We start from the raw sequence: 288358 nt of genomic DNA, 5'->3' as shown, positions 1-288358 counted from the left end.
TTGATGGCATGCTATGCCTCTCAACTCTTGTTCAATTTTAGTTAATATTACTTATTTTGTCTTATTTTATTTGTCTTATCATATTATTGTGTAATTATGAAAAAAATACTTGAAAAAAAACCCATATCATGTCCTTTCACCATAAACAATCTTTGTTTAAAGGAATTTTGAACAAAATTCCCAACCCGCCTCTACTAATTAACCTCAGGGAGTTGTTAGTAGTGTACAAGTAACTCGAATCAAATAGGCTTGGGGACAAGTCAACCATAAAAATTATATTGTTGCGAAATCTCTAAAAATTCTAAGTATGCCCTATGGCTGCGGTTTTAACTTATCTTCCACATCAGAAAATTGTTTGCTTGAGATTATTTTTGTTACCTTGTTTATGAATATTATATGCATCAATGGGAATGTAACTCTAAAAATAGTTTGGTAAAAATACATTTATCTTTGTTTGGAATTGAAAGTGTTAGTAAAACTTTAAGCATCATGGAACCAATGGCTAATGATAATAAAAATCCTGTTGTTGAAAATGTTGTGCAAGAAAAACTTTACTTGAATACTTTTCTCCTATTTCATCTAATGCTCCTTCATCTATTGTTTTTCCTGCCACTAATGCTACCCATTTTGAGCTTAACCCAACAAACATTCAATTTTCCATCTTTTTTATGGGTTAGATAGAGAAGATCCTTGCATGTATGTAAAAAATTTCCAATGAGTCGGTCAAACTTAGATTATTCCCTTTTTCATTAAAAGACAAATCTAAAGCTTGGTTAAACTCCCTTCCTATAGGGACTATAACCACATGGGATTAACTTTATAATAAATTTTTGTTAAGTTTTTTTCCTATTTTAAAAACTGATAATCTATCTAAGGAAAGGAAATCTCTCAGTTTTTTCAAAAAGCAAATGAAGAGTATATGAATGTTGGGAAATGTTTAAAGACTTATTATTAAAATTTCCTCATTATGCATTTGAAAAATGGAGACTTGTAAAATATTTTTATGATGGTTTGACTCCCTCTAATCGTCAAATGATTCAATCTATGCATACCAAAATTTTTTTGCAATTTAAAGGACAAGAGGCTAAGGACACCCTTGACAAAGGAAACCTTCCTTAGAAGATACTTTACATCAGTTCATGCAAGCCACTCAACAAAATCATACAAAATCAGTCTTAATCCTTTACCAAACTCAAGACACACGTAGGTCAACTTGCAACTGCTTTAGCTAATAGAGAAAAATGAACGTTTCCTAGTCAACCCATCTTAAATCCAAAAAGTCAATATGAAATAGGTAATTCTAGCCATAATGAAGAGGACAAATCCATTTCTACTCTTAGGTCCGGAAAGAACATAGTTAAACCAGATTACCTACCTCAAATTGAAAAAGAAAAGGAGAAAGAAAAGAGTCAACCTAAAAATTGTAGTGTTAATGACTTGACAAAAGAAGAAACGCCAATCCTTCCTTTCATCCCCAAAGCTCCATTTCCACAAAGATTAATTCCAACCAAAAGAGGAAGCCAATAGGGTGACATCTTAGAAGTTTTTCAAACAAGTGAGTATCAACATCCCATTCCTAGATTCCATTAAACAAATTCATTGTAACGCCCTACTTCCTTAGAGCCGTTACTAAGTGAGTTTAAAATGTGCTTTTAACTCACTAATCGAGGTTTTAAGGTAAATGTGTAATTAAATCATAAACAGAGACATAAACTATGAAAATAATTCCATTTACTGAACATTGTAAACATTAAACATTTGGGATCCCAAAATACTATTTATAAATATTTACAGCTCAAAATATACTCAAGATCGGCTAAACGACAAAATAGGGTTCTTTACAAACAACTTTCAAAAATACCCCTGGCCATGGCAGCCAGGAAGACCAGACATGTACGCGTCGGATCACGCTCTCCATACTCATGGTCGGTTCAGTTTCTCCTTGCCCTTACCTGCACCACAGAGAACCCGTGAGCCGAAGGCAAGAAAACTCCACATAAACATATAACATATGCATATGAACCACTTAGCATACAACCAATTTATTAACAAGCTAAACACATACGACCATGCCGTCTCAGGCGCTTTACCAGGCCCTGAGTAGGGGTCGACACCGTAAGGATATCCCAGGTATCCTTTAGGGTCTTACCCAGGCAACTCGCACTCCGCGTGCTAAACGTTGCTCCCGGCCCCTTGCCGTTCTCGGCCTTCGCCGTTCCTGGCCTTTGCCGTTCCCGGCCCTAGCCGATCACTCACATATATGCATACACAGCATAATTTAAACATATACTAACATATTCAATGGGCTACACCCAACATATAATCATATAGGGTCGTGCCCTGCAACACAACTATGGGACCTCGCCCTGCTTTATGGGTACAACAGTTTTCTTACCTGTGTCCCGAGCTTCTTGAGCACTGAACCCTCGAGCACGGTCCTCTAATTTGAGCCTCTCCGAGAACCTAGTCACAACACACAAATAGCATCCCCATTACTAACCAATTCAAAAGCGTCTCCCAGAACCAAACCTGAGCCCTCGGGACCTCCCGAAACCCCACACAAAGTGGCGGAAGCTCTCCCGAGCCCCCTAGGAAAAAGCCTAAATAACCACAATTCTCCCCTGCCCAGAAATGGCCTAGCACCGCGGCGCCACCCTATGAGGGCTGCGGTGCCCAGAAAGGCCCCCGTCCACTAATGCAGCCTAGCGCCGCGAAGCAGAAGAACAAGGTCGTGGTGCCGCTTCGCAAACCCAGAAATCTGGATTTCTCCAAATGTTTTCCCCAAGCCAAAACACTCCCAAATCACTACCAAGACTTACCTAAGTCCCAAATTCAATTCAAAACCATACATAGACCATCTAACAACTCAAAAACATCAACGATAAGCTCAATCACACAATCAAACCTACAATTCACAATTTAGTTTAAAACTTCAGAAACTTAAACCAAGCCTTTCAAAACTTAAACCAGAACTTGTAAAACTTAAACCATCCCTTAGAATTCTTAAACCACACCAGCAACTGACCAAACAGAGATGCATGAAACCCTTACCTCAAGTGGAGATTCGACCCTGGGCTGCTTTCCCAATCAAATTCCAAGCTTAATTCAACAAAATGCAAGCTGAACCTAACCACAATTCATCCCAAGAATTCACCAAAAAAAATACACAATTCAATTCTCAAACCATGATATTCTTAGCTGAAATCTACACATAATTTCATAGAACTCGCTTACCTCAATATGTAGAGCAATCCTCTAAGTTTTCTGGCCTCAATTCCCTTCTTGATCCCACAACAATTTAGAGATTCCTCTCCTTCCCTTCTGTTTTTTCCTAGTTTCCTCTAGAACTCCCCAAGCCAAGCTCTTGCATAAACACAAGGATGAGTATGTTCCAGCCTTTCTCCTCAGCCAAGTTTATCTATAACCAAGCTAAAAGACCCATTTACCCTTCCATCTAACTCTCTTTCTAACTAAACCTCAAAGGCAGCCTAGACCTTTCCTATTCTTTTACATAGATACCACTTCCTCACTTAAAGTAACTATCCTCAATGGTTACCTATAGTTACCCAAGTTACTAAAATACCATTAGCCTTTAATTAAAAGTCCCCAACTAAATTTATAGTATTCCCGAAATACCCCTAAGCTCCTCCCGAGCCGAGTATTTAATCCCATTGTGACTTTTAGCGAAATAGCTCTCTAGGACCGTCTTGAAATGTGCATCACAAATATATTACTATCATATCAAGAATATCACATATATTACATTTATTCCCTCAACGGGCTATAATTACCAATTTGCCCCTAACAACCAAATGGGGCCCACATGCATATTTATTTCACCCAAACATGCATTATAACTACATATTCATTAAATTCACATAAATTAATACAGTATAACAATTATTGCCCTCCAAGCACTCTAATCAAGGCTCCAAGCCTTATTAGCAAATTTGGGTCGCTACAACTATCCCCTCCTTACAGAGATTTCGTCCTCGAAATTACCTGAACAACTCGGGATACCGCTCCCGCATGTCTGATTTAAGTTCCCACATCGGCTCTTCAACCTTGCTGTTTCTCCACAGCACTTTCACCAAGGCGATGGTCTTATTCCGCAAAACTTTATCTTTCTGGTCAAGAATCTGAACCGGCTTCTCCTCATAGGACAAATCCTAGTCCAGCTCCAAACTCTCATAACTCAGTACGTGGGACGAATCTGATACATACTTTCGGAGCATGGACACATGAAAAACATTATGAACCCCTGATAAGGCTGGAGGCATCGCTAATTTTTAGGCTACCTCCCCAATCCGCTCTAGAATCTCGAAGGGTCCAACAAACCTTGGGTTCAGCTTGCCCCAAACACCGAACCGTTTCACTCCTCTCAGAGGTGAAACCCTAAGGAACACATGATCACCAACCTGAAATTCCACACTCCTGCGTTTCAGGTCTGAATAACTCTTCTGGCGACTCTGGGAGGCGAGCATTCGCACTCTAATCTTTGCAATCGCCTCATTGATCATCTAAACCATCTCAGGACCCATATAACTTCTCTCACCCATCTCATCCCAATGAATAGGTGATCTGCACTTTCTCCCGTATAGCATCTCATACGAAGCCACTCCGATAGTCGCTTGATAGCTATTGTTATACGAGAACTCAATCAAAGGAAGATATTTAGTCCAAGATCCCCAAAGTCTAATACACAGGCTCGCAACATGTCCTCCAATATCTGAATCATTCTCTCAGACTGTCCATCGGTCTAAGGATGATAAGCGGTACTAAACCGTAACTGCTTTCCCATAGCCTTCTGCAGGCTCTCCCAAAACTTGGAGGTGAAGGTGGGGTCTCTATCAGACACTATCGACCTCGGAGCTCCATGAAGTCGAACAATTTCCTTAACATATAATTCAGCATACTGCTCCATAGTATAAGTCATCCTGACAGGCAAAAAGTGGGCTGACTTGGTATACCTATCCACAATCACCCACACCGAGTCATGTTGTCCCACAGTTCCCGGCAAACCAACCACAAAATCCATGGTAATATCCTCCCACTTCCACTTTGAAATCCCTAGAGGCTGCAGCAATCCTGTTGGTCTCTGATGTTCAGCCTTGACCTGCTGACACATTAAAAACTTGGCCACATAATCCACCACATCCCTTTTCATGCCCGACCACCAATATAGCACTCTCAAATCCTGGTACATCTTTGTCGTACCTGGATGCAAAGAGTAGGGAGTGGTATGCGATTCATCCAGAATCTCCCGTTGGATAACAGAATCCATTGGAACATAAATCCGACCCTTATACTTCAGTAACCCCATCTCTGAAAGAGAAAAGTCCTTGGCCACTCCAACTAAGACGTTCTCTCTGAAACCTCTCAACTGGGAATCTTTCTCCTGTGCCTCCTTGATCCTCTCAAGAAGTGTAGAATGAAGAGTGATGCTAACCGGCCAACCACCAACTCTATTCCCGCTGTAGTCATCTCCTCAGCCAGCTTATCAGATATCTGTCTTGAACTGAACAACTGTCCTGGGCCTCTCCGACTCAATGCATCAGCCACTACATTAGCCTTCCCAGGATGGTATAGAATATCATAGTCATAATCCTTAACCAATTCCAACCACCGCCTCTGGCGCATATTCAGGCCCTTCTGAGTAAAGAAATACTTCAGGCTCTTATGGTCGGTGTATATCTCGCACTTCTCACCATAGAGTTAATGTCTCCAAATCTTAAGTGCGAATACCACCGCTGCCAACTCCAAGTTATGCGTGGGATATCTCTGCTCATACTCCTTTAACTGTCTCGATGCATAGGCTATCACTTTACCCGCTTGCATCAGCACACACCCTAAACCCTGTTGGGAAGCATCACAATAAACCACAAACTTCTCATTATCTATTAGCAGACTCAACACTGGCGCAGTGATCAGTCATCGCTTCAACACTTTGAAACTGTTCTCACATCTGTCCATCCAGACATACTTTGTCTTCTTCTTTGTCAGTTCTGTTAAAGGCGTAGCTATTTTGGAGAACCCCTCAACAAACCGCCGATAATATCCTGCCAATCCCAAAAAACTCCTCACTTCTGGTACGTTGCTCGGTCTAGGCCAATCTCTTACTGCCTCAATCTTACTTGGATCAACCAGAATCCCCTCCTTACTGACGATGTGACCCAGAAACATGACTTGCGGTAGCCAAAATTCACACTTGCTGAACTTAGAATATAACTTATGCTCCCTTAACCGTTGTAAAACCAACCGCAGATGCTGCTCGTGCTCTGTCTCTGACTAAGAGTACACCAAGATATCATCGATGAATACAATTACGAACTTATCCAAGTAATCCTTGAAAATCCTATTCATCATATCCGTAAAAGCTGCTGAAGCATTGGTTAATCCAAAGGACATAACTAGAAATTCATAATGTCCATACCTCGTTTGGAAAGCGGTCTTTGGTATGTCCTCCTCTTTAATGCTTAACTGATGGTAACCTGACCGGAGATCAATCTTAGAAAACACCGTACTCCCCTGTAACTGATCAAATAAATCATTGATCCTAGGCAGTGGATACTTGTTCTTAATGGTTAACTTATTCAGCTCCCTGTAGTCAATGCACATCCTAAGAGATCCATCCTTCTTCTTAACAAACAACACTGGAGCACCCCATGGTGAGAAACTCAGTCTGATGAACCCCAAATCAAGTCATTCTTGCAACTGAATCTTCAACTCCTTTAACTCTGCTGGAGCCATTCTGTAAGGCATCCTAGACACTGGCTCCACCCCTGGTGCTAACTCAATAACAAAGTCAATCTCCCGCTGCAGTGGCAAGCCTGGCAGATCTGCTGGAAATAAGTCTGGAAATTCACACACGAATTTAGTCTCACCTAGTCCAACTGACTCAACCTTAGAGGTGTACACAACATTTGCTAGGAATCCTATGCAACCTTCCTGCATCAGGTCTCTAGCCTTCAATGCTGAAATAATAGGCATTCGCGGTCCACTAGACATCCCCACGAATACGAAGGGTACCTCCCCTTCTAGTTCAAAAGTCACCATCTTGCACTTGCATTCAATCATTGCCCCATATTTTGCTAACCGATCCATTCCTAAGATCATATTAAAATCATCCATCGTAAGCTCAATCAGATCAACAGGCAATTACCTACCATCTACCTCTACTGGTAAAGCTCTAATCCATCTCCTAGAGACTACCAGTTCCCCAGTTGGCAACAAAGTCTGGAAACCCCTAGCATACACAACACTAGGTCTACACAGCAGATCTATCACCCCTAGCAAACACAAACGAGTGGGTAGCTCCCGAATCAAACAATGCAGAATACAAGGACCCAACACTAGAAATATGACCTGTCACAATTGAGGGGCTATCCTCCGCCTCAGTCTGGGTTAAGGTAAACACTCTGGCAAGAGCGAGACTGTCTCCATGCTTCAGCTCCTCCTTCCTGACTTATGGGCAGTCCTTCTTCAAATGATTGGCACTCCCACAGACAAAGCAGGCCCTCATCCTGCACTCACCCTGATGTCGTCGTCTGCACCGAGGACACATTGGGAAACTCCTCCAGTTGTCACTTCCGCCCTGACAGCCACTAAAAGCACCCCGTGCCCTCCTATCAAAACTGGAGGAACAAAGGAATCTGGGGCCTTCCTCTTCTGCTCACTAGGGCCACTACCCCGACTGGATCCAACAAAAGGAGGCACTGTCCTCCTAGCATCGCGCCTAATAGCTCTCTCTCCAGATCTGGTCCTCGGCCCCCTCAGCTGTAAGGGCCTTGTCCACAACCTGAGCATAGGTAGTAGTCCCTGGATCCAAGGTGATCTTCACATCATGGGCAATCATAACATTCTACCCCCGTACAAATCCGACTCCCCTAGCCGCATCAGTCGGCACTAAATCTGGCGCAAACTTTGCCAACCAATCAAATTTCAGAGCATATTCTGTCACGGTCAACCGGTTCTGAGTCAGGTTGATGAACTCGTCAACCTTTGCAGCTCGGACTGCCACACTGTAATATTTCTCGTAAAAAATATTCTTGAATTCTTCCCAGGTCATGACTGTCACATTCCTTCTCTGAACCACAACATCCCTCCAGATGTGGGCATCCTCTCTGAACATATAACTGGCATAGGCAACCCTCTCGTTTCCCTCAACCCTCATGAAATCCAGGATAGAGGAAACCATATTCATCCACTGCTCTGCCCGCAGTGGGTCTGGTCGACCCTCAAAGGTGGGAGGATGCTGCTTTCTGAATCTTTCATACAGAGGTTCCCACCTGTTCTCAACCACAGGCTGAACCGGCATTGACACCGCACCCTACTGAATTGGCAGCCCAGTGACCTGTGGAGGAGTCTGCTGCCTCAACTGACGTAGTTCTTCTTCAGTTTTCTGCAACCTCGCTTCCATTTCAGCAAACATCTCTTGCCAATTCTGTGGGGCAGGTGTATGTAATATTTGTATCCTATCGGTATAATATTATGTATGATTTATTTGATTGCCATATATGTGTTAGACAATATTATGGTGGTTTGATTATATTGTCCAAGTGGGAGAATGTTAGAATTATTGTTATGGACTAATATAATCATAGACATTATTCCATAATCACAACTATTAACTAAAGTGCCACTACTAGAAATATAGGCTTTTACTTCGGTTTTTATAGTGAGCATACAAAAAAACTGAAGTAAAAACCTTTTCAAACTCTTTTACTTCGCTTTTGAAATTGGCGCTCTGAAAAAAATTACATACTACTTCGCTTTTTAAAAAAAACAAAGTGAAAAATTCATAGTGAAGAGGGCTGTGTTTGGTTGCACAAGCCCGTGTATTATGTTTAGAGATAATAAAAATGCAAAAAAATGGTCGAGGCAAACGCGGCCCTTGTGCACCTTTAACTTCGATTTTTAGGTAAAAACCGAAGTGGAAAGTCTACTTTCTACTTCGGTTTTTACCTAAAAACCGAAGTAAAAGGGTTTTATAACCCTTTTCATCTCCCCGAATGGTCATCTCTCTCAAACCCTCCTCTCTCCTCTGTGCAAAAAACCCCCAAAAACCTCCATTAACAACCGTGAGCCAACACCCATTTTCATTCTCTAAACCCTTTTTTCTTTTGTTTTTTCTTTATTTCTTGCTACATTTCTACACTATAAACCGAAATATAGTCCAAAAATCTTTTTTTTTTGTTTTTTAGAGAAAAAAAAGGCATTTGGCCGTGGGTATTTTCTCCATTGTTTCTTGGTGTTTCTTGCCGGATTTTGACCGGATTTTTGTCATTGCAAGGGGATTTTGAGCTTCAAAACATGTATAGATTACTATAATGTGGTTTTGATGATAATTTTTTATTTTTCTATGTTTTTTTAATTTTTTTTATTATTCTGAATTTTATAATTAATATAATTAATATTTTGTTAATTTTTATAATTATTTGTTTATTTTGTTAGTTTAAATAATGTGATAAAAATTAGGTTTATTAAAAAAATATATATGTATATTAGTGAATTTTAGAAATTGTGACAATAGATAAAATTTTTTTTTAAATATTTGAAAAATAAATAAATAGCTTGAAGATGATCAAAGTGTTGTTCATTAGTTTCATTAACTAGTTTGATTTTTTTTATTTATTGGTTTGATAATTAATTATGTAGTTTACTAATTATGTAATGTTTTAGTAGGGTCGTTGATTGAGTGGTGAACTTTTTTGTTCATTTCGGGTGCATTGAAGATTAATATTGAAGGTTAGTTATTTTTTTTATTTATATTACTACAAGATTTATGTATAAAGATAAGACTAATGTAATCATGCATATTAGATGTAGTGAAAGTTATGTTTGAAAATTAGTGAAGTAGGCTCTGGGAAATTTGCGTGCTGTGGTGATATAAGGATGGATTGATTTATGCTTGATTATTGTGTTTGTTTGTGTTGTTGTTATAGGAAATTTTGAAATTGCGGTATGCTATAGAAACAGAGGATAATCTGCCGAATTTTTTAAAAATTTTATAAGACTAGAACCTAATAATGATGGATTCATCTATGCTTGATTATTATGTGTTGTTTTAAATGGTTTTATAGGTAATTATGAAATTACGGTATGCTATAGAAACAAAGGATACTCTGCCGAATTTTTTAAAAAATTTATAAGACTAGAACCTAATAATGATGGATTCATCTATGCTTGATTATTGTGTTTTTTTGTATTGGTTTTATAGGTAATTATGAAATTACGGTATGCTATAGAAACAGAGGATACTCTGTCGAATTTTTTAAAAAATTTATAAGACTAGAACCTAATATAAGTTTTTTTCTAACTTATTAGGAATTTAATATTGTTATTAGTATGGATAAATCATGGATGCTTGAGAGGAGAGAAACATCACAATTTCAATATGGATTCAACAAATTTTTAGAGTTTTGCCTAAAGAATTGTAGTGATCTACAAAAAATTCGTTGTCCTTGTATCGATTGTGGTAATGGAGTAAAGGGGAATATTAGCATGATAAAGGATCATGTATTTTGTCGGGGATTTGATATGAGTTATAGTAAATGGTATTGGCATGGAGAATTATTAAATGATGACCCATATCCATTAGGTAGGCGAGGTGTAGATGATTTTGAGAGTAATGATTTTGATGATCATCCTATAGAATTGTTTGATGAAGCACAAGAAGAGTTTTTTCATAATCCAAAAAAATTTGATAGTATAGTTAGAGATGCAGACAGACAATTGTTCAGTGGTTGCAATAAACTAAGATTGCCCACAATGGTTAAATTTTATAACATAAAAGCAGAAAACGGAGTTAGTGATAAGTGTTTCAGTAAATTTTTAGCTGCTTTTAAGGAGATTTTGCCGTTAGAAAATTGTTTTCCGGAGTCTACATATGAAGTAAAGAAAACATTAAGTTTGACAGGGTTGAAGTATGAGAAGATTCATGCATGTCCGAATGATTGTATTTTATATCGTAAGGAGTATGCAGACATGGACGCTTGCCCAGAATGTGGTTTATCACGGTACAAACCTAACAAAAGTAAGGAGATTAGGAAACTTATTCCTCAGAAACTGCTATGGTACTTACCTTTGATTTCGCGGCTGAAGCGATTATATCGAAGTGCAGAACACTCTAAGAACTTAATATGGCACGAGACTGGACGAGTGAAAGATGGTAAACTCTGGCATCCTGCAGATTCACAGGCCTGGAAGAAGGTAGATTATATCAATCCAGAATTCAAAAATGAACCAAGACATCTTCGTATCGGTTTAGCTGCTGATGGAGTAAACCCGCATAGATCTCTTAGTAGTAGGCATAGTTCATGGCCTGTCTTCCTGGTTATGTACAATCTTCCTCCTTGGTTGGTCATGAAAAGGAAGTTCATGATGCTTTCATTAATGATTTCTGGCCCAAAACAACCAGGACAGGATATCAATGTTTATTTGTCACCATTAATTGATGATTTGAAAGAGTTGTATGAAAATGGTGTTGAGGCATATGATGGTTTTAAAAAAGAAGTGTTTAATTTGAAAGCGGAGTTGTTATGGATTATTAATGATTTTCCAGCATATGGTAACCTATCAAGTTTAAGCACAAAAGGTTACCAAGCTTGTCCAATTTGTTGCACCAACACAAGGGCCTGTTGCTTGTCAAATGGACGCAAAATGTGTTATATGGGTCATAGACGATATTTGCATTTAAGTCATCCTGGCAGAAATAAAGAAAAAGCATTTGACGGTACTGTGGAACGAGACATTGCTCCTTTGCCATTGTCAGGTGAGCAAATTCTTAAGGAAGTAGAAAAAGTTGACTTTAGGTATGGGAAGAAGAATAAAAACAAAAAAGTCAATGGATGTTTTCAAAGAAAATCAATTTTCTTTCAACTTCCTTACTAGAAAGATTTACTCGTTAGACATTGCTTGGATGTCATGCACATAGAAAAAAATGTATGTGAAAGTATAATCGGTACATTACTTGATATCCCAGGTAAAACCAAAGATGGTTTGTCTAGTCGTTTAGATCTTGTTGAGATGGGTATAAGACACCGCTTAGCACCTGAAGAAAAAGGGGCTCGCACATATTTGCCTCCTGCTTGTTTTACATTGTCTAAAGAAGAGAAGCAAGCCGTATGTCAATCATTGGCAGGGATGAAAGTGCCTGATGGTTATTCATCGAATGTTCGAAACTTGGTGTCTATGGAAGATTTGAAGTTAATTGGAATGAAATCACATGATTGTCATATATTAATGCAACAATTACTTCCAATTGCCATTCGGTCAGTTTTACCAAAAAGAGTTCGAGATAGTGTGACAAGTGTGTGCATCTTCTTCAATAAACTATGGTTGAGTGTTATTTAGCAGAAGAAGCTGTGGAATTTTGTTCATAGTACATGGTTGGAATCGACACAATCGAAATTAGCAAACCACGGAATAACTCGGATGGAGTTGATAGAGGATTACGAGGGAAAGGAACAGTAGTGACCATATCTCGTGCAGAATTAGATCAAGCTCATTTAGTTGTGTTGGAAAACAATCCTGAGGTTCAACCATATATAACGTAAGTTATAAATTTAATAAACATTATGCTCATTTTTGTGTATAATTGAAGTTTTAATGTTGTACTTTGTATTTGCAGTGAGCACATGGAGTTATTACAATCAATGATTCCCAACAAGGTTAAAAATAAACAGAAATGGATTATATATGAGCATAATAAAACATTTAGTCGATGGTTGAAAAATACTATTCTAGCAAGGTTGGGAGAAGAAAACCATGGAGTGTCGACAGAGTTAAAACGCATATCATTTTGACCAAGTGTTCATGTAATAAAGCACCATGCTTACATTGTTGGAGGAAAAAGATTTCACACAAAGTCAAGAGATGATACTCGAATGGTTCAAAATAGTGGAGTAAGTATTGTGGCAGAAGTAATGCATTTCGCTAGTGCAAAAGACAATAATCCAGTTGCTGGTACTATGACATATTATGGGGTTGTTGAAGAAATATGGGAGCTTGATTATTCCTTATTTCAAATTCCTCTGCTCAAGTGTTCTTGGGTGGACAACAATGTTGGGGTTAGAATTGATGAACTTGGATTCACTTTGGTTGATTTAAGTAAGAAAGCTCACAAGAATGATCCTTTCATCATGGCTACCCAAGCAAAACAAGTGTTTTACATAACTGATCCTGCTGATGATAAATGGTCAGTTGTTTTACGAACCCCGGAAAGGCAGTTTATAAAAGATGAAAATGACGAAGAAAATGATGATTTGTTTCATGACAATTTTATTGTTGGACAACCAATACATGAGCAAGTTGAGCAAATCCATGATTTCAATGAAGATGATGATGATGGGGAATACATTAGAAATGATATTAGAGACGGAATATGGTTAGATTGTGGATCAACCAAGAAAAGAAAAAGGAAAAGAAAATGTGTCCAGTGAGTAATGTATTCATTTTTATGTTAAATATGTATTTATTTCTGTCATAATTGTAACGTTAATTCTTGTTTATGTGCAGATGACAATTTCTGAAGGGGAGAACACACCAAATAGGCGAGGCCCAACAAAGAAGAACAATATCAATAATCAAAAAGCAAAGGGAATAAAGAGAAATATTCAGTTTAATGATAAAGGTCAACCTATAGGGAAAGCATATAGTGAGATGCAATCGTACCTTGGAGTTAAAACTAGGAGAACGGTCTCTCTCAATTATAAGGATTGGAGACAAGTCCCATAAGAATTGAAGAATAGAATATGGGAGGATGTATATGTAAGAAAATATTTTAATTACTTAAATATATTGATCATTTTCATGAATTACTTTGCATTTCATTAATCATTTTCTTTCTATTTCAGGGTGCCTTTAACATTCCAGAAAATTGGAAACCAGAATTAATTAAAAGTCCGCGAAGAATGATGAGAGATTTTAAGACCAACATCACTAATGACTACATCTACCCTTTGGCAGAAGACGGTCTGATAGATGAACTCCAAATCCTTCCTAAGAAATATCCAGAACTTGACCTAGAAGATTGGAGGACATTTGTTAGCCACCATTTATCTCCTGAGTTTATGGTACTATTATGTATATCTATTATGTATATGATTTATTAGTTTTGAAATACTAATAATTGCTTAAAAACTTATTGTTACTTATTTTATGTAGGTTTTGCGGGAAGCACAACGGGAAAGAGCTCTCAAATATACTTCGAGGCATCGTACATCTCGTAGAGGGCTTGCCAATGTTAGAGAGGACTTGGTAAGTAATTCACATCACTATTTTATAACTGTCAACCTGTTATGAAGAATATTGCACTCACCAACTTTAATTAATTGTTGTATGTTGTAGAAAACTGAACTAGGTGTGGCAGATGTAGAACGGTACCAAGTTTGGATAAGAGCACGAGAAAAGAAGAAGGTTCTTGTCACAGATTTGGACAAACAAATTGAAGCAAGAATTGTAAGTGGTTTCAAGCAAGTATTTTAAAGTAATGTAGGAATGATAAAGTTCTTATAAGTCACTAATATAAGTGATCACTGGTTTGTTCCACAGAATGAGCTGAAAGAAAAAGTTAGTAGTGGAGAAATCATTGCAAAGGGTTGGAATGACATATTAACGCAAGCTTTAGGGACACCTGAGCATCCAGGGTGTGTTAGAGCACTTGGGTATGATATTATTTTTTATTTGTTGCATTTAACTTAATTCTATAATATTTTAGTTTTTAAATAAATTTGGTTGATTATTGTAGGTCGTTTGTGAAGATTTCGTCCGTCTTTGGAAGAAAACCAAAAATAGCAACAGAAATGGCTGGTGTTGTTAGTAAGAAAGATGCAGAAATTGCGAGGCTCAGAGCAGAACTTAAAGCTTTTGAGGAGGAAAAAGCTAAACAAGCAGGTGGGATAGATGATATGGATGAACACGACAACGATGACGAGCAGAACGACGAAGAATATCACACACCATACATGCAGGATGACACACCGTACATGCAGGATTATGTGTTACTTTGTTCGGATAATATTCATAATGTGGTGGCAGAGGGTGTTATCATTGATGGGATGGGTCCACTGACTATTCATGGTGTTCAACTGACAGACGAATACGCGAGGGTGCGAGTCACCAAAATGTTACAAGAGGATGCTGAAATCCCATGTTCTGTTGGGGAGATACGCTATGTTCGAGATATTTATGATGTATTCATTCCTTGGCCAAAAGAATTAATTATGACTGACCAGGTATAAACGAATTCTTTAATTTTTTCCTATTAAAATATTTGTTGGTCCATTATTTTAATATTATTTTTACTTGATGTTGCGTAGGGTCCTCTAAAAAAGAAACCTCCTATGTCAAAAAGTCCATCCAAGGATAAGACGAACCGTAATTCTTTGACTAGCCCACATCTGTCATCAGCTGGGTCTCACGTCAATCCAGAAAATACTCTGACCGAAGGCCAACCATTTGCCGATCACATCATGAATCGCATCCACGTTAGCCTTCAGTTTATGGTGAGAGAATTTTGCAGAGTTAAGGGAATGAACACAGTCGTTTCAATTCCAGTGGACCCATCATTCATGAATCGCGAGTCAATATTTATAACCTCAGAGGATGTGGAACAAGTTGCTACTTTGCATATGATTGGAGGCTCAGCAATGATATTCGGATTAAGGTATCCCTTCAACTAATTCTTTGGAATGATATGAATTTAGAATCAGTTATGAGTACTGCTCTGTGATCTGTTGCAAATTTTCATAGCAAATTGAATGTTCACAGATTTGGGTAGTCCTATTTATAGGGGAAACTCTGCCGAAAATTTTCAAAAATATTTAACACTAAAGAAAATTTTGCAGATGCATTTGGGAGTCCCTATTTCCAAACCAGCGTGTATTTTACAAGTTTTTTGACATTGAACGTCTTAGCATTAATAATCTTAACGATGTAGAACGATCAACCATTGACTTGGCAAATTGGTTGATGACCATGGATAGAGTTGGTCAACTATACTTTATACCTTGGAACATACGGTAAGAAATAGTGTAAACTTTTCTTATTTGATTATTCATATATTAAAAATTTAATTATTTTACTTAACACGCTTATTATTTTAGGGAACATTGGATGTTGGTGATTGCTATGCCAAAAGGAAAAATCGTGTTCTTAGATCCACTGAAATCACACAAACGTCCTAAAGAAATTGATTCAATGATAATGAGGTAAGTTTAAATTTTTTTTAAATATTTCTTAATATGCAACAACTATTACATGTTACTACATTTTAATAACTTTTGTTAATTTTCTTTTTAAATAGTGCATATTATAAGGCTTCTTCCAATGAATTACTCGCCCATCCTACAAAGATATTCAATGTTGAATGTCCAAGACAACCACAAAGTCATGAATGTGGTTTTTATGTGTTGAAGTACATTAGAAATCTTGTACGGGCATCAAATGCAATAGTAACCCTAAAAGAAAAAGTAAGTTCATTTTTTATAACTTATTTTGGTATCGATAATCTATAAAATTAATTTATATTTATTAATTTTACAGTTTGGTGGGAAGACGCAATATTGTGAGATTGCAGACCTCTTGCCAATCCAACACGAATGGTTAGGTCAATTGATGACATACATTTATCAGTAAGCCTATTTTGTTTATAAGTTCGTTTAGTTTTTTGTAAATGTATTAATGTTAAGGGCTAGTTATCTTACTTAAGTACTTTTGTTTTATATGCTTATGTATAACAATTTTAATTAATAAAAGTTATCATATTTTTATTCAATATTGTAAATTCATATAATTAAATCGTTGAAAAAGAATTAAGCCAAATATATATATATATATATATTAATTAGACCATTTAAATATATATATAAATAAAATTAGGCCAAAAATATATATATATATAAATAGAAATCGTCCATTTAAAAATAATCAGAAATATATATTAATTAAAAAGCTGGGCACTTTCTACTTCGGTTTTACCTAAGAACTGAAGTAGAATATCCCCTTTCTACTTCGGTTCTTAGGTAAAACCGAAGTGGAAAGTGGCCCTTTTACTTCGGTTTTACTTAAAAACCGAAGTAAAAAGTGCCCAGGATGGTCGCGTATATTCACTTTCTACTTCGGTTATTATGTAAAACCGAAGAAGAAAGTGGGGATTCTACTTCAGTTTTTAACTAGTTTTTACTTCGCTCCGAATTACTGCGGTTGCGAATTTTAGCGAAAACCGAAGTAAATCAAGCTTAAAAACCGAAGTAAAAGTCACTTTTCCTTGTTGTGTGCCTACTAATTACCAATAACCATAATGGGATGGTTTACACTTACTAATTGCATTAGAGACACATGATGGCACCCTAATGACTATGTGTTGGCCCATTAAACTATAATTCACCACTTCATAATATAATGAACCCCAATTAGCCCACTAATACCTCTTAAGGTATAAGAGCATAATATATATATATGTTATATGGGTGGAAGTTGAGGGTAGTGGGGTATTGTGGTAAGAGTTTGCTATCCATTAGGTCCCTCTTGCATTTTGCACTTGTTTTTGTAGGTGAATTGGAAGATTGCTAAGGGAGGAAATGGCTCAAGAAGGGATTGGCAATATGAAAAGTATGCTCTCTAGACTCTAAATCAATGCTCTAAATAAAATGTTTTATTGGATTGATTGTAAACAATCTGTTTTGAATGTTAAATGATGTTTACATTATGTTTACAATCTAACAAATTCTGCTCAGGCAACACGAGACAAACCACGGACAACCGAATTCACCTGCTCATGTTAGAATTATGCCAAGATCAAGATAAGATAGTAGTATGTAAGACAAAGTAAATGAAATCAATCGAGTTAATACAAGGAAGCATTTCCCACCAACGGTAAAATTCATGAAAGTTAGATATATTAAACGGGTGGAATGGTTTGTGAAAAGATGGGTCACGGCAAGAGAAAACTAAGAATAACACTGAGCAGATTAGTAACAATTTCGTTAGAACAAAAACAAAATGTTCATAGCATTGATGTGCAGAAATACAGTAAGATTCATGAAATGGCATAATAAAAGAAAAAGAGTAGGGATAATGTCCTATATCCTTTACTAGAACAACACAGTTGTATTCACAAAGTTTAACAAAAAAGAAAGAAAGATGTAAGACTCTATCATGAAGAAGAACAACTAATGGTTTCCAATACCAACACTCCTTCGGAAGAAGGAAAAGCGGGAGGAGCAGTTTCTCTGTACTTAGCAGTAGCTACAGGAATTATGGGAGCAGATTGCTCAGCAGTTGATTCGTCGAATTGGGCACTTAATAGTGCGATGGCACCAGGGATTTCAAGATAGTCATTGATGTTCATATCTTTTGTAGTAGGAGTGGGTTCTCTAGATGCCAGATAGATTGATCCTAGAACATCATCTTCATGCTTTAGTCGCTCCAAATGCTCTACAAGATAGGTGATGAAAATGTCACCTAAATTGTTCTCATACTGCTCATATTCGTACACACCAATTTCAATATTGTGTGTTTTACAGAACGACTCTAACAGGCTAAGTTTACTCTCTTTACTCTCATCATTCTGATTAATGATGTCCTCTAAATAGAAACCATTATCAATTTCGTTCATTGAGAAAGTGCCTTTTCTGCTTTATGACGATCACGGATGAGCGCTTTCCTCGACTCAAAGAATAGATCATCAATTTTCTATGGAATGGAAAACAAAAGAAATACTATGTTCCTGAACTTTGTGCATGCAAGAAAGTAGGTATATGTGAAACAAATAATAAACATATTCATTTTTATCTATCGCAGCGCACTCACTTCTTGGTCCGCCGTCGATACTCGATTTTTTGTTTCTGCAGGAGACAATTCCAATTTGGAAATGGAAACGGAATGCTCATTTGTTGTTGTTTTAAGTTCATATTTGGAGATCGTTAATGCTTCTTGCAAAGCCTTAATTTTATCATCTTTTCCTTTTAATTGTTCTTCAAGGAGCAACTTGGCAGCACTTTTATCAATTAGTGATATTTTCCCATCCTCAAGTTTGGCAATAGATTCATTTTTCCCAACAAGCTCAATTCCAGTTCATTCGCTCGACTATTAGCTAAGTTCAGATGGCCACGAAGATTGGAAATGGCTTTTTTTCCGTGTCTCATTGATCACATGTTCTGCTCAATCTCGTTCATCTGTTTTTTTTTTTTTTTTGTTATTTCCAATGTCCGATGAGAATTTGTCAGTCGCAACATTAGAGTATTCTACATAGTTTGATAAAGAGTGTCCATTTATTGGAATGCAGTGTAAAGCGTGTCGCTAAGTACCAATTGAGGAAGTTAAGTGGTCTGCATAAAATACATAAGCAGTAAGTTCATTTATGATGCTCAAAATGAGCATAATCTATAACAAATTCAAGTTTGCACTTACAAATGATAGACATCCTTACAAGAGTAATTTGCTCTTCCATGAATCAGTGCAAGCACAATTTACTCAAAAAAAAAAAATCAGCTCTATGCAGCATGCACTGGAAATTGTGCTCGTTCATGGTTTAGCACAATTGAGCAGTTAAATGTTAATCTTGACCGAGGATCAGTGATTCCATAACCCTCAGAAGAAGTGGGAATAGATGTAATAGCAGTACTTGTCCCAGCGTCTGTAGTACTTATATCTGCATTTGATAAAAAGTATTTTTTTCATATGCAAATGGGGGCAATAAGTGAAGGAAGTAGCTGCTGGGATAATTAAGATGGGCATTAAGATTATGTTCCTTGTTAGGAATAGTCACATCTAAATTCGTTGTTGCAGTTGAGGGCTGGAAAGCTGAAAACCCGGAAGAGTTAAGAGCAGCAGTTTCAGTTGGTATAACATTAGGGGCAGCAACGAATGTTGAGTTTTTAGACATCAGAAAAATCCTGTGACAAATGTAGATCACAAATATTTTCAAAAAGAGGATAAAAGGGATTGACGCTAGAATTTAGTAGAAGAAAAATGGGAGTGCTCATTAAAGCAGCAGTGAGATGTTGTTCTGGCACTACTGTGGTAGAAGACGTTTGACGTAAAGGTAAGGAAGTGGAAAAATTAGTACTTACATTAAGTTTTTTCGTTAAGGTCAGGGCATCTTCAATGGGTTAAACATTCACTATAGTGGAATGAGAAGCAAGGACAGCCTAGGAAAAAGGTAGGAGACGAGGGTAAAGAAAGAGCATCCGAGCAAGATTTCAAATAGTTGCTCAAATGGGAATCAACTATGCTCTTAATGTTTGCTAAAAGTTTGGGAAATGCAACATTCCTTCTTCTCATTTCCCTTGATAGAATCGGTGCTTTTGATGTAAAAGATTTAGTATGGGCAGATGTCAATGAAAATGATAAGATATGAGCTTGGGGAAGAATGAGCCCCGAGGATGAACTTGTATCAATTAGAGGAGCAGAAACAATATGTGGCAAAACTAGTTATAGAATTATGTTATGCACCAGAATCAGTTCCAGATGATTGATCAGTTTGAGCATTAATGTTTGATTCAGCTTGTTGAGATAAACGAGTAGTGCTCTCAGTAGTATAAGCTTTTAAGATTTTAGAAGTGGTGGCGGTGGTAGTGCCAGACTTTTCTCTTTTTCGCGTCAAATTGGGAGATGGAGCCACGACAAAATCCTCTGAAATGTTGTCATGATGCTCCGAGAAATAAATCTCAGTAGCATGGTTTGGTGCGATGGAAGTGACTTCAGTTGAAGTAAGGGCAACACCTCGGTCATCTATGTCAGAAGTACCAACAGAGTTTGTAGATAAAGAGGTAGAATCTTCCTCGATTTCATTCAAATCTCTGGGGATTTTCCTTGAAGAAGAGCGAGGCAGAGTTAATTTCTCTTTAGCCATTGTAATGATCTTTAGACCATCTAAAAGCATCTTCAAAACGTCAGGAGTGAGTGGAACATGATGAACAGAAGAGGGATTCTTATGATACTCTTCTATACGACCCTTGTAAATTTCGAAACACTCATGACGAGACATGTGTCCCAGCATATGATTGTTATAAATTTAGTTAATATTAATGGCACTGTCCTGAGTACGATGAATGATATTGTTGTTTTAAATCCCTTATAAGCTACACATTTATATATACTTTACATCTCAGCAAACTTTTTTTTTTTAAATAATCCAACTAACCTTAACAGTTTACGGTTACAACTAATCCAACTAACCCTAACAGTTTACGGTTACAACTACCCTTAGCCTCTATCAGAACATAAAACAATATATATATGTAAAAGGCAGAGAAGAGAAGAGATTATCACATCAGTCAAAGTCCTCCAAGATCATTGAGCAATCTTCAAGAAGTTCCAGAGAGAAAGAAAGAGTGATCTCATGAGGGTTTCATGCAAGAAAGAAAAGAGTGATAGTTAGAGAAGTATAAAAGTAAGAAAAACAGAGAGAAAACAAAAGGAGATCAGAGTTCAGAGGTTACCAGTCGATTGTGTGGCTTGGATCCTCATTGCTGTATCGAAAACCTTGTGATTATAGTGCTAATGACTGAGTTGCACCGCTGAGGCGAGCTCGACGAGGAAGTAGTCCATTGATTGGGGCGAACCTCGATAAACTACTGTGTTTGGTTTTCCTTTTCTTGTTTTTCTTCTCATTCTCACTTGAATTTTCTGGGTTGTTTTTCATTTCTGTGTGTATGAACTTTTACCCTAAGTCTTCTTTGGTTTTGAGAAAAGGGGTACCCGAAGAAGACACCTTGGTTTTGTTTTTCTGAATAAGTGAATTGACTAGTTTTGTTTTGATAGGTTTTGCTATTGATTCACAATAAAGGAGTATCGTGGCACATCTTGAGCCATTTGTTTTTCTGAGTTAAAAGGACAATACTAACCCATGTGTGTTTATTGTCTAAGTGAACTGGTGTAGGGCATTTCAGTAAAAGAAACCTACAGTGGTATCAGACCCAGGTTTGGCAAGGAGTTTTAGTTCACCGGAGTAATCAAGAAATCAAGCAAGACTGGTGGAAGTTAACCCTCCAGAGGAGATACTCGATACAGAAGATTTTATGGATGCTCCTTTGAATGATCTAGCTGAAAATCCTATTACTCTACCTATCTTTGATTCGGATTTTAATAACATGAGCAATATAAAGATTGACATTGATAAGTTTGATGGTTCTGGTGATTACAGGATTTGGAGAAAAATAAGATCTCTATTGGCACAACAGAAACTACTGAGAGTTCTTGAAGATCCAATAGAGTGGCCTGAAAATACCTCTGTTGACGGTGAAATCTCGTCAACGAAATTAGGTCGAAAAAATCAAAGGTAAATGCGGCGATGTTTAGATAAGAACTTATAATTAACTTATGAAAGGATAAACACAGATGAACAATGAAGTGAAAAATGTATATTGCTTAATAGCCTCTGCATACAATGAATTTTCCAACCCCCTTCTCTGTGGAAGTGGGGTTCATTTTATAGTAGGCTCTAATGGCCCTGGGTACATGGTGGTCCAGGGGACCAGATGGTACATGAGTACACTAACAGGAGAGTGGTTCCAGGGGTAGTGGTGTCGGCTCTGGTACAAGATCTGAGATCATTGGAGCACCTCACCTTCTGTACCTGGTCATGCCTCCACTACCTGCCTGGTACGGGTGTCAGAGGAGTGGCTGGTGAGGACAACAGATGGTACTTTGTTCGTACCTCCACTACTTATCTGACGTGGGTACTATGTCTGCACTCTAACTCCTTTCACTTCGTCAGTGGGCTCCGTACCTCATGAGATCAATGCCATGTGACCCTCATTTGCAAGGCATAGATGCGAGGCGGTAATGACCCATGCACTGACCGTGCCTTGCAAGGCTCCTAGTGGCGAGGGGCCTAGCTATACTTGTCTCCTTGCGGCATGGATCCAGACTAGTGACGTGATGGTGCAACGGCCTCCCGAGAAGATGGTGGCCCACGGGCCTCGCGGGGGCGCGCGAGCATGATGGCCTCGCTGGGGGTGCGCGCATGAGGGCCTTGCTGGGGTGCGCGCTTGATGGCCTCGCTGGGGGCTCACGGCATGAGGGCCTCGCTGGGGGCGCATGCCTGATGGCCTCGCTAGGGGGCGCGCGCACAGGAGGGCCTCGCTGGGGGCGCGCGCGCATGAGGGCCTCGCTGGGGGCGCGTGCCTGATGGCCTCGCTAGGGGGCGCGTGCCTGATGGCCTCGCTAGGGGGCGCGTGCGCAGGAGGGCCTCGCTGGGGGCGCGCGCGCATGAGGGCCTCGTTGGGGGCGTGTGCCTGATGGCCTCGCTAGGGGGCGCGTGCCTGATGGCCTTGCTAGGGGGTGCGTGCCTAATGGCCCGAGGACCCAATGAGAGTGTAGGCATATGGGGGTCTAAGTGCGTTCTTTGGGTCTTTTATAAATGTGGAATATTGAGCATCCACAAGTGTATGTCCCAGGTGTCTTTGGCAGCGTTTATGCGTATGAGTGCATCTTGACCCATGAGCATGTCAGCCTTGCGCGGGCACGTCGGACCTCACTATGTGAGGGCCTTATGCACCTATCCTCTTGCAGTATTCATTGTGGCCCCTTAGCTTAGCAGGGCCAAACCTTGTGGCTCATAATGTGTTGTTTCTCATGAGATGATCTCCTATATTCAACAAGGCCTACAAGCTCGAGCCCAATAGCATGAATAAGTGACCTTTATCCCTATGTTCCAACCAGGGACTATAGAGTTTTTATTTGGTGGATTTTTGGCATCCACAACCTCCAAGATTCAACAAGAGGAATTCTTGGAGATAGCTACTGGGATTATTATCTTTAATCTATTAGATGCAATTATTAGATTAGTAGATAAAGAAGAAACCCCTGCCAAGATTTGGAAGAAGCTTGAAGAGCAGTTTCAACAGAAGTCACTTACTAACAAGATATTCTTGAAGGAAATGTTTTTTGGATATAAAATGAGCCACACAAAGACTCTAGAACAGAACCTAGATGAGTTTCTAAGAATGCACATTCAGTTGGCTAACTTAGGAGAGAATGAATCCTTAAGTGATGAAAATCAGGCTATTATCATACTTAATTCATTGCCAGATTCTTACAGGGAAGTAAAATCTGCAATCAAATATGGGAGGACAGAAATTACACTTGAAGAAGTCATCTCAGCTCTTAAATCTAAAGACCTAGAAATGAAGAATGAAAAGATGGGTTCATCACATGGGGAAATAAATTTTAGTCAACGAAAGCCTCAGCATAAGAAGTCAAATCATAATCACAATCGAGGCAGAAGTTAACACAGAGGACACTTTAAAGGGCCAAGCAATAACAGAGGCAATTCTAGTTCAAGAGGGCTATCTAATCCTAAAGGGTGTTTCCATTGTGGAAAGCTAGGACATATGAAAAGGGACTGCTACATTTGGCAAAGAAATAACAAGTTCAGATTAGATGGAGAAGATTATGAATCAAACAAGTCAGATTACCATTCATCTAAACACAAGACAGAACACCAATCTGCAAATTTAAGTGAGGGATATGACAGTGGTGAAGTCTATGTAGCCGCTACAACATTCAGAGATGATTGGATCCTAGACTAAGGTTGTACTTTCCATATGACTAATTCTAAACAATTTTTAAATGATTACAGGGACTCATCAGGTGGAAAATTCATTCTAGGCAACAAGCAACACATGTCAAATTGAAGGATCAGGAACAGTAAGTTTCAGGATGTTTGATGGGGTCACTAGATCACTAACATGTGTAAGGTACGTTCCCAATCTTGTTAGAAACCTAATTTCAATAAGTGTTCTAGATGACATGGGTATTGTAAGCAAAATTGAGGCAGGAACCATGAGGCTAAGTAAAGGAGCCATGACCATCATAAAGGGACACAAACATGAAGGTTTGTACTACTTACAGGGGGAACCAGTAACTCAGTGCAATAGCATAATAGCTCAAGCAAATGAAGATCAAAAAGCTATACTGTGGCATAGGCGACTTAGGAATATCAGTGAAAAAGGGCTACAAATTCTGAGTAAGCAAAACTTATTTGGTAAGGATAAAGTGAGTAGTGTTGACTTCTGTGAATCATGTATTCCTGGTAAGCATCATAGGCTTAAATTTAGCATTGGCACACACAAAACAAAAGAAGTTTTAGAATGTGTGCATTCAGATTTATGGGGTCCAGAAAAGATTTCTACACACGGGGGTTGTTCTTACTTTATGTTTATAATAGATGACTATTCTAGAAAAGTATGAGTCTTTCTACTCAAACATAAGATTGAAGCTTTTCAAAAGTTTATTCAGTGGAAAACACTCATAGAAAATCTCACAAATCACAAAGTCAAAACCTTAAGAACAGATAATGGCCTAGAATACTGCAATGATCAATTTGATTCATATTGTAGAGAAGTGGGTATCCAAAGGCATAGAACTGTTAGGTTAACCCCTCAGCAAAATGGTGTTGCTGAGAGGATGAACAGAACCCTAATGAACAAAGTAAGATGTTTATTACAACAATCAGGGTTAGCCAAAATTTTTTTGGGGGAAGCTGTTATAACACCTGCATATTTAGTAAACAGGTGTCCATCAAGTGCAATAGAGTGTAAGATCCCAGAGGAAATGTAGTCGGGAAAGCCACCAAATCTGTCTAACCTTAAAGTATTTGGTTGTGCAGCCTATGCACACCAAAGTGTGGGCAAGTTAGAGCCTAGGGCTTTAAAGTGTGTCTTCCTAGGGTATCTTGAGGGCACTAAAGGGTATCGGTTATGGGTTAAAGAAAATTATGGTTTTAAAACTATTAATAGCAGAGATGTTATTTTCAAAGAAGACAGTTTTCCATGTGTTACTAACTATGATTCTAGTGCAGATGTTTCTATAAACACTAACCATGCAGGAACTACCATAAACTACCAAACAGAAGCTGCTCACTCAAGGACAACACAACCTGAACCCGACTTGGTTCAGGTGGAACAAGAACAAGAAGAAAATGTGCAAGAGGAACCTGCCCAACTAGACCAGAATTTAGAGGAACATACAGGTCAGGTGGAGCATACTGTAGAAGTACAACAAGAGCCAGGAACCCTATCAGACTATCAGCTAACTAGAGACAGAACTAAAAGGGTTCCTAAACCCAACCAGAAGTTCAGCTTTAATGCATGGGAAGAGGTACTAGCTTATTCCTTTGTGAGTGCCATGGGTCTAGACAGAACAAAACCTGCTACATATGAAGATGCTATAAAAGACAAAGACTCAAAATACTGCATTAAAGTTATGAAGGAGGAAATGGACTCTCTGATGAAGAACAGAACCTGGAGACTAGTAGACAGACCTAAAGGCAAGAATGTGGTTACATGTAAATGGTTATACAAGCTAAAGGAAGGAAGAAACAAACGGGAACCAGTAAAGTACAAAGCTAGGCTAGTTGCTAAGGGCTTCACACAAAACGAAAGGATTGATTTCACAGAAAATTTTTCACCAGTTGTTAAGTACAAAACTATTCGGATTATGCTATCTATTGCTACTCAATATGACCTGGAAGTGGATCAGATGGATGCTACTACAACTTTTCTTGATGGTGAACTATGTTGATGCTCATAATCTCATCAAGAGAAAATATGAGGCCGAGGCAAGGCCCTTGGGCCACTGTCGTCTCGGGAAGCCATCGCACCATCACGACACGAGTCTGGGTTCGTTCCTCGTGGAGTCGATGCCAGGTGGCCCACATTGGCAAGGCATAGGTGCCAAGGTTCAGTAGCCTCGTGAGGCCCATCTCGCCCATGCACCTCACCTCGGCCATACGCGAGGCCCCTCACGCACTTGCACCTCAGCCATACGCGAGGCGCATCTCGCCCATGCACCTCGCCTGTGGCCCCGCCTCACCATCTTGGCTCAAGTGGCCTCGCCCGTGGCCCCGCCTCGCCATCTTGGCTCAAGTGGCCTCGCTCCGGAGTGGCCTCGCCCATGGCCCTGCCACGCCATCTTGGCTCAAGTGGCCTCGCCCCGGAGTGGCCTCGCCCGTGGCCCCGCCTCGCCATCTTGGCTCAAGTGGCCTCGCCCGTGGCCCCGCCTCGCCACCTTGGCTCAAGTGGCCTCACCCCGGAGTGGCCTCGCCCGTGGGCCCGTCTCGCCACCTTGGCTCAAGTGGCATCGCCCGTGGCCCCGCATCGCCACCTTGGTTCAAGTGGCCTTGCTCCGGAGTGGCCTTGCCCGTGGCCCCGCCTCGCCATCTTGGCTCAAGTGGCCTCGCCCTGGAGTGGCCTCACCCGTGGCCCCGCCTCGCCAATTAGGCCTGAGCCTCGGAGTGGCCTCGCCCGTGGCCCCGCCTCGCCATCTCGCCCCTGGCCACGCGTGAGGAGGTGGGCCTCGTGAACATCCAGAGAGCCGTGCCACCTAGGGAGCCGCACCACCAAGGGGGTCGCTAGGAGGGCGTCTCCCTACGCATCCTTAGACATCCATCAAGGCCACATGCCTATCAACCAGACCCGTGCGTGATCTCGGAAGGCTTCAGGCATCTCGTGCCAAGGATCCAAGATCTCCACCTCACGCCGGGACCATAACACATACCCAGGGTCCCATTCCTTACACCTTGAGACCCCTATACTTAGAGGCTCCAGTACGAGTCGAATGGGACATACTTGTACGACCTGGTACTGAGTACGGATACCAGTGCCAGTGAGACTGCTGGGGTAAGAGTCATGGTCCGTACGTCTACGGCCAAAGGTCAAAACCGACACCACTACCTCCTGCACCACTACGCCTGCCACCACTCATTAGATATGGGTACAGACAAGTAGTGGAGGCATTCTCCTGACATCTGCTCCTGTGCTGGATGTACGACCACAACCTCTGAAGCCACTCCCCTGACATAGTACTTATGTACCCCTTGGTCTCCTAGACCACTATGTATCTAAGGCCATTAGAGCCTACTATAAAATGAACTCTAAGACCACCTGAAAGGGGGTTGGAAATTTTACTGTAGCAAAGGCTTGAAAGTTAATGAAAGATTGATCGATTTCTCCATTGTTATTCTGTCATAATTCTTTATTTATTGCTTTGATTTCTATTGCTTTTTTATTGACGATCCTGACTTGATAATTTCTTCCAACTCAACTTAGTTGACGAGTTCTCACCGTCAACAGTTTGGCGCCATCTGTGGGAACGTTAGTTTCAAGCTACTGTTCCACCATTGTTTCCGGCAAGAAGAAGATGCCAAGACGCTCAAAGCGACTGAGGGAGCCACAGGAGGTAGAGGTTCACCTGAACGGAGTCCAGCTAAAGGCCTCCATGAAGGACGCTCCTCCACCCAGAGACGTGGAGCCCCCGAAAGACCCTGAGGTTCACGGAGGTGATAGGGTGGCCTCGTCACCAGCCGCTCCACCTGGAGGGAGTCCTCCAAGAGCACCACCGGTAAACGCTGATGAGTTCCCTCCTCCAAAACCACCGCAGGCACCGAACTCCGGCCGGCAAGACCCGGGCCCTTCTGCCCGTAGTCATGATAAGCACCCCCGGGTCCACTCCGTGAGCTCGAGTTCGAAATCCCGGTTTTACGAAGAGGAAATACGTAACCTCCACCGTAAGAACCAAAGGTTGGAAACCACCTTGGAAACACATGCAAGAGGTCCTGAACGGCCTACTGCAGGGTAAGTCGAGCGTAACCTTGCCTAAGAGGAAGGAGAAGGGCAAGGATGGGGTGGAGACCACTATACCGGTAGATGATGGGAGAACCCGACATTCAACCAGTAACACCCCCCGAACGAAGCAACGTGGTCACCCTGAACCGCCTAAGCAGGCCCAGAAGCCAGCGCTGAGGACCAACATTGCCCCTCGCAATGAGGACGAGGTCACCTCTAAAAGAGCACCCTCAGACTTGCGGGAGGAGCTCAATAAGAAGAGGGCGGGCAAAGGGACCACGCCCCCTGTGGCGCCTCGAGAAGGCAAGGGAAAGGCGGATCTTAGCCCGTCCGCTTTGAGGGACACCCTCAGCAAGAGGAGGCAAGACCTAGACACGGAGATGAGGAGCCTGCGGAGCAAGATCGTCACCGCGTCAGGCGGCCAGGCCTTTGAGGAGGACTTCGACTATGAGTCACCCTTTGTGAGAGAAATTCAGGCAATCCGACTCCCTGCCAATTTTAAGGAGCCCAATATGACCCCGTACGAAGGGAACACGGATCCGAAATACCACCTGGATGCGTTTAATGATCTGATGAAACTGAGGGGGATCGGAAGTCGTGCCAGGTGCCATTGCTTCGCTGTTACTCTGAAAGGACCCGCCTACAAGTGGTTCAAAAGATTAAGGCCGGGGTCCATCAGATCCTGGCAGCAGTTTTCTGACGAATTCCTCCAACAGCACCATGCCGTGCGGGACTACACGATGCCAGGTACCAGCCTGGCCAACGTGAAGCAAGGGGAGAATGAGAGCCTGAAGAGCTACATTCACTGGTTCAATATGGAGGCCGCAAAAGTGGGAAGCCTAACGCGCCGAGAGTTAAAAATGGACATTACCGCTGGAGTTCTCCCAGGAAGCAAGTTGTGGGACAACATGTTGAAGAGGGAAGTCACCGACTTAGATAACTTCTATGAGAGAGCGCAGAAGTACATCCGCATGGAGGATTGCCACGCAAACTTGAAGGCAGGAAAGGAGGAGCCCCACGCGAAGCCCCCAGCTAGCGACGGGTCGAATGTAGCAAAGAAGAAAAGGGAATACGATGGATCAAGAGATGACCACCAAAGGAAAACCAAACATGGGAATGATCACAGGCAAGCGGCTTACACTTACTACACAGACCTCACAGATACCAGGGAGCACATTTACCTCACCAATGAAGATCGAGTTCCTTTCAAAAGGCCCCCACCAATGAGAAAGGACCGGTCCAAAAGGGACCCTAGTAGATACTGTCAGTACCACAAGGATACCGGTCATACCACGGCAGAGTGTATCCATTTGAAGGAAGAAATTGAGGAACTCATCTGCAGGGGACATTTGGGCAAGTATGTGTGCAAGGATAACCAGAGGCCAGAAGGAGGAGTGTCCCCGCCGCGGGCACGTGAGGTGGCCCCGGAAGTGCAAGGAGAGGTCAGGACCATCTTTGGAGGACCAGGATTCGGAGGCGATTCTAGGAAAGGGCGAGACAGGTATGCCAAGGAGGCCCGACGAAGTCCACCACATTGCGTTTTAAGTTTGGAACAACGCCCCCCGAAGAGCTTCAAGGGCGAGAATGACTCGATAACTTTCACTGAAGAAGATGCGCAGGGGGTGCACTTTCCTCATAATGACCCCCTGGTGCTAACTGCCCAACTAGCTAACATGAGGGTACATCGGGTCATGGTGGATAACGGGAGCTCCGTGGACATCTTGTATCGACAGGCGCTGGAAAAAATGGGGTTGAGCCTCCGTCACCTAAAGCCTTGCACTACGACTTTGTATGGGTTCACGGGAGATGCGACGCAACCCCTGGGGACAATCGAATTGGCCCTCACCGTGGGGGAGCAACCCAGGAAAACCACCGTAATGGCTAACTTTGTCGTGGTAGATTGCACCTCAGCCTTCAATGCGGTATTAGGGAGACCCTCCCTGAGAGAATTGAAGGCGATAACTTCTGTGTATCACCTAGCCACGAAATTCCCTACCCCTGGGGGAGTAGCATGTGTGAAAGGGGAGCAGAAGGAAGTGAGAGAATGCTATAACATGTCCCTCCGCGCAGCCACCAAACCATCCATGTCAATGACGATGGCTGTGCATGAAGGAGCGACTCACACAAGTTAGATCCGCACAAGATGGGACAGGCTACGGAGCCTTTCGAGAAGTGCTACCAACAAGGCTTCGGCTCTTAATGCCAAAAGAACCTATGTTTAGCTTGTTCTTCGTTATTTTAGCTTAAGTAAGAATCAAAGAGGCTGCCCTAGGTAGCCTCCTAGTTAGATGTACCCCCCCCCCCCCTTTTTATTTATAAAGTTAGATGTAAACCGCGTTCTATGAATGAAACCGTTTGCTACTTCCTGTGTTTATTTTCTTCGCTGCACGAGCATCAGCCAAAGTGCCTGCCGAAATAAATTTCACCAAGCACTTGGGGGGCAGGACAGGGGGCAAGAACATGCAGCTAGCAAAAGGGCTCCTAAAAAGGGACCCTCTAACGGAGGATCCTAAAAAGGACCCCTTGCCCTCCTAACTCCTAAAAAGGGACCCTCTAACGGAGGATTGCATTCCTAACTCCTAAGGGAGACCCTCTACCAAGAGGATCCTGAAAACAACCCTCCATCAGGAGGACCCCAAAAAAGGACCCTTCAACGGGGATCCCAGAGGGACCCCCTATATCAGGGCCTTAAGCGAAGTCCTTACAAGGCATCTCCTGGGATCACAAGGATTAGCTACCCGTGTGAATATCAAGGAGGCCTTAGGGACTCACAAAAAAAATATGGTAACGATGATAATAAGTCTAGAGCGGCCACCAAGCCGTCTAGCCAATAATAAGTCTAGCCGTTATATGGTGACGACAATAATAAGTCTAGAGCGGCCGCCAAGCCGCCTAGCCAAAAAGGATCCCAAAAGAGACCCTTGTAAAAATAGTACTATGCATAATGACGAGAAGGATGCTTCTCGCAACATATAATAAGCGCGCGCAAAAATATATAAAAGGATAGCTAACACCCAAGGGGTCAAAATATCCTTATAAAAGTAATCAAGAGGCACCAAAAGAGGTCTCAGTGAACCCTCTCGCATGGGCTCCAAAGGACCTCCAGCTTGGTAAATAAAAGAGGGGAACCAACCAAACCCCATCATGCAGGCTTAAAAGGGCCTCAAATGCAGTAGAACAAGAAATAAACAGCAACACATGTATTTATACATTAGAAAAAAGAGTTCTTAAGATAGTACAAGAGTTACCAAAAGAAAAGTAGTAGTGATAATGATATTACAAAGTTAAAAGTAAAAAAGGCAAGACTACTTCAAGGCCTCCTATAGTGGGCACTCCACAAGGCCGCTCGAGCAACGGCCTGTTCACCAAAAGATGAGAAGTCAAAGTTAGGGTCCTGCCTCCACACATTGTAAAGAGCACGATCTATAGACCTGCGCTCGATGATGACCCTCTCCGCCTCCAAGGAAGCGTTCTTCTCCTACGCCGACTGTAGTTCGGCCCTATGGGCCTCGGCTTCGATCTCCAATTGGGAAAACCTCTCCTGCGACGCAGCCGCAGTAGTTTTGACCCCCTGGAGCTCGCGCTCCAAGCGTCTAGCCTTGCCCTTTAGCTCCTTGATCTTGGCCTTCGCTTTCTCCCTCTTTGAGAGCAAGTTGGCAGACTTAGTCCGGGCCTTTGACAACTTGACCTTGGTTTCGTTAAGCTCATTTTCAAGCTCCTGGACCCGAGCTGTAAGACAGTCCCTCTCAGCAGTAGATGCGGAGAGGGTGCTGGACGTGTCGGAATACCGAAGAGACAAAGTGTAGATCTGCACAAAAAAGTCAATGGCATCAGCAATAAGTAACAGAAAGGAAAACACATGTACATCTATACATAATACTAATCGACGCAAGGTGCAAGAACTCACCCAGGCCGCGGTGCGCCTTAGGGTGTCCCTAAGGTCTGGTTGAGTCACATTCCCTAGACCCCTCCAGTCGGAGACAGGGAGGCCCGAGGCAATATGAATGTAACATTGCGCATAAGACGAGGCCATCCTAGTCACCCAAGGCTCCGCCTCCGTACTGGGAGCATCTTGTTGGACAGGGACGGACGACCCGCTCGCCGAAGCAGGAGGGGGTGCAGGGAAGGAGAAAAACTGAGACCCTGATAGATTAGAGGGGGGCTCCGCGAGGTCGATGAAATCAGTCCCCGGTAAGCCAATATCATGGGGAACCTGAGGGAAGGCGTCACAACCATCTAGGCCAGGGGGAGCGTAACATCCCGCTGCGGCCTGCGGGTCCAGAGATTGAAAGGCCATGTCCTGGTCATAGGAGCCATAGGGGGGGCATCCCCCGGGGGACAGGGGGCGCTGATGAGATCCCCCACATTCAAGGAGGGCATCCCCTGGCTCCCCCTCGGCCTCACCATCGTGTGGGAACGGCCCAGCCGGCGCAACCGTAGTCTTCTTAGACCCAGTAACTGACCACAGGAGCTTGGGGTCAGAGACCGGGGACAGCTGGTGGCGGTTGAGGTTCACCACAGTAAATAGGAATGCCGCCTTCTTCAGGGCAGAGTCTGCATCAATGAGGTTGTTTATAGCCACCGCCTCTGGCCCAATGACCGAAGGATCAGCAAATTTCTCTACATGATCCACGCCAATGTCAGTACAAGCAAGAGTACGAAATAGTAAGTTCTAATTAGAAGAAAAGAAAGACCAGGGCACTTACTAGGACCGGCGCGAAAGTCTTCACAAACAGAGAGAGGGCCCTCTACCCAGAAAAAGTCTTGTTTCCAAGACCCTGTGTTGGACACTGAGCCCTCTATCAAGGGGAGCTCGTTGTTGGCCTTCTGCAGGTAGTAGAATCGTTTGGACTTGTGCACTGCCATGAGGTTATACAGGGAATGCACCTCTTGTGCCGTCGGGGCGCGTTCGACCTTTTCCTTGAACCAAATGAAAAGGCATGTAACGACCCAAATTCGCTATTAAGGCTTAAGGGCCTTGATTAGTGTGCCAGGAGGGCATGTTGGGATTTATGTGTGATTTTATGAATTAAATGCATGATTATGATTTAAAGCATGGTATTTGGCTATTTTTTTAACTGAGATGCATGGCTATGTTTACTAGTATGCATGTAGGCCCGGATCGTGTTAGAAGGGCGTAATTGTAATTTTGGCCATGTTGGGCATAACTGTATTGATAGGTGATAATTGTAATCCGTGATTTGTACCACGCGAGTGTGGTGTTATTGTTGTGATGCACGTGCCGAGACGGTCCTAGAGAGCTAGTTTAACTTAGATGTCACAACGGGATTTTATGCCCGGCTTGGGGGGAGCCTAGGGGTAATTCGGGGATTTTGTAACTTAGTTCTTGAGAGATTTTGGTGACTGGTAATTTGGTAACTTGTGTGACTGTTAGTAACCATAGAGAGTAACAGGTTTTGATGGTAAGATGGTAGAATTGTAATGGATAGGAAATGACAAGTAAGCCCTTGAGGTTTAGTTATGAAAGGATAAGCAAGGAGGGTTAAAGTGGTCATTTGGCAAGGTTAATATACAAATTTGAGCTGTGTTATAGGGGTACACGGTTTGGTCTTGGTCACTTGAGGCTTTGATAGAATTTGAAGAGAAGAAAGAGAAGGAGAAAGAAGGTTAGGGCAAGAAGAAGAAGAGAAGGAGAAGTGGGAGTCTAGGAGAAGATCAAGGAAGCTTTGTGTGGATTCTCCATTTGAGGTAAGAGTTTTATACACATTTAAGTTTGGGTTCTGTTTTGAATTGATGAATTTTAAGCCTAAGCTAAGCATTGTTAAGTTTTGGGATAGTTGCTGAAATTTGAGATCAATTGGGTGGATTTTGAGTATGTTTGTGTTTTGAGCTTGAATCTTGAGTTTATGGGTTGTGGAATGGTTTATTTGGAGTCTTGAGTTGGTTTTGGGGCTTGGGTGTGAGTTTGGGTTGATTTGGGAGTGTTTTGGCTCGAGGAAATGCAGGGGAAAAACCCAGTTTTTCTGGGTTCGCGTTGGGGCGCCGCGGCCCTGTTCTTGGGCGCCGCGGCACAAGGCTGAAGGCAGGAGGGGATGGGGCCTCTGACTTGATTAGCGCCGCGGCCCTGTAGGGCTGAGCCGCGGCGCTAGGCCATTTTCAGGACACCAAAATTTGCATTTTTCAGCTTTTGCTCCGGGGGTTCGGGGGATGTTTCCGATGAACTGTTTTAGGAATTTGGGAGTCCCGAGAGTGTGGGATTGGTCCCGGGAAGTGGTTTTGGGTTGATTAGTAATGAGGGATGTTTCTTGTGTGTTGTGACTAGGTTCTTTGAGAGGCTCGTGCTAGAGGACCGTGCTCGCGGCTTTGGTGCATCAGGAGGCTCGGAATGCAGGTAAGAAAACTATAACACCCGAGGTTAGGGCATGGCCCCAGATTGTATTATGTGCAAATGTTTAAACCTTAAACGAATCATGATGTGTGTGAATGATTATTTCGAATGTACTATATGTGTGATTATGATGAAATGAGCGGCAAGGGCCGAGTACGGCGTAAGCTGGGGCGGCCGTGGGCCGAAAGTAACACCTAGCACATGGGATGCTATAATCAGGGCGGGGCCCGGTGAATAACATTATTATTGCTATATTCAGGGTGGGACCCAAGGGATACATGAGTTATCCTCGCGGTGAGAACCGATACCCCAGGGCTCTGGTAAGGCCTCTGGGGCGGCATGGCCGTGTTTGCTTAGTCTAATGGTTGACTTGTTTATATGTGGGTTATCTGTTATGATAAATTGTATAAATGCATATGTTATGTTCTGCATGAGTTTTCTTGCTGGGCTTCGGCTCACGGGTGCTCTGTGTTGCAGGTAAGGGCAATGACTGAGTCAACCAACCATGAGTACGGAGAGCGTGAAGCGACGCGTACATGTTTGGCCTGCCCGACTGCTTTGGTTGGGGGTTTATTCGTAAATGGCTGTAATAATCTATGATTTTATGATTTCTCAAAATGTAACCTTATTTCAAGACGTGATTAGTTTTCAAACCTTATTTTGGGATCCCAAATGTTTAATAATAGAAGTTTTAATGAAACGACGCATTTTCTAAGATTACAGCCTTAACTTTTAATTAGTCACACTTTTGTTTCAAAACCTCGGTTAGCGAGTTCTTTGCACACTGTTTTGTCTTAAAAACTCACTCAGTAACGGCTCTAAGGAAGTAGGGCGTTACAAGGCAACTCAGAGTGAACCAACTGTTGGGTGACAGTTGAAGAGGGGCCAAGTTGAAGTAGTTGAGAACCGCCACGAAAAATGGGTGCAAAGGAATGGTACCACCCGCCTTCAAAGTATGCTCACTCAAAGCCACATGACCCTTCCTAGGATGGTCAGCCCGGCATGCCTCCTGAGGAGCATATAGGGTGTATTCTGGAGCAACGTGGTAGTGCTTCACGATCTCCTTCAATTTGTTCAGAGACACATGTGACACCAGACTGGACGCCAGTAGAGGGGCGTCGTCCTCTTCTTGGATGGACACCTGTCTGCGTGCTTTCGGCATATCTACAAAATCAAAAGAAAGATGTGAGGAAGAGGCAGAACACTTAACCCTCCATTTTTTCTTCCTAGCAAGAGTTTTCCATCGAGGGAGCGATGGCGGAAGCACTAAGCTAGGATAAACTGAGACTAGGAGCTAGGGAAAGGAGCTAGCATCCCCATGACCGTCATCAGGCGAGGAGGGAGTGGGAGGTTCTGGCGGAATGTGTCCCTCCATAAATTCTAACTCCCACCGCAATTAAAAAAGGGTCGTCCTAAGACGCGCTATATGGTCACTAGGTTCCAGGGGTGAAGGTCCTCCATCTCCTTTCGATACCGAGTCAATTTCGCTCTCCACCACCCAAATTTTACGCCTAAGTTCAGCCATGCACTCAAGGTGGCGGATGCAGGCTTGCCTTAAGGAGTCATAGTCCTGGTGAGGGTTGCCCTCAGGGGACTCTGAGTCTGAGGACAGGTCAATAAACTCGGCCCTTGGGGGTATGTCGGACGGGCCGTCACTGGCCATGAAACCACGTCCCAACAGCAAAAAGGGGTTCACGTGTAAATGAGGGAAAGGCTACAAAACACAAAGGAATGGGCTTAATATCTCTAGATGCAAATGCCCTAAATGGCCCACTACAGGATATATATATAAAAAAAAAAAAAGGAGGAGGAGGAGGGGCGTGCATATGGTCAAACTCACTACAAGCTCAGGCTAAGGTACCCCATCCCAAGTACTGCTAGTTTGGACCCGATAAAAAAAATAAAAGGGAGAAGGAAAGAAAATATACCTCAAGCGATTAAGAGAGCGAAGTTGGGGTCCAAAGGAGGTCGGGGAGCGAAAAGCACCAAAGAGTCGAAAATGCGCGTCTGCAAGAATGGACCAGAAAGATGTGTTAGTCATAAAATAGACACACCAAGAAATTAGCTCATACAAAAAAAAAAAAGATATATATATATATAAAACAAATAAAAGGAACTATGGTGAAAATGAGGTTGTGAGGGATTGAACCCCTCACCTCTTGAATAAAGAAGGGCTCTCCAAACCAATAAGCCAAAGGAGTAAGATGAAAATATTAGGCCATGCATGAGGGCCTATTTATAGGAGTCAAAGTGAATAGTCTACAAGAGCACCTAAAGGTACTCTCCTAGACTGGGGGGCAAGTGTTGATGCTCATAATCTCATCAAGAGAAAATATGAGGCCGAGGCAAGGCCCTTGGGCCACCGTCGTCTCGGGAAGCCATCGCACCATCACCACACGAGTTTGGGTTCGTTCCCCGTGCAGTCGATGCCAGGTGGCCCACATTGGCAAGGCATAGGTGCCAAGGTTCAGTAGCCTCGCGAGGCCCATCTCGCCCATGCCCCTCACCTCGGCCATACGCGAGGCCCCTCACGCACCTGCACCTAGGCCATACGCGAGGCCCATCTCGCCCATGCACCTCGCCCGTGGCCCCGCCTTGCCATCTTGGCTCAAGTGGCCTCGCTCCGGAGTGGCCTCGCCCGTGGCCCCGCCTCGCCATCTTGGCTCAAGTGGCCTCGCTCCGGAGTGGCCTCGCCCGTGGCCCCGCCTCGCCATCTTGGCTCAAGTGGCCTCACCCCGGAGTGGCCTCGCCTCGCCATCTTGGCTCAAGTGGCCTCGCTCTGGAGTGGCCTCACCCGTGGCCCCGCTTCGCCACCTTGGCTCAAGTGGCCTCGCCCCAGAGTGGCCTCGCCCGTGGCCCCGCCTTGCCACCTTGGCTCAAGTGGCCTCGCCTCGGAGTGGCCTCGCCCGTGGCCCTGCCTCGCCACCTTGGCTCAAGTGGCCTCACCCCGGAGTGGCCTCGCCCGTGGCCCCGCCTCGCCACCTTGGCTCAAGTGGCCTCACCCCGGAGTGGCCTCGCCCGTGGCCCCGCCTCGCCGCCTTGGCTCAAGTGGCCTCGCCCCGGAGTGGCCTCACTCGTGGCCCCGCCTCGCCACCTTGGCTCAAGTGGCCTCGCTCCGGAGTGGCCTCGCCCGTGGCCCTGCCTCTCCATCTTGGCTCAAGTGGCCTCGCCCGAGGCCCCACCTCGCCATCTCGCCCCTGGCCACGCGTGAGGAGGAGGGCCTCGTGAACTGCCAGAGAGCCGCGCCACCCAGGGAGTCGCACCACCAAGGGGGTCGCTAGGAGGGCGTCTCACTATGCATCCTTAGACATCCGTCAAGGCCACATACTTATCAACCAGACCCGTGCGTGATCTCGGAAGGCTTCAGGCATCTCGTGCCAAGGATCCAAGATCTCCACCTCACGTCGGGACCATAACACATACCCAGGGTCTCATTCCTTACACCTTGAGACCCCTATGCTTAGAGGCTCCAGTACGAGTCGAATGGGACATACTTGTACGACTTGGTACTGAGTACGAATACCAGTGCCAGTGAGACTGCTGGGGTAAGAGTCATGGTCCGTACGTCTACGGCCAAAGGTTAGAACCGACACCACTACCTCCTGCACCACTACGCCTGCCACCACTCATCAGATATGGGTACAGACAAGTAGTGGAGGCATTCTCCTGACATCTGCTCATGTGCTGGATGTACGACCACAACCTCTGAAGCCACTCCCCTGACATAGTACTTATGTACCCCATGGTCTCCTGGACCACTATGTATCTAAGGTCATTAGAGCCTACTATAAAATGAACTCTAAGACCACCTGAAAGGGGGTTGGAAGTTTTACTGTAGCAAAGGCTTGAAAGTTAATGAAAGATTGATCGATTTCTCCATTGTTATTCTGTCATAATTCTTGAGTTATTGCTTTGATTTCTATAGCTTTTTTATTGACGATCCTGACTTGATAATTTCTTCCAACTCAACTTAGTTGACGAGTTCTCACCGTCAACAAACTAGAAGAAGATATTTACATGGAACAACCTAAGGGATTTAAAGTTGCAGGAAAGGAGAACATGGTGTGCAAATTGATCAAATCACTATATGGACTAAAGTAGTCCCCTAGACAGTGGAATAAGAGATTCAATGCATTCATGAACAAAAGGGGTTTTGTAAGAAGCTACTATGATACATGTCTCTAATTTAAAGGGTCTAAAATTGAAGAAGTCATCTACCTACTGCTATATGTAGATGACATGCTTATAATGAGCAAAGAAAGAGGTAAGATAGATCTTATGAAGAGTTGGCTTAAGTCAGAGTTCGAGATGAAGGATTTAGGAGTTGCAACTAAGATCCTAGGAATTGGTATACAAAGAGATAGAGACAAAGGGGTTCTAATTCTATCCCAAGATGACTACATAAGGAAAATTCTCAGCAAGTTCTCAATGAAGGAAGCAAAGACTACTAAACAGCCTATGACTAATCAATTCTACCTAAGTAAGGAACAGTGCCTTAAAACACAAGCTGAAATAGAAGCCATGAGTAAGGTGCCTTATTCTAATGTAGTAGGGTCAATTATGTATCTAATGGTATGTAATCGACCAGATCTAGCCTATGCTATAAGTATACTAAGTAAATACATGTCAAATCCAGGAAGGGAACATTGGGAGGCTATGAAGTGGGTATTCAGGTACTTACTTGGGACTACTGAGATTGGTCTTAAGTTTTCTAAGCAACAAAATTATACACTAGTTGAAGGATACAGTGATGCAGACTATGCAAGTGACAGAGATAACAGGAAATATACTTCTGCCTATTTCTTCCTAGTTGGAGGAAACTGTGTAAGTTGGAGAGTACAATTACAGCCAGTAGTGTCCATATCCACTACAGAATCAGAGTATGTTGCAGTAACTGAAACTATAAAAGAGGCTATCTGGATAAAAGGGCTTATGGAGGAGTTAAAGCTACTACAGGAGAAACCTATTGTATACTCAAACAGTCAAAGTTGTATACACTTATGCAAGAATCCTGTGTTTCATGACAGAAATAAAAATGTAGCTATCAAATATCACTTTATACGAGATCAGGTAACACAAGAGATAGTCAAAATCGAAAAAGTTCCTACAAAAGACAATCCAGTAGATATGGGCACTAAAATAGTAAACCTAACTAAGTTCAAACACTGCTTGAACTTATTAGGGATCAGTAATGGAGGATAACAATATCTCTATTCGAGTTAGGACCCTCAGGGAAACTTAGCACTATGATCAGGTAGACTCATAAGGGGATTTAGGTGGAATTTTTTGTTTTAAATCCCCTTATAAGCTACATATTTATATATACTTTACATCTCAACAAACTTACAACAGAAAAATAATCCAACTAACCTTAACAGTTTACAGTTACAAACTACTCTTAGCCTCTATCAGAACATAAAACAATATATATATGTAAAAGGCAGAGAAGGGAAGAGATTATCACATTAGTCTTTGAGCAATCTTCAAGAAGTTCTAGAGAGAAAGAAAGAGTGATCTCATGAGGGTTTCATGCAACAAAGAAAAGAGTGATAGTTAGAGAAGTGTAAAAGTAAGAAAAACAGAGAGAAAACAAAAGGAGATCAGAGTTCAGAGGTTGCCAATCGATTGTGTGGCTTGGATCCTCATTGCTGTACCAGAAACCTTGTGATTATAGTGCTAATGACTGAGTCGCACCCCTGAGGCGAGCTCGACGAGGAAGTAGTCCATTGATTGGGACGAACCTCGATAAACTACTGTGTTTGGTTTTCCTTTTCTTGTTTTTCTTCTCATTCTCACTTGAATTTTCTGGGTTGTTTTTCATTTATGTGTGTATGAACTTTTGCCCTAAGTCTTCTCTGGTTTTGAGAAAAAGGGTACTCGAAGAAGACACCTTGGTTTTGTTTTTCTGAATAAGTGAATTGACTAGTTTTGTTTTGATAGGTTTTGTTATTGATTCACAATAAAGGAGTATCGTGGCACATCTTGAGCCATTTGTTTTTCTGAGTTAAAAGGACAATACTAACCCCTGTGTGTTAATTGTCTAAGTGAACTGGTGTAGGGCATTTCAGTAAAAGAAACCTACAGATATCTTGAGAAAGGAAAGATCCCTCACGCTTAGGATCCCAACGACAATTTAAAGGCCAAGCCATTTCTTTATGCAATTTGGAAAGAAAAAAATCATGAAGGGCATATAGAGATAAAACTTATGTGCAAAGAATGAAGCAATGAAAAATAAAAACTAACCTTTAGTGAAGATTCTGGGGATAAAAAATAATTCATTGGGAACATACGAGGGGTACCGATCGCCTCCAATACTAAAAGGAAATTCTTCCCAACCCTTATTCGTAGAAGGGAGACCAGAAAAGAACCATCGACTCCTTTTACGTGTAAGGTAAATGTAACGCCCTGGATAACCATGACCGTTACACTGTGTGCTCAAAATAGTGCAGGACTTGCTAATCAAGTCTTTCAAAAGAAAATGTGATCCTATAGTCATAAACAGGTTAAGTTTAAAATATTTTGGTCATAAATAGATAATTTTCATTAAAATAATTGTTTAGTACATGGGATCCCAAAACAAGGTTTAAAGGACATATTTACAAAAAGTTCCAAAAGTTATAAATGAACAAGGCCACTCTAATGGAAAAATATACATTTTAGGTTTCCGTCCCTGTACAATCCCTCGACCGTGGCGGTCGAGCAACTGATAATGTACACCTCACCCCTAGAGCTCTCTAACTCATGGTTGAACCATCAAACCCTTCCCTTTACCTGCACCACGTAGCACCCGTGAGCCGAGGCCCAGCAAGAAAAATATATAACATAGCATAGACAATTCAGACAATAAAATGATTCATAAGATACCAACTCGACATTAACAGGCCACAACATTCACATAATCAGCGATAGTAATTGATGAATCAACATTCTCTTAACTAAGTATTTAACGTGCCATAATCATCAGATTCACACAGTAAAAATATCATACAACAACTAGGGTCAACTCCCATAAGCCACACCCTCTATTTAAGTCACTGTCTTCGGCTCACTTAGGTCGAGCCCAGTGTTCAACCCACTGACTTTGGCTCGCTTAGGCCAAGCTTGGTGATTATTTAATTAACCTCAGCTATGAGTGGTCGAGCCGCGTTCTGTGCGCAAATATAGATTCTGGCACTCTTAGGTTGTTTTTCTCATGTCCCCCAAGGCATAACACCATCATATGACATCACATACAAGTATAGGGAACTCTTAGTCCCAACATAACCACATAACCGTGTGCAGTTCTCTTACCTTTGATTCCGAGCACTTTGGCTAACTGAAGTTACACTTGAGCACGATCCCGATCCAAGCCCTAGCGAACACCTAGTAACAACCATAAAAAAGACCATCATTAAATCTCAATTCCGTAACCCAACTTTAGGACTAATCCCAAGCCCTCGGGAAGCCCAATTCCACCAAATGTGGTGGTGGAATCGACCCCCGAGCCCCAAGCGAAAACCCTAAGAAAAATACCCAAAACCCACAGGGTAGCGCTACAGCACCACAAGGTGGGCACTACAGCGCTACAAGCAGAGACAAACGCCCCCCAGGAAACCAGGCATAGCGATGTAGCGCTCCAATGCTAGCGCTACAGCGCTACAACCAGCAGCATGCAACTTCTGAGTTTTTCCTTTAAACTTTCCCAAGCCAAAGCTCTACCAAATCACTCCAAACCTTATCCAACCTCAAAATTGACCTTATAACTCACTATAACTCAACCAAATCAACCCATCAACATCAAAAACCTAGCTAAAGGCATCATCAAATTCAGAAACCCAACTTGAGCTCAAAAGCTCAAGAACATCATCAGAAAACCAGAAACCCAGAACTTCAAAGTTAGAATTGGTTACCTTAACTCAGAGAATTCGACCTTAGGTTGTCTTTATGCTCTTCCAAACTTTAGCTCCTCCAATTCCCAGGCTTATGTCCTTGAATTCCCATCCAAAACCCAAGTTCAGTGATCAACCTCAACACAACCCAGAAATCTAAAATCAATATTTAAACCTTACCTTAACTTGAGCTAAATCCAGTTGAATTTCTAGCCACTTCGAGGATCAAAGTCCCAAGACCTTGCCTAGAGTTTCCCTGAGTTTCCAGCTCCAAAATTCACAAAGAGAGAGAGAGAGAGAGAGAGAAGCAGCAATTCGTGAGAGAGAGAGAGAGAGAGAGATAGGTTTGATGCTCTGTTTTTCCTTCTTTCTTTCTCTCCTTCAGTTTCTCATTCTTTCTACAACTTCCATTAAGTCCAAAAGGGCATAATAACACTTATCCCCTCTTAAACACCAAAAGACCATCTTTCCCTCCCAAATATAACCAATTCTTTAATCACTCTAAGGGCATTTTGGTCATTTTTCTCAATTCCCACTAATTCCTCGAGTGTCCCTATTATTACAACTTAGTTCCCGTCATCTAATTAATCACCAATTATTTTCCCCAATGCCTAATAATCTCCAATATATTTCCCAAGTTCCCAGAAATACCCCCAGGCTCCCCCGAACCAGGTATAAATCCCCACCGTGACTATTTCGCTAAACCGCTCACTAGGATCGCCTCGAGCCACATGCTGCAAATATATCCATATAATAATGTGGTCTAAACAATTTATCACATATAATTACTTTTATGCCCTCAACAGGTCAAAATTACAAATATGCCCTTACAAGCTAAACAGGGCCCACATGCATATTTAATACTCATAAACATGCATTTCACATATCCATATAATCATAGGATCATGCATGTCACATAATCATGCATTCAATCATTATTCACATAAATACCAATTATGCCCTCCTGACACACTAATCAAGGCCCTTAAGCCTTATTAGTGATTTTGGGTCGTTACAGTAAAAATTAGAAAAAGACTATTCTGAATTGGCGGATAGAGCATTCTTGGAACAACATTTGGAACAAGGTGCATTAAATGAACATCAATAAGATGCAGAAAATGAATGGGCAAGGGTGGATGGGGAAATAGGAGTAATTCCAAGTGTTTGGCCCTAATGATTATCTCTCCAGGTTGACAGTTCTGAAGGGATGAGTCTTTTGTGTTGAATTTCTTCAAAGGTATCCAAATACCTGGTATGGAAGGGTTTAGGAGTTTTTTCTTTGCCAAGTTTTTCCAATCATTTGACACCCATGGTGATATTTTTAGCAATGATAAAGGAAAGAGATGATGATTAATTGAATTTGCAAATAACGAGAGACAGATTTTCCGTTATTGATGAGTCTTTTTGAAAATGAAATGGGAAGGAAGAAAATGAAGAGATGGTTAAGTAATGAGAAATTTTCCCGCCGAATTGATGGGTGTCATATTGTAATGATGGATAATAAATGTGAGTGTTAGCGAAATAAAAAGGAAAGTAAAGAGTGGGAAGAGTGGAAGGGTTAGCGAAGTTAATCATCTTCATACAAATAAGCTTTGTGCATAATTTCTAAAGACGAAGGGAAATTGTAGGGGAATATTTTTCCCTGATGATGTGGCAAATGAACAATGAGCTCATTAGTTCTGATTGAATTTGCAAAGAGCTCATTAGGCTGATTGAGTGAGTGAAGAGCTTAGAGGCTCTGATTTTACGGATGTAGAAATCATTCCAAAAGAGGAAATGTGAAATCGAAAGAAGGAATAATAGAGGTGAACACAGGAGCCCAACAAAGGGAGCCTTCTTGATTCATTTATTTATTTCCTTTTTCTATAAATAATGGACAAGGGACTCATTTGAGGCACCTTGGATTGATTGATCATTGCTAGATTGCAAATTGAGAATGAGAACCATTGACTGACTTAAGCATCGAAGTATTTTTTTATAGGTACTCCCCTTTTGGTTTTATCTTTTGTTTCCCAAAAATTTAGCATGATGACGTGGCACAAACATAAGGCACATGAAGGAGACACGATGAGACATTTATAGAGGACTAGCCGACTCATGACCAGACATGAGAAGAAAACATGTTATCAGATGAACTCAAAACTTATACGGAGTAGCAGGAAAATAAGTTGACAAGCGACATGTGATCAGAGCTGATCAGATAAAATTAGTTAAAGTTCAGAGTTAGTTTAATATGCAGATATTTGTATTTAGTGTATTATTCACCTATTATCTTATATTTACTTGTTGCACAAGTTACGCAAGGCCCATGGCCCATATATGTACATTCTTGAGTTTATAAATAGAGGACTCAAGAATTCATTTGTTTTTTATGCTATAATTCTTTACTTTCAGAGAAGTCAAATGATCAAAAGCTATTTTGTTTCCTCTCTCTCAGCTTGTGAAACTCAGTTGGCTCCAACTCATCTGATCGCAGGTTTTGGGAATTGACATAAATAAGAGTACTGATTAGCAGGGTCAAACTGTAATTCCCTACTACCTTAGAGGCATTATCATGTGATGTATAAATGTTGCATTATCTCGCTAATCGAGGCTTTAGGTTGAAAAATGTGATTAAATTGAAATAAAGACACATTTGACAACATCAATTATAAAAGATTTGGACATTCATTAAAATTCATAAAATTTATACATCTGGGATCCCAAAAAACAATTTCAAAAATGTGTTACAAGTCAAAAGTGTAGAAATTGTCAACCTAAGTGACAAAACCAGCTATTTACAGCATATCCCGCGAAACAACCCTGATCGTAGCAACTATGTAGGTCGAACATGTACAGACTGCTCCACGCTCTCCAAATCGTGGTTGATCAACCTTTCCCTTGCCCTCACCTACACCATAGAGCACCCGTGAGCAGAATCCCAGCAAGAAAAATCAACACATAATATTTCACAATTCAATCCAATAATATACACCATAAACATACAACAGATTAAACATATAGCGGCCTATGCCGACCCAGGTGCTTTACTAGGAACTGGGTTTGTGATCTTCACCGAGCGAGTGGATACAGTACCCTTAGAGGGTCTCACCCTAGTGGCCTGCATTCAACATGCCTTCATCGTCCCCGGCCTTTGCCGTTATCAGCCTTCGCCATTCTCAACCTTTGTCATTCCTAGCCTCTGCCGTTCATTCACAATCATAAAAACATTACACAACAATTCGTAAACATTCATGTAAAGAATTCAACACAGATAATCCAGCCATGCCATGCTCTACGGGCACAAACAGTTTTCTTACCTGCATCCCAAGCTAACTGATTGTTGTGATCTCGAGCACGATCCCCTAAACCGAGCCTTGACTTAAAACCTAGTCACAATGCAATAATAATAAACGTCCATCAAGCCCTTTATCAATTAAGAACTTCGAATCAATATTCTAGCCTCCGAGACCTCGAATTCTACTAAACCAGATAGTAGAATCATTCCCGGACCCTGAAATTTGGGTTCCCGAGCTTAAAACCCTAAATCGGCCATAATCCTTTATTTGCGCTGCGTCGCCCCGAAAATTAGGGTCGCGACCCTCTCAAAGTCAGAGAGCCTTGCCTGAATTCTCCTGGACACGCGTCGTGGCACACCCTACCCAGGGTTGCGGTGCTAAGCCAATTAAGCGAACCCCCAAAACCTCGTGAGTTCATGCAGGTAGCAGCACTCAAGAACAGCGTCAGGGCGCGACCCCGCAAACCCAGAATTTCCCCAACATTTCATATTTCTAAACTCCCAAAAATTGTTCCAAACATGCTCCAAATCAATAATTGAGCCCCCAAAACACTTTCACTATACTCAGAGAAGAACATTAACTCGAAACTGAACCAAAACCTCATTACAACTTAAATTTAATCACTTTATTTCAAAAACCCCAAAACACTAAAACCCAGAGAAATTCATAAAAAAAATTTAAAAAAACCTTTCTTTAAACCTTACCTCTATGTTGATTCTAACCCTGAGCTAGTTTCCCAACACTTTTAGCTGGATTTCCCCAAGTCCCCAGCCTCAAATCCTCAACTTTTGGGCAAATTTCTTCAAAGCCGTCAAAACTCCTCCGAAGATCAAGAGAAAAAGAGAGTGAACGTGGGAGAGAGAGAAAGAAAGGTTGAGAGTGTGTTTTTTTTGTGTTTCTAGTTGTTTCTAGGTTACCTAAGTCTAGCCTAAACACCAAAAGACCAACATGCCCCTAGATAAATGTTGAGCCTGTTAATACCACCAACGACAACCCCGTCATTTGTCACATCCCACTAATTCCTCGAGTATTCCTATAAATCCCCATAAATTCCCGACATACTCAAATGATCGCTAAATCACTACCTGTTACCCGGTAAATCCCAAACACGTGCTATGTTCCCAAAATACCCCTAGGTTCCCCGGAGCCGGGTATTCGACCCCGTTGTGACAACTTTGCTATTCCGCTTCCTAGGACCATCTCAGATTGCACATCACAAATATATCACCACAATCTTGTGGTATGAAGCACAACACGCATATAATTCACATTTATGCCCTCAATGGACCAAAATTTCCATTATACTCCTATTACCCAGAATGGCCCCATATGCATGTTTAATTCCCCTAAACATGCATTTCTAATCACATAATCATTTAATCCATGTAATAACATAATTAAATCAATTATTGCCCTCCTGGCATGCTAATCAAGGCACTAAGCCTTATTTGCAAATTTGGGACGTTACACGAACCATTATAATTCTTTGTGTCGTTTCATATTCTTAAGTTCCGTTCTTATTCTATTTCGTAAATTTGACTCAGTGTCGTTGACCAAATCAGGGGTCAACATTTTGGTTCTTTCATTGAGAGTTGAAATCAAGAAGAAAAGAAAATGGCTAAACCTACTAGGAAAATGTAGGGTCAGCAGGCAGGTCAGACATATGAGAATCCTCAGAACCCACCCCCTTCGCCGGGGGTAGCTGAAGGAGAGCCTCGAGTGGAATTTGAGGAAGAAATTCAGGAGTTGGATGCTGAAACCCTGTGATTAGTCATGGTGATGTTGCAGGATGAGTTGGCCACATTGAAGGCTAACCAAGAGAATGTTGTTGAAACTATAATCATGCAACAAATGGAAATTGATAGACAAAGGCGAGAACTCAATGATGGGCAAGCCGAGATGAATCAATGTCATAGGGATGCGACTGTGGCATTGGAGGCGGCTATATAGTTAGCACAAGGAGTTCAATCTACACAAAACCCTCAACCATAACTATCACGAAGTCCTCAACAGCCAAAATGGCATTGGGCTACTCAACCTAACAAGTAGCCCCATAATTTTGGTAGATATACTGAGCCACGACAGCCTCCTCGGTTCGGTCGAGTTAGCGAATAGCCATCTCGATAGAATAGGGATCAGCAACATCCCTGGAGGCCACATCCTGTAACTGACGAGTATGTCTTACCTGAGAGAGGACGAGGGAATGTTCCCTTAGGAAACAGGAGGCAACCAGACGTAGGTTCTGCAGTCAAGGATCCCCCACGACAAAATAATGTCCTGGGACCTAGCAACCAACGCAGACCACATAGGCCTCCTTCGGTCTATCAAGAAGGTTTTGGACGGAGAGATGGTGATAGTGCTACAGCAGTTCGCGCACTCACAAGTCGCAGTTTAGAAATGGGCATGATTACAACGAGGGGGATTCAAGATATAACAGAAATCCATGAAGGAACGTTGGTCGACATGATGAGCAAAGGTTTGAGCAGCAAGACCCTCCACCTCCTCCACCAATGAATCATTGACCAGCAAGTCAAAACGTAGGGGGTAGCCAAGGAAGCCTAATGTGTTTGATCAACTGGGATCATCAGAACAAAGACGAAGTGAAGATATGAGGGATGTACTAATAAACTGAAGAGAAAAACATTGTGAACATATCCCTACTGCGACTACTCTTGCCCCCGTAGTACCAACTATTGTCCAAGCCCAAATAGATGTTTTGAACCAGGTCGTTCAATAGCTAGTCGGTGATAAAACTTCCCATATAGACTATGATCAGAGGAAAGGCACTCGTTTCATTAATAGAATTGTTGTGGCCAAAATCCCTATAAATTCAAAATGTATATGGTACCCAGCTATACTGGAAGAGAAGAACCAGTATCTCACATGAATAAGTTTGAGATACAAATGGATATTCAGAAGGAGTTCGAAGATGCTTAGTGCAGGATTTTTCTTGCCACTCTGTCTGATGCTGCTCAGGAATGGTATTGTAAATTTACATCAGCCAGCATAACTTCATGGGAATGTTCGTCAAGGAATTTTATGGACAATTTTTTGCTGGCCGCATACATCCAACTGAAGCAAATCAGCTGGTAGATATAAGGAAAAATGAAGGAGAACCTCTCAAAGAGTATATTTAAAAGTTCATGAGAGCGGTTGCTCATGCCAAAACGGTGGGAGATGAAGGGAAGATGATGGCCATTATAGCTAGAGTACAACGTCGATCCCCGTTATGGAGTAGTTTGCGAAAAAATGGCGTTAAGAGTACCCAAGAATTTTTGGACCAACCAGATAAAAACATTAAGTTGGAGGAAGCTATCACTAATGAAGGAAAAGCCCCAAACGCTGATCAGGAGAAAAAAGAAGAGTCGGCGAAAGCTATTGGCAGCCCTAGTAAGCCCAACAATGGTGGTAAGAACAACAAAAATGGTGGAAAAAGGGCAAGCATTGAGTCTTCTGCGTTCGACAATAAATACCCTAGACAAAATAGATATGAACCAAGGTTCACCAATTATACGACTTTGGTTGATAGCTGAGCTGAAGTTTACCAGGCCAGCCACACCACTGTACCATTTAGGCGACCAGCACCCATCAGGAAGGACATTTCAAAAATAGATACAACGAAGTTTTGTCGCTTCCATAATGATTATGGCCATGATACAAATGAATGCAACCAGCTGAATGACGAGATTGAGTTTCTGATACAACAAGGACATTTGAGAAGATATATACAAGCAGGGAACAATCCCGAACAAGGAGCTAATGGATGCAACGAATAGGCACATACACGCCAACGCTCGCCTCCTCTACAGCCAGCCCCGGTCGCGGGCACTCTGCTCACTATTTGTGGTGGACCGCACTTAGGCGGTGATAGTGCTAAGGTAAGAGAGATATATGCCAGGACCCTATGTCACGAGCAAGACATTGAAATTTTAACCATCGAGGAGCGGACTCCCATAAAAGCTCGAATAGAGGAATATTGTATAACTTTCTTTGAGCTTGACGCACATCATGTCAGGTACACCCACACAAATCCCATGGTCGTAGATGTCCAGATCACCAACATGATAGTGAAGGGAGTGTTGGTGGACACAGAAAGCTCAGTAAATATACTTTATGAATTCTCATTAGAGAGAAAGAAATTATAAGTACAAGATTTGGAACCATGCAACCAAACCATCTATGGTTTTTCTAGCAAAGGGCTTACTCTAACAGGGTCGATCAGACTCCCGGTCACAGCAGGAGCTGCCCCTGCAAACAAGACATTATTCACTACTTTTATAGTAGTTGATTGTCCTTCCACATATAATGCAGTGATCGGAAGACCCGTCCTGGTAGAGTTGCGAGTTGTGACCTCTATGTGGCACCTAGCCATGAAATTCCCAACACATGTAGGAATTGGGTGTGTGCTTGGAAATCAAAGGGAGGCAAGGGAATGCTACAACTCATCCATCACAAAGGCAAGAAATTATAGTGAGGGGAGTGAGCTCACTGCCTCGAGTAGCACTAATGGGTCAGAGAAAAGATTGCAAAGAATCAGAGGACAAAATGTCAAATCTGGTGAAAAGTCACCAAATAGGGTGTTGCCCAAAGTGAGGACGAAGGTATAGATCCTCGCTTTGGGGATTTTGAGGTGGAAGTTGTACCTGTGGAGGATCTCGAGGAGATTCAATTAGAAACATAACGACCAACTAGAATGGTGAAAGTCGGTATAAACTTAGAAAAACGATCATAAAAGAACTGGTGAAATTTTTAAGGGAGAATCAAGAGTATTTGCCTGGTTGCATAGTGATATGGTGGGAATAGACCTAGGAGTTATTAGTCATGTCTTAAACATCGACTAAAGCCACCCACCAGTTCAGTAAAAAAGAAGATTACTCGACAAAGATCGATCCAAAGTGCTAAGAGAGGAAGTCAAAAAGCTTACGAAAAATGGATTCATCGGGGTAGCATTTTATCCATCTTGGGTCTCTAATCCTGTTTTAGTCCCGAAGCCAAATTAGCAAGTGGAGGACTTGTGTGGATTTTATAGATCTCAATAAAGCTTGGCCGAAGGATTGTTTTCCACTTCCAATGATCGACTAGTTGGTCGATGCAACATTAGGACATGAAATGTTGTCATTTATGGATGCATACTCTGGCTACAATCAAATAAGTATGTACCCACTTGATGAAGAACACATTATCTTTCGAACATATACTGGGCTATATTGCTACAAAGTAATGCCTTTCGATTTGAAAAATGCCAGTGCAACTTACCAACGGCTAGTAAATGATATGTTTAAAGACCAGATCAGCAACAACATGGAATTATACATTGATGATATGTTGGTCAAATCGAAAAAGGCTGGTGGGCACGTCAAGGACTTACGAGAATGTTTCAACATCTTGAATAAATACCAGATGAAGCTTAACTCTGTCAAGTGATATTTTGGAGTCGGATCAGGGAAGTTTTTGGGTTCATAGTGAACTCACGAGGAATAGAAGCTAACCCCGAGATTAAAGTGTTGATCGACATGAAATCATCCACCAAGATTAAAGATGTACAAAGTCTAATGGAAGAATTGCTGCCCTAAATAGATTTATTTGAAAATCCACCGACAAGTGTGTTCCATTTTTCAATCTGCTCAGGGGAAACAAGAAGTTTGAATGGACAGAAGAGTGCGAGCAGACTTTTCAGGCACTCAAGAAACATATGGCTCAACCTCTTGTTCTATCCAAACCTCTCAAGGGAAAAACTTTGTGCATCTATCTAGCGATAACAGAATATGTTGCAAGTGTTGTTTTGATTAGATAAGAAAGTAGTGTCCAAAAAGCAATATATTATATAAGTAAAAGGCTAGTAGGAGCAGAATCACGATATCCATTTATTGAGAAATTAGCTTTCTGCTTGGTACTAGCATCATGAAAGGTACGACCATATTTTCAAGCTCACCCCATAATAGTATTCAACGACCAGCTATTACGGTAAGTCTTGCAAAAACCTGAAGTTGTTGGTCGACTATTAAAATGAGTTGTGGAGTTAGGACAATTTCAAATTACTTACTCACCGCGAACAACAATGAAGGGCCAAGAATTAGCAGATTTTGTAGCCGAGTTCACTAATCTCCACATATGTGTGCAGACACTAGGAACACAAGTGGAAGCAAAAATTCCAGCTTGGAAGCTATTTGTCGATGGGTCTTCCAACAAGCACAATTCTGGGGCAGGATTGATCCTTATAACACTAGAAGGGCATCAGTTTCATTGTGCAATTAGATTTGGATTTGTTGCGTCCAATAATGAAGCTAAATATGAAGCCCTACTTGCAGGATTAAAACTAGCCAAGGAGTTAAACATAAAATCACTAGAGGTATACAATGATTCACAATTGGTTGTTAATCAGATTCTGGGAGAATATCAGGCCAAATGATTGAAAATGGTCGCATATCTATGTTGGAAAAACTCATTGTAGGATCTTTATTTATTTTCATGCAATTTACATATTATCAAACAAACATGCAAATTCCTAGAACATGCTCCTATGAAATTGATACAAATACAGAGTAAAGTCAAAACTTACATTACACAGTGGAACTGGAACAACTCCATCCTTCAATCTCTCTAACCCTTGATTCCTTTCTGTAGCAGAATATTATCAAGAGATTGAACAAGATCAGCAACACAGTCTTCCTCACCAAGCCTTTGATCAACCTAGAACTAGTGTGGGCTGGTTCTCAACACATGCGATAGAGATCTTGAAGAGAAGAAGAAGAGAGAGTGGCCAAGAAAGGTTAGACTGTCTAGGTTTTCACTTACCAATCAACTGAAATGCACTTCCTTATGAAAACCCTAGATATCATATTCCTTATATAGGCAACTTAATGAGATTTATTTAAATTTAAATTAATTAAAAATAATAAACAAAAATAAAAGCCTTGGGCTGCCATAAATGGACTTGGACCCAATCTCTTTGTTTTGAATTTAAATCCCAATTAGGCCTTAATTCAAAACCTTTTATTTATTTATTTATTTATTTATTTTAACTAATTAATTAAATCTTTATTCAAATTAACTAATTATAATTTGAAACTTGATTTAATATTATTTATATATATTAATACCAATTTATCAATATTAATACATTTACCCAAAGATTCTCTTTTATTCTTTAAATCTCATAGCTATGTAAATTTTCCAAAATTGACTCAGTCAACTTTAAAAATCCTAATTGATAATTAAATCAATTAATTGAGACATTCTAGATGATTTACCCAAAGGTGATGCGGGGACCATGGATCCATGAAATCAAGCTCCAACAAGTTACCGTGAATTTATTTACGAATAATTTCACTACCTTATTAATTCCTCGTGACTCCACTATAGACTTGGAATTGAACTCTTGAATTCATTGAACGTATTTTCCAAACCATAAATACGTTATCCATTGTTATAACAATTACAGTTAGTCAATCCTCTATCGATGACTTACTAACAAGTTGGGTGAAAATTACCGTTTTACCCCTCATCAATATTTTATCCATAACTCCCACTAAGTTCCTTATAAATGATATTTCCATGAACTTAATCACAGAAATGAGATCTCAATCATTTAACCTTTTGAACAAAGCAATTAAGGAAATCATCTTTTCACTTCTCATACAGAAGTTATAGATTTCATATCTATGAATAATACTCCCACTTAATTATATTACTAAATCTCCAAGATGTAAGTATGGGCTAGACCGTAGGGTAAGCTGGTAACGAACAAGTCAAAAGATTTAAATAATATAATTAGCATAATATTATCACTCAGAATTAAGATCGACTTAACCTATGGTCAACGATGTTACATTGATTAGATTTGATAACAACGATACTTATTTATCAATCAATAATCAATATCGGTCCTAGTCTGATGTAACTAAATACATCCGATCTTATCTACTTGGTCGATGCCTTGGACAAGACATCACACCCTGAATGTGTAACTAGATCATATCGTAGATTGCCTAATCAGTGCAAATCCAATGCACTGATCTAATCTTAGGACTCGTTCTTTTGAACATATAATTACAACTATAATCCACTGTGACCTAGTCACTATAATTGTAACTATCCATATTTTCAGGATTTTATAAATGTTTGTATTATTTCAATAATCATGTAATAAAACAAGCAAGCAACATGGTTTTCAAACTAAATGATTTCTACTACTTTTATTGATAATATGAAATCGTGCTACATGTCCGACATGGTTTTATAAGGGCATAAAACCCAACAATCTAAACAAATCAAAAGACTTGTTAGCACAATTTAAAAAATATACATTGCAGAAAATCCTCGGCGACCAGAATGTCAATGCTTACGCATTGACCAAGCTTGCAAGTTCCAAAGATGCAGATATGCTAAGCATAGTACCAGTCGAATATCTATCAAACCTCAGTATAAAAGAAGTTGATTCCACCCTGGTTATACGTACAACTAATACCTGGATGACCCTATTATCCAATTCCTCGACCAGGGAATATTGCCAACAAATAGGAATGAATCAAAAAAACTACAAACACAATCCACCCGTTTTATTCTAATGGATGGAAATTTGTATCGACAAGGATATTCTATGCCACTTGTACGATGTATTCCCAAAGAAAAGGCTAAGGAGCTATTACAAGAAGTACATGAAGGGTTTTGCAGAGACCACGCTAGGGGGTAGAGCTTATCAAAAAAGATTCTACGTCAGGGCTACCTTTGGCCTACAATGAACAAGGATGCAACAGAATTTGTGAGAAAATGCGACAAACGCCAACGCTTTTCCAAAATACCTCGAGCAGCCCCAAATGAACTGAAGCATATGCAAAGTCCTTGGCCATTTGCGATTTGCGGAATAGACCTGATAGGATCATTACCAACAGGAAAAAGGGGTGTGAAATATGCAGTCGTAGTTGTCGACTACTTCACCAAATGGGTAGAAGCTGAGCCGCTCACAACAATCACGACCAAGAAAGTGTTAGGATTTGTCGTCAAAAATATAATGTGAGATATGGACTGCCAAATAAAATAATATCAGACAATGGCACACAATTCGATAGCAACCTATTCACCGATTTCTGTGAACAACATGGTATAACTAAAAGCTTCTCATCAATCGCCCATCCGCAAGAAAATGGACAAGTCGAAGATGTGAATAAGACGATAAAGGACACCGTATAAAAATGAATCAAACAAGAAAAGGGAGCTTCATCAGAAGAATTACCATAAGTATTATGGTCGTACAGAATAACACACCGAACAGCAACAAGTCATACACCATTTTCCTTAGCAAATGGGAAAGAAGTCATCCTACCAGTTGAGTTAGATCCACCCTCACATAGAAGGCTAACATATTGCTAACCACAAGTTGCTAATGGAATCATTAGATTTGATAGAAGAATGAAGAGAGAAGGCCCAGCTATGAGTAGCAGCTCATAACCAAAAGTCGCTCAATATTTTAACACTAAAGTACGCGAGAGAAAGTCTGCGTTAGGAGACTTGGTACTTAGAAGGGTTTTCCTCAATATTCGCGACCAGGATGCTGGAGTCCTTGGGCCAAACTGGGAAGGTCCATATCAAATTGACGAAATTCTTTAACCGAGAACGTATAAACTTGCTCACTTAAACCGAGATCTCGTTCCTCACTATTGGAATGGAGAACAAATGCACAAGTATTATCAATAAAATTTCTTTTTAAAAAATTTCTTGTATTGATTTTTATTTTTGCAATTTTGAACAATGACCAGTCAGTTATTTGGCTGGTCGCATATAGATGTAAGATCAATTGATCACTCGTACAGACACGAATTTGGCCATTTTTTATGAGAAATAAAAGGAACTATGTGCATCCAATTATTCTTGCCAATTATTGTATTTTTTACAAGTAATTGCTCGTTACCTATGTTGTTTTGCTATATTTTCATAAGTTAAATATAAGTATGCGAGCCATAAGATTCGAACAAGTATTGGTCTACGGCAAGTGATCGAGCACCTTAAGCTACTCAATCACTTGGGGGCATATAAGACATTAAGAAGCAGAGCATATGATAGTATATAAACACACGAGCAAAATAAGGGAGTGAACTAAGAAAATAATAATAATAATATTAAACAATTAGAATTTAGAGCAAATTTGGGAAGGAAAATTACCTCCCCAAGTAAAGGATAAGTTGCTTGCTACAAAATCAGTTGTGAGGAAATACTCTTGGAAGTTTTTGCCCACATTGGACTTGTAGGTTCTATCGGCCAGGAATGTGTGGGAAGACTCATGATGGAGGAAATGGATAAACCCCGTGTTATTTTGGTTAAGGTTGGGTTTTAGATCGAACAGGTAATTAATTTCATGGGAAGTGGGTACAAGCCATTTTTGTGGTGGTAAAGAAAATAGAGTATCGATAACACTCAATACCCATTCAGTGTGCTTTGGAATGGAGAAATGTCAAAATAATTTTCCACTGTTCAGAAAAAATTGTGCAGAGGCAAGGTAGCCCCTGCCTCGATCTGATACCTCGACTAGACACTGTAAGTGCCTCCAGGCATGTTTGCCCTCTAGTCAAGGGTTGGCTTGAATAAGGTAATCCCAAGGAGGCCATATTTCTTGGGATATTTGGCCACCATCCTGCTCGACATAACGCAAGGAGGGGCGATGAACAAAGGCATCTCCTATTTTATGACCTCTCTTATAAGAGCGCGAGAAATGAGGATCTCGGAAGGCTGCTCGGTTACTGCAGGTCGATTGGTAGTTGAATGACCCTCAGCATTGGCCACATGCTGGCCAATGTGACTTGTTGCGTAAATTTAAGCAATTAAAATGTGCAAGTATACAAGTCGGCAACGAGTAATATAGTAGTAAGTGAGTATCGTCTCCACAGGGATTTCAAATTAAGCAAATGCAAAACCAACTAAATAACAATTTAAAAGTAAAAGAAAAAGGAATTATGAGAATGAATGTAATATGGATCTGAAATTAAATGGTTGCAATTAATTCTAATTAAAATATAGCTAAGATATCAGCAAAATTTAATTCGAGAAAAGTGTCTATGGACTAATGGATCTGAATGGCTATTTCCCCCTATGTTGATCTGCCCAGTTGTTATAGCAATCTTTCAGCAATTATGCACAGAGTTAACAGATTTCTAAATAAGCCAGTGAGATTTTTCCGAAACCCACGGAGGTAATTCCACAACGTAATTCAATACATTCCTATATTAAACTAGGTTGTAAAACAAGCAATTACACACCAAATCTCAGGTTATACAAGGTAGCAAAATATTCTTATTTCACTCACTAAGAACTACCTAAACATGGTATTCCTCTTGTATCATTCAAGTTAACTCCACTAGATAGATTCTTCCCAAAATCAGATCTAGCTAATTAAATTATTAGTCATGGCCAGTAATTAACAATCATTTAACATTCGTCTCACTTGAATGAACAAAGGCAAATTACTAAACTCGTGCATTTCATTAATAAGTCATAACATAGGGCTCATAGCCATCCAAATCTCAAAATGATTAGTTCATGTCTAAACAGAAAATTACAATCCCATGTAAAAATAGTTCATCCATGGTAACAACAGTTCACAGATTAATCTAAATAAGAGTATACACTACAAAAGAGGGAATGTAGAAGAAAGAGAGAGTAGTAAAGTCTTGTGCTAAAACCCTCTTCCTTCCTAGCCGTGAGCTTCTTTGATCTTTCCCTTCTGTGTATCTCTCTGTTTTTCTCTCTTTTTCTCTGTACTCTTCTTGCTGAAAATGATAGTCCTCCACGTACTGTGTCCTCCCCCCTTCTATTTCGGCTGTCCTCTCTTCTTGGGGTACTTTCCTTTTCACCTTACCCTAATTAGAAAGCCCATTTCCATCTTTGGTCCATTACTCCTTGCCACCTCAGCCAGCTGACTTAATTCTTTAAATGGGTGCCACATAGGCGCTGAAATCAGTAAATAACTGCAGCTGACTTTTGTCCACGTCAGTCTTCATTTTCCAGATTTGCTAATATTTTGGCCTACAGCATTCGAGCAGCAATTCCAACTTTCTGTCCCCTTTTTCTTTTGATTCCCTTGGCGAGTTTAAGGTTCCTTTCCTAGATAACAAAACACACATATTTACATAAATATTTACAATTACTACTAACAAATCACAAGACTCTTGATTTGACACACTAATTAGAAAATAAAGGTAAAAACTAAATAAACTTACAATTAACAACACCCTCATTACTCTTTTCACCCAAAATTCAAGTTCAAAGTTAATAAAAATAACTCTAAATCATAGAGTTATCAGGATCATATATCTTTTTCCTTCTCTGAGCAACGCGTTTTACTCGTGCCATAGAGGGGTTTGAAATGGGATGGCTAGTTGATGGTATTGGTTGTGTTGTATTTGGTGGAATGGGTAAAGTAGGCGGTTCAGAGTCTTCATTCAGCAAGTTTAGAAGGTCTTCGTCTATTGGCTTCTCACCTCCCCAAGGATCGTGCATGAATATCTAAGAAGTAGAAGGGGAAGTGAGAATCTACGACCAATAAGGGGAGAATTAAGAAAATAACTACTGTTCATGGAAATTAATTCAGCATTTAGCTAACTAGCAAGTATTTAGCAACAAACAGATTTTGATATACAAGCTGGTGAGTGTAACAGATCAAAAAGTAAAAGTAAAAAGATCTTGCAAGAAAACTTTTTGAGTTCGTCATAAGAGGGAAAAACCCAGATTTTTTCGGAGCCCAAAAGTTGAATTTTTACTTCGATTTTGGACCCAAAATCAGTAATTAAATAATGATAAAATTATCCTAGACATCTTTACACTCCTAAGTATTACCTAATCCCTCATTTATACCTAGAATCGCATGCATTTCTACCTATAACCAATTATCCTCTAGAAACACATCAAGAACATCAATTAATGTTAAGAAAATAATTATTTTCCTAGTTGGGAGGCAAGAAAAATAGCAAAAAATGGAAGGAAGTTTGACGAAAACTTACTTGAAGTGAAGATTGCTCAAGAAATTGCGTTGAAACCGTGTAGAAATTCCTTAAGATCGTCTCGGGTTGCTTGGGAGAATGCTTGAAACTTTGAAGTTCTTGATGAAAGAGAAAGTTTAGGTAAAAAATGATGGAAACATAATAAGCCTATTTATATTGCTCAGGGTAATTGAAAGGTTAAAAATGAAAAGGTGATTTTTGGAACATTGGGAAACGTAAAGCCATCAAATCTTTCCTTGAAAACTGTGAACTCATGAGTATTTACCTTTTTGAGGAAGTAAGAGTATAGTTGGACGTGACAGGTCAATGCATGCTAATCGAATAAGTTTATTTAATGCTGATCGAATAAGTTTATTTTGATGTTGATCTCATCATAATAAACTTGGGGGACAAATGTTTCCCAAAAATTTAGCATGATGATGTGGCACAAACATAAGACACATGAATGACACATGACGAGATATTTATAGAGGACTGATCGACTCACGACCAGACATGAGAATAAAACATGTTATCAGATGAACTCAAAACTTATACGAATTAGCAGGAAAAGAAGTTGACAAACGACATGCAACTAAAGTTGCTCGGCTAAAATTAGTTAAAGTTCAGAGTTAGTTTAATATACAAATATTTGTGAGATATTTGTATTTAGTGTATTATTCACCTATTATTTTATATTTTCTTATTGCACAAGTTACACAAGGCCCATGGCCCATATATGTACATTCTTGAGTCTATAAATAGATGATTCAAGAATTCATTTGTTTTTTAGGTTGTAATTCTTTACTTTCAGAGAATTCAAAAGATCAAAAGCTATTTTTGTATCATCTCTCTCAGCATGTGAAACTCAGTTGGCTCCAACTCATCTCATCGCAGGTTTTGGGAATTTACATAAATAAGAGTACTAAGTGAACGTAGGTCATTATTGATCAGCAGAGCCGAACCACTATAATTATTTGTGTCGTTTCTTATTCTTAAGTTCTGTTCTTATTCTGTATCGTAAATTTGACTTAGTGTCGTTGACCAAATTAGGGGTCAACATCTTTCAATTCAATGAAGAACACATTTATGTTATTGGTTTAACTAGTAGAATATCTATAGATCGTGGGAACTATGTCAACTAATAAGTTGGGATGAAGAACTTTCTAATCGGTGAAATTTATAGTGTGGGAAAGATTTTGACTCAAACAATATGCATTAGTTTGCATAAATCTGAAAAATATGATGCAATAGTTCATTGCCAACTTTTTCAATTTCAGAGTGCTAACTGAGTAGTAGTATGCTAAAAATTGATAAACAAAACACAATTACCAATTACTACTTTTCTAAATTTTATTTTATTTGGAAGTTATATATTTGTTGCTTATTGATTGTAATTATTTTAAGGTTAGTTTTGTAATACATATTTAATATTTTAACTTGTTAATACCCTAAAATACTGAAGAAAAAAAATCTAATAATTAGTTACTATATTGTTATGGCTAAACCAAACAATTAAATTTATGGGTAGCAACCTGATTAAGAGACCAAACCATGTATTAAGAACTAGGTTAATTACGCTAAAAGAGAATTATCTTGTATTCGTAAAGTCTTTGTGTTTTACTTAGTATATTCGACCCTTTGAGGGGAAGGGGGTGTGTGCTTCTTATGATTCCTATAAATAAATAAATATACATTTATTCATTGATTATCAGCTAGTAGGAGTAGGTTTGTAGGATGGGACTGGCTGAAGAAGTACCTAGCCTAGTCTTCTCCTGACACTTCTCTGAACATGCTCCATCGCTATTTAGAATAGCTTGCCCTCCAAGCTCAATTTAGACCGCCTCCAGTTGCTCGAAAATGTCACTGAGTCAGTTTTTTCTTTGAGGAAATTACATGATTTATGTGCTTTTTTTTTAAACTTTGATAAATATGGCATTTTTTTTCCCTTAAGTTTTGTAAGGCATAATTTATTTATTTACATTTTTATGAGATTTTTTTCCATATTTTTGTAATTTTATTAAAATATACCATATAATTTCAATATTGATTTTTTTTAATTACAAAATATTTTTATTACTATATTTTTTTTAATCATATTTAAGTTAATAATATATATAAAATTAATCATCACATTAAACCATATAATTTTTTCCATTATATATACATATATTATTGCTATTATTATTGTTATATGTATATACATATATATAAGATTATAAAATAGTACACATTTATATATATATATATATATGGATGTATTATTATTGTTATTATATTAATTTTATATATACATTCAAATATGAGGTTATGAGAATGACTTTCACTAATTGTGGTGATGATGATGATGATGTCTGGGTTATGTCATTATACATATGTATGTTTTGGATTATTCTTGGAGATGTATATATGTCATTTAAAATAATAACTGATTACCACTATAAAAATAAATTTAGATTTTTTAGTAATGTGGCAGTAATAGGTTACTACTATCAATTTCAACTGTCATGACAAGTACTCAAGTGAATTGTAACTGGTTACTGACAGATTTGGAAGAAAAAAAAACAGATCAGAATACATCCAGTAAAGAAGAAGAAGAAGAAGAAGAAGGTAACTGGCTACCCCTATTAAAATAACTGATTGGTAACTAGTTACTGAGCCAAACCTAAAAAAAAATAAAAAACTCAGAAAATAAAAAATTAATATGAGAAGTAGTAGTAGAAGAAGAAGGTGGTAACTGGTTACCCCTATCAAAATAACAATTAATTAGTAACTAGTTACTTAGCCAAATCTTTAAAAAAAAAAAAAACAACTACATCTGAAAAACAAAATTAGATATAAAAATAACCAAGAAGAAGAAGATCGAAGAAGGTAACTGGTTACTTAGGTAGTTTTATAAAGAAAATCAAATCTGAAAAATAAAATCATATTTAAAAAGAACACATGAGGAAGGAGATTAAATAAGGTAATGGTTACAACTAGGACCACAAAAAAACTCAAATCTGAAAAATAAAATAAAATCGTGACAGTAACTGGTTACTTAAACCAGATCTAAAAAACAAAATCAGATTTAAAAACAACCATGAAGAAGGAAATTAAATAAGGTAACTGGTTACAGCTAAGTCTACAAAAAACTCAGATCTGAAAACAAAACAGAATCATGACAGTAACTGGTTACTTAGACAGATTTAGAAAAAAAAACCAGATTTGTAACAGAAAACCAGATTTGAAAAGAAAAGAAAAAACAGATCTAAAACAACAAAGAAGACGTAGAAGAACGTAAAGAAGAAGAAGAACACGAAAACGAAGAAGAATGCGAAGAGGAATACGAATCGGAGACGACGTCAGGGGTAACCGGAGATACGTCGTCCATTTGCCGGTGTGAGATAGCTCCTATTGTTGTGATAGAAAATGGTTGGCTGCCATTGTTGTGAGAAAAATGGAGAGAGTAAATGAGGAATACGTGAGGGATGGAGAGAAAGAGGAAAGTAAGAGAGAGAGTGTGTATTTTTTTTATGGTATTTTGTTCATAGTATTTTGTGGGATTCCCATATTTAATTTTTTTTTTTGTTGGAATTACCATATTTTGTGGCATAACTTTAATGCCCATAAATATAGAAAGTAGTTTATTTTTTCCCATATTTTTGTAAAGTTCTCTTTTTCTTTCCCGAGATCTGACCGAAGTTGGGCATTAGGCCATCTTGACGAACTCTTTGGGTTGAAATCTACTAGGCGGCCCAAAGAAGAAGAAAACACTATTTTATGTCATTTAATCTCTAATCCTTTAGCTTTTTACCACATCATTCATTCTTTACAATTTATATCCCCAAACTATAATTTATTTTCATACAGTAGTAACTAGTTACCCCTCTAAAATTTTAAAAAATGATAACTAGTTACAGTATAGTACTTTTCAGAGTTTGGCATTCTATTAACTAGTTACTACTTCTAAAAACTGTACCCAGTTACTCTGTCATGCTTTAAGACACTATAACTAGTTACTACTTCAAAACTAAAGAAAATGAAAACTAGCTAGTATATCATGTTTTAAAATTTTAGTAGAATAGTAACCGTTAATATTATAAATTGAAAAAAAAAAAAAAACTAGTTATCAGTTAGCATATTAGTAATCATTTTACACTATAGAATTGAAAGAAATGGCAATTAGTTATTGTTTAGCATTTGTATATTTTAACAAGATAGTAACCAATTACTACTAGAAAAACTTAAATAAATAAAAATCTGGTAACTAGTTATTATATAATATCTTTAAATTACAAAATGAATAAAAAGAAGCAAATATAAAATGATCAAAAAATCACACACATATATATAAACCAAAACCTCAAGATTATCATAAACTGGCCAGATTCACTCATTTAATGGCTTGATTAGGCGACTTACTACCAACAATATGATTATGGTCTTCCACTTTCGTCTTAGCATATATGGTCCTTTGAATTATATAGATATTTAAAAAAATGAAAAAAAGAGCATAAAGGAGATTGAGTTAGGGATGTCAAAATACCTAGTGGAGTGGGGTCAGAGACCCACCCTGGCGCCCTGCCCCACTCATGACCTGCACTAGTTATGTTTTTTTTTCCAAGAAAAAAAAACGTAGTTCGGTCTGACCCACTCTACCATATTCAGGGCGAGTCAGACTCGCCCTGTGTCAGAACCCCTCGCAAGGCAAGGCAGGTGGGACTTTGGCGGGGCGAGACGAGGCCGACACACCACATTCACATCCCTAGTTTTAGTTACATTTAGAGATAGCTTTTGTAGACTTTGTGTCAAAACCTAATACGAGAGTAGGTGTAGGAACAAAGATTTCAAGACCTTTATTTTGTCGACATGTACACTTTCGGGGTAGTATCATTATAGAGGTAGATTATGCTACACAAACTGCACCTCCTTCTCAAATTATACTTCGTCTTCAACTAATATGAACTTAAAAAGAAGGCATACGAACAATTAACTTAAAAATTCAGTTTGGTTTTTTTTAATTATGCTTTTGATATGAGAATGTGGGAATTAATTCTCATACCAATGCTTAAATATGTGATTTATTTATAAAAAAGCTAAAGATGTTACTTTCCGCATATTGGTTGGGGAAGGTTGAAATGATCATAAAATAATCCTTAAAAATGCTATAAATGTAAAGAAGAAAAGAATTCCTTTTCCTTTGAAATTCCATTGCCATAAAAGTAAGACTCAAGCAAAGGCCCAATTGAAGCCAACGTCATCGCCAACATCAAGCAGAGGCCCAATAAGTCTCTAAAGAGATATATCATATGCTTCAACATAGAATCTGCTCGTGCCAAGCGAGTGAACTACAAGAAGAAACTAAAGGCTTTCTAGTCAGATTTCATGCCCGACAGTCCTTTTTAGCCTAAAATGCAACACCGAGAGTTACAAGCTTGATGATGTCTTTGTGGAAGACCAACAATTCATCAACCTTAAGAAATCCTGAAAAAGTGCTTCTGGATGTCGACCACAACCTATGGGGCGAATTCGTTGTTCATGAGTAGTATACCATCTTACAGCGAGAATCCTAGGACAAGTCGATTGCAGCTGACACCTTCATCCAAGCCAACGCTTGGAGTGCTCCAACCCTTGGATTTTGCACTAATATCCTAGCCCAATCTCTAAACATTACCTTCATTAACAACGAAGAAGGCGGTGAGAAAAGGGGAGGAGGCAGCCAGTGCTAAGGAGGAATAAGAAAAAAAGAACTAGATGACTGATACTTGTTGCAGTACGCGACTTATACTGATTAGGAAGAGTTTAGGGAGAACATTTTCCTGGTTACCGAGAACATGATACTTTATTAGCTACCTCAACCAATAAGAAATGGAAGAGAATACATGACATAACCAAGTTCTATCGATTCCAAAATGACATCAACCACAACACTAATGAATGCCGATAACTCAAAGACGAGATCAAAACCTCCTTGACCAAACTAGGAGACTTTCGGCAATATATGAGGAACCAACAACAGCAACAACCTTAAAGGGAAGACTCCCGCATAGCTATAGGTTGCACCTGTATAGATTCTGCCACCCCCAAGGTTAGTAACCCCAAGCCCAGGTCACAAACCAAGAATAAGCTCTTATCTCAATGAAAGGTGTCATCAGAACCATTGCTGGAGGACCATACATAGTTGGGCTAAGCGTGGCAGTAAAAATCAAATATTCCCAAGAGCTAAGATACGAAGGTGACATATTCACTCCCGAGAAAAAACCACAAAGGACTCCACGAATGACCAACCAGGAAATCACCATTACAAAAGAGAATGCAGGATGAATTCATTTCCCTCACAATGATCCCTTGGTCATCACAACTTAGGTGGTTAACATGATGTTCCATAGGATTTTGGTTGGCAATTGTAGTTCCATTAACATCCTCTACTAGAATAGTTTCAAAAGGATTGGTTTTCCATGAAGGACTTGCAACCGTGCTTCCCACATTATTTAGCTTCATATGATGGGGTCTCGCAATCAGATTTAGTAATATCATAATTATGGATTGTACTTTTCTGTAGAACATCATATTGGAGAGACCAACCATGTTGGAGTTTTGGCAATCACCTATATTCGAGACTTAGCAATGAATTTCCTTGCTGAAGATGGGGTCATATTAGTGTGAGGAGCCCAAAAAGAAGCATGAGAGTATTATAATGTCTTCATGAAGGCCAAGAAAGGAAAATTTTTAGTAGTGACCGAGGACATGAAGGAAGATGCAATCCTTGTAGTAGAAAATGTGGCTCTAGCATTTTGTAGTCTGAAAAGGCATCACCAGTAAAGTCCAAGTCAACCAACTCTTCTATTACAAGATGTTTAAAGACTAACTCATCCATATAATTGAGGTTTATGTGGACGACATCCTAGTGAAGTCCAAGGCTTTGAGGAGGCATGTGGCAGACCTAGCCAAAGCTTTTTCTATGCTATGTTGGTTTAATATGAAGCTTAACCTAGGAAAGTGCTCGTTCGGGGTGTCCTCGAGCAAGTTCTTAGGGTTCATTGTTAGCTTAAGAGGCATCAGGGATAATATTGATATGATAAATACATTGTTAAATATGTCATCTTTGAGAAAGCACAAGGATGTGTATAGTCTGAACGAAAGGATCGCAGCCTTGAGTAGGTTTGTATCCAAGTCAACAAACAAATGTATGCCCTTATTTGATATTTTGATGAGAAGTAAGAAGTTTGAATGGACCATGGAATGTGAGAAAGCATTCCAACAAATGAAGAAACACTTCGCTCAACCTTCAATCTTGTCCAAGCCTATGGAAGGGAAGGTTGTTTATTTACCTCGCTATCTATAAGCACACTTTCAATGCCGCATTGGTGCGGGAAGAGGGTAGAACGCAACGTCTTGTTTATTTCATTAGCAAGAGACTACTCAAGGTGGAGAGTAGGTTCCCATCCATTGAGAAGCTTGCATATTGCCTTCTCCTAGCACCCAAAATTATTTAACCATATCTCCATGCCCATTCTTTTCACATATTGATCGACTAGCTTATCCAAGAGGTTCTCAAGAATACGCCTAATCACTTCTTGAAGTGAGTCATCAAGATGAACCAATATGATATCGTGTATGACCTGAGAATGACACGCTTCATCAAGGTGGAGGGTAGGACTGATCTTAATTACCCCCAAGGGGCATCGAATTAACAACACACTTCAATTCAGATTTGAGTCTTTGAATAATGGGGCAGGGTATGAAGCACTTTTTTCAATGCTCGCTGTGGCTTGAAAGCTTAAGACAAAGTCTTTCAAAATTTTCATCGACTCCCAAATGATTGTCTGTTCTCAGTGAGTATCAATGTAATATTCGATGTAGATTATATTTTTGTTTTATTATCAGTTGCTATTTATTTAATGTGATAGTGTAATTGCAATGAAAATTGAGAAAGTGCAATTATTCTAAACTAGATTAGAATGTGTGTGGATCGCATAGAAATTAGATTTAATATATTTTATTTAGGTAAATTAAATAGTTAGAATATAGAATTTATTTATTATAAATAAATAAATTAAATAGTTAGAGTATAGAAGTCATTTATATTAGATAAATAAATTAAATAGCTAGATTTTTAGCTTTTAGTGTGCTAAAAAAATTAATTAAGAGGTATTATATTTATTTATTTATGGTCTTATTATTGATTGGAAATAAAAGGATTGACCAAGACTGTTGACGCGGTTTTTCGACAACTAAGAATTAAGAATTCGTAAGAAAGGCTTGCATTGAAGCGTAAATAAATAAGAACATGCACATACATTGTTTAGTGGTTAAAATCCACCTAGTCCACAAGTTAGCGTTATTGCTATAATTTTCTCTTGAGAATTGTTTATGACAATTTCTCCAGAGTTTCAGTATATAAGAGTTTCGTCCCTTTTTCTGTCAATTCCCTCTCTATTTATAGGGGATTAATGGGCAAGTTTGGGTAATTTCTAATTATTACATTTATTACATTCATTGCTTGATATTCTACAGTAACTAGGAACAATTACAATATTCTATGTATGGATATAAATCCCGAGTCTTTAAGAATCCATATCTTTGCTTCCAGTGTGTCATTCGCGAGCTAAAGACATACTCTGCAAGCTCAATCATTTCACGAAAGGTCGATTTGCATAACAAGTTACTCGAGCTACGTTTAGGTGACCTCGAGATCTGGCTAAACGGCCTCCTCAATTCCTTGATGACTATGCTTAGACCGACCTAGGCATGAAGGAGCTAGTACCAAGAACTCGGCACTAAAGAAGGCTTCATTAAATGCTACACAACTGTACCACAAACAAGACATGCCAGCTCGTGTTTTCCAGGTACAACAAAGACTACGATGGGAGAACATAGCTACCGTGTTCCTTCCTTTTATAGAAGAATTGTCAATCAGGTGAGTAATTGTGGGAGAGTGTTGAACAAAATAGAAAGAGAGGGAGAGAGAGAGACTGGTTCGACCATATAGAGGAAATAGGACATCAATATTTTCCTTTTTAGAATAATCACAATAAAAAAATGGATATTGGAGATAGAATATAAGGTGTAATATTTATTTAGTTTAGAAATATACCATAAAAAGATGAATTAGAGTTAAGATAATTAATAGGGTGAGCTATCGTTTTCCATTCTTGAACCTTGGCCTATGCCTTGCAACAAGCATTCATCCAAGAAGAGCTAGAGAAAGCAGACGTGAGATTAGGGAAGAAGAAGCACAAGGGTTTTGACTTAGGTTAAGAGTAAGGTAATGTACAGTCTATTCAAATCCTAAACTCATCTCATTTCCTTATGGCTAACTAATAAAGAATATGGTGGCTCAGTGATTTGATTAAGGGTTAACAAAAGCACTATAGGTTCGGCTAGCACAAAGGAGGTAAGATCTTATCTCTGGATGGTGTTTGATGGTTTAAAGATTATTTTAGTAGTTCAAGGCATGCATAGGTTATGTATGTGACTAGGAATATTTAAGTTGATGATGAAATCATGTTAAGATTAATGAATTTTGTTATTATATGTTATTAAGAGTTTAAGTATTGTTTTGATGATAGAATCATACTAGGATTGATCTTGATCTACCATATATTGATATAATGAGAGCCACGACCTTGAAAGGCTTAGATCGTGCATTTAGCGCATGTCCCATGCATACATCGATGTTAAAATTTGAAACTCTATTTTTCCTTTATAAATTTTATGTTAAAATTGAGTATATTGATTACTTATAAGACATTAGTGGTGACGTGATCCTTCACATTATTTAATTGCAAGGGCTTAAGGTAAAGAAGTTCCTTCTGCACTCAAGAGTAAATTAGGATAGGTGGAAAATAATTGTTGAAACTGTATGATATGAAATGTGTATGTATGCTCAAAGAATGTATGTTGTGAATATGCAAGATTTGTGTTGTTTTTGTAATTGTAATATTAAAACGTAGGTGCCATTATGAAGGAAGGGTAAGTTGTAGCCGTGCAATAAATGCTATAAGGGTTTTGAGTGACCAAATTGACATACGAGGACAGGTGTATCTCTTCGAGGAATCTCTCCTTTATGCATTGAGACTCCATGTCCTATCATGGTGATCTCATGGACAATCTTGGTTAGATCCACATTCAAGTTCATGTGTAGTCCTATTTACCATATGGTTTTCTTGTCTGTATACCTTTGGGCTCATTCGTACAAGTCATCTAGTGTAACGTCCTAAATTTCCTAATAAGGCTTAGGGCCTTAATTAGGGGGCCAGGATAGAAAATTATGGAAATTATGCGATTATGTGATATATATGTGTATCAATATGTGATTATGTGAGTTATATTATAATATGACTTGATATGCATGTTTTGGTGTATTAAATATGCATGTGGGCCCATTTCTGATTAATTGGGAAATTGTTGTAATTTGGCCCGTTATGGGTATATTTGGCATATATGTGGTATGTGTGTGTGAGACCACATTATTATGTGGATATATTTGGGTTACTCGGCACGAGATGATCCTTGTGAGCAAGCTAGTGGGAAAGTCACAATGGGACCCATATTTTACTCGTTGTGAGTCAAGGGGTATTTTGGGTATTTAGTACATTATCGGGATATTAGTTAACATGAATGATTATTTGATGATATATTGGGAGTTAGTGAGATCAGGAAGGAATTCTAGGAATTTTGACTATTTTACCCCATGGGGCGTTTTTGGGACCCCGAGCATTAGATTTGCTTGAGGTTACTTAAGCTCGAAGTAACCTGTCAGAAACATAAAAAAGAACGTTAAGTACGTTCTCTCTCTCCCATTATCTCTTTTTGACGTCGTTAGCATTTTCGAAGGAAACTCGAGTTTTAGGACTCGGATTCAAGCAAGGTTAGAGTCATAACGATTCTAGAGAAGATTAGAAGCATATTATCCGAAGAATTTAATTGGAAAACGACTCAAGAATGGTAGTCCAAGTCTTAAGTTTTGAGTTTTTGAGTTTTTAAGCTTTGATTGGATTTTGTGTGTTTGAGGAGATTTTGATTTGATTGGGACTTGGGTTTTAATGGTTTTGGGAAATTGAGATGTTTGGGAACTTTGATTTTGGGATTTGGATATGTTTGGATAGGTTTTTAGAAGGTTTATAAATGGAGAAAATGAAGAAAATGGCTGGGTTCGGGGATAGGTCGCGACCTGTGTGAACCCAGAACTAGGAGGGGTTCTGCTTGGGAGGGGGGGGGGGGGGGGTACCGCGACTCTAGGGGGCAAATCGCGGCCCACGCCTTGAAGCCCAGGCAGAGGGCTGTCTATCTGGGAAGTGTGCCGCGACCCACAGGGCCAAGTCGCGGCCCGTCTGTGCATTTTTGGCCAAGTTGGGTTTTTAGTCTTGGGAACTTAAACCTAAGGGTTCAGGATCGACCTACTACCCGGTTTGGTAGGATTCAACATTCTAGAGGCTAGGAATCGGTTCGAAAGTCTTTAATTACTCATTTTTTACAGGATTCTATATTATGGTTGTGACTAGGTTATCGCTAGGAGTTCAGAATCAAGATTGTGCTCGAGGATCGTTTATTGGTAACTTGTGCTTAAACCAAAGGAAAGAAAATTGCACCCATTATGTGTAATGGAAATTTTTTGTCCATATATTGAAACCCCAATAATCGGGCCCAATCCAACAAATCAAACTGACTAAACCAATCAGGCCCTCTAAGACATACGTCAAACCCAACATGGCACCCTGACTAGTAATACAAACCTAGTCAAACATAAGCAGGAGGCCATGATGACTAATCGGATCACCCAACTGGACAATCCGTACCTAGGTTGGATTTGAATACACTCTGTCAACCAAGGGAAAGAAATGAGTGGAGAGTCATACGACTCATCCAAGGAAAGGCGGAAGGTAACCGCTTGGAGCGAGTCAGACGGATTAGGTAGACGAAAAGGCAATGGTACAGAAATGAACTATAAGAAGAATCCTAAGGGGATGAATCGGGGATGGGATAACGAGTATTCAAAACTACTAGAATGGACGAGAATCTCGGTAACAGAATCAGCCAGCATGACCTAACCTGACCGGATCGCCTAGCGTTGCCGTCACTACCGCGATAATCATTCTCGATTGTTCTCATTCTTGATTACCTTAGAATTTTATGATTTCTATTACTTTCAATAACAATTCAAATGACTTGAGCATTGGAGTCCCTTTGGCTAATAGCCCACCGGTGCTCCCAATTGAACTTCCCATTCCTCTCTTTGTTATTGACAGGTTGTTGGTGCCCGTTTAATCAATTGTAGGAAATCATATCTACAATTTGGCACCCACTGTGGGGCCCTAGCAATCAAACCATCGACAAAGAATTATGGAGTTCATTTTGAGGGCCATGGCCGACGCACAAGAGAGGTCCGACCTAGCTGCCCAACTCGCGACCCTAACCGAGTAGATGAATAAGGAGCATGAGAATAAGGAGATGGTTAAGGCGAAAAATGCTGGACTTCTTGTACAGATCGAGGCACCGAAGTCTCAAAACCAAGGAGTGCAATCATCTCTCTTTAGGGTTTCACTCAACCCAATGCAATCTCTGGGAGACAGTACTTCAGATGCCTACAATGGAGGATCTAATGGACTCAGGGCGGATCTGATATCCTCGGTAAGAAATAGTAACACTCCTATTAATCAACCTGACACTATGAATGCACCTTCCAATGCAGGTGATCGTACAATCCTCAACAGTGGAATTAGCCAATCAGCCTACGTGTCCAATCAGACGACTCTGGGTGCTGGAGTCACTTAGTCAGTCCTAGGTAGACAAACCAACGCACTTGAAGGCAACCAAATGACTACCGGGGTCGAGACCAGTCAATCGATCCTTGGAGCTGGGCCATCCGTCAGATTCGGAGTCAGCCAGCCTCCCCCTAGAGCTGGAGTCAGTTAGCTTCCCCCTAGAGTGGGAGCCAGCCAGGCAACCCTTGGAGCTAGAGTCAACCAAGCAGCACTTGGTGCCAGTTAGACCAGACACAAACATAGTATACCACCGACCAACGAGCCAGCCCGCCAAGCAACCACAAGCACATTTCCAATCCAAGATCCCAAGTTGGCTCGAAAGTTGGCTGAGATGAAGGTGCTCATCGAACAGATTCCTGGGATGTCGACTCCAATTAAGAAGAGTGCAGCAAGCTGTTATGCAAACACTCCATTCGTAGACAGCATTGCACCAGTGGAGATGCCAAAGAAGTTCAACTTCCCAAATATGAAGATGTTCGACGGGTCGTCTAACCCGGATGATCACATCCCATAATACCGACAGAGGATGTTCATCGTGGCCATTCCACAAGACATGATGGAAGCGTGCATGTGTAAGGGATTTGGTTCATGTCTGATAGGACCAGCCCTCTAGTGGTACACAAATTTACCTAATAATTCTATCTCTACTTTTGCACAATTAACTGATACTTTTGTTGAGCAATTTGCAAGTAGCAGGAAGTTATCAAAGATATCAGAAGACTTGTATGTGATTGTCCTAAGGCGGGGCGAACCCTTGAGGGATTATATTGGACGCTTCAACAAAGAAAAGGTGTACATCACCAATTGCAATCAGAGCACCACCGTCGTAGCCTTCCGCAAAGGTCTCTGACCTGATTTGAACCTCTACAAAGAGCTAACCAAGTATTCATGCAAGTCGTTCTAGTCAAAGCCTGGGCACATATCAAATGGGAAGAAGACGAAGTCAATTACTATCGATCCTCCCCACGGAGAGAGACTCAGAGGGAATCCAGGGCAGATAGATGATCAAGTGACAGACGCTCAGAGCTGTACCATATTCCCAACAGATCTGAGAACAGGCGAAGAGACTACAGCCAGCCATCTGAGACAAGCTCCCAAGATGGACCCAAAATACCAGAGTATAATCTTTCAATCTCACCAGCAGAAGCAGTGTTGGAATTAAAAGGGTTGGGTGACAGAGTGAGATGGCCCGAGAAGATGAGAACACCGGCTGATCAAAGAGATAGAACAAAATTGTGTGACTTCCACGCTGACCATGGACACCGCATTGACGAATGCATTTCTTTGAAGCTTGAAGTATCAAACCTTCTAAAGCATGGACACCTGACTGATTTCCTTACAAACAATGGCAAGCAAACTTTCCAACAGAGTGGAGATAGACCAGACGGCCGAAGAGAAGTAACCCCTCCAAGACCACCCACTCATTAGTGAACAATGAATGTTATAACAGGTGGCTCTGAGGTAAGCAGAGTCACCCATTCAGCAGCCAGGAGAATCCAGTGGAATAGAGAAGACTACGACCAATTCACCAGCTCAAACCATAAACTTCTCTACATCAGAGTCGACCAGACTCCTCAACCCACATCATTATGCTCTTGTTATTCAACTTTATATTGCAAAATGTTTAACCAAACACATTCTTATTGATAACGGGTCCTCAGCTAATATATTGTTTTTAAGTGCTCTCAGGGAAATGGAGATAGATGAGACAAAGATTATGAGAAAGACTATTGTCCTCATCGACTTCAGCGAAGAACAAAAGATCACGGTAGGGGAGATTGAGCTACATGTCTACACTAAAGGGGTCAACCTGTGCACGGGGTTCCTGGTGGTAGACTCTCCTTCCGCTTACAATGTCACTTTGATCCGACCCTGGATACATGAGATTGAAGACGTACCATCAACCTACCACCAAGTACTGAGGTTCCCAACCAAATGGGGAGTCAAGGAGATCAGAGGACAGCAGAAAAACTCAAGGGCATGCTACTAGAATACCATGAAGGCCAAGCCTGCACAATCATAGAAATTACAGCAAGACAGACTTATTAGCTCACAACATGACCAGCCGAACACGCAGGAGTTAGACGAAGTCTAGATCCATCCAGAATTCCCAGACCACAAAGTCCAAATCGGATCAAAACTAGACCCTAAAATCAGAGTCACACTCATTGAATTTCTCTCTAATAATTATGATTGCTTTGTGTGGTCCTATGCGGACATGACTGGAATTGACCCCGAAGTAATTGTCCATAAATTGCAGGTTGATCTAGACTACCCACAAAGGAAGCATAAAAGAAGAAAGTTTGCCCCTGAAAGAAACAAGGCAATCATTGAAGAGGTCCAGAAGCTCATAGATAATGGATTCGTAAGGGAGATCTAGTATCCCGAGTGGCTGGCCAATGTGGTGATTGTACAGAAAAAGAACGGCAAATTGATTTTACAGATCTCAACAAGGCGTACCCCAAGGACTCATTCCCATTGCCACACATAGACATGCTAGTAGATGCCACAGCCGGCCGTGAGCTCTTAAGCTTCATGGACGCATACTCAGAATACAACCAAATACTAATGCACCCGGACGACCAAGAGAAGATAGCCTTCATGACCAACCTAGGCATATTCTGCTACAAGGTCATGCAATTCGGAATAAAGAATGCAGGGGCGACTTACCAACGCTTGGTGAACAAAATGTTTGCAGACATGCTAGGGAAGACTATGGAAGTCAACATCGACGACATGCTCGTCAAATCTTTCATGGAAGAGGACCACATCAATCATTTAAAACAGTCATTTGATATTCTTAGGAAATATAACATGAAGTTGAATCCTACTAAATGTTCATTTGGTGTGACTGCAGGGAAATTCTTGGGCTATTTGGTGACTCAAAAAGGGATCGAAGCCAATCCAACTCAGATAGACACTATCCTAAAGATCCCGTCACCCAAGTGCATCAAAGACGAACAGAAGCTGACTGGCAGAATAGCTACATTAGGCAGATTCATTTAAAGATCTTCAGAGCGGTGCCATCTTTTCTTTAATACTTTGAGAAAATAAAAAACTTTTAATGGACAACTGAATGTGAAGAGGCACTAGCCTAACTAAAATAGTTGCTGACTAGCCCACCTCTCCTCTCAAAGCCAAAAGACAATGAGACACTATTCATCTACCTAGCAGTATCTGAGACGGCAGTCAGCGCAGTCCTAGTCTGAGAAGAGGAAGGCAAGCAATATGTAGTCTACTATGTAAGCAAAGCCTTTCTTGATGCAGAAACCCGATATAGCTAGCTAGAGAAGCTAGCACTAGGACTCATCCACGCAGTAAGGAAGCTACGCCCATACTTCCAGTGCCATCCAATAGCGGTCCTGACCACCTTCCCGTTCAAAACAGTCCTCCATAAACCGGAACTATCAGATAGCCTTACCAAGTGGGTGGTAGAGCTCAGTGAGTACGACGTAACATACAAGCCACATACTTCCCTCAAATCTCAGGTATTAGGTGACTTCATTGCAGATTTTATACCTAACATGCATGTGTAGGCAGAGAAAGAACTATACTGTCTGACAGAGGGACAATCAGCCGGGATCTGGAAGTTGCAAGTAGACGGTTCAAGTAACACTAGAGGAAGTGGACTCGGACTCATCCTAACTTCACCCCAAGGTGACATTATCGAACAAGAAATCTTGTGCAGGTTCAAGGCTACCAACAATGAAGCCGAATACGAAGCAGTGATAGCTGGACTCGGACTAGCCAAAGACATGGGAGTCAAAAGGATCGTGGTCTTCAGTGATTCTAAGTTGGTAGTTAACCAAATGCAAGGTAGCTATCAGGCTCGGGATAACAAGATGATAGCCTACCTCAACAAGACCAAATAATTGTAGTCGGACTTCGATGAGTTCACTATCAACCTAGTACCAAGAGGGGAGAACAATCATGCAAATGCATTAGCAAACCTTGGATCTTCCATCTAGACAACCGAACCCAAGATGATACCAATAATATATCTCCAATGGTCAGCTGTCTGGAAAGGTGAAGAAGAGCAAGTTAGTGACATCTCCAACTAGTGAACATGGATGACTGCAATAGTCGACTACCTAGAGCAGGACATACTTCCTGAAGATAAGAACAAAGCACGTCGGGTCAAGGCTCAATCATCCCGAATCACTATTATACGAGGTAAACTCTACAAATGTTCCTTTTTCTGGTCCATATTTGAGATTCATTAACCCTGCAAAGGCCAAGTACGTACTGGCTTAGTTGCATGAAGGAGATTGCGGCAACCACTCTAGAGCACGAAGCTTGACGCACCGTGCCCTAAAACAAGGCTACTACTGGCCAACTATGCGAGCCGACTCCTTTAACTATGCAAGATGATGCAACAAATGCCAATGGTTCGCTCAAATATCCCACCAACCTCTAGAGCGTCTCATCTCAATCGCATCCCCTTGGCCATTCATGAAATGAGGGATGGACATAGTAGGCAAACTTCCAACCACACCAGGACAGAAGGTGTACATCCTTGCAGTAACTGTCTACTTTAGCAAGTGGATCGAAGCAGACTTATTCCACCAATTCAGAGAAAAAGAAGTAAAGGGCTTCATTTGGAAGAATGTAATCTATAGGTATGGAGTAGCAAAAGAGATCGTGAAGGACAACGGTTCTCAGTTCATCAGTTTTGACTTCCAAGACTTTTGCAAATTTTGGAATATCAAGCTCAACTTCTCCACACCAAGGTATCCCCAAGAAAATGGACAAGCAGAGTCATCCAACAAGACTATCATGAACACCTTCAAGAAGCGCCTTGAAAGAGCTAAGGGAAGATGGGATGACGAATTGCCATGAGTCCTATGGTCCTACCGCACAACGACTAGAACATCAACACGCAAAACACCTTTCTCTCTAGCCTACAGTATGGAAGCAGTCATCCCAACCGAAATGGAAGTCCCCATAACCAGATATAAGCTTGCTACAAATAAACAGAATTGGGGAACATGTGCAATGAGCTCAACACAGCCGACGAAAAAAGAGAAAGAGATTCAATGAGGAAGACTACCTATCAACAAAGTGTCGCAAGACACTACAACAAGCATGTCCATACTCGGACATTCAAAATTGGAGATTGGGTCTTACGAAGAGTATTCCAGAACACCAAGGAATCCAGAGTAGGTAAGCTCGACCCTACCTGGGAAGGTCCCTACCTGGTCACTAAGGTAGTCGAACATGGAGCATACAAGCTACAAGCCAAGGTGGGACGCGACATCAGCAATAGCAGGAATGCAATCCACCTAAAATAGTATCACACTTGAACGCTACCTACTCTTCCATACTTCTCTTTCAACTATTGATCTTACGAGATCTTCAATCAACCGCGTACTGACACTATCCCTGAAAAGGGTATGTAGGCAGCTCTACGAAGTGTAGTCCCATTATCATCCATTGTGATTTTCGAACTTCACCAGCAAAGTCAGATAAACGAACTATACTAACCACGAGTCAGCCTAACTGCAAAGCCCAGTCAAGTACAACATAAAAAGTCTAAGTCTAAAATAACAAGTATATTACAGTTAGATTGAGGGAAAAGGAAGGATAAATCAATAAGATAAGAAGAATCAGACAGACAACCATCCGAACAGGACATACATTAATACAACAAGATAACAACAAAATAAAGTTACAAGTTAAACTAGCCATCCATACACGAACGAACTGGACATGTTCAACATACTAGAACAAGCGAAATAGTAAAAGACATTACAACAACACAACAAAACAAAGACAGTTCGAGAAGTCTAAAAAGCTTCATACTAATACAGTCATCTTATAGAGTAAATAAACTAAATAGAGTAACAAGTCAATCATCCTGGAGTAGATCAGCAGTGGTGAGATCCCCAAAAGAAGCGGTCACCTTAGCAGCTTGATCAGCCTCCTCAGCTTTCATGTTCTCCAACCTTTCCAAATCATAAATGTACTTGGTGATGTCCCACTGATCAGCCATGACATCGCGATATTGAATTGCCATGTGGCCCCGACATTAAATTTCGGCCTCCAATCCAACCATTAGCACACGATCTTCTAGTTAGGCAACCTGACTCTGAAGTCCATTCAAGTCAGCTAAATCCAACCTCAATCGAGTAGCATCCACCTCCTTAGCCTCGAGCTGGCCCAAGCTCCTTATTCTCATGTCTAAGGGAATCATGACCACCCATCGCTGTTTTCAGAGTTGTCTGTAAGGTCTGGATGGTCTGATTCAGATGGATGACTCCTTGTAATCCTTACAGTCAAATCATACTCATAAATCACCAAGAAAAAATAATAAAGCATAAAAATAACCAAAGAGAAGGGTCAAGAATCACTGACGTGAAAAATATGGGCCAAAGAAATCTCCCCGGACTTATCCGGGCCAACCTTGTTGAGCCTTTCCTTATCCTCATGCCATAACAATTTGCTAACCTCACCCAAGTGAGGCCCCACATCCGAATAAGTGCAAGCTGAAGACGAAAATGAAAGCGAGATGGAATCATTGAACATGTCCGACAAGTCAACTGGAGTGGATCTTCTCTTTGGTCTACGACTCTTTGGAACCACAACTGGCTCTCCAGAAGCAGCCGGCTCCCCCTCGGTGCTAGAACTGCCCCCAATAGCTTTCTTCGCCTGAAGCAAGCTATCCAACGCATCTGAGCCGGATAGGGGAAGGAAATTAGACATATTATCGTCTGTAGGGAATCGGTCATCCAAGTCAATCAGAAGGGATGGTTGATACCCAAGAATCTAAAGAGATCTTTTGATAAGAACAATACGAGAAAAGACACGATTCTAAGGAAAATGAATACCTTCAGAAACCGACCGAACGAGACGCCACAATGAAGTATTACAGAGAACTATCTCAGACAAAAGAAGTTTTCAATGACGCTCGTCTGACAAAATGCCATGAACCCTAGCAACATGACCGGCTGCCTCTCGAGAATCCCACAGATAGGGAGTATGTAGACGACTTGCAAAATAAATATAGGAAATTGGCGGATAAGTAAAGAAACATCAACAAGAAAGAGAGACTACCATCAACTAATATAATTATACCATCTTCAAACATAAGTAACGACTCACAAGCAGGCTGCCACGCATGAGGGATGTCGTACTCAGCTGACCATCCGAATTGGTTGAATGTGATAAAGAAGTATCGATACTTCCATTTAGTTTTGTCTCTAGAACTTAACTCTTGAATTAAGGGTGGATCCCTCCCTTTTATAGTCAATTGAAACCTACCCTTGTTGTGAACATGTTCCTTGAGGTAATATGCATACAACAACTCAGCTACCCCAAAAGGTATTTTATACAATTCACATAGGACTTCTAAACACATTACCACTCTCCAAGAGTTAGGCATTAGTTGACCAGGGGAGATCTTGTGGCAAGAACACAGTTCTAACACAAGCTTGGGGATAGGAAATCAAAGGTTGTTCTTGAAAGGAAGCTTGTACAAACATATCAAACCAGGCAGGTCCCAATCAACCCATTCAGATCTAGAAGGAGCATGAAGGTCAAAGTATTCAGGGATATTGAAGTGGTAACATATGGTAGCTAGCTCATCCAAGCAAATTTGGGATTCGGGATTAGAACTGATAAGCAAACGACCTGGCCTACAACCCTCAATGGGATCCTTGCTATCAACACCCTTCCTAAAATGGTTACAGTCACGTAACAGTTGTTTAACATGCTTTGCTACCATCACTCTATCACTACCATCCATCCCAGAAAGGCATTCAACCCCATCATTACCCTTATCCTCAAATGAATAAGACATTTGACCTGGTGAACCAACACAACTGCCTCGATTGCTGAAAGACATGAATGCCACCTAGAACAAAACACTAACTAAGTTTGGGGAGATAAAAGGAAAGCAGTGGGTGCATAACCAATAAGACATTCTAACAAGTTCATAGCAATACTCTGTAAGCTAAGAGCAAGCTGTAGGGAATACTTATTGCAGGATCTTTATTTATTTTCATGCAATTTACATATTATCAAACAAACATTCAAATTCCTAGAACATGCTCCTATGAAATTGATATAAATACAGAGTAAAGTAAAAATTTACATTACGCAGCAGAATTGGAACAACTCCTTCATTCAATCTCTCTAACCCTTGATTCCTTTTGGTAGCAGAGTATTATCAAGAGATTGAACTAGATCAGCAACATAGTCTTCATCACCAAGCCTTTGATCAATCTAGAACTAGTGTGGACTGGTTCTCAACACATTAGATAGAGATCTAGAAAAGAAGAAGAAGAGAGAGTGGCCAAGAAAGGTTAGATTGTCTAGGTTTTCACTCACCCAATGAACAACTGAAATTGACTTTCTTATGAAAACCCTAGATATCATATTCCTTATATAGGCAACTTAATGGGCTTAATTTAAATTAATTAAAAATAATAAACAAAAATAAAAGCCTTGGGCTGCCATAAATGGACTTGGGCCAAATCTCTTTGTTTTGAATTTAAATCTCAATTGGGCCTAAATTCAAAACCTTTTATTTATTTATTTATTAATTAAATCCTTATTCAAATTAACTAATTATAATTTGAAACTTGATTTAATATTATTTATTTATATTGATACAAATTTATCAATATTAATAAATTTACGCAAAGATTCTCTTTTAATATCTAAATCCCATATCTCTGTAAATTTTCCAAATTGACCTAGTCAAATTTAAAAATCCTAATTGATAATTAAATCAAGCTCCAATAAGTTACCGTGAATTTATTTACGAATAATTTCACTACCTTATTAATTCCTCGTGACTCCACTATAGACTCTGAATTGAACCCTTGAATTCATAGAACGTATTTTTCAAACCATAAATAAGTTATCCATTGTTATAAACATTATAGTCAGTCAATCCTCTATCGATGACTTACTAACGAGATGGGTGTAAATTATTGTTTTACCCCTCATCAATATTTTATCCTTAACTCTCACTAAGTTCCTTATAAATGATATTTACGTGAACTTAATCATAGAAATGAGAACTCGATCATTTAACCTTTTGAACAAAGCAATTAAGGAAATCATATTTTCACTTCTCATACAGAAGTTATAGATTTCATATCTATGAATAATACTCCCACTCAATTACACTACTAAATCTCTAAGATGTAAGTATGGGCTAGATCGTAGGGTATGCTGGTAACGAACAAGTCAAAATATTTAAATAATATAATTAGCATAATATTATCACTCAGAATTAAGATCGACTTAACCTATGGTCAACGTTGTGACATTGACTAGATTTTATAACAACAATACTTTTTTATCAATCAATAATCAATATCGGTCCTAGTTCGATGTAACCAAATACATCTGATCTTATCTACTTGGGCAATGCCTTGGACAATACATCACACCTCGAATGTGTAAGTAGATCATATCGTAGATTGCCTAATTAGTGAAAATCCAATGCACTGATCTAATCTTAGGACTTGTTCTTTTGAACATATAGTTACAACTATAATCTACTTTGACCTAGTCACTATAATTGTAACTATCCATATGTTCTGGATTTTATAAATGTTTGTATTATTTCAATAATCATGTAATAAAACAAGCAAGCAACACGGGTGTAAAACTAAATGATTTCTACTACTTTTATTGACAATATGAAATCGTGTTACATGTCTGATATGGTTTTATAAGGGCATAAAACCCAACACAAGCCCACTCAATGAAGTCAACTAAGCCCACCATTAAAAGGGCACCGTATTAGATACGACTCATGCAACAAGCCCAAATCATGTTATTCATGTTTGCCTTACTAAATACTATATGACAACAATGTTGAAACATCTACCAGGCATCCTATCACGCATACACTTGAGTCAAGAAAGTAATTGGAGGTGGCCAAGCTAACAAGTCAGCCTGGCTAATCAAACAAACACTACCTATATAGCAAGCTACTCTCCCATCATCATTCATGAAAGGCAGTAAAAATCCAAGATGTTACCATTCCCTAAGATCAAACACAAACAATTAATAACAGTAAATCGAACAAAAACTACAGCTACAATTCGTGAAAAATGACATAAATATCATGAAGAACACAAAGAACGACATAAGAACATTCAAAACATAAGAAAGGGAACAAAGGCTTACCTTTTGAGAGCTTTTTCTCCAAACTTCCAAGCTTTAATCCAAAGGCTCCAAGATTTGAATGAAGAGTGAATACACTTCTCCACTTACATAACCCCAAAAGGGCCTTGGATCATTGACAAATGTTGATAATATGTAAAAGCTTCATGTAAATTAATTATGAAAAGAGTTGAGCAAGCATACCTAGGAAGCCTAATCAGCCTAGATGGCCCCATGCACCCGGCCGATTGGACGCCAAATGCCCATGCGCATATACCATTTGGACACTCAGCCTATCAGCCCAGGAGTCGCTTTACGTGACCTTAGGCGTACTTGGCCTCTCGGCCAAACCGCCCAGGCACGCTACCCACATAGCCACCCCGCCTCTAGGCTCCCTAGGTGCACGAGGAGTAGTCGGCCAGGTGCAGTTGGCTAATCGGCCACTCAGCCAGGTGCAGTCGACCACTCAGCCAGGTGTAGTCGACCACCCGAACTCTTGGTTCCCTAGTCATAACAGGAGCAGTTAATTAGGTGCATTCGACCACTCGGCCAGGTGCAATCGGCCACGCGGCCTGCCTGCTCGTCCCTGCACAGGAGCCTGGCACCAGACCCTCACGCCATGCATAGCGCGCATGTAGGTGCCCCATAGACAGCATTCCTGCCTACCTTGTCAACCCAGTCAGCCACCTCGACCAAAAAAAAAATGTTAATTGAGAGATATTCACAGGAGACCGTTTATGAACGTTATCTGACAATATAAACTCTCTAGTTAAACAAATTCTAACTAGAGAGTGAGAGACAAACTGTAGTGGACAAATTTTGTCCATATATTGAAAGCCCAATAAATCGGGCCCAATCCAACAAATCAAATTTACTAAACCAATCAAGTCCATTAAGACATACTTCAAACCCAACATGGCACCCTTACTAGTAATACAAACCTAGATAAACATAAGCAGGAGGCCATGATGTCTAATCGGATCACCCAACCAGACAATCTATACTCGGCTTGTATCCGAATACACTCTATCAGCCAAGGGAAAGGAATGAGAGGAGAGTCATACAACTCATCCCAGGAAAGGTGGAAGGTAACCGCTAGGCGCGAGTTAGACGGATCAAGTAGACGAAAAGGCAACGGTACAGAAATGAACTATAAGAAGAATCCTAAGGGGATGAATCGGGGGATGGGATAACGAGTATTCAAAACTACTAGACTGGACGAGATTCTCAGTAACGAAATCAGTCAGACCAGATCGCCTAGCGCTGCCGTCACTACTGCGATAATCATTCTCAATTGTTCTCATTCTTGATTACCTTGCAATTTTACGATTTCTATTACGTTCTATAAAAATCCAACTGATTTGAGCATTGGAATCCCTTTGGCTGACATCCCACTGATGCTCCCAATTAAACTTCCTGTTCCTCTCTTTGTTCTTGACAGGTTGCCGGTGCCTGCTTAATCAATTATAGGAAATCATATCTACAGTATGTGATGCATGTGATTATGTTATGGCATGAATGTTGAATATGGAATTGATCAGAGCTTGAGACTCTATAAATGTGCACGATTATGATTATGCTTGTGATTATTTATTGAGCATGTTGAATGCCTTATATCTGGATATTTGACATATGATATATGCCTGTTTGCATTACCTCATTGAGCAAGCACTGACTTATTAGTCAGAAACGGCAATAGTATTGAGCGCTGGTCGTAAAGCTCTGACTTATCAGTTAAGAGCGACAATAGTGATGAGTGCTGGTCGTAAAGCTTTGACTTATCATTCATGAGCGGCAATAGTACTGAGTGCTGGTCAAAGAACATTGACTTATTAGTCAAGAGTGGCAATAGCGCTGGTCGTATTGGTTAGGCTAACCAGAAGCGTTAGGTACACTTATACAGAGGATATGGCTAAGAGACCTAAGATGACTTAATAGTCACATTTTCCTAGCATTTGCTTATTAGTCAAGAATAACCTTAGCACGTTGAGTGCTGGTAAGCGCCAGGTACGCTTATACAGAGGATATGGCTAAGAGACTTGAGGTGACTTAATAGTCATATATCCTAGCATTGACTTATCGGTCAAGATCGGCAATAGCGCTGGTCAAAAGGCACTGAATTATTAGTCAAGGACGGCAATAACACATTGAATGTTGGTCGTAAGGCATTGACTCACCAATAAAGCATCCCCCGTCACCTATAAGACATCTGGCATTACCTCGTCCTCAGTGAGATATTCCAGCTCATGGGGACAGTAGGAGAAATCCTCCCCCATCGGCCAATACTTACATCCCACGGACGCGTGTCGAGAATCCAGGTCCTCGATCCCAACCGCGAGTTGTAAGCTTCACAAACGCAAGTTACTAGACCGAAAGCCATCATAGTGGCAGGTTCGAGATTGACCTAAGGAATCATTTGAGCTCAACACAAATCCTTCAGTATGACCCGCAACCCAATTTGCGAGATCATCTGAACTCACAGAGAAGGTAGCTAGCTTGGGATGAAGATATTAGCTACACTCGACAAGAGGGGGGTCCGTCCATAGTACGCGACAACGGTGATGCCCTACCGAACCAAGCTCAAACTTGGAGGGACAATAACCTACCAAATGCGTACAATAGGATGGGAGCTGTTGAACAACCCCTGCTAACCCAGGGACTAGGGACCAAACCCTTGAGAGGTTAGCTTTGATGGAAGAACAAATGAAAATACTTTTATCCTACAAAAAAGGATGATTGCGACTTGGACAAGGAGCTTGAGCCTTTCGCTCCAAACATTGCGGTGGCAACATATCCCGTAGGTTTTAGGATGTCACACATGTCAAAGTTTGATGGAGAAGGAGATCTGTCTGATCACCTCGGAATGTTTAACACCATGATGATGGCCCGCAATTTCAGGCTCGATCTAAGGCGTATTTTGTTCCCTACAACTTGGGTCGGGCCTGCCAGGCAGTGGTTTAATCAATACAAGAGGCATTCCATAAGCTTGTTGAAGAAATTTTCTTCTGATTTCAAAAAAGCATTCCGAGCGTCACATGTAGCTTGGGTTGAGGCTAATTCATTGGCCAATGTAAAGCAGTAACCTGGTGAGACGTTGAAGGAAAATCTGAGCAGATTTGCCAATGTCGCTGCACGAGCTAGGGATGCTGATGACAACTCCAAGCTCATGGCAATGAGGACAGGAATCCTCATCGGGGTAAATTTATGGCAGGAAATCCAAAGAAAAGGAGTTAATAGCTTAGATGAATTCTTGTCCCGAGCTTAAGAATGGATAAATCTAGAGGAGGCGCGAGCTTCTGTCGCGGGAACCAGCCAGACCCCTATCCAACCTGTTGGAGCAGTAACGGATGTTGCAGCTACGACTCAAACTGTTACCCAGAATAACCAAGGGAGGAAAAACAAAAGGAAGGGGAATGGTGAGGGCAACCAGTGCGGGACAAAGAAAAATAATCCTAGGGAGAAATTCAAGCCTGTCTATGCTACCTATACCGACCTAACTAACACCCGGGAGAACATTTTTCTTGAAAATTCTAGTCTCCTTCCATGGAAGAAGCTAAAACCATTGAGGAACCAGAGAGCGAAGAGAGATCCCTCAAAATTCTGCCGATTCCATAATGGCATTGGTCATAACACTGATGATTGTTGTTAGTTGAAGTATGAGATCGAAACTCTCATTATAGCTGGATCGTTGGCCCAATACGCCCAAAATCGCATAGTCCCTAGTCAACCCACCAGGCAGAACCCTCAATTAGTCCCTGAAGCTCCGATAGGCCAAGCTGGAGCTCAGGCAAATTAGGTTGAACCTCCTTCGGTAGTAGGGGGAGATATAACCACTATTTTGGGAGGACCACATCTGGCGGGCACGAGTAGTGAAGCCCAAAAGAGGTACATTAACGAGCTGAAGTCTCATAATGGGGTGGAGTTCGCCCCAGAGAAAAGGCTATCGAAACAGCAGCGATTGGAAAAGCAACCAATCATTCTCATGGAAGAGGACGCTAGCCATGTCCAATTTTGACATAATGATTCACTGGTGGTAACCGTTCAGCTTGCCAGCCGAAGGGTCCGAAGAACACTAGTGGATAACAGAAGTTCTGTGAATCTACTTTTTAGGACCACCCTGGAAAAAATGGGATCATTCGTAACTGATTTGAAGGCGACCTTGATGACTCTGTACGTGTTTTCAAGAGAAGGGTCAGTGGCCATCGGGACGATTGGACTAGTGGTGACATTGGGAGAAGAGTCACTAACTATTTCCAAATTACTCGAGTTCGTGGTAATCGATTTTTTGGCCACATACAATGTGATTTTTGGCCAACCTATGCTGATGGAATTTGAAGCCATAACTTCTATTCGCCACCTGGCAATGAAATTCTCCTCAACTACAGGAACATGCACAGTAAGAGGCAATCGGCTTGCTGCTAGGGAATGCTATATCATTTCTATGAAGGGAAAATCACAACTCGGACAGCAAGCAATGGTCATAAATGATGGGGATGAGGAGTTCCAGGAAGTAGAAGTTAGTCATGGGACAGAACAACCTCAGCAGAAAGAGGATAGGGAGGTCACCCAACGCGACAACATTGACCCGCGGGTAGGTGAAGACAGATCAAAGCTCAAAGCTATAGAAGATCTCGAGGAAGTAAACATTGATCCTAAAGAAGCTTCAAGAGTCGTAAAGATTGGAAAGAATCTTGACGATAAAAGAAAGACGGAGCTGGTCAATTTTTTACAGAAAAAACCTGGACGTCTTCGCCTGGTCACATGAGGATATGGTGGGAATCAATCTGAATATAATAATGCACACTTTAAATTTGGAAAAGAATGTGCCTTCAAAATCCCAAAAATGGAGACTTTTGGGAATGACCCGAGCTGAAGCCCTTGAGGAAGAAGTAGCGCGGTTATTGAAATGTGGGTTTATCCGAGAGGCAAATTACCCGATCTGGGTAGCCAATCCCGTGCTATTCCCAAAGCCAAACGGGAAGTGGAGAACCTGTATCGACTGCTCTGACCTAAACAAAACTTGTCCCAAGGACTGTTTCTCACTGCCAAGGATTGACTAGTTGGTAGATGCCACGACAGGTCATGAGCTCATGTCTTTCATGGACTCGTACTCTGGATATAACCAGATCGCAATGAACCCTGCGGACCAGGAGCATACTAGTTTCATGACCGAGCATAAAGTATATTGCTACAAAGTTATGCCATTCGGATTGAAGAATGTCAAGGCCACATACCAACGCTTGGTTAACAAGATGTTCGCTAACCAGATTGGGAGAAATATGGAGGTGTATGTTGATGACATGCTTGTCAAGTCAAAGACTGCTGAAAACCATGTATCTAATCTGGAAGAGTGTTTTGGAATATTAAGGAGGTATAACATGAACTTGAATCCTCATAAATGCACTTTCGGGGTGGCATTTGGAAAGTTTCTAGGATTCATAGTCAACATGAGGGGAATAGAGGTAAATCCTGAAAAATTAGATCGTTGTTAGAAATTCCTTCACCCAGGTCATGTAAAGAAGTTCAAAGCCTAACTAGAAGGGTGGCAGCTTTGAATCGCTTCATTTCAAAATCCACTGACAAGTGTTTGCCATTCTATAACTTGCTCAGAAGAAACAAGAAATTTGAGTGGACTAAGGAGTGCAACCAGACATTCCACATCCTAAAAACGCATTTGGTTGAGCCCCTGGTATTTTTTTAACCAATATTTGGAGAGTCTCTGTTCCTTTATCTAGTCATGACAGAGGATGCCGTCAGCGCCTTGCTACTTCGAGAAGAAGACAGTGCTCAGAAACCAGTGTATAAGCAAGAGGCTTCTCGGAGCTAAGTCACGATATCCACTGATAGAGAAGCTAGCATTCTATCTAATATTTGCTTCCAGAAAGCTCCGGCCATACTTCCAGTCCCATTCTATCAACGTCTTAACCGACAACCTTTTAAGGCAGGTTTTGCAAAAGCCTGAAACGTCGGGACATCTTTTCAAATGGCCATCGAACAACCAATTCGAGATATTGTACAAGCCATAAACTTCAATCAAGTGTCAGGACCTTGCTGATTTTATGGATGAATGCACCTGTTTTCAAGAAGAGCTCTTGAGGGAGTCAGTGCAGGAGTTATGGAAAATCTTCGTTGACAGATCATCAAACGAGAATGGATCAGAAGATGGAATCATTGTAATCTCACCAGAAGGACATTGGTTCCATACAACTCTGAGATTCAGATTTGAGGCATCCAATAATGAAGCAGAATATGAGGCCTTGCTGGCAGGACTGAGGGTGGAAAGAGAGGTGAAGGCAAAAGTCGTCCAGTGCTATAGTGATTCCCAGCTCGTGGTGAATCAGGTATTGGGAGAATACCAAGCTCGAGGCATCAAGATGGTGGCCTACCTAGCTAAGATAAAGGGGGAACTTTCTAAATTTGAGTGCAGCTCTATTGAACAGATAGCATGTGAGCAGAATTCTAATGCTGACGCTTTTGCACGACTTGCTGCCACGAAAGAGACTGAAACATTAAATGTAGTGCCAGTTGAGTTCTTGGAGAGCCCAAGTGTAACAGGAGAAGCAACAGAGGTCGGAATGATTGACATAAGACCGACCTGGATGATTCCCATAATGGAGTACCTCGCAACTGGAAAGTTACCTGAAGATAGAAAAGACGCGACAAAAATACTCTATCAAGCTCCACGGTATATAATAGTCGATGGAACCTTATATCAGCATGGTCATTCGTTGCCTCTCCTGCGATGTGTTCTACTCGAGGAAGCCAAGACCATTTTACAAGAAATACATGAAGGTATTTGTGGAGATCATGCTAGGGGCAAAACCTGGCACTGAAGGTAATGAGACAGGGCTATTTTTGGCCCACTTTAACGAAAGATTCGATCTTGTATGTTCAGAAGTGCGACAAATGCCAGCGTTTCACCATAGTTTCTTGAGCTCCTCTAGTTAAGCTAACAATGATTTCCTCCCTGTAGGCGTTTGTAGCATGGGGAATTGACCTGATAGGCTCCCTAACCATGGGAAAGGGAGGAGTTCGATATGCGGTGGTAGTGATCAATTACTTCATGAAGTGGGTGGAAGCAGAACCTCTGGCAACCATCACCTCAAAGAGGACCCTGGATTTCATGGTAAAAAATATCATCTGTCAATTTGGACTCCCTAAGAAGATCGTGTCAGACAATGGGACGCAATTCGATAATGTTCTCTTCACAAACTTTTGTGAAAAGTACGGCATAACGAAGAGTTTCTCATCGGTAGTATACCCATAAGCCAATAGACCGGTTGAGGCTGTTAGCAAGACCCTTAAGGTGAGCTTGAAGAAGAATTTAGACAAAGCCAAAGGATTATGGCCCGAATAGCTCCCGCAAGTACTTTGGGCATATCATACATCTCATAGGACCTCCACGGGGCATACTCCTTTTTCCCTAACTTTCAGAAGCGAGGCCATGCTTCCAATTAAATCCATCACTCACAGGCAAAGGACGTTTGATCAAGAACGGAATAACGGGCTACTTAACGTATCTCTCGATCTGATTGAAGAAAAATGAGAAGAATCGCAATTACAGCTTGCCCATTATCAACAAAAGATAACTCGCTATTTCAATTCAAAAGTCAAGGGGTGCAGAATTGGATTAGGCAACCTGGTTCTCCGAAGGGCCTTTTTGGCAAATAAAGACCCTAAGGATGGTGTGTTGGGCCCGAACTGGGAAGGACTGTACTAGATCATAGATGTCTTACGCGAGGGAACTTTTAAGCTAGCTCGACTGAATGGGGAAGTAGTCCAACGGACTTGGAATGTTGTTCACTTGAAAAAGTATTATCAATAGTACTACCATCAATGTAAGGCTTGTTTATAAAAGAAGTTTCAATTAAATAACGAATGGATTATTAAACAATCATTTCTTAGTTTTATTATTACAAGCTCGTGTTCTCATAATTGTAAAAGCAACCAGAAAAGTTTATACATTCTGTTTGCTTGGGGGGCACATAACCGAGGTCGGTGAGTTTTTTTTAAAAAAAAAAAAAGATTAAGCTTACTCGGATAAGATTAAAAACTTAGAAGCTTAGAAAAATTGATTATTCAATGGCTTTTTAAACTCGAGTTTTCAATAAACCTAGCACAAACTAAGCTTTAATTCATCTAAAACCATGGATATAACCAAGTTCGAAACTTAGAAGCTGGAAAAAAAATGATTATTCAAAGGCTTTTTAAAGCCTGAGTTTTCAATTAACCTAGCCTGAACTAAGTTTAAGTCATCTAAAACCCTGGATATAACAAGGACTGAGGCCTGATTCTCTGCAGGTATAACGCTATTAAGCTTATTAAAATCCCTGGAGAAAACCAGGTCCAAGGCATGATTCTTAACAGGTATGATGCAAATAAGCGAGCAGAACCTTGGATACACCCAAGATTGAAATAATCTACATCAATCTAAAGACGATTCTTAAGATTTCAAATGTGCAAAAGTCTAAGAATTCATAAACATGAGAATAGTAAAGAAGACAAATAGATTACAACTCAGATGTATATTCAAAAGAAATCCTCGAGCTAAGCTTGGAGGCAATTGTTTTTATCCCAAGGGATTATTGGAAAATGATTACAAAAGAAAATCATAAATGAGATCATTGGGCTCCGTCAGCTCGCCTTGCCGAAGTAACCTCCTCACCATCTCCCTCCGCTGCTCCGGAAGCCTCACTAGTTTTCGAGGGCACTTGCAAAAGCCAAGCCTTGAATTTAGCAAGGTATGGATCCCACAGCCCGAGCTCCATGAAGGAGAAGTTCCCGTCCTAGTTGAGAGCCCATCAATGGTAAAGCATCTCCTCCATGGTTGATGATTACAATGCCGATTCCTCCTTGGTTTTAACTTCGGCCTCGAGTAGCTTCATTTTGAGCACACCATTCTCAGCCTGAAGCTATTAAGCACGTCAGTTTGCCTCTACGGCCTGAGCTTAGGAGGCGAACAATGCAGTTTTTGCAGCCTACTCGCCTTCTTGGGAAGAGATAAGAGCAGCCTTAGCAGCATGCTCATTCTTCTGAGCAACTGTCAAGGCAGCTTTGGCAGCATGCTCACTTTCCTGAGCAACATTCAAGGCAACCTTGGTAGCGGCCAGCTCGGCTCAGATCTCTTCATTTCTGGCCTTAGCATGAGCTATGCTTTGGTATTGGGCCAAGACGGACACATATTAAACAAAAAAGAATCAGATGTGGGAGGATTCACAGTGAGGTTCATCCCCATGGCAGATTCGAGGACATCCTCCGAGCTGCACTCCTCTATGGCCCTGAAATCCCTCGTACTGGCTTTATATGCGTGGCCCACCATGTGAATCGTCGTCTCATACACTATATCCCGAAAGGCCTCGGGGATCTTTTCCAGGTCCTATGGCTCAACTGGTATTCAGACAATGGGGGCCTCGGCTTGAATTACTTGGGGAGGTGGAGACATGTTTCGAGGGGGGAGGAGGAGGAACTTTCCCAACGGTGACAGTAGTCACGAGAGCTAGCTCCCAAGCAGAGCTCGTGTCTTTACCCTTAGAGGGGGATTTTGTAGTATCCCCCGTTTTAGGGGTGGCCTTCTTCGTCATCCTGGGCCTCTTCACGACTGGGCCCGTTCTTGACCTTTTAGCCTAAAAGGCATTCCTTAGGTCGGGAGCTCCTGTCGATTCCATCTCTTCACCTGAAAAGAACAAAAGGGAGTTAATTCACAAAAGTAATGTTTCAAAGATATAAAAGGGGGGGGGGGGGGAGTAAAGATCCTACCCTCCGGGCTGGGGGAGGAATCTATTACGACCAGCTCGAGTGTATGAATCGAGCTAAGCACGACCTCCAACTCTGGGATTAATGGAGGGGAAGGGGATTCTAAGGCTACAATTTCTTGGATCCTAGGGGGTTTAGGTCTCTCCTCAGGGCTGGATTTGTCTACATACTGCCTAAACCCAGGAGCAAATGCCCCCTGGAGCAGAGAAAGCCCATTCCTAAGGTTAGTTTCATATTCCTAGCCCTTTTTGGTCGGGGGTTGCTTTGAGACAAAAATAAGTACAAAATATCTGTTGGAGGGGGGGTCCTCCCACTCATGCCTCAGAAATAAGTACTTTAGTCCCGCCAGAAGTCTGTAGGAGTTCGGGGGAAGTTGGAAGGGAGCCAATTTGATGTAGTTTAAAAAATCTACGAAATATTGGTCCAGGGGAAGAAAAGTACCAGCCTTCAGGTGCTCGTCACTCCAAGCCCCGTAATCATCTTGGAAAGGGGCACTTCTCTGCTCTCCTTCAAAGGCAGGTCATGCGAGGAGACCTCCAGTTCCTAGCTCTATGTTATGACTCAGTAGAATTTTGTTTACTCTCCCCTGAGTCGTTATCTTAGAGACTATGTGTTCAACCTCGAAGAAAGCGTTGGGATCAACGACGACCTCCCTCTCCACCACAGTACCAAAATGTGGGATAGGAGATTCGGAGGTGACTTGTTTGGCTTTGTGCTTGTGTTGGGTAGATGAGCTCGCGGCGGTCTTCTTTGGAGGCGCCATAGTTTAGATCGCCTGACAACAAAGTGGCCTAGTTAGTAGGCAACCTAAGATGGTGTATAACTATGGTCATGGAGATATAGAGGACGAAGAGAATTACTTTCAACATTTGAAAGTTTATACGAGCTAAAGTTGGTTCTAACCTCATCGCGTGATGCCATGCGGTATCCTAGGCTACGCGCCTCAGTTTCTTAACAATCCCCAAATACTTCGGGATCCGCGTGTCAGAAATGTCAGACCCACTACTTTCCTTGGGAAAGCGGTTTAGTGTGATCCCACTTAAGAAAGCGTAACCCCTAAGCTACCCTGAATGAGTATTCTTTAAACCAATTTTCCATTGGGCTACCCCAGATTAACCCAAAACTTTTCCCAGTTTTAGGATGTCTTATTTCTATAACATGTTCGGGCTCACTCATTAAGCCTAAATCGAAACCTATTTCCTATGAGCATTTAGAAATAGCCTAACGGTAACAAATAATGAACGTTGTTAATGAACATTTTTGAGAACATAAATCTCATTGGATAATGACGAACAAAAAAAAGGACAACTTTTCAAACCAGGGGATAAGGTACTTACAGGAAATAAGTTCGTTTTGGAGAAGATGTAGATGCGGCCATAGGAAGCTCCTGGAAAGCTTCTAAAGGTTTGGAACACGATGAAAGTTCTGGGAATTCTGGAGAAGAAGAAAGGGTGCTTGAAAGTTTAAAAGGGGGAAATTTTTTAATACAAAGGTGGTGAGGTTAGAAGACCGATCACCCTATTTATATGTAAACTACAGAAATTAATTTGGGCCATCCAATAGGGTAAGCTTGAGATCCAAGGGCCAAGATTAAATAGACGAGATGGTGGTAGAAATTTGACAAGACAATTATTTAAGTCCTCGAAACCCGAACAGATGCCAATCGCGGAAGGCTACGTGTCCAGTACTCGAGTAGTAGGCAGGCACGATTTTATGTGGCAGAAGTCTAAAAGCCCCTATTGTGTATGTCAAAAGAGGACGACATCAAACACGAGCAAGGGCTTGCAGGGTAAATGTTGTATTCTAATTTTAGCACAAGTTCACTCACTCAGCTCAAGTATTCAAGTAATCTATATTCAGATTATTGATGTGGATAGACATTTTAGTAAAGGTACTTTATATAATTAAGATTATATATGACTGGACTGATGTGAATTTATTTATTTATAAACTTACCGTTTGGCATAAAGATTTCATTAATATATTAAAATATGATCATTTGTGGATCAGTCTAAATACTCGCGAACTAAGTTAGCATTCTAGGTCCCAGTTGCAGCCACGAGAGATTCAATAGTAGAATAAAAGGGTAATACTTTGGTGGAGGATACTAAGAGGCCATCCCCTCGTGGGATCCATTTATTATAATAAATTGAAGTGGACATTCCATTACTTATTTTCCAGTGAGCATCCTCAAGCATAAGTTCTCTCCCCTATAACAAGTTGCGCCAAAAAAAGGTGGAGCAAGAGGTTACCTTGGCTTAAATGAACGATGAACCCGCATAATAGAGGCCATTGAGAACATGGGCTGCCATGGAGTTAGGGTAGATGTAAATTCTCCATGCCTGCTTTGCTAACATAGATTGGTTGAATAGAGACAAAATTCAAAAATTAGTCCCCCCCCCACCCCCCACCCCCCCCCCCCCATCATTTTTGCTTGCGCCAGCATAACTTTTCCCACGAGCACCAATGCATATTTTTCTTGAATGAAACTCTTGAGAAAAAGGCTTTCCCCACCCCACCAAAATCGTTCACAAAGCCTATGAATTTCAAATATCAAAGAACACGGAAGCTTAAAAAAATGCATAGAGTAAGTGGGAATCAGTTGAATGACACTCTTGAGAAAAAGGCTTTTGTGATCCCTTCCAGCGTAACAAGGTAATCCCAAATATTTCTTATGGAAAGGTACTACATTGACTCCCAAGGAAGAAGCCAACCCTTCCTTTACAGATGCATCCACGTCAGGACTAAAACAGACAACAGATTTAGAGAAGTTAAATTTATGGTCCCGACACCTTTACAAATACTCAAGGACAGGCCTTCAACACAAACAAGGAATAAGAAAGAGGACATTGGATCTCCTTGGCAGAGGCATCTCGAGGGTATGATGGACCCACAAACTTCCCCATTAATGAGCAACGAATATCTCACAGAGGATATGCAACGATGGACTTTGCGAACCCAATCTTCATGGAAGGCTAACCTTGACATCATACGACACAAGAATGACTACTATTAATAACCAAGGTTATTATTTTCTTATAAGATCATTAATCATGACCATAGGTTAGTTTTATTAGTTTATAGTTATAACTTTAGTTGTGGAATTTAAAAAGATTGCTTTAAGTTTATTTATTTTACGTAATCAATTTTATGACCTGGAAAATAATTAGAATTAGGATAATTAGAATTATTTATGATTAGTATTTATAAAGATTTTAGCATATGATTAAGTTAGAGTATCGTTTTAATTTTTTTTATTAAAACATGTACACATGTTACTTGGAGACTTAAGTTGTGTGCATGTGGCATTAAAATAAGTCACAAAGTTGAATTTTACTAGCATTGGCCGAAATTCCCTATAGATTAAATAGGTGGAATCTTTTATGAATTAAATAAATGAGTGATAAAGCTTAAATTGAAGAACTAAGTTGAAGTCCATCCTAGTTATCGTGAAAATATATATACGCAAGTGCACGCAATCGATTCAAGTAATATATGATAAGAAAAGTATCGTTCCCTCGAAGACTATCTTCCAAGTACCACTAATTGTTTTTTAAAATTTCTATTTGGCAACTAAGAATTTGACTTTTGAATTTAATTTTAAATATGAAAATACTTTAAACAAGAAAACAACTAACTAAAAGATTTAAATCACTATGAAAAAGACCTAGGATGTTAATTTCATCAACTTTTCATTCTACTAGTTGTATTAATCAATTCTAGATTTCTTTCTTTATATTCTAATAGCAGGTTAACATAAATCGATTCCTATTCTTTTTCAAGATATAAGATCTTAGCCTATATGTAAGTTTTCTACATCTCTGTGATAAACTTAAACATATAGAAGGCATTAAGCATAGAAACCTAATTACTACACAAGTCATATAGGTACTTTCGTCCAATATGCAACATATGTCTATATAATGATAGCATATTCAATTCTCATCTTTTGAATTTCGAATCAAAATCATTAAAGCAAGCAAATAGTTATCAAGTATTTACTAGCATTAAACACACATTATATAGATTAGAATAGAGAAGAAAAATAAAAAGAATATCATGATTCAATTAGATAGAAATCCAAGTGACTACATTAAACCCTAGATAAAAATTATTTAGTTAAAGAAGAAATAAAAATATGAAACTGCAAAATATTTAACCTAAGAACCACAATTAGTCTCTAAAAAAGCGTAATTAAAAACTGACCTATGACTTAATTAAACCCTAAACACGAATTTATAGTACAAAATTAAAAGCTTCTGAGTTTTTCCTTGTGCGGACCGCGACTTGGCCTTTCCTGAGTCACAGCACGTGTCTATTTTGGGCCCTTTTCCTTTCATATAATGACTTTAGGCGTCGCGACTTCAGCTTCTCAAGTCGCGGCCCGTGTCTGCGTTTTCCCTCAGGTTAGGCCTCTGTCTCCTCTTGAGTCGCGACTTGTAAGCCCAAGTTGCGACACTAATTCCTTCCAGCAACATATACATCTCTGACTTCCCCTCAAGTCGCGACTTTAAAGTCCAAATAGCGGCTTTAATTCAATTTTTCTCAGATTTGATCCTTCAACTCATCTCTTCATCAAAACTCATCCTTTAAGCTTCCTTAATATCATTTTTTAGTCCAATAACTGCCAAAAGCCTCATTTTCCCACCATTTAGCTTCTTTTTTACATTTTTCTCATAATTCATCACACCAACCTATAACAAAGACAAACAAACGTGTAATCTTGCACAAAACACACAAAAAAACTCAAAATTACCATAAAAAAACATTCCAGATGACTCTAAAATGAAGTTATCGAACTCCCCCAAACTTACTCTTTGTTCGCCCCGAACAAAGGACTCAAAATAAACCTAGACTCTAACAACATGAACTATACCAATAACAATAATTATGCCTCAAAATCATTAATGTTAATTGTTTACCCAAAAAATGGCTGCTGATGACGTGGCAAGGATTTCTCACACGTGGTTGACACGTGGCGGAAGTGTTGTTCGACTATCGACCAGAGGCACATCACTTCGTCGGGCTTAACTATAAGATACGACTGGGCTGGTCGTATAATTTGATTTATTTACGTCTAAGATTTTAATCCTATAATAGTTGCATTGAATATTTCCTCTTTATTACCTTGATACGCGGTTATTAAGGAAAGTTAAAGACCCATTGGCCCATGTAACCCTCTTTGAGCCTATAAATATGCATGAAATAGCTCAAGGAGGGGACTTTTCGATCTCTGAATCTTTTTCCTGAGTATTGAGAGAAAAAGCTATAGTGTGATTATCCATCATTTGATTGTAATTCTGCCAAGGTTTGTGAAACTCAAGAACTCTAGTTCTTTGATCACGACTTTGAGATTCAATATTAATAATAGTACTAAGTGAACGTAGGTCATTACCATTCTTTGGGGCCGAATCACTATAAATTCTTGGTGTTTTCTTCTTTACCATTAGGTTAAATTCTTAATTGTCGTCTTATCTTTTGTCGTATATTTGACTTCGTGTCATTGGCCAAATCAACGGTCAACATTAATCATATAATTTTTCATAAAACTACTCAACAGTTATTCAATCTACAATTTTGATCAAAACACTCCATCAACACACCTTAGTCTACTAACATTTTGGATTATCAAATCATGATTATTGAATAAATGAATTTGAAATCAATTATGCTCACCAAATTTTTTTCCAATCGACCCATTCAAACCAAATAATTCCATAAGCTCACTTACTTGCTCTTCTCCACTAATATAAATCATGCTATGCATAAGAATCAATAAGACTGTTATAGGCTCGTAACGATGGCTTAGGTAAAGGTAGATGAAAGATGAATTTTTAAGCTCACTTTACTATAAGCACATGACCAAAACTCACCAACCTTACTTCCACAAGAATATAATCCAATAATCCCCTTTCTTACTTATTTTTTTTTCTTTAGAGATATATATATATTAATAATAACTACACTGCCCCAAACTTGATTTTTCTTATGTACTCATATTAGGAGTGTATTGAAATGTCTTTTACCCTTTTTTTTTTCTTTTCTCTTTGTTTGTTTCTTTTTCAATATATATATATTCTCTCTAGATATTTTTTTCTTCCACTTTCTAAACCCACTCAAATCACCATTAAACCCCATCACACATCACTCCCCATAATTATTTCTCAATCATATGCTCATAGTATATCAGGATCGAATATATAACAAAGTTACAAGTATTAGGCTTAAACGATGGTTTAGAACAAAAAGGATATAAAATTAGGCTCAACAAGGGTAATCAAAGGATTAAATAATTTAAGGTTGGCAAGAAAAGCTCAAACGATCCAAATGATAGCATAAATCATATTTCTAAACATACATGATATATTATTTCGCCTTAAATAACAAGCAAGTAAGTTCTAGAATTATTTTTACTTTCCATTCATCAATCCACTGACCAATTTCAACAAGCATAATCAATATTAAAAACATAAATTTAACATCATGACAAAATATTCAACCAATGTTATCTAAACTAAAATGTACTAACGAAGTGTTCAATCAAGCACACAGATTTTTTCAGATGTCATTTTCTTTGAACTATACTCATAACATTCATTTTATTCTCATCGGAAATTGTTGTCAATTTTCATTCATGTCGGTACAAAACTAATCACACTCTAAACACTAACATAATAAAACACACAAAACAATATTAACAGAAAAATAAACTCCCTTCCCCAAACTTAAACTAAACATTGTCCCCAGTGTTTAAAAATAAGTAAAGGAAAGGAAACTTTCCTGGCGTGATTCATCTCATAATGGTGGTGGGTCTAGAAATGGATGCCAAGGCGGTGGATAAGGGAAGTACTGCCGGTCCGCCTCTTGGTTCGAACATTTGTAAACTAGTTCATTCTGCCTATCAACTTGAGCTCTATGGAAATCATGAAACTCGCCCAAATAATTATGCATGTGCTGGTTCTGCCGAATGATGTCATCTAGTCTAGCCAAATGCAGATCTGGTGGAGCCTTAATCGCCAAATATTGAGAATATGCTTCTGCTCTTTCCTCCTCATCTGCCCTTACTCCCTCTGTTGGATCATTGGCTGGTATGGGCTCCTAGCTGCTTCTCCTTCCCTACCAACTCTTACATTTCTGGGTACCGGTACAGGTGGCTCTAAAGTTGGGGCTTTAAATTTACTTACTGTAGCCCGAGAAATAACCCCCATAGCCTTCCTAAAAATATCACTAAGATATTTCGGCACCTCCCAAATGTCACATAGATCAGTAATCATGGAGCCATGCCTTAACCCAACAGTAGTAATCATGCGACCTAAATCCCTAATGCTCTGGCGAATAACGCGCCCAATGTCAATGGAAAGCCTTGTCATAATGGAATATACCAAGAGACACCTATCAATACCCACTTCAGACAAGTGGGTGTTTGGCATAAGCCTTGCACTCACTAAAAGAGTCCAAGCTTTAGCTATGACATTCATTTGGTATCTTTTTAAATGTTTGGGCTCCCCATTCTTTATAACAGATGAAGAACCAAGAATTCCTAAGGTCTCAGCCACCTTAGTCCAATTTACCTCACTATTATATGCTAATTGATAATACTAATCCTCTTCCTGAGTTAATGTAGGTACATCAAATAAAGCATCAATATTCTCAATAGTACATTCAACTGAAACACCCCTAACAAACACCTTTCTATTTACAGCCCCAGGAAAATTAGCATAAAATTCATAAACCAAGGAGCAATTGGCTTTTGGCATCTTCTCGTCCACAAATAATTGCCAACCTCGGCGAAGAATTTCATTCCTAATAATATGATAGGTGTCATTAGGATATAATTCTTCTTTAATGTCCATCCCCCGCTCTTGAATAACTGGTCTTTGGGATAATCTTTGATACAGATCATGGGCATCCTTAATAATATAATGTGGGAGATCATATTCTAAAATAGGCTGAGGTGCTAGCGGATTTGGTTGGAATTAGGGTGGTTGGGAATGGGACGAGGAAGGGCGATTAGTATTCTTTCAAGATGCTTCCCTAGTGGGTTGTTTCCTTGGCCCCATACCTTCACAATTTTTTAAAAATAGACGCAAAAATTTATGCAACACTTCCCCTAAAATTCTGAAATTTCTTTACTAAAATCTCCCAAAAAAAAATTCATGCAATAACACTCAATATACCAATAATAGTCTGAAAACTCAAAGGCAATCTCTTAATATAAATGCAACTCAATTGAAAGCTTTAACAAGAAAAACTTACAAGCCTTGAATTTTAAAAACCTGCCACCCTTTAATCCTCCTTCAATCCCTTACTAAACACCAATAGCACACAAGGATTAGCAAAAAATAATAATGGAAGAAAGTAATAAGAAATATGAAGTAGAGATGAGAAAAATAGATGAAGAAATTTTGAAATAGAGAGAAAGAGGGAAAAAATTGTAGAGTTTTTCTTTAAGGAAATGTGATTTGGAAGAGAGAATTTGAAAAAAAAAAAAAAAGAGAGAAAAGGTTCAGAAAAAATGAGTTTAGTCCCTCTTTATGGCGCGCTACGACCTAGCTTGGGCAAGTCGCGGCCCGCCTCTAAATTTTTCAACAAATGCTAATCCTAGCACTGCGACTCAGCATGGCAAGTCGCGGCCTGCCCCAAATTCCAAAAATAACTTGCTCTATGTTTCAGCCTAGGGTCGCGACTCAGCGTGGGCAAGTCACGACCCGCCTCCTCTTCATTTTTCGAATGCTCTCTGACTTGTATAATGTCGCGACTTGCTAATTCAATATGCGACTTGGCCCAATGACTACTTGAAAAACTCATTTTTTTCACGATTTTTACAACCTTTATACTGAAAAAATAAATAAAATAAAAATAACTAATCTTTACAAAATCCAAAAACAAAATTAAAAAAAAAAGTGTCCACTAATTAAAACACAAAGCACAAACATAAATAAAAGATAGGAATGCCTCCTATAGCACTGTCGTTAACGTTATTTAGCCAGACGCTGAACACCCCTATTTAGAGGGGTTCCAAAACCATTACTGATTTATACTTTTCCACTACTCCTTCCAAATAATGTTTTAACCTCTGACCATTTACTTTAAAATGTCCTATTTTCTCGCTATGAATTTGTACTACTCCATAAGGTAATGATATGACAACTGTAAACGGTCCCGACCATCTAGACTTTAGTTTTCCTGGAAATATTTTCAATCTAGAATTAAATAACAGAACTTTATCTCCTAGTTGGAAATCCTTTCTAATTATTCTTTTATCATGAAAAGCCTTAGACTTTTCTTTATAAACCTTTGCATTTTCATAAGCTTCGTTTCTAAATTCATCAAGCTTATTCAATTTAAGAAGCCTATTCTACCCAGCCATAAATAAGTCAACATTCAAATTTTTCACTGCCCAATAAGCTCGATGCTCAAGTTCAACTAGTTAATGACATGCATTCCCAAACACCAACTGATATGGAGACATACCAATCAGAGTTGTAAAAGTTGTGCGATACGCCCATAATGAATCATCAAGCTGTTGATAGTTTTCTCTAAAATACTTTTAATTTCTCGGTTTGACACCTCAGCCTGAGCATTAGCTAATGGATGATAGAACAGAGCTTTTCTGTGATGAACTCCATATCGGGTACATAGAGATGTGAATGACTTATTACAAAAATGACTACTTCTGTCACTAATAATAGCTCTTGGAGTACCAAACCGAGTAAAAATATTCTTATGAAGAAATTTAAGTACCTCCTTACCATCACAAGTAGGAGTTGTTGCAGCTTCTACCCATTTAGAAACATAATCTACTGCCAAAAAAATGTAATTATTATAAGATGATGGGAAAGGTTCCATAAAATCTATTCCCCACACATCAAACAACTCAACCTCCAAAATTCCAGTCATGGGCATTTGATCTCTTCTGGATATATTACCGGTCCTTTGGCAACGATCAGAACTCTTAACAAAGGAATTAGCATCTTTAAATAATGTAGGCAAATAAAACCGACATTGCAAAACTTTTGCTGCTGTCCTTGTTCCTCCAAAGTGACCACCACAATGTAAAGTATGGCAATGAGTAAGTATAGAAATCAATTCTTCTTCTGGGACACATCTTCTAATCACTTGGTCAACACAATGATGATAAAGAATGGGCTCATCCCAATAATAATGCTTAACTTCCGAATATAACTTTTTTATTTGTTGCCTTGACATGTCAAGAGGCACTACTATAACTACCAAATAGTTAACATAATCTGCAAACCATGGTATCTTATCTTCACATTCAACTGAAAATAATTGTTCATCCGAATTTTTTTTATCAATTGACTCTTCTTTCACACTATACTCTTCTTCTTTTTCCAATCTAGATAAGTGATAAGCAACTAGATTTTCTGTCCCCTTCTTATCACAAATTTCCATATCAAACTCTTGCAATAGTAAAACCCATCGAATCAGGCAAGGTTTAGCATCCTTTTTAGTCATAAGATACTTAATAGCTGAATGATCTATGTAAACAATCACCTTATTACCAATTATATATGGCCTAAACTTGTCAAATGGAAAGACTATAGCAAGTAATTCCTTCTCAGTAGTTGCATAATTTAATTGAGAATCATTTAAGGTTTGACTAGCATAATAAATTGTTTGAAATACCTTGTCAATTCTCTGTCCAAGAATTGCACCTACTGCATAATCACTAGCACCACACAATAATTCAAAAGGAATTTCCCAATTTGGTTATACAACAATTGGAGAGAGACTAGTTTCTCCTTCAATGTATTAAACGCCTTTAAACACTCAGAATCAAAATTGAATACCACACCATTCATAAGTAAGGTAGATAAGGGCTTTGAAATTTTTGAAAAATCTTTTATAAACCTCCTATAAAATCCAGCATGGCCCATGAAGCTTCTAATCCCTTTAACAGATACTCGAGGAGGTAAATTTTCTATTGTTGATATTTTATCCCTATCTACTTCAATTCCATGGCGTGAAATTTTGTGGCCCAAGACTATTCCTTTTGTCACCATGAAGTGACATTTCTCCTATTTTAAAATTAAATTTGACTCCCCACATCTTTTCAGAACCCTTTCCAAATTAAGCAAACATCCATCAAAAGAAGGTCCAAAAACTGAAAAGTCATCCATAAAGATTTCAATACCTTTTTCCACCATATCTAAAAAGATTGACATCATACATCTTTGAAAGGTGGCGGGAGCATTACATAACCCAAACGACATCCTCCTAAAGGCAAATGTTCCATAAGGGCATGTGAAGGTAGTCTTTTCTTGATCCTCCAGTGCTATAGGAATTTGATGATATCCGGAATATCCATCCAAGAAACAGTAATAAGGATGGCTAGCCAATCTATCTAACATTTGATCAATGAAAGGTAAAGGAAAATGGTCCTTCCTAGTGGCTTTATTTAATTTACGGTAATTAATTCAAATTCTCCACCCCATCACTGTACGAGTTGGAATAAGTTCATTATTATTATTTTTAACTACCATCATACCACCTTCTTTGGAACTACCTGAACAGGACTAACCCAAGCACTCCCAGATATTGGGTAAATTACTCCAGCGTCTAACTATTTAAGAATTTATTTCCTTACCACTTCTTTCATTAAAGGATTTATCCTTCTTTGAGCATCAATACTAGGCTTACTATCCTCCTCCATTAATATACGATGCATTACTGTCGAAGGACTAATACCTTTAATATCCGCCAAAGTTCATCCAATTGCAAATTTGTAAGTGTTATCCCTAAAAATGGAGATTGATGACGTGGCAATAGAGGTGACAAATGGCAGTACATGGTCCGTAAAAGACACATTAAATAGTCAATAAATACATTGACTCCTCAGAGTTGTGATAAAGTGACCCAGTAGACTGGTGAAAAGTTTGGACTGTTTGAAAGATGTCATAACCAAGCCAAGTGCATCATAAGAGACCCCAAGGGGGTGGTCCTAGGAGAACTAAGGAGAGTGCATCCTAGGAGATCCCAAGGGTGTGGTCCGAGGAGACCCCAAGGGGGTGGTCCTAGGAGAGCTAAGGAGAGTGCATCCTAGGAGATCCCAAGGGTGTGGTCCGAGGAAAGCTAAGGAGAGTGCATCCTAGGAGAGCTAAGGAGAGTGCATCCTAGGAGATCCCAAGGGTGTGGTCCGAGGAGACCCCAAGGGTGAGGTTCGAGGAGAGCCCAAGAATTTGGTCTTTATACATATCTCCAGCAAGTGCATGGTTGCCCAAATAAAGAGTGCCATGTTAGAGGAGAGATATGGCATGCTAGAGGAGAGTGCCATGTTAGAGGAGAGATGTGGAATGTTAGAGGAGAGGAGTGCATGTCCTACCACCATGCACTTGTCCGACCCACAAAAACATGTCCTACCACCATGCACATGTCCGACCAGCACTTGCATGAGTGGTCAGTAGGAGGTGGATCAACTATCTAGAGGAGGACTAAGTCAAGATTCCCATAAACAACTTCAACAAGATACGCGGGAATCTCTCATTCTTCCCACAAATGGGGGGTTTGTTACATTTTGAATGTTTTTTGTAATTTAAATGTAATAAGTATAATAAAATATCCCGATTCTAGGGGATACCGTATGTATGACCCTAAGCCTATAAATAGAGGGCTTATGGGATTAGAGAGGGGGTTTTTGCTTCTTCTTTCTAGAGAGAGAAAATTTGGGTCTGAGTATTCTAGAGAGAGAAAGTGCTAGTATTTGAAAGGATTCTTGTATTTTTGCAATCTGTACTGAAGAAACTCAGTTGGCTCAGTCCATCTGATCTTGAGTACAGATCTATAATCACAACTCCAAGTGGATTAGGCTATTACTGACTGATCGGGGTTGAACCACTATAAAAATCTTGTGTGTTATTTACTTTTCTTGATTAAACTGTCTGTGTTATTTAAATTCTCTTGAAGGTTTGTCGTATTTAACGTTCTCACGTCGTTGGCTAAAAACACAGTCAACAGTAAGCCCTTAATACCCTCAGAAGTTTCTCTTATTCATTCTCAGATAAAGAAGATGAAATAATAACTGGGAGAGTATCATTCTCACCTAAATAAGCACACTTAAGATGATCAGGTAAGGTTTTTAAATCAAGAAATGGTGGCTTCTCAATGGATGGAAGAGGTCTCTCAGGCACTTGACCTAATTCCTCATTTTTTTTAATATATTTGCCCTGATGAATTCAACCATTTAACATACTCACCGGCTTCAGTACCAGCACACTCTTCAGGACATTCTATCAGACTCAACTCCAGTGGATCTTTAATAGACTCAACACTTTTAATTGGTTCCTCCAATATATAAACACAAAAACAACTGTCACTAGCTAAAGGATATTTTAAAGCTTTAAAAACATTAGAATTGACTTCATCACCTTGTACTCTAAGCCTCAATTCTCCATTCTGAACGTCTATTAATGCTTGCCCAGTAACAAAAATTGGTCGTCCTAATATAACAGACTCATCCTCATCTTCCTCCATATCTAATACAATAAAGTCTGCTGGAAAAATGAACTTATCTACCTTTACTAGAACATCCTATATAATACCTTTGGGATGAGTTAAAGAACGATCAGCCAATTGAAGAGAAACAATAGTCGGTCTAGCTTCTCCCAAACCAAGTTGTTATCCCCATTTCCTTCCTTGGGCCCGGGACCGTGATCCAGGCCCACTAGCTAGGCAATTGAGGTTGGGCCCAGCCCAGGTCCATTTGGCAGGAAGTATGATTGACATCGACAGCCCAAGTGTGGGCCCAGACCCGGAAGGTGTCCGGGAAGAATGATCAGGGACGCTCATCCAGGAGACGTACAGCTGTTTGGAGTTACGGTCGGGATGTATTCAAACGGTCCTGAAGCCTGGTAAACGATCTGGGCTCCTGGTGGATGGTTCGGGCTTACGGTAAATGAAGAGGGACAGAGTAAATGAACCCGGGTCAAGTCCTCAGGGTTGGTAGGATAAAGCATCTGTGACCCTGACTCCGCCCCATGAAGCGTGGGAGTTGTCCCTACGTTTCACCTACGGAAAAGGCCACCTCAGAATTGTACGCCGCTGGTTCAGACCTGTGCTGCCACTACTCTATCCAATCTTGTCCCCTGAATCTGCCTCGTAACTCGAAATGCCCAGACCAAAAGCCCCAATTTTTCGGGTGATAGATTGGCTTTGGGCTGGCCCAGTGGGCTTTGGTTAATGTTTGTCTTTTATGTTTTTATCCTTTGTATTGGGCTTCCGATAGAGAAGCTAGTAGTACTTATACCCTTATTGGGCCAGGGTCAACCCGGCCCAAGCCCAGTGCCCTGTGAACCTATAAATACATGTAACAGAGCACTGGGGAGGGGATCCTTTTTTGGCGTGTATACAGTTACTCTGCTAAAATGAAGAGAAAACTCCATTGTTATAGACTTTCTAAGCTCTAATACGACTGTCTCGTGGACTAAGGCTCATTAACGCCCCAACCATGTAAAAATCTTGTTTACATCTTCTAAATCCCTTATCTTTAATCTCTCTTAACTTATATTAATATAGTTTCCGAAAATCTCGGTAAACACAAGTCTTTTAAATACAGACACTGGCATGAAATTTATGCTTGCACCTAAATCACATAAAGCTCTTTCACAATGAAAGTTTCCAATGGTGCAAGGTATAGTAAAGCTGCCTGGATCTCATAACTTTTGAGGGAGCTTCTTTTGAATAACTGCACTACACTCTTCAGTTAATGCAACAATTTCATAATCCTCCATTTTTCTCTTATTAGACAATATTTCCTTCATAAACTTCACATAACTTGGCATTTTTTCTAAAGCCTCTGCAAAAGGGATGTTAATGTGAAGTTTCTTAAATTCCTCAAGAATTTTGGAAAATTGTTTGTCAAGATTAGCCTTTCGAAACCGTTGAGGATATGGAATTCTTGGTGTGGGCTCATAATATTTTGGTTTTTCTGGTTTTGGAAGGTCTTCGGTAACCTCCTCTTGAATTGGACTAGTAACTTGTTGTTTTTCTATATTCTTCCCTTTCTCTTCCACTGTTGGTCCTTCATACTTAGTCCCACTCCTCAAAGTGACCGCTTGAAATTGCTCTTTAGGATTTACCTCTGTAGAACTAGGAAAATTTCCTTGTTGTCTACTAGAAAACAATTGAGCCAATTGACCTATTTGTGTCTCCAAACTTTTGATGGAAGACCATGTCTCTGTCATGAATTGATTTAATTGGTTTGGCTAAATTGTTGGTGGATGCATTTGAGGAGGTGGTGGATGAGATGGGCATGGGTTTGGATCATAATATGGTCTAGCATGTAATCCATAAGTTGGTTGTTGAGGTGGGTATTGTGGATATTGTGGTTGTAACCCTTGATTATTTTTCCATGACAGATTAGGATGATTTTCCAGGCAGGTGTATAGGAATTTGAGTAAGTATTGGGTACAGGCCTTTAATAATTACCTATAACATGTGCATGTTCCAAGGGCATGTTGTTCACATCAGTTGAGCAACTATCTGTGTTCAGGCATTGTTCATAAGAATGAGGTCCTCCACAAATCTCACAACTCATGACATTTTGTACTTGCATTGCTTGTGCGGCGAGATTAGTTTGCTGCAATTGTTTAGTTAGAGATGATACTTGAGCGGTTAAGAGCGCAATTGGATCAACTTCTAAGACTCCCGCTACTTTCTTATTCTCTCACTCAGTATGACAATTATAATTATTCATAGAAATCTCTTCCAACTACTCATATGCCTCATTAGCATTTTTTCTCATAAACGCTCCTCCAGATGCAGCATCTATAACTGTCCTTGTATTTCCCCCCAAACCATTATAAAAAGTATGTACTAACAACCACTTCTATATTCCATGATGTGGGCATTTTCTTTGTAATTCCTCAAATCGTTCCCATGCATCACACAAAGACTCCCCATCCAATTGATGGAAATTGTTAATCTCTCCTCTTATTCTGGCTGACTTAGTAGGAGGAAAATATATGCCAAGAAACTTCTGAGCCAAACCGTCCCAAGTAAGTATAGAGTTGGCTTGTAATGAATTCAACCAACTCTTTGCTCTATCTCTTAGTGAAAATGGAAAGAGTCTCAATCTTACAGCATCATTACTAACCCCATTCATCTTAAATGTAGCACATAACTCCAAAAAGTTTGTGATATGTAAATTTGGATCCTCATTCGATAACCCCCCAAATTGTACATAGTTTTGTACCATCTGAATAATTGAGGGCTTTATTTCAAAATTATTAGCCTCAACAGTTGGAGGACGAATACTTGAATGTATCCCTGTAACAGTAAGGAGTGCATAATTCCTTAGAGGGGGATCTGCCTCAGCTGCATTACCCAAATTTGCATTGGTTCACACCATTATTCGCGTTTTCAGCCATGGCGAATTCCAACCTTTCTTTATTTTTCGGTTCTGTCTACACGTTTTTTCAATTTCCAGATCTATTTGTATAATCTCATTTTGTCTATTTCCTCGCATATACCAACAATTCCTAAAACACAATAAAGTCTTGATCTGAATAAATGTTAAATAGTAATAAAATTAAAAATTAAAAATACTAAATTAGAACAAAGAACAATTAACTGTGATATTGGAAATTAAGTCCCCGGCAATGGAGCCAAAAACTTGATCGTGAAAATATATATACGCAAGTGCACGCAATCGATTCAAATAATATATGATAAGAAAAGTGTGGATGCCAAAAATCCACCAAGAAAAAATCCCCAGTACATAGTTTAAATACAAGGCTAACGGTCACTTAGTCAGATTATCAGGCTCAGACCTACGAGTCTTGTGAAACCGGGAGATTGTCCCAAGGGAAGCATCACTGTGGATTCACAATATTCCATGCCTGTAAAAGATCCAAGGCACGTGCTAAGGTCCCATAACGGCCTAAATACATTTCTGAACCGTCGGACGCTTGGGGCACCGTCATCTTGCAACTGCCTACTCTCGGCTCCTGTGCGGCTCGCGAGGCCCCAGCCTTGCACCTGTCGCGCACCGTCTCTAGGCGCATGTATGTCTCGCAAGGCCCATGCACCCCAGCGAGGCCCTTCGCGCGCGTGCCACGGCCACATGGCCCCTGCAAGGCCCCTCAGCGCGCACCAACGAGGCGGCTCGCGAGGCCCTAGCCTTGCACCTGCCACGCACCATCTCTAGGCGCATGTATGTCTCACGAGGTCCATGCACCCCAGCGAGGCCCTTCGCGCGCGCACCCCGGCCACATGCCCCCGGCGAGGCCCCTCGGCGCGCACCAGCGAGGCGGCTCGTAAGGCCCTAGCCTTGCACCTTCCACGCACCATCTCTAGGCACATGTAAGTCTCGCGAGGCCCATGCACCCCAGCAAGGCCTCTCGTGCGTGTGCCATGGCCACATGCCCCCAGCGAGGCCCCTCGCGTGCCACGGCAACATGCCCCCAGCGAGGCCCCTCGCGCGCAGGAGTATCAGACGCAGGAGCGTCTCGCGAGGCCGACACCACGCCCTCGCCACGCCCGTACACCAGCCACGCCAAGGGCTTGCAAAGCCAGCGCCTCGCCCACGCATAAGCTACATCAGGGGCTCGCGAGAGACACCCCCACCGTCTAGAAGTGGAAGCCCAAGTATGATTCCGAAAGGTGATGATGGTACAATCTCGTACGGGATACGGCTTGTAAGACCCCGTACGTCTGACCGTGTCATTCATGCTAGACAGGTAGTGGGAGCACTAGGAGAAAGGACATGGCCTGCATACTCCCAATCAGATGTCAGAGTCGACACCACTATCACCTGCACCACTCCTCTGACATTCGTACGGTCAAGTAGTAGAGACATCCTCATGATGCCTGGCTACGTACTAGTATCAGTACCACTACCCCTGAGACCACTCTCCTGACAGAGTACTTGTGTACCACCTGGTCCCCTGGACCACCATGTATCCAAGGCCATTAGAACCTACTATAAAATGAACCTCAACTCCACATGGAAGGGGTTGGAAAATTCATTGTATGCAGAGGCTATTAAGCAATATGCATTTTTCACTCCATTGTTCATCTGTGTTTATCCTTTCATAAGTTAATTCTAAGTTCTTATCTAAACATCGCCGCATTTACCTTTGAGTTTTCCGACCTAATTTCGTTGACGAGATTTCATCGTCAACAAAAAGTATCGTTCCCTCGAAGACTATCTTTCAAGTACCATTAATTGTTTTAAAAAAAAATATCTTTTTGGCAACTAAGAATTTGACTTTTGAATTTAATTTTAAATATGAAAATACTTTAAACAAGAAAACAACTAACTAAAACATTTAAATCGCTATGAAAAGACCTAGGGTGTTAATTTCATCAACTTTTCATTATACTAATTGTATTAATCAATTCTAGATTTCTTTCTTTCTATTCTAATAGCAAGTTAACATAAATCGATTCCTATTCTTTTTCAAGATATAAGATCTCAGCCTATATGCAGGTTTTCTATATCTCTGTGATAAACTAAAATATATAGAAGGCATTAAGCAAATAAACCTAATTACTACACAAGTCATACAAGTATAATGATAGCATATTCAATTCTCATCTTTCGAATTTTGAATCAAAATCATTAAATCAAGCAAATAGTGATCAAGTATTTACTAGCATTAAACACACATTATATAGATTAGAATAGAGAAGAAAAATCAAAATTATATCATAATTAAATTAGATAGAAATCCAAGTGACTAAATGAAACCCTAGATAAAAATTGTTTAGTTCATATCAGACATGACTAAATCAACAAAATAATTATTCATAAAAATAAAATTCATAAACTTAAAGAAGAAATAAAAATTTTAAACTACAAAATATTTAACCTAAGAACCACAATTAGTCTCTAAAAAAACATAAGTAAAAACTGACCAATGACTTAATTAAACCCTAAACACAAATTTATAGTACAAAATTAAAAGCTTATGAGTTTTTCCTTGTGCAAGCCGCGACTTGGCCTTTTCTGAGTCCCAGTTTGTGTCTATTTTGGGCCCTTTTACTTTCGTATAATGGATTCAGGCGCTGCGACTTCAGCTTCTCAAGTCGCGGCCTGTGTCTGCGTTTTCCCTCAGCTAGGCCTCTGTCTCCTCTTGAGTCGTGACTTGTAAGCCCAAGTCGCGACACTAATTCTTTCCAGCAACATATACGTCTTTCACTTCCCCTCAAGTCGCGACTCTAAAGTCCAAGTCGCGACTTTAATTCAATTTTTCTCAAATTTGATCCTTCAGCTCATTTCTTCATCAAAACTCGTCCTTTAAGCATCCTTGATATCATTTTGTAGTCCAATAACCGCCAAAAGCCTCGTTTTCCCACCATTTAGCTTCTTTTTTGCATTTTTCTCATAATTCATCACACCAACCTGTAACAAAGACAAACAAGCGCGTAATCTTGCACAAAACACACAAAAGAAACTCAAGATTACCACAAAAACACATTCTAAAATGATCTCTAAAATGAAGTTATCACCTAGTCATAGGCATGTGAGCTTATTTAGGATGGGTTTTGACTCATTTATGAACCTTACAAGATAGGTGTCATACTAAGCTTGAATCAAGCTACCAAGTTGAAGATAGGTTGAACCATTTGAAAGCTTTTGAATTTGAATATGCTAGGTGTAGGCGTGGGAGACTCTTTTGGAAAGCTAGTAAAGACATTGACTATTTATGGTTACAAGTGAGTATGTGTGGCATCAAGTGAGTACTTTTAGCTCATGGAATAGGTAAACTATAGGGCTGGCCGAAACTACCTAGTGGAGAGAGAGTTTGAAATTTGAAAATTTGTTGAATGGATGTGGAGAGGACTAAGGAAGGGAGTTGGAGTTGGAGCCTATAAATAGAGATATTCCCATCATCATTTTTCACACTCAAAAAGCAAGCAAAGTGCTCTCAATATTTCAATAATTTCTCTCCCAAAGTTATCATATTTTTGCCCCATAAACACATCATAAAGCCAAACCACTATAGCCTTTATAGTGCTCGGGAATTATTTTTCTTCTATTTTCTCTATAAAGCCTCAAAACACTAAGCCTTTCAACTCCTTGTTATAGCCAAAATACCCAAGTATTAAGCTCTTAGTATTGTTGTTGGAGATAGGCATTATTGTGATGGCTCGGGAATTTTGAAGTATTGAACTTTTGTTCTAGGTTAAATGTATGACTTTTATGAGGTTTATAATTTTTGGAAGTTTAGTTATTATTATAGTCTCTAATGTTAGTTTTTATGTTATATATAAGGTTTGGGCGATTCTCTAAAGCAAAAGCAATCTCTCTTTTCTTCTCTTTTTCCACGCTAAAGGTTAGGAATATTATATAGTTTTAGTTATGATATTTGAGTGATTTGTATGACCCTAACATTTCACGTACAAGGAGATAAGTGTGGTTGAACCTTGTAAGTGTTCAGAATTGTATGATAAACCTAAGTGATGTCTGGTAGACTCAGTTTCCAAGAACTTGTGTGAGGGACCTAAGTGATGCCCAGTTGGCTCAGTTGCCAAAAACTTGTATGATGGACCTAAGTGATGTCCGGGGCTTGAATGCCAACCTTTATAAGCACTTATTCTTTCTCTTGCCTAATTTGTTATTATGACCTATGTATGACTAATAGAATATGTTTATCATTTAGAGTTTGATTATGACCTATGTATGACCAATATAATATGTTTATGATTTAGAGTTTGTTTATGACCTAGAATATATTATGATCTTATATGATTAGTATAAATTAGTGTTGTTATGAATTCTTGTATGAACGCATGATATGATTTGTTATGACTATGCAATTATATGATTGCTTGTATGCATTTTCCTTACTGAGCTTAGAAGCTCACTCCTTGTGATGTTTACAGATATTTGAGGATATAACGATCGATGGCGATTGGGACCTAAAGAGATGTAGTGATGTATTCGCGAGGACCATGTAGTCGTTGGAATAATCAAGAGCCTATGATTTTGATTATGAAGAATTTTCTCATAAGTATTTTTATTTCTTTAAATTCGAATGTTGCTCAGTTAATTTTGTTAAAGACCTTTTATTTTGTAAAAATATGGGATCCCTTTGCTTTATTGTATTTTCTTAAATAAAAGAGAAACATTTATGTTTATGATTCAACGCTGTGTTCTCGATAATATTTTGAGAAATTAGGGTGTTACATTACTCTACCCATCATAAGCTTTGGACGTGTCGAGTTTGATTGCCATGTGACTAAAAGAGCCTCAAGGTCTCCTTTAAGGGAATTCATGCACTCAAGCCAATAAGCGCATTATCAGTAATCAAACGACCTGACAAAAGGGCATTTTGCTCCTCCGAAATAACATCACCCAAGATCTCTTTCATTCAATTTGCCATAGCCTTTGTAATTGTTGTGTTCACCACATTATAGAGGCTAATAGGGCAGAAGTCTGTAGGTTTTAAAGGAGCTTCTATCTTTGGAATCAAAACAATGATAGTATCATTAATTTGATCCAAAGAACAATCATCATTCAAGAATTCGAAGCAAGTGGTAGTGACATCTCTCCCAACTATGTCCAAATATTTTTTATAAAATTCTGCAGTCATGCCATCTCTCCTCAGGATTTTATTTGGGTGCATTTGAAAGAGAGCAATCTTTATCTTTTCCTCATCAAATGGACATGTGAGCCTCAAGTTCATACTGGGGCTTACTTTATTAGGTGCCGCTTCCAACACTCTATCCATATTTGTGTCTGAAGGTTCATCGGATATGAATAGACTATTGAAATAATTATGGAAGACAGTGACAATATCATCTGCAGCTTGAACCTGCACACCCTCATCATTTACCAAGGCTGAAATTGTTAGGAACGAGTTTCCTAATACGCAGCGGAAGGGTGGTGGGTTGGCCCAGCGTACAACAAAAATTTTGTAACATATTTAAACTACCTTTAAATATGAAGATCCATTAATATACATACATTAATCATAAGCAAGAAAAGAATAGAAAACATACCTCTTGATGCCTATCAAGTGTCCATGCTATCTTTTCGTAATTTGAATGAAGCTCCTATCCAAGCTGCTCCCAGGTACTCACACTAAGATCTTCCACAACATTCTCTACAGATCAAGAAGTGTGTGGGCCCTTAGAGAATAAAGGATAGTTAATTTCTGATTCTACTTGATGTACTCAACACATGAGATCAAGAGAACAAGCCCGAGATTGGTTCTTTATCTTTCTTAGGGAGAATAACAAAAGTATCGTTCCTTTCTTTTAGAGCGAATAATATTGTCTCACTTCTTATTTTCTGATAAGTCTAACTTAAAAAGAAAATATTTGAATTTAAAAAATAAATCTGTAACCAATTTACAATTTATCTTTTAATTGACTAATTATCTCATTAATGAAAATATTCAAAAACTAACTTTTGAATTTTTCATTAATTAAATAAATAAAATTGAAAAATCTATCCCTGAAAAACTATGTCGTACACACCACACACAGTCCATGGATTGTGTGTCACAACCCGAGCCCTAGGCTGTGGAAGATTTGTAATATCCATAACTTGGGTGGTCAAATGTCAAACTTTGACCCTCGGTGGAAAATAGTCTTTATAAATGATCCTTTAGTTTATATTAAATAATACTCTAATTATAAGTCAAAACAATTGAATAACTCCTATAATTATATATAAAAATATTAGTGATAAAAGTAGGATCATTTATCCTAATGCATTAGAACAATAATATTCCCACAGTTATGTAGTCACCAAGCAGTTAAATTTAGTAAGTCATAAAACACCCAAAATAATACTTAGCATCCACCATTCCTCATTTATAACTATTAAATAGCTAAATTAGATATACAGAACGCTAGGTTCCAAATTAAATACATATAATGTTCAAAAGATAGGACCATGGCACTAAACACATTGACTTCATCAATAATTCACCTTATCCACAATTGTGTCACTAGGATCCTGGAATGGGAGAGATATAGGGGGTGAGCTTATAAAGCCCAGTAGGAAAACAACTATTAACATAGGACCCCAAAAGTTTAATAAAACCCCTACATGGTTAGCTTTTCAAAACAAAACATGCATCATCATGTATAAACTAAAATAGAGAGAAACCACAAATAATCATAAGAGCATAGCTACAAGTGCACATCACACCGTCCACTAGATCCCTAGTTCCCGTTACCCAGAGACTAGGTCGTGAAACAACAACATGCACAAATCATGATCACTATGGCTCTCAACGGTATAACCAAATGCAGTTAAACATGAAAAGAAAGAAACATTTTCCCTTTATATTTTAGAAAATTGGGCAGCATAACAGCTCCATTTGAATAAAATCCAAAAATCATAACCTGCATAAATAAGTGAACAAAAATATATTTGGCACTCAGTGCCCTCAGAACAGATCAGAAAACATGCAGGTTAAGTTTTCAATTTTTTCAAACATTTTATAAATATCAAAATTTGAATATGTTTAATACAATTCAATACGAGTAAAATAAGTCCAATAGTCAAGCTGAATCCCTACCACTTTAGAATTTTCAATCTGAGCCCAAAGCGACACTCCCAAGCTTAACGATTATCCTAGAGTGATTAAATTCGATTTATATATCATGTTTTTCCTATGTGCATCAAAAGAGAAAACGATTATCATTATTGCATTCCTTATTCAAAATCGTATCCAACGACATATAATATGACCATATTTAAAAAATTTATGTTCTAGAACCTCACCCAAGCAGTGTACAGTAGCGGTTGGTGGTGGCAGTGAGCGGTGTACTGGAAACGTCTATGAATATATGCATGGAATATATCAAAATGATCCCCTCGATGAGTACATCACGGAAGTACAGCTCCTTTGCCCAAATGACCTCTGATGTCACCGAAAAATTCTTCCAAAGGGGTGGAGATACCTAAAATCTTACTGGAGAAAAATGGTGAGTTGACCGGAATGACTTAGTGGGCGACGTTCCTCTCGCGACGCTGATTCCAATGGTGCCACCCACTCGCCGATTGGTGGTCGGAATTTGCCGGAAAGTCACCTCAAAGTTTCGATGGCAAAACTTCGGAGTGGCCGTACGGGCGCATCCTTGCTCCGATGTTCACCAAACTTTGGGGTCACCGTCATCGCTGGTCAGAGAAGTTGTAGCTCCAGCACGTGTTGGAAATGTCGCTCCAGTGGTGGTCCGACTGGTTGTGGCCGTGGCTGGTTTGGAGAAAAACAAAAGGAAAGAAAAGAAAAAGAAAAAGAAAGAAGGAGAAGAAGAAGAAGGAGAAGAAGAAGAAGAAGACGTTTCTGGGAGAGAGAAGGGGGAAAGAAGAAGAAAAAAAAAGAGTGCTGACTATTTTTTACTCAGGTGGGTCCCACCCACATAAAAGAAAAAAAATTAATAATATTTTTTTTGAGTCTTTACACTTGTGTGTGTCGTGTATCATCCTATATTTTAGGGATATTTGATTTTTCCATAATTATTTAATTATTTTTTCAAACTACCTTATCAGATAAAAATCCAACAACGTGATAATTAATTCAAATTTGAATTAATTATCTTTTTAACTAATTATCAAATATAATTAATTATTTGAATAAATATCAATTTTTTAAATTCAAATCTAATTTGAACTTATCAGATTATTATCTTTCACTCAAATAAAGATATTTAATTAGTTCTACCATTTAATTAAAACCAATTTAAATTAAATAATAATTTCAAAATTAAATATTTAATTTATTATAATTTCTAAAATTATAATTATTTAATTATTTAATATAATTTTGAAAATAAATTTAATTATTTAATATAGTTTCGAAAATTACATAATAATTAAATATTAATTAATTTTGTTAATTAAAACTAATTTGTAATTAATTAATTAATCACTATTATCACATAATTTCATATTTCGCCCAAAGAACAAATTTCTTCTTAAATATGTCTTTCAACCATTTTTCCCTTTATATCAACTATTGCCTTGAATAGTGTTGATAGAGCCGCTGTGGAGACCTATGGACCTATAATTCCAAGCTCCAATAAATTTGAGATTATTAATTAAACTCTTTAATTAAATAATCTTAATTTATTAATCTCATGATTACTCTACTATAAATATGAGACTGCACTCTTGTAATTATAGACATTTCATTTACTCAGTACTTTATAAAATAAAGTATCCATTGATATAATCATTACATACAAATTAACCCTCTAATAATGATTCATAATTAATTGGGAATAAAATTACTGTTTTTCGCTTTTAATTATATCTTGTTTCCTTAAGTACCATTGACTTTACTAGTGAAGGTTAAATCATAACTAAATTATGAATTTGAGCATAATAACATTTTCAATCCCAAAAGCAACCCTTAAGAGAACCATTATTCAATCTCTTACGAGAAGGTATAGATTCCATATCTATATACTATGTCCCCAACCATTTACATTAATGAGTTCCCAAAACAAAGGTTTCTAGCCTGATCATTCTGACAGACCCTAACGAGTGAGTCAAAGAACTCATATAACATAAACAGGAGTTCATAGTAACATCGGGATTAAGATCTATTTGTATATGATCATCAGATGATATATTTAATTAATACTTTGAAACAATATTTAACTAAGTATTAATAAACAAATCTGGTCCAGTTCTATATATTCCCTAATATATAAAGTACCTCCACTAAAGTGTCCTACTACACTAGTAATCCGGATCTAGATCACATGTATTCATAATACTAGTGGACCGTACTTGCAGTAATTAATCTAAATATTTCTTAACTTAATTTTACTGCAAACTATTCAAGTTCATTTATCTCAAACACAATCCTCCCGTACCAATACGTGTCTGAGATCACATATATGAACTTAGGAATTTTTCTGATATTTACATAATATTATCACAGAATAATATAGTCCATAAAATATATGCATATATGTTACACCCAGATTTTGAGCATGATAAGTTATGATCCCGAAATCTAGGCTCGTTAGGTGTAAGCTTGAAATAGACACGGTCGCCGTGTGTCAAACCGTTTCTGTAAACAACGACCTCGAAGGTTCGAGGGATGTGTAGCCTCGAAAGTGCTCCAAGATCGCAAATAGCATGGTGTGACACTTGTATATATACCTGAACCATCTCTTGCCTTCCAGACTTGTTCGAGCTCGGAATGTGTGAGTTCGAATGTAGCAACATCGTCAATGTTTACTTGTTTCGAGCATAGGCAAACCTAGGCGACGAGCTCATGACCGACTGATAGTCTCGGCGAGTTCATGATCAACTACTAGTCTTGAAGATTTGATTAATCTCGTATCTGAGTTAATCAGTTATATGTGAACATATTTATTGTTGTACAATCCCAATGTTTAAGAGACATTATTTAACCTGTTATCCGATCCCACATTTTATGGGACGTTTCCATGTATGTAGGAAATAATGCATTAAATAACATTATATTAATTGTATGTGGGAATGAAATTCTGCAACCTTCTCTATAAATAGAGAAGGAAGATCCATTTGTATGGACCGATTTCTGATTTCTGGAGAGAAAACTCTGGGCAACTATTCTCTGAAAAGTTTCCAGAAAACTCCAAGTTCTAATAACATAGACTCATGGACTAGGCAGATTTAACTGCTGAACCACGTAAAAAACCTCTTGTGTTCATCTTTGTTTATTTCCTCTAATATCTTCTAGTTTAATTGCTCTCCTATTTAAGTTGACGAAAAACGGCGTCAACAGTTTGATGCTTTCATTGAGAGTCATTAAACAGTGCATGAATCTATTTAGTCAGAAAGCCTCTCGAATCAACTATGGCTGCAAATGATTCCAATATTCCCGAGGAGGAAATCTTAGATGAAGTTGAGTACCCCCAGGCCCCTAGAAAGGAGCCTATGGTGAATTCTGATCCCGATGAGAGGAGCGGTTCATCCGACTCTCGAGGACCACCTACTCCCAGGGTCGACGAGGACATGTACTACAATCCAGAAAGATATGTCCCAATAGTGGAACTCGAAAACCATCAACTACGTAAGAAGTTGGCAGAAGCAAAAAAAATGCAACGAAGAGCTAGCCAGACTAGCTGCTGAAGAGCAGGTGGCTCAGGCCCCACCTCCGCAAGATGCTCCTTCTTTGCCTCTATGGGATGTTCACGTCCCACCGCGTAGGCCTCGGGGACGACCGCGCAAAAACGCAGCCACACGAAGAGCGGGGCAACCTCCGCTGCTAGCAGAGCAGCCTATCCAACCTAGACCCCGGAGAGGTAACCGGGTCGAAGGTGCTGCCAACCCAACTACAGAAGCACCAGGAGGAGTAGGGAATAACCGAGCCCCCTCAGAGGCTTAGACCCAAAATCCTGGTGCTACGCAGACTGTGCAAGAGCCTAATCATACGAATTCAGGGCCTTTCTAGGCCCCATAATGAATGACAACCACCTTCTCCAATAAGGAATCCACCATCACCAATAAGGCATCCCTCGCCAATTCGGAGAGATGCGCAACCGGCCCATCGTGACAGAGAAAGGCGAGTTGGGCGAAGACATGGGGATGATGGATCTGCTAGGGAGCGTAGGGGTCCCCATCTCACAAGGAGCCAGTTGTCTCGATCTCAAACTATTGAGAGAATGAGGCCAGCAGGAAACCCATCTCAAAATAATCATGCAACGAGAAATGTCAGCGAGAGCTCGGGTGAAACTAGATCCGTGAGTATATATAACTCGGAGCCTAGGAATTCTGGAAGTTGAGGAGATCACCCAGATTTATGGGAGCATTTGAACCATAATCGGGAATGTGATAATCCCCCAAATCCAGACCTGAGAGATCATCTTAACAGATGCAAGCATCCCACACTGAGGCGGGGAACTGGAGTTGTAATCAAGGATAACCAGTTCCCCCTGATTCAGGCCAGACATCCCGTAGATCCAGTCCAAGAAAGGATCGAACAGTTGGAAAGAGCATTCAGGCACTTACAGAATGAACGTAGCCGAGAACGGGACGAGGAGTTCGATGAAGAACTCAAACCCTTTGCCCCGCATATCTCTAGCACCCGTTTCCTCAAGGATTTAGAATTCCTCATGTCCCGCCATTCGACAGAAATTCAGATCCATATAGTCACTTAAGCAGGTTCAAGACAATCATGCGAGCCAGTAATGTGGGCTACGAGCTCAGATGTATGCTGCTCCCAGCCTCTCTCACGGGACCAGCAAAAAACTGGTTTGAAAAATACAAAAGGCACTTGTTTGCTTCTTGGGATCAGCTATCGAGGGACTTCAAGAAACAATTCACAGCCATGGTCGGCATTAGGCCCGAGGCTTCTTCCTTAACCAATGTCCAACAACAACCAAATGAGTCGCTAAAAAGTTATCTCACAAGGTTTAACTTGGAAGTCGCTCGAGCTCGTGATGTCGACGATAGCGGTCATTTAATGGCTGTTCGAGCTGGAGTAATGACTGGGAGTCCTCTCTAGGAAGATATGCAAAGAAAGCATGTGAGGTCCTTAACCAAGTTCAATCGAAGAGCTCAGAGGTTTGTTAATGTAGAGGAGGTGAGGTCAGTTTTGAATATGACCTCTCAGCCCGTAACTACAAAAAAAAACACAAAATCTGCCGGGGACCACCCTTCTAAAAGAAAGAAAAATGAAGTGAATAATCCCGAGGTGGATGGGGGAAAGAAGAAGAAAGGGGAAAGATACTTCTCCGTATATGTAACGCCCTGGTTAGCCAAGACCGTTACACTGTGTGTTTATAAAGTGCCGGACTTGCTAATCAAGTCTTTTAATTAAAATTGTGTCGCAGAAGTTTCAAAGGAACTAGGGTTAAAAGCATTTTGGTCTCAAAAGTCACATTTTCATTAAGAAACACTATTTGTTTATACGGGATCCCAAAAATACAAGCTCAAAGATCGTTTACAAAAGTTGCAAGACTCAGGTACAATATCCAGCCATACTAAGGCAAAACAAGCGGTTAGGTGATCTCTGTCCTGGTCCACTCCTCGACCGTGGTGATCGAACAGCTGGCTATGTACATTTCACCTCGGAGCTCTCCACCTCAGGCTTAGTCCAACTTGCCCTTGCCTTTACCTGCACCACGTAGCACCCGTGAGCCAAGGCCCAGCAAGAAAACACAATAACAATAAAGCATAAGCAATTATCAGACAAGTCAATATCTCACGTTGCGTCACATAGCCTCAGTCAGATAACCATTCAATATAGTCAAGTATTCCACATACTAGGTATATCAACACATAACATGCACAGTTTATAAACGATAACCAGGGCTAGCGCTCACAGGCTGCTCCCTCTGTTATCCCAGTGTTCATGGCTCCCAGTGGCCGAGTCGCCATCTGTGCGCTATTAGTATGTACGGCACTCTTAGGCCGCTTTTACATGTCCCATGGCGTGATACCAACATTGACATGAAACAATTCTCGGGAGCACTTAGTCCCATCACAATCATATAACCAAGTGCAGTTTTCTTACCTTTCAATTCAATAGCTTTGATCCCTCGACACCTTGAGCACGATCCCACTCGAGCCCTAGCGCTCACCTAAATACAATCATGGCCAAAGTCATCATCAACCCTCAAGTTCAAAACCTAGCCCCGGGGCCAACCCCGAGCCCCCCGGGATGTCCTAGTTCCACCAAACAAGGTGGTGGAACCAAACCCCAAACCTTAGGTCAAAAACCCTTGCAAATTACCCTAAAATCCCCTTCAGAAGGCAGGGCAGCGCTACAGCGCTCTTGGGTGGGCGCTATAGCACTACAGACAGAAGCCAAAACCCTTCCAGCAAAATGGCCTAGCGCTACAGCGCCCAAAGGGTAGCGTTGTAGCGCTAGTCACAGACAGCCCAACAACAAATTTTCCCTTGTGCGATTTTCTCGAGCCAACCTCAACCAAACCTCTTCCAACTCTTACCCAAACTCAAAAACAACCTCATGACCACACTCCACTCATCCCAAGCACCCTAAACATCTAAAACCCAAGCACATGCAATCACAAACCCAAAATTCACCGTAGCCACCTCCAAACTCTAAAACCCAACATAAACCAGCTGAACATCAGAATTAGAGCTTAGAATTCATACCTTTGATAGAATTTCGCCCCCAAGCTATCCCTAGGCTCCCTTGGCTTGCTACTCCTCAGCCTTAAGCCTGAATTCCCCAAAGTTCCATTCAATTCAGCTCAAGTACCACAACTTAAAAACCAGAAACAGAAATGGATGAACTCTTGAATCTTACCTCAAGTGTTAGTGAAACCCTGCTAAACCTCTGCCAATTCCTTAGTCTTAGGTCAAGATCCTTGATGTTTAGTTATCCCAGCTCCCCTCTAAGTTTTACTCCAAAAATTCTCAAGAAACAGGTGGAGGAAAGTGTAAACCGACTTAGAGAAACTCTCTCTGCTTTCCCTCTTTCTTTTCCCTTCTTTTTCAGACTTCTTTGATATTCTACAAATTCCACTAACTTAAAACCTCAGTAATACCCATCCTTAAGAGTCAAATGACCTTTATGCCCTCCCTATTAACTCTAATCCTTTAGTCCACTTAAGGGCATTTTAGTCATTTTACCCAATTCCCGCTACTTCCTCGAGTGTCTCTATTATTTCCCGCTTAATTCCCGATACCTAATTAATCACCAATAGCATTCCTCAATGTCATAATAATCTCCAGCTTATCCACTAAATTCCCATTTATACCCCTGAGCTCACCCCGAGCCGGGTATAAATCCCCGCTATGACTTTTCCGCTACTTTGCTCACTAGGATCGTCTCGAGTCACTGATCGCGGATATATTCACATAGTAATGTGGTCTCAACAATTATCACATATATCAAAGCAGTTATGCCCATAATGGCCAGAATTACGATTATGCCCTTCTAACCTAATCTGGGCCTATATGCATACTAGCACACATAGTCATGCATCTCAAATACTCAAGTAATCATATAACATGCTTTAGATCATAATCATGCATCTAAATTATTAAAACCACACATAATCTCTGTTATGCCCTCCAAGCATACTAATCAAGGCCCTTGAGCCTTATTAGTGAATTTGGGTCGTTACAGTATACAAAGTGTATACCGAGCTCAACGAGTCTCGGGAGAATATCTACCTGGCTAATGAAAACCAGGTCTCTTTCAGATGACCTAATCCCATGAGAAACCAAAAGGCAAAAAGAGACTCCAACAAGTACTGCAGATTCCACAGAGATATCGAACATACAACCGATGAATGTAGACAGTTGAAAGATGAGATCAAAGGTTTGATCTCGAGAGGATATTTCAGGCAGTATGTAAGAAATCAAAACCCCAACCAGGCTTCTACCAGCCAGAGGGCAGCAGCTGTACCACCTGCCCAGAACAACAACTCCTGAGCGAGGGAAGATGAACGACCCCACCCCCCCCCCCCCCGATTGATGGAGAAGATGTCATAACCATCTCGGGGGGACCCCATATTGCAGGATTGGGAAGAAATGCCTAGAAAAGATACATGAATGAGCTGAAAACTGGTGACGGGTCTCCCTACAAACCTGAACCCAGAGCTCCGAAACAATAAAGGGTTGAATCTCAACCTATAAATTTTACTGAGGATGATGCATCTCATGTACAGTTCCTTCATAATGACCTGTTGGTCATCACCCTTCAACTTGTGAACAAGAGGGTACACAGAATCCTGATTGATAACGGGAGCTCAGTAAATATCCTCAACAAAGCCACTTTAGAAAAGATGGGACTCGCGCTTCGTGACCTAAAAGCCTGTGCAACTACGTTGTACGGCTTTTCAAGATAAGGGATTGCATGTATGGGATCCATCAAACTCCCTGTAACCTTGGGAGACTACCCAGCCTCGGTAACCAAGATGATAGAATTCGTAGTGGTGGATCTCCCATCGGCCTATAACGTATTGCTCGGGAGACTCGCCCTAGTAGGGCTGGAGCAGTTTCATCCGTTAGGCATCTGGCCATCAAGTTCCCAACTTCTAGTGGCATCAGAACTCTGAAAGGGGACCAGCTCGCAAGGAGGGAATGGTACAACATTTCCATTAGAGGGAAGAAGCAGACAAGTGCACAAAAACTCATTGTAATTAAGAATAAGGATGGAACAATATTCAAAATAGATGAAGAAATTGATCCAAGAATAGAAGAAAAGGTTGACCTCGAGCCTCTAGAGGAGCTCGAAGAAGTTGATCCCCCAAAAACTATGAAGGTGGGGAAAAACCTTTCAGAAAAGACCAAGTAGCAATTAATTTGCTTCTTGAGGGAAAACCAGGATGTTTTCGCATGGTCACATTCGGACATGGTAGGGATAAGTCTGAATGTGATAAGCCATGCATTTAACATTGACAAGAGCTTCCCCCCGAAGCAGCAAAAACAAAGACTCCTGGACGATGATAGGAAGAAAGCCTTGAAGGAAGAAGTTGACAGGTTAAAGGTGAACCGATTTATGCAAGACGGCTTCTACCCTGATTGGGTCACCAACCCAATGCTGGTTCCAAAACCTAATGGAACATGGAGAACTTGCATCGACTACTCCGATCTCAACAAGGCATGCCCTAAAGATTGATTTCCCTACCTTGGATCGATCAGCTCGTAGATGCCACAGCTGGGCATGGTCTTATGTCATTCATGGATGCCTACTCTGGATATAACTAGATCTCCATGCATGCACCAGACCAAGAGCTATGCGTTTTGTAATAGATAAAGGGCTGTACTGTTACAATGTCATGCCTTTCGAGCTAAAAAATGCTGGAGCGACGTACTAGAGGCTTGTGAACAGGATGTTCTCCGAGCAGATAGGTAACAACATGGAAGTGTATGTTGATGATATGTTAGTCAAATCTAAACATAACATTAAGCATGTGAACGACCTTGAAGAATTCTTCGCCATATTACGGAAATACAACATGAAACTCAACCCACAAAAATGCTTTTTTAGAGTATCGTCGGGAAAGTTTCTAGGCTTCATAGTTAACGCACGAGGAATAGAGGTTAATCCTTACAAGATCTAGGCTCTAATTGACATGCCCTCACCTCAAAAGCATAAAGATGTCCAGAGCTTAACTCGTCGGATGGCGGCATTAAGTAGATTTATCTCAAAATCTACAGACCGTTGTCTTCCACTTTTCAACCTTTTAAGAGGGGAGAAAAATTTGAGTGGACATAGGAATGCGAGCTTGCATTTCAAGAGCTAAATAAACACCTTACAAAACCTCCCATCTTGTCAAAGCCTATCATAGGAGAAATCTTGTACCTATATCTCGCTACAACAGAGCACGCCATCAGTGTCGTGCTCGTCCGAGAAGATCAGAAGGTACAAAAACCAATGTACTATGTCAACAAGAGGTTACTGGGGGCAGAATCGAGATACCCGTTAATGGAGAAGTTGGCTCTTTGCCTAATTCATTCATCTCGAAAGCTCCGACCTTACTTCCAGGCACACCCCATCCATGTGCTAACTGACCAACCACTATAGCAAGTCTTGTCAAAGCCAGAAGCCTCGGGGTGATTATTAAAATGGGTTGTTGAGCTCGGACAATTCGAGATCACTTATCATCCTAGAATGACCATAAAAGGGCAGGCTCTAGTAGACATCATTATGGAATGTACAAGAGTATCTGACGACAAAGTTATAACCCTAGCCCGCGAGCTGTGGAAACTTTATGTTGATGGATCTTCCAATGAAAATGGATCGGGGGAAGGAATCATATTGATCACTCCAATTGGAAGTCGATTTCACTCCGCCTTGAGGTTTGGCTTCGAAGCGTCTAACAATGAGGCTGAATACGAAGCTCTATTGGTAGGACTTTGAATAGCCAAGGAGCTCACGGCTAAAGCGATACATTGTTACAATGACTCACAGTTGGTGGTCAACAAAATCTTAGGGGAATACCAGGCTCATGGAACAAAGATGGCCGCATATTTAGAAAAAGCGAGAGCAGCACTCGAACATTTCGAGTTCTACACGATAGAGCAGGTTACCCGAGAGAAAAACTCAAATGCAGACGCCCTGGCCCTACTCGCCACATCCGGCGAGGTCGATGCGCTGAATGTTGTGCCAATTGAGCTCCTATCGACACCAAGTATTAGCGAGCCTGAACAGGAAGATGTCTGCATGATTAATTCCGAACCAACCTGGATGACCCCAATAGTTGATTACCTCGAAACCAGCATTCTCCCTGTAGAACGGAACAAGGCTCGAAAACTGATGTCTCAGATTCCCAGATAAACTATTGTGGAAGGGTGGTTATATCAGAGAGGATATTCTATGCCATTACTCTGATGTGTGACTCCACCCGAAGCCAAGAAAATCCTAGAAGAAATTCATGAAGGATTTTATGGAGAGCACACTGGGGGGCATAGTCTACCAAAGAAAATAATAAGGCAAGGATACTTATGGCCCACTTTCAAGGCAGACGCATTCGAGTATGTCAAAAAATGCGATAAATGCCAGCGATTTGCTACAATTCCGCGAGTTCCTCCAACCGAGCTAACTATAATGACCTCCCCATGGCCATTTGCGGTGTGGAGAATTGATCTCATAGGCTCATTGCCGACTGGAAAAGGTGGAGTTAAGTATGCAGTGGTCGCGGTCGATTATTTTACAAAGTGGACCGAAGCCAAACCTCTGGCAACGATTACCTCGAAGAAAGTCTTGGACTTTGTGGTAAAAAAAATCATCTGCCGATATGGAATACTAATAAAGATAGTATCAGATAACGGTACTCAATTCAACAGTGAATTGTTCACCAATTTTTGTGAGAAAAATGGGATAATAAAGAGCTTCTCCTCTGTTGCCCATCCCTAAGAAAACTGCCAAGTCGAAGCTGTGAATAAGACTCTCAAGAGTTCTATGAAAAATAAATTGGAAGAAGCTAAGGGAAAATGGCATGAGGAGTTTCCCTAAGTCTTGTGGGCCTATCAAACCACGGCTCGCACTTCAACAGGACATACCCTTTTTTCTGTGGCATATGGATACGAGGCCATGTTACCGATCGAGGTCAAAATACCCACTATTCGGAGCCATGCTTATGATCAAGCCTCGAACCAATCCCAGCTCGAAGTAAGTCTGGACCTGATTGAAGAAAGGCGAGATGAAGGTCAACTGAAAAATGCAGCATATCAACAACGAGCCACCAGATATTTCAATAAAAAGGTTCAGGACAGGAAATTCGGATTGGGAGACTTGGTGTTAAGGCGTGTGTTCCTAGCTACAAGGGACCCAACCGCTGGCATACTCGGGCCCAATTAGGAAGAGCCTTACCAAATCTAGTCAGTTATTCGACCTAGCGCCTACAAATTGGCAAGATTAAATGGAGAATTGGTACCACGAGCATGGAATGGCGAACATCTACGACCTTACTATCAATAGTGTAGGAATGATGTCTCCTGTAACCATGCTTGTTTATCTTTGCAAATTTTCTGTTAATAAATTGTTCAATTTTGAATCAAGTTCATTTTTGTTTAAATATGTTGTATTTTTTGCAAACTCTCTTAATTTAATAACCTATGATCTCATTCATAGGATATTAAGGGGGCATCAGTGGTATATATACCATAAGTTTGAAAAAATTAATAACTCAAAAATAACATACACGAAAAACAAGCAAATGTCTGGACCGTTAACCCGACATAAAAGTTAAAAGTGTATTCTAAAAATAAAGTGTTTGGATAACCAGATGCGCGAGCTAAAATAGTTTGGACGAAACCAGATTATTAAAAATAAAGTGTTTGGACATAACCAGATGCGCGAGCTAAAGTAGTCTGGATATAACCAGATACAAGCTAAAAAAGTTTGGAACAAACCAGCGAAAATTAATCGACAGAAAGATGGAATATAAATAAACCCACTTCAAATTAAGTCGAGATCGAGGCTGGAATATCTTGCACAAAAATAGTTTCGACCTCACAACTTTGGGGAGCAACCCAAGGACGAGGAAAAGTAACTAGAAAAGCAGGATATAACTAAACTACCTATCTTACATGCCATATAAGTACTTTCGAGTGCATGATAAAAGTAAGTTCCAACCTTGACATATAACGAGATCGGATACGGATATATCGAGCAAACTATACGAGAATGCATGGAAACTCGAGCCTAAATCCAACATGTGTTTGTATGGATAAACAAACATAAAACCAGACTTTTAATATAAAAATTGCTTAAAATATTTCGATCAGAGAAATGTAAAGTAAAAATATTAAAATGAAGTCAAACATGGTATTAAAAATATCAAAAAGCTCTTTTACAAGCATGGTATTAAAAATATCAAAAGCTCTTTTACAAGTTGTAAATTGTTTTTGCCCCAAGGGCATGACAAAAAAAGCTATAAACTATTACAAAAGTCTCAGAGGGATGCAGCCCAGGATCGAGATTTAGGAGGCAGGAGCACCCTCCTCAGCCTTGTCAGCATCCTCCCGAGCAGCCTCCTCAGCCTCCAGCCGAGCTTGCCATTTGGCTAGAAACTCATCCACGAAAGAACCTAAGAAGCTTGTGTCGAGATCGGCGTTGCTAGCCCAGATCCTGTACATGGCCAAGTCAACTGCCCGATCCTTCCTCTGATTGAACTCTTCAAGAAGACGAGCCTTTTCACCCTCTATTATCTCGAAGGTGGCCTTTTTCTCCTCCTCGAGCTTGGCATTAAGCTTCTCAAGCTCCTCAACCCTGGAGCTCTTCTCTTTGAGCTCGGCGATCAACTTCTCGCGTTCAGCCTCGAGCGTTGATTTTGCGGCCTTGAACTAGTCAGCGAGCTTAAGCTGGAGATCCTTCACTCCTAAGCATAGGACATGCTCGCGTGGACCTCGTTGTTCAGCTTGTAATTCAGTTGAGCAACTACAGTAAGTGCTTAACACACAAACAAATCAAGTTAGAGCATGCTCCAAATAAATTCACAATTAATAGCGGGATAAGAGAAATTACCGAAGAGATGAACTCGGTACTCTTGTCATAAAGGACATTAAAGTCCTGAGCATTGACCAGGAACTACCATTGAGAAGCCCCGAGATTGCTGATGCTTTGGCCTACCCGAGACAGGACGTCCGAGCCAAGAGTGGCTTCGTGAGTCCCAGCAGCGTTGTCGATGACATACTCATCAGCATTAGTAGAAATCGACAACAGGCGCCCCTTAGTCATCGCTGGTTTCTTTGGAACTGAGCCGAGCGTTGGAAGGATCTTGATAGCAAGAGGCAAAGGAAGGGCATCTGCTGCGGGAATCTCAACCTGGGAAGTGGAGGTCGGAACAGTAGGAGCTAGGGGAGGAGGAGTCTTCTCAGTCCTTTTAGGGACCTTAGCAGATCGACTAGTCTTATGCGAGTCTCTCGGGCGCTTGCTTTGCTTGGCCCCCTTACCACTAGCGAGCATATTCTCAAGGTCGGAGTCCATAGTACCTACATGGTCAAATTACATTAGAAAACAATCTCAAAACACTAAAATTAGTGTAAAGCAGACAGTTAAAGGAATTAAATACAAGTGACAAGGAACCTAATTGGAATTCCTCCCCGAGCTTGTGCTCGGCGACCAAGTAATTCCCCTATCTTCGGAAAAGGCAGGGGGAGTCCCTTCCCTATACATGGAAGTCAACCTTGAAAGGTCCCTATAGTCGTTTGTCCCATATTGGACGGCTATTCCATCCCAAACCTCATTCAGACTATACATTGTGTCATATTTCCCTAGCCAGCTATCAAACCTATGAACCCTATCATCTACCCAAGACCATACATAAAAGTTGTCCCTATCATCTGGGCATAAGATTAGGGTATCTGGTTTATGCTCAAGGAGGGAAGGAGACCACAAGGCCGAGCTGAGAATGACCTTACCTCTGTCACTCGAGCTCGAGGCCTCATCATTGGTGTCGTTCCCCGAGCATGGACTCCTGCAGTGGGGAGCTGGGGATCGTGCCTTTGAGCTTCGCCTTGGAGGAAGTTTGTCGGTTGGGAGAGGCACAAACTCCTATTTAGTATACTTCCTATAGGCAATATCATTTGTTGACTGGTCCTTCTCCAGGAGACCACAGGCTCGAAGCTTATCTTCATGAAGAAGATAAGACAGGGAGCGCCTGCCATATGGGAGCTGGAGCAAAGCCTCTTTGTGCTCCTTCATTGCATCAGTGGGGGTAGGATGGTGATAATTAGCTGAAGAATGGAATACATTATGAGATCATTCGAGCCTAAGAAAAAGTCAAGCACGAAAGAAAAAGGATCGTAAACTTACGGATTCGTCTGAATGAATAATATTTAGAGGGAGTCAGGTCGTCTGTCCAAAAAAATTCCTGCTTGAAGTTAGGATGATGGTTGGGTATGTCCTCGAAGATTTTCTTCTCCCTGGGATAGCTCAAAAGGAAGTAGAAGCCATATCCTCCCCGAGCTCGGGAGGGGTTTCTTTTCAAGCAAAAGAGATATAGAATCTCTCTTGGCGAAGGTCCTTCCCACTTCAGCTCATGGTATAGCGACTTCAGGGCTGACAAGACCCTGTACGAGTTGGTCTGGAGTTGGAAGGGCGCGAGCCTAACAAAGTCCAGAAAGTCCTTAAAAAAGGACTTCAAGGGCAATAGAGCCCTCGCCTTCATATGCTCATGACTCCAGGCCGCGAGCTTGAATTTATTGCCAGGGCGGCCATCTCCCAGGGCGTAACAACTTCGTTCATTGGAGGTCAGAGCTCGACACCTCAGCGAGCCGGACAATCCTAGGCCATGGCGAGCTAGGATGTTGGAGATTTGTCCCAATGATGAAACTGAGCTCCAATAATGCTCGGACTTGAAAAACTCTCCCCTCGAGGTGAGAAGGGCAATCGGCTATGAGGTGGATGGCCGATTTGTTGATTCTTCCATCAGTGAGAATTTGAGTTCGCCCAGTTTGAAAGCGACCATTACTTTAAGCGTAGGGTAAAGAGGAATTGGTCTGGGCTCAGGGTCCGGGTTTGGATAGATCGTGACTCGAAGTTTTTTCCTCTTTCTCTCTTCAACCTCGTCGATTTGGTGTCGAAAGTGAGCTCGAGTATCCTCTTGCTCACACCTTACTTTGTGCTCATGAATCAGCTGCTAATTCCGAGTAAAGGGCGACTCTAGGCTTGGAGTTTTCAGTGAATAAGGAATCGCTAGTATTGACCCCCACCATTTCTCCAAATTTTGTGACATCTAGCAAGGAAGAAAAAGGTGAGGGCCAGGTACACAAGAAATTAAGGATAAAAATTAGGATGGTCTAAGTTCGAATACTCAAAACCATGGAATAAGCTCAATAAAAAGAACGAGATCAAGCTCAGAAGAAACCAGAGCTATTGAAAGGGTCAAGCCTCGAGCGTGTATTTGATGTGAAAGGGGAAAAGTTGATTTATTTTTTAGAATCTCGGATTTTCAGGGAAAAAGTTGGCGGTTACTCAAAAAGGTGTTAATTTTTGGAAACGTGCAATTTAAAAACCCTAATTCCATACCCCTTTTCTTGGTCTACACGATATGATATCTGAAACTTAAATAACACATTAAAAGAGCCATATTTGCATCTTTTACGCAAAATCTGGGTCTGGAACCCATAATACCAGAAGAACCTAAGAACTACGCAATATCGGCTAAAAAATTCTACTGCTAAAACTAGTAAATGTGCCTACAGTATAACAACAATACACACGTACACACAGAAATATATAAAGCAGAATATACATATAAACATACGGGATCAAGGACATAAACTTATACAACGAAGTCGGTGGGTACAAAGAGATTGATGATCTAAGGAGTGGTTGCAAGATTGATCTTACGAAGTCGAACAAGCCAACGTTGTTTTGCTTTCTCGGTTTGGAAAGCATGCAAGAATAGAGCCAACTTCAGTTATGGTTTTTCTTCTTTTTCCTCTGAAAACTCAAGGTGAGGCAGTGAAATAAAGAAGGCGATGGGGGTATATTTATAGGCCCCAAGGAATGTCGAAGGTTGGGCCAATCTGAGCCATTAGCCAGATTTTTTATCTGATCTGACGGTCAAACACAAATAAAATGATGGCGGCATAAAATTGGTAGGCGAATGGATGTGGGTATGGTACCAAAGCACTCAAGTACGCTGATTAGTCAATCCTTGGCTGATGCATGTCCACGCTCGAGTACAATTGATGGTACAACTTCCAAGAAGGATAGTTCAAAAGTTTCCATCTCATAGGATTCGAATTGATACTTTTGAGGGGGAAAAATGTTACACCCAGATTTCTAGCATGGGAAGTTATGATCCCGAAATCTAGGCTCGTTAGGTGTAAGCTCAAAATAGACACGGTCATCGTGTGTCAAACTGTTTCTGTAAACAACAACCTCAAAGGTTCGAGGGATGTGTAGCCTTGAAAGTGCTCCGAGCTCGCAAATAGCATGGTGTGACACTTGTATATATCCCTGAACCATCTCTTTCCTTCCAGAATGGTTCGATCTCAAAATGTGTGAGTTCGAAAGTAGCAACATTGTCAATGTTTACTTGTTCCGAGCATAGGCAAAGCTAGCGACGAGCTCGTGATCGACTGATAGTCTCGGTGAGTTCATGATCAACTACTAGTCTCAAAGATTTGATGAATCTCGTATCTGAGTTAATCAGTTATATGTGAACATATTTATTGTTGTACAATCCCAATGTTTAAGGGATATTATTTAATCTGTTATCCGATCCCACATTTTATGGGACGTTTCCGTATATATAGGAAATAATGCATTAAATAGCATTATATTAATTGATTCACAAAATATCTTCTCGACATATGTGGGAATGAAATTCTATAACCTTCTCTATAAATAGAGAAGGAAGCTCCATTTGCATGGACTGATTTCTGATTTCTGGAGAGAAAACTCTGGGCAATTATTCTCTGAAAAATTTCCAGAAAACTCCAAGTTCTAATAACATAGACTTGTGGCACATTTAACTGTTGAACCACGTAAAAAACCTCTTGTGTCCATCTTTGTTTATTTCCTCTAATATCTTCTTGCTTAATTGCTCTCCTATTGAAGTTGATGAAAAACGGCGTCAACAATAACAAATTCAGTTTATTTATTTATTTCTTAAAACAATGACTACTACATATGATTTCAGGGCACAATTCCCAACAAAAATGGTATTCTTCTTCTTATGAAAATCGGTAGAGTTACAGTCCCCAAACATGAGCCAACTAGTTTTGGAATGAGATGCCCAATACTTCTCCTCCTTATAATGCAAGACACCTAATTCATTCTCCATTTGATGATATTCAGACCAGGACGTACTTGAGAGATTCGATTCCAAACGACCCATCTCCTTCTTTTTATTATTTATATCTTGTCGATGTCACTGATAGGATGAACGATTCCATTCAGAGAGGTGATCAACTGTATTTTTCAAATTATCTGTCACCCTTTTCAAGCCATGCCCTGAGCCAGTCTCCCATGCATCTTTGACAATGGTACCACATTTGTAACGTCACAAATTACCTAATAAGGCTTAGGGCCTTAATTAGGGGGCCAGGATGGCAAATTATGGAGAATTATTTGAATATATATGATTTAATTATGAAATATGTGTTTATGTGATATGTATATGTATCATTATATGATTATGTGAGCTATATTATAATATGACTAGATATGCATGTTTAGGTGTATTAAATATGCAAGTGGGTCTGTTTCTTATTAGAAGGGAAATTTTCGTAATTTGGCTTGTTACGGGTATATTGGAATATATGTGCATATATGTGATATATGTGTGAGACCACATTATTATGTGGATATATTTCAGTTACTCGACATGAGGCGATCCTAGGGAGCAAGTAAGCGGGAGAGTCACAAGGCGATCGGGGTGAGTCAAGGGGTATTTTGGTAATTTAGTACATTACCGTGAATTATAGGGTAATGAGAAATTGTTTAGTGATTATTTGAGGATATTAGAGATAACAAGAATTGTGAAACATTAATTATGATTAATGGGAAAATGTGACAAAAGACCATTTTTCCCTTGGGGCATGTGATGAGTAAGTTAGTGGGCAGGGGTATTTTAGACATTTGATTGCCTTTAGAAGGGTATACTCAGCAGCCTTAGAACTCAGCAGAACACTTTGAACTTAAACATTCTCAGAAGCTCTCTCTCTCTCTCTCACACACACACACACGTTCTCTTCTCTCTAACACACGTTCTCTTCTCTCTCTTTCTCTCTCACACATGTTCTCTTCTCTCTCTCTTATCTAGGCTGATTGGTCATTGAGAAAAATTACGGGAAATTAAAGGTTGGGGAGCTTTGAATTGAAGGCTTGAGTATGGGGTTGGATTAGTTGCAGCTAGGAGGATACAAATCACAGATGAGGTAAGCTCTAATCCTTGTTGTGATTGGTTCTGTTTTGGGTTTTAAGGTGTTCTTGAGCTTTGAGGCTCAAGGTGTTGATTGTGAGTTTTTGGTCAAGTTTAAGCTTGGGTTTTGTTGGTGTTATAGTGCTGATGATGTTTGGGGGAATGAATTACGGTTTTGGGACTTAATTGGGATGAATTTTTAGAAAGAATTGGCCGAGGAAAAGCTAAGAAAATTGAGGTTTGTAGGGTTGCGCCGTGACCCGTGTGAACCCAGGGCCTTGGGGATCTCAGTTTTGCAAAGGCGCGCCGCGACCCTCTAGGGATGAGTCACAAAGCGTGTCCCTGGGATTTTGCAGGGGGAGGCTTCTGACTTGAGGCACGCGAGACCCGTAAGGGGACACCAGAGCGCGCATATGGGAGATTGCCTAGAACAGGTTTTGAGTGACGGGAACTCAAACCTAAGGGCTCGGGATCAATTCTACTACCTGGTTTAGTAGAATTTGACATTCTAGAGGCTAGGACTCGGTCGAAAAGGAAGGCGAGGTCGACTTTTGTTCTTGTACTTGGGACTATAGAGCTTGGAATGTCTGATCGTTCCAGAAAGAAAGGACAAATACATCTGATCTTATCTAATTTGGTAATTTTCTGGAAAGAACATAACACTACAATGTGTAAGTAGATCATATTGTAGATTGACAAGTCAGTGTAAATCCTGTGCACTGACTAATCTTAGGACTAACTTATTTTGAAAATATAATCATATATATATTCCACTGTGATTACGTCACAATAAATATGATTAGCTATATGCTTAGGATTTAATAGAAGTTTATACTAAACAAATAATCATGAAAATAAAACATGTGAGCAAAATGATTGACTAAGTCAAAAAAATAATTTCTATTCTTTTATTGATAATAAAATGAGATTACAAAGAAATTGGGTTTTAATTAGGACATAAAACCCCAACAAACTCCCACTTGCACTAATTGAAACTAATGCCTTAATTCAACTAATCCCATTTCTTTGATATACTTATCAAGTGTAGCTTCTGGTAGTGTCTTCGTAAATGGATCTGCAAGATTGTCTTCAGATGTAATCTTCATAACCTTCACATCTCCCTTGGCCACATATTCTCGAATAATGTGATACTTCCGTTCTATATGCTTACTCCTCTTGTGACTACGAGGTTCTTTCATACTGATGGCTCACTGAGTAAGATATCATCAACATAAAGAACCAGGAATACCACTACTTGATTTGCCTTCAGTTGGTAAAGAGAAGGTTCATCAATATTTTGTTCAAAGCCATAGGTTTTGATTATTTCATCAAACCTAAGGTTCCAGGAACGAGAAGCTTGCTTAAGTCCATAAATGGACCTATTCAACTTGCAAACTTTTCCTTATTGTCCAACTACTTTAAATCCTTCTGGTTGATCCATATAAATGACTTCGTCAAGCTTTCCATTAAGAAAAGATGTCTTGACGTCCATTTTCCAGATCTCATAGTCAAGAGCGGCTGCTATGGATAGGAAGATGCGAATGGACTTGAGCATGGCTACAGGACTAAAAGTTTCCTCATAGTCCATGCCTTCTCTTTGGGTATAACCCTTTGCCACTAATCGAGCTTTATAAGTTTCGATATTTCCATAAACACCTCATTTCTTCTTGTAGATCCACTTCCACCAATAGCCCTAAAGTCACTAGGTGCTTCCACAAGATCCCAGACGGAATTTGAGTACATGGACTCCATTTCCTGTTTCATGGCTTCGAGCCATTGTTCCTTTTCAGGGCTAGCCATTGCCTCTTTGAAAGACAACGGATCATCATCACTAGTGTCACCAACAACCATGTTGGTTTCACCATCCAAACCATAGCGAACTGGGCTCCTTGAAACCCTCCCACTACGACGAGGCTCCGTGACTGTTTGCTCAAAAACAATGGTACTTTCTTCATTTAAATCGACTTGCGTCGGTTGGACATGAAGAGTGGGAAATCATCATTAACTCACGTTGAAGACGATGGAACATTTGTTGGAGTCAATTCTTTAACCATCTCTTCTAAAACTATTTTGCTGCGTGGTTTGATGTTTTGGACATAGTCATTTTCTAGAAAAATAGCATTCGTAGATGTAAACACTTTCTTTTATGAATGACTATAGAAAAGTCCACCCTAAGTACTTTTAGGATAGAATAGTCCACCCCGAGTACCTTTAGAAGTAAACACTTTCTTTTCTGAATGACTGTAGAAAAGTCCACCTCTAGTACCGAAATCCATGGCTGCCACTGCTATACTTTGTTTTGCACCATCTTCCACAAAACAGATCCAACCTATTGCCTGAGCTTTAGACAAGCTTTGATGTTGACCCAAAGGAACCACTGTGTCCAACCCCAACCGACTCCTTTTATTTTCCAAAGGGACCGTTTTAACGACTACAGTAGCACGAATCCATTCTCCAAATCGAAGCTTGGCCCCTGCCTGTATCGAACCATTCCAGGATGGGCATTCTCGTAGCGGGTGTCCAATAATGTCGTTGTTGAAGCATAACTCTGGCATTCGCTTGTATTTCAGAGGAATCATCTTCTTATCCTGTCTTGCAAGAAGCTTGGCCGTAATGGCCCTCGATACGAGCTTCAAAATATCGACCACTACCCGTACACGTGAGTACTTTTCGAGGCAGTCACTCGATGAGTTAATGTCCACCTCTTCTAAGTGACCGATCAAGCCTCTGAGATACATACTACAGTTGTTTTTCATACAAAAGATAGGGATACCATGGATTTGGATCCAAAAGGAAGTTGATGTGAACTTCATCTTATGGTAGTCCCTAATCCCCTCTGGCGCCTTAAGCACTAAAAGTTAATTCTCAAACATCCAAGGACCACTCTCTAACACTTTCCGGCGATCACTCTCAATCTCAAACTGAAATAAAAATATATTCCTTCCCAAGGATTCAACTTTAAACGACTCATGTAATCTTCAAAAATATACATTTTTATATATATTTATATTAATTTTTTCCAAAAACACAATGTAAAAAAGTGCAGAAAAAAAATTAGGGATCCATCACCACCCAAATATATAGGGAAATTTCATGTTATATGCATGATAATTTAATGAAATTTTTTAATATGCCAAGAAAAGTTACTATCCCAAATATATGACAATTTCAATTTTTTAGACAAAAATACTCCTAACATTTAAACACAATTTTTCTATCTCAAAACGAACTCTCTCTCTCTCTCTAACATCTCTCATTCTCTCACTCTCTCTCATTCCAATCTTGTAGATCTCGAAAAAAATACCAAAATTAAAAAAAAACATCTGAAACGAACATTTGAGTGAAAAAATATGAACTTCCAAAGTTTTTGTCAAATTTCAGTGTAGAACATTGAAATTGCATTGAAAAAGTATCGTTTTGGCCAAAAATTAAGTTTTCATGATTGCATCGCAATAGCATCGAAAAATCATCGATTTTGCATCGAAAAAGAATCGTTTTGGCCAAAAGAAAGTTTTTATGATTGCATCGCAAGAGCATCGAAACACCATCAATTTTCCATCGAAACATCATCTATTTTGCATCGAAATTACATCGAAAAAGCATTGTTTTTGCAAAAAATAAAGTTTTCATGATTGCATCGCAACAACATCAAAACATCATCAATTTTACAACGAAAAAGCATCATTTTGGCAACAAAAAAAAAAGTTTTCATGATTGCATCGAAACACCATCGATTTTGCATCGAAATTGCATCAAAACACCATCGATTTTGCATCGAAACACTATTAATTTTGCATCGAAAAAATATCGTTTTAGCCAAAAATTAAGTTTTCATGATTGCATCGCAACAGCATCGAAACACAATCGATTTTGCATAAAAAAACATCGTTTTTGCCAAAAATCAAGTTTCATGATTGCATCGCAAGAGCATTGAAATTGCATCAATTTTACATCGAAAATGCATCGTTTTGATGCAATTTATTAGATTCTTTTTTTGATGGTTTTTCAATGAAATTTCAATGCAAAATCGATGGTATTTCGATGCTCTTGCGATGCAATAATGAGAACTTACTTTTTGACCAAAACAATGTTGTTTCGATGCAAAATCGATGATGTTTCAATGTTGTTGCGATGCAATCATGAAAACTTGATTTTTGGCCAAAACGATGCTTTTTCGATGCAATTTCGATGCTCTGCATTGAAATTTGACGAAAACTTTAGAGATTCATATTTTTCACTTGTCGGTTTCAAATGATTTTTTTTTTAAATTTTGGTATTTTTCTGAGATCTACAATATTAGAATGATAGAGAGAGTGAGATAATGAGAGATTTTAGAGAGAGAGAGTTCGGATTGAGAGAGAAAATGAGTGTTTGAATATTATAAGTATTTTTGTCTAAAAAAATTAAAATTGTCATATATTTAAGATAATAACTTATGTTAGCATATTAAAAATTTTTACTAAATTATTATATGTATAACATTAAATTTCCCAATATATATACATAAATATATTTAGACTTTACTTAGATTATGTATATATATATATATCATTTTTTTAAATAAAGATTAAAATTGTTTTGAAAAATACATTATAATTGGACTTTCAAGAGATTGGATACCTTCCAAAAAAAAAAGAGTAAGAAATGATTTAGGTCCATTTTTGTGAATATTATTCATTCTCTTCGGAATCAAACTCTGGAACGTCCATTTTTGTTTAGTTATAATTGTTTCGCCCACGTACCAAAAGAATCCGTGCCCTGGAACCCTTTTCTCAAACAATCATCATGACTTATTCGAATGCAATATTATTTATTGGGACTATAATGAATTACAAGATCATAATCCATGTACGTTTGTCATAACACTTTTCTAGCTTGTTTTATTTATTAATGTTAGTTATTTCACAAAATAATATTATTACTGGTAATGAGAAAATATATAAATAAGACAAGACAACAATTATTGAAAATACCCGTATGTATTATTACAAAAGGTGAATATGAAAAAACACTTTTTTTCCATCACAAAAACAAAGTGGTTACATCTTTAACGCCTCCACCATAGTGCTCACATGGGGTTGAGCTCATGCAATCATCACGTCTATTAGGAAGAATAAAGAAAAATAAGATTCCAAAACTATCCCTTTGATCACATGCACTTGGAATCTGATTATTCTTATATATGATATACATATACACACACATTTGGGATGTAGAAATAGCTTATTACCTACGTGTTTATTAATACACGTAATAAAAACACCAAAATGGCCCCAAATGAGTTCATTGTTTTAATGAAGTTGACTATACATGAGGATGAGGTCCTTAACTGGAAATAGAATATTCTTAAATTGTTTTGTTTCATTATTTATCTTCCACCTGCCGACACTTATCATTTTTTTGTTTGTTAACTGTATATATATTAAAAAAAATTTGGTTGGGGGATGATTTTTGTCCCCATCACTGAAGGGGTAGAAAAATTATAAATTCAATTTTTTTTATATATATATTTTATATAAAAAATGAGTAGATAATATTTTTTTTTTGTTTTAACTGTTTTTTAACGAAATATTCTTATATTTAACTATAAATTGTTAACATGACTTAAACTTAAATAAATAAATAATTAAAAAAAATTAAAATATGATAGTTTTGAGATATTTTACAATGATAATTATTTAAAAACAATAAAACCATATATTTATAACTTAAATAAAATTTAATTAAACTTAATATTATATTAAACATATAATATATAATCATTTGTTATCACTGTCAAATTCATAAACTAGAACAAACATAAACTTAAATAAAAATAAATTAATTAATTAAAATAAGATACTTTTAAGATATTTTATGATAATTTAAATAATTAAATCATATTTATTTAAAAATAATAAAGATATACATATCATTTTTTTATCTTATAAATTTGTGTGATAGTTTATTTTTTATCAAGTGATTAAAGTTTTTTTCTCCATCAAATTCACCAATGACATTGTGAGATACATTAAAAACTAAAATAAGTTGATGTATGTATACTACTGTTTACCTCTTTTTATATTCTTATTTTATTTCTATTATTAATTTCTTTTTAAATAATATTATTTTATATATATATATGTCATGTAGCCATATAAATATATATTTTTGTCAACATTATATTTAGATGTCATATATGTAGAGATTATTGATATAAATATTTATATATACTATAAAACTATAATTCATTCTATTATATATATATATTTTATTATTAAAATTATAGACAATGTTTACAACTTTAAAACTAAGAAACGTGCATGTTACTTCTACCTAGTATTTTAGGTACAAGCAATGCGTAATACATGTTTGCGTAATTTTATTTATAGAATTTATTAATTATTTTTATTAAGTTTGTATAATTTTCATATAAATTTTAAATAAATAAAAAATATTATATATAAAAGAATGACACAAACATATTAAAAGAAAAATTAATTGTTTATAATATTTTAAAATATAAATAATATGATAATTTTTTTAATTATAAATGATAATTTTTTTAATAAAAAATAAGATGATGTTATTTATATTATTGTTATAATATAAATATTAAATATCTAATTTTATATTAAATATTATAATAATATTTTCTAATATTTGAATTCATATTAATATTATTAGTAAAAAAATATTATTATCATAATAATATTTTATAATATTTAAATTTATATTAATATAATTATTAAATATTTAGTATTGTATTATATATTATTATAATAATGATATTTTATAAGATTTGAATTTGAATTTATATTAATATAATTATTAAATATATAGTCTTATATTAAATATTATTATAATAATAATATTTTATAATATTTAAATTTATATTAGTATAATTAATAAATATATTTTTTAAATTAGTCTTAAAGATATATTTTTATTAAATATTTAGAATATTTTATTAAAATTAATAAAAAAATCCTTACAACAAAGAATTTTTATTATATACACATTTTTTATACAAAGAGATATATAAAGAGGATGTTTGGTAACACTAAAAAAAATAAATTTTTATTTAATTAAGTATAAATTTGAAAATTAAACATAAAATGTGTTTGATAATTCTATTTTTATTTATTATTTTTTAAAATTTTAATTAAAATTTATTAAATTTTGAAAATAAAAAATTTTCACTTTCAAAATTTTTTTAAATAGTTTTTATTTTTTCCTTTCATGTTTTTCTTATCTTCTTCAAATCAACACCTCATATTGTTAAACAAAAAATAAAAGTTATCAAACACGTTTATTATTTTTTATTTTTAAAATCAAAAAACAAAAATAGTTACCAAACATATTTTTATTTTTTAAAAATAAAAAACCAAAAATAAAATAATATTTCTATTTTCGTGTTTAAAAAATTTAAAAACAAAAATTTTACCAAACGGGTCCAAAATTTTTGAATTATTTATTTATTTTTATTTTATTCAAAGGAATTTGTAAGTTCAAATTATTGCCAAATAATTTTGTCACCGTAAAAAGAGAAAAATAATTTTTTTGAAAGTGTTTTTTTTTTTCTCCGTCTCATTAATTATTAACCCCTTTTCTCCCATCCTTTATGGAAGGTTCAAGTCTCTTTCTTATCTGCAGACAAAAATGAGGAAAAAAAAAATACAGATGTCATGTCATGGCATGGATGGGCATGTGTAATCATATGTATAAATATTTATATCATACATGTAAAATGCACATCCATAGCCATAATAATGATTTTACACGTTCTGATTTTTTTTTTCTTTTTATCTAATAATTAATACACGCGCACCCGTACTAGTTCATGCAAATGTCTTAGTGGCTTTTCTGCTTCATTCCTTTTTTTTCTTTTTTCTTTTTATACAAAAAAAATAAAAAAGATTCAAAAAGAGAAAAAGGAAAAGTAACAAAAACAAATAAATTGTAATATTGAATATTCAAAACATATAAATTTACGTTTTTTTTCCTCAAACAAATATATTTACGCTGCTTGCTAGATAGTGGGTTACTTTTTGGTGGTGTAAACCTTTTCTTTCTTTCTTTTTGTTTGACTAAAATATGCCCCAAGCGTTACTTTTCTTTAGAGTGTGTTTTTATTACTAGCTATCTGTAAAACAGACATAAACTAAAAAACTATGCTCTTTATCATCAGATAAAAAAAGTGACATTCAAGAGGGTCCAAAAAAAAAATCGCCGAACGTAGCACTAAAATTCATATTATTGGGTTTAGAATTACTGAACACTTTTAGCTTCATTACACTGTTAATTAATTAATTAATTACAAATTAGAACTATTCATTATAATAATAAAAAGAGGATATAATTGAAGCTAACACTACTTTAATCAAAGATCAAAACATCGTCATAGCATGATAACTTATGATTTAGGCTTCAATAATTATTACATTACATATTCTTATCATACGACCTTAGTCCAAAAGTTAAAATTGAGAATGATACTAGCACCTAATGTAATTATTATGAGAACAATTTCGCATCAATCTTGAAGCCTTATGTCGTGCACTCGTTGAATTGACCCAATAAATTACTTTAATAATTAACATCTCATCTCATGATCACAATCGTACATATATATATATATACATATATATCTGAATTATTTTACATATAGGGTACTCTTTTCTCTTTTTCAATTACTACAATATCTCTTGTATTTAAAAATGGGTAAATAACTAAAAAAATTTATTTTAATCGTTTTTTATTTTTTTCTCTTTAACTTTGAGGAATATTTTTATATTTAACAAAATATACTTTAATAATAGATTATAAATATGACTTACACTTAGATAAAATTAAATAAATAAATAATTAAACAAATAAAAATAAGATATTTTTTTTAGATATTTTACAATAATAATTATTTAAAAATAATAAAACCATACATTTTATAATTTAATTAAACTTAAACTTCACGCATTAGTATAATATCATATTAAATATATAATATAATATAATCTACTATCAACTAACGACAAACTTAAATTTATAATACACATATAATATTAATATTATATTAAACATATAATATGTAATATCTTGTTGTCACTATCAAATTCAAAAACTAAAACAAATATAAACATAAACAAAAATTAATTAATTAAAATATGATATTTTAAAGATATTTAATGATGATTTAAATAATTAAATCATATTTATTTAAAAATAAAAGCATACATATTATTTTTTTTTGTCTTATAAATTTGTGTGATAGTTTATTTTTTACCAAGTCATTGAATCTCTTTTTCTTTATTAATATTGCGAGATATATTAGAAACTAAAAATAGTTAATACATGTATGTTACTTTCTACACTATAACTTTTTCTATTCTTATTTTATTTCTATTATTAATTTCTTTTGAAATATTATTGTAATTTATATATATATATGTGTCATGTAGTCATGTAAATATATATATATCTATGTCAATGTTGTATTTAGATGTCATATGAGAGATTATTGATATAAATATTTATATATACTATAGAAATATAATTCATTCTATTATATATATATTTTTAAAAACAGTGAACTAATTTTTATTAAAATTATTGACAATGTTTACAACTTTAAAACTAAGCAAATATACAATTGCACACGTTGCTTCTACTTAGTCTATATATATATATAACAATACTATTTAACTTTTTCTTTTTTTTTAGGTTGATAGCATATAACTATTAAGAATATTTTAAATCTCTTCTCAACTATATTTTTCAAAATACATCACCAAAATGTCATTTTATTTATTTATTTGTTTTATATCTACCTTTTATAATACACCATACATGAATTGTTCTATATTTTTCTTTATATTTTTTATTCATTTGAAATCTGAAATAATAAAGAGAGATGAGAGAAATATTATCAAAAAATATTTAAAGAATGAATAATGATATCTAAATATAAATAAGACACTATAGCTATAGATAAAAAAAAAAAAGAAAAAAAAAAGAAGTAAAATAGAACATATATTGGAGTACTTAAATTAATAATTATATATATATATTGAAATTATATTTATTTTTACATCATCCATTTTTGTGAACAATCAATGATTTTGAGACCATTTTTATATATACTCAAACAACTTAAGTAATTATATTTTAATCTAACGGTCTTAAAAGACAATAATTACTATACCTAATAAAGTTCCTTATATTTATTATCCAATATCAATTAAGTTTATCGTTCCATGCCATGCACCACTATTAATTCTCATCACTTTGGAGTGAGTAATCCAGTCATACACGGTCCATAAATTATATGTATAGTATGGATATTTAATTCCTATAATAAATTATTTATCAATGTCTTTGTATTTTTTATTTTTTATTTTTTTATTTCAATACATGGCCAAGATAATTGGAAATTAAAAAAGAAAAATAGAAACATAGATAGTGGATGATCTGTACTATTGTACGTACCATTCCAGGAAATTCCCTGCATTGCAGGCAACAAAGAAGAGTGAGAATAATTTGGTATAGTCGCCTCTCCCGGTTTCTTCGTCTGCAATCAATAGCATAAACACATACATAAAACTAATAATGTTTTTTGTTTTGTTTTTAAATAAAGGTGGGAAGTTAATAGTAAAATTCGTGGAAACTCTCTGGGTCCTATGGGAAGGGACAATGCAAAGGACATGGTTTCCACACATAATACATTACATACATGAATAGGAATAGGATAAGTGTATGTCCCAATAAGAAGAGAGGACTTATCCATAGTTCAAGACACCTAATAAGACACGACCAATGCTAGCCTATAAAAAGTTTAACGTGTCTACTCAGCCCTCACTAAAGTTGACGATTTAGTGTCAAATAATTGGTAGGGACATCCCATATTTCCTTACCAATAAGACTTGACACTTTTGTTCTCTTCTTCTTTTTCTTTCAATTTGATTTACATAATAGCATTCCTTACATCTTTGTAGACTTATATGTTTGCTTATTACCCGTACGGCCAAAAAATAAAAGATATATCATATTCAAATTTGAATTATTACATGATCGTACGTTAAGAAATATGGGAGCCATAATGCATGTTTTAACTGATTTTGCATCACATATACAACTACATTCTTTATGAATCTTATTATGAAGATAATGTATTTATACATATTTATATATATGTATGTTCATCTTCATCGCCTCTAGAATCATTGGTCACGAGAAAGAAATATGGTTTTATTGCTTGATCACCTAATTAGAACGTGCATGAGCGTAGTGTGCAACTAAGTGTGAGAGAGTATCGCCTAGAGTGCAAGCGAATGAATGGATGAAATGTGCTATATATACAATTGGTGTGTGTGGTCATGCATGATAAAGCAATCGCGACTACTACAAAAATGGGTTTTCCGACAATTTTTCACTATTGCTATTGAGCAATGACGACAATGGACTAACTGTCGTATTTGTTTATGCTGGCGTAGGGGTAACTACGCCGACAGTTAATAGGTGTTACCGTTACTGTCAACGTCGACAGTTAATAGGTGTCATCATTGCTAGAAACGCCGACAATTATTAGGTGTTATCGTTGCTAGAAATGCCAACAATTATTAGGTGTCGTCGTAACATTAAATTTATATATATATATATATAAATAATAATTTTTTGATATATATTTTTTAAAACTTTTAATTATATTTTTAACAATTGAAGTTTGATATAAATTTAAATAAAAAATTACTCACGTAATTAATTATTATTACCATATAACTTGTAAAAAAATATATTTATCATAATAAAAATTCATATACATACAACATTTATTCATACAATTGAAATGTAAATAATACATCAAATTCCCATGAGACTAAATAATTCTCAATAAAAATTCATTAAAATATTATAAATCCATAAACTTCAAAATAAATAATACAACAAATCTCAACAAGACAACATAATTCTCTTCTCTAAATCACTGCAAACTCAATCATGTTTTTTTTCTCAATATTCTTCCTAATAAATCTAGGCATCCACCTTAAAAGTCAGTCATATGATATTCCCTGCATCAATGAATTAAAGACTTCAAATTATAATTAAATAGTATGTCTTACCATAATATATTAATGAATGAATGAGAGAACCAACAATAAAAATATGTAAAATTAGTTGATTAATCCCTCTTAGAGATTATTAAACAAAAACAGACATTGTAAGAATGCCGACAAGGTTTGAGACGGTTGGGAGACCAATGATGTTGTGAATTACAGTATAACAAAATTTCCAATTTAATAATAGAATATCATCAATTTAATCATCATAAGGATTTCAAAAAGAAAAAAGAACGACTTATTATGGGCATTTATGACACTTTGTATGCCTTTAAAAATATAAGAGCACAATAAGTCCTATAATCACTAACATAATAAGCATACTCATTATTTTAACATCATTGGAAAAAAATAAAATGAATACCATAAATATAATTAACCATAATAATACCAGAAAGAAATATCCAAATAGTAATGTAGAGTTTGCAAAATATACTTACTTGGTCAGTTCATTCTAACTTTTTCAGTTGGCCATGCCATTAAATTACCAATAGCATCTTCCATATGGCAAATGTTAGATGTAGGCCTCCAAAGAAATGCATTGGGTTTCCTTGCAAAATCTATTCCCACTTTCATGGCATTTGGACCAAGAGGAACATGATGGACCTCATCTTTATTAGAGAAAGGTATAACCTATCTATCTATGAATTTAATAACTTAATATTAACTAAGTCCTCAATTCTTATTGGTTGTTGAACCGTAACCAACTTTTATCGAACATGATGTCCAAAGTTCATAATAAGAGCCTATATATCTTCCTTTTTAACCCTTTCTTCTGTGAGAATGGACAAGAAGAAAACTAACATACATAAAATAAGAAGTACAAAAGGTTATGCTATATGTGTATGCCAACCGGCAATAAGTACAGTATATGTTATAATCAAACCAATCAAACAAACACAATTCAATTATAGGATAATCATAGACAAGTCTACATAATATTGAACAACATTTTCCCCATACTAGCAACCAACCATCTGCCAATATCAATTCAAACAACATACAAGTTTTCTTCCTTATCTCCGCAGTACACAAATTTCTCAGATCCTACTTCACTAAAATACACAAGTTCTCAGTCTTCTGTTATCACCGCAACACACAGTAACAATCCCAAAACCTACTTCACTATGGATGAATATTTAAGATATTCAAACTCCTCTAACATTTGCATAGTATTAAAATAAAAGTTAGAGGCATACCTCTTGCAAACTATTGCAAAAAAAGTTTCTTTGAAGTTTGTCTCAGTGCATACACACATTTACAATGTTATAATATATAATGAAAGTGAGTCAAATCCGAATTAAATAATAATGTGAAATATAATCATTTCCTCTTGATTTTGCATAATAATATGTGTATATATATTTTACAACTTCAAGATAATTTCAAAAAATGGTAACCATGACATTCAAGAAGGAAATACTAGTTTTAATATTTCACCATGGTAGTATATATGAGAAGCAATCTTTCTATCTAGAAAAACAAATAAAAAAACATAAAGAAAATGGCCAAGAGACTATCTGATATCTTGACCACCCCATGAGCACTGACGATTTAAACCAAAAAAGAAGATTCAAAATAATCTTACTGTCAGTTCAAATTTGCAAAAGTAAGATGAGTCTAGCATATTAAAGCACAAAAGGAGTTAAAATGGAGGTTATATGTACATAAAAAATGCACTTCATCCTGTGGTAAGCTTTATATTTAAGTGTGTCCATCTTAATTAACCAAAACATAATACTTAAGCAGCTAGATGGGAAATTATGAAATATAAATCAGATTAATTTGTTACTAAGAAATGAATATCATACTAGTACTTTTGAATTGGAATTTAACTATATGCAAATTACCTTGATGATATCACTCCCCATAAGCATCATCATATTGGCCCTTTTATCCATCTCCTATTTCTTTTATATTAAGCTCTATAACAACATGAGACAGACAACATATCAGAATACTCCATGTAACTCACATGACAGACATACAACAAGTGGTTGAAGATGCTTATAGAAATAGGAAGGATGAAGCAATGTGTTAAAGCAAATACAAGTCATTTAGGAATTTAATCAAACAGATTCCATGCACGTATTATCACATCAAGAGAATCATAAACAACTTCAGCCTTGATTTAAAATTGGTTAGTTGGTATCAGGCTTGGTCATACACTACAAGAAAAAACAGTATTCATAATACTTAAAAACTGCTAACTGGGAGTATTGATAATGCTTCTGAAAACGCTAACATAGCCCCTATTATTAAAAGTCCTGTCTTTTCTATAACAATATTCGAATGTTATGTTCGATGTTATCTTAAACTATTCAATAACACATTTTTAGTTGCTATAATATTCAAATAATAACATTTAGTTAGAGTATTTGATTATAAATTTGAAGTTTAATCTTATACTTTATGCATAACACTTTCCAACTGTTATGAAAATTGTTATATTTGATCATTTTATAACGTTTTTAGTTCATTCTATTATATAAATCATAACTTTTTGTCCCAATTATAATATATTATACAAAGCAACCATAATTATTGTAAATTCTCCCTGTAATAACATTTTGTTATTTTGTAATATGCATTTTTAATTGTTATAAAAAGTTTTTATTATTGTATTTTGATTAAAACAATCACAATTAATCACAAGTGTAATATTAAATAGATCAAAAAATTTAAAATATTCAATATATATGATAAACTATGAGTATTTTTTACATTTGAAGACAAACTACTTCAAACCATGACAATGTCCACTTCAAAAGTTCTTAGTTCTAACTTTAATTTGAAAGCATACATAATAAAATTCTATAGTCTTGCATATCTTGTGCTTCAAAAGTAAAAATAAAAATCATAACAAGATACACAAAAAGTAAACCATGAAGCTTGCTCCACCCTCCAATTCATCATCCATTCCATTGTGCACTTGTCTTTGTTGTGAAGTTGTTTTGCTTAGCTACACAAGAGTTTAAATAATTAATGCTTAAACTTAGAGTTAATAGTAAACTAAAATAGTACAAAAATAAAGAAAGTTAATAAACTCATTTCGACTTTATAAACTGCCATGCAATTACACTAACTACAACACATAGGCATGAAAGATTGAAGATTTATGCTTGGTAAAATACTCATTAGAAAAGTTAACTCAAACACTTTATGATTATGAAATGAAAATGCAAATGATACACCAACCAAACATATAAATATATATATATATATACAATACATTATAATCAGAAAGATGCTACTTTAGAAGACCATGAGAATCAATGGCTAGTTAATTACTTCTGATTTCAATTAAAAATGCATTCAAACACAATAAAAGTTAAAGAAACCAATATATATCTTAAATAAAAAATAACCACAAACATCAAATTCAACAAAAATCAGCAAGCATGAGCATATATATTAGACCAACATGAGCAACAATATCTCAAAACTGTACATGGAAGAGTTTAAGTAGCATAAAGATCTATTAAAACTACAACTAGTTCACATTAAGAGTTTATTGTTCAAATTCTAGTTTGTACTTCCAGTTTCACACCCGATGCATGTTGCTTGCCAGAGAAGGATCTAAAATTCAGGACAACATTATCATGCTAACTAAGTGGGGGTGATAATATGATTTTATCTACACTGATGTGTTAGTTTTTAATAGAGGTTAGTGGAAAAGCTTCTCACTTTAGGGTAGGCACTATTAAGAATAAGATCATATCCATTCTAAAATATATGCAAATTTCTATATATGAATATATATTTTTCACATTTCTTCTACAGATTGAAAGGAGTTGAGTCTGATCATATATTATAACATTTCTAAGTCTTTCTCAATATGCATTCACAAAGTATTACAAACGCAAACCTATTTGGAAAGATGGTTGTAACTAAAATACAAGTGATATGAGATATTATATGATATTTTTTGGACACTCCAAACTTGTGAAAATAAACTACTTGAAATATTACTGTGCTATAAAGATGACATAAAGGTGAAAGTGAAACTTTTTGCCACTGTGTCTTGGTGTTCACAATGCCTACAACAATGCATACCCCTGTTAAAAGGAAAACTACACCAGCAAACCAGAAAACAACACCAGACAGCAGTGAGAATAGCTCATGACCATGAGAAAGAAAATCTACACCATCTTACAAAGAAGACAGAACATCAAAAGTAAATTTTATCATGAAGTTTAAACAACATGAAAATTTCCCAAAATATCACAATAACATGTCCCAATGCTAGCTACTAAGACCATTGTTGACCCAGATTTTGGCCAACTGACACGGAGTCAAAATATGCTTGATGTGAAAGAATGCGTTGGAAGAAACGTAATGACGAAAATAATAAGAACACGATATTTTATAGTGGTTTGGCCCCAGGATCTGGTAATGACCTACGTCCACTTAGATTGTTATTGATGTGGGAATCAAAGGAGTGATCAAAGAACTAGGGTCCAATGAGTTTCACTAACCTCTGAAGAACAATACAATATTTCAAGTAGAATTACTCTAGTATCAAATAATTCGAAAGCCAAAAGTCCCTTCCTTGAGCTATCTTTTTCTATTTATAGGCTCAAGGGGGATTACACGAGATTGTTACAGATATTCTCTCTTGAATAATCGGATATTCAGGAGATTGTGTGAGTTAATTTCGGGATTTACAAAGATCTTTATTGGAACATCATGCTGTATGCGGAACCATCGACTAGACTAGTCGCAGGAAAGACTGGGCCGCCTACTGCCTATAATGTATCTTCTGGTCAATACACTAGCAGAGTTCCTTCAGATGTCAGCCACGTGTCCAGGGATCACTTGCCACGTCATCAATGCCAGTTTTTTTGGATAACAACCATGTTCTTAAGAAAACATAAGTGATTTGCAAGTAAAATACAATAAACAATATAATCAGAGATAATTAGCTAGATACCAAAATGCATGAAGCCCTTACCTTCAGAGGATTTGATGATGAGTGACCAGAATCCTCAGTTCCACTGCTCTCATTTTCCAAACTCGACCTCACACGGAGCCCGACTGGCTTCGAGTTTACTACCAAATTTAGCAATGAAATTAAGGGTTTAAGTTATTTCTCATACTAAAACATCTTACATAAATGAAATCAAGTATTGTTTACAATCCATGGAATGTGAGTGGAACATTTAGTGACATAACTAAACCAATCTAGGTTGCCAATGAATTAAACTCGTCATATTATATGACAGTTTTAAATCTTTACTTTCTAGACATATTTAAATTAAAGTAATTAACAAATACAAACTAAGCACTGAGTAGTGTACACTTTTGGGTTAAGTCTCATTTAAACGAAACAAATAATACCCAATTTCACATTAGTTATAAATTTTCTCATAAATAACACCAAACGTGACAAAGTAGATGATTGCCCAGAAATTTTTTCTTGTTCCAATAGGGGATAATAAGAAAAACCAGAATCACCCAGAAATGGTAACAACCAAGACTTCATGTAAGAAGTATCCTTATTATACAAGAATTATGTGCAAGAAATGGCTGATAATTAAAAATTCTCAACTAGTTCATCTTAAGGGTACTAGTAGTGTCATATATATACGTATATATATTATATATACAGAGAGAGAGAGATTTACTTACAGTGGGAAAGGGAGGGTTTTGAGAGGCGTTGTGGGATAGCTGTGAGGTGAGAAGGAGAAGGAGAAGCCATGGTCTCTTTCTGCCTTAATGATTTACAACATATCAGAGAAGAAAAATCAGAAAAAACACCCACGAATGGCGGTAGCTTGGACAATGGATGGCGGTGGCTTGGAAATGAAACGATGATATTCTGGGTATGAGGCATTTGGGTTCATGAACGGTGATGAAGGTGTTTGGATTCAAGCTCATAGATGAGATGTTTAGGTTCACGAACAGAGATGGAGCCATCTGGGTTCAAGCTCACAGAACAGGCTTCGGGTTTCAAGAACAGGGATGAATGACGTTTGGGCTCAACTATTCGGACAGAACAAGATGAAGGGGAATGGGTTGGAAGCTCAAAGATGAAGGGTCTCAGCAGGGAGAGCGGGAAGAGATTGAGAGATATTAGGGATTCAAACCGTGAGAATGAGAGAATAGAGAAAACCCTACTTCATTTTTTATTTTGCTTTTTTATTTGTTAAGTTACTTTTCATTTGGCGCCTGTTACTTTTCATTTGGCGCCTATATCTTCCGTGTCCGTGTATTTTTATTTGCATGTATTAATAACACTTCTAAAATTATGTAAGATTTTTCCATAATATTTGGTCAAATATGTTGTAGTGATAGATAATCTCCTAAAATGTTGTTGTACCAGTAAAAGAAAAAAGCCAGGGGAAACTAAAATGAACAATATTTATAACCTATTGTTATGAACTTTCTTTCCTTAACTATATGATATAAACACCTTTCTATGTGCGTTCCAGTTTCTACCAATTATGCATTTACTTATATATCATGATAGTTCATTCATTATTATTGCAGTGACAAATTTAAAATTTTTTATAATGGTTCAAATGCATTTTTTAAAGGAGAAGTAAGATTTTTCCTTCGGGGATAAACACAATGAATTTGCAGATGAAGAATCCAGTCCATGAAACCCAATGTCATATGAAATGGTGCCATCAGCCTTGACTAGTCCATAATTTATCTCAGATGTTGGTCCAACCTTCAAATTTTCATTAAATATTGCAAAAATATATTCCTTCACATCATTCTTCTATTGGAAAGGTGTTCCTTTCAAATTTTCATTAAATATTGCAAAACTATATACCACCCCCCGAGACCCCGTGCCGTAGAGCCCAGCCAGCCCCGAAAACCCCACCTGCCGTCGAGCCCACTCCCTGAGCCCCCAGTCGCTGTCGAGCCCCAGAACCCCCAGCCGTCGTAGAGCTCAGCCGGAGCGAGAGATGGGAGGACGAAGGAGTGAGAGAGCCGAGCCCCCTACCTATGCATCGAGTCTGCTGCTGTGATCCGACCACCAGTCGCTCGCCTTGCCTGCACGCGAAGACCTCCATGCATGCCGTCAAAGAGGGATAAAGGAGGGAATGGGTGGTTTGAGGAAGAGATTTGGGGCTGGCAGCTAGGACTGGCTGGGTTTGAGGAAAATAATGAGAGAGAGTGAGATTGAGATTGAGGGTTGATAGGGTTTAGTTATTATTATTGTTTGTTAAAAAAATAGTTATTATTATAAAAATATATAAATACAAAAATATAATGATATTAAGAAAAAATAATATAATAAAATATTAATGATACACCATTAGTTTTTATTTTCTAATTATATTTAAAAACTAACAACTTATAATTTTTTTTTTAAATTATTAAAACATTTAACCATATATAAATAACTTACTTTCAACTATTGCTTTTTTTAAAAAAATATTTTCAACATGGATTTTAAAAAGTAAAAATACCAATATTATTAGTGAAATTTTAAAATCATTTTACAATATTTAACCAATTATTAAAATAACTCAATTTTAATTAATTTTATCATAAATATGTTAAATAAATAAAATTTAAGTATATTATTCATTATATCATAATAAATTTAAATTTTGATATAAAAATTATTATAAATAAAAAGTTAATATAATATTAAAAATTTAGAAGAAAAAAAAGAAAATCTAGCTTTTAAAGATTTTAATTAATAAATAATTTGTATAAATATATTTACATAATTTAGTTTATTTTTTAAATTATATTATTCATTAATTATAATTTTAGATAATTTTTTATTTGAATTTCGGCGACATTTTATAACTGTCGGTATTAGGCTTTTATTAACTCTCGACGTTGGGGTCAATAACGACAATTTTTAACTGTCAGCATTGTTCTCGAAATAATTGTCGGTGTTGGGGTCAACTACAACAGTTTTTAACTATTGACATTAGTCTTAAATTAACTGTTGACGTTGGGGTCAATAGCGATAGTCAAAAGCAACAGTGATAGTTGTTAGCTGTCGGCATTGGTTTCTATGCCCACAGTTTTTAACTATCAGCGTAGATTCGCGCTAAGCAATTATGACAGTCAACAGAGTTGACTGTCGTGGTTGGGTGTCGGGAAAGCCCAGTTTTGTAGTAGCGCACGTGTCATTTTTAACGAGCCGTTTTGTTTGACATAGTGTACTCTAGCCTAGATTAATTACAACATATATAGAAGAATTGTGTTCCGATTCAAGCCCAATAATAACAAGGGAGCTCGATGGTTTCTTGATGGGGTTGATATAATTAGACTTGATAGGAGCTTAATGCATGCTCGATGGTTCCTTATTTCGACAGATGCTTTTTTACTCGATGTTAGCTCGATACAATCTCAATAATGGCTTGATAGGGTTCTGTGGTAGCTCGATAGTGGCTCAATAGTGGTTCGATAACAGTGTTGAACTCAGTTTTTTTATGAATTTTTTGACAATGTTTTTCTAGATTTTATTTAACTTACTATTTTCTCACTAAGTATTTTCACGTATCAATGCAGATGTCGAAGTTTCTTATTCCGTTTAATGATTAGTTTCTCGGCCGAGAGTGACATATAAGGATAGTATTCATTTGACTACAATTAAGAAAAAGTTTGCAAAGCTCGAGCTGATATAAAGGGTGAACGAATCCCCTTTCAAACAATTATTCTTGGCTTCGGAATTGCAACTCTCTGGAGTTTTGTTGCATCAGCTATTATTGAGGAAGATAGCATGTTAAAGAGAAGAATAGCTGCATTTATTTTTGGGCTCAAGGGCCTGTAGATTCAGCATGGGAGATTTTGCTCTGGTGACAAGGTTGAATTTCAGTTCTGGACCGTCAAAAGAAGAGTTGGAGGAGTGTCTGACCAGTGACCTCTTTATAAATGAGTATTTTAATGATGCTAAGAAATTCAAGCTCCTACAGCTAGAGAATGCTTTTGAAACTAGCACTGTTGCTGAAGATGTCTACAAGTTAGGCCTCTGTTTCTTGGTTGAGGGGGTTCTATATGCCCTAGAGGGAAAGTTAAATATATGGGTCGATATGCCGAAGATGGTTGAGGACATAGACTACTTCTTCAATTATCCAAGGGGGAAGTTGTCTTTCAAGAAGCTTATCAATTCTTGTAAGAAGGACATGCATCGCTAGAAAACTTTATATGATAGGAAGAAGGATGTGAAGGTGCAACAAGAGTCAAAGTATAGTTTGTATGGTTTTACCCCAGCATTACAGTATTGGGCGTACGAGGCCATTCAGCAGGTTGTGCAGGAGTATGTTGTGAGCTCCGGAAATATGGTCCTGAGGATGCTTAGTTGGTCGCACTAGAAGAATAAGGATGTAATCAAGTCTACCATTTCACAAATGTTCTCGAAGAGCACCCTAAGTTATTTTTTATTGCCGATAAGCAATTATGTTTACTCATATGAATATATTTTATGATAATTTGACTTTAATCAATGGTTTATGTTGGTTGTAATTGATCGTGTTACCCTTGTTGAAGCCCCGACCAACAAAGGTGGAATATTACAATGACCTGACAGAGGGTGATGCTCCTATCTATCCTGGGCTTGGCCAGGACCCTGAGGAGACTAATGGGGATGACGAGACGACCCTAGATTTTGAGAAAGTGGTCGAGAAGGTGTCTCAGGTTGCCAAGGTAGCACATATATTTGATGATGCTGGCCCTGCGGAGGAGGAGGTTGCATGCCCCCACCCCCCCTCCTGCAGCCCTAGCCCTTGTTGTAGCTGATATCACAAAGTTGGTACAAAGGTTGGAGAGAGTCGAGTGTGGACAAAAGACCATCCTGAAGAATTAGTCTGTCATTATGGACACAGTTAGTATGATTCTGACATTTATACAGGAGCGACCGAGATGCCCTAGGGGTGATGCAGCAGATTCAGACTCAGACTCGCTGAATATGCCAGATGATTTTGAAGTTTATGAGTCATCCACTCCTCTAACTATTATTGTCACATCAAATCATGGGACTCCAGGCATAGCTAATGCCAACCTTCAAAAGGTGGCTAGGGTTGAATTTAAGAGGAAAAGACACCGCCCCTATTGGTTTCAATACTACACTGATCCAACGAGAAAGAGATCTCGTGGTGATGCTGCTACAGAGGAGCCATTAGTCCTCGACCCTCACAAGAAGCAAGCTAGCAAACAATATAGGACATTTTGTAAGTGGCTGGTTGGAGACATCACCAACAAGAAGCCAGGGGATCTCAAGACAGGGAGTCATGGTCCGACATGATTTTTGACGTTGAAGACACCTAGTTGTGGCTCGATGATGGGGTAAGTTATTTGAAATGTTGTAAAATTTTTGTCATGTTTAATAATTTTTAATGTTGTTTGAACTAGCTTGATAGGAACTTGATGCATGCTCGATAGTTTCTCAATAAGAAATTTTAATGGCTTGATAGGAGCTCGATGCATGCTCGATAGAATATTTAATTGGCTCGATAGGTTATTAGCTTGATATGAGCTCGATAAGGACAGTGAGCTTTTGGAAGATAGGGATCTTGAACAGGCTTGATATAAGCTCGATAAGGATAGTTAGCTTTTGGAAGATAGGGATCTTGAGATTAGCTCGATAAGAACAATGAGCTTTTGGACGTTTAGGCTCGATATGAGCTCGATAGAAGCTCGACGGGAGCCTGATGCATGCTCAATAATTACTTTTCAGCCATTTACCATGACTTTTACTAATTTAATGTATTTTTCTTCTATCTTTTCTTTGTAGCATATTGATGTGGCAGAGCACATGCCTTGTAGCCGTCGTCAGTTCTACTCCGAGGCATATTACCAGAATGTTATTGTGATGAACTTCATGTTCTCACAAGTGATACCTACCAAACATGAACAATACAAGAAAACAAAGGAGAAGTTATTTTGGGATGATGACGTTTTATCGATACTGATCGGCCTCCCACAACAGTTTGTTGCATCTTGGGTAGTTAAGGATGTATATTGGTACCATAACTATGAGCAGTCTATTTCTAGTTGGACATTGACCATATATGATTTAGGATTTTTGGTTATGAGTGAAAATAGTTGAGGAATTTAAGAGGTCAAGGTGCATCCTCTTTTCTTCTCTGTTATTGATGAGTAAGCTGTTCACAGACAACTTGATGTTGAAGATTCCTGCAACAAGAAAGAGGTCACTTGAGTTCCAATGGCGCCACCTACAGCGACACGAGGCCTGTCAGTCTAAGAGAAGGTAAACAACATAATCATTATAAAATTTCAGTTTCTAAACAAAGTTATAATATTGTGTCGTTAAATTTGATATGTTTTTTACATCTCATGGTCGGGCTTCCATTAGACACCATTTGCGATGAAAATATTGAGTTGTGTTAGGAACAATTGGACAATGGACTTGTGGTATCAGAATGTACGACCTTGATGAGCTTCCATATGATACCACCAACATATACTAATATATAATTTTTTTATTGGACATATTTGATAAGAGCGAGTATAGTATCAGAATGTGAGAATGCTCAGATCTTCCTTTTTTGATGATGATTGTATATATACAGGTTCTTTAGGGGAAAAATTACAGGTTCTACTTTTTTTGGTCATTTTGTAAGAACAATTGATCTTGTATCGAGCTATTATCGAGCATATCGAGAATGTATCGAGCTGTAATCGAGCATGTATTGAGCTATATTGAGCTTTATGTCTATTATGGAATTATTATCGAGCATCCATCGAGCTATAATCGAGCATGCATCGAGCATTATCGAGCTATTATCGAGCGTGCATCAAGCACATCCATATTCAATCTTTTAAATTTAATAGGACTATTGTTATTGCTATTATTGAACTATAATCGAGCATGCATCGAATTACATCGAGCATGAATTAAGCATGCATTAAGGTGAAATCGAGCAAAATAAGAACCAAGAAACCGAAATGAATAAAAAACAAGGGAAACCTAGCAAAACAGAGTGAATAAAATATAAAGGCATCCAAATTGATACAAAGAGTTTATAGTCTAGCTTTACATGAAGCCCTGTTGTGGCCATGACCACCACACCTACTACACTTACGCTCTTTCACTAGAATTTCGCCATTCGATGGATAGCGTTTGTCTTCGGTCTTCCTAATTTTTTCTTTTTAGGAACTATGCACTCGTTCTCATCTCCACATGGGTAAATTGTTTCTTTATACGACTCCTTCCATCACTCAATAGTGTGGAATAGAGAATACAGTGAGTAAATGTTGACACCACGGTCGAGGGCTGTAGCCACTGCATGAACACAAGGTATCCCTATAATCTGAAACATGCCATAGGAGCATGATTTGGTCATCAAGTTCACTTCACCATCACCATCTGGGTCCACCACATGAAAGGCAAACTATCCAAGAGTGTGGACATTCAAGAACCATGTTTTGCCTGCAATTCCAGACAAATTTTTATCCGTTAGTGGTGATAATTTGGTTGTGCTCTTCTGAGCCTCATCATGTCACTCAGCAAACCATGATTGAAGTATGAAACGAATGAATTCCACAAAAGTAGGGATTGGGAAGGTTCATGCGTCCCTGGTTCTGTTGTTGAAGCTTTCGGTGGCATGTCATTCTATTGTATACATTCCTAGGAAAGTAACCACGAGTCCACTTATCGGAACCAATACCCTCAAGATATTCACCTATGGTAGTATCCATTTGCTTTATACTTTTAAAGAACTTGTGAAATTGTGTCTTTAGAAATGCATAGGCCGCACACCACATCTCCTTGTGACAGTGATCAGTCTTGAACTTAACGATTACATTCATACTTATATGATGATAGTGTTTAGATTAGTTAAATATAATGGTTAAGATTTCCTCAATGAGGGGCAAAACACTTAACGGTCTTCACTTAAGTTGAAGTGAAAAATGAGATTGTGTAGTAAGCATCTAAAAGTGACTTTTATGGATCTAAAGTGATACAATGAGGTATCTAAACATTCCCAAAAAGTTTGGTGGAGACATTTTGGGGTCATGCTCGGGCGTTAATATAAAGGCATTTGCCTTGCGTTGCTTGTGGGAGATGACGCATTGCCTAAAAGTGCCTGGGAGGAAAAACCCCAAGCAGGCGATGTATTTCCTACTGGGTGGTGACACATCGCCTGACAGGTGCCAAGCGATGCATCGCCACCTAGCAGGCGACACATTGCCTGGGTGGTGTTGGGATTAGTGCTTTTTAAAGCATATTTTTTTAACAATGCTTTATGAAATAAATAATTGAAATGAATTTTTGCATATATTCCTTGTTTATTATTATTAGAATAATATTATATGAATATCAAAAAATTCTCAAATTCTTTATTGTGACTACAATCTTGTATTGGTACGAGATGATTAAGAATGTAAGGAATGAATTTAAATAGTTTGCAGTAAAACAAGGTTATGTGGGATCTTTGGATAAAATACTATAAGTCCAGTTCTCTAGTATTATGAATACATGTAATATAGATCCGGATTATTGATGTAGTAGGACATCTTGGTGGACGTACTTTGTATAAAGTGGTTATACATGAACACGACCCAATATTTTATTAATGCTAAATAATAATATTTTCTTTATAAGTATTAATTAAACATATCAATAAGATCTTAATATTGAAATTATTATGAACTACTGTTTATGTCATATGATTTCTTTGATTCACTCGTTATGGTTTGTCAGAATGTTTAGCCTGAAAACTTTTGTTTTGGGAACACATTGATGTAAATGGCTGGGGACATAATATACAGATATGGAATCTATTACTTTCCGAGAGGAGTTGAATAATTGCTCTCTTAAGGGTTGGATTTTGGAACTAAAAGGTTATTGAGCTCAAATTCATAAATCAGTTTATGAATTAACCTTCACTAGTAAAGTTAATGGTACTTAAGGAAACAAGATATCATTAAAGAGGTTAAACAGTAATTAATTCCTAATTTAATTATGAACCATGAATAAAGGATTGAATTGTATGTAGTGATTAAATTGATGGACACTTTTATGTTTTAAAAGTACTCAATAAATATATGTCTATAATTACTAGAGTTCAATCTCATATTTTTAGTGGAATAATATTGAGATTAATAAATTAATGTTAGTTTATTAAAGAGTTATAATTAATAATCTAAATTTATTGGAGCTTGAAATTATAGGTCCATAGGTCCCCGAGATGGCTCTATCAACATTATTCGAGGTAAGAGTTGAAAATGGAAACATCAGGAAAATGACATATTTGGAAGAAATTTGTTCTTCAGGGTAAAATATATAATTGAGACAAATTAGTTAATTATATTTTTTTCAAAAATTATTTTGGTATTTTTGAAAATATCATTTAAATAATTAAGATAATTAATTTTGAATTAATTAACTTTATTTATTTAAATAATGTGAAAAGATATTTCTGATAATTTAAATTTGATTTGAATTTGAAATGGTATGTATTATTTAATTAATCTGATAAATAAGTTATCGAGTTTAGATATTTTTGAATAAATAATTAAAAGAAAATGGTTGGCACACATCCCTGAAATGGGCAACGAACCCCGGTTGACGTTGCAGTCACTTATCTGAATAAAATGCATACATGAGTATGGTTATTACTACTAGGCATGCTTAATATCATTATGTAATATTTATTTAGGGCAACGGGCCCTGGTGTGACGCTGCACTCACTTATTTGAATATAATGCATGTATTAGTAGGGTTATTACTGCTAAGCATGCTTATTATGATTTTGTAAAATGTTATTAACTGTTTATGAGCATGTTTAAGTTTTCTTGCTGAGCCTTAGCTCACGAGTGCTATGTGGTGCAAGTAAGGGGGAAGGGAAGCTGGACGAGCCATGAGTTGGAGAGCTTCAGTGACGACGTGTACATATGTGGCTGCTCGACCACCACGGTCGGAGTTTCTTAGAGGAACAACGGTCCAACCCTATTTTTCCACTTAGGTCGGCTGTTTCTAACTTTTGAGTTGTAATTACCCTTTTGAAACTGTAAACGACTTTGTAAATGTTTATTTTGGGATACTATGTACGAACTTAATGTTTTAATAAAATGACTGTTCCTTTCTTCCAAAAATTTTAACCTTAAGTCGTTAACCACGTTTAGTTACACATTTATGGCCAAATGACCCATTTAGTGAGTTTAACACTATTCAAACACATAATGTAACGATCTTGGCTATGCAGAGCGTTACAATAACACAATTAAAAGAGTTGTTAAATGTGGATGATTAATTGTGATGTGAATGAGCATGATAAATGTGAACTATATGTTAAATCTAAACTGTTAAAGAAACATTTTCCAAGTGTTGTTAGATGTTCAAACTTGCTAGATTTATTACATAGTGATTTATATGAATTAAATGGCATGTTGACTAAAGAGGAAATAGATACTCCAGAACTTTTATAGATGATTGCTCTAGGTATACTTATGTGTATTAGCTTAAGAGTAAGGATGAGACATTTAAGGCATTTTAAATCTATAAAGCTGAAGTAGAAAATAAATTGGAAAGGCAAATTAAGATTCTTAGAAGTTATAGAGGTGGTGAATACTTTTTCAAATGATTTTAATGAGTTTTGTGAACAATGTGGAATTACACATGAATGCATTGCACCATACACTCGACAACAAAATGGGATCGGTGAAAGAAAGAATAGGACTTATCTTGAGATGAATAACTATATGTTTTTACATGTTAAATTGTGTTATAATTTGTGGGGTGAAGCTTTGCTTGTTGGTGTCACATATTGAATCGAATTCCTGAAAAAAAAAGTGTCTCCATATGAGTTATCGAGAAGAAAGAAGCCTAACCTAGGTTGTATTAAAGTGTGGGGATGCCTTGCTTATTTCAAAAGCATGGAGCCTAAAAGGATCAGTTGGGTCGAAGGGTCATAAAGTGTACATTTGTTGGCTATGCCTCAATTAGCAAGGTGTATAGACTATTTGGCTATGAGTCTAATGTGATTATTGAATCAACAGAAGTAAAGTTCTTTGAGAATTTGTTATATTGTGATAGCGACTCTCAAGAACCCACATGTGTTGGAGAATCTCGTAAAAAGAAAGATCCAAAGGTTGATGAGAAACCTATATTACCTCGGAGAAGCCAAATGCTTAAAGAGTTGCGATCAAATGAGAAATGTTCTCAAGTGGAGACACTTTACCCAGTAGAGGGAGACCTTGAAGAAGTGGCATGGAAATTTCCAATGATTATTCAAGTTGAGGATGATCCCAAAACATACCAAGAAGCAATATCTTCGAGAGACATGAGAATTGGTAGACCTTCCACAAGGTTCAAAACCAATTGGGTGCAAGTGAGTATGTAAGAGGAAATATCACACCGATGGCACATTACAAACCTTCAATGCTAGATTAGTAGCCAAATGGTTTGAACAAAAGGAAGGGATCAATTATTTTGACATGTATGCATTGATTGCTAGGACAATGAAAATAAGAGTTATATTTTCATTATCATCAATATATAACCTTTATGTTCCTCAAATGAATGTCAAAACGACATTTCTAAATGGAGATCTCGATGAGGAGATCTATATGGAACAACATGAAGGTTTTGTTCTAGGGGGAAATGATCATAAAGTGTGTAGACTTGTTAAATCATTGTATGGTTTAAAACAAGCACTAAAAAAATGACATGAGAAGTTTGATAAAGCTATAGTTTCATATGGGTTTAGACACAATAATGCGGACAAGTCTTTATACTCTAAGACTTGTGATGGCTATGTCATCTTGGTGTGTCTATATGTTGATGATATGATTAATTTGAGTAATTAGATGAAAGGCATAATAAAATTGAAGAGGTTTTTATCTTCCACTTTTAAGATGAAAGACTTTGGAGAGGTCGATACCATTTTTAGGTATAAAAGTGAGAAGAAATAGTGGGGGTTATGCCTTAAGTAAAAAACACTATGTTGAGAAAGTGCATAACAAGTCTAGGCATCTCAAAATCAAATAGACAAATATACCATTTGATTCAAGCATGCCACTCACTGTAGAGCAGTGGCTCAACTTGAGTATGCAAGTGCATTAGGGAATCTAATGTATGCCACTCATTATAGAAGAGCGGATATTGCATATGTGGTTAGTAAGCTAAGTAGGTTTACTAGAAATCCAAGTATGGAACATTGGAAGGAAATTGAGAGAGTTCTAGGGTACCTTAAGAAGACCAAGAAGCTAAGCCTACAATATTCAATGTTCCCGAAGATACTTGAAGGATATTCTGATGCAAGTTGGATATCTAGTGTGGGAGATAATCTCTCCACAAACAGTTGGGTGTTTATCTTCGAAGGAGGAGCGATTTCTTGGGGTTCCAAGAAAAAAACATGTATTTCACACTCAACAATGGAGGCCGAGTTTATAGGTCTAGCAGCAACCAGAAAATAGGCTGAGTGGCTAAGGGATCTCATGTTGGATATCCCAATTTATGCAAATGAGGTATTGAAGATCTCGATACATTGTGATAGTCAAGCCACATTAGCTAGAGCTTATAATGGCATATATAATGGGAGGTCTAGACATATAAGTCTAAGACATGATTATGTGAGACAATTGATTTATGAAGGAATCATATCGATCTCATATATTAAGACAAGTGAGAACTTGGCGGATCCATTTACAAAATCTCTTGCGAAGAGGATAGTAAGTTCCACTTCAAAAGGGATGGGATTAAAACTCCTAGAATAATATATTCACCAATGAGTTCAATGGGTAAGAATAAGTCATTGGGTGAATAGTTTCAACACTAACATAATCATGAGTTCCATTCAAGGATAGTTAGTGTTGGTTGCTACCGAGTGCTGCCTCTCACGGGAGTTCGAGTTTCTCCTTGGAAAGTTGGTTGCACATGGCCATATGAGTGCTAAGCAAGAAAAGTGGGAAAATGAATGGTCAATTGGAGGTGTGTGCGGTGTTACTGGTCTTATCACTAAGGAGTACTTGGTTCAATCTTTAAGACACCAATGAATTCGACAAGACTTTGTAATATTTTCACTAAGATAAAGTTCAAATCGAAAGATACTTTATTTGATGCACCAATATTGTATAAGATAAGATGAGTGGATTATATTTAACCAAGTGGGGGAATGTTGATATCGGTTAAATATAATGTTTAAGATATTTACACGATGAGGTGCAAAACACTTAACGGTTTTCACTTATGCTTAAATGACAACTTGAGATTGTGTAGTATGCATCTAAAAGTGACTTTTATGGGTCTAAAGTGATACAATGAGGTATCCAAACTTTCCCAAAAAGTTTAGAGGCATTTGGAAACATTTTGGGGTCATGCTCGGGGCATTAATATAGAGTCATCTATGTTGCATTGCTTGTGGGAGGCGACAGATCGCCTGAAAATGCCTGGGAGGAAAAACCCCCAGCTCGCGATGTATCACCTGCTGGGTGGCAAAGCATCGCCCATGCGACATATCGTATGGGCGGCCCTTACGAGACCGTACAATTACGTGACTTAGCTCCAAATGATGTGTTTAAAAGCTCTAATCCTAATTGTTGAACTTAATGACGATTCCTACACTATAAATAAGGGTTATTGGAGTTGAAAAGCCTTTATCACACTTTTCAACTCACTCTATAACCTCTCTCTCTCTTGCTTTCAAAGATCTTACGTTTTCTCCAAGAAACTCACTAAGTATTACTTGAATTGATGAGTTTTAAAGGCTTGTTCAATCTCAAATCTCATTATGCTTTTGAAGAAGTTTCAAGCAACAAAGGGAAGGCTTGGAATAGAGATATTTCATAACAATATTCATATTGTGTATAAGCCTTAGATGTTCCCCAAGTTTGAAGATTAAAGTTGCTCAAAACAAAAGGTTGTAATCTCTCCAATCTTTAACTTTGTATTTGTGTTGGTCTATTGTGTTTGCATTGTTAGTATTGATTGTTAAATGTTTCTAAGTTCATCTTATAATCATTTAATCACTTAATCCTTTATAATAATCAAGATTTTCATTCATATCATGAACATAGTTATTTGATTATCAAGATTTTAATTCATACTTTGAGTAAGGTTCTTGATAAGCATCTAGGGTCTGTAATATTGAACTATTCCTATTATGCATTGTAGATTAAGAAAGCATAAAGCCATAAAGTTTCAACATGTAGCATGCATCGTGGTGGGCATCAGGGAAGATGACCTCAAGAGCATGAATAATTCTAACATGCTTGTCTGATACAAAAGTCAAATTATCGACATCCCCAATGGCTTCCTTCAATTTCATCATGAAATACTTCCAAGACTTGTGATTCTCACTGCCCATCAACCCGATGCAATTGGATACAAGTGGCTATTCGCATCAAATGCAACAGCACATAGCATGTGGCCAATATATCGTCTTCAAGAAAGTGTCATCCACACATATCACAGGATGACATGATTTAAATCCCCTTCTATAAACTCCAAGTGAGAAGAAACAATAAAGAAAATGACCATCCTCTGTGTCAAAATTGGTTATTGTACCAGGGTTCTTTTACTGCAATATGTGCAAGTAAGAAAGCAACTTGGTGTAGGAGTCTTCATGTGTCCCGCTAATATACATGAGTGCCTTGTCTTTGCATCTCCATGCCTTCATATAACTCATATCGATCTCAAAAGATTTCTTCATATCCTCATTTATGTTGTTTTCCATGTAGCTAGTGCCATCAGCAACATATTTGTTCTTGATAAGGTGCCCAACGAGCCACGGTGCATGTAACACTGTACTAATCAGGACTATTAACCTGTGTATTTTAAATAGTGCTTAACTCACTATATGAGTAATTTGGACTAAAACCTTGTAATTAAAACTAACCCAAGAATTATGTATTTAAAATTTTGGTCAAAAACAACCATTTCATTAAAAGGTTTAGGTTCGTATCCGGGATCACAAAAGGGTTTATAAACTGACACATGAACAACATAAACACCAAAAGTTGGCCTAGGCAGCAAAATTTGTGTTCAACCCTAGTTCCAGTAAGTAATCTCGACAGTGGCAGTTTAGCATGCCGCATATGTATACATCGCCCCTAAAGCTCTCCAACTGAGAGCTGGTCCAACTACTCTGTGCCCTTACCTGCACCATAGAGTACTCGTGAGCCAGAGACCCAGCAAGAAAACCTCACAAGGCATAACAATATCCAAATATTCAAAAGCACTAAACACATGCTTCACAATTATCCAATACATTTAAATTTGTAGACATGTTCTACAGTTTACAAAGATGTTCAGATAATCAATTACATGGCTCAGGAAGACACTCTTGCCGAATGGTCCGACCGAGCTAAATGCGTACACAAGCATTCTGCTCACGGTTCATGCCAGAAAAGTGGGGACCGCACCCTCCAAATTAAACTCTCCTTCACGACATGCGTTCCACACGTTTTGCTAGTTAGCCCCACGCTCAATGCGATGGCCGTCTGGCCCCATGTTCCACACGTTGGCCGAATATCAGTTATATCATACATTCACCGATAGTTCAAGGCTAATAAGCATACCAAAGTTAATGTAAATAAGCGGCCATAGAGCCACACTGGGGCCCCTTTGCCTTATTCCCTTTTTTACTAGCCTTAAAGTTGCCAACAGGCGGCCATGGGGTCGTACAAGCATATATCATGCTTCTGGGTTGGCCTGGCCACAACAATCTGCGTTCATCATACTAATGTCGCCCTCGACTTATAAGTTGAGCTTTTTATATTGGCCCTGCCATTTCGGCCTGCATTCTGTACGCTAGTGCCGCCATCGACTTATAAGCAGAGCTTATTATTCCACATAAGCGACTATAGAGTCACACCTGGGTCCATAGCCCTATTCCCATATAACTAGCCATAGAGCTAGCCCAGCACATCTTGCGCTTTATTTTCCAGGCGGCCATAGGGTCGTTCAGGCGTATACCAGGCTCCTAATTAGCCTAAGCATATCGGCCTGCACTTAGCATGCTATTGCTGCACTTGACATATAACTTAATCCTTTCGACCAGCGCTCAGTGCGCTTTTGTCATCCTTGACCTATATGTCAAGCCTTTTGACCAGCGCTCAGCGCTCTATTGTCGTCCTTGACTTATAAGTCAAGCCTTTTCAATCAGATAATACAGATGAGCACACATCATTTAGCAATTATCTAGATATAGAGCATTCAAGCATGCTTAATAAAAAAATTATAGGCATAACCATAATCATGCTCATTCACAGGGGCTCGAGCCCTAACCATAACCATGTTCAGCAAACGGGCCAAGCCCTAATCGCCTATAACACATATTGGGTGCAATTTTCTTACCTCAGGTCGTGAGTGAATAACGTATGACGACCCCGAGTACGGTTCTGTCCTCACGAGCCTAACGGTCACCTTAGTCATAAACATAACAATGAATAACTATCAGGAACGCGCTAATAAAGGCTTACGATTCAATTCCTAGCCTCCGAGACCTTGCATTCTACTAACTCGGGTAGTAGAACCATTCCCGAGCCCTTAGGTTTGGGTTCCCAGCTCCCAAAGCCTACTCTTTCTCATTTCCCCAATTTGAGCCACAGTGCCCCCCACTAAGGGCTGCAGCACAACAAGTCAAAGAGCCCTAATCCCAAAACCATAGGGCATGCACCACGGCACGACCCGCCTGGCGCCGCGGCGCCAAGGCAGTTCGAGGAACCTGTGACGCAACCCTACGAACTTAAAAAACCAGCGATTTTCAGAGTCGCCAATCTTCCAAAAACCATCCCAAACACATGGTTTTCACCTCTTTCAACCATAAAAATGGTCCCAACATCTGATAAATACAATAAACAACTCTAAAACTCAATTGAGCATCAAAATTTCAGAAAGCTTCAAAACTTTAAAACAAAACCAAACCAAAACTCATTGAACTGAATTACCTCCAATGAAATTCAATTCCCTACTGTTTCCCTAAGCTTAAGAACTTCCAAATTCTTTAGTAAGCTTACTACTAAGCTCTAGAATCACAAATCCCTTCCGAAATCTCAAAATCTTAGGAGAGAGAAAAATGTGAGAGAGAGAGAGATGCTCTGTTTTGCTCTGCTTCCTGAGTTAATAATTCAGTTGTTTATAACTTAAGGGTCCAAAGGACCAAAATGACCCTAGGGCCAAACTTCTCTCTCAAAGCCTGTAACGACCCAAAATTGCTAATAGGGCTTACACTACTACAAAAACACCTTTTTAGGACACATTTTTAGGACACTTACATAAATGCGAGTCCTAAAAAAGTCTCCTGGACCTTTTAGGACTTGCGTTGCGAGTCCTTAAAGAATTTGTGTGTCCTAAAAGTTTGAGTTTTTTTTTTAAACAAACACCTCCTTGCAAGTCCTAAAAACCTATGTGTATCATAAAATTCTGAATTTTAAAAAACTGGAGTTTTTTAGGACTCGCAAAAGAATGTTTTGAGGACTCGCATTGCGAGTCCTAAAAAATTCTTCGCGAGTCCTAAAAACTTATGAGTATCATAAAATTTTGAATTTTGAAAAATTTCGAATTCCCTCCAATTTTTTTTAACAAAAGTTTTATTATTATATATTAAAAAAGAACAAAAAAATCACACAGCCCACATTTCCACTCTCTCTCCTCGGTTCCCTCTCTCTCTCTCTCCCAAAGTTCCTTCTCTCTCTCCCAAAGTGCCACCGCCGAACGCCGCCGTCCCACCTCCGGCCACCGCCTCGCGCCGGACCAATGGAAGCGCCATCCCCTGAACTCCCGACCCCCAGAGATGGCGACCTCACGCGCGACCTAAGGCCCTCAATGGAACACTTGAAGTTCAGTCATTCATGGGTTTCTCCCAAACTTTCCGAGCATATTCCGGCCACCTTGAGCCACCACGAGCTAAACAACCACCACCACCATACTCCTTGCTTCTTGGGATATAAAACCCAATAGTTTTTTTTTTCCGAACCACCACCTTTTAATGGTGCCACCGCCACCGTCGCGCGGAGCCCCGCCGCTAGATTCAAAACCCACAAATTAATTTATTAAAAATAAAAAATAAAACTTTTCAGGACTTGCAATGCAAGTCCTAAAAACACATTCTTTTAGGACTCGCATTGTTTTTAGGACTCGCAATGCGAGTCCTAAAAAACCCCAGTTTTTAAGGCTCGCAACGCATGTTTATGAGTATTAGATGTGGATATGGGCCCTTTATAGCTTATAAAGGCATATTTGTAATTTTGGCCCGTTGAGGGCTTAAATGTGATAAATGGTTGAGACCACATTATTATGTGGATATATTTGCTATATATAGTTCGAGACGGTCCTAGTGAGCAGATAAGCGAAATAGTCACAACAGGGTTTAATACCTAGCTCGGGGGGAGCCTAAGGGTATTTTTGGGATTTTGGAGAATATTTTGGGATTTATTGGATATTGAATTAGTATTTGGTAATTAGTTAGACATGATGAGGTTAATTGATTAAATGTAGAGTTGACCTGTGAAATTGGCCAACGGTCGTATGTGCAATATACGACACCTTTTGAACGAAATAAATAAAATAAATGACAGAGTACGATATCTTAAATAAACACACAAGAATTTTATAGTGGTTCAAACCTGTTCATTCTGATGAACATGGATAACCTAATCCACTTCATCTTTAGTATTGAATTACTCGACAATTACAAGCACAAATTGATGAGTTCACTCGTCACTCAGATTTTTCTCCCAAAATTCCCAAAAAAGAGAGAAGAAGATCCCCTTTTTATGAAGCCCTGGGTCTTTTATTTGTAGTACCCAGGGGATGTTACATGATCAGTAATACTGGGATCGTGGTTTGGTACACAATTATCATGTAATGGAGTGACGTGTCCACTTTCCCATGATCATGAGATCGTGGGTCTTCTCGTTGTTTCTTTAGATCGTGGTAGACAATGCACGATTGAAACTTCTGGGAAATTGTTAAGTCTCTTTTGGTATATGAGACTTAGGTGCTAGGCTCGACGACCAAAGCTTGGGTGCTAGGCTTATTGATCTCAGTTTGAACGAGAGTGATTGTTTCTCACTGAAGTGTACTTGGGAGTTTAGGCCGACCACCCAATGAAAGATAGGGTGGGCCGACCACCCAGGTGGCTCTTGGGCCTGCTTAGGCTGACCACCCTAGGGGTTGAGGTCAGGACGACAACCCCTAGGGGTTCTTGGGCATACTGGGGTCATCAACCCCCAGGGTAGGGGGTCAAGCCGATCACTCCTAGGGCCCTTGGGTCTGCTTAGGCAGACTACCCCTAGGGGTAGGGGTTAGGCCGACCACCCCTAGGGGGTTTAGGCTTGGTCAACTTCCCTAGGTCCTGGACCTATCTTATTTTCCCGTCGGTCTTTTCTCAATGCTTTGTCATTTTTCCCTGATTTGTGATATCACGTGTCACATTTGTTGGTTTTTATTGATCAAATCAGAGATTATGCGCAGCGGAACAACTATCAAAATGTCAGATTAATCCCATAAGATTTCTAGATCTACTTCTTCACACTCATATATATATTGAATCAAGGACAAGAATAGAAACATTACCTTAGGTCCTTCCTTGCTGCTATCTTTTCGTATGGCTGAATCCTTGAGATCTCACACCAAGATCTTCCAAAATGTTCTCAGTCATCCAAAGAATGAGTGTGGGCTCGCTATACAAATAATAGGCAATAACTATTTATCATATATTTTCAACACATGAGATCCGATAAAGTTTGGACCTAGGTTTTGTGAAGAACAATGACCTTTGTTTTTGTCACTAATCTTTTTCTCTGAGAGAATCCTAGATATTTTTCTATCCCTGAAAACTTACGTTCTTTGAAAACTGATATCAAATATTTAATAATATCCAATATATTAAAATATTTGTTATTTTAAACAAATTCAAAATAACTGATCAGTTATCAGATTTTTGTTTAAATAATAATATTTAAATCAAATCAAAATATCTCATTATTTATTTAATATTTAAATAACTAAAATTGTGGAATCAAGAGACCAAGTCTCTCTCTTATGCGTGTAGCACAGTGCCTGTGCACTGTGCCACACGTGTACCACATGCATGTGCAGGCATGTGATTTTTCCCAATTTTATTATTATTTAAATACCAAAAATCCCAAAAAATAAATTAATTCAAAATTAATTATATTTTTGTTAAATCAAATAATTAATTAATTCTTAATTAATTAATTACACATAATTAATCAATAATTATGTTTGATACATAGAAAAATATTTTACTTATCACATAAGTCCTTTTTGCCCATTTTTGTATTTGCCTTTGACAGTGATTGTTTGAGCCATTTCGGGGACCATGGACCTATAACATTAAGCTCCAATAAATTGAAACTAAATAATTAAACTCTTTAATTATAATAGTTAATTTATTAATTCTGATATTACTCCACTATAAATTCAGAATTGCACTCTTTATGTTATAGATATACTTTTACAGAAATCTTTTTCTTAAGTCGTCCATTGATATAACTATCTTACAATAGTTCAACCCTCTAATTAATTAGTTCATAAATTAGAATGGGAGAATTACCATTTAACCTTTCTAATTTACTTCTTATTCCTTAAGTACCATTAATTCACTAGTGAATAATTAATCTATAATCTAATTATAGATTTGAGCTCAAAATTATTCAGTTCCAGAATTAACCCTTAAGGGAACTAATATACGATCCGTTAGGAAAGATTAGATTCCGTATTGTTGATACATGTTCCCAGCCATCCATGATATTAAATCTCCAAAACAAAAGTCATTAGCCTCATTCTTTGAAGAGACCTTAACGAGTGAATCAAAAGATTTAATAAATATGAACATGAGTTCATGGACACTCAGGATTTAGGTTGATCTATAAATGATCATCAGTTATGATATGAATTACAAGTCTTTATTGTTAAATGGTTTTTGGATAAAGACTTTAATTCACATCGGTCCTTGTCATATATAATCATGTTATATAAAGCACCTTTACTGAGATGTCTTACCACATCAATAATCCGAATCTAGATTATTTGTATCATAATGATACTCAGTAAACTGTACTTACAACTCCAATTAATGAATTCCATAACTTTAATTTGTTGTTGTTGACTATTTTTATTCATTCATGCGATCTTAATTCTCTCGTACTAATACAAGATCACATCCTCAATAATGAATATGGAATTTTTCTGATATTTACAAAATTATTCAAACAATAATTTAACAATCTAAATATAACAATAATAATAAACCCATCGTATTTATTTATTCACAGAAAAAACAAATGTCTTTACATGCTTTTAGGACACACTCCTAACAACATTCTCATTCGCCACATCATCCTTGTATGTTTGAGGGATAACATGTAGGAACATTTGAGGAATAGTGGGAATTGGGGGGAAAGACTAACTTACCCTTAGAGCAAATTAAATGGCTAACTAAATTCAAGGGAGGCATTTTAGTCATTGTTTGATCAAGGTTAAGATCAGCTAAGGCCTTAGAAGTAGACAGAACCCACAAGACACAAAAGGAAGTCTCAAATACTCTCTCTCCCTTTCCTTCTATACGATTTCTTCCCCTTTCTCTCTCTCTCTCTCTCTCTCTTATGTTTAAAGAAGTCTTGAGGAGCTAAAGCATTGAACCAAAGAATTTAGGTGGGAAAAACTTAGGAATTTAGGCTCAAAGATTGAAGATTTAAAACTGAGGGATTCAACCAGAATCTAAGGTAAGAATTCAAGTTAGATTTTCTAGAATTCTGCTGAAATCATGTTAAGGTTTAAGTTTGCATGAGGCCTATTTTTGGTAGTTGGTTTTGGATTGAATTTGAGTGTTTTATAAGAGTGTGAATTTCTTATAAGATTAGATATGATGTTAAAGTTGTGTGGATAAGAATCCTGGGTTTGGTTTTGAGTTTGGCTGAACGTTTGGTTGAATTTTGAGGTTTTTGGCTGGGAAGGATGAGGAGGAAACCCATAAATTTTGGGTACCTGGGGGCGCACCGCAACCCAACTCATGGGCGCCATAACTCACATGCCCAGATGCCCTGGGAGGGCTCTCTGTTTTGAGGGCGCGCTGTGACCCTAGGGGCAAGTTGCGACCCGCCTCCCCCAAATGCGTGGGGGTTGTGTCTCTATCTTGAGGGCGCACCGCAACCCCTAGGGCCAGGTCGCAGCCCGCCTAAGGGATTTTGGCCTAGGTTGGTTTTTGTGATTAGAAAGGCTCGGGGGTTCAAAACTAAGTGCTCAGGATGATTTCCACTACTCGGTTTAGTAGAAATCAAGGTCTTGGTGGCTAGCTAATGTTTCCTAAGTATTTATGTGGGTTTAAAATTGATGATTTCCCATTGTCTCTTTGGCTAGGTTTATCGCTAAGGCTCAGGTTTGAGGATCGTGCTCGGACCGTTCTGTATCCTCCGCTTGGGATTCAAGGTTAGAAAACTGTACCCTTGTGTGGTTGAGAATGGGACTAAGGTTCCCAGTAATTGAATGCTTATATGGTGTTCGTAAGATTTATGTGATATGCGAGAATGAACGGCCTAAGAGAGTTGGGGCTGATGATTAGCGCAATGAACGCAGCTCGGCCACTGTGAGCCAGGGTTAGCTAAATTAACAATGGACTCGGCCTAAGCGAGCCAGAGTCAGCTAAGTAAACAGAGGGCTTGGTCTAGGGGCGCTGACCCTGAATACCTGTATTATTGGTTTTGATATACTATTGAAAGTACATGTTTAACGTTTTTAGCTTTATGCTTTTAATTCTTTGGACTTCTGTTTAACTGTTTAAAGATTGGTTAGATGCTACCACTGTTTATGTGTTCGCTATTTATGGTTTTCTTGTTGCGCCTTGGCTCACGGGTGCTGCGTGGTGCATGTAAAGGCAAAGGGAAACTGGACCAACCATAGGTTGGAGATCTCTGGGGGCGAGGTGTACATTGTTAGTTGCTCGTCTGCCACGGCCGAGAGAAAGTATAGGGACAGAGCCTTAAATTTTATATTTTTCCATTGGAGTGGCTACTGGTTGTATAAAACTTTTGAGAGTTGTAAATTGTCTCTCAAACCTTGTTTTTGGGATCCCTTGTACCAAACATCTATTTTAATGAAAATTAACTATTTATGATCAAAAACCCTTTTAACCCTAACCATATAATTGACTTTAGGAACACATTATTGTTCAAACGACTTGATTAGCAAGTCTTGCACTATTTTAAAATACACAGTGTAATGGTCTTGGTTATCCAGGGCGTTACAACTTGGTATTAGAGCCAGATTAGGTTTAAGGGTTCTTGAAGACTGGCTGGGCATGTACACATGCTGCGAAAGACAAGCTCGACTCACGGTTTGGTAACTGTATATATGTGATTACATGTTTAAATGCTTGAATGAAATATAAATGTTTTAATCTATGTGATTAATAGGGAGCATGAGATACTGATAGGGCCTGGCCCTTGACTGTTGTGTGGTTATAATGGGGCATGCTTATTAGCATTGCTACTGCATGTGATTGAATATTTAAATGATTGTTTGTATCTTGATTTCTTATAGTTGGTTGAGTTTCAATGGTGAATTATGGAAAGAATGTTAACCTATAACCATTGCCTGACTGCCGAGTCGTTGATTGCAGATAAACTTGGATAGCTATGCGTCCAAGGTGATCAATACGACTAGCCGGCACAGGGTCTGAGGCTAGAGATGATGATCAGGCTAGAACCCTCCTACAGAGTCAAGAAGAGTATATTCGCCTTCTAAGACAGTAGGATCCATCAAAGAATGCTACCCCTATTATGCCTCCTACTGTGGCACCAGTTGTACAACCACATGAGGTTGGGAACAAGTGGGAGCCACTTTATGAGCGATTTAGGAGAGAGCATCCTCCAATTGTTGAGGGGGGACTAGATCCACTGAAGGCTGAACAGTGGATGAGTATGATCATTTCCATCCTGGATTTCATGAGGGTGGAAGGTAATGACAGGGTGGCTTATGCCACCTATATGCTTAGAGAGGATGCCCATATTTGGTGGGAGGTGGCATCATAGACTAGGGATATTTCTATTTTGAGTTGGGATGGGTTCAGAGATCTGTTCAACCAAAAGTATTATAATGTTGTGATCAGGTGAGTGAAGGTGAATGAATTCACAGGGTTGGTACAGGGCAGCATGACGGTTACAGAGTATTCCCTGAAGTTTGATAGGCTAGCGAAGTTTGCATCAAACTTAGTGCCTACAGGTGTGGCTAGACAGGACAGGTTTGTTTAGGGGCTTAATGCTATGATATTATGAGATGTGAGGATTACATCGATAGCTGGGCAGACGACTTATGGCCAGGCTATTGAGAAGGCTCTTACCGCTGAAGAAGCAGAGAATAAAATATTGAGGGAGAACGTTGCGAGACAGGATGTTCGCAGGGCGGTGCCTCCATACACAGGGTCTGGTAGGGCCGGAGGCCCCAGTGATTTGAAGAGGAAGACCCCTGACACTTCGACCACTACTGGTCTTGATAGGAGGAGTCAGGGTGCTCAGGGTGGTCGCCAGGGAGGCAGTGAGATATGGAGGAGTTGTCCAGAGTGCACAAGATGTAGAAAGCGCCATTCAAGCAAATGTCGGGCAAAGGCTTGCAATGTGTGCGGGGTGGTGGGACACCTCAAGAAGAACTGGCCAACAGTGAAGAAAGAGGAGCTCAGGAAGGTGCACAACTTGACTCCAGCTTGAGTGTACACCTTGATGCAGGCAGAGGCCGAGGCTAGTCCCTCGGTAGTGAAGGTCAGCTTTCTAGTGCTGGCTCTTCTTATATTGTATGGATTGACTATGGTGCTACACCTTCATTTGTTTCTAGTAAGGTAATTGATATATTATGTAGACCTAGTGAGTATTATACTGTGGGGTTTGGGACTATACTTCCTACATGGGAACTGGTAGATTCTAGACGATGGATTAGAGCACTGCCAGTGATGGTCATTAGTAGGGAACTATCAGTAGACTTGATCGAATTGAGTGTGGATGACTTTGATATGATTTTAGGGATGGATTGGCTGGTCATATATGGGGCTACTATAGACTGTAGGAAGAAGATGGTGACCTTTGAGCCTGAGGGTGAGGATCCCTTTGTTTTCATGGGCGCTATGCATGGACCTCGCATACCCATGATATCAACATTGAGAGCTAGAGACCTATTATAGGGAGGTTGTATAGGTTTCCTAGCTAGTGTGGTGGATACCACTAGAGTTACGCCAGTAGGGCCAGTAGAGACCAGATTGATACACGAGTTCTTGGATGTGTTTCTTGAGGATTAACCAAGACTGCCACCGCATCGGGAGATCCAGTTCATCATCGAGTTAGTGCCAGGTATAGAGCCAGTGTTGAGGGCACCATATAGGATGGCTCTGGCAGAACTGAAGCAGTTGAAGATACAGTTACAAGAACTTCTTGATTTGGGATTTATAAGGTCTAGTTTCTCGCCATAGGGAGCTCTGGTTTTGTTTGTGAAGAAGAAGGATGGAACCTTGAGAATGTGTATAGACTACAGGGAGTTGAACAAGTTGACCATCAAGAATAAATACCCCTTACCAAGGATCGATGACCTGTTCGATCAGCTGCAGGGAAAGACAGTATTCTCGAAGATTGATCTTCGATCTGGCTATCACCAGCTAAGGATCAAGGATGAGGATATACTAAAGATGGCCTTCCGAATGAGGTATGGGCATTATGAGTTTTTGGTCATGTCATTTGGTTTGACCAATGCCCCAGCAACATTCATGGACTTGATGAACAGGGTGTTCAAGCACTTCTTGGGATCAATTTGTGATCGTCTTTATCAACGACATTTTGATTTACTCTAGTTCAAAGGCAGAGCATGAGCAGGATCTCCAATAGGTATTGCAGAGACTAAGAGAACATCGACTATATTCTAAATTTAAGAAGTGTGAGTTTTGGCTACCAGAAGTGACATTCCTTGAAAACATTGTTGGTGAAGATGGGATTAAGTTGGATCCAACTAAGGTAGAGGCAGGGAGAGATTGGTAGAGGCCAAGGAACACCTCTGAGGTTAGGAGATTCCTTGGATTAGCAGGATATTATAGACGATTCGTGGAAGGGTTCTCGAAGAATGTTGCATCGATGACAGAATTGACACGGAAGAATCTGAAGTTCACCTGGTCAGATAAGTGTGAGAAAACTTCCAGGAAGTAAAGTGACGGCTCATTACTGCTCCTGTTTTGAGTCTTCCTTTGGAGGGAGGGAAGTTTGTGGTATATTGTGACACATTGAGGTTGGGGTTGGGATGCGTGTTAATGCAGAATGAGAAGGTTATTGCTTATTCGTTACGGCAGCTGAAGGAGTATGAGGAGCGGTACCCTACCCATGATCTAGAGTTCGCAGCGGTGGTATTCGCACTGAAAGTTTGGCGACATTACCTGTATGGGGAGAACTGTGAGATATACACCGATCATAAGAGCATGAAGTATTTCTTCACCCAGAAGGACATGAATATGAGGCAAAGACGTTGGCTGGAGTTGGTAAAGGACTATGATTGTGATATCCTTTAACACCTAGGGAAAGCCAATGTAGTGACAGATGCGTTGAGCCGGAGGGGTCTGGGATAGTTATTCAGCTCTATACAGATATCAAGAGAGCTGGCAAAGGAGATGGCTAGAGTGAGGATAGAGATGGTTGTGGGTCGGTTGGCCAATATTACCTTATAGTCAACCCTTCTAGAAAGGATAAGAGAAGGTTAGTTTCTTGATGTACAGTTGCAAGAAGTTAGAGAGAATGTCCTAGCCAGAGTGGCTAAGGAATGTTCCATTTCTGAGAATGGTCTACTACGGTATAAGGGTCAGATTTGTGTCCTGACAGATGTGGGTATTAGATGAGAGACACTAGATGAATCCCATACGACACCATACTCACTCCATCTAGGCACCACAAAGATGTATCAGGATATGTGGACTTATATTGGTAGCATGAGATGAGGAAGGATGTATAGGAGTACGTGGCCAAGTGTTTGACTTGTCAGCAGGTGAAGGCAGAGCACCAGCGACCAGCGGGGTTGCTACAGCCTTTGGGTATTCCTAAATTGAAATTGGAAGACATTACTATGGATTTTGTGGGAGGTTTAGCTAGGATAGTAGGGCTACATGACTCGGTGTGGGTGATAGTAGACAAATACACCCAGTCAGCTCACTTTCTCCTAGTGAAGATGAACTATACTGTGGATTAGTACGTGGAGCTATATGTGAGGAAAATTGTACATCTCCATGGCATTCCCAAGTCTATAGTATCAAATTGGGATCCCATAATTACCTCCAAGTTTTGGGTTGGTTTGTAGAAGGCTATGGGGACTCAACTGAAGTTAAGTATGACCTTTCATCCTCAGACTGATGGACTATCAGAGAGGATGATTCAGGCATTGGAAGATATGCTCAGAGCATGTGTGATAGGCTTTGAAGGGTCTTGGAGTAAGTATCTCCCATTGATTGAGTTCTCATATAACAACAATTATCAATCAACGATTGGAGTGGATCCATATGAGATGTTATATAGAAGAAGGTGTAGAACACCCATTCATTGGGATGAGATGGGTGAGAGGAAGTATTTGGGACTAGAGATGGTACAAAAGACTAATGAGGCTATTGAGAAAATCCAAGCTTGAATACTCGCCTCACAGAGCAAACCTGTAATGCCCTGGATAACCAAGACTTTTACACTGTGTATTTCAAATAGTGCAAGACTTGCTAATCAAGTCATTTGAATAAAAATGTGATCCTAAAGTCATAATCAGGTTAGGGTTAAAATATTTTGATCATAAATGGTTAATTTTAATTTAAATAGATGTTTGGTACATGGGATCCCAAAGATATGGTTAAAAAGACAATCTACAAACTCTCAAAAGTTATTTACAATCAGTGGTCACTCTAATGGAAAAATACAAGTTTTAGGCTTCTGTCCCTCTACTTTCCCTCAGCCGTGGTGGATGAGCAACTGACAATGTACACCTCACCCCCAGAGCTCTCCAACTCATGGTTGATCCATTTTACCCTTACCTTTACCTGCACCACATAGCACCCGTGAGCCAAGGCCCAGCAAGAAAACCAAAACAACATAACATAATCAATGATGATAATCAATTAAGTCACAAGACAGTTAACCAAATATTTAACAAGTCATAGCCTCAAGCTAACAACAATAAACATTTATATTCGACAATTTATCTCAATCAATACACAATACTCAAGGTCGACGCCCTTAGACTGCACCCTCTCCTTAACCCATTGACTCTGGCTCGCTTAGGTTGAGTCCAGTGCTTATCTAGCCGACCCCAGCTCATTGTAACGATCCAAAAATCACTAATAAGGCTTATGGGCCTTGATTAGTATGCCGGGAGGGTGTAATTGGTTTATGCATGAATTAAATAATTTAATGCATGATTTCGTGATAAGCATGCTTATATGATTATATGGATATATGAAATGCATGTCTAAGAGAATTAGTATGCATGTAGGCCCTGTTTAGCTTAAAGGGGTATATTTGTAATTTTAGCCCGTTGAAGGCATAAATGTGATTATATGTTATAATAGTGAAGACCACATTATTATGCAGATACATCTGCAGCACGCGACTTGAGGTATTGTTGTATTGTTGTAATTCTCACATCTCATGCTATCATAGCATTAAGCCCTGTAATAAATCTGTCCTGTCTGGCTGAATCAGTAGGCACTAGATCTGGTGTGAACTTTGCAAGTCTATCAAAATTCAGAGCATACTCTGTGGCCGTCATATTTCCCTACAGTAACCCCACAAACTCATTCACCTTCACTTCCCTGACGGCAAAGTTATTATAATTCTGGTTGAACAAGTCTCTAAACCCATTCCAACTTAGAGTAGAAACATCCTGGTCTGTGATGCCACTTCCCACTAGATACGGGCATCCTCCCTCAGCATATAGGTGGCACAGGCCACCCCTTCATTACCTTCCACCCTCATGAAATCTAGAATCGAAGTTATCATACTGATCCACTGTTTGACCTTCAGTGGATCTGGTCTCCCTCAAAGGTTGGAGGATGTTGTCTCTTGAACCTCTCATACAGTGGCTCCCACCTATTCTCAACCTCAGGTGTCTGTACAACAGGTGCCACAACAAGAGGCAAATTAGGTGCAGTACTCCCTGACAAAGCCTGCTGCCTCAAAAGACGAATCTGCTCTTCCTGGCTTTGATGTCGGGCTTGCATGTCTGCAAGTATCTGCTGCTAGTTTTCAGAGACTGGCGGAGGTTTCTGGCCTTGGTCATCATCTCTGGCCTCAGACCCTGTGCCGACTAGTCGTATAGATCACCTTGGATTCATAGCTATCCAAGTTTATCTGTAATTAACGACTCGACAATCAAACATTGATGACAGGGTAACAATCTTTCCATGATCCACCGTTGGAACTCAACCAACCACAAGCAATCAAGATGCAAATAATCATTCAAATATTCACTCACATGCAACAGCAATGCTAATAAGCACGCCTCATTATCATCACACAGTACTCAAGGTCCAGGTCGTATCAATATCTCATGTTCCCTATTAATCATGCAGTAAAGCATTTATATTGCATTAAAGCACTAAAGCATATAATCACATGTATGCAATTACCAAACCCTGAGTCGAGCTTGTCTTTAGCAGCGACTGTACATGTCCAACAAGTCTTCAGGAACCCTTAAACCTAGACCGCTCTTATACCAAGTTGTAAGGCCTTGGATAACCAAGACTGTTACACTATGTATTTCAAATAGTGCAAGACTTGCTAATCAAGTCATTTGAATAAAAATGTGATCCTAAAGTCATAATTAGGTTAGGGTTAAAAGATTTTGATCATAAATTGTTAATTTTTATTAAAATCGATGTTTGGTACATGGGATCCCAAAAATAGGGTTAAAAAGACAATTTACAAACTCTAAAAAATTATTTACAATTCGTGGCCACTCCAATGGAAAAATACAAGTTTTAGGCTTCTGTCCCTGTACTTTCCTTCGGCTGTGGTGGATGAGCAGCTAACAATGTACACCTCACCCCCAGAGCTCTCTAACTCATGGTTGATCCATCTTACCCTTGCCTTTACCTGGACCATGTAGCACCCATGAGCCAAGGCCCAGCAAGAAAACCATAACTACATAACATAATCAATGATGATAATCAATTAATTCACAAGACACTTAACCAGACATTTAACAAGACATAGCCTAAAGCTAACAACAATAAACATTTATATTCAACAGTTTATCTCAATCAATACACAATACTCAGGGTCGACGCCCTTAGGCCGCACCCTCTCCTTAACCCACTGACTCTGGCTCGCTTAGGTCGAGTCCAGTGTTTATCTAGCTGACCCTAGCTCACAGTGGTCGAGCCGCGTCCTATGCGCAAATTATCAGCCTCTGACACTCTTAGTTCATTCATTTCATGCTCACAAGGCATTATCACAGTTATACAACATATGTATTCAAATACAGGGAATCTTAGTCCCAACATAGCCACACAAGGGTGTAATTTTCATACCTTTAATTCCAAATGGAGATAATTGAATGGTCTCGAGCACGATCCTCAATCCCGAGCCTTGGCAACAAACCTCCAATTCAACTTAATGTCTTGAATTCAACCTCCAATTGTAGCCCAGTTTCATAGCAAAATCCTTGCACAAATTCAACTTAATGTCTTGAATTCTCCTATGTTTTCCCACCTTAAACTCCCAGCTTAAGGCCTAGGTGTTGCCCCTTTTTCTTCCTTAACTTCCAAAGCACAAAAAGAGAAAATTAGAGAAAGAGAATACGTGGGAAAGAAAAAGGAGAGTTTGTGATGTTTCCCTAAGCTTCAAATGACTTTTAACATTTGAGTATATCTCTAATTTTTAAGCAAAAGACCTATTTGTCCTTCTAAGTTTACTAGTCCTCAAGTTGTCCCTAGGGGTAAAATGGTCATTTACTCCCAGTTCATGCTAATTCCTCAAATGTTCCTAATATTTACCAATCAATCTCGTCATCCAATTAATTACCATTTATTTAATCAGTATCTAATAATTCCCAAAATATTCTCTAAATTCCAAAAAAAAATGTCCATAAGCCCCTCCCAAGCCAGGTATTAATCTCTGTTTTGACTATTTCGCTAATCCACTCACCAGGAATGTCTCAAGCCATACGCTGCAAATATATCCACATAATAATGTGGTCTCCACAATTTATCACATATAATCACATTTATGCCCTCAACGGGCAGAAATTACAAATGTGCCCTTATAAGCTACAAATGGTCCACATGCATATCTAATATTCACAAACATGCATGTCACATAGTCATATAGTCATATTAATCATGCATGCCACATTATCATGCAATAAACCGTTAAATCACACATATACCAATTATGCCATCCTGACACGCTAATCAAGGCCATTAAGCCATATTAGCAATTTTGGGTCGTTACAAGACCGAAAAGCTACGCTGATCCTAAGCGTATGGATATGGAGTTCCAGGTAGGGGACCACATGTTTCTGCGAGTTTCACCACTACGAGGGGTGAGAAGGTTGGGGAAAAAGGGCAGGCTGAATCCTAGATTCATAGGACCTTTTGAGATCTTGGAGAGGTTCAGGCTAGTGCCCCACAGGTTGGCGCTTCCACCGTCATTATCGAGAGTTCATGATGTATTCAAAATTTCCATGCTTTACAAATACGTCTCAGATACGATCATGTGTTGAAGTATGTCGATTTTGGAGTTGCAGACAGATTTGTCATATGAGGAGCTACCGGTTCAGGTCCTAGACATGAAAGACAAGGTTCTATGGAACAAGACGATTCCTCTAGTCAAAGTGTAATGGAGGAATAGCAAGGTCGAATAAGCGACCTGAGAGCTTGAGTCAGCTATGCGGGATCAATATCTCGAGTTATTTAGGTAAATTTTGAGGACGAAATTTTTAGTAGGAGGGGATAGTTGTAACGACCCAAAATCGCTAATAGGGCTTAGGGCCTTGAAAAAGCGTGCTAGGATGGCATAATTGGTTTATATGTGTGTAATTGGTTATATGCATGATTGTGTGGCATGCATGATTAATATGATTGTTTGAATATATTATATGCATGTTTAAGAGTATTAGATATGCATGCGGGCCCTTTATAGCTTATAAGTGCATATTTTTAATTTTTCCCCATTGAGGGCATAAATGTGATTATATGTGATAAATGGTTGAGACCACATTTTTATGTATATATATTTGCTATATATGGTTCAAGACGGTCCTAGTGAGCAGATAAGAGAAATAGTCACAGCGGGGTTTAATGCCCAACTTAGGGGGGAGCCTAGGGGTATTTTTGGGATTTTAGAGAATATTTCGGGATTTATTGGATATTGATTAAGTATTTGGTAATTAATTAGACGTGACGAGGTTAATTGGTTAAATGTAGGAACACTGGAGGATAGAGCGGGAACTAGGGGGAAAAGACTAATTTACCCTTAGAGCAAATTAAATGGCTAAGTAAATTCAAGGGGGCATTTTAGTCATTGTTTGATCAAGGTTAAGATCAGCTAAGGCCCTAGAAGTAGACATAACCCACCAGACACAAAAGGAAGTCTAAAATACTCTCTATCCCTTTCCTTCTATACGATTTCTTCCTCTCTCTCTTATGTTTGAAGAAGTTTTGAGGAGCTAAAGCATTGAACCAGGGAAATTAGCTAGAAATTTAGGCTCAAAGATTGAAGATTTAAAGCTGGGAGATTCAACTACGCTCTGAGGTAAGAATTCAAGTTAGTTTTTCTAGAATTCTGCTGAAATCATATTAAGGTTTAAGTTTGCATGAGGCCTAGTTTTGCTAGCTGGTTTTGGATTTAATTTGAGTGTTTTATAAGAGTGTGAATTTCTTATAAGATGAGATATGATGTTTAAGTTGTGGGGATAAGAATCCTGGGTTTGGTTATGAGTTTGGCTGACGGTTTGGTTGAATTTTGAGGTTTTTGACTGGGAAGGATGAGGAGGAAACCTAGAAATTCTGGGTACGTGGTGGCGCACCGCGACCCACATGCCAAAAATGCCCTAAGAGTGATCTCTGTTTTGAGGGCGCACCGCGATCCTAGGCGGCAAGTCGCGACCTACCTCCCCCAGATGCATGGGGGTTGGGATTCTGTCTTGAGGGCGCGCTGCTACCCCTAGGGCCTGGTCGTGGCCTCCCTAGGGGATTTTGGCCTAGGTTGGTTTTTGGGATTAGAAAGGCTCGGGAGTTCGAACCTAAGTGCTCAGGATAATTTCCACTACCCGGTTTAGTAGAAATCAATGTCCCAGTGGCGAGCTAATGTTTCCTAAGTATTTATGTGGGTTTAGAATTGATGATTGCCCATTGGCTCTGTGACTAAGTTTATCGCTAAGGCTCATGTCTGAGGATCATGCTCGGGACCGTTCTGTATCCTCCGCTTAAGATTCGAGGTAAGAAAACTACACCCTTGTGTGGTTGAGAATGAGATTGAGGTTCCCAGTAATTGAATGCTTATATTGTGTTTGTAAGAATGATGTGATATACAAGAATGAACGACCTAAGAGAGTCGGGGCTGATGATTAGCGCAATGGACGCGGCTCAGCCACTGTGAGCTGGGGTTAGTTAAATAAACAATGGACTCAGCATAAGCGAGCCGGAGTTAGCTGAGTAAATAGATGGCTCGGCCTAAGGACGTCGACCTTGAACACCTGTATTATTGGTTTTGACATATTATTTAAAGTACATGTTTATCATTGTTAGCTTGATGATTTTAATTCGTTGGATTTTTGTTTAACTGTTTAAAGATTGGTTAGATTCTACCACTGTTTATGTGTTTGTTGTTTATGGTTTTCTTGCTGGGCCTTGGTTCACGGGTGCTACGTGGTGCAAGTAAAGACAAAGGGAAACTGGACCAATCATGAGTTAGAGAGCTTTGGGGGCGAGGTGTACATTGTTAGCTGCTCGTCCACCACGACCGAGGGAAAGTACAGGGACAGAGCCATAAATTTTATATTTTTCCATTAGAGTAGCTACTGGTTGTATAAAACTTTCGAGAGTTGTAAATTTTCTCTTAAACCCTATTTTGGGATCCCATGTACCAAACGTCTATTTTAATGAAAATCAACTATTTATGATAAAAAATCCTTTTAACTCTAACTGGATAATTGACTTTTGGAACACATTATTGTTCAAACGACTTGAATAGAAAATCTTGCACTATTTTAAAATACACAGTGTAACGGTCTTGGTTATCCACAGCCTTAGAAAGCTCGCTAAGGGCAAAACTGTCATTTTACCCTCCCGTCTCACGATACACTTAAAATTCCTAGTTAATTATGCTAAACCTAGAATATCACTATTTTTCCCAAAATACGTCTCATACTCCAAGGAGTCCTGGTAACTCACCGAATTACCGAAATACCCCTTGGCTCACCCCGAGCCGGGTATAGGTCCCTGTTATGAATAAACTGCTATCTTGCTCAAAAGGACCGACTCTTGCCGAATATCTCAAATATACCAACATAACCATGTGGGCTCAACATATGACGCATATAATTACAGATATACCCACAGTAGGTTAAAATTACGAAATTGCCCTTATTAACAAAAACGGGCCTATAAACACATTTAACACATGTAAACATGCATAATCAGCCATATTATAATATAACCCATGTAATTCACATAATCACATAATTAATCAATTAATTTTACAAAATAATCCAATATTTCCCTTCATGCCCCCTAATCAAGGCACTAAGCCTTATTAGGAATTTTGGGACGTTATAATGCAGTTGTATGGTGGTCTTTCTGTCGTATGTCTAGTGAGCATGTGTGTACACACTATTGTATGTACACTATTGTAAACATGGAAGACCGCACTAGTTTTTTCTCCCTTGATCTTCAACCACACTCAAGATCCTTGCAAGTGATATACCACACATCAGTATAAGACTTCTTCACCACAAACTCAAAATTATTCTTCATTGTTAAGAGAGCTACTTTGGTTTTCAAATTCATCTTGTCATCAAAAGTATTCTCAAGCTGTATTTCTCCCACTGGTGCACCAGATGAGGAGGTTTGTGGTCGACCAGAGGCAATAATATCTTCTTTCGTAAACACAGGAACACTCCATCTTGTGTGATGTTTTGTTGAAAATATTGGAACTTTCCCTTTGCTATTATCTTTTGCTCTAGCAGGACGACTAGAGCTTATGCCAGGTGTTCGACGTCCTTCACTTGGTAGGTGTCCCCGTGCAGTAGGAGGTACTAGCTGTTCTTGTACTTGTTCGACTTATAAATCTTCAAACTTTTCAACTACCACTTCTACACTATAATATGCCTCTGGATCGTCCCCTAAACCCTCCTCATTATCTTCATCAAATTCAGCTACTGGATCATCATTCACAATGGGGTCGTACTCGTACAGGTTGTTCTTCAAGATACCAGTAGGACCTCCAGTTGGGATATCAACATAAATAGTACCGATAGGATCCCTTTCTGGAAAAAAAGTGTCCACCTCACTACGAACTTTGTTAACACTGGGACTGGTAATGGGAGATGGATGTACAATAAAAATCTTCTTAACAGTAGTGACACACAAGGGAGTCCTTTCTTACAATATTATTCCTAATAATACACGAACATAAAAATCACTTTCAACATGAATAGGTGCTCACATGTGTAAGGAACCTTCAATTTTAACCCATACAACCCTTTATCAACTTGAAATTCCACTTCCTCACATTCATTTCCCAAACACCATTGTAAGAAACAAAAACGTAAACATCAGAACCTGTGATAAAAAAACAAGGAATTGTTAAAAAAAATTGTATTTTTTTTTCAGATTTAACAAAGAGTCCTATTGAGCCTATATTGAGCAACTATCGAGCTGCTATCGAGCCACTATCGAGCCACTATTGAGCTAGCATCGAGCAAGAAATTTAACAAATAAATTCACCCAGCCTAACCTCTGTCTAAGTATGTTCATCGAGCCCCTATCAAACAACCATCGACCAGTAATCGAGAAACTACTAAACCAAAAGTCTACATTCCAATTGAACCCTATCGAGCAAATAAATATATAAATATATTAGGCTACTATCGAGCACCCATTGAGAAAACATAAATATATTTATCAAGCCATTATCGAGCCAAATTCGAGCACCTATCGAGCTTGATAATAGGATCTATTATCTACATCTTATCGAGCCCCTATCGAGCTCTTATCGAGCAAAAAAGTTGCAGAAAATGCAGTTACACCCAGAAAATCGCAGATCAAGAAAACTCTCAAACAAACCCAAAAAAAAAAAAACGCAATAAGCTATACTTAGATCTGTTCGAAATAGCCAAAAATAAAAATAAACAAAGAATACCCAACACTATAAAAAATGAACAATCTTACTGTTGACGCGGTTCTTCGGCAACAGATAATTATATGAATAAGGAGAGGGATTAGTACTAAATGATGAACCATAATAGATGAATGATCTCAAAGGAAGATAATAACTCGTATACTTTTTTGGGTGGTTCAAAGGTTAAAAATCCTTCTAGTCCACCAGCCAATATTATTGATATATCTCTGATATTCCTTATAGGGTATTTCTTTACAAATTAGAAGCCAACCCTTTGCAACTCCCAGGGTCTCCATATTTATAGGGAGAGGACACCTGGGTGTTGGCAAAGGAGGTCATCCCATGACTCTCTTACCCATCATGTCACTTCTGTGACATTCATGATTAATTCCTAAAACCTGACAATGAAGTGTGGTCTAATCAATAGGTAAGGGGAATAATGGGCCGCATGGCCCAAACCAGTCGTGGGGTACCTGAACACGCAAGTTTATGTTGCATGTCTGAGAATTCAGGAATGGGGAAGACACGTGATGTCTGATATATGCACGCTTACATTGCGTGGTTGAATTTATTAAGGGTCGAAGGTGTCAGCTCAAGCTCGTACCTCGAGTTTGATGTAGTCTTAGCTCGTGGTGTCCACACTGCTGACCCGATGCCTTAGTAATCTCACTAAACCTTTGGCTATCTCGAGCTAAAGAGGTAGAGACTTGTAACAGTAGCTCCAGGTAGGTGGCTTCCACGTGGCTGATAGAATTATGCCCTTTTCTAGCTCGCTAATAACTCGTGGATATTGAGGGCGTACATTTTCCCCCTAAGCCCCTGCTCGTGGCATATGACATCACATGTGGCCACAGTGGGGGGCTTTTAGGCTTCCTTGTGGACTCTTCATATCCCGCCCATTACGCTGGTATCGGATACATGGAGCATCATGGTTGGTGACGGTCCACCTTCCGAGAACTGCATTAAATGGCCTAGCCTATCTTCGGCCGTCGTTTCATCTTTCGAGTTATGATCCTCATATCCCACATCAAGAAAATCGAACGGCCCTCATCCTCTGGCCTTTTACGTATATATAAGGCTGGCCACCTTTCGCATGAGCCACCCTTTTATTTGAAAATTTTCTCCTCTTCTTTCTTCCTTTTTCTCAGTCTCAAAACCCTTTCTTTCTTCCGGTCACTATTCCCGACGTTCCTAAGTTTCAGACACGAGGGCTCTTTTGTGACTCCGGTACTAGCGATTCCGACAGGACTTCAACCCAGACGCTCCTTTCAATCTTTACGCAGCAAATTTTTTTTGTAAGTCCTCCGTTTGTTGCATGCTTTAATTGTTTTCCCTTTCCCTTACTTAGGTAAACTTTCTTCTTAGCCGCATGCAGTAGGTTGTTTGTCTTTTGTTTTTCTATGCTGGTATTTTGTGCGTAGATTTTTATCCTAGGGGTATCGACTGTAGGAAAGAGAATGCTTAGGAGCATGACTCATAGGATACAACTCTGGGGTGATTTTCTAGGTAAAAGATTTTTATGCCTGTTTGGAACAACAAGTTTCTAGGGTGCAAAAACCGAGTAGCTTAGGGGACACGCTTCACAGGCGGTATTGCCTTTTGAAACTTTCCTTCCAAGGCAAACTTTATCCTGACCCTCCTGACACACGGATCCCGAGCAATCGAGGACCCGTTGGGAGCACAGGCGCGTGTTCATAAAATCGCGTGGTCTCACTCGCCGCGGGTTGAGATTACCTCAGCCCTTGTAAAGGAAACCATTCTTCGCGCTAGATTATTTCTTATGCTTAGGTCGCCTTTTCTAAACTTTTTTCTTTGTTCGTTAGGCGACCAGATGGGACCCAAGAAGAGCGCATCCATGAAGAGTGCTAGCAGCTCGTCTTCCCAGCAAGCCAGCAAAGGGAAAGAGGTGGCAACAGACTCCCCGATTCCCAACTTTGGTCCCACCGTGGAGAAGGAGGTCGAGGTGGGGCCCGACGCCTTTTTCGAGGCCGAGAGGATTGCCTTGAAGATCACCACCCAGGGGAAAGTTAACAAGATAATGCTTTCCCACAATATAGAGATAGGGAAGGGCGCCATGGATGCCCGACCTCCCCTTGAGGGGGAGCGGAGCTGCGCGCCGCTTGACGAGGAGTTCGCAGCCTGGAGCGACGAACATCTCAAGGCTGAGGCCTTTCTTCCCCTGGACCAGTATTTTGCGGACTTCTTAAATTATGTGAAGCTGGCCCCCTTCCAGCTCCCCCCTAACTCCTACAGTCTGTTAGCAGGGTTGAAGTATTTGTTCCTGAAGCAGGAATGGGAGGTCCCCACGCCAGCGGACATCCTTTACTTCTTTTGCCTCAAAGCCAGCCTGGAGCAACAAGGGCAAGGTGACGGGTTCTACTACCTGACCCGTTTTCCCAATTCGGCTGCGATCATCGAGCTGCCCAGCCACCCCAATGACTTCAAGGATCAATTCTTCATGTCAAAGGGGTTTCACAATTGTGAATACCATTACTTCAACCGTCCTCATAAGTTCCTTCTAACTTTAGCTCGCAAGCTGGTCGCTGATTAGTCTCTTTTCATTCGTTGCTGACTTGAAAACTATCATGCAACTATTTTCGCGAGGACGGCTAAGTCGGTGACCCTTGGTGGTCAGTACGAAACCTTGGCGGGGCTTCCCCCAAGTGAAAAAGACTACCGCCATCCTGTGTCTGATGAGACGATGCTGGTATGTAAGTTAATTTCCCTGAGCCAGACTCTGGCCTTGAGGAGGCCGTGGACCATCCCCGCTGCTCACAAGATAGTGCCCATCCCCGAGGAGGAGGCTGCGGATTAGGACGAGGACGAGGAGGACGACGTGCCCCTTATGCGCCGGAAGTGAGCTCTGGAGGTTGCCCAGGAGGTCAATGCAGAGAGGACCCAGTCCGGGGCAGCAACCGGCCCCTCTGGCCAAGGTAACCTTTACTTATTTAGGGACTTACACAGGGATGCAGTGGACCTACGGCTTGCTAGGTTTAAATTTAACCAACTCGTCCACCGCCACCAAAACGACCCAGACCGCAACGTCACTCTACTTCAATGTGTTGACCAGCTCGTGTTACGTTATGACATGGGCCGCCCTAGGGGTACTGTAGTAGTAGATAATACCCTGGCCTTTGGGTCGGCCTTTTTTGAGGAGTACGGGACCAATCTTAGGTCGTGGCCCTCCCTTCTGGAGGGTGTAGTAGCTCCGGGTCATAGGCAGTATGTAGAGGAGTCTAGTCCTGAGGCGGATCCAGACACAGAGCCTCTTCTCACCCGTGAAGTCATCATCTTAGACTCCCCCATAGAAGCCTCGGGGCCGGAGGTTGTGACAATAGATTCCTCCTCTAGCTCGGAGGGTAGGACCCTCTTCAATACATTACTCTTTCCTTTGCAATCATATAGTTTTACATGTGTATAGACGACTTGTTGTCCTTGTTTTAGGTGAGGAGATGTCGTAGCCTGGGGGTAACGATCTGCGATCTATGTTTCAGGGGGGAAACCCTTCCTCCGGGCCGTCCGAGCCCTTGGTGAAGAGGCTCCGGTTGGAAAAGAAAGCTGCTGGGACATCCTCCAAGTCCTCGGCCAAGGGGAAAATCCAGGGTCCCTCCATCACCGAAAAAGTGCCTCCACCCCCTCCTGCAGTAGACAAGATAGCTCCACCTCCCCCGCGACCTCCCGTCCCTGCCCGGCAAAAGGAGGTACCAACCGGGACCTTGGTGGCTCCGGCTCCCACTGTGCACATCCCGGTCAACACTCAGGCCCTGGAGAAAATCCCCGAGGCCTTTCGAGGGACGGTTTACGAAACCGCGAGCTATACGGTGGATCATTACTACAACGCCACCCCAAGGGACTTGCGGGAGATCGAGATGAGGAGCCTCGAGAATGTGATGGAGTCTTCACTGGGGATGACCCTCACGGTAAGTTCGATTTACCATTGGTTCTTTCTACTTAATTTCTAAGGCACTCGCCTCACATCTTTTCATCTTGCAGGCGGCTTTGACTCTCCACCGGAGCATATCTTGGTCCAAGGCCAGGTTTGCAGAGATCAGGGGCGAGCATCAGGCTGCCCAGGCCGCCCTCGTGTCCGCTCAGCAACAGGAGCAAGATGCCAAAGCCGCCCTGGCGACTGCGAAGGCCGAGCTAGAGGCATCTCGGGCCAAGCTGCTGGAGGCCGAGGCTACCAAGGTCGCCCTGGACGTCGTGAAGGATGAGCTTGAAGAAGCCAAGGCTGCCCTTGTGGCGGAGAGGGCATCTTCCAGCACCTCCATGGAGACCATGCTGTACCACTGCTGGGCCTTCAATCCGGATGGTGAATTTTCCTTCCTGGGGATGGAGGTATGGGAGTCCTTCTTGGAGAAGTTCAAAGATCGCCTTCAACAAGAGGCGCCCTCCGAGACCGGGGAGACTTCCACTGTAACCGAGCAGGATGCCGAGGGGGTGACTTCATCGGAGCAGCCTGGCGGGGCTTAGGATTTCTCCTTTCTCTTTTATTTTCATTTGTAACTTTATATTAGGAGGTTTTTTATCCTCGAGACAATTGATTTCCTTAGATTTATTTAATCTATTTATATATTTTTTGTGGTTTAACTTAGTTTCAGTTGGTGTTATAATTGACATCTTATGCTTTTTATGAAAAAACATCTGTTAATCAATTTGAACCAACTTCTAAGATTTAGGACTTGGTTGTATCCAGGATATTAATTTGAAAACTTAGTTCGTGTCAATTCTTTATCGATATCTCATGCTTTTTAAGAAAAACATCGATCAATCAATTTGAACTAACTTCTAAGTTATTGGACCTGGTTATATCCAGGATATTAATTTGAAAACTTAGTTCGCGTCAATTCTTTATCGATATCTCGTGCTTTTTAAGAAAAACATCCATCAATCAATTTGAACTAACTTCTAAGTTTTTGGACCTGGTTATATCCAGGATATTAATTTGAAAACTTAGTTCGCGTCAATTCTTTATCGATATCTCGTGCCTTTTAAGAAAAACACCGATCAACCAATTTGAACTAACTTCTAAGTTTTTGGACCTGGTTATATCCAGGATATTAATTTGAAAACTTAGTTCGCGTCAATTCTTTATCGATATCTCGTGCTTTTTAAGAAAAACATCGATCAACGAATTTGAACTAACTTCTAAGTTTTTGGACCTGGTTATATCCAGGATATTAATTTGAAAACTTAGTTCGCGTCAATTCTTTATCGATATCTCGTTCTTTTTAAGAAAAACATCGATCAATCAATTTGAACTAACTTCTAAGTTTTTGGACCTGGTTATATCCAGGCTATATGCCCCCCAAGTAATTAGGAAAGGGTCTTTCATGGTTACTTGAGTTTACACCCACAAACATATACAATAATGTAAAAGATTAGTTATTATTACTTAATAAACAAAAGATGGCCTTTCCAATTAAGCCTTACAAAGAAATTATTGATAATATTTCTTCAAGTGGATAGCGTTCCAAGTCCGTGGGACTGCTTCTCCATTTAGCCGGGCTAGCTTGTAGGTTCATTCTTTCACGACCTCGGTTATTTGGTAGGGCCCTTCCCAATTTGGTCCCAACACTCCATCCTTAGGATCTTTACTGGCTAGGAAGACTCTCCTGAGCACCAGGTCGCCAATGCTAAAGACGCATTTCCTGACCTTTGAGTTGAAATAACGAGTGACCTTTTGTTGATAATGCGCGAGCTGCAGCTGTGAATCTTCTCATTTTTCGTCAATCAGGTCGAGGGACGCGCAGAGCAATTCGTCATTCCGGTCTTGGTCAAATGCCTGGACTCTATGCGAGGCTACCTTTACTTCAACAGGAAGGACTGCCTCACTCCCGAAAGCCAGGGAGAAAGGAGTATGACCCGTCGGCGTTCGATGTGAGGTCCGGTATGCCCACAGTACCTGGGGGAGCTGTTCTAGCCAGATTCCCTTGGCTTCGCCCGGTCTTTTTTTAAGGCTTGCCTTTAGCATCTTATTGACGGCCTCGACCTGCCCATTGGCCTTGGGATAGGCCATGGATGAGAAGCTTTTAACAATGTTCTGCCTCTCACAAAATTCGGTCAAGAGGTCGCTATCGAACTGCGTTCCATTATCTGACACGATCTTCTTTGGCAGCCCGAATCGGCAAATAATGCTCTTGCCAGGGGCTCTGCTTCTCCCACTTGGTGAAGTAGTCGATAGCCACCACCGCGTAACGAACTCCTCCTTTTCCAGTAGGGAAGGCACCAACCGAGTTAATCAACCAGATTGCGAATGGCCACGGGGACGAGATCATCTTCAGCTTGACTGGGGGAGCTCGCGCAACTGTGGCAAATCGCTGGCACTTGTCACATTTTTTGACGTAGGAGATCGAGTCCTTTGACAGAGCGGGCCAGTAATACCCTTGCCTTAATATCTTTAGGGCCAGGCTTTGCCCCCCAGTGTGATCTCCGCAGAAACCCTCATGCACCTCCTGCAAAATGGTTTTCGCCTCGCTTGGTAGAACACACTGTAGGAGAGGTAAAGAGTGCCCACGCCGGTATAATATCCCATCTATCATTGTGTACCTAGGAGCTTGGTAAAGTACCCGTCTTGCGTCATTTCGCACCTCGGGTAACTTTCCTGCTGTGAGATATTCGAGGATGGGAGTCATCCAAGTCGATCTGGCATCGATCATCTCGACCTCCGCCCTGACTTCCTCTATGCTTGTTCTTTCCAAGAACACCACCGGCACCAGCCGCAAAGTCTCCGTCTCCCCAGAGGTAGCGAGCTTTGCCAGGGCATCCGCGTTAGCATTCTGTTCCCGAGGTATCTGCTCGATTGATCCGCGCTTGAATGCGGATAGTTCTTTCTTTACCTTGGCCAGGTAAGCAGCCATCTTGGTTCCCCGTGCTTGGTATTCCCATAACACTTGGTTTACCACGAGCTGGGAATCACTGTAACACTGGACGGAGCTGGCCTTCAGCTCCTGGGCCACCCTTAGCCCAGCCACCAAAGCTTCGTATTCTACCTCGTTGTTGGATGCTTTGAATCCGAAATGCAACGCCAAGTGGAATCGATATCCTTCTGGGGATATCAATATGATTCCAGCCCCGGAGCCGCTCTCGTTAGACGAGCCATCTACGAAGACCTTCCACGAGGCCTGGGCTAAGGAGGCCTGGACTGACTCTTCCACAGGATCTTCTCGGAATCCAGTGCTCTCTGCCACAAAATCAGCCAGGGCCTGGCTTTTTATCGCAGTTCGTGGTATGTACAAATCTCAAATTGGCTGAGTTCAATAGCCCACTTCAACAGACGTCCCGATGCTTCAGGTTTTTGCAAAACCTGCCTTAAAGGCTGATCGGTTATGACGTGTGTTGAGTGGGACTGGAAATAAGGCCTGAGCTTTCGGGAGGCTGTAATGAGATAGAAATTCATCTTCTCCATCAACGGATATCGGGATTCAGCTCCGAGAAGCCTCTTGCTGATGTAATAGACTGACTTTTGAGATCGGTCTTCTTCTCGGACTAATACAACGCTAGCTGCATCTTCCGTGACAGCTAGGTAAAGGAAAAGAGGCTCTCCTACCATTGGCTTGGATAATACGAGTAGCTTGGCTAAATGTGCTTTCAGGTCGAGGAAGGCACGTTCGCATTCCTCGGTGCTTTTGAATTTCTTATTCCCCCGGAGCAGGTTGTAGAATGGCAGACACTTGTCGATAGATTTAGAAATAAACCGATTAAGGGGCGCCACCCTTCCTGTCAGACTTTGAATGTCCTTTCGCAACCGGGGTGAGGGCATCTCGAGTAGCGACCTAATCTTATCGGGGTTTGCTTCTATTCCCCTGGTATTAACAATGAAACCTAGGAATTTTCCTGACGCGACCCCGAAAGTACATTTTTGGGGGTTAAGCCTCATGTAGTATTCTCTCAATATCTTAAAGCATTCTTCCATATCAGAAACATAGTTATCGACAGTTTTCGACTTGACCATCATATCGTCAACATACACTTCCATATTCTTCCCTATCTAGTCGATAAACATCCTATTTACCAATCTCTGGTATGTAGCTCCGACGTTCTTCAGCTCGAAGGGCATGACCTTGTAACAATAAACGTTAGTTGGGGTCATGAAGCTAGTGTGTTCCTGGTCTGTTGGATTCATGGTGATCTGATTATACCCCGAATATGCATCCATAAAAGACATGAGCTCGTGCCCTGCTGTGGCGTCTACCAATTGGTCGATCCTTGGCAATGGGAAGCAATCTTTGGGGCAGGCTTTGTTCAGATCGGAGAAGTCGATGCAGGTCCGCCATTTCTCGTTGGGCTTCGAGACCAATACAGGATTGGCGACCTAGATCGGGAACTTTGCCTCGCGAAAAAAGCCGCACTTTAAGAGCTGGGCTACTTCCTCTTCTAGGGCTTCAGCTCGGGTTGTTCCTAGGCGCCTTTGTTTCTGGGATTTTGCAGGCACGCTTTTATCCAAGTGGAGGGTGTGCACGATGATGCTCAGACGGATTCCAACCATGTCTTCATGAGACCAGGCGAACACATCTAGATCCTCCTGCAGAAACTTAATTAGCTCCGCCTTCCTTTCGCTACATAGATTTTTCCCGAGCTTTACCACCTTCGAGGGATCTTGTGGTTCAATGCTTACCTCCTCGAGCTCTTCGATGGCATGGAGCTCGGATCTATCCTCGCCTATTCTGGGGTCGATATCATTATTTAAGATGATATTCTCCCCTATGGCTCTCTGAGGTTTTTCAATCTCAGGACTAGGCACAAGTTCTTGAGATTCCTCATTCCCACCCTGGATGGTCATCCTTAACTGCCCGGGTTTTGATTTTCCCTTCATAGAATGCTATAGCATTCCCTGGCAGCGAGTTGATCACCTCGAACCGTGCACATCCCCGACAAAGAAGGGAATTTTAGCGCGAGGTGGCGGATGGAGGTTATGGCTTTAAACGCTATCAATGTAGGTCGGCCCAAAATAGCATTGTACGCGGCGAGATAACCGATGACCACAAACTTGAGGAGTTTCGAGACAGTCCGGGGCCCTTCTCCCAAGGTGATCACCAACTCGATTGTTCCTATTGTCACCGACCCCTCTCCAGAGAATCCATATAGCATCATGGAGGCGGCTTTCAAATCGGTGACAGATAAACCCATCTTTTCTAGCGTAGACCGGAACAGCAGGTTAACTGAGCTCCCATTATCGACCAGCATTCTCCTAACTCCCCAGTTAGCGAGTTAAGCGGCTACGACCAGAGGATCGTTATGAGAGAACTGGACGTGACTGGCATCTTCCTCGGTGAATATGATTGGTTGCCTCTCCAATCGTTGCTGTTTGGGTAGATGCTACTCAGGGACGAACTCTACTCCATTATGGGCCTTAAGTTCGTTGACATATCTCTTCTGGGCACCTCTGCTTGTGCTAGCCAGATGGGGGCCGCCTGAGATCGTGGAGATCTCTCCTCCTATCATAGGAGGAGGGATGTCCTAATCTATCCGAGACTCGGGCTGACTTATCGGAACTTCCAGAGCTGGTTGGCCGGCGGGAACCCTATTCTGCGTATACTGAGCCAAGGGTCCGGCTCTGATGAGAGTCTCGATCTCATCCTTCAGGTGCCTACAATCATCAGTGTTGTGTCCAATGTCGTTGTGGAACCGACAAAACTTGGAGGGGTCTCGCTTACCATTCTGGTGCTTCAACAATTCCGACTTCTTCCAGGGGAGGCAAGCAGAGTTTGCTAGGAAAATGTTCTCCCTAGTGTGTGTGAGCTCAGTATAAGTCGCGTAGACTGGCTTAAATTTTTCCACAGACTTGTTCTTCTTCAGGCCGTGCTGGTCGCCGTCGCTGCTTCCTTTTCTCTTGCCTCCGCCAAACTGGTTCTTCTGTGTAACGGTTTGCTTCGCTATCACGACATCAGTTCCCACTTCAGCAGGCTGTTCAGGGGCCTGGCTGGTTCCCGCTGCTGATGCTCGCGCCTCCTCCATGTTTATCCATCCCTGGGCCCTATTTAGGAATTCGATCAGCGATGTTCGCGAATCTGCTCAGGTAAGCTTTCAAAGGCTCATCGGGCTGCTGTCTTACGTTCGCCAAGGTGTCGGCTTTGACGCGGGCAGCCTAGGAAGCTCAGAATGCCCTCTTGAAGTCGGCAGAAAAGGCTTTCCACGAGCTTATGGATTGCTTTTTACTCTGCTTGAACCATTGTCTGGCCGGCCTAGTCAAGGTGGAAGGAAATATTAAACATCTCAGCTCGGGACCGATGTTGTGGGCCATCATCAGGGTGTTGATTATACACAGATGATCTGACGGGTCCCCGTCCCCATTAACTTGGACAAGTGAGGCATACGGAAACTAGGTGGATACGCCGTAGCTGCTATGATGGGGGCGAAGAGCTCGAGTTCGTCCCCTGAATCATACTCATCTTTTTCTTTTTCTGACAAGAGCTTCCTCATCAACTCCTCCATCTGAGCCAGTCGCTCCAGGGTTTGGTCCTTGCTTCCTTGGTTATTCTGGGGCTGTTCAACAGCTCTAGTTCCATTGTACGTGTTAGATCGGTTATAGTCCCTCCTATCTCGAGATAGGTTATGTGGGACATTCCCGCTGTCACGTACTTCAGATGAGGCCTCCCCTTGGCGAGCACGACTGCCATTTCCAGCTAGGTCTCCTCTCTGAGAGTTTAGACGATCTCGAAGGCTGCCCCTCGAGGTGGGTTGAGGGCTTTGAGCCGAGCTCAAACGATGTCGCAGGTCTTCGCCAGACATGTCACTTCGACGACTTCCGGTCCAGTAACTTCCATTTGAAAAGCTCGGAGCCCGCCGCTGGGGGTGAGGATTCGGAACTTCCCTGGGCGCCCGGCTACGATGGGAAGGTCCGACGGAAGGAGGATTTCTCCTGCTGCTCCCATGAGCCGGAATGTCTCAGACTGGACGGGGAGGAGATGGGTATCTTATTGGTGAAGGAGGATACCTGACTGAGGACGCGATCCTAGTCCCATCAGGGCGGATTAAGCTAGGTCGCGGCCGCTCTACTCTACCATCCTCCGCGTCCTGTGCTCGGCGGTTTGAGCGGGGTGCAGGACGGCTGGCCGGGACGGGCTGTCGTCGCGAGCCCTCCCCGGATCTCCTTCGCGATCTTCCTCAAGCCCTCCCGGGTGCACTCGAGGGCGGGAGTGAGTTGGAGTTGAGGTCCGGACCGATCGGCTGAATTGCTGATCGACCCTAGGAAGTTCCTCAAATGCGGTTTCTTGGTGATGCGACATGGGAGTAGAATTTGATGCTGGGGGTCTGACCGACCGACTGGGCCTGGACCGGTTACCTCGGTGGGACTTATGAGTCTCAGCATGCCTCTTGCCGAAGTTAGTGTCGGTTGTAAGAGGGGGTAGTCGGGCCAAAACCTCTTGAATCTGTTGGTTTGCTTTCGCCAGCTAACTCCTCAACTGTGCATTTTCCATTTCTACCGCCGTGTAGAAATTCGGGTTCGGATTTGGCGGCCGGGGAGCCAAACTTCCAGTGTCGTCTTGGCCCATTGGCTGCTTGCCCGGTTGCTGCTGAACCTCAGGGTTCTGCTCATCGGACATGGCGGCATGGTGGGCCTCCTGCCCATCACATTGATCCGCCTCGTTACCATGCCTTGAGCGAGTAACTACCATGGTTGGGTATTTGCGATTGCACCAATCTAAAAGCTCTCAATGAAAGCACCAAACTGTTGACGCGGTTCTTCGGCAACAGATAATTATATGAATAAGGAGAGGGATTAGTGCTAAATGATGAACCGTAATAGATGAATGATCTCAAAGGAAGATTATAACTCGAATAATTTTTTGGGTGGTTCAAAGGTTAAAATCCTTCTAGTCCACCAGCCAATATTATTGATATATCTCTGATATTCCTTACATGGTATTTCTTTACAAATTAGAAGCCAACCCTTTGAAACTCCCAGGGTCTCTATATTTATAGGGAGAGGACACCTGGGTGTTGGCAAAGGAGGTCATCTTGTGACCTTCTTACCCATCATGTCACTTCTGTGACATTCATGATTAATTCCTAAAACCTGACAATGAAGTGTGGTCTAATCAATAGGTAAGGGGGATAATGGGCCGCATGGCCCAAACCAGTCGTGGGGTGCCTGAACACGCACGTTTATGCTACGTGTCCGAGAATTCAGGAATGGGGCAGACACGTGATGTCTGATATATGCACGTTTACATTGCGTGGTTGACTTTATTAAGGGTCGGAGGTGTCAGCTCAAGCTCGTACTCCGAGCTTGATGTAGTCTCAGCTCGTGGTGTCCACACTGCTGACCCGATGCCTTAGTAATCTCACTAAACCTTTGGCTATCTCGAGCTAAAGAGGTAGAGACTTGTAACAGCAGCTCCGGGTAGGTGGCTTCCACGTGGCTGATAGAATTATGCCATTTTCCAGCTCGCTAATAACCCGTAGATATTTAGGGCGTACACTGACCCATCATTTTTCTCCTCCAAAATCCCTAAAAATGGATGTTGCATTTGATCTTTACAACCACAATGGAGAAGCTTTAAACAATTTTACAATGAAATGTGGTATTCTAGTGCAAACCATGGGTTTGGTTAGGGAGAGTGAGCTTATCGTGAGAGAGAGAGAGAGAGAGAGAAGAGAGAATAGAGGGAAAGAGAAGAGAAGTGATATCAAAAAAATGGGAGGGGTATTTTGGGGAGGTGTGGAATCAATAACATGAAATTGAAAAGTGAATAGTGGATGATATATTTTTATTAATTAGGATACACCATTAGACATAGAAAGTAAAATTTCTCAAAAGAAAATAGTAATTGTTTCTTTATTATTTAAGATGAATAATAATATTAAAAATATTTAGTTATTTGATTTTTTTTTCTACAATCTACCCGTATAAGTATTTTTGTTCCAACTTTATTGTCTCCTCTTAGTCCCACCTCTATTAATAGTTTTTTTTTTAATAAATTTAACTGAACTATTTAATAATAAATAGTAATTTATATTTGTAAAATTATTATTAAACTAATCTATAATTTATAATAGCTAAAATAAGGAGTATGATTGAAGTAGAATTAACAAAAATGATTGTCTAAAATAATTTTTTTCAATGGTAAAAAATAGAGAATACCCTTAGATCTAATTGATAGAATACGAGAGAAAGTATTTCATCTTGCACAAGTCTCCTCATTTAGTTTTATATTTACTTGTGTATAAATATTTTGGCCATTTGTAGTGGACTATACTTTTACCCTTTATAATAGCTTTTGTTTAAAATATATTTGTGCCGACTTTTGACCTTTGAGGGCTTTGATAGGAAACTAATGTAGAAAGGCTAAAAATTAGAGTGAATGATTCACACTATGTGGCATCAAAGTATGATGGGAAGTGACCATGTGTGTTGTAATTGGTATTCTTTTAAGATGCAAATCTAGTTTGGTATCTTCCACGGGCCCACTATGAAGATGGGTCTATATACAAGGAAAGAGGGCAACTAACTAATTCCTCAAATTTTGCTATTATTTTTTGGGTCCAGGTGGGGTTGGTAACCAAAGTATAACACGTGGCCAATAAGACTATTAGCCTTTACCGCCGTGGCACCACTTCGTATCAAAAGCAATCCCCCATTCATCTGCATTCTCAAAAACTTAGAAACAATTAACTTAGAACATGACAAGCTATTAAACATTATGTCAATATTAGTTTTATAATCAAGTATTCAAAAATTTCTAATTTCTAATAAATTTTTCTATTTTTCTTCAAAATATTATCACTACCAAATCGTATTCTCTTAATTTTTCAGCTTGTTAAAAGTTATCCCTAAACTATTCATCTTACTGCAATGTGAGACTTTCATCAAATTTTGCTAACAAAATAGTAATATAGTCCTGATATAACATTGTCACGTGTATAATTTAAAAATAAATATAATTTTATTATCGAATTATTACCACTACCAAATCATACAACTCGAATTCAAAAATTTTAAATTCAAATAATATTTTAAATATTAAAAATAAATGATGTAAATATTAAACTAAATATTCATTGACATTAAATTAAATTATTTAATTTGTGACAATATTGTTGAATTATTTTTTTTAAATGAATTTTCATTAATTAACAAAAACAAGCTATACAGAATTAGGTAAATCATATGCAATAGTAGAGCTTACACAGAGAGGACCATCTCCTATCAAAACACTAGAAGACTTTGTCTTCAAAGCATAACCAGCCAGGTTATGAGCAGGAACATTAGCCCCTTCACAAATATGATTAAATCTCACTACATCTTTTTGCTTAGTGGATCTTATAAGATCATTCGCTATGGCTCCAATTCTACTCAGAGCAACCTGATGATTATTAAGTACAGAAATAAATGATAGACTATCTGGCTCATATAGATTTTCGACACCCTTAAGGAATCCGCCAGATGAACCCCCAGAAGGAGATCTTTGGCTTCAGCCACTAAAGCATCCAAAGGCAAAGCATACCAAGCAGAGGCCACTCCAACCAACTTACCTACAGCATCTCAGCATACAGCGACTAGATCTAGACCTATCTCGCCTTTCATCTCATCTACTGCAGCATCAGTATTTATCTTTACACTATCCAAAGGAGGAGGCTGCCACCTCTTATCAGAAGATAATCTAAGCTGCTTCTTCCGGGAAAGATGAACTTGATAACTAGAAATAAAATCCAACACCCAATCCAGCATCTGATTCGGGGTCATTACAGAAAAACCATAAAGCTCTCGATTTCTCATATTCCAAACGGCCCCGTTAAAGTGAGAAATAGTCAAACTCACTAGTGTTCAAAATATTAGCAACCCGAATCATAAACTCAACATGATCATCAATAGCAACTTTTTATTCCACTAATAACAACTGCAATGTTTACAATAGACCTTAATAACTCTAAGACAAAACCATAAACTATGACTAACCAGTTCAGGGAAGTTCCCACAACGAAAGCAGCTAGGATCCATACTCACTCCCCTTTGCACAAGATTATACCAAACTATTGATGAACGTAGTAAAAGGAAGAGGTATATTATGTCAGTTGAGAAATATGTTGGATTAAAATTCTTAATGTGGGCTCATATGTAAAAGTTTGTATTGCTATGATAAGCTTGACCCACCTAAAGTGATTAATTTGGTAATTGAGTCATTGGGTATTAAAGTGTGATGGGTTAGATATGTAGATACCGAAAGTGGTATTTCTAATTTATTGAGAGACTAAATTAGAAATACTAAAAACTAATAAACTATTAGTTTCTAAATATTTGTAGTGGTCCCAAGAAATAAGAGATGACTCTATTATCTTCTTCCCCCATCAAGAGAGAAAATAAGAGAGAATTCTGTCTTGTATTATTGGAAGATCATTACCCACAGACTATCCCTAACAATGGATTAAGGCACACTTCCGCTATTTATGCTCTTCTTCTCTTTGAATCATCAAGGGTTTCTTTAGATTTAAGATTTCATGTTTAAGCACTTGTAGTTACATGTTTGTCTATAGAATTAAATATTGAAATTGCATGTTATATGAGTGTTTAAGAATTTCTAACTAGTACCAGAGCCACATTTAACAAGAATTTATAGGGAATTGGGTATTAAAGTTTCATGGGTTAGATGTGTAGATACCTTAAGTGGTATTTCTAATTTATTGAGGGACTAAATTAAAAATAATGAAAACTAATAAACTATTAGTTTCTATATATTTGCAGTGGTCCCCAAAAAATAAGAGATGACTCTATTATCTTCTTCCCCATCAAGAGAGAAAATAAGAGAACTTTATCTTGTATTCTTGGAAGATTATTACCCAAAGGCTATCCCTAACAATGGATTAAGGCACACTTCCTCTATTTATGCTCTTCTTCTCTTTGAATCATCAAGGGTTTCTTTAGATTTAAGATTTCATGTGTTAAGAACTTGTAGTAACATGTTTGTCTATGGAATTAAATATTGAAATTACATATTATATGAGTGTTTAAGAATTTCTAACAAGTAGTACCAGAACCAGTTTTGATTGATTCTTTGAGGATTTAAGGTTTATGTTCAAAAAATTTGGGGATTTTATAAAAGTTTAAAAGTTAGGGTTTTTATCTTCCATTTGTGATTTGGGCTGTGGTTGCTTAATATTTGCTTTTCAAATTCAGATTTAAGAATAGTTTCTAATAATTAATAGATTATTTTTGGTTCTTTGATATTTATCTTCCAAAATTAAGATTCAATGCTATCTAAGTTTATACAAATTTGGATTTGTTAAAATTTGTTGATATGTTAATTTTGTTGGAGCGGTTAAAATTTTGTTTCGGAACAGTATATAATTGTTGCGTTAATATGCATTCGGTGGAATCAATTTTTTTTGTTTCCTTTTCTTTTTTGGCATTGATGTCTCAATTGGCATCATTATTTTAAGAGTGCAATTTTTTTCGCTTTATGAAACGTAGTGAGATAAAGTTAGGCTCAAATTATATATATATGGGAATTCTCCTATAGGGACTTCACTTTAAGCCCTACCGGTGGAGCTCTCAGTGTTCTCTACCCATTAATAGTTCTCGGCGCGAATTATTTTATGACCGTGTATATTGTAGCTATTTAAAGGATCCTCCAAATTTTCAGAAAATTCTGAATAGTTTATAGTCCCGAAAACTAAGTTCAAACATGTTGTTGCACTTGTGACTAATTTTGCTCATGCACTTTGATAATTCCAATTGGTGATAGGTACACGAGAGTTAGATATGTGCTTACGTAAATGAGGAGTGTGACATGCCAATAAGAAATGTATTCATTAAAAACGAGTAGAGTACATAGGTATTTATGGAAACAGTGTTCCTACTTCGTACCAGGGCATCTAGGTGTACGCCCTGGTTTTCTCACGGGCTGTTAGCGAGCTGAGATACGGCCTAATCATGTCTACCACGTGGACATCCCCAAGACCATGTCTACCACGTGGACATCCCCAAGACCGGAGCTGCCATAGAAAGATCCTACTTCCTCAGCTCGAGATAACCTAAGGGTTCGCCAAGATTAGACTGAGTGTAGACTTTGAAGGCCACAGGTCGAGGAAGGCATTCAGCTCGTGGTACGGGCTAGAGGTGGAGGCTGTGACCCCTTATAAAGTCAACCACGGAAGGTAAACGTGCATATATCAGACATCACGTGTCTGATATATCCCTGACATCTCGGACACGCAGCATGAACGTGCGTATTCAGACACCCACGACTGGGTTGGGCCGTGCGACCCATTATCCCATTACCTATTGATTAGACCACACTTATGTGTCAGGTTTTAGGAATTAATCATGAATGTCACAGAGTTGACATGATAGGTAAGAAGGTCACGGGATGACCTTCTTACCAACTCCCAGGTGCCTTCTCCTATAAATATGGAGACCCTGGGAGTTACAAAGGGTTGGATTCTATTGTGTAAGAAACACCCTGTAAAGAATACCAAGCATATAGCAATAATATTGACTGGTGGAGTAGAATGATTTTAACATTTGAACCACCTAAAAACGTAATTGTGTCACCAGCCCATTTCTTAAAGATCATTCATCTATTTCGGTTCAACATAAGCACTAATCCCTTCCTCTTATTTTCTTAATTTCCTATTGGCGAAGAACCGCGTCAACAGTTTGGTGCTTTCATTGAGAGTAAGTTAGATTGGTGTTGTCGCAAATATCCAACTATGGTGACCACTCGATCCAAACACGGTAACGAGATGGAGCAACATGATGGGCAGGAGGCTCATCATATCGCCATCCCCGACGAACAAATTCTTGAGGTCCAACAACGGCCGGGCAAACAGCCGGTGGGCCAAGATGATTCTAGAAGTTCGGCGCCCCGGCCACCTAATCCAAACCCATGTTATTATACTGCGGTGGAGATGGAGAATGCTCAGCTGAGGAGACAGCTAGCAACAACTAATCAGCAGATGAAGGATGTGTTGGCCCGACTACCCCCTCTTACAACTGACGCTAACGTCGGAAAGAGGCAAGGCGAGACTCATAAGTCCCGCCGGGGTAATCGGTCCAGGTGTAGCCGCTCGGACAGACCTCCAACAACCAACTCTATTCCCTCATCGCATCGTCGAGAGGCAAACTTCGACGAAATGCCTAGAGCCGAACAACAGCAATACAGCCGTTCGGTCCAAACTTCAACTCCCAGCTCCCAACCAGCCTCGAGCGCGCCCAGGAGAGCTCGAGGAAATTCCAGAAGGAGATCCAGGGAGGGCTCGCAGCATCAGCCTGTCCCCACCAACCGTCCCGCGCCACATCCAGATCGCCAGGCGCGGGACCCGCAGGTTGGCAGGGCCGAAAGGCCCTTACCTAACTTGATCCGCCCTGATGGAACCAGGATCGCATCCCCGGTCAGGCATCCTCCCTCTCCAATAAGATATCCATCTCCTCCTCGGCCCATTCGAGATATTCCAGCCTACGGACGTAGCAGGAGAAACCCACCATCCGCAGGACCTTCCCGACGTAGCAGGGCGCCGAGAGAAAGCCCGGATCCTCACCACCAAAGGCGGACCCCGAGCCTCTCTAACAGGAACTACTGGACCGGCAGTCGCCGGAGTGACCTTTCTGGCGGAGACCTGCGCCAGCGTTTGAGCTCGGCACAAAGTTCTCAAACCACCCAGGGGGCGATCTGCGAGATCGCCTTAACTCTCACAGAGGAGAGCCAGTAGGAGGCGACAGCCATGCCCGCTCAGGGGGAGACCTGTCCGAAGTACGTAACAGTGGGAATGCCCCAAACAACCTATCTCAAGATAGGAGGGGCAATAACCCACCAAATATGTACAATGGATCCGGAGTTGTTGAACAGCCCCGGAATAACCAAGGAAATCAGGACAAAAGCCTCGAGCGCCTGGCTCAGATGGAGGAGCTGATGAGGAAGCTCCTGTCGGAGAAAGAGAAAGATGAATACGATTCGGGGGACGAGATGGAGCTCTTCGCCCCCAGCATAGCAGCAACGAATTACCCACCCGGTTTCCGTATGCCGCACCTGTCCAAATTCAACGGAGACGGAGATCCGTCGGATCATCTAAGGATGTTCAACACCCTGATGATGGCCCACAACATCGGCCCCGAGCTGAGGTGTCTGATATTTCCCTCCACACTGACTGGACCAGCCAGGCAGTGGTTCAAGCAAAGCAAAAGACAATCAATCAGTTCCTGGAAGGCTTTTTCTGCTGACTTCAAAAGGGCATTCCGAGCCTCCCAGGCTGCCCGTGTCAGGGCCGATTCTCTGGCTAATGTGAGGCAGCAGCCCGACGAAACTCTGAAGGCTTACCTGAGCAGGTTCGCGAATGTCGCTGCTCAGGCCAGAGACGCGGATGACAACTCCAAGCTCATGGCCTTGAGAACTGGAATCCTTGTCGGAGGGGAACTCTGGAAAGATATACAAAGGAAGGGAGTTAGCTCAGTGAACGAATTCCTTAACAGGGCCCAGGAATGGATCAACTTGGAGGAGGCCGAAGCCTCAGCTGCAGGGACCATCCAGGTCCCTGAGTAGCCCGTTGGAGTGGGGACGGAGGTCGCAACAGCGACCCAAAACGTCACACAGAACAACCAGCTCGGGGGAGGCAAAAGAAAGGGGAACGGCGAGAACGGCTAGCACGGCCCGAAGAAGAATAAGTCCGTAGACAAGTTTAAGCCCGTCTACGCGACTTATGCGGAGCTCACCCACTCTAGGGAGAACATCTTCCTAGCAAACTCTACTCGCCTCCCCTCGAAGAGGCCAGAGTCGTTGAAGCACCAGAAGGGGAAGAGAGACACCTCCAAGTTTTGCCGTTTTCACAACGATGTTGGCCACAATACCAATGATTGTAGGAATTTGAAAGATGAGATCGAGACTCTCATCCGAGCCGGCCCCTTGGCCCAGTACGCGCGGAACAGGGTTCTGGCAAGTCGACCAGCTCCAGAAGTCTCGATCAGTCAGCCCGGGTCTCGGATAGATCAGGACGTCCCTCCTCCCGTTATAGGAGGAGAAATATCCACAATATTTGGAGGTCCGCATATGGCTGACACGAGCAGGGGTGCCCAGAAGAGGTACATAAATGAACTCAAAGCACATAATGGAGTAGAGTTCGCCCCGGAGCAGCGTCTGCCAAAGCAACAGCGATTGAAGAAGCAACCGATCATTTTTACAGAAGAAGACGCAGCTCCTGTTCAGTTCCCTCACAACGACTCTCTGGTGTAGCGGTTCAGCTCGCTAATCGGAAGGTTAGGAGGGTGCTGATCGACAATGGGAGCTCGGTAAACATTCTATTCCGGTCCACACTGGAGAAGATGGGTTTGACTGTCGCCAAGCTGAAGGCGACGTCCATGATGTTGTATGGTTTTTCGAGAGAAAGATCAGCGGCCATAGGGACTATCGAACTGGTGATCACCCTAGGAGAAGGACCTCGGACAGTCTCCAAACTCCTCGAGTTCGTGGTCATCGACTGCTCCGCTGCGTACAACGCAATTTTGGGACGACCCAAGCTCATAGATTTTGAGGCCGTCACTTCCATTCGCCACCTCGTGATGAAATTCCCTACTTCCATGGGAATATGCACCGTCCGTGGCGATCAGTTCGCTGCCAGGGAATGCTATAGCATTTCCATGAAGGGAAAATTGAAACCCGGGCAGCTAGCAATGTCCATCCAAGGTGGTGGAGAGGAATCTCAGGAACCCTTAGTTGATCTTGAGATTGAAAAACCTCAGAGCGCCGAAGGGGAAAATATCATCTTAAGTGAGGATATTGACCCCCGAATAGGCAAAGACAGGTCCGAGCTCCAGGCTAGTGAGGAGCTAGAGGAAATAAACATCGATCCACAGAACCCTTCACGGATGGTCAAGCTCGGGAAAAACCTCTGTAGCAAGAGGAAGGCGGAGCTGACTAAATTTCTGCAGGACAACCTGGATCTGTTTGCGTGGTCACACGGGGACATGGTGGGAATCAGCCCGAGTGTCATCATGCACACCCTTCATCTGGATAAAAGCGTTCTTGCAAAGGCCCAAAAACAAAGGCGCCTTGGAACAACCCGGGCTGAGGCCTTAGAGGAAGAAGTAGCCCGGCTCAAGAAATGCGGCTTTATTCGTGAAGCCAAGTTTCCAATTTGGGTCACCAATCCCGTTCTGGTCCCGAAGCCCAACGGGAAATGGCGGACCTGCATCGACTTCTCCGACCTGAATAAAGCCTACCCCAAGGATTGTTTTCCATTGCCAAGGATTGACCAATTGGTGGATGCCACGGCGGGGCACGAGCTCATGTCCTTCATGGACGCGTACTCAGGCTACAATCAGATCTCCATGAATCCGGCGGACCAGAAGCACACCAGCTTCATGACCCCGACTAACGTTTATTGTTACAAGTTCATGCCATTCGGGCTGAAGAACGTCGGTGCTACGTACTAGAGGTTAGTAAATAGAATGTTCGCAAACCAGATCGGGAAGAACATGGAAGTGTACGTTGATGACATGCTAGTGAAGTCAAAGACTGCCGATAACCATGTCTCCGACCTGGAAGAATGCTTCAAAATACTACGGGAGTATGGCATGAGGCTTAATCCACAGAGGTGCACTTTTGGAGTCGCATCGGGAAAATTCCTGGGTTTCATCGTCAATACCCGAGGAATCGAGGCAAACACTGACAAAATCAAATCATTACTCAAGCTTCCCTCACCCAGGTCACGCAAAGATGTCCAAGGCCTGACAGGAAGGGTGGTAGACCTCAATCGGTTTATTTCAAAATCCACCGATAAGTGCTTGCCATTCTACAACCTGCTCCGAGGAAATAAGAAGTTCGAATGGACAGAAGAGTGCAAAAGAGCTTTCCTTGACCTGAAGGCACATCTGGCCGAGCCACCCGTATTATCCAAACCAAAAGCAGGAGAGCATCTTTTTCTCTACCTAGCTGTCACAGAGGATGCAGCTAGTGCCGTATTAGTCCGAGAAGAAGACCAAATTCAGAAACCTGTCTATTACATCAGCAAGAGACTTCTCGGAGCTGAATCCCGGTACCCGTTGATGGAGAAATTGGCGTTTTGCCTTATCACGACCTCTCGAAAGCTCAGGCCGTACTTCCAGTCCCACTCGATACACGTCATAACCGATCAGCCTTTAAGGCAGGTTTTGCAAAATCCTGAAGCATCGGGACGTTTGTTAAAGTGGGCTATCGAACTCAGTCAGTTGGAGATTTTGTACACCCCACGAACTGCCATAAAAAGCCAGGCCCTGGCCGATTTTGTAGCAGAGTGCACAGGGTTCCGGGAGGATCCTGCAGACGACTCACCCCAGGTCACCTTGGCTTCAGGGATGGAATCATTTTGATATCCCCTGAGGGACATAGATTCCATTCGGATTCAAGGCCTCCAACAATGAGGCTGAATACGAAGCTTTGCTGGCCGGGCTAAGGGTAGCCCAGGAGCTGAAGGCGATCTCCGTCCAATGCTTCAGTGACTCCCAGCTCGTGGTAAACCACGTTCTGGGCGAATATCAGGCACGAGGACCCAAGATGGCTGCCTACCTAGCAAAGGTAAAAGTTGAGCTGTCCGCGTTTGAGCGAGGTTCAATCGAGCAGATACCTCGGGAGCAGAACGCTAATGCAGACGCTCTTGCCAAGCTCGCCACCTCCGGGGAGACGGAGGCTCTGGGGTTAGTTCCGGTAGAGTTCTTGGAAAAACCAAGTATAGAAGAAGCCCGGGCGGAGGTCGAGATGATCGACGCTAGGCCGACCTAGATGACCCCCATCCTTGAGTATCTCACCGAGGGGAAGCTACCTAAAGGGCGTAATGATGCGCGGCGAGTACTATACCAGGCCCCAAGGTATACGATGGTGGATGGGATGCTATACCGACGTGGGCACTCCCTACCTCTCCTACGATGTGTTCTTCCAGGAGAAGCAAAGGCCATCCTGCAGGAAGTGCATGAGGGTTTTTGCGGAGATCACACTGGGGGCCAAAGCTTAGCCCTAAAGGTCCTGAGGCAAGGATATTACTGGCCCACTCTATCCAAGGATTCGATCTCATATGTCAAGAAGTGCGACAAATGCCAGCGATTCACCACCATTGCCCGAGCTCCCCTAGTCGAGCTGAAGATGATCTCTTCCCCATGGCCGTTTGCAGTTTGGGGAATCGCCTTGGTTGGCGCCCTCCCTACTGGAAAAGGCGGGGTCTGCTACGCCGTGGTAGCCATCGACTACTTTACAAAGTGGGCTGAGGAAGAACCTTTGGCGACGATAACTTCCAAAAAATTCCTCGACTTTGTAGTTAAAAGCATTATCTGCCGATTCGGTCTGCCCAAGAAAATCGTTTCCGACAATGGGACTCAGTTCGACAGCGACCTCTTCACCGAATTTTGCGAAAGGTACGGAATTGTGAAAAGTTTCTCCTCCGTGGCCTATCCTCAGGAGAATGGCCAGGTCGAGGCCGTCAACAAGACGTTAAAGGCGAGCCTCAAGAAGAGACTAGATGAAGCGAAGGGGGTCTGGCCAGAACAGCTCCCCCAGGTTCTGTGGGCATACCGGACCTCACATCGGACTCCTACGGGTCATACTCCTTTCTCAATAACCTTTGGGAGTGAGGCAGTCCTCCCTATGGAGATTAAGATACTTTTACATAGGGTCCAGGCATACGACCAGGATCACAACCACGAGCTACTCTGCACTTCCCTCGACTTGGTTGATGAAAGACGAGAAGATTCACAGCACCAGCTCGCGCACTACCAGCAAAAAATCACTCGTTATTTCAACTCAAAGGTAAAAAAATGCGCCTTTAGCGTTGGCGACCTGGTCCTCAGGAGAGTTTTCTTAGCCGATAAGGATCCCAAAGATGGAATATTGGGACCGAACTGGGAAGGACCTTATCAAGTCATCGAGGTCATTAAAGAGGGAATTTATAAACTAGCTCGGCTTGATGGAGGGGCAATCCCACGAACTTGGAACGCCATCCATTTAAAGAGATATTATCAATGATTCCCTTGTAAGGCCTAAAAGGCCATTTTTTATGTATTACGCAATGAGAATTAACTTTTTCGTTCATGATTGTACATATTTACAAGTGTAATCTAAAGTAACCACGAAAGACCCTTTCCCAGTTACTTGGGGGGCATATGGTGCCTGTATATGACCAGGTCACCTTAAAAGGCTTAGAAGTTAATTTAAATCAATTGATCGTTGTTCTTCTTAAAGAGCACGAGATATTGATAAAAATTAACGTGAACTAAGTTGTACCCTGGATATAACCAGGTCATAAAACTTAGAAGCTAACTTAAATCGATTGATCGTTGTTTTTCTTAAAGAGCACGAGATATTGATAAAAGTTAGCATGAACTAAGTTTTCAAATTAAGTTCCTGGAAATAACCAGGTCATAAAACTTAGAAGTTAACTTAAATCGATTGATCGTTGCTTTTCTTAAAAAGCACGAGATATTGATAAAAGTTAACACGAACTAAGTTTTCAAATTAAGTCCTTGGATATAACCAGGTCATAAAACTTAGAAGCTAACTTAAATCGATTGACGTTGTTTTTCTTAAAGAGCACGAGATATTGATAAAAGTTAGCACGAACTAAGTTTTCAAATTAAGTCCCTGGATATAACCAGGTCATAAAACTTAGAAGCTAACTTAAATCGATTGATCGTTGTTTTTCTTAAAGAGCACGAGAAATTGATAAAAGTTAGCACGAACTAAGTTTTCAAATTAAGTTCCTGGAAATAACCAAGTCATATAACTTAGAAGTTAATTTAAACCGATTGATCGTTGTTTTTCTTAAAAAGCACGAGATATTGACAAAAATTAACGCGAACTAAGTTTTTCAAAATAGTAACTAAAATGCGTAAAGACAAGGAAATAAATCAATTAAAAATAAAATTGATAGTTAGATTGTCTCGAGGTGGAAACAACTCATGCAAAAGTTACAACAAAAAAAAAAGTAAATGATATTAAAGGAAGGGGTGCAAAAAAGGAAGGCCCTAAGCTCCGCCAGGCTGCCCCATGGAGGTCGCCATCCTACTCAGCTGTGCCAGAGACTTCCCCGGTCTCGGAAGGTGCTTCCTTTTCAAGGCGTGCTTTAAACCCCTCCAGCAAGGGTTCCCAGGCGTCCGCTCCCAAGAAGGAGAAGTCACCGTCCGGGTTGTAGACCCAGCTGTGATAGAGCATGTCCTTCATGGCGGTGCTGGAGGCTGCCTTCTCGGCTTCCAGGGCGACCTTGGCCTCCTCGGCCCCGGCCTTCGCAGTTTCTAGCTCTGCCCGCGCAGCGGCAAGGGCGGCTTTGGTTGCTTCGACCTCCTGAAGCTTGGGACAGGCTTCTTCCAGCTCAGCCCACACGCCCGCCAGGGCATCCTTAACCTCCTGCAAGGATGTCTGGTGGGTGGCCACAACCACCTGGTGCTCGCCCCTCATGTCCTCGAGCTTGGCCTTGGTCCAGGCTATGCTCCTGTGAAGGGCCAAGGTACTCTGCAAAAACGGAGAAGCAATTGCCTTAAGAAAAAGAGAAGGGAGAAAGGAAAAACAGGGCAAGGCATGCTAATCAAAGATCACAAAATAATAAGGTCATCTTACCGTAAGGGCCATGCCCAATGAAGATTCCAGCACGCCCACCGGGCTCATCATTTTGATGGCCCGTTGCTCCGTCTCTTTGAAACGGTAGAAGTGGCTGATGGCGTAGTTCGCCGTCTCGTACACCATCCCCCTAAAGACATCTGGGATCTTCTCCAGATCCTGGGCGTCCACCGGGATGCGTACCTCGGAAGGCACAATCGTCGAAGTACAGGGCTCCGCCCCTATGCTCCGGACGAAGGCCGGAGCTCGCGGAGGGGGTGGGGGCATGCTCCCTCCTGCAGCAGGAGGTACGGTTTTCTCGACCTGGGCGGCTGGGGGCTGCTCTTTCTCCTTTGCAGGAGACTTGGTTGGGGTCCCGGCGGCTTTCTTTGCCATCGAGAGCTTCTTCATCTTGGGCCCAGAGGCCCCAGCTGGGGAGTTCCCCCCGGTGAACACAGCCCACAAATTTTTTCCCCCGGACTGAGACATATCCTCTGGCAAAACAAATATATGGTTAGTACACAAGTTAGCAGTCATGCAAAAACAAAAATAAGAGCAAAAGGGAAAAAATGCGAAATTCAAGTATATATATATGTACTAAAGGGAATCCTACCCCCAGAGCTAGAGGAAGAGCCTAAGGTTACGACCATCGGCCCCGGAGCTTCTTCGGGGGAATCTAAGACAATCACTTCTCGAGCTGGCACGGGTTCTGGATCCGAGGCTGGCTCAGGACTAGACTCTTCTACGTATTGCCTAAGTCCTGGAGCTACTGTACCCTCCTGGAGTGATGGCCATGACCGAAGGTTAGTCCCATACTCTTCGAATAGGACCGACCTAAAAGCTAGGGTGTTGTCTACAACTATGGTCCCCCTAGGGCGGCTACTTTCGTAGTCCAGCACGAGCTGGTCGACACAGTGGAGCAGGGTTTCATCTAAGTCTGGGTCACTTCGATGGTGTTGGACGATCTGTCTGGGATTGAACCTAGCTAGCTGGGGGTCTGCAGTGGCCCTATCTAAGTTCCTAAATGTATAAGGGTTACCTTGGTTGGAGGGACCTGCAGCTGCTCTAGACCGGATCCTCTCCTCGTCCGTTCTTTGGGCAACCTCCAACGCCCGCTTCCTCGTCCTCACGAGGGGCACCTCGTCCTCCTCGTCCTCCTCATCTTCATCCCCCGCGACCTCCTCCACGATGATAGGCCTCATGTTGCGAGCTGGGGGAAGCACTCGGGACCTCCTCAGGTTCAAAGTCTAGCCTAGGGAGATCAGCTTACATGCCAGCATCGTCTCGTCTGTCACGAGCTGGCGGTAGTCCTATTCACTGGGGGGCAAGCCCGCCAGTATCTCGTACTGGCTCCCGAGGATCACAGACTTCTTTGCCCTCGCGAAGATAGCTGCAGAATTAATCTAAGTCAGAAATGAATACAGGAGGAGCTAAATGGTACTTAACTTATGAGCTAAGGTTGAAAGGCGCTTACGAGGTCGATTGAAGTAGTGCAACTCTCAGTTTCGAAACCCCGTCGACATAAAGAATTGATCTTTAAAGTCGTTGGGGTGGCTGGGCAGCTCGATGATAGTGGCCGTGTTGGGGAACTGGGTTAAGTAATAAAACCCGTCACCTCGCCCCCGCTGCTCTGGGCTGGCCTTGAGGCAGAAGAAATACAGAATGTCCGCAGGAGTGGGGACCTCCCACTCCTGTTTCAAGAACAGGTACCAACAAACGGTAAGATTTGGGGGGTAGTTGGAATGGGGCCAACCTCACGTAGTTCAGGAAGTCGGCAAAGTACTGGTCCAACGGGAGGAAGGCCCCCGCCTTGAAATGTTCATCGCTCCAGACCGAGAACACCTCATCAAGCGGCGCGCAGCTCCGCTCGCCTTCTAAGGGAGGTCGGGCAACCACGGTTCCCCTCCCGAGCTTGATGTTGTGGGAGAGGAATATTTTGTTTACCCTCGCCTGGTCAGTGATCTTCGAGACGATCCTCTCCGCCTCAAAGAATGCATCGGGGGCCACCTCGAGCTCCCGTTCCATTGCTGGCCCGAAGTTGGGGATCGGGGATTCAGCCATCACCTCCTTTCCTTTGTCTTGTCGGGAGGACGAGCTGCCTACAGGCTTCTTGGGAACATTCTTCTTGGGTCCCATCTGGTCGCCTAGCGAACAAAAAGAAGAAATTTTAGAAAAAGGCGACCTAAAAGGGAGGAGAATCTGAATATGTTTCTTTGACACGAGCTGAGGTAAGCCCAGCCAGTGGAGAGTGAGACCACGCGGTTCTATGAACGCGCGCCTATGCTCCCAACAAATCCCCGATTACTCGGAATTCGTGTGTCAGGAGGGTCATGATAGAATTTTACCTTGGAGGGAAAGTTCCAGTAGGCAAAAGAGGCAAAACCGCATGTGAAGCGTGTCCCCTAAGCTACCCGGTTTTGCACCCAAAATACTGGATATTTTAAACAAGCCTACCAAAAATCCTACCCAGAAAATTTCCCCAGAAAACGCACCCTATAAACCGTGTTCTTAAAAGGTTTCCTACCACAAATGATACCCTAACCTAAAAGGCTTTTACCCTTCATGCCCACAAAAAACCAACAAAACCCTGCATGTGGCTACAGTAAATATTTACCTAAGCTACAATGAAAAATAATTTCAAAACATGCACGGTCAGGAGACTTACTGAGTGTTCTAGTTGAGAAGAGGATGAAGGGATCACCTGGGTTGGGGCTTCGTCGGAATAGTTGATTCCAAAGCTTCGAAGGAGTCCTTACACCTGAACTTCTTGAGTGCTGGGAATGACAGCCGGAAAAGAAGAGGGTTTTCTCTTTTGAAAATGAAGAAAGAAGAAGAAGAAAATTTATGGAAAATTTCAAATAAACGGGTGGCCCATGCGTAAGGTGGCCACCCCTTTTATATACATGAAGGGCCACGTGAGGAGGACCGTTGGATTGTCCTGATGTGGGATCCAAGGCCCTCCACTTGAAAGAAGAAACGACGGCTGAGTATAGGCCAGGCCATTAAATGTAGTTCTCGGAAGACGTACCGTCACCAACCACGATGTTCCACGTATTCGGCGCCTGCGTAGAATGTGGAATATGAAGAGTTCATGGGGAAGCCTAAAAGCCCCTACTGTGGCCCTATGCGACTTTGTGTACCACGAGCAGGGGCTTGGGGGGCAAGTGTATGCTCTGGTTTTCCCACGGGATGTTAGCGAGCTGAGATACGGCCTAATCATGTCTACCACGTGGACATCCCCAAGACCGGAGCTGCCATAGAAAGATCCTACCTCCTCAGCTCGAGATAACCTAAGGGTTCGCCAAGATTAGACTGAGTGTGGACTTTGAAAGCTACAGGTCGAGGAAGGCATTCAGCTCGTGGTACGGACTAGAGGTGGAGGCTGTGACCCCTTATAAAGCCAACCATGCAAGGTAAACGTGCATATATCAGACATCACGTGTCTGATATATCCCTGACTTCTCGGACACGCAGCATGAACGTGCGTATTCAGACACCCACGACTGGGTTGGGCCGTGCGACCCATTATACACTTATGTGTCAGGTTTTAGGTATTAATCATGAATGTCACAGAGTTGACATGATAGGTAAGAAGGTCACGGGATGACCTTCTTACCAACTCCCAGGTGCCTTCTCCTATAAATATGGAGACCCTGGGAGTTACAAAGGGTTGGATTCTATTGTGTAAGAAATACCCTGTAAAGAATACCAAGCATATAGCAATAATATTGACTGGTGGAGTAGAAGGATTTTAACCTTTGAACCACCTAAAAACGTAATTGTGTCACTAGCCCATTTCTAAAAGATCATTCATCTATTTCAGTTCAACATAAGCACTAATCCCTTCCTCTTATTTTCTTAATTTCCTGTTGGTGAAGAACCGCGTCAACACTAGGTTACCCCCCTAATTCATAGCTGCTACTAAGGAGATGACTTGCAACTATGTTAGGAGGATAACTATGGTAACCATTTTTATTTATCGTACTAAATGTTGAACTCTACTCGATGTTCCCTCTCCGGCGCGTATGCACTACCATCAATTCTGATCTCCTCAGTAACTCGAGGGTCTAACTCATGCGGGTTTATGCTGGCATGCACTATCATTGCCATAGGTACTGGCGGTTTCATGATTGTGTAGAAGGACGTGTTGTAACATTCCCTTGCTTCTTTCTGTTCCCCTTTCACGTTCATTATCCCCAGGAGTTGGGAATTTTATGAACATGTGGTATACTGAGGTTATTACCTTCAATTCTTTTAGGGAGGGTCTCCCTAATACAACATTGTAGGCCGAGGAATAGATTACTACGACAAAGTTTGTCATTACAGTGGTCTATCTGGGTTGCTCTCCCATGGTGAGGGGCTAACTCGATTGTGCCTAAGAGTTGTATCGAGTCTCCTATAAACCCATACAGGGAGGTGTTGCAAGGCTTTACGTTCCTGATGCCTAGCCCATCTTCTCTAAGGCTGGGCGATATAGGATGTCTACCGAGCTCCCATTGTCTACCAGAACCTGACGCACCCTCATATTAACCAGTTGTACACTTAATACTAAGGGGTCATTGTGTGGAAAATGCACACCTCGTATGTCTTCTTCGGTGATGGTTATTGAATCGTTTTCCCCTTTAAATTTTTTCAGGGGTCATTGCTCTAAGCTTAACATGCACAGAGGTGGACTTCGTATGGCTTCCCTGGTGTATGTATCTCACCCCTTTCTTGATTCTCTTCCGAATCCTAGTCCTCTGAAGATTGTCCTCACCTTTCCTTGCACTTCTGGGGCTACATCCCGTGCCCGTGGCGATGGTGGTCTATCATCTTGTCTTTGATTTTCTCTTCAGACATATCTATCTAAGTGCCCCCAGCGTATGAGTTCTTCAATTTCCACCTTTAAATGAGTGCATTCCGTCGTGGTGGGGCCAATGTCTTTATGATACTGACAATACTTTCTGGGATCTCTCTTTGACCGATCTCTCTTCATTGGTGGGGGTCTCCTAAAGGGGACTTGATTCTCGTTCGCTACGAAGATATGTTCCCTAGTATGTATTAGGTCAGTGTGGAAGGTGTGAGATGTTTGCCTAGGGTTACCTCCGTGTTTTTGCTTCCTCTGGTGGTCATCTCTTGGCCCTTCATACAATCTTTTCTTTGTTGCGTCATTTGAACCTTCAGGGGCAGAGGGCTTGACAAGTGATGCAATTTTTCCTGCCTTCAGGTTCTCATGGTCGTCTTCAACACGAATGTACTTTTGTGCCCATTTGTAGAAATCGTCTAAGTCGGTGACCTCGCTCTTTAGCATGTTATCCCATAGACTATTACCCGGGCGCACTCCGAATATAATGGCCATTTTTAAATCCCCTCAGGTTAGGCTTCCTACTTTGGCTGCCTCCATTTTGAACCTATGGACATAGCTCTTTTCCTCTCCTTGTTTTGCGTTAGCGAGGCTGGTCCCTGGCACGGTGTAATCACGAACAACATGATGTTGCTAGAGAAATTTGTCAGAAAATTGTTTCCAAGATGTGATGGACCCTGGTCGGAGTCTCTTAAACCACTTGTACGCAGGACCCTTTAACGTGACAGCAAAGCAGTGACATCTGGCTCTGCTAGTAATTCCCCTTAGCTTCATTAGGTCATTGAACGCGCCAAGATGGTATTTTGGATTTGTATTGCCCTCGTAAGGGGTCATGTGAGGCTCTTTGAAGTTGGCTGGAAGCCACACAGCTTGAATTTCCCCAATGAACGGTGATTCATAATCAAACTCGTCATTGTCAGTGTGCCCCCCAGACGCGTGATTATCTTCCTCTGCAGGCTCCTCATCTTGGTGTCTAAGTCTTGCCTCTTTTTGTTCAAGGAGTCTCTCAAGTTGGATGGGTTGGCCTTTCCTTTCCTTTTGTCTTCCGAGGGAGCCACAGGAGGTGTGGTCCTCTTCATGTTGAGTTCTTCCCTCAAGTATGGGGGTGTTTCCATTGAAGTGACCTCAACTTTGTTATGAGGGTTAGCATTGTTCCTCCACTTTGACCTCTTAGGCTGCTTCGCCTGTCCGGGACGTTCATGCTGCTTTGGCCGAGGGGTATTTCTAGTGGAGAGTCGTGTCTTCCCGTCATCTATAGGGATTGTGGTTTCTCCTCCTTCATGGCCTTCCCCTTTTCACTTAGGAAGAGGCATGCTTCATTTTCCATGTAACAGGCCATTCAAAACCTATTGCATATTTCCTAAGGTCGTTTCTAGCCTTTGATTTTTTTGGTGTAACTCGCATATCTCCTCTTCGTAGAATCGAGTCCTAGAGCTCGAGATTATGGAATATATCCGGGGATTCTTGTCAGGCATGTGTGTCGAAGGCCCCAGATCTTGCCGGTCAGAGTTTGGCACCTGCGGCGGCCTTGGGGGAGGAAACACTTCTGCACCTCCCGTAGGGGCAGCCACTGGTCCTGGACCATTTTCATCGGGCTGAACAACTGGAGATGAAGCCTCCCTTTTCTTCTTCAAGAGGCCGGGGCACCTTTGGTGCATCCACATTTTCGGGTGGTGAAGGATTCCTTATGGAGGCTTTCAGCTGATCTCCGTCCAGGTGGACCTCAACCTTTCGTGGTTCTCCGAGATGCTTAGAACGTCTTGGCACCTTTCTCTGCCAGAATTAATAGAAGAATAGTGGCTTGAAACTTATCCTTCCCACAAACAATGTAAAACTGTTTATGGTAAGAACTCGTCAACTATGTTAGATCAAGAACTTTGTGAGTTGTAAAAGAAGTGGACTTAAATCAACTAAACTTCATGCAAACTTTCTTATGATTTCAAGAACGCAAAATGTAAATGCTAATTTTAGAATGAAAAATAGAGAGAACGTAGAATATCTATTTTCATTAGCAATGACTGGTTACAAAATTCTCCAAAAATCGACCCCCTTCTCAGGTGAAGGGAGGTCATATTTATAGTAGGACACTATTGGCTCACTGTACATGGTGGTCCCTGGGGACACAACCCTACATATGTAGTCTATAGATGGTAGTGGTGCCAAAAGCATGGTGATCGACTCCAGTACACGCCAAGAGTCTATGGGAGTACCTCAATTTTAGTACTTGGTTATGCCTCCACTATACGTTTAGTACCAATGTCAGAGGCTGGCTGGGAAGGACCACATCAGGTACCTTACGCGTATGACCACCACTTGTCTGGCTTGGGGTTAGGGTCAGACATTTGGGGTTTTCAAGGTTGTACCCCGTACGTATTTCATACCTGGGGTGGACAAGGTTCACTACTTGTTTGTGCATTCCTCACATGGACATGCTCTTCTGGTCATGCGTGGGTTTTCATCCTCACAATGCATCCTATTCTTTTAACCTTTAAATGTTGAAGTCTTTCCAGGTCATCATGGAAGTTATGACCCCAAGGAGCATGGAAGGCAACAACCTCATGAGAAGCTGGTATGAGGCAGAGGTTTATGCGCAAGATGGTGTCCGCGTGGCCCTTGGCGCGAGGTGCAAGGGCATGTGGGCAAGGCCATTGGCGTGAGGCAGAGGCCATGGCACGAGATGGTGTCTGCGAGTCCCTTGGCGCGAGATACAAGGGCATGTCCACAAGGCCCTCTAGGCAAGGCGAAGGCCATGGCGCGAGATGGTGTCTGCGAGGTCCTTGGCATGAGATGCAAGGGCATGTCCGCAAGGACCTTGGCATGAGGCGGAGGTCATTGTGTGAGATGGTGTCCATGAGGCCCTTGGTGCGAGATGTGAGGGCATGTGTATGAGGCCCTTGGCATGAGGCGGAGGCCATGGTGTGAGATGGTGTCCGTGAGGCCCTTGGCACAAGATGCAAGGGCATGTGTGCGAGGCCCTTGGCGCGGGACAGAGGCCATGGTGCGAGATGGTGTTCGCGAGGTCCTTGGCGCGGGATGCAAGGGCATGTTCACAAGGCCCTTGGTGCAAGGTGAAGGTCATGGTGCGAGATGGTGTTAGCGAGGCCCTTGGTGCGAGATGCAAGGGCATGTGGGTGAGGTCCTTTTCCATCCAAGCCTACATTGTGAGGGTCACGAGGCGGGGGCATCATTCAAGTGGAATTTTTGTATTCATAAGAAAGGAAATACTTGGATCCTGAGGCAGTTTAGAGGACCAATGAGGCTATTGAGAAGATTATAGCTCGGATGCTCGCTTCTCAAAGCAGGCAGAAAAGTTATGATAATCCCAAACATAGAAACGTGGAGTTCCAAGTGGGAGACTATGATTTCCTTAGAGTCTCGCCATGGAAAGGGGTGGGGAGATTTGGGAAGAAAGGCATGCTGAACCCAAGATTTGTAGGACCGTTTGAGATCCTGGAGAGGATTGGTCAGGTGGCTCATAGATTGGCCTTACCTCTAGCACTGTCCGTCGTATACAATATATTTCATATTTCGGTCCTTCAGAAATATGTATCAGACGTGACTCATGTGTTGAGTTATGAAGATCTGGAGCTTGAGGCAGATCTCTCCTATGAGGAAAAATGAGTCCAAATATTAGACAGAAAGGACAAGGTCCTGAGAAACAAAATTACACCTTTGGTTAAGGTATTATGGAGGAACATCAAGGTCGAGGAAGTGACCTGGGAGATGGAGTCAGATATGTAGATTCAGTATCCCGAGTTGTTCAGGTAAAATTTTGAGGAAAAAAATTATGTAAGGAAGGGATAGTTGTAACGTCCCAAATTCCCTAACAGGGCTTAGTGCCTTGATTAGGGGGCCAGGAGGGAAATAATTAGTTTATTGTATTATTATGTGATAAAATGCATGATTATGTGAGTTGTATTATATGGCTGTATATGCATGCATGTGGGCCTGTTTCTTATTACAAGGGCATTTTTGTAATTTTTGCACATTGAGGGCATATTTGTATATTTGTGTGTATATGTATTGAGACCACATTATTATGTGGATATATTTTGATTATTCGACACGAGACAATCCTAGCGAGAAAAGTAGCGGTTTGGTCATAACATGGTCAAATACTGGGCTTAGGGTGAGCCTAGGGGTAATTTGGTAATTTAGTACATTACTGGGATCGAGTTATGGGGAAAGTATTTTTTAATTATTTGACGATATTAGAAATAACGGGAATTGTGAGACGTTAATTATGATTAACAGGGTAGGTGGCTAATGACAAAATTGCCCTTGAAGGGCTTTTGGAGAGATTGAGTTGGCTCTAGGGGAATTTAGGTCATTTGTGCCTAATAAGAGACTTAAACCATAGGTTTCTTCAGCTGAGGGAAACCTCAAAATAGAGTTTATTAAAAATGGAGCAACTTCTCTTCCATCTACACGTTTCTCTCTTTCTCTCTAAGTTCTTTGGGTGGAGCCTTGGAGTTCTTGAAATTTTGGAAGCTTGGAGCATTGGTATACCAGCAACATAAGGTCATTCATAGCATCCAAGGTAATGATTTTGAGTATTAGTGGTGTTTTGATTGTGTTTAAAATTTAGATTTGATGAGGTTGGTGTATTGATGAGGTTTTGGGGTCAAATTGTAATATTGGATGGTGTTTAGATGAGGTTTTGGTGATTGGAACTCGGGGGAAAATGCAGGTGAAGAACCAGAAGATTCTGGGCATTAAGGATAGCGCCCCAGCGCTATCCTGGGCACCCCAATGCTAGGCAGAGGAAAAGTAGGGGTGGCTCCCTGACTTGGATGGTGCCCCTGGACTCTCTTCAGTGCCCCTGCACTAGTCTAGTTTCAGAAAAGCCCATTTTTAGGGTTTGGAGGATTTGGAGGCTCGGGGGATGGTTCCACCACCCTTTTTGGTGGGATTGGAAGTCTTGAGAGCACGAGAGTGGTCTCGGAGTTTATTTTTAAGGATTGAATCTTATGAGATTATTATTTGGTTATGACTAGGTTATCTCTTGGGGCTCGAGGTAGGATCATGCTCAAGGGTCTTTTATATATAACTTGTGCTTGGACCAAAGGTAAGAAAATTGCACCCAATATATGATATACATGATTATGGCTTGGCCCGAATGTTCATTTTAGAGTTGATTAGGGCTTGGACTCTTGTAAATGCGCATGATTATAATTATGCCTGTGAATAGTGATTAAGCATGTTGAATGCTCTGTATATTAATATTTACTATATATTGAATGCATGTTTAGCATTATATAATTGTGAAAGGCTTGACTTATGAGTCAATGACGGCAATAGCGATGAGCGCTAGTCGAAAAGCATTGACTTAGTCAAGGACGTCAATAGTGCTGAGCGCTGGTCATGAAGCATTGACTTATGAGTCAAGAGAACATTATGTGCTCGTGCGACACAATGGCCGTGGAAAACTAAAGTGTCAGGTACGCTGGGCCAACTCCAAGGGTGCTAAGCCACAAAATGATTTATTAATCATATACTTGGGGAAAGGGCCCCGGGTGACTCTATGGTCACATAGCTAGGGAATAGGGCCCAAGGTTTACTCTATGGTCATCTGATTAGGGTTGCAGACCCCAAAATGATTCTATAATCATTTATTTATACTTGTATGCATGCATGAGTAGGTTATTACTGCTGGGCATGCTAGATATACATCTGAATATGTATATATTGTTCATGCACTTGTATTAATTTTTCTTGCTGGGCCTTAGCTCGTGGGTGCTATGTGGTGCAAGTAAAGGGAAAGGAAAGTTAGACCAGCCATGAGTTGGAGAGCTTAGGTCGGCGGATTTGCCGCTTAGGTCGGCAGATTGTAACTTTTGAGTTGTAAAGACCATTTTAGAACTGTAACAACTTTTTAAACGTTTCTTATGGGATCCCATGTAGTTTAATGTTTTAATGAAATATCCAATACTTTTGACTGAAACTTTTAACCCTGGACGTTTAATCACATTTAGCTGGACGTTTATGGCCTAATGACTCATTTAGTGAGTTAAGCACTATTTAAAATACACAGTGTAACGGTCTTGGCTAACCAGCGCATTAAAATGACGTTCATCCCAACAACATTCTTGCGATATACCCCACGGTAGTACTGAGATGCCTACAAAGCATGTGTTCTACTACATCAATAGGCTACAAACAGAAGATAAAAGAAAAATATGTTAAATAAAAAAATGTTAGAAAAAATCGTCTTAAATGTCTTAAATGTAGTTTTAAATGCATGCATTGAGCTCCTATCGAGTTCTCATCGAGCTCCTATCAGCTCCACCGATTCAGTTCAAGACAGAATGTGTTAAACATTTTACATAAATAGCTTACCCCGCCATCAAGCCACGAATGGGGTGTCTTCAATGTAAGAAACCATGACGGACTATGAGACCCAGTCTTCACATCCCTTGGAATCTTGTTGGGGATGTCTCAAAGCAGCCACTTGCAAAGTGTCCTATTATGTTTGGGAGCTTGCCTCTTGAGAGGGTCAAGGACCAATGCCTCCTCCATAATTGCATCACCACGAGGTCTCTTTCTTGGTGGATCAGTGTAGTCTTGAAACCAGTCGGGCTTCCGTCTTATCCTTTTAAACTCAACCCCAGTCACCTCCTCAGAATTAACAATAGTGACTCCCGAAGTCGCAGGATCAAGTGTTACAATGATGGTGGGAGGAGTGGCTGACCCATCAAATTCAAATTCATCTAGCATATCTAGTGACTCTAAGTCTAAATCTACAACATCGCCCTTGAAGTCTCTCGGTCGCTCCTGAATAAATGTAAGGATCTAACTGACTGTGTCCACAATCACAGAATGGTTCTTTAGGAGGGTCTCCTATTAACCTTCGAATCTCTCCAACCACTTTATCTACTCTATGATATCAACTAGAAAGGGGGCTAGGGATGGGGCTGCAACAAGGGCTATGGGAGGGGTGGGTCTTGCAACCTCCTCCTCGTCAGGGCCAACATCATAACAAATATCCACTTCCTAGGCAACCTGAGAAACCTTCACAGCCACTTTCTCAAAATCCAAGGTTGTCTCCTCCTCCCCATCAGTCTCCTGAGGATCCTGACCAAGCCCGAGATATAGAGGAGCAACTCCAGAGTCAGGGCGATGTAATATTGGACTTCTGTTGGTCGGGGCTTTAACAACGGTAAGACGATCAAGTGCAAACAACATAAAACATTGATTTAAGTCAAATTATCATAAAATATAGACATATAGCTAAACATAACTCCTTATCCTCAATCAAATATAATACAGTGCTCTTCGAAAACATTTGTGAAAAGACAGATTGGTGAAATCCTTATTCTTCAAGTACGACCAACTAAGAATCCTCGGGACTATATTTCCCGAGATTACAACAAACTCCTGCGCAAGTTGCTGAATGGCCTCGTAAGTCCAATACTATAACATTGGAGCAAAACCATAGAAATTGTTCTTGGACTCTTGTTGCACCTTCGCATCCTTCTTCCAATCATATATCGCCTTCTGGTGATGCATGTCCTTCTTACAAGACTTGATAAACTTCCCCCATGGATAGCTGAAGAACTAGTTTATGTCGTCTACCAGCTTCAGTATATCTCGCCATATATTCAAGTTTTTAGAACCTCCTCAACCAAGAATTAGAGACCCAGCTTGTACACATCTTCAACAACAATGCAGGTTTTGAAAGCATTCTCTAGTTGTAGGAGATAAACTTTCTCGGAATCATTAAAATATTTCTATATCAAGCAGTCATTGGTTAGATGCTCATCCAACTCTACTTGTGATGGTCTAGAACTGAAATTCAACCCCGTCACCAGAACAAACTCTCCCATGACGAATCTACAGTGCTTCGATCCCAAAAAGAAATACACCTCATCTTCTTTTTTACTTGTTATTTTCCTCAATAATAGTTGTTTCCCAAAAAATTAGCATGATGACTGGCATAAAATGCAGCACGTGGAAGGCACGTGACAACTCATTAATGGAAGACAAGTCTACCCGTGGCCAGGTAGGAAAATGTGACTTGTCGTTCAGAACAAGTTCAGAAGTTAGATGGAGCATCTTATACAGTAAGCTAGTCGCATGATATGACCAGAACTTCTCAAGGGAATGCGACAAAAGCTCACAATCAGTTAAAACTGAGATATTTATGCTATAATCGGTTACTTTGTATTATATGATTCATGTTTGTTACGTAAATTATGTGAGGCCAATGGCCCATCAATGTACATGCTTGAGCCTATAAATAGAGGAATCAAGGATTCAATATTAATGTTTACGTTGTAATTCCTTATTTAAGAGAATTCATAAGATTCAAGTGTTGTTATACATGTTCTTGTATCATCCTCGTTACGTTGAGAAACTCGGTTAATTCAATTCATCTAATTGCATGTTTTGGGAACTTTACATAAATAATAGTACTAAGTGGACATGTTCTTGTATCATCCTCGTTACCTTGAGAAACTTGAGAGTTGAACTCAAGGAGACTTAAAAATAAGAAGATATTGCCAAGTCCAACAGAAGAACCCAGGGTCAGCAAACTGGTCAGGCGTCTGAGAACCCCCATAATCCACCTCCTCCACCAGGAGTAACTGATGAATTGCCTCATGTGGAGCTGGAAGAAGACAGTGAGGGGTTGGATGTTGAAACCCTACGAGCAGCTGTGGGGATGTTGCAAGATGAGTTAGCCACTTGAAAGGCTAACCAGGAGAATGTTACTGAGACTATGATCATGCAACAAAATGGAAACTGATAGGAAGAGGGTGATAACTAAACAATAGACCAGCTGAGATGGATCGTCATCAAAGATAAGTGACCATTTCCCTAGAAGTTGCGATATAGTTAGCATAAGGGTGTCAACCTGCCTCCAATCCACAACAACCTTGGCTGCTTTAGAATCCACCACCTCCGCAAAACCCACCTCAACCAGAACAACCTTGAGCTACACAGCCAAAAAGACAGCCCTAGAATTTTGGTAGACTGAACGAGCAATATCATCCTCCTTGGTGTGCTCGAGTAAGCGAGCAACAACCTCGAAAAAGCAGGAATGAGCAGCGTGCCTGGAGCCTAAGACACCTCGTAAGAGATGAACTATTCCTACCTAGGAAAGGACCAAAAAATGTCCCCAAAGGAAACAGGAGGCAACCACACATTGGCTCTGCAGTCAAAGGTCCCCCACGACATAATAATGCCCCGGGACCCAATGACCAACGCAGGCCCCATGGGCCTCCTCCTGTTTATTGAGATGGTTTTAAATGGAGGGAAGGTGACAGTTTGTATAGTTGATAGAGTAATCATCTATCCCGGTTCTAAGATGGGCACGATCATAGTGTAGAAGATTTTGAGTATTATAGGAATCAAAGGAGAAGTGCTGGTCAACCAATTGAACAAATTCCCAGGCAGCAAGAACTAGCTAGCCATAACTCAGGGGGCAGCCAAGACAGCCCAATGTTTTTCATCGACTAGGAGGATCAGAACAAAGAGTCAGAGAATAAGATTTAAGGCATATACCGAATGACCAAAGGGAAAGACATGCTGAACATATCCCTACTGCTGCTCCTACCCCTAATATACCAACTGTTGTTCATGCCCATGTAGATGCATTGAACCAAGCAGTCCAATAACTGGTCGAAAATAAGACTTTGCATATACAATATGACCGAAGAAAGGGCACTCTCTTCATTAATAGGATTGCACTAGCCAAAGTCCCCTATAAGATTAAGATGCATGTAATACCCAACTATACTTGAAAGGAAGACCCAATATCTCTTGTAAATAAATTCGAGATAGAAATGGATATCTAGAAAGTATCCGAATATGGTCGGTGCTGAATTTTTCCTACCACTCTGTCTGATGCTAATCAGGAATGGTATTTCAAGCTCCAATCAGCCAGCATAACCTCGTGGGAAATGTTTGTCAAGGAATTCTACGGACATTTTTATGCTGGTCGTATACATCCTATAGAGGCTAATCAGCTGGCTGATATAAGGCAAAAAGAAGGAGAGCCTCTAAAGGAGTACATTCAGAGACTTATGAGATCAACTTCTCGTGCTAAGACTTTGGGGGATGAAGGAAAAATGATGGCCATAACATCTGGGGTGCAGCACCAATCCCCATTATGGAGTAGTTTACGAAAGAATGGAGTTAAAACTACACATAAATTTTTGGATCGAGCAGATACGTATATTAAGCTAGAGGAGGCCATCGCCAATGAAGGGAAGGCTCCAAACACAGAGTAAGGTAAAAAAGAAGAGTCATCTAAAGGTGTTAGTGGCTCTAACAAACCCAATAACAATGGTAGTAAGAACAATAACAAAAACAGTGGGAAACAGGCGAGCACTGATTCAACAACTTCTAATAATAACGCCCTAAGCAAAATAAGTACGAGCCCGAGTTCACTAGTTATACTACATTGATCAATAGCCAAGCAGATGTATATCAAGCTAACCATACCATTGTACGTTTCAAACAACCAGCGCCCATCAGAAAGGACATTTCTAAGAGAGATACCACTAAGTTTTGTCGCTTCTATAATGGCTATGGCCATGATACAAACAAATGAAACTAGCTGAAGGATGACATTTAATTCCTAATTTGAAAAGGACATCTAAGGAGATATGTACAAGCATGGGTTGATCCCCAACAAGCGGCTAATGGGGGCAATGAGCAAGCCCGAGGATGCCAACACTCGCCTCCTTTACAGCTTGCCACGGTCGCAGGCACTTTGCTCAGCATTTGTGGCAGACCACACGTAGCTGGTGATAGTGGTAAGGCAAGGGAAAGCTTGTTAGGATTAATGCCCTAGAAGTAAGTATAGACATTTTATTGAGTTAAATGAAAGTACAATTTTATGATATTTGAATATTATAATTAATGTTTGAATTAATTATATAATAATATCAAGAAAATTCATTATTCATTCATGAGAATATGATCTTATATTAGTACAATAGAATTAAGGTCATATATAGTGAATAAAATACTCAGTAACATATTAAAGTAAGGAATCTTTAGTAAATGGTTACTAGTGCGGTTTACAAAGCATACAGGATGTGAGTGATCTAGATTCGGATTACTGATATGGATAGACATCTTAGTAAAGGTATTGTATATAATAAAGATTACATATGATAGGACCGATGAGAATTAATTATCTTTATAAACTTGTTGTTTGACATAAATATTTAATTCTTATCATAATAGATGATCATTTGTAGATCAGTCTAAATCCTAAGTATTCATGAACTCATGTTTGTGTTTATAGTATCTTTTGATTCACTCATTAAGGTTTCTTAGTATAATGAGGCTAATGACTTTTGTTTTGAAGATTCAATATCATAAATGGCTAGGAACATGATTTACAATAATGGAATCTATATTTTCCTAACAGGTCGAATATTGGTTCTCTTAAGAGCTAATTCTGGAACTGAATAGTTATTGAGCTCAAATCTATAATATAATTATATATTAATTATTCGCTAGTGAATTAATGGTACTTAAGGATCAAGAGGTAATTGGAAGGGTAAAACAGTAATCTTGACCTGCTGTAATTAAAGGGCTAATAAATGGTGGATAGAACTACATTTATTGATTATATCAATGGACTACAAGTGAAAACTCTATAAATATAATTCTATAAATACTTAGAGTGCAATTCCACATTTATGGTGAAGTAATCATGGAATTAATAAGTAATGTTATTGGATTAAAGAGTTTAATTAATAATCTAGCTTATTGGAGCTTTGTATTATAGGTCTATGGTCCACAGATCACCTATGTCCTGCACTGTCAAGGCTAAAGATGTCAAAAGAAAGATTTGTAGAGACAATGACTTAATTGCAAATGACTTAATTTTCCAGGGCAAGCAAAATAATTATGTGATAATTATGGGCAATTGACTAATTCTGAATTAATTAATTATTTAACTATATAGTTTTTATTTTGAAAAACTATAGGTTAAATAAATAATATTCATGTTTGGATTAATATAAAGAGAGATTAATAATTATCTTATTTAGAATTAGATATTTATTTATTTATTTAAAATTGATATTTTAATATAAATTTAATTTTGAATTAACTCATATTATTTTGGGATAAATATATTGTCTTAAATATTAATTAAATAAATAAATGAGAAAATTAGGGATAACTATCGAACTGACACCGGGCTATACTACTACAAAGCAATGCCCTTTAGTTTGAAAAATGCTTGGGCGACTTACCAAAAACTAGTAAATCACATGTTCAAAGACCAAATCGGTAATAACATTGAAGTATATGTTGACGACATGTTGGTTAAGTCAAAAAAATCTGGTGGGCATGTCAAAGACTTACAGGAATGCTTCAACATCTTGAAAAACATATCAAATGAAGCTTAATCATCTTAAGTGTTCTTTTGGAGTAGGCTCGGGAAAGTTTCTTGGGTTCATAGTAAACTCACAGGGTTTAGTATCAAACCCTAAAAAGATCCAAGCCTTACTTAACATGAAATCACCCGCCAAGATTAAAGATGTACAAAGTCTTAGAGGAGAATTGCTACCCTTAGCAAATTTATCTCAAAATCTCAGGCAATCAAGAAGTTTGAATGGACAGAATATTGTGAGTAGGCTTTCCAAGCTCTTAACCAACATATGGCTCAACCCCATGTTCTATCCAAACCAATTGACGGAGAAACCTTGTATATTTATTTAGCAACTATGAAATATTTTGCTAATGTTGTTTTGATTAAAGAAGAAGATAACGTCCAAAAATCAGTATATTATATAAGTAAACGACTAGTGGGAGCAGAATTACGATACCCCACCATTGAGAAGTTAGCTTACTGCCTGGTTTTGGCATCATGAAAGTTGCGACCCTATTTTCACGCTCACTCGATAATAGTACTTACCGACCAGTCATTACGACAAGTTTTGCAAGAACCAAAAGTCGTTGGTCGATTATTAAAGTGGGGTGTAGTATTAGGGAAGTTTGACATTTCTTATTTACCACAAGTAGCAATAAAAGTCCAAGCATTGGCAGACTTTGTTGCAGAATTCACTAGCCTCTTAGCAAGCGAGCAGGAACTAGAAGCACAAGTGCAAGTGGAAATCGCAACTTGGAAGTTGTTCGTTGACGGGTCTTCTAACGAGCACAACTTCGAAGAATGGTTAATTCTTATTACTCCATAAGGACTTCAATTTCCCTATGCACTTAGATTTGGATTTACTGCGTCAAACAATGAAGTTGAATATGAAGCACTGCTCGCAGGATTAAGACTATCCAAGGATGTAAATGTTAAATCACTAGAGATATACAGTGACTCACAACTGGTCGTTAATCAAATCCTAAGAGAATATCAGGCCAGGAGTTTAAAGATGGTCATTTATCTTAACAAAGAAAAAGACTTATTGACATAGTTTGGCAAGTACACTTTGCAACAAGTACCTCGCGACAGAATTCAAACGTAGATACATTGGGCAAGCTAGCAAGCGCCGAAGATGTTGAAACGCTGAATATAGTACCAGTCGAGCATTTGTCAACTCCTAGTATACAAGTAAAAGACTCCACCATGGTCATAAACACAGTCAATACTTGGATGACTCCCATTATTAAGTAACTCGATCAGGGATTATTAACACCTGAGCGGAATGAATCAAAGAAACTGCAAAGACAGTCTGCTCGATTTATACTAATAGATTAGATTTTGTATTGAAGAGGATATTCTCTGCCACTACTACGATGCATTCTTTGAGAAAAATTTAAAGAACTGTAACAAGAGGTACATGAATGTTTCTTTGGGGACCATATTGGGCGGCAGAGCCTATCAAAGAAAATCCTGTGACAAGGGTACTTCTGGCCCACTATGAATGAGGATGGTGTGGAATTTGTGCAAAATGTGATAAGTGCCAACAATTCTCCAAAATTCCTCAAGCAGCTCCAAACGAGTTAAAACAAATAAAAATTCCTTGCCCATTTGCTATTTAGGGAATAGACCTTATCGAATCTTTGCCAACATAAAAATGGGGTGTAAAATATGCAGTAGTAGTTGTAGACTACTTCCCCAAATGGATTGAAGTTGAGTTGCTCGCAACAATCACTACCTAGAAAGTTCTAGATTTCATCATCAAGAATGTAGTGTGCCGATATGGACTGCCAAAGAAGATAGTGTAAGATAATGACACACAATTTGACAGTGACTTATTCGATGATTTCTGCAAGTGACATGACATTACTAAAAGCTTCTCCTTTATATCCCATCCGCAAGTAAATGGACAAGTTGAAGCCGTGAATAAAACTATAAAAGACACCCTGAAGAAAAGACTTGAGCAAGCAAAGGGGGCTTGGCTAGAAGTTCTACCCGTAGTCCCCTGGTCGTATAGAACTACGCACTGAAAAACAATGGGCCATACACCATTTTCTCTAGCATATTGGTATAAAACCATTATTCCAGTTAAGTTAGATCCACCTTCACATAGAAGGTTAACATATGACCAAGATACCAATCACCAATTGCTGATGGGGTCATTAGACTTGATAGAAGAAGGACGAGAAAAGGCTCAACTACGAGTAGCAGCTCATCAACAACAAAGGCCGATCGATATTTCAACTCTAAAGTGCGCGAAAGGAAGTTTTTTGTTGGTGACTTAGTACTTAGAAGAGTTTTTCTCAATACTCGCGACCAGACTGCTGGAGTCCTTGGAGGAAATTGGGAAGGTTTGTATCAAGTTGAAGAAATTCTCCAACCAGGAACATACAAACTTGCTTGCTTAAACGTAGATCTCATTCCTTGTTATTGGAATAGAGAACATGTATGCAAGTATTATCAATAAACATTTCTTTTTAAAGAATCGTCATGTATTTACAGTTTATTTGTACATGTTTTGAACAAGGGATGGTCAAATTTTTGCTGGTTGCTTATAAGTATAAGATCATTTGATCACTCGTACAGACACAAATTTTTGTCCATTTTTTACGAGAAATAAAAGGAACTTTGCACGACCAGTTATTCTTGCCAATTATTTTTTTTACAAGTATTTTCTCATTACATGTGTTGATTTTCTTTATTCATTGAAAATGTATAAGATATGCCAACAACAATGTTCAAACAAGTCCGGTCTATGGAAAGCGACCGAGCTCCTTAAATTTCTCGATCAATGTGGGGGAACACAAGAAAAATAAGATAAAGCATGCAAAAAAATTTAGAATATTTTTCAAAAATTTTGCACAAAAATATAAATTGTTATGCTAAGTTCGGTCATGAGAACAGGTGTTGTAATAGTAATTATAATACTAAAAATAATTTTTATTTACACCGCGAGCAGGACTGCTAGGATGCAATAGAAAATACTAGTATAAATTAAAAAAAATGAATTGCCTTAGGCAGTGAATTGTCTCAACACCATGAGTAGGTTGCCCGGTTCTTATAATTACAAAAGAAAAAGAATAAATTACTGGGCAGGTGGATCTTATCGTGACTTATGGCCGACGATGGCCCCGACTTCCTCCTCCCCATTTATTCCTATGGCCAAAGAAATCTTAGAAGACATGGGGGCATTCTTCTCCTTCGCCAGGCAAGCAATGTATTTTGCAATTTCTGCATCCTTTATCTGCTCATGAAGATAATCAAAATTCGCATTTTGATTATTCTTCTAGAACATATGAAAGAAAGTAAATATCACACCTTGGAATCTCTCAAGGTTGATCGCATTAGTCTCCTCAAGTTGTTTCACCTTTACTTCCAGCTCGTTGTCCTCCTTTTGATTGGCGACCAGGTCATCATGCAGCTTGACTGCCTCTGCATGGTTCGCCTCAGATGCAGTTTTGTATTTTTCCCTTGACTTAAAGGCATTGTCCCAATCATCCTTCACTCTCTTAAGCTCCTCAATGAGGGTATTATTGGTCTATTCCACGACCTGCTGATCCCGGGCTAACCTTTTCTGCTCCTCAGCAAATTTGGAGTTGTCTTCCTCGACACGGAACCATCCGTTGTTAAGAGTGAGGATAGAGTGCAATCAACATAAAAAATTGAAAATTATTTTAGTATGGTGGAAAATAATATGCATCTGGTAGAGAAAATAAAGTTAAGAGAACTTATGCCAAGAAGCTCATTGAAACCGTGACCAATGACCTGGTTAACTTTCAACGAGTAGAGAGAGGCAAACACTTGTTTGCAAAGACGATGTATTCCTACCTTCTGCAGCTTTTTTATTGTAGAGTTGGAGGCATTGGTTAGCATTTCGTTTACCAAGGGTTCTCCTACCTATTGGGGATATAAGGCTTATACTTTATTAAATCAACAATTAATAATGGAAATAGTATAATATTTCAAACCCTAGATGCTAATCAAGAACCTTATTCAAATTATGAATGCAAATCTTGATAATCAAAGAACCATGTTTATGGTATGAATGCAAATCTTGATTATAAAGAATTAAATAAATATAACATGAATTTAAAATGAAAACAACACAAACAAGATCAAAGTGTCGAGTGGACCTTTCTTGAAGAAAAACCCTTAGAACATAAAATCACAAAGCTATGATTTTATGTGAAACACAAAAGTTGCAAGGCTTGACACAAATGTAGATTTGTTGTCCAAAAATCTCTATTTCTAGCCTTCTCTATGGAAATGCTTGTACTTACTACAATTGAATTAGATTGTGATACACAAGCCTTGATCCTTCATACAAGCCAAGCTTTCTTGATGAAGATCTTGGAGAAAACTAGCAATCTTAGGGCTAGAGAGAGAGATTTCTTCTTTAAGAGAGAGAGGGGTGAGTGATTGATTCACCAATTAACTCATATGAACCCCTTAAATAGTATAGGACCCTCATTAGACTCAACCAATTAGATTAGAGCATTTAAATTTAAGTTTTTGAGCTAATTTGCTAATTGTACGGATTTTCCATAATTTCCCAGGCGATGTATCGCCTGGCACCAAGTGATACATCTTCTGGTTTGTCTCAAGCCTTTTTCAAGGCTTAGGCGGTACATCGCCTCCTAAGGGGTGACACATCACCGACGCCTATGTTTTGGCACTCCAAGACTTGTCTTAAAACACCTCTAAATGCTCTCAAACTTCTTGGGTGCTCTTATATACTCCAAATAAACATTTTGGACCCGAAAAGTTGATTTATAAATGCCTATTTCAAAATTCAAGTTTCACTTGTTGACTTTTGTGAAATCGCTATTATTTTAGCACCTCTTTGTCCCCAAACAATTTCACCATGTTTTAATCAATCTCAACATTCCCTCACTTGATTAAATACATCATCACTTCTCTAGCCAACTATATTAGAGAATAAAGTGAAGTACCTTTTGAGTTTGAACTTTACCTTAGTGAAAACACTAAAACGCTTAAATCGAAATGCTAAGGTATTCTTTAAAGATTGAACCCAACATTTCTAGTAATAAAAACGGGTAACGTCTCACACACCTCTATCTGATTACTTATGTATTTCCCACTGTTTGCACCCAACACTATTAATGGCCTTGTACTTGATCCATTCATGAACCATCTAGAGAGAAAAATCCTACTCTCTTGAGAGGCGGCCCACCCCTAGGTTCACATAGGTGAAATACTTACAGCATCTTTGCTACCTTTAGCGATGCTTGTTTCTCTTCAACTGAATTTCATTAAAAGCCCTAGGCTTGACCCTCACTTCGGTAGCAGCCAACATTAACTCACCTTTAATGAGACTTTAAATTGTTAATGTTGAAACTATTCCCTTATCGAATGACTTGTTCTTACCCATTGAACTCTACGCTCGATGTAAACAAGTTTTGAGTTAGGTTGTCGTCATTGGGGAATCTATTTATTAAGGAGTTTTAGTCCCATCCCTTTTGAAGTGGAACTTACTAACCTCTTCGCAAGAGATTTTGTAAATGGATCAGCTAAGTTCTCACTTGTCTTTATATGTGAGATTCATATGATTCCTCCTCGAACCAATTGTCTCCAATACTCATGTCTTCGACTTATATGTCTAGACTTCCCATTATTTATATGTCATTATGAGCTCTAGCGAATGTGACTTGTTTATCACCATTGGGATATTCCTCATGAAATTCGTAAGCCACTTGGCTTCTTTGCCATTTGCCGCTAGAATTATAAACTCATTCTCCATGGTTGAGTGAAATATATGTTTGTTTCTTTGGGCCCTAAGAAACCATTCCTCTTTTGAGCATAACACCCAACCGATAGTGAAAAGAATTTCTCCCACACTTGATATCCAACTTGCTTTAGAGTATCCCTTAAGTATCTAAGAAAACATTGGAGATCTAGCTTCTTGCTCCTCTATAGGTGCCCTATAAGTCTCTCAATTTCCTTCCAAGGTTCAATACTTGAATTGCTAGTAAACCTACTTAGCTTAATAACCACTCTACCATTGTATTTTTCAAGCTTTATGCTTGAATCAAATGGTGTATTCGCCTCTTTGATTATGATATTACTAAACTTGCCAAGCACTTTCTCAACAATGTGAGCTTGACTTAAGGCATAACCCCTACTATTTCTTCTTACCAAAACAGGTATCGACCTCTCAAAGGTCCTTCATCTACAAAGTGGAAGATAGAAACATCTTCATTTTCATTATGCCTCTCATCTCATTACTTAAAATCAACAATGATCAATATATAGACACACCAAGACGACATAGCCATCACAAGTCTTCGAGTATAAGCACTTGTCCATTATTGTGTCTACACCCATCCAAAATAATAGCTTTATCAAACTTCTCATACCATAGTTTTAGTGCTTGTTTTAAACCATATAATTATTTAACAAGCCTACACATTTTATGTTTATTTCTCCTTAGAACAAAGCCCTACGGTTGTTCCATATAGATCTCCTCATCGAGATCTCCATTTAGGAATGATATTTGGACATCCATTTGATGAACATAAATGTTATACATTGATGATAAGGCAAATAAAACTCTTATTGTGGTTGTCCTAGCAACTAGTACAAACATGTCAAAATAATCGACTCCTTCCTTTTGTTTAAACCCTTTATCTACTCATCTAGCTTTGAAGGAATGTATATGCCATTGGTGTGATTTTCCTCTTATATACCCACTTGACCCAATTGATTTTTGAACCTTGTGGAAGGTCTATCAATTCTCATGTATGGTTTTACATAATTGAATCCACCTCATCATTTATTACGTCTTTCCAAAAACATATTCTCTCGAAGACATTATTTTTTGGTAGGTTTTGAGATCATCCTCAACTTGAAGAATCATATGAAATTTCCATTTAACTTCTTCAAGTCTACCATAAAGTATCTCTACTTGAGAACATTTCTCAATTGAACCCAACTCTTTGGCTTCTTCGAGGCAATATAGGTTGCTCATCAATCTTTGGATCTTTCTCTTTAAGAGATTCTCCAACATCTATGGGTTCTTGAGAATTTCTATCACAATATAACATATGCTCAAAGAACTCCACATCTCTTTATTCACTTATCACATTAGACTCCAAGTCTAATAGCCTATAGGCCTTGCTATTTGAGGCATAGCCTACAAATGCACACTTTACGACCCTTGGACCCAACTTGGTCCTTTTAGGCTCCGAGCTCTTGCAATAAGCAAGGCACCCCCAGACTATAGGATAGCCTAGGTTAGGCTTATTTCCTCTCCATAACTTATATGGAGACACATTGTTCGTTTTCATATGAATTTTATTCAATATATGACACGCAACAAGCAAAGCATTACCCCACAATTTATAACACAATTTAGCATGTAAAATCATAGAGTTAATCATCTCAAGATAATTCATATTCTTTCTTTCAACTATCCCATATGTTTTGGAGTGTACAGTGTAGTGCATTCATGTATAATGTCATGTTGTTTGCAAAACACATTGAAATCATTTGAAAAGTATTCACCACTTTTATCACTTCTAAGATTCATAACTTTCCTTTCCAATTGATTTTCTACTTCGACTTTATAGATTTTAAATGCATTAAATGTCTCATCCTTACTCTTAAGAAAATACAAATAAGAATACCTAGAGCAATCATCTATAAAAGTCGTGAATTTCTATTTCCTCCTCATGCCATTCAATTCACATAAATCACTATGTATTAAACCTTGGAAAATGTTTATTTACCATTTTAGAATTAAAGCATAATTCATATTTATCATGCTCATTCACCTCACAATTGATCAATTCACATAACAACTCTTTTAATTGTGTTATAACCTATATGAGCAAGTCTATTATGCCATAAGGTAATAGAATTAGAATAACCACATTGCAGGAATTAGATGCCATATCATTGTTGTCACTATCAAGAGTACAAAGTTTGATCATTCCATTACATGAATAACCCTTTCCCACAAATGTGCCCAATATAGTCAAAGTGAGTTTACCGAATTCAAACTCAATTTTGATATCACATTTACTTAATAGACTTCCACTCATAATGTTTCTAGTCATATCAGGAACATCGAAAATATTAGTTAGGGTTACTTTGTTTCGATTAGTGAAGAACACATCAATGCGTCCCTTTCTAAGTACCTTGGATCTCTTTTCATTTCCCACTTGGACTTAAATTCTCACCTTTGCACTTTCGAAGGTATGGAAAAGAGTTTTATCATAGGTTGCATGAATGGTGGCACAACTATCATACCGCCATCCTTTCACCTTTCCTTGGGTTGCATTAACTTTACTCAAGGTTGCAATGATCTTAACATTAAATGCATTGGCATTGGTATCTTTACTTAGATTTGCAATGATCTCAACATCAAATGCATTGACCTTAGTATCTTCACTTTCTTTTGTAATGATCTCATCATAAATTTCATTGACAAGTTCACCTTCTCTTAAGGTTGCATTAGTCTCATCACTACATACATGAACCATGTCAATTCTCTTTAGGGTTATCATACATTCCTCATTGAATACATTATTCTCAATTAGGGTTACAATGCATTTCTCATTGAATGGATTAAATTTAATCAAAGTCAAAAAGATCTCACCATCAATTAGAGTGACCAAATTAAATTCATTTAAAAGTGGAATGATCTCTACATCAATTGCCTTAACCCTAATCTTAATATGGTTCATTTTACAATTACCATATCTCACGTGATGATCAATAACTTTACAAAAAAAATAAGTATAATAATAACCCTTGAATTGTTTATTAACATTCACCATTGGACTCTTAACATAAACAATAATCTCAAACTCACAAAAATATGGAAGCAAAGACATTTCATTCAAATTCTTGAAATCTACACATTTAGAAATAAAGAATTTGATGATATCAATCTCCTTAAGTATGTAATCCATTGAGTTGTCTCATCCTTTGTTGATGAAGACTTTGAATCCATATCCACATTCATGTAGAGCATATCCAAATAGAACTTTCTTTGATCTTTCATGGTTATGTGTTCAACACAACCCAAATATTAAAACACGAATTTGAAGGTTGTAGAAGATGAACCAATTTACCACATTGTTCACTATGAAAAACACAAAAATAAAGTAATTATAGATAGAGATTTATTATTGTTTGGGGATATAAGGCTTATACTTTATTAAATCAACAATTAATAATGGGAATAGTATAATATTTCAAACCCTACATGCTAATCAAGAACCTTATTCAAATTATGAATGTTAATCTTGATAATCAAAGAACCATGTTTATGGTATGAATGCAAACCGTGATTATAAAGGATTAAATAAATATAACGTGAATTTAGAATGAAAAAAACACAAATAAGATAAGTGTAGAGTGGTCCTTTCTTGAAGATAAACCCTTAGAATATAAAATCACAAAGCTATGATTTTATGTGAAACACAAAAGTTGCAAGGCTTGACACAAATGTAGATTTGTTGTCCAAAGATATGTATTCCTAGCCTTCTCTATGGAAATGCTTAAAGCAACTAAAATGGAATGAGATTGGGATACACAAGTCTTGTTCCTTCATACAAGTCAAGCTTTCATGATGAAGATCTTGGTGAAAACTAGTAATCTTGGGGCTTGAGAGAGAGAGAGAGAGAGAGAGAGTTCTTCTTTTAGAGAGAGGGGGGTGAGTGACCAATTCATCAATTAACACATATAAACCCCTTAAATAGCATAGGACCCTCATTAGACTCAACCAATGAGATTATAGCAATTAAATTTAAGTTTTTAAGCTAATTTACGTAACTGTGTGGATTTTCCATAATTGCCCAGGAGATGTATCACCTGGCACCAGGAAATTCATCGCTTATGACCAGACGATGCATCTCCTAGTTTGTCTCAAGCTTTTTCAAGGCTTAGGAGATGCGTCACCTCCTAGGGGTGACACATCGTCGATGCCTCTATTTTGGAACTCCAAGACTTATCTCAAAACACCTCCAAATTCTCCCAAACATCTTGGGTACTCTTATATACTCCAAATAAACATTTTGGACCCAAAAATTTGATTTATAAATGCCTATACTGAAAGTCAACTTTCACTTGTTGACTTTTGTGAAATCGTTATTGATTTAGCACCTCTTTGTGCCTAAAAAATTCCACCATGTATTTAACCAATCTTAACACCACCTGCTCAGTGGAAGACTTTTGCTGAGGAGAAGGCAAAGGAGTAGTCATCTTGCAAGGAGGGGGAGTCTCTGTTGGTCGAGACTTTTGGTTTTGGGGAGCCCCACTTATGCCTCCAGCCTTTTTTCTGCTCGACCTTTTTGAGCCAGCAGCATGGCCACCCAAGGAGTAGAAGTCGAAGGCGTTGTTAGCTTGCATGACTGGAAAATGATATGAACAGACAGTCAAATAGTCATAAGAATAAGACAAAACAAATAGAGAAAAATTCTAAGTTATATACCCGAACTATAATTATTGGTTGCTACATTTTCTAAGCTACTACTGCTACATACATTATCGACCTCGAATAATGCTGCAGCAATTGATCGAAGAAATAAAGTTTCCATCACAATCGAACTGACCATTCAGAATAGGCAACATGTTTAAAAGAGTTCAAAGGTATGTACTGTTTCATCCTCAGACGAGTCGTCTACCCGACCAGGGTGCTCGGGCAGCTTTTGTTTTCATTTCCTATGGGAAAGGGGAATAGCATCTGATCATGGAATGGAGTGAAGCTCCTTGATGAAAACCCAGAGAGTTGATGTCTGGTGGGGTTGGGAGACATATTGAGGTTGGTGGAAGGGATTTTTCTCTCTAGTGTCTTCCCCAATGGCACATCCGGTGATCGACTCCCTCGCATCTTGGTGGGGCTCTAAAAGGCCAACTAGCCTTAAATTATATTTTGTGAGCAACTGCTTGACAAGTTGTCCGTGATCAGATTGGTCATAAGAAAATACTTTTGGAAGTATATCCCTGCATTGGATATGTAAGTCGTATCGATCAGGAATGTGCCACCAGAATCCTCGTGGTAGAAGTGGAAGATTCTCGTATTGTTCTGGTTAGGATTGGAATTAAGATCAAATAGATAATTGATTTCATGGGGAGTAGGTTTAGGGCACTGTTTATGATGATAAAGGATAATGGGTGTTGATAACACTCTATATCCATTCGGGATAATTTGAAAATGGGAGATATCAAAATAGTTCGCCACAACTCGAAAATAGTCATGCAGGGGCAAGATTTCCCCTTCCTTAATGTGGTACCTTGACCAAGCGCTATAAACATGACCAGTCATGTTTTCTCACTGGTCAAGTGTAGGTTTGTACAAAGTAATCCCAAGAGGGACGTACTTCTTGGGGTACTTGGCCACCATCCTGTTCGATATGATGCTAGGAGGTGCAATGTACCAGGGCACATTCTTTTTATTTATTCCCTCTTTTACAAGGGCACAGTTAAGGAGCAGCTTAGGAGGTTGCTCTGTGGTTTCAAGGTGGGGTTTGGTTTATGGACCCTCATCATTAACTGCTTGTTGACCAATGTGAGGATCAAGGCTCTTTTTCTTTTTTTTGGGCAACTTGTTTTACTCGGGCCATGGATGGATTGGATCTTTGTTGTCTATGTCTGGGTCGGCTAGGAGAAGGAGTTGGTCTAGGATAACTCGTCGATGTAATTGGTTGTGCTGGAATCTGGGATATAGGAAAGACAGGCTACTCGGTGTCTACAAACAGTAAAGCTTGGAGGTCTTCGTCTATTGGCCTCTCACCTCCCCAGGGATCGTGCACGAATATTTGAGAAGAAGAAGCTGAAGTGAGAATTTACGGCCAATAGAATAAGTAGGTTTAAGAAGAAAATAAATATTTCTTATGGATAAGAATTCAGTCATTATCCAACCAGCAGTATTTAACAACAAACATATTATAATATGCGAGCAGTGAATGTAACAGATCAAAAAGCGAAAATGAAAAGTTTTTTCAAGAAAACTTTTTGTCTTCGTTATAGGCAAGAAAAACCCAATTTTTTTTCAAAACCTACAAATCAAATTTTTACTTCGATTTTAGACCTAAAACCATTTATGATACCATGTTAAAGCCTACCTAATGTCTTTAGGTGCCTAAAAACTACATAAAATGCCTTTAAACTCTAGAATCACGCGAATTTTTACCTAAAAGTTGGGTGTTCTCAAGAACAACACCAAGAACTTTCAAAATGGCAGTTACAAAAATGCAAAATCATGGGAAAATTACCAAAAAATTAAGGTTGAAAACTTACTTGAAGTGAAGATTACCAAAGAAATTTCTCGGAAATTACTTGGACCACCTCGGATCAATCTTAGATTGGATGAGTTTTGCTTAGAAAACTAGAGTGCTCTTGAAGAGAGAGAAAGTTAAGGTGTAAAGTGAGAAGGGAAGTGAAGGGATATATATATACTCGAGTAGGGTAAGTGAAAAGGCATGATCCAAAAAGAATACTTTTGAAGCATGGGGAAGTGTGAAGTCGTCAATTTTTCTCTTGGAAACTGTAAAATCATGATTATTTATTTTTTCAAGGAAATAAAAGTATAGCTGAAGTGACAGGTTAGACATTGCTAATCAAATAAGTTTATTTGATGTTGGTCGCATCATAATAAATTTTGTGGGCAAATGTTTCCCAAAAAATTAGCATGGTGACTGGCATAAAATGGGGCACGTAGAAGGCACATGAAATCTCAATAATGGAAGATAGGTCGACCCGCGACTAGGTAGAAAAATGGGATTTGTCATTCAGAACAAGTTCAGAAGTTAGATGGAGTAGCTGATACAGTAAACTGGTCACATGATACGACCAAAGTTTTTCGAGGGAATGTGACAAAGGCTCAAAATCAGTTAAAACTGAGATATTTATGTCGAAATTGGTTACTTTTTATTATTTGATTCATGTTCGTTACACAAATTATGTGAGGCCCATGTCCCATCAATGTACATGCCTGAGCCTATAAATAAAAGACTCAAGTATTCATTATTTTCTACATTGTATTTCTTTATTCCAGAGAGAATTCATAAGATTCAGGTGTTGTTATACACTTTCTAGTAACCTCTCACTTACCTTGTGAAACTCAGCTGATTCAACTCATCTGATCGTAGGTTTTGGGAACTTTACATAAATAATAATACTAAGTTAACGTAGGTTATAACCGACTATCGGGGCCGAACCACTATAAATTTGTCTGTCGTTTATTATTAATGAGTTCAATTCTTATTTCTTATCTTGTATTAGACTCACTGTTGTTGGCCAATTTGTGGGTCAACAATAGTTGATGCACCAAAACTCCTAAGAAATTAAATTTTGAAGCCAAGAAGAACTATTTGAAAAGGGATTCCTTAGCCCTTTCTATCAGCCCAAGCTCCATAAACCTATTCTAAATGGTATCCAAATGACTACCACCCCTATATGTGACTCGACTAGGAAAGTGATCACCAAACAGAATAAGAAACTTTGGCATCTACATCGACACATGAAAATATTTAGTGAGAAAATAGAAAAATAAAATTGGGAAAAAATTGTGAAATTTTTTATATCAAAACTGATTTAAACACTGTCATCGAGCATCCATCGAGCCCTATCGAGCCATCATTGAGCTACAACATATCCCTATCGAGCTAACATCGAGAAAAATCAAAATCTACCTAAATTAAGAACCATCGAGCTTATATCAAGATCCTATCGAACAACATTAAATCAATCCCATCGAGAAACAATAGACCCCATCAAGATTAACCGATTACTATTGATCTATTCCTATCGAGTTAACATCGAGCTTATATCGAGACCTCGAGTTCTAATGTCTCAGTCCTATTAAGCCACTATCAAACATTCTCGAGCATATGATTTTCCAAAAACTATCCTATTATTGAGCTTGCATCAAGCTCTTATCGAACCAATCAAGCAATATCGATAAACCCATAAAAAATACCCAGAACTCATAACAACAAACCCACTAGACATTCTCATATCTTTCCCCAAATTTCAAGGGAAACATGCATTTAAGCTGAAAAAGTAATTTGGAATCAAGTTTTTACCTCCTCCATCGTCTATGGGTCTCAGAAATATGTTGACAAACTGTCGGGGTACCATTTGTATACCCAATACATTCCTTCGCCAATGTGCTACTTCAATGGTGGTGGGTCAGGGAAAGGGTTACGTCGGAGCTTCGCGAGAGAGAGAGATAGACAAAGAGAGAGAGAGGGAGAGAGAGAGATTTGGGGTTAGAGTACCTCTTGAATAAAGAGTTATTTTTTATACTTTTAAGCTTATAAATATAGAATTAAGAAGAATGATGTTTTCATTTTGTTATTATTTTTAGTTATTTTCTTTTCTTTTTCTGTTTTGTTATGAGTTATTGTGTCTTTTTAGTTTTTAAGACTTGAAAGTGTTAAAATAGTGAATTTATGCATGAATTATCCAAGAAAAAAGATGAAAAGAAAATTGGTTTTTAAGTTGTTTTATTTGTGCGAAAATTTCGGATTTTGATGTTGCAAAGAAAATTTTACTAGAGCATTTTCATCATGATTCGAGTGGAGAATTTCAGCATATGAAGAAGAAACACTTGGCATGTCATTAATTAAGTTGGCAAGGAGTAATGAGGTTGCAAAAATCAGATGCATAGAGCTGCATTTTGAAGCATTTTCTAGAAGGGAGAAAAAAGAGAGAAAAAGGACTGGGCCTTCTAATTAGGGAAAGATTGGTACCCTAGCATCATTGAAAAGAAGGCAGACACCGTTTTAGAAAAGAGAATCCTAGAGCTGCCATTGGGGAGAGAGGAAGAAGAAGAAGAAGAAATTAGAAGCTTGAAGAGGAGAATCCAAGGAAGAAAAGGAAGAGGAGGAAGACAAAATTATTGATTCATCATCTTTGGATTGTTTTCTCCTCCTTAATCTCATATAAGTGTTAGGATTAATGCCCTAAAAGAATGTAAAGACATTTTATTGGTTTTAAATAAAAGTACAATTCTATTATATTTAAATGTTATAATTATTGTTTGAATTAATTATATAATAATGTTATCCCTCAAAAATCCAAAGATGATGTGGCGAATGAGAAATCAGTGTGTGGCATCACAAATCAGGGAAAAACGAAGAAGTATTGAAAAAAGACTGATGAGCAAAAAAGATAGCTTCAGGACCTATAGAAAGTCAACTAGGCCTAAACCCCCTAAGGGTGGTTGGCCTGGCATTGGGCCCTTAGGGGTGGTCGGCCTAGCATGCCCAAGAAACCCTTGGGCTGGTCGACCCACCCTATCCTTCATAGGGTGGTTGACCTACACTCCCAAAGACACTTCAATGGGTAAAAATCACACTCGTTCAAACTAAGATCAACAGGCCTAACACCCAGCAGATCAACAGGCCTAGCATCCAGAGGATCAATGGGTCTAGCACCCAAGCTCTAAAGGGTCTCGAGCCTAGCACCTAAGTCTCCTAGACCAATCAAGACTTAGTGTTTTCTCGAAGGTCTTAATCATGCATTGTCGACCATGATCAAGAGAAGACAACGGGAAGACCCATGATCTCATTATCATGGGAAGGTGGACACGTATCTCCACTTCCAATGATCGTGTACCAAACCACGATCCCACTCTTATTGATCATGTAATAGCCCCTGGGTACTATAAATAAAGGACCCAGGGCTTCGTTTCAGAGGACTCTTATTTTGGACTTTTTGGATCGTTCTTTTGGACGAACTTGTGAGGAGTGAACTCTGGGTTGATCTTTGTACTTGTATATCGAGCGATTCATTAATAAATACTAAGTGGATTAGGTTATTACTTTTCAAAAGAACAGGGCTGAGCCACTATAAAATTTCCATGTACCTATTTAAGATATTTCTACTCTATCGTACATTAGATTCATTCTGTTCAAAAGGTGTCGTATATTGTACATACGTCCTTTGGCCAATTTCACAGGTCAACATTTTGGTGCTTTCATTGAGAGTGCGAAACCAAGAAACACACTTCCATCAGTTTTACGATGCCTCCAAAATCCAGTTAGACAAAGAAGACGACTCTTAGGGATTCCACCACTCAGGATCCCATCGATCCCATTAACAAACCTCAGGTGGAGGTTGGAGACCAACCTGATGCAGAAGATCCACAGGATGCTGACCAGTAAGGGATGGTGCAATTTTTTGCGACGTAGGAGGCCTTTGCTGCAGAAATTGCCCTCCAGAGGACGACTATGGAACGAAAACGGTGGGAGATAGATGAGCAAGTCCAGAGGATGATCCAAAGGGAGCAAGAAGCTGACTGGAGGCACCAGGAGGCTAATGTGGCCCAAGAGGTGGCTACTCAGTTAGCCCGAGATAACGCTGAAGTTGTTGCTTAGGCGGTGAAGGAGGCTCAGCCCAAAGCAGTAGGAATGAAAGACAACAGTAGCAGGGAGTCCCAGGGGAGGAATCAAACCCCAAGGACACTCTCAGAGCCACTTTCTCAGAGACAGGATGAAGAGGCACAGTCTAAGACTGGCTCCTCCATGACTAAAAAGAATAACACTTCATCTCGGAGTAAGAGTGTTACCAAATTGAAGGCCCCCTCCCAAAGGAACAGACGAAATGGCACAGGAGAGGAAGGTCAGACATCTGAAATGCGTAAAAGGAATGGAAACAGTCACTCAATGTCTCAAAGTCATGTAGGAGGGAGGCTCAGGGGCAGGATCGCACTGGCAAGGGCAAGACGGACCTACCACCCCTACACCCTCAATCTCGCAAGGGAAAAGAACTGATGAACAACACCAATACCATGTTTGATAGGCTCGAGAAAGATGCACAACCTCATGATCTGAGGGAGGTCATCAACTGGAGAACTAGCGCTCAAGAGAGGGTACCAGGGACGTCTACCCCACTTGGAGCAACGATCCCACTAGCAGAACAGGCTCAAATAGATGCACTCACCATGGTTGTTCAGGGCCTGACAAAGAAACCTTCTAATATCGAGCTGGCTCGTAGAAGTGGAAGTCTCTTCAGTGCCAAGATCCAAGCCATTCAACCACCACCAAAGTACAAGACCCTAAAACTTCAAACGTACACTAGGAAGGAGGACCCAGAATGACACATTGTAAAGTTCGAGGATCAATTGGAGTTATTCAGTGTGGAGCATGATTATAGGTGCTGGGTATTCCCTACCACTCTCTCTGACTTAGCTCAGGAATGGTATTGGAAATTCAAACCTGGATCCATCACTTCCTGGGAGCAATTCAGGAAGGAATTTTGTAAGGTATTCAGTGACGGACGTATTCAACCAGTTTATGCCAATCAGCTAGCTGACATCAAGCAAGGGAAGGATGAATCCCTGAAGGACTACATCCAAAGATTCATGAGAGAGGCAAACTGCATGTCCATAGTAGGAGATGAGGGGAAGTTCATTGCTGTCTTGGAAGGAATAATTTATCGTAGTCCCTAGTGGGATAGCATACACAAGAACCCCATCAACACCTTACAGGAGTTCATGGACTGAGCAGACAAATACGTGAAGCTAGATGACATTATCATGAAGGAAGAAAATGGCATAAACCATCCAACCACTACCAAGACAAACAAGAACGGCACAAACCCTCAGGGCAGCAATGGGGGCAGCAAGAGGAGTACCTTAGGGGCCGAGCAGGGTGGAGAAAAGAAAGCTAAGTCAGCACTAGCCGATAAACAACCTAAGCATCAGCCCTACCAGCACAGGTTCACTAATTATATTGTCCTGACTATGGCAAGGGCTGAGATTTACTTGGCAACATACCAGGAGGTACCATACTGAAAGCCACCACCCTTGCGTTCAGAAGGAAAGAGGGACAAAAATAATTTTTGTCGTTTCCACAATGTAATGACCCAAATTTCCTAATAAGGTTTAGGACCATGATTAGGAGGCTGGGAAGGCCATAATTGATTTATTGTGCCATTATATGATTATAAGAATGTTTATGTTGATCATATTATTATATGTTGATAAATGCATGCATATGGGTATATATTTTGTTATGAGGGCATTTTGATAATTGGGCCCGTTGAGGGCGTAATTGTATATTTGTATGCATATTGGTAAGCTATTGTTGAGGCCACATTATAATGTGTATTTTTTCGAGCTGTTCAGCATGAGATGATCTTTGAGTATAAGTTAGCGGTCTGGTCATAACAATTTTAAGTTTGGGGCTCGGGGTGAGTCCCGGGGTGATTTGATGATTAGAGTGTTGCTGGGAGTTAAGGGGTAATGGGATATGAATTATTGGTATTTGAGAATATTGAGAATAACGGGAATTGGACGGTGCTAATTATGGTTAATGACATAGGTGCGAAAGGATGATTTTGCCCTTGGTGACTATTAAGGATTTTAATTAGACTTGAGGGCATTAAGGTCTTTTTACCCTAAAGGATATATATCCATACTTAAACTAGAAAACTGTAGAAGGCTGTAGAAAAATAGAGCACCTCTTCCTACATCAACCATTCATCATTTCTTCTCCTTTTCTTCTTCGATTTTGAAGCTTCTTTTGAGGAACTAAGCTAGGGAGTCAAGTGTTCCATCATTGAAGAGGAGTTCATACCGAGCTTGAGGTAAGATTCTAACCATTAGAACTCTGGTTTTCTGCTCTGTTTTATTATTGGGTTCAGTTTAGATTTTGGGTTTGAATGTTGAGTATTCAATGGGGTTTTTGGAAAAGCTTGGTTAGGTTATGATGCCTAGGATTAGTATATATGGTATTTGGGTTCAATTGGGGGTTGAAATGGTGTTTGGAAGCTTTTGAATCAGGTTAGAAATGGAGGATTCGAAGGAGGAAGAACCAGGGCCATTTCTGCCTGGTCCTAGCGCTATAACACCTAAAGGGTAGCGCTATAGCGCTAGCCAGGGAAAAATTCCCCTGGTTGTAGCGCTGTGGCGCTAGGGTGGTAGCGCTACCCTATTTTCTCATATTCATATTTGGGTGTTTTTAAGGGTTTTTGGCTCGGGGTTTCAATCCCTAAGGCTTGGGATCGAATCTACTCACCGTTTAGGTACAATTCGGGGTCCCGGGAGTGAGGTTTAGGTTAAGACCCTTTTATTGATATTTTCATTAATTAGATTCCATATTTGGTTATGACTAGGTGACCGCTAAGGGATCAAAGGATCGATCGTTCTCAAGGGTCATTGGTAACGTATTTCTCGCTCGAACAAGAGGTAAGAAAACTGCACCTGTTTATGTGGATAGGTTGGGACTAAGTGTTCCCTATATTTGTATGCACTGTTATATGATTGTCATAAATCATGCGAATATGTTGGGACTAAGAGCTCCCTATATTTGTATAATGTCATGAGATGGTATTATGCCATGGAGACATGTGATAAACGGCCTAAGAGTGTCGGAATCAATATTTGCGCATAGAGCTCTGCTCAGCCACTGGTAGCTGAGGACAGCTTATTAATCACTGAGCTCAATTAAGCTGGCCGGAGTCAGTGGGTATAACACTGGGGGCAGCCTAAGTGAGTCGAAGACAGTGGGTTAAATAGAAGGTGCGGCCTAAGGGCGCCGACCTTGAATATTGTGTAATGGTTGTGATAAACTGTTGATTATGAATGTGATTATTGTTGTTAACCCGATGAATATGATATGTTAATTATCTAGATGACAAGTTGTTGATTTGTCAATTGTTATCACTGAATAGGTGAATGTTATAAATCGATGAACACTTGGTTATGCTTTGTGGAATATTTGGTTATTGATATTGATCATTCTATGATATTATAGTTTTCCTGTTGGGCCTCGGCTCACGGGTGCTACGTGGTTCAGGTAAAGGAAAGGGTATGTTGGATCAACCATGAGTTGGAGAGCTTTGGGGGCGAGGTGTACATTGTCAGCTGCTTGGCCGCCACAGTCGAGGGTTTGTACAGGGACGGAAACCTAAAATGTGTATTTTGACATTAGAGTGGCCTGAGTTATTTATAACTTCTGAAATTTTTGTAAATATGTCATCTAAACCCTGTTTTGAGATTCCATGTATTAAACTGTCATTTTTAATGAAAATAATCTGTTTATGACCAAAACCTTTTATTTCTAATCCATTGATGACGTTAGATTCGCATTTTTTTTAAATGACTTGGTTAGCAAGTCTTGCACTATTTTAAACACACAGTGGAACGGTCTTGGTTACCCAGGTAGTTACACACAATGGTTATGGGCACGACACAAACAAATGCAAGCAATTGAAAGAAGAAATAAAGTTTCTCCTCCGATCAGGAAAAATCACGAGGTACTGAGTCAAGACCGTAACCCCGACTAGGAATCCAGAGTTCCGAAGGCAGAGGAGTCCACCAATAGAGCCAGTGGCTATGGACTTCACATTAGATACCATATGTGGGGGGGGGGGGGGGGGGGGCCACACAGCAGGCAGCAGTAACAATTCTCGTGAGCGATATGCAAGGACCCTAAGACATGAGGTAGGGGAGTCTTCCCAATGCATGGCAGTCGAGGAGCGATCCCAAAAAAATCCAAAGTATGAAAGCGAAACTCTCACTTTTACGGAGGATGATGCCTGACACGTGAGGTACCCCCACAATGACCCTCTGGTCCTTACCATTCATATCGCCAATGCCCGAGTGTAGAGATGCTTGGTGGATACAGGAAGCTCAGTTGATATCATCTACAGATCATCCCTCGAGAAGATGAAGCTCACTATAAAGGACCTGATACCATGTTCCCAAGTGATATATGGGTTCACAGGAGAATGCCTAGCACCAGCAAGAACTATTAGACTACCGGTCATAGTGGGGGATGCCCCCAGACACGAGACTGTGATGACAGAGTTCCTGGTGGTAGATTGCTCATCGGCTTACAATGTAGTGCTCGAGAGACCCCTCCTGATGGCATTACACGCATCAGTGTCTACTGGCATCTGTCTTTGAAGTTCCCCACAAGCACAGGGCAAGGATGCGTACATGGTAACCAAAGGGAGGCACAATAATGCTATAATGCGTCAGTGGTCAAGGAAAATAAAGGACCATGCGTAAACAACATGGTAGTAACATGTTGCGAAGGGAATGAAGGAACCGATGAGGTTGTCAACATGGAAGTTGACGTTGAAAGAATCACCCTACTGGAGTCAAGGGCTCCTTTTAACTAAGATTTATTATTCTAGCAAGTTTCCCAAAGCGAGGGAAATGACATCGATCCTCGCTTTGGGGATGACGTCATGGGGGTAGGACCAGTTGAAGTCCTACTAGATGAGGAGGACCCGACTAGAGTAATTAAAGTCGGGAAGGAGGTAAAGGTGAAAATTAAGGCATGGTTGGTAGAATTTTTGAAGAAGAACGAGGACATCTTTGCCTAGTCACATAAGGAGATGGTTGGAATTTCTCCATCCGTGATAAGCCATGTCCTCAATGTGGACAAGAACTACCCACCGGTGCAACAAAAAGGGAGACTGCTTGACAAAGACCGATCCCAAGCCCTGAAGGAGGAGGTCGAACGACTCCAGGAAAACTATTTTATAAGTGAGGTCTACTACCCAGATTGGGTATCAAACCCCGTGCTGGTCCCAAATCCAAACGAGAGGTGGAGAACATGCGTGGACTTCACAGACCTGAACAAGGTCTGCCCCAAAGACTGCTTCCCACTACCCAGAATAGACCAACTGGTCGATGCAACTGCATGACAAGAAATACTCTCATTCATGGATGCATATTCTGGGTATAATCAAATAAGTATGCACCCTCCCGACGAGAAACATACCTGTAATAACCCAACTAATTCTCAGACTTTGGACCATTAAAACTACAATACATAGACATTATTCTTAAGAGAACATACATACGAAACAGTCATAACTTTATAAAAGAAACTATAAGGAAATGTTGAAATACATAAATTCGGGGTATGGGATCCCATCGTTTTAAAAAAAAAACATAACTTTAACTTAATCAAAATTTGTTACAAAACCAAGTGTGGAAAAAAAAATACATAGAAACGTAATTAAAAAGACTGAAAACAACGTTGTCCTCGAATCGTTCACGCAGTCCAACGAATCCATTCTTCCTCAATACACAATCCCAAGTAGCCAAGAATCTTTCCGCCGCCATAACTATTTTCCTGTATACATAAAAAAAATAAAGGAATGAGCCTAATGTCCAGCACGGAAAATCTACTAAAAGCATAAAATATAAACATAGACATATACTATAACATGTGTCATATACTACTACAATGGCCATTATACTAATTGTGGCTTGTTAACTAAACAAGTCATATGCCCAATAGATTTGTGGGGCTTGCTAGCTACGCAAGTAATATGCCCATAAATTATTGGGGCTTGTTAGCTATACAAGACATATGCCCAAGTCTATCAACATACATAATATAACATTACATAACATCACATAATATAACATATAAACATATCATATAAACATAAAAATTCCATCATATTTTCCTTACCAATACCGGGATATGAGAACAAGGACGGGATTTGGAACACTCCTAAAAACCAACAATGAGAAGGTGAGTATTTCTAAAAGACAGAGATGAAAAAGAAATGAATCTAACCCACCGAGAAGAAGAGCTTATCGAAAGGAAACTTTAAGTTCAAAGAACTTTAAATACCTAACCAAGATAATGAAAAACAATGAGTTAGGATTTGAGTAAAGATAACTATAAGAAACTAATGAAACATACAGAAATGAACTAGGAATAGGAATACCTTTGAATGCACTAGAACCGAACTACACCTCGATATCAAAAAACACTATTAACCTTACTTCCCAAGTGTTTTTAAACCTTAAAATGATAAAGCTTATAACCCAACCCAAGTGTTTATCACTCTAAAGTAAACCTAGCAACTTGAAGGCTCTGAACACAGCTTGAAGAATGAGAGAAATGGCTGGGTACTAGGTCCTATTTATAGAGTTCAAGGAGTGAAAGGATCTTCTTTTAGCTTAAATAAAAACAATGAATATTACTTGAAAAATATTTGAATATTCATTCAGCAGAGACTTAAGACTCGGTCAAAACGTTTAGAGACTTGCTAAGAGGTTACGTGTTGAATTGAGCTTGATTTCAAAATCGTTTGAAAAAACTTGCCCTAGGGCCGATATATCGCCTGGGCTTATATCCCGAGGCTCGTCGATGCGTTTGTGTGAACTTACGTATTTTTCGTATTCCCCATGTGGCGATATATCGCCCCTAGAGCTGCGATATATCGGCATACGCTGAAATATTATACACGTAATTGCACTTTTTCAACCTAATTTGAATTGGGTAAACAACTTTGACTGAGTCATATAACGTTTTTAAAGCTGCTGGCAGATTCTGGGGTTTTCAAATATTTCTCTTATAAAACTATTCATAAAAAATGCTTAATTTCTCAATAAACATGCACACGAAAAGTGTCATTATCTTATCAGTTCTATCTAAACCTTATAGCATAATAAATAACATCTTTATAATAAGCTATATTAATCAAACCTTATGTTATAATTAATATTCTTAAACTATAGGTTAAACTTATAAAATCTATAAGTGTTGCTACGAGTGTTCAACTAAGTCCTGGCTAGAACTAGAATCCATAGTAATAAATATACTATAACTACTACTAGCTATTACTATCTAACTACTACTGTCTAACTAGTTAAGTAAAATTCTGGGACTCTACAATACCAGCTTCCGGACAGACAAGGGATTGTACTGTTATAAGGTGATGCCATTAGTGAATGGCTTGTTTCGAGACTTGATCGGCAAAAATATGGAGGTGTATATCGATGACATGTTTTTCAATTCCAAAGAAGCTGGAGGGCATGTTCGGGACTTGGAGGAATGCTTTGCAATACTTAGAAAGTATAGCATGAAGTTAAACCCTCTCGAGTGCTCTTTTGGAGTTGGTTCTGGTAAGTTTCTCAGATACATAGTTAATTCACATGGAATCGAGGCTAACCCCGAGTAGATCATAACATTGATTGACATGAAGTCACCTACCATAATCAAAGAAGTGTAAAGCTTAATAGGGAGAGTAGCTGTACTAAGTAGGTTCATATCGAAGTCAACGGACAAGTGTGTCCTCTTCTTTAACCTACTGAGGGGCAGCAAAAATTTCTAATGGACCAAGGAGTGCGGGAAAGCTTTCCAAGCCTTGAAGGATCATCTCGCTCAACCTCCCATCCTAGCGAAACCAATATATAATGAAGTACTATTCATCTATTTGGCAATCACCGAGCATGCAATCCGCGCTGCTTTGGTAAAAGAAGAGAACAGGGTACAACACCCTGTGTACTATATCAGTAAAAGGCTAGTAGGAGCGGAGTCTAGGTATCCCCCTCTTGAAAAGCTAGCCTATTGTTTAGTAATCTCCTCTCGAAAGTTGCATCCATATTTCCAAGCTCACTCAATCCCAGTCCTGACTGATCAACTGCTGAGATAAGTTCTTCAGAAACCCGAGGCCTCGAGACGATTACTCAAGTGGACAGTGGAACTAGGATAGTTTGATATCACTTATTATTCAAGGACAGTGATAAAAGGACAAGCATTGGCAGACTTCATAATCGAAGGCACCACCTTGAAGACCCTTCCTACCAATCGGAGAATGGAGATACCGAGAACAAAGGAGATACTGTTGTATGGAAGCTATATGTTGATGGAGCATCCAATGAACACAACTCAGGCGCAGGAATCATACTGATCACTCCGGAGAATCACCGAATCCATTGCGCTCTTAGATTTGGATTCAACGCTTCAAAAAATGAGGCTGAGTACGAGGCATTATTAGCAAGATTACACTTGTCTCGGGATGTGCATGGACAGTCCCTGGAGATATTCAACGATTCCTAGGTAGTGGTGTACCATGTATTGGGGGAGTATCAAGCCAAGGGACTTAGGATGGTGCAGTACCTAAACAAGGTGAAAGACTTGTTGGCACTGCTCAAGAAATACTTAATTATACTAGTCCTGAGGGAGTATATTGCCAATGTTAATGTCTTAGCCAAGCTTGCCAGTACGAAAGATACGGACACTCTGAATGTCGTTCCCATTGAATACTTGGCGGAAAAAAGCATAACCGAGCAGAAGACACTATCTGTTGAGTTAGGAGATACATGGATGACCACTATTATTAACTATCTCAACCAAGGAGTAGTACCCAATGATTGGAACAAAGCTAGGAAATTGGTGAGACAAGCTGCATGATATATGATAGTCGAAGGGGTCCTGGATCGACGAGGGTACTCCCTACCACTGCTAAGGTGCGTTACACCCAACCAGTCAAAGCTGCTAATGAACGAGGTACACAAGGGGTTTTGTGGAGATCACGTTGGGGGCAGAGCCTATCAAAGAAAATCCTAAGACAAGGATACTTTTGGCCAACGATGAATGAAGACTCAATGGTGTATGTCAAAAGATGCCACAAGTGTCAGATGTTCTGCAAGATACCCCGGGCGACACCTAATGAATTAACATAAATGTAAAGCCCTTGGCCCATCACTGTATGGGGAATCGACCTAATCAGAAAGCTACCAACGGGAAGGGGAGGAGTCCAATTTGATGTTGTAGCCATAGACTACTTCACCAAAAGGACTGAAGGAGGACCGCTAGCCACCATAACATCGAATAAAGTCTTAGACTTTGTGGTGAAGAATATCATATGTCGATTTGGTCTACCAAAGATGTAATGCCCCAACTCCAGGGTCCGCTACAGTGCACATTGCAAACAGTGCTAAACTCGCTAATCGAGTCGTTTTGCCATAAATGTGTAACAAAGTATGATTAGCGGTTTAGGGATTAAACATTTTGGTTAAGATATAACGTTTCACTAGAACGTTTACTGTACACATTGGGATCCCAAAAATATAATTTCAGAGTCTATTATAAGAAAATATTTACAACAGGTCGTTCTAAGAAGCAAAACAGGGTTTAACCCTAGTTCCTCTTTCAAACCTCGCCCAAGTATTGCTCGAGCAGCTACATATGTACATTTCATCACCTAAGCTCTCCAACTCAAGGATGGTCCAGCTTACTTTTTCCTTTACCTGCACCACAAAGCACCCGTGAGCCGAAGCCCAGCAAGAAAACTCATATGCTCATGAACAGTCATACCATGATATCAAATCATATCTGGCATGCCTAGCAAACATAGCTTTATTCGAGCATGCAAATGACTTCAAACAATGCTGGGGTATCCAGGATAAGAAATCCTGCCCTTCTGATTGGAGAACCCTCGAGTCACACCTAATCAGATGAGTGACTGCTAAACAAGTCACTAGGGGCTCAGATAAGAAATCCTGCCCTTCTGATTGGATGACTATCAAGTCAATCCTAATCAGATGAGTGTCGCAACACTTGAGGTTCCGATAAACCATGCTGAGTGACCAACAAGCAAGTCACTAGGGCCTCAGTGCCCAAAGCCATGCATATGATGATCAAAATGATCATACAGAGCTCATAACTCTGATCAGATGAGTGAATATCACTTTGAGGTCCTGTTAAACCATAATGAGTGACCGACAAACAAGTCACTAGGGGCCCAGTGCCCATAGCCGTGTAACGACACCGTTACCTAGGCTTTCCTACAATGGCTCTTATCAAATGAGTGACTGACAAGCATGTCACTGAGGGCCGGTGCTCATAGCCATGTGACCTAACAGTCACGAGGCTCGCTGGCCCTGGCTCTAAATGGCTAGCCCTTGGCTAGACAAGCGCTTTTTAGTATTCATCGACCTTGAGGTCAGTCCGGCATTAATGCTCATTTGAGTCATTCAATGCAGAAAGTCGATTAGATCTAATCTTTGTTGGCTTGCGTGAAACACGCTAAGGCCGTCCTAACTAATGAGTCAGCACAACATGACCAGTGCCCAGTACCACTGCCGAACCTAACCAATGAGTCACAACTTCACAGTTGTACTAACACCTTTGCCAAATCTGACTAATTAGTCAGTACCATGCATAAGTAAGCATTGCTACCAAACATATATCATATGTCACACATCCAAAGATGAGGTATTCAACATGCTTACTTAACAATTGCGAGCATAATAATGATCATGCACAAACACAGAGACTCAAGCTCTAACCAATCTCATATCCATCATTCATGGCATGCCCTAATCACATGTTTCTCGTGCATCACAGGCATCACATTTATCCATCCAACATGCCTCAATATTAATCATATGCAAATGGGCAAAATTGTCAAGCATTCATTATGCTATCAATGTTTACATTTAAACATCCAAAATGCATCAAACATAACCATGCATGTCACACATGGGGTGCAGTTTTCTTACCCTCAATCTAAGCACAGGTTACCGACAAATGAGCCACAAGCACGATCCCGATTCCAAGCCTCTAGTGAAAACCTAGTCACAACCACAAATTGTGATCCAATGAGTTCAAGTTCTAAAACCAATCCTTGAACTAAAACTTAGCCTCCAAGACATCAATCCTCACTAATCCGGGTAGTAGGAATGATCTGAAGGCCTAAAACCATGTTCCCGGGGTCAAAACACCCAAACGGGCTCAAAAGCCTGCCTGAGCTGCGGCCCCCAGCACAACCAAAGGCAAGCGCCGCGGCGCCCAGCAAGATCAAAACAGGGCACCTGCTTCATCGAGCAAGGGCCGTGGCCTAACTTCAGGGCAGCCATTTTTCTTCATTTTTAACCTTTTAAAACCTCCCAAAAACATGCCTAAACATTCCCAATCATCAAATCAAAGTTCCCAAACTCCCCAATGGTCCAAAACCACCAAAACCTGAGGCTCAAACGAACTAAAAACTCAACGATTCACAAAATCCAATTCAAGCTTAAAAACTTTTAAAAACTTAAAACTTAAACTTGAATTACCTCTGCTTGAGTTGTTTCCAACTAAATCTTCCGGATAATAAGATTCTAATTATCCTTAGGATTGCTATGCCTCGATCCTCGCTTGATTCTGAGTCCTAGAACTCAAGATACCTTCGAAAACGCGATCGGGAAACGAAAAGGGAACTTTTAAGGAGAGAGAACGTACAGAACGTTCTTTTTATTTTCTTAAAAGGTTACTTCAAGCTTAAGTAGCTTCCAATAAAACCTAATGCTCGGGGTCCTGAAAACACCCCCAGGGACATTATAGTCAAAACTTCCAGAATTTCCCCCTGGTCTTACTAACTCCCAATTTATCACCAAATATTAATTCCCATTACCCAATAACCCGGTCATGCTCTAAATACCCCTTGACTTAGTCTAAGTCAAGCTTAAATCTCGTTGTGACTTTCCCACTAGCTTACCTCCTAGGATCATCTTGTGCTGTGTAACCCTGGCATAACCAAATAATAACGAAGCACCACGCCCATTTCACATATATGCCAAAAATGCCTGAAATGGCCAAAATATGAAAATCACCCAATTAATCACAAATGGGTTCACATGCATATTTAATACACCTAAACATGCATATTATCATTAAATAGCATAATAAAGCAATTATGGCCCTCCCGGCCTCCTAATCAAGGTCCTAAACCTTATTAGGAAATTTGGGGCATTACAAAAGAAGATAGTCTCGGACAATGGGACTCAATTCGACAGTGATATGTTCACTGACTTTTGTACGAGGCATGGAATCACAAAGAGCTTTTCCTCACTAGCACACCCCCAAGCTAATGGTCCTGTAGAAGCAGTGAACAAGACTATCAAAGACACTCTAAAGAAATGCCTTGAACAAGCCAAAGGATCCTGGCCAGAATTACTTCCGGAGGTCCTATGGTCGCATCAAACAATGGCTCAAATGGCGACAAGTCATACCCCATTCTCTTTTGTGTTTGGTCATGAAGCCATGTTGCTAGTTGAACTCACTCCCCCATTGCATAGACGAGAGACATACAATCAAGGGAGGAACCATCAACTAATAGAAGAGATGCTCGATTTAATCAAAGAAGGACGAGAAAATGTATGTCTCAGAGTAGCAGCACATCAACAAAAAGTGCCCAGATACTTCAACTCTAGAGTGAAAGATCAAAATTTCCATGTTGGAGACTTAGTACTCATGAGGGTATTCCTAACACTAAGGACACTACAGCAGGGATACTAGGACCTAATTGGGAAAGGACATACCTTGTGGAGGAGGTGATCCCACCAGGGACATACAAAATAGCTTGACTGAATGGAGAACTAATAAAACACTACTGGAATGGCCAACACCTTTGCCGATACTATCAGTGAAGACGAGTTTTAATTTGCAAATGTATTATATTCAAATTATCTATGTAACAGCCATTCTGCTTCAATGAATGAAATTAATTTCTTAAGTTTCTCTTAATTCTTTAAATTACATTCAACAATGCACAGGTCCTAGGACCTTGTCGCCTAAATTAATGGATCATGTTCGATCTTAGTTCTTGAGGAGTTTATCGACCCATACGATCTAAAAGAGAGACAGGTCCTAGGACCTTTGCACCAAATTAATGGATCATGTTCAATCTTGGTTCTTGAGGAGCCTATCGACCCATATGATCCAAAAGAGAGATAGGTCCTAGGACTTTGTCACCAAATTAATGGATCATGTTCGATATTGGTTCTTGAGGAGCCTATCGACCCATACGATCCTAAAAAGAGGCAGGTCCTAAGACCTTGTCGCCAAACTATTTGATCATGTTTAATCCTAGTTCTTGAGGAACCTATCGACCCACACAATCAACAAGAGAGACAGATCTTAGGACCTTGTAGTCAAATTATGGATCATGTTCAATCTTTGTTCTTGAGGAGCCCATCAACTCATACAATCAAAACAAGAGACTGATATGAACACCTTGTTGCCAATTTATTTGATCATGTTCGATCTTGATTCTTGAGGAACCTATCGACCTATACGATCAACAAAAAAGACTGGTCTGAGGACCAGTCACCATTATTTAATCACATTCAATCCTGGTTCTTGAGGAACCTATCAACCCATATGGTCAAAAAATAGACTGGTCCGAAGACGAGTCGCCATCATTGTATCATAATTGAATCTGGTCCTTGAGGGACTGATCAATAATTTGATCTAAGACTCGTTACAGGCTCGATTAGCCCATCTAGACCTAGTTGGTCAAACATAGACACTTCTGTCTACAATCACTATAACGATTACACGAGAGATTCTGTAGATTGTGATGGACACTTGCTACACAATCTGCATATGTGTATAGGTATGATTACTTCTGCTTATGAAACCATCACCCGACTACCAATGAAGGAGAAGCATTTGCTGCTTGCATCATTCGGTGAAAAGGATAATATTATGTGTCTAAATGCTCGAAGCAAGGCATGGTCAAGTAGCAAGTGACCAAGGCTTTTAAACCCATGATCACTTGGGGGCATATAGTACATACCGATCGAGGTATACACAAGCAATGAGGATGTGATCTTAAGTACTAAGCAAGCTCAAGTTTTTGTAGGACATTTGTTCAACATATGTTCCGAAAATGCATAAAACAAAAACAAAAAAGGCATTGGTGAGGAGACTCCTAGCCATGTCCCTTATAGGGTGGTCGGCCTATCACCCATGGGGTGGTTGACCTGACCTATTTTGTTCATGGTACTTGGTGAAGTATCATACTAATCACATTACCATGGTTGTTAGCATGAAAAACATAAAAGAGTAAGTTTGGTATGGCACGTGAAATACATGTGTTCAGAGTATACTGATACCTTAACCAATGAGGGTTATGAGTTAATATACTTAGTAAGCATTGGAAACAAAAAATTTCAATCAATACACTGAGTACTCATAACAAAAAAGCATAAAGGCATAAAATGTCATATGTAAAAACTATCAAGTACGAGGTGCCCCACCAATGGTACAAAAGGAAAGACAAAGAATAAAAGACCAAAAAGAAGACTAACTAGGGCAAGGAGTATCATCTGAAAAACCACCCTGAGCCTCGGCAGCCTCACGAGCTAGACACTTCCTAAGCTCATTTGCTCGTGTCTTCTCGGGAAGGAAATCCAAGTTTAGATCTTTGTTGGACTTCCATATCAAGTAGAAGCAAGAGAAATTTGTCTCTGAATACTTCTCTCGAGCCTTGTCCCAGGCAGCCTTGACCTTTTTCTCCTTCTCGACAATCAGCATCCTTCCGCAATGGTTCCATATCAGTAATCAGCTTCTCTTTCCCTGCTTCAGACTGTCGGAGCTGATCGGCAAGTTTCCTCTCCATCTGGGTTATCCTGAGAGAAATTGGTGACTTCCTGTTGTTTGAGCTCCATGGTATTGCGAAGAGTGTTGATCTCTTCATCTTCCAAAGCAATGTCCGCATCCCTGGAGCCAAGAACACACCTAAGGTCTAGCACCTCCTAGCAGATAGTTTCAAGCATAGAACGAAGGTTGGAAAGTGTAGAGGTATACTCTACAGACCTATCAGTGACATGGGAGACCAACATCAGCGCCTGCGTACAAGTGTTAGATAAATGTCAACATATAAGCCAACCAGATAAGAAGAAAATTGTAGAGGACTTACACTCTGAATGTCAAGGAGGGAATTTGTGAGGATGGTGCTCAATTCCTCATTCTTAATCCCATCAAAATTCATTGTCATCTACTCCAGATGGGACGCTCGATCCATGATGGCACCTAGATTCCGTATGGCAGACTGGTGTGGCTCAGATAAGGGAGCAGGCACAGAACAGGAGGCACCCGCATCAGTGAAGATGGGAGGAATCTGTGTAGGCAAGGATGGCTCTACCTCTATGATAGGAATAGACACCAAAGGAGTTGGAGGAGGCACCTCGGGAGGAACCTCCATAATTGACTCAGCCTCAACCCTGGCCCTCTTAGCTGCTGGGACAGGAGGACTGGCCTCGGTGAGAGTCGACCTCTGCTGGGTATGGACAAAGTCGAACCTACAAAAGAAGATCAAATGTTAGAAAGATATCAAGCACAGATGAATCATAAAATAAAGGTGATAAAGTTTCGAACCTTCTGAATGAGATTCAGGCTCAAACATAGTCTCATCAAAGTCATCCAACGCAAGCTATGAGTATGCGAAAGATGCACCCACTACATCACCCTCCTCTCTAGCTAGCACAGGCAAAGAAGGTACCTCCTCGACATGAATAGGTCCCAGGGATTCTATGGCGTTCACAGGCTCGGGACCATCTTCATCCGAAACAGCAACTATAGTAGGAGGAAACAGCCCAACCTTCCTAAGGTTCTCTGAAGTAACGAGGGTCTTGACATTCTTCTCCTCAACGGTCATGGAATTCAATGCCTTGGCCCTAATTGTTATAGCCTGGGCTGGGAGCGGTCTATAAAAAGGCCTGACGTGCTTAAACTTGGAGTAGTTTTCCTCTACATCCTTAATGAAGAAATAGTTGTCGGCATATCTAAACGCCTTGCTATTTCCAGAGATCTCTTCCAAGAAGGTGTCGGTACCCTCGCTTGTGTAATGGTGGAAGTGGAAATACCCTGAGTTACGCTGAGAAGGGTTTGTCTTCAGGTCAAATAAGTAGTGGATCTTGTGAGGCACTAGAGCAGCCCATTTTCTGCGATGATAGATAATGTACAACGCAGATAACACCAAGATCGCATTGGGAGCCAGTTGAGAAGGACTAATACCAAAATAATTTTCCACGCTCCGAAAGTATGGATGAAGAGGAAGCAGGGCGCAAGACTTGATAGCAGAACGTGTCCAGGCACACATACCCAAAGGGGGGTCCTCAGCTCTATCCTTTGGACCAAGGATAGTAATAGACACGCCAGAGAGGTCAAAGGTCTTCCTTAAGTTCTTTACCTTCTCTTCATTCATGTCAGAGGCAGCCCCCTTGAACAACACAACCTCGTAATCAGCAGGGCGAGGCTTCTCAACCGGTTTCCATATGATCTCACTAGCAAAGGTTGCCCCAAAATCTAAAGAATGGAAATCTTTTAGTTGTCTCTTCTTATGCTGAGTAGTTGGCGAGACTGTCTTGCTCTTGGAAGGAGGGCGAACCACCTTAGGTCAGAACCTGTGAATAGAACGCTCTTGGGGATGAGTATCCTAGCAATGAAAGCCCTTGCTATGTACTCGCTGAGAAGAAGAATGATGGGGAACCTGACTCATATCCCAATGCAAAGGGCATTGCAATGAGTCTCACAGACCGGATATATTCTGCTGAGAAGAATGACTTTCCTGAGATGTTCCTTGAGAGCCACGAGGAGTACAATGTTGTGAAGAGATCTAAGAAGAGCCAAGCGAAGAGCCCTGAGTGATGTGCCTGACAATATGAGGATCATTTTTAGAAGGTTCCCGAATTGTCTGTTTTACTCTCGTTATTGGGCTATGCCATTTCAAGAAGCCTTCCTCACTCAACAAATATAAAGCGGAGCGAGGGAAAATCATTTTCACCCCTTCCAAGAACTCCAGGGAAGTACGCTCTGTAGCATCCCAAATTTGCTAATAAGTCTTACGGCCTTGATTAGCATGCCAGGAGAGCAATAAAATATTAAATTACGTTATTATGTGAATTTGATGATTATGTGATTAGAAATGCATGTTTAGGTGAATTAAATATACATGTTGGCCCCATTTGGCTATTATGGGCATAATTGTAATTTTAGCCATTGAGGGCGTAAATGTGATATATGTGTATATTGTGATTGATGCCACAAGAGTGTGGTGATTTATTTGTGATGTGCGAACCAAAACGGTCCTAGGGAGCGGAATAGCAAAATAGTCACAATGAGGTCAAATATCAAGCTCGGGAGGAGCCTAGGGTATTTTGATAATGTAGTACGTGTTTGATTATTACTGAGTGGTGGGTGTTAATTTAGTGTTTGTATAAGTGTGTCAGGGATTAAATAGGGATTCATAGGAACACTCGAGGATTTAGCGGGATGTGGCAAATGACGAGGTTGCCCTTGTTGGACTAGAGGACCTAATATAGACTTGAGGGTAGTTTAGATATTTTGTAGGTTGGGGGATAGACTTGAACTTAGATAGCAGGTGTAGACTCTAGAACTAAAGAAAGACAAAAGAAACAAACTCTCAACACTCTTTCTCTCTAACTCATGGCTCTCTCTCCCTCTCATGGTGTTTGAGAATTTTGGAGAAATCTTGAGGATTTAGACTGAAGAATTGGTGGGTTGGAAGATTGAAGACTTGGGGAAAATAGTTCAGGGTCGAGTACAATTTAGAGGTAAGATCTTGATTTGGTAATCTCTGAGTTTTTGGTGTTTATAGTTAGTGTTCTTGAGCTTTAAGCTCAAGGATGGAGTTTGAGGTTTTGAGGTAGTTTTGGGTTAGCTTCTGAGTTATAATTGTTGTTTGTACTACTGTGGAGATGGTTTAGGGATTAGTTCTGGACTTGCTTGAGATTTGGGATCAACTTTCTTAGTTTTGTATCAAAGAAAACAGGGGAAAATTTCTCGGTTTCGAGCTTGAGCCACAACCCTGCTCTTCAGGCATCGCAGCCCGTGTGTGTCAAAGAGGTTGGGAGTCATTGTCTACCTAGGCGCAAGGTATAGCGCACCACGGCCTGTGTCCCTCAACAGAGAGGCATTTTTCCTCTAACTTGGGCGCGTCGCGGCCCTTAAGGGGGCTGGGTCGCACCTGAAATGAAAAATATTGGTTGTTTGAAGATTTTTAGCTCGGGAACTCAAATGTTAAGGCTTAGGAAGGATTTTGCTACCCGGATTGGTAGAATCCAAGGTTTTGGAGGCTAGATTTATATTCTGAAGTTATTTAATGGATTAGAACTTGATGGATGGTTATAGTGAATGCATTGTGACTAGGTTTTCAACGAGGCTCGGATTAGAGGACTGTGCTCGGGATCGCATTGACTAAAATATCTCGGGACACAGGTAAGAGAACTATTTGTACCCTTAGAGCTACATGGTGTATTGTGTTGTATGTGTTGCTTATAACTATTATGCCAAACATGTGGATGTGACTGATCGGCAAAAGCTGGGAGCAGCAAGAGTCGAGAGGGGCAAGGGTCGGGAGCGGCAAGAGCTGGAAGTGGCAATGGGTCGGGATTGGTGTTAAGCATGCTGAATGCAGGCCGCTAGGGCGAGACCCTCTAAGGGTGTTGTACACACTCGTTCGGTTAAGACTGCGGACTTGGTGCCTAGAAGCGCACCCCGAGCGGAGGAGACCACTACTGTGATACTGTATTGTTAAGATGTTATGTTATTGTGCTTATGTGTTGATATATGGCTATGATGCTATGTTGATGTACTTATGTGCTATTATACTGCTATGATGGGATGTTGTTGTGTTGTCGTGCCATTGCGTATTCCAGTAACAATTTATAGATTTTTTATTTCCTTGAATTAAGTATTTATTTGTTGAGATAAATTGTAGTATGTTGTGCTTTGAGGTTCTCTTGCTGGGCCTCGGCTCACAAGTGCTCTATGGTGTAGGTAAGGGCAAGGAAAAGATCGATCAACCATGAGTTAGAGGGCATAGAGTGGTGCGTACATGTTTGGCCTACCTGGCCACCACGACTGGGGTGTTTTGAGGAGCTGGTTACAAATGTTGATTTTGTCGCTTAGGCCGACTGTAAAGTAACTTTTTCAGTTGTAAATATGTTTCTAAATAGTATTTTTTGGGATCCCATTGTAACCCTTTTTCATGATTTAAAGGAATGATCGACCCTTTTATACCAAAATCTTATTTAAACGAGTTTACATTTTAATTAATTACACTTTATGGTCTAATACCTTGATTAGCGAGCTAGTGGCACATTTTAAAATCACATGGTAACGACTCTAGGGAAGTAGGGCGTTACAACTTGGTATCAGAGCGTGCCAAGGTTTATGTTTCCTGGAAAATTCACTGAACATGTACGCTTGTTGCCAGAGACAAGCTCAACTCAGGGTTTGTTGGTATTGAATGAAATATTTTCCTAATTGCTTATTTGATTGGGCTTATCTACTTGGTAATATAGGGAGCATGAGCAATATATATTTGTTCTTGATATTCTTATATTTTTGTGGCCATTAAGTTTGCCTGGCCTTGCTCGGGAGTGGTTCTGGAAGGGATTACCATATCTGATTGATTGAATCATTGACTGCAGACAGATTTAGAAGTTATGCATCAGAGACAGTCAATGGGTGCAGTCATTTTTAATGCTAAGGTTGCAGATAGTACTCGGGACCAAAATCCTCCATTTGTCCCCGGGGATTGGCAGTAGGTGTTCGATGAAATGAAGGATAGATTACAAAAGCAAGAGGAAGAGATTAGGTGGTTGAGACAGCAGGTTCCATCTAGAAACATTTCCCCGTGTGTTTCTACGACATTGGTATCAGTTCGAATTCAGCTTGAGGGTGGAAACAGGTGGGAATTGTTGTATGAAAGATTCTAGAGCCTTTATCCTCCAGTTTTTGAAGGGGGTTTAGATCCCTTCAAAGATGACCAGTGGATGGGCATGGTTAGCTCCATCCTAGACTATATAGGAGCATAAGGCAATGATAGAGTGGTTTGTGCCACGTACATGCTACGAGAGGATGCCCGAACATGGTGGGAGGTGGTATCCCAGACCCGGAATGTTGTTATGATGGGTTAGGAGGAGTTCAGACAATTGTTCAATGAGAGATACTATGGTGACGCAGTCCGAATTACGAAGGCCAATGAGTTTATGAATTTGGTTCAAGGCGGTAAGACGGTGACAGAATATGTTAACGAATTTGATGGGTTAGCAAAGTTCGCATTTTATTTGGTACCGACAGATGTAGCCCGAAAGAAATGATTCATTAGAGGGTTGAACCCTAGGGTGGCCCATAGAGTTAGGGTCGCTCCAGTTCATGAGATTTCCACATATGCTATGTCGGTAGAGAAGGCCCTTGCCGTAGAGGATGCAGAAGGTGCAATATGGAGCGAGGGTGTCGTGGGGTAGGAAACTCAGGCAAGGTTACCCCCATTTGTAAGAGTAGGTAGGGGCGGAGGACCCAGTAGTCAGAAGAGAAAGACCCCTGATAGTTCTACCACTGTTGGTCCTTATGTGAGGGGTCATGACGTTCAAGGCAGTCGCCAGGGTGGCAATGAGGTCTAGAGAAGTTATCCAGTGTGCATTAGGTGCAGGAGACGCCATCTGAGAAAATGACGAGCGAATACATGTTTTCTGTGTGGAATAGTTGGGCACATCATGAAGCATTGTCCGAAATCGAAGACAAAAGAATCCAGAAGTACAAATAGCTCGACATTGGCGAGAGTCTGCCTGGAGGCAGCCAGAGGCCGAATTTGGTTCCTCGGAAATGACAGGTTGGCCTCCTAGTCCTTGTTCTTTATATTGTGTTGACTGAGTTTGGTGCTAGATACCTTTTAGTAGAGAATAGACATGGGATACCTACTGAATGAATAGAATTATGTGGGGCTTGAGATTTTGTGTTTGATAAAAGTTGGTAATTTCCAAGGAATGAAATAGAGTAGTACAGGCAAAAAATTTGTAGTAATAATTGGTTGGGATTTATATATGATGGCCTTAGTGTAGTCCTAAGTATGGATTAGTTGGTTGATAAGGGACAACCATGGACTGTGAGAAAGGGTGGTGACTTTTGAGTGTAAGAGGAGGGGACTCGACTGTCACTTCAAAATGTTTAGCCGTAGTGGTAGGTACCACTAAGGTTATGTTAGGTAGATCAAAGGGAAACTGGATGGGTCAGTGGAATTTCCAACGGGTGTACAAGGATTTGTCAAGATTGCTATCATGACTAGGTAATTGAGCGTACTATGGGAATAAGGCAAGAATAGAACTAGCACTAGAAACACCGTAAGGAATGACGCTAATTGAGCAGCCAAAATTAAAGGTTCAATCAAGGGAGTTTCATAAATTAAAGGTGATCAGACAGAGCATCTTATAATAGGGCATGTCAACGTCATGGGCTAAGGAGAAGACCAAGTTTGCAAGAGTACATGCTGTATATGGAAACCAAACAAGGTAATTGTTAAGAGCGGATATCCACTTCTAAGAATGAAGGATTCATTTGGGTAAGTCATATGTAACTCAATCAGGAATGATTTGGACTACTTCCAGTTAAGAACAGAATATAAGAAATCCCCGAATTGTTATCGCCGAGGCTGAGGAAGCGAAGATTATAGGTAAAATTCCAGAAGGAATAAGCTTTGATTTCTCCAGATGATAGTTAAGGTCACCTAATGGGAAGTGATGGGACTGTGCATGAATCAGCTAGGATTGAGACCACAAGTGTAACGACCCCAAATTCGCTAATGAGGCTTAAGGGCCTTGATTAGTGTGCCAGGAGGGCATTATTGGATTAAATGTGATTTAATGTATAATTTTATGATTGGAATGCTTGTATGATTATATTAATATTAATGTGATATATGTGAACATGTTAATTGTGAGAACCACATTATTATGTGGGTAGAACTGCATAGCTCGACTCGAGGCGATCCTAGAGCTAGATAGCGGAAAAGAAAGTCACAACGGGATTTAATAATTGACTTTGGATAAGTCAAGGTTATTTTAGGTATCGGGTAGCTATTTAGACTATTGGGTTATGAAAATAAATATATGGAGATATATTTGTGGTTAGGAAGTCTAAGCGGGAATATTGGGGGATTTTACCGTTTTGCCCTCAGGGACGTTTCCGGCACCCCGAGCCTTGGGATTAACTTAGCGAGTAAGAAAAAAGTTAGGAAATCTTTAGAAAAATATAAACCGACTTATTTCCTTCCTCAGTTAGACTTCTCTCTCAAGGAACACTCAAGAAACATTCAAGAGGAAAAACAAAGGAAAATTCTTGAGAAATTAGAGTTGTAGACTACTGGGAATTCAGAGGAATTTAGGGGGAATTTAGAGGCTTAGCTCAGTAAACAATCCAGGACTAAATCAAGACTAAGGTAAGGGTTAATCCATGTGTTTTCCTGAAGTTTAACTTTGTGTACCAACTGGTTATTGAGGTGCTATCCAATTATTGATTAGGGTGGAATTGAGCTGGGGAAACTTGGGAATCAGCTGGACATTGGATAGAGGAAAGGTTCTGTTAATAAGGTAAGCTTTACTCCATGAATTAGAGGTTTGAATTTGAGTTCTTGACTGGTTAGCTTTGATGTTTATGTTCTTGGGTTTCAGAAATTAAAAAGAGAATTCTAGTGTGTGTTGGGCTGGGTTTTCTGTGGAATTATGTTGTTTAAGTCATGCTAAAAGTGTTGGGATTGTTGGGTGTTGAAGTAGGGAGCTTAAGGGTGGTTTTGGCTAAGGTTTCAAGCCTAGAAATGGTGGGAATTTTGGGTTCGAAGGGAAGGGCCACGGCTCGGTTCTAGAGCGCTGCGGCCCTAGGATGAAGATGAGCCAAGGAGGCTCGGCCAGGGGTGAGCGCCGCGGCACCCATGCAAGGGCCGCGGCGCGTGTCTTTACCTGGGAGGTCCTTGGTTTTGTTTTGAGGCTAGGGCCGTGACTAAGCTTCAAGGGTCGCAACCCTTGGTTGCCCACTTGATCTTTTAGGGTTTTTAAGGACTTAGATCAAGCCTAGAAAGCTCGGGAACCATTCCACCACCGTGCTTGGTGGGATTTGTTTCCCCGGAAGTTAGTTTTGTAACCAAAAACCCTAACTTGAGTATTAATGAGGCCTTATGATATGGTTGTGACTAGGTGATAAAGGCTTAGGCTCGGGAACGGATTGTGCTTAAGGAGTGTTGCTCGTAAGCGATAACTGCAAAGATTAAAGGTAAGAAAACTGCACCTGGTTGAATATATGTGATGGGACTAAGGGTTCCCTATTATGAATGCTTGAAAATATGGTATTATGCCATGCAAGCAATTTAGTGAACCAACGGCCTAAGGGTGCCAAGGGTTACACTAGGGCACAGGGCGCGGCTCGGCCACTGGTAGCCGAGGACAGCTTATTATGCACTGAGCTCGATTTAAGCGGGCCGGAGTCAGTGGGATAAACAGAGGGTGTGGCCTAAGTCGTCGGCCCTAAGTATTATGTGATATGAGTGAAAGAAGTGATTGATTGCGTCTTAGATTTGAATATATGTGCTGAATGTCTATTATGGATTATCTGATGAGAGTTCATGCTTAATGAATTAACTATCTGATATCATTGATTGTGTTATATATGATGTTTTCTTGCTGGGCCTTGGCTCACGGGTGCTACGTGGTGCAGGTAAAGGCAAGGGTAAGCTTGATCAGCCTTGATTGGAGGGCTTTGCGGGCGAAATGTACATAGCCAGTTGCTCAGCCGCCACGGTTAAGGTTTAGACAGGGACGCAAGACCCATAAATTGTCTATTTTTCCTTAGTATGGCTGACCTTTGTTTTTGTGTTTTTGGGAGACTGTAAATTAACTTTTAACTTTGTTTCTTTTGGGATCCCGTGTATGTGACAGTTTAGTTATATGAAATGAGTCTTTTGAGACCAAAACCTTTTTAACCCTAGCTCTTACATGTTTAATTACACGTTTTTAAGATAATGACTTGATTAGCGAGTCTTGCACCTTTATAAGTACACAGTGTAACGGTCTTGGCTATCCAGGGCGTTACAACAAGGAAATTGTTAAAAATACACTTTAGGGGATTAGAAACACGATGAGACTGATGAGGCACCACGACTCCTGTTTGAGACGTTCTTGGGGATTGTTATACCCTTGATTGAAGTAATATAGAAATCTAAAGTTTGTTTGAATGGATAGTGGTGTGATGGATTCCCAGAGATGGGAATAAGTGGTTGATCTGAACATCGTGGTATGAGGGTATGCACAAGATAGACGAGTACAGGAGGACGACACAGTGGACACCATCCTTGCTCGGAACGTGGGATGTTGGTGTGGCGCATCAAGGATTAGGGTGCACCCGTATACACATTGGAGGAGTGATCGTTTGTACCCTATAACAGATGAAGGGATAAGGACTTAGATGTTCTACATGGGATGTCAAGTTTACAAGTGGTGCTGGTTAGCCATAGTTAGGGTGGAGAAATGATCGAGATTAGCCCAAAGCCTGTGATTGGTGAGTACCAGATACACCTCTAGGAATAAATAGTGAAACACCGGAAGAAGATTTTGTAGGAATAGTTAAGAATTCCACCGCCTTAGCACAGTTGAGTTAAGATATGTGAATTGGGTGAGTGATCCGATGGGTGCTAGTATTGAAGATAAGACACAGGACGATCTTTGGGTTACCTCTTTACAACTATTGTATCCATGAAGTTGAATACAGGGAGGCGCACGACTTAATCTTTTAGTAAGTGAGAAATGATAGTTAGAAGCCAGAAAATCTATTATCACTCTAGGATATCCTAAGGTTATTATGAAGAAATATAGTTATGGACCGTAAAGGTGGATCACCTCAGTTTGTAGGTGAGGTGAGTGGATGCAAAAAGTTGTGACCAGACCTATTGGATTAACACACTATGGTTGGTGTGAGAGAGATGTCAAAGAGGGAGTGTGTATGGAAAAAGACCATATCTCCCTACTGGACACCAAAGCCAACAATGTTAGATTGAGACCCTTAGGTTCCCACGTTCGGGAAGAGGGTCATAGAGGGTGATGAGTATGAGGATGAAACCTAGAATTAACGGTTACAGTTATACATGGCTCACTTGAAAGAGTAACTTAGGGTTTGAGTGTTTACTTTACTGTAGGATATAGAGTTCACAAATTTGAGTACGGGAACATAGGATTCCAAGATTAGGGACTCTGTGCTTCTTTGAATATTGTGGATTAAGTAGGGTATAGGAGTTTGGGAAAGGAGGAAGAAATTTTGACCCTAGATTGGGATAGATCTGCAAGATCCTAATAAGGACTGGGCTAGAGGCCTACAACTCCAATATTAAGGGGAGAAGAGTGAGTACTACCCCTAATCGGGCAAGGAGGTCCTAGAGGTTCAAGAGAACTTGTTGTACAAGGGAAAGCTAGAGAAACTTTTGACATAAGAGATAGAGACATACAACTTATACCATCCTTCTTGTGATAGTGTCGCAAGTAGTGGCAAAGTAAAGAACCTGGTTCTAGGGTTATAGCCAAGGTTATGGAATTATTATCCTAAGATGTTTGAATAAATTTCGAGGACGAAATTTCGGAAAGGATGGGATAGTTGTAGCGTCCCAAATTTTCTAATAAGGCTTAGGGCCTTGATTAGCGTGTCGGGAGGGCAATAATTGATTTAATTACGATAATATGTGAATTTGATGATTATGTGATTAGAAATGCATGTTTAGGTGAATTAAATATGCATGTGGGCCCCATTTGGCTCTTAGGGGCATAATTATAATTTTAGCCGTTGAGGGCATAAATGTGATAAATGTGTATATTGTGATCGATACCATAAGAGTGTGGTGATTTATTTGTTATGTGCAAACCGAGACGGTCCTAGGGAGCGGAATAGCAAAAAAGTCACAATGAGGTCAAATATCCGGCTCGAGAGGAGCCTAGGGGTATTTTGAGAATATAGTACATGTTTGGATATTATCGGGTAGCGGGTAGTGATTTAGTGTTTGTATAAGTGTGTCAAGGATTAAATGGGGATTCATAAGAACACTCAAGGATTTAGCGGGATGTGGAAAATGACGGGGCTGCCCCTGGTTGTACTAGAGGACCTAAGATAGACTTGAGGGTATTATAGACATTTTGTAGGCTGGGGGATAGACTTGAACATAGATAGCAGCTGTAAACTCTACAACTAAAGAAAGACAAAAGAAACAAACTCTCAGAACTCTCTCCCTCTCTAACTCGCGGCTCTCTCTCCCTTTCATGGTGTTTGAAAATTTTGGAGAAATCTTAAGGATTTAGGCTAAAGAATTGGTGGGTTGGAAGATTGAAGACTTCGGGAAAACAGTTCAGGGTCGAGTACAATTCAGAGGTAAGATCTTGATTTGGTAATCTCTGAGTTTTTGGTGTTTATAGTTAATGTTCTTGACTTTAAGCTCAAGGATGGAGTTTGAGGTTTTGAGGTAGTTTTGGGTTAGCTTATGAGTTATAATTATTGTTTGTACTACTGTGAAGATGGTTTAGGGATTAGTTCTGGACTTGCTTGAAATTTGGGATCAACTTTCTTAGTTTTGAGTCAAAGAAAACAGGGGAAAATTTATGGGTTTCGGGCTTGAGCCCCAGCCCTGCTCTTCAGGCGCCGCGGCCCGTGTGTGTCGAAGAGGTTGGGAGCCTCTATCTGCCTAGGCACGCCGCAGCGCAAGGTATAGCACACTGTTGCTCGTGAACCTTATCAGAGAGGCATTTTGCCTCTGACTTGGGCGTGCCGTAGCCCTTAAGGGGGCTGGGCCGCACCTAAAATGAAAAATATTGGTTGTTTGAAGGTTTTAGCTCGAGAACTCAAGTGTTAAGGCTCAAGAAGGATTTTATAACTCGGATTGGTAGAATCCAAGGTCTCAGAGGTGAGATTTATATTTCGAAGTTATTTAATAGATTATAACTTGATGGATGGTTATTATGAATGCGTTGTGACTAGGTTTTCAACGAGGCTCGGATTAGAGGACTGTGCTCAAGATCGCATTGACTTAAATAGCTCGGGACTCAGGTAAGAGAACGGTTTGTTGCTGTAGAGCTACGTGGTGTATTGTGTTGTATGTGTTGCTTGTAACTAGTATGCCAAACATGTGGATGTGACTGATTGGCAAGAGTCGAGAGCGGCAATGGCCGGGAGCGGCAAAAGCTGGGAGAGGCAAAAGCCGGGAGCGGCTAGAGCTGGAAGTGGCAAGGGGTCAGGATCGGTGTTAAGCATGATGAATGCAAGCCGCTAGGGCGATACCCTCTAAGGCTATTGTACAAACCCGTTCGGTTAAGACCGCAGACCTGGTGCCTAGAAGTGCACCCCGAGTGGAGGAGACCGCTGTTGAGATATTGTACTGTAAATATGTTATGCTATTGTGCTCTGTGTTGATATATTGCTATGATGCTATGTTGATGTACTTATGTGCTATTATACTGCTATGATGTGATGTTGTTGTGTTGTCGCGCCATTGTGTATTCCAATAACAGTTTGTAGATTGTTTATTTCCTTGAATTAAGTATTTATTTGTTGAGATAAATTGTAGTATGTTGTGATTTGAGGTTCTCTTGCAGGGCCTCATCTCATGGGTGCTCTGTGGTGTGGGTAAGGGCAAGGAAAAGATCAATCAACCATGAGTTAGAGATCATGGAGTGGTACATACATGTTTGGCCTACCTGGCCGCCACAGCTGGGGTGATTTGAGGAACTGGTTATAAATGTTGATTTTGTCGCTTAGGCCGACTGTAAAGTAACTTTTTGAGTTGTAAATATGTTTCTAAATAGTATTTTTTGGGATCCCAATGTAAGATTTTTTCACGATTTAAAGGAATGACCGACCCTTTTATACCAAAATCTTTTTTAAACTAGTTTACATTTTAATTAACTACACTTTTTTGTCTAATACCTCGATTAGCGAGCTAGTGTTACATTTTAAAATCACATGGTAACGACTCTAGGGAAGTAGGGCATTACACACTCTCTTACAGACTTATCTGACAAACAAGAGCTAGACATCTGCAACAAAGGAAAAATAAAGAGTAAAGTTAGTAAGTGAACATAATGAAACCAATAGCTGGGGGCATATCCATTAACTAAGGTGCAAAAATGAAGAAATCAGGGGAAAAATATATATAGGCGGTCGACCTAGTGAGATTAACTTCAGGCTGACCACCATAGGAGTCCCCTAGACTTGGAAAAATCGATCGAAGTCACAAAGAAGGGTTAACCTAGGCCCTAAGCTTACAAAACGTTAAAGAAAGGGTATAAGCGGTCGACCTACCACCTTAGGCCAACCACCCTAGGGATGCAAACCTCAGAAAAATACCAGAGGACTAAGGTTCAAGTCTCCAATAAATTATACAGTACAAGGAAGACCCCAAAGAGATCAATAAAGAAGGAGAAAAAATATTTAGGGTCCCAGGTGGTCGACCTATGCTTGGGTCGACCACCCTAGACCCTGGATCCCTGGAAATCGCCCAAGGAGTGTGGTGGTCAGCCCATGATGCGGTATGTAATCCAGGAAGGCGCATAAGGCAAGGGAAATGCAAGGGATGTCCTAGAGGTGGTCAGCACATGATGGAAACCCTAGGTCGGAGTTTTACAAACCTGAAATCGCCTATGCTTGGATTTGGAACCCTGGAAACCGTCTAGGCTAGGGAAATCATAGACTTGATTCAAACAAGTCAATTATTTTGGATCAAAATAAAACAAAACAAGGATATTCAAATAGATTCCTCAAAGATTCAAAGTATTTCTTCAAAATCTAAGCACATTTAATTTAAATAATGTAAATATTAGGAGAAAACACTTACCTAAGTGAAGATATGAGTTTGATGAAGAATTGAAGAAATCACGCTTGGAGAACCCTACGGCTTAGGTGCACAGAGCAGAGAACTGAGAAGTGAATACCCTACTTATAGCCTCTCAGGCTAATCGTACATTTTTAGGAGTTCAAAATCCTTGAAAAATATCTAGTATGGTTAAAAATTCAAATTCCTTGAAAAATATCTGGTCTTTTTTTTAATTCAAATTCCTTGAAAAATATCTTATATTTTTAGGAATTCGAAATCCTTGAAAAAAAAAAATTATTTTTAGGAATTAATATCCTTGAAAAATATATTATATTTTTAGGACTTCAAATTTCCTTGAAAAATATACTAGATTTTTATGACTTCAAATTTCCTTGAAAAATATACTAGATTTTTAGGACTTCAAATTTCCTTGAAAAATATACTAGATTTTTAGGAATTACAATTATCCTTGAAAAATTCGTGCTGAGCAAATTATTGATAGTTGATAAAAGTACTACGTAATTTCCCGAGGGACTTTGCCATTAAAGTACTGCTACGATATGTTTTTCGGGCCAGATCACGTTTATCGTAATGTTGAACACATTACGATAAACTTGGGGGGCAAATGTTATCCCTCAAAAATCCAGAGATGATGTGGCGAATGAGAAAGCAGCACGTGGCATCACAAATCAAGGAAAATGACGAAGTATTGAAAAAAGACCGATGAGAAAAAAAGATATGACCTGGACCTATAGAAAGTCAATCAGGCCTAAACCCCCTAGGGGTGGTCGACCTAGTATTGGCTCCCTAGGGGTGGTCGGCCTAACCCCAACCCCTAGGGGTGATCGGCCTAAGCATTCCCAAGAACCCCTTGGGGTGGTCAACCAACCCTATCCTTCATAGGGTGATCAGCCTATACTCCCAAAGACACTTCACTCGGTAAAACTCACACTCGTTCAAACTAAGATCAATAGGCCTAGCACCCAGCAGATCAACAGACCTAGCACCCAGAGGACCAATGGTTCTTGCACCCATGCTCTAAAGGGTCATCGAGCCTAGCACCTAAGTCTCATAGACCAATCAAGACTTAGCATTTTCTCGAAGGTCCCAATCGTGCATTATCGACCACGATCCAGAGAAGACAATGGGAAGACCCACGATCTCATAATATGGGAAGGTTGACATGTATCTTCACTCCCAATGATCTTATACCAAACCACGATCCCACTCTTACTGATCATGTAACAACCCCTGGGTGCTATAAATAAAGGACCCAGGGCTTCGTTTTAGATGACTCTTTTTCTGGACTTTTTGGATTGATCTTTTGGACGAACTTGTGAGGAGTGAACTCTGAGTTGATCTTTGTAATTTTCTATCGAGCGATTCAATAATAAATTCTAAGTGGATTAGGTTATTACTGTTAAGAAGAACAGGGCTGAACCACTATAAAATTTATGTGTGTTTATTTGAGATATTTGTACTTTGTTGTATATTAGATTCATTCCATTCAAAAGGTGTCGTATATTGTACATACGATTGTTGGCCAATTTCATAGGTCAACAAATAATATTAAGAAAATTCCCTAATCATTCATGAGAATATGATCTTGTATTAGTACAAGAGAATTAAGATCATATATAATGAATAAAATAGTCAGTAACATATTAAAGTAAGGAATCTTTAATGAATAGTCACTAGTACGGTTTGCTAAGCATACGAGATGCAAGTAATCTAGATTCAGATTACTGATGTAGACAGACATCTTAGTAAAGGCGATGTATATAATAGAGATTACATATGATAGTACCGATGAGAATTAATTATCTTTATAAACTTGTCGTTTGACGTAAAGATTTAATTCTTATCATAATAGACGATCATTTGTAGATCATTCTAAATCTTGAGTATTCATGAACTCCTATTTATATTTATTGGATATTTTATTCACTCGTTAAGGTCTCTTAAAATAATGAGGATAATGACTTTTGTTTTGGAGATTCAATATTATGGATGGCTGGGAACATGAATTACAATATTGGCATCCATGCTTTCCTAACGGATCGAATATTAGTTCCCTTAAGGGTTGATTCTGGAACTAAATAGTTATTGAGCTCAAATCTATAATTTGATTATAGATTAATTATTCGCTAGTGCATTAATGGTACTTAAGGATGAAGAGGTAATTAGAAGGGTAAAACGGTCATCTTGACCAGCTTTAATTAACGAACCAATAAGTGGAGGACACAACTGTTGGGGTTTTATGCCCTAATTAAAACTCAATTTCTTTGTAATCTCATTATAAAATAATCGAAATCATTTTTTTGAATTTGGTCAATCACTTTGCTCACATGTTTTATTTTCATGATTATTTGTTTAATATAAACTTCTATTAAATCCCGAGCATACAGCTAATCGTATTTATAGTGACGTAATCACAATGGAATATAAATATGATTATATGTTCAAATATAAGTTAGTCCTAAGATTAGTTAGTGCATAGGATTTACACTGACTTGCCAATCTACGATATGATCTACTTACACATTATAGTGTTATGTTCTTTCTAGAACATTAGCAAAGTAGAAAAGGTCAGGTGTATTTGTTACATCGGACTGGACCAATATTGACAGTAGATACGATAAGTAAACATAGCGTTATTATCTATTCTAATCATATCATATAGTTGACATTAGGTCAATTCAATCTCAATTCTGAGTGGTTAGTATTCTAACTAATTGTATTATTTGAGTTCTTTAACTTGTTTTTTACCAACTTACCCTACGGACTAGCCCATACTTACATCTTGGGAACTCGGTAGTATAATTGAGTGGGAGTGTTAATCATACATATGAACATCTATAGCTTCTGATGAAGAAGTGAAACGATGGTTTCCTTTTAGTTTGGTTCAAGGTGCTAAATGATAGAGATATCATTTCAGTAATTAATATTAGTTTACTGAAATATCATTTACAAGGAACTAAGTGTTTTAAGGATAAAATACAATGAGGGGTAAAATGGTATTTTAGTCTCATCTCATTATATATCGTCTATAGAGGATTGAATGAGAATTGTGGTTGTAACAATGGATAATTAATAATGTATCTATATTGCTTATAGAGTGTTCTATGAATTCAAGAGTGTAATTCCGAGTCTTTAGTGGAGCCATGAGGAATTAATAAGTTAGTAAATTTATTTGTTAGATTTATGATAACTTATTGGAGCTTGATTTCATAGGCCCATGGTCCTCACTGTACCTTACATAAAATCATATGAATAATCTCAATTAATTGATTTAATTATCAATTAGAATTATCAAAGTTGACCAGGTCAATCTTGGATAGTTTCACAGAGTTATGTAATTTAGAGAAGAAAAGAGAAATTATGGCAGATTTATTAATTAAGATAAATTGGTATCTAAATTAATAAATAAGCTTAAATCAATGTTCAAATTATAAATAATTAATTTGATAAAGGATTTTAATAAGTATTTAATTAATTAAATCAATAGAAAATAATACAGGTCTTGATTTAAAGTCCAATGGGCTTATAATCAAATGGAAAACTTCACGGGCCTAAAGCCCATGATAATTTCAACCTAGGGTTGATTATTGGCTATTATTTTATTGATTCTTTAATTAAATACATTACCTAATTTAGTCTATAAAAGGAATGCTAAGAGAGAGTTGTAAACATAAGTCAAAACATAAGTTGAATCATAAGTTTCTGATAGGTTTTAGATTCTCTCTAAACATAAGTCTTTTTCTAAGACTTATTGTTCTTTTCTCTTCTTCTCTCTGTATCTATCTCATGTGTTGAGAATTGCCCACTCTAGTCTAGGTGATTCTAAGGATACTTTGGAAGACTATGAAGAAAATTGAAGATCGGTTCAGTTTCTTGGTAATACTCTGCGACAGAAAGGATACAAGGGTTAGAGAAACTGAATAAAAGACTCATTCATTCCGCTGCATATAATGTAAGTATTCTTATCATTATTTCTCTTTGAATTCAATTTTAGAAATATGTTTTAGGTTGTCTCATATTAACTGGTTTAATATTAGATCTACATGAAAATAAATAAAGATCCGCGATAAATTTCCTAACAAGAACTACATTTATTGATTATATCAATGGATTATAAGACAAAACTTTGTAAATATAATTCTATAAATACTTAGAGTGAAATTTCATATTTATAGTGGAGTAATAATGGAATTAATAAACAAGATTATGTGACTAAATAGTTTAATTAATAATCTGGTTTATTGCAGCTTCGTATTATAGGTCCATGGTCCCCAAATCACCTTTTTCCTACACTATCAAGGGTAAGGATGTCAAAAGAAAGATTTGTTAAGAGAAAGGACTAAATTACAAAGGAATTAATTTTTCAGGGCAAGGAAATAATTATTTGATATAGTTTAACTATATAGTTTTTATTTTGAAAAACTATAGGTTAAAATTAATATTAATCTTGTTTCATTAATATAAAGAGAGATAATAATAATAATAATAATAATAATAATAATAAATATCTTATTCCTATTATGATATTTATTTATTTATTTTAAAATTGATATTTTAAGATAAATTTAATTTTGAATTAACTGATATTTATGTTGGGATAAATATCTTGTCTTAAAAGATGATTAAATAAACAAATGAGAAAATTAGGATAACCCTAATAAGGCTGGGCGACACACACTGTACAGTACAGTGTGTGGCGCTTAGCATCAGGTAATTTTATCCCTTGGAATTGAATTTTGAATTTCAAATAAATTTGTTTAATCAGTTATTTAATTATTCTTTTTAAATATGATTTAAATAGATAATTAAATGAAAATATCTAATTAGTTTTAATTTGAATTATATTTTAATTAAATAAAGATTATTTAATTAGATTAAATATCTTTATAAATCTGATATACGTGATATTCAGAAGGAAAAAAAATGAATGATCAGACTCTCTCTCAAAAGTGATAGTTTTCTCAAAATCTGAAAACTATTCGAAACCTTCTCTTTGTCAAAAACTCTCTAGATCTCATGTGTTGATTACATCTAGGGAGTCACATAAATCAACATTTTGTATCCTACGTGCCCACAAACATCCTTGTGTGTTTGAGGATTGGTCTAGAAGATTAGGGTGTGAGATCTCAGAACACTGGATAGGAAGATCGTTGATTTATACAAAAATACTCAAGGACACTTGATAGGCTACAAGAGGTAATCCCTGATATATTTGTATGTGATTTAATGTTTATTATATGTATATGATCCTGGCTGGTATTAATATTTAATAAAATATGTCCATATATTCTGCTGCGTACCTTTTATTTGATCTTGTAATTTCTTTAGTTTTTTTTTTTCTATTTAAATACATATGAGCTGTTTTGATTTTGGATTTGTGCTCTTGAATTTAGCCATGAACTAAATCTTTTGAGGCTTGAATTATTAATTAACTCTATGTCTTAGTGTTTAAATTTCTAGCACTTTATTTTAGCAAAAATACTCATTGTTCATTAAAGTGTGCTTAAAAGTGAATTCTTGTTGTTGTTTGGCTATCAATGATAAGATGTTGAGTCATATTTGTGCTGGAAAGTTTGAATATAATAGATGAACTTGAATGACACAAGGTGATTATGTTTTGTGAATAGCATAGGAATGTATTATTTGCCTTGTGTAACAATTGTGAATTGAAGCTTGAAATTGAATTCTTAAACTTGATTTGCATAGAAATATGTTTAATTGGGTGAAAGAATTAATACCGCAGGATTTGGGAAAGTTCTATGAGCTAATTCGGAATTTTTGTTAACTTTGGGAATTTCGTTGAGATTTTGCTGCAGCAAACATGTCATGTTACTTGACACAGAGGAATTTAATAGTTCAACGCCATTTCAACCAACTAAATTTCTCTTGGGTTAGATTGTTGTCTTAGTTTATTTCAATCATTTTCAATTTATTTTTCACCACTCTTGAATTGTTTGGTAATTGATTTGTGCACAATTATTTTCTATTTCAATCCTTGTGGAGACGATACTCAACCTATCATTATATTACTTGTTTTGTGACTGTGTACACTTTCACATCATTGATCAAATTATCTTACATCAAGATTTTGGCGCCATTGCCGGGGATTGAATTTAGTGAAATTTTGTTTCTTAAAATCAATTGCTTTTCAATTTGGTCTTTTGTTTTTAATTTGTTTATTTTCAATTTTCTTGTTCCTTTTTACATTTTTTTGGTTTGATCTGTTTGTTAGGTACTTGAGATGTTTCATTGCCAATTCCTCATGAATTTCATTCAGCATGACTTGGAGCCTTTATACAAGAAATGGTGGAGATACAAAGCTTTGCTAATGAGGTTCTCACACCATGGTTTGTCCAAAGAGAGTCAATTAGAGGTCTTCCTCAATGGGTTGTGTTTATCCATAAATCTGTTGTTGATGACGTGGCTAGGATTTTTGACACATGATGGACATGTAGCAGAGATACGGCTCGCCTACCTACCAGCATTATTTATGTAACGCCCTGGATAACCAAGACCGTTACACTGTGTGTTTAAAATAGTGCAAGACTTGCTAGACAAGTCATTCAGACAAAGTGTAAACTCTATACCATTATCAGAGTAAGAATAAAAAGATTTTGGTCACAAACAGGCTATTTTCATTAAAAATGACAGTTTAATACATGGAGACTCAAAACAGGGTTTAGATGTCCTAGTTACAACAGATTCTAGAAGTTACAAATAGTTAAAGCCACTCTAATGGCAAAATATACATTTTAGGTTTCCGTCCTGTACAATGTGTCGACCGTGGCGGCCGAGCAGCTGACAATTTACACCTCGCCCCCAGAGCTCTCCAACTCATGGTTGATTCAGCCTATCCTTGCCTTTACCTGCACCACGTAGCACCCGTGAGCCAAGGCCCAGCAAGAAAGCATAACAACATAGCAAGATTAACATCAATAATCAAATATTCCACAGTGCATAATCAGAAATTCATCAGTTCATAACACCTATCCACGTAGTGATAACAATTGTCATCCAGACAGTCAATCAACTATATTCATTGCACAATATTCACGTTCATAACTAATAGATTGTCATATCCATCAAATAACATTCAGGGTTGGCGCCCTTAGTCGCACCCTCTATTTAACACACTGTCTTCGGCTCAATAGGGCCGCCCCCAGTGTAATACTCACTGACTCCAGCCAGCTTAACCGAGCCCAGTGATAAATAAGCTGCCTCAGCTCCAAGTGGTTGAGCCGCGCCCCAGTGCGCAAATAATGATTCCGACACCCTTAGGCCGGTAATCGCATGTCCCATGGCGTAATAACACCATCTCATGACATGATATACAAATATTGGGAACTCTTAGTCCCATCGTGACCACATGGTTAATCACATTCACATAATAATGCATACAAACATAGGGAACACTTAGTCCCAACCTAACCACATACTCAGGTGCAGCTTTCTTACCTGTATCCCGAGCTTCCGATGCCCCAACGCCGCGAGCACGGTCCTCTAACCCGAGCCTCACCAAAGACCTAGTCACAACACAAACGAAACATCCTTTATCATTAACCAATCCAAAATTACTTCCCGGAACCAATCCCACACTCTTGGAATGCTCCAAATCCCTAAAACAATGCACCAAAGACATCCCCCGAATCCCCGGAGCAAAAGCTCAAAACTGCAAAATATCACATTCTGGAAATGGCCTAGCGCCGCGGCGCAGCCCTGTAGGGCCGCGGCGTCCAGCAAGTCAGAAACCCCATCATGCCCAGAAACAGCCTTGCGCCGCGGCGCGCTAGAACAGCGCCGCGGCGCTCCATCGCGAGCCCAGAATTCTGGGTTTTTCCCCTGCGTTTTCCCAAACCCAAAACACTCCAAATCACCCTAAACTTATACCTAAGCCTTAAAATCAATTCAGAACCCCAAATGAACCCCTTTAACAACCTATAAACATCACAAACAACCCCAATCACACAAACACACCCCAAAATCCTATCTTGAGTTTCAAACTCCTAAAACTTTAACCATGGCTTCCAAAACTACAAATCATGCTTCAAAAGTCTTAAGCCACACCAATTACGAAATTAAACATGCTAAAGATTCTTACCTCAATCAAAATCAGCTTGAACTCCTCCCAATTCCAGCTCCCAACCTCTTTGCTCTTGATTACCCTAATTGAATTTCAAAGTAAAACCAGCCATATTCCCTTTGAGTTTTCTCACTTAATCTCTGAAAATTCAGACTTAAATTCAACTTAAACAGAGCACAATTCTTACCTTTGAGAAGTCCTAGCTTAAACCTGGTTTTGATTGCCTCAAAATCCCTTTGAGTCTCCTCCTAGGTCCCAAGTTCAGCCCCTTCTTCATTTCCCTTTTCTTTCTAGCCCTTTCTTTCAATTTCAGCATAAACCAAAATATCACAAAGTATAATACGTATTCCCTTTTCCTACAGCTGAAGTAATCCTAATCCTTGCCTAATGACCATTTTACCCCATCTAACTCCCATTCCAACTAAACCTCAAGGCCCTTCTTGTCATTCCTACCTCCTTACAATTCTACCACTTCTTTAACCAATCTTGTTACTCTCTATGGTTACTAGCAGCTACACAAGTTACCAAACCACCGGTTACCAATATCTCACAAGAACTAAATTACAAAATCCCCAAAATACCCCTAGGCTTCTCCTGAGCCGGGTATGAAATCCCGTTGTGACTTTTGAGTTATCTAGCTCTCTAGGACTGTCTCGGCACGTGCATCGCATTAATATCACCACACCCACGTGGTACAAATCACATCACATAATTATCACACGTATGCCCTCAACGGGCTAGAATTATCACATACCATAGTACACATAATCATGCATCTCAAATACTCAAATAGTCATATAACATGCTTAAAATCATAATCCTGCGTCTTAATCATTAAATTCACGCATACTTCCCATTATGCCCTCCAGGCACGCTAATCAAGGCCCTTAAGCCTTATTAGCAAATTTGGGTTGTTACAATTTATGCATGACGAGATCAAATTTTGTGTACGACCAGCCTGGTCGTATGTTCGTTCATTATGTAAAAATCTGTACAGTTGTGATGATATCCGAGAATATCTCTTCATTATGACCTTCAGATCCGATCATTAAGGATATATATTATTTCCTAATTTATGTAACTCTTCCTGAGCCTATAAATACACAAGAGATAGCTCAAGGAAGGGGATCAATCTTTTATGCTTAGAGAATTATATTACTATTATCCATCACTGTATTGTTTTCTTCCTCTAAGGTCCGTGAAACTCAGGAACCCTTGTTCTTTGATCACACCTTGGGAATTCAATATCAATAATTCTATCAAGTGGACGTAGGTTATTACCAATCATTGGGGCCGAACCACTATAAATCCCTGTGTTCTTTATCTTTCTTTTAGATTATTTTCAAGCTCTATATCATTTTCTTGTCGTTTCCTAGACTCCGTGTCGTTGACCAAAATCAGGGTCAACATTCTAGTGCTTTCATTGAGAGACTTGAATCCGAGAAAAAACTAATGGAAACGACTACCAAGAAAACTGGACAGGCTACGGCCGCTCCATCCCAACCTCCTCCACCAAACATGGCTGAAGACGAACCTCATTTGGAGTTCGATGAGGAGGAAGTAGACTCTGAGGCCCTGAAGACAACACTGGGGGTGTTGCAAGATGAATTGGCCGCTCTGAGGGCCAATCAAGAGAGTGCCGCCGAGATAATGGCGTCACAGCAGAGAGAGATAGAGCGCCAACACCAAGAGTTGAGCGAGAGACAGGCGGAGATGGACCGTTGTTAGAGGGATGCCATGGCAGCCCTCGAAGCAACCCTCCAATTGGCTAGGAATCAGGCTGCACCTGCCTCGTAGCCTAATCAACCCCGGAGTGGACCACCTCAAAGAGGTCCCAATCCTAGCCCTCCGCTCCAGCCTACAAGCCCTCAAAGGTCGGAGCAGCCACCAATGCCTCAGGATGATGTCCCACCTAGGGACCCTGAGACGCAGCCTCCATCCCAGGCTGGTCGAGGCAATCCCCCACGTCCCAGGCAGAATAGGGTCGGGCAACAGCCCCGAAGCCCTAGATGCCCAGGGGGTGAAGAGCCACACCCACTGAGTAGGGGGCAACGTCCGTCTGTCAACAGGACAAATTCAGAGACAGGCTCTGCGGTCAGGGGCCCTCCACGGCATGACAATGCACGACAACCCACCGACCAGCGCAGGCCTCCCCCTAACACTCGAGAAGTTCTAGCCCAAGGAGGCAACAGAGGAAACAGTCGGTCCCACCATAGCCAGTCAAGGTTCAGAGATGGCCACGGCTATAATGAAGCCGACTCAGGCAGAGGGAATGCTAGTCGAAGAAACGAGGAGAGAGGTGGAGGCAGAAGCCCACCACCTAGAGAAGACCAACAAGCAGGACGTAATGCTGAGGGGCAGCCCAAACAAAACGTCTTTAGTCGACTCGGAGCTAGCGAGCAGCAGCGAAGAGACAATGACTTGAGGGATGTACTGAACGGCCACCGAGAAAGGCACGATGAGTACATTCCCCCGGCACCAGAGGCCCCAGTAATTTCTGAAGCCGTTCAAACTCAAATCGATGCCCTGAACCAAGCTGTGCAGCGTCTGGTCGGGGGCGGACATCGCATATCGAGTACGATCGAAGGAGAGGTACCCCTTTCATACAAAGGATTGTTGTGGTAGAAACCCCCAGTAAGTTGCCGACTCTGCCAAACTTTGATGGGTACGGAGACCCGGTATCTCATGTAAACAAATTTGAGATACAAATGGACATTCAAAAAGTCTCTGAAAATGCTCGCTGCAGGATCTTCCCAGCGACCCTTTCTGATGCCGCTCAGGAGTGGTTCTTTAAGTTCCCTCCTACAAGTATAATATCCTGGGAAATGTTCGTGAAGGAGTTTTACGGACAGTTCTATGCGAGTCGTGTGCACCCCACTGAGGCAAACCAACTGGTCGAGATACGCCAGAAAGAATGGGAGCCTTTGAAGGAGTATGTTTAGCGCTTCATGCGAGCTGCAGAAGGAGCCAAGACTGTGGGTGATGAAGGCAAGATGATGGCCCTAACTGCTGGGGTTAGGCGCCATTCTCCTCTCTTGAGTAGCCTCAGGAAGCATGGGGTTAATACTACCCAGGAGTTTTTAGATCGATATGATCAGTACATCAAGCTCGAGCACGTGATCGCCAACGAAGGCAAATTTCCAGCAAAGGACAAGGGGCCCAAAGAAGAACCCGCCAACGGGTCTAAGCCAAATGGCAACAGGAAAGGCAACGGGAATGGCAACGGTAAAAATGGTGGAAAGCGGGCGAGTGGCGAACCCTCTACCTGCGAGAGTAAACTCCCCAAAAATAATCGGTATGAACCAAAATTCACCAATTACACCGCCCTTGTCGATAGCTGAGTCGAGGTGTTCCAAGTGACTTGCTCGAGCGTGCCCTACAGACGACCCGCACCTATAAGAAAGGATATCTCCAAGAGAGATTCGACAAAGTTTTGTCGTTATCATAATGACTATGGGCACGACACCAATGAGTGTAACCAGCTGAAGGACGAGATTGAGTTCCTGATAAGACAGGGACACTTAAGAAGATATGTACGAGCTGCGGGAGGTTCTCAGCGAGAAGCTCAAGGTGGCAACGAGTCGGTGCCTGCACGCCAGCGCTCGCCACCTTTACAGCCAGCTCCCGTGGAAGGTACCTTACTCACCATCTGCGAAGGCCCATATCTCGCAAGAGATAGGGGGAAAGCGAGGGAACGATACGCTCGAACCCTACGCCACGACTAGGACATTGAGATGATGAGTGTCGAGGATCGTGCACCCAAAATGGCCGGAACAAAGGAGGAACCGATCACTTTCTCTAATGACAACGCCCAACATGTGCGGTTCCCACACTCCGATCCACTGGTCGTGGATGTCCAAATCGCAAATATGATGGTGAAAAGGGTGTTGGTCGATACAGGAAGTTCGGTCAACATCCTATATAAGTCCTCGCTGGAAAGGATGAAACTGTCCATCAAGGACCTAGAGCCATGCAACCAAACCATTTATGGTTTTTCTGAAGAAGGGCTCGCCCCAGTAGGGTCAATTAGACTCCCAGTAACAGCAGGTACAGCGCTTGCTAACAGGACATTACTCACCACTTTTATAGTGGTTGATTGTCCTTCGGCATATAATGCCGTGATAGGGAGACCTATTCTGATTGACCTTCAAGTCGTCACTTCTGTATGGCACCTCGTCATGAAATTCCTAATAGACGCAGGAGTAGTATGCGTACTGGGAAACCAGCAAGAAGCAAGAGAATGCTACAACGCCTCGATCACTGAGGCAAAAAAGGGTGTATCGAGGGATGCCGCCAGAAAAGAGTTGCAAATGGCATCTGATGTTCAAGCCCACTCAGGTGATAATCTCACCAAATAGGGCATTTCCCAAAGTGAGGATAAAGACTTAGATCCTCGCTTTGGGGATTTCGAAGAAGAAGTAGGCCCCATCGAGGACCTTGAAGAAGTCCAACTCGATGAGGTAAATCCGACCAGAGTTGTGAAAGTTGGTAAAAACTTAGAGACAACAACAAAACAAAGCACTGGTGGAGTTCTTAAAAAAGAACCAGGACGTCTTTGCCTGGTCGCATAAAGACATGGTTGGGATAGATCCTGCAATCATCAGCATGTCCTGAACATTGACAAAAGCTTTCCACCTGTGCAGCAGAAAAGAAGGCTGCTCGACAAAGACCGATCAAAAGCTCTGAAGGAAGAAGTCTAGAAGATGAAGGAGAATGGGTTCATCAGGGTGGCATTTTATCCATCATGGGTCTCCAATCCCGTACTCGTGCCCAAGCTGAATGGAAAGTGGCGTACATGCGTGGATTTTACAGACCTCAATAAAGCCTGCCCTAAAGATTGCTTCCCACTCCCGAGGATCGACCAGCTGGTTGATGCCACTGCAGGACACGAGATCCTCTCATTTATGGATGCCTACTTTGGGTATAACCAGATTAGTATGCATCCCCCTGATGAGGATCACACTAGCTATCGAACTAATACAGGACTCTACTGTTACAAGGTGATGCCCTTTGGTTTGAAAAATGTTGGTGCGACTTACCAGAGACTCGTCAACCACATGTTTAAGGAACTGATCAGGGCAAACATGGAGGTTTACGTCGACGACATGCTAGTTAAGTCAAAGAAAGCAGAAGGACATGTAAGGGATTTGCAGGAATGCTTCAACGTCCTTAATAAATACAGGATGCAGCTGAATCCCCTCAAATGTTCCTTCGGAGTTGG

At 39.9% G+C, this 288358-nt stretch overlaps 1 non-coding gene across 1 annotated transcript; it reads left to right on the top strand.

Annotated features, from left to right (window-relative positions):
* The first annotated feature begins 107512 nt into the window (after positions 1 to 107512).
* LOC133793075 (small nucleolar RNA R71) lies at positions 107513 to 107619 on the top strand. The gene has a single exon (XR_009874536.1). It is a non-coding gene; the product is annotated as a small nucleolar RNA R71 (small nucleolar RNA).
* Positions 107620 to 288358: the final 180739 nt, after the last annotated feature.

Source organism: Humulus lupulus, chromosome 7, assembly GCF_963169125.1.
Source record: "Humulus lupulus chromosome 7, drHumLupu1.1, whole genome shotgun sequence".
NCBI lineage: Eukaryota > Viridiplantae > Streptophyta > Magnoliopsida > Rosales > Cannabaceae > Humulus > Humulus lupulus.
Note: the sequence above shows the minus strand (reverse complement) of the source record. Positions and strands in the feature narration are given on the sequence as shown.